Source organism: Macaca fascicularis, chromosome 4 (genome assembly GCF_037993035.2).
Source record: "Macaca fascicularis isolate 582-1 chromosome 4, T2T-MFA8v1.1".
Lineage (NCBI taxonomy): Eukaryota > Metazoa > Chordata > Mammalia > Primates > Cercopithecidae > Macaca > Macaca fascicularis.
Window position 1 is genome coordinate 75703373 of NC_088378.1, and position 253722 is coordinate 75957094.

Consider the following 253722-nt stretch of genomic DNA (forward strand, 5'->3'; position numbering starts at 1 on the left):
AGGTGGCGACACCTGCAACTCAGCAGTTTATCTGAGGAGGTCTTCAGAGAAGCTCCGTGTAGTGCCCCTCAGTCGAAACCTATGTTCGCCACACTGGGCAGGTCCAGGACACTCAGGATCATTCATTCTGTGCTCTCCCACTCAAGACTCGGGGAACCTTTAGTGGATTGCTTCGGAGGTTCGGCCTCCTAGTCTGTAAAATGGGAATGATGGATACAAACAGACCCTTTGCTCCCTCTCCGCGGTTCACTTTCATTTGTAACAACAATCTGTAGAGTGAGTGCATTCTGGAAGCTCCAAAACTGGTTGTTTGCCTAATGGGAGAATCCAGGTCAGGCCAAAGGTTTCAAGTCTAACGTCTCACGTCAGACCCTGAGAGGACACACGGATGGCTGGCCTCGGGCCAACTCCAGGGCCTGTGTATACATGGCTGCTGAGGCAGAGAAGAGTCGCTTGGGAAGTCTGGAGGGCCACACACTGTGGCCTCCAGGACCGTGCAGCCACACTATGCCCAGGTCACTTTCTGAGGGAGCTGCCACTGATTTTTCCTCGGAAGCCTCCAATTGCGCCTCTGAGGGCTGCGAAGACTGCCCTCGACGGAGAAGAGGGAGCCTTTGATCCAGCGGCCCATGAATGGCAAAAGCCGGGGGGGAGGGAAGGAGGAGAGGAAGCCTCTCCCAAGAGTCAGGGCAATAAATTTAAGCCATGAACATGTCCCTCTAACCTCTGGCCTGGCGACTCCGGGATGACACCCAGTTTAAATTACCAGCACTGCAAACGGGAAGGGGCGAGCGCTGGGCCTGGGTTCGGGGCGCCTCCCCGGCCCTCCTTAATGAGTGAAAAAGCGTGAACGACACGCGAACAATTTTATCAATAGGACCATGTAAAGGCCGACTGTGAGGAAAGTTATTTATTAATATAGCCAATTGTGACTGGTTCCCAGCCCCGCGAGAAGAAAGAGACTGCGCCAGAGGCATTCACACCAGCTCGCCGAGTTTTATTCTGTCCTGTGGCTCAGAGTTGAAGTTCCCCAAGTGAAATAAATTGTCCACAAAGGAGAAAAGGAACACATTTTCTTTTATTTTTCCTCCCCTAAAAAGCAAGGGTGAAACCAATCTAATGTGCCCAGTGGAGCAAGATGGGCCGTGAAAGGCTGGGTGTTAAAAGTAAAAGCGGGCTGTGCAGCAAATGGGATGGAAAATTAAATGAAATTAAATAGCTTGAACGGCCGTATTGTCCCTTATTAAAAAGACACATTAATTACATGGTCTCAGCCTTATTCAAAGACAATGTTGAGACTCAATCAAAACATTCCACTCGGCTTTTTTTTTTTTTAATCGACTTGAAATGGGCGTCCAGAGGCCCCGTTAAAGCGAAATCTCTCCTACACCGAGGTGCGGGGAAAGGCGGTTTAGGGGCGGTCCTGCTCCCTGCCCACTGTGGAACCGCTCGGGCAAGGCTCCCGCTCCGGTAACAGGTTGCCATAACAAGGCTGGAATGCTCACCAGCAGCCGCCGGCCCTCCGAGGGGCAGGCTGCGGAGAGCTAAGTCCCACCCGCGCGCGGCTTTCGGACCTGGCAGTGATAGCGGACGGCCCCGCCCGGTGCGTAGTCGCGAATGAGCGAAGAGCTGGGAATGCGGCCGGCGCCGAGCACGTGTGACCTGACTGGACTCCGCCTAGAGGAAAGGAGCGCCTTAAGACTTTGGCGCTGAGACGAGTGGCTTCTTTCAGACCACATTTCTCCTGCGCTGCTCGTCACCGTTGCTCAAAGGCTTTGAGTTTCAGGTCCCCACGGGGACCGAGTGAGCTGTCCTGAGGGGTGGCGGGGGTGGGGAGGGCTGAGTCTTGGAGACCCTGGTGCTGGTGACTCACCAAACACCCCTCCCTCCCAGGTCGGCGCGGAATCCCGAAACTGGGCCCGGAGGAGTCCTGAACCCGGGGATGCAGAGAGCCGCTCGGGGTCAGCGACCCGACACGAAGGAGGTTGGGGAAAGCAGAGAGAGGCCTGCAAGCCCCGCTTTCAGTAGCCGAATGTTGGCCGGAGGTGGCCTAGGCTGCACCCCCCGAGGGTGTCCGCGCGGGCCGGGCGGGCGGGTCAGCTCGGACCAGCTGCGCGGCCCCCGAGGCGCGGGTGGGACATTAAGGCCGGGTCTGAATAGGGCGGCGGCGATGGACTCTGGGAACGCCACCAGATGACACGCCGGCGATGAGGCCATTTTCCCCTTAATTGCGTGGCCGGTGGATGCGCGGCGGCCGGGAGTCTCCAAAGTGGCAGCCAGGACGCAGCCCGGACGCCGCTGGTGGGTTTTGTGGTGCCTTTTTTGTTGTTTTTTAAGTCCTCCGTTGGAAACGGCTCAATAAAAGTATTCAGAATCCCTCTCAAGTTGCCTTTTAACCGGAGTTCTCCAACTTATTTCTTGGTTCTTTCGGTTGACATGGTGCAAAGAAAAGTCAGCGAGCGTGTTGCTGAATTGCAATGTCTCGGGGCACCTCCACATTCAGCGCTTCTCTGCCGGCCGCTGCCGAATGAGCCCGCACTCAATTCGATTTTCCTTGCTGTTGGGCACATTTAGGAGCGCCTCTATTTGTGAAGTTCATTTCTAGGCAAATGTATTCAAGAGCTGATGGGAATGAATAGGACCGTGTGTCAGCCGCCCCTAATTGGGATTAAAGCACTTAGGAGCATATGCAGAGAGTGACAGAAATTCTCAGGTTGCATTGTGTTCAGACTTCCACCCGCTCGGACGCTCCTCCTCCAGGGGAGATTTATAGAGATTTCTCGGAGAAACTGAGGAAAGAAAAGCGAAAAGGGAAACAACCGGGCTAATGGCTCACGATGGGGCTGCGGTTCCGCAAGTGGTGGTGACAGCTTCTGAGAAAAGATGCTGGGGAATAATTGAACGCGGGCGGGGGAGCAGGTCTGAACTCTTTAATCAGAAAGGCGGAGAGTTAAAAGGCGAAATAAAGATGTTCTGGAGATTCCCAGACGGTGTTTCCCCCTTTTCTTCTCCTTTTTTTTTTTTTTTTTTTTCTTTACCTTGAAGAGCCGGGATACATTTCTTTTTATCTCTACCCTCCCACACCCACCCTAAATAACATACCCTCTCTTGGAGCAATAATAAGAACAATTTGGTACTCGAATTAGAGAGGGGAAAAGTCACAAAAGAAACAAAAATCTCTCTCTTTTTTTGTATGTTGAAGACTTCACACCCAAATAAATCAATGAAAGTATTTTGACATATGAATGTGTGTGTAAAGTATACACATGCTATGTTAAACACGATCATAATATGTATTTATATAATTAAGGCTGTGTGTAATTATATAGTGTGGTAAATCTCCACCTGGAAGTAGCTGCTAGGTTTCTGAGCTGAATTGACAAAGCTTCCCCCAACTTCCTGCTCTGTCACCCAAGCTGGAGGGCAGTGGAGTAATCATGGCTTACATGGCTCAGTGGTCCATCATGGTTCACTGCAGCCTGGGCTGAAGCGATCTTCCCATCTCAGCTTCCAGAGTAGCTGAGGCTACAGGTGTGAGCCATGACACTTGGCTATTTTTTTATTATTATTTATGTTTTGGAGATTCCAACCAGGCTGGTATGGAACTTCTGGGCTCAAGTCAGCTTTCCAAAGTGCTAGGATTACAGGCGTAAACCATGGTGCTCAGCCCACAAGGCCTTTTAAAACCTGAAAATCAACATGGAACTGAGGCTCAGACAGTTGTCTAAGCAAAGAGAAGTGACAGCCTCTTTTAGCCCTTCAGGAGCAGAGAAACCAGAAAGGACAGATGAACACTGAACAAAAGAATGAGGGGGAAAGCAGATACTTCTTTTCTGGATTTTCTTTCTTTCCTTTCTTTCTTTCTTTCTTTCTTTCTTTCTTTCTTTCTTTCTTCTTTCTTTCTTTCTTTCTTTCTTTCTTTCTTTCTTTCTAATTCATCTGGAAACATTGATTCCCAGGAAAAGTGAGAGACTCTGGTTGTCTGAGCTCAGGATAGGAGAGAGACTTCTCACTATACTACTTTTGGTATCATTTTGGATTTGGTACCATAAGAGTATATTTCCAATTAAAAGTTATTCTTGCTGGATGTGGTGGTTCTCACCTATAAACCCAACACTTTAGGAGGCTGAGGCTGGGGTATTGCTTGAGAGTTTGAGACCAGCCTGGGTAACATAATGAGACCCTGTGTCTACAAAAAAAATTTTAATAAGTTATTCTTGATATTACATTTTTAAAATCTGTATGAGGGCAAGGGGAAAAGAGGAAAGAAATAAAAGGATGGTAATGTGGAAATATGAAAAAGAGATGACAACCAGCAATTTTTATAATAAATTCCTATGCAAAATTAGTCTCCCAAACTCACTCTAGAAACACCTGCTAACCACGGGCTTAGCCATGGTGAGAAGCTGTGTTCTCCAACTACAAAGGAGATTCTGGATAAAGGGGATGACCATGTGACAGAGTGACAAGCTCCCCCCACCCCACAACCATGTCAAGCCATGAGTGGAATATTTTCTTTCTCCTTCAATTCCTAAAACCTTCTTTCTCCCCCAGTCTAGCCCACCTCATAAAGAAAGAACTTGTGAATCTGTGTTCAGGAGGCACAGGATTTTCCTTTACCCCCAAATCTAGTTTTAAACTTTTTGGAAAGTAGTGCATTATCAGAGGAAGCTGGCCTGGCAGATACCTTGGTATTCCCTGGGAGAACCTGTGAGCAGTTGAAGTTGATCCAGTGATCACCACAATAACAAAATAAACAAACAATAAAAATTTTCTGCTTCTGTCACAACTAAGAGCCAAATTTATGTTCATAGCCAGCATCTTCAAATAGCAATTAGAAAGTTCACTAGTAGGATCTGTGTGTTCTTCTACTGTCACCACTAATTATGTGTCTGATGCAACGCTATCACTCATGTTATCCATACTCATGTTATTTATATGCGTGAGCAAATGAGGATACATTTCAATTTCTTGAAAGTATAGTTGAATTTTATATATCCTTCATTTTATGGTAGGATAAACATTCAGATAACCTTTCCAACACATAAATAATCACCATCTAAAATTTTGGTAAGGTTACAAAAGGTAAATTTTATGTACATACACACGAAGATATTGTTTAAATAGTTTTATTGAGATTCACAAGCCATAAAATTCACCCATTTAAAGTGTACAAATTTTGTTAGCGTATTCACAGTTCACATAGTATACAACCATTACCACAAGCTAATTTTGGAACATTTTCATCTGCCTCACTCAAAGAAAGCTCGTACCCAATAGCTACCACTCCCCATTCATCCCCAACCTCTCCAGTTCTAGGCAACTACCAGCGTTTTTCAGTCTCTAAACATTTGCTTATTCTGGACATTTTATCTAAATGAAATCATACAACATGTGGTCTTTTGAGGTTTTTTACTTAGTATGTTTTCAGGGTTCATCCATGTATAAGAGTTCATTCCTTTTTGTGGATAAATAATATTCCATGGTAGAGATATCTCAAATTTTATTTTTCCATTCTTAGTTAATAGGCCTTTGCTATTATGAGCAATGCTGTTTTGAACATTGGTATACGTGTTTGTGTGTATGTGTCTCTGTGTGTGTGTATGTGTGTGCGTGTGTGCGTATATATATACACACACACACATATATATATATGTTTTGTTTTATTTTATTTTATTGAGATGGAGTCTTGCTCTGTTGCCCAGGCTGAAGTGCAAAGGCACGATCTCGACTCACTGCAACCTCCACCTCCTGGGTTCAAGAGATTCTCCTGCCTCAGCCTCCCAAGTACCTGGGATTACAGGTGTGCATCACCATGCCCAGCTAATTTTTGTATTTTCAGTAGAGACGGGGTTTCGCCATGTTGGCCAGGCTGGTCTCGAACTCCTGACCTCATGTGATCCACCCACCTCAGCCTCCCAAAGTGCTAGGATTACAGACATGAGCCACTGCACCCAGCTGTTTTTATTTCTTTTGGCTGTATACCTAGGAGTAGAATTGCTTGGCCATACAATAACTGTGTTTAATTTTGGGGGGATGGTCAAACTGTCTTCCAAAGCAGCTGCACCATTCTACATTCCCACCGGGAGTGTATAAGGGCTTCAGCTTCTCCACATCCTTGCCAACACTTATTATCTGTCTTTTTAATTATCGCCATCCTAGTAGGGATGAAGTGGTGTCTCACTGTAGTTTTGATTTGCATTTCCCTAATGACTAAATGAATAATGCTCAGACATACTTTCGTGTGCTTTCTGCCATTCATATATCCTTTTTAGGGAAATGTCTATCTAGGTCCTTTGCCCATGTTTCAATTGGGTTATTTGTCTTTTAATTATTGAGCACACACATTTTTTATAACTTTTTAAATGCCCAACACATAACAGGCTATTAGGTTGAATGATCATAACAACACTATGAGGTAGAATTTTTTATCTATCTTTTACCAATGAGAAAATTTCAAAGAGGTTAAGAGCTTATTGGGGTCATACAGTAAATAATGGAGACAGAATTCCTCTCACATCATTCTGGGTTTAAAATCCAGGCCATTTACACTTGACCTCACTGCGTTAAGGGGCTTAATTGATGTCACATATCTGTTCTTCTCTATGCAAATGATTAAGTTACCATGGGACATCCAAGTAGTTGAGAGAGTGGGCTCTGCAGTCAGAGTGCCTAGATTCAAATCCTTCTTCTGACACTTAGCCACGTGAACTTGAGCAAGGGTAACTTTTCTATTCTCCAGTTTCCTTATCTGTAAAATATGAGTAATAAAAAAGACCTACTTCTCAAGTGCTCAGCAGAGCACTGAAGACGTAGGACATACTCAGAAATGTTACTTAATAATATTCTTATAATGATACTATGCCCACCATTTACCAAGCCCTATGATAATGTATTTGTACTGTTAGGCTACGAATTGTATATGATAAATTAAATAGAGCAGGACTTCTGGCGCCAGAGGCTACTTGGGCAGTCACATAAGATACAGTCATGCATAGCTCAGGGCAACAAATAATTGATGAAGGAAAGCCTCTCTTTATAGATGTATTCTATCTCATAAATGAATAAAGAGTTTGGGAATTCAAGTATTATTGTTTTGGAACCCTTAGTGAAATAATGAATCCAGGCAATGATCATCAGTGACGGCTAGCAGCACAAAAAGCAAGACAACTACATATTATGTGCTTCTGAATGGAAGAAGGCAACACCGCCTGTGAAACAATCTTGCCAAAACAAGCAAGCAAGCAAATAAACGAAATCAAACCTGAATCTGATTGTTCTCATAATAGGAAATAGAGAGGACAGATGAACATGACAAACAAATCAGTGGGACTTGATCAGCAAAAACAAAATAAAACAAAAACAGATTGTGGGACCCTCTACTGGACAACTCATTTTTATTTTTAACAAGTAAGTTGCAAGGTGAAAGGGAGAGGGAGGGGAGACCAACACATTTAAAGAGATTTAAAGAGTGTGGTGGTTTAAAAATATGTCCACAGATTATTTAACAATTCACACCTCAAAAAGCAGAACCTTGAGTGTGGGCAAAATTTAATCACTTGCTTGTAACAAAGAGAATATGGCAGAAGTGATGGTGTGTGGTTTTTGAGACTAGGTCATTGCACATTCCTCCTTGATATCTCTACAACACTGACTAGATATTCCATGGTATTAGGAATTAATGTTAATTTTAAATGAAATAATTTTATTATGGTTATGTTTTTTAAATCCTTATTTTTCAGATACATACTGAAATATTCACAGAAGAAATATGATGTCTGGGATTTGCTTCACATAATTCTAAGGTGAGAGGGCAATGAGTAGAGGTATAGATCAGGATTTTTCAACCTAAGCACTAATGACATTTTGGACTTTGTTGTAGGGGCTGTCCTGTCATTGTATGATATTTAGCAGCATCCTTGTCTCTACCCACTAGGTGCCAGGAATATCCCTCCCCCATTGTGGTGCAAGACATTGACAAATGTCCCTGAAGGAGAAAATTACTCTCCGTTGAGAACCACTGGGTATAGATGAAACAAAATTGGCCACAAGTTGATAATTATCCAATTGAGTGAGTGATAAGTACACGGGCATTCGTTACAATATTCTGTCTATTTTTGTATGTGTTGGAACTTTTCAAAATAAAATGTTATTCAAAAATAAGATTTTTTTTAAAAGTCCAGTAGGGGAGAAGAGATGTGAGACAGTCAGTGGGTATGTGTACATGCTCTCAAATCTGAGCGGTAAAAAAAGCAAAAACAGGTTCTCTGCTTCTATGATCTTTTAAGAAGCTATACCAGGGATGGGCTAGAGAGAATGTGCTGAGTTGCAGGGTGTAAAATCTAAATAGCTGCCTGGAATCTTCAAAGCTACAGTGGTACCTTGCTAGACCTAAGAAATCCACAGCCTTCACAATTTTGAAAAAAAGGTACTTCTGTGGCATTGAATAAAACTCTTTCTACTCTTCTCAGTTGGGATAGGAACCACCAAATGTGGTCTGCACTTAAGTCAATTATAATGGCCTGAATTCATTTCACTTGTGCAAATACCTTCCTTGTTAAAAAAAAAAAAAAAAAAATCCGTGAAGTTATTCCACATTCATCCTTGACGTTTGAGCCTCAAAGTCATGTTTGGAAGATAGCATGGAGGAGAAGAGTCTTCAGTATTATCCCTCGGTTTGGGGATACTGTGCTCCTAACTTAATATCCTAAGACATGTCTGGATCAGTGAGTGTTCTGAGGTAATGTGGAACTTTCTCCTCCCAAAATTCACATGTTGAAGTCCTACCCACCAGTACCTCACTCAGAATGTGACCTTATTTGGAGATAGGGTTCTTAAAAAGATAACCAAATTAAAATGAATTTTTTAGGGTGACTCCTAATCTAATATAACTGGTGTCCTCATAAGAAGAGGCATTTAGATTCAGACATGCATATAGGAAGAATGTCATGTGAACATGAAGACAGCCACCTATAAGCAAAGAGAGAGGCCTGGAATAGATCTTTTCTTCACAGCCCTCAGAAGACATCAATCTTATCAAAACCTTGATTTTGAACTTCTGGCCTCCAGAACTGTGAGACAATAAATTTTTGTTATCTAAGCCACCCTGTTTTTTGGTACTTTGTTAGGGCAACTCTAGCAAACTAATACAAGAACAAACACCAAAAACTCTGTGAAGGGTTGAAGCAGAAAGGGATAAGAGGTGGTTCTGATTCTATCCAAATGTAAGAAATACTGGCTTCAAGGCTACTTCCCCAAGAAAACCCAAATTAAACCATAAGATGGCTCGACTGGAGACACCACAGCCAAGGCACAGGACACAGACTCGACTGTCTCTGAGAATGGCTCTCTGCCCCTACTGCCTCAAGAAGTTTGATACTCTGCTGCTGACCTCACAAAAAGGGATTCCACACAAGCGTTTGCTTTTTCACATTACTTATTTCCAAATCAAAGTCTCGGGTGGTAGTTTCTGACTTAGAACCTAAGCCATATTGCTATGTCCTATATGCAATAAGAAAGCTGAGAAAATGAGCATCTGATTTATAAATAGGGAAAGGATGGAGCCATAAGGTAGGCTATTCCCAGTCATAGTTAAAACGTCTTCATAAGCTTGATACAACTTCACTACACTGCCTTAGTCGCTGTAACAAAGTCTTCTATTAGCTTCCCAAGTATTCATTTTTCCCATCTTTTAATAGAACCCTGATTGTATTATGTTACTGCTAGTTGCATTGCTGTCTAGAACAAAGACTGTGTGTCCCAGCCTCTTTGTGGCTATGTAAGTCCTGGTCAATATGATGTAAAAAGAAGTATCTTTTAAGACTAAGGAGACATATCAGCCCCCTTTTGACTTTCCTCATGCTTGAAATGTAGACATGATGGCTGGAGCTACAGAAGCCATCTTGGTCCATGATATGATCCTGCGTATAGAAGCCATGTACTGAGGATGGCCAAACAGAAAGACAGAAGGAAGTAGGATCCCAGATGACTTAATGGAACAACCACACCAACCCTGGATTACGTATGGCTGGACTTCTTTTAGGTGAAAATAAACTCTGGTGTCTAAACCACTACTTGGCAGGGGAAGGGAGAAAGTTCTTTTACTTAAGGCTGATAGCAATCCTGAAGTGGTACTACTAATATATAGAAGATACTGCTTTGTTTCCTTTTGGGCTTTGGCTTTGTGTGTGTTATCAATGAATTAACTTTTTAGATTTCCTTATAATTTGTATTCATTTTTATATTTAAGAGGCTTATATATAAATATACCTTTTAAAATGAGATACTATTGATTTTATTTTACCAAAAATATTTGGAGAATAAAAAATGTTTAAGTCATTAACATAGGAACATTCTTCCAAAAATTGCTATTTAGTGTTGAAAAATAAGACATCCTTTGAATCCAGGACATCATTGCTGTGCATTTATGAATTTGTAGTCTGTCTTGATTCATTTTGTGTTACTATAACAGAATACCACAGACTGAGTAATTTACAAAGAAAATAAATTTATTTCTTACTGTTCTGGAGGCTGGAAAGTCCAAGAGCATGGCACTGGCATCTGGCAAGGACCTTCTAGTTGTTAAGAAAGTAGAAGGACAAGAAAGTGCTCTCAAGAGAGCAAGAGAGACAGAGGGGGCAGAACTCACTTTTATAACAAGACCTTTCCCCCAATAACTAAGCCACTCTCAGGATAATGATAACAACCTTAATCCATTTATGAGAACAGAGCCCTTGTGACCTAATCACCTCTTATCAGACCCCATCTCCCAGAACTATTGTATTGGGGGTTAACTTCCCAACCCATGAAGTTTGGGGAACACAGTCAAACCAATAGCATGGTCTGTGGTCTGAATTCTGTATATTGTCAACCCCAACATTTAATTATATTTTAGTAGATGTTTAATGAAGGATATTAAACTATTCATATAGCATCTATCTTCTTCAGAATTGATAAATTTATTCATTCCTAATCTTAAACCAGCTGTGTGATATATTTTAGGCTTCTAAGGGAAAAGTAACAAATGCAAAAATAATTCAAGTGCAGGGAGAAGAAGTAGGTTCATGTCACTAAAAATGAAAGAGATACCCATACATGTTTCCAAGGTCAAACCAAAGGCTATCATTATATAGTTTTTCATTTTATCACTGATGGTGATGCAGAGGACTTAAAAAAAATTTAAGCTGATTCATCTTGAGTCATGTGAGGGTTGAGATGATTTGATATAAAGAAATAATAAGAGAATTCAGTAGAGAGAAATAAATGATAAAGGGGTAGAAGAGAAAAAAAGTAAAAGGAAGAAGTGAGAAGCTATCAGAAAGAAGTTTCTATACTTGAGCAACAGATAAAGATGGAATGATTTGCTGATTAGTATAACTGAAAATATGGGGAGGGGTGGATTCTGCAGGACAGCATCTGGATTAAATACTTTATAAGAAAAAATATAATTCAGCAAAAGTCTTTCTCTTCTGTGATAACATCACCGACATTTCAGTGCCTACTTGCCTCAAAAAGAGGAACTTGACACAGAGCAGCAACCAGAAGCTACTTATTCTTTCATCATTAGACCAGAAAGGAAAGGAAATGTTTTTTAGAATATGTTGCCAAGTAATTAATGAAGTTGACAAGTTGAAGGCAATTTTCTGGTTCTTGTTTTAACAACAACTTAACTTTGTTTTTTATAACCCAATGATGTTGGGTAAAATAAAACCAATTGACAGAGAATAAGTCAGGACAGGACTTGGTTGCATCTGAATATGAAAAATATCTAGAAGGATGCTTCATCTTTATCCTTTATCTAATTCTGTTGCCCTCACAGCATACATGAATTCAGTTTTTAATTACTTATTTTTAATTTTTAAAATATATAACAAATCATGCATAGCAAAAGTTTTATTCTGTAGAATTGATACTCTCATTCTCTCATTTTTACATTTCACTCAGTCACAGCTTCGAGAAGTTGTGTAATATTGCCAATAAGAATGACTCCTTTGATTTCCACGTAATTTTTCCAGTGACTGTTTTTTCTGTCTTCAGGGGTTAATTTCCTGTAGTAAACTGTTACATAATCATCCCCAGTGAATCAAACCTCCTGGTATTCATGCTCTTGTATAATCTCCTTTCACAATGATCCTAGGCTTTGCCATGTGACTCGCTCTGGTCAATGGGACATCAGCAAACATGACACAAACAGAAGTTTCAGTACTTGCACATTTGCATCATCCCCTTTTAATATACTATTGATTGCCATATGAAGAAGCCTGATCTAGTCTTCTTAAAAGACCACTCAGAGCAAGAGGTCCAGGCCTCAGCTCCCCATCAAATGATTATAGCCACTTTAGTGAGCCTAGGTGAGACTAGAGAAAGATCCATCCAGGTAAGCCCAACCCAAATTGCAGAATGGTGAACAAATAAAGTGTTGTTTTAAGTCACTAAGTTTTAATAATCAATTAGTTATTCAGTGACAGATAATAGATAGATACACCTCCTCTGAATGAATATAATTAAACAGAACAGAGATAAATGTGGGGGAGACTGCCTTGATTCATTATGATCAGCGGTCTAGAAATGTGAGAAGGTAAACTATTTAGACAAGAGATAACCAACAAACTGGGGATTGTGACTGATCACAAGTATGGAAGATATTAAGATATCAACCCAACAACCATCATCCCCATACGTTTTTTGCTAGCAGAACCCTGAGTTTGTGTATAAAGTGTTCAGGTGCTTTAGGGAATGCAAAGTCCCTCCAAACTCCAAGAGGTGAATCTTGATTAACTTAAGTCAGTCATGGTAGTTCCTTTACCCTCATTTTTGACTGGTTTAGGAACAGGAATGTGAAACAATTCTGGGGGTGGGGGGGAAACATGTGAGAGCAAGTGTTTTGGAGGTACATGGGAACCGTTTTCTTTCATCTTAAAAGGGGTGTCTAAAAGAAAACGGTCTCCATTATTTCTGTCTTTTCATGTTTTGTGAGAATGACATTCTTAGAAAAGCAGCAATCAATTGTGAGGAAACAAACCTGAGGACAGAAACCAACATCCACATCAAAGAGTAAAGAAATGTTAGGTGTTTAGTTGAACAATTAGGCAATAGTTTCTGTAACCTAAATGTGAGATGTGGATATTTGGCTTTGCTTCTTTCTCTTGCACATTGGGAATTGAAATGAGAGGGTGTTTTGATTAATTTTTCTAATTCATGTTTTGCCTCCTATGCTTGCAATTAATTTACCTTTCAGTATTGTTTGGTCTTTTTAAAACTGGTTAGAAACTTGTAAGGACATTACAACTCTATCTCCTTTTCCGAAAGTAAATGCGAACAATCAATTCAACATTCTTGATACAAGAAATGTTACAATGAATGTTGGAATCTCAAAGAGACCTCTCTCTCTGGAGCAATGCAATTAGATTTTCCAGTGATTAAATGGGTCATTGCTGACAAGAAATTATTGCTCAGGGCATAAGATTGTACTTCATTCCATCAAAGTGATGCTCAAGTTCAGAGAGCTGCACAGAAAGCACCCTTAGACAAACACAGACGTGGGAAAGGAATAAACTTGTGAGACTCCATCAGTTTCCCCATTTGGTTCTTCAGCCCCCTTGCGAAACTGTCTGACCTCGGGCATCTGTGGAAACGCAGACGCTGAGGAAGCACGGACAGAGGAGCGCTTGGGATACCTGCGGCCCCATCCCAGGTCAGTACCCTGGAGGCGATGACTGACGTCCCAATCCCTAATCTGGGGACTGAGTGCTGGGGCGGCGCCAGGCTGCTTTCCCGGGAGCCAGAAGACTCTGCTGGACCACCGAGCTCACGTGCAGAAAAAGCTCGAGGCCGGGCCTCTCCCCCGTGCCAGGCACTCAGGGAAAGAAAAGAGCCCTGGCTTGCTGGCGGGGGGAGGGGGGGAGTGGGGGGTGGGGACGGTAAGGACGCCGCGCCGGGGTCCCTCTCCTCTTGGGGGTGGACGTGCCAGTAGGTCAGGCTGTTTTCCTGCGAGGACGGAAAGGGAAGCCTCGCTCCTGTCTCCTCAATTTCGGGGCCCCGCGGAGCCCCCATTCTGCGCTGGAATTTCACCTCTTCCCTGCACTGTCTCCCCACCACGTCTCAGGCCGAGCTTATGCCTTCTTAGAGATCGGCTTCTGTCGCTGTGGCCCTGGGATGCCTTCTTAGAGATCGGCTTCTGTCGCTGTGGCCCTGGGATATCAAATCCTAGAAAGCAGTCTGAGGAGAGAGAACCGCGCGCTGAAGTGCTAGTGGCCACGCGCCTCCTGGTGGTCGCCAACAGCTGCCTCGAAACAGCCGTCGGAGCTAGGCGGCTGCGTCCGTGGGCACCCCGCCCCCGCTGGGCACCACCGCCCCGCGCTCGCGCCCTACACCCTACCTGGTGCCTCCGATCCGCCTCACACCCCTCCGGGAGCGCCGCTAACTTGCCGGGGGCAATGCGCAGTGAGCTGGCCTTAGGCCTAAGCTCGCGCAGCGGGAGGAAGGCGAGGAGGGGAAGGAAGGCAGGTGCCCGCTGTGACTATACCAATCTAGTATTGGGCTCCCTAGGCAAGAAGCCTTTTAAAATAATTTCATTAAATGCTTTTTTACTGATGATAATGACATCAATAATAATAAAAGAGATCCTGGCACTCACATTCGCCTGTAAGTTTGGTAGCAGATCTCTTGGTGTGAGCATCATTCATGCTTTCCATGAACACGCAATGAGCACTTACTGTGCGGCAGCTCTGCTCGTGCTTGACTAGGATCATCCTAGTCCCTCCCAGGCCTCTCAAATATGAACTTCCCCCGTGTTTTCAGGAGCACTGCAAGGTAACTGTTACGTAGTTTTCAAAAGGTCTGGAGAACCTGGTGACCACGACAAAGAAAGGCACAGTCATACATAGGAAAAGAATGTCTAATTTATTTGCATTGTTCCAGGCTCCATGCCAGAGTCAGGCCTAGGTTTTGATCCTCTGGAGAAAATGTACCAAAGTCGATGGTTTGAGGGACGTCAGTCACTGCCTTGCGAAAGACTAGGAAGACTGAAAGATTCTTTTTCTCATGCTTACTGTTTACCTTTTTAAAAAAAAAAAAAAAAAAGACAGGATCTCCATGTGTTGCCCAGGCGAGAGTCAAACCCCTTGGCTCAAGCGATCCTCCTGCCTCAGCCTCCCGACAGCTGCGAGTGCCATCGTGCCCAATTACTTTTGTTTAAAAAGGTTTAATTATGTAAAATCAATTCTATTTAGTCAAAGAGTTACAATTATAGCTCAACTAAACCTGCAGTCAATATAAGTATTCATACCCTAAGAAAAAGCACCACAAAATGATGACTGTGATTATAAACGGTTGACTGGTTTCCTGTGTCCATAGTGGACAATATTATCAAGCACAAACAGGAAAACATGTTTGTTAGGAAGGTTTTATTTTCCTTCCAGGAAATTCTGTAGGTGAAAATGTTGAAATTGGTCAGTTGAAATATCTGGTGAAGTCTAGCATTACCATTAAATAAAACGGAAGTGACAGGAGAGTACTGATGTATATTCCTCTTGGGAGATTAACTCTTTCTCTGCTAGTCCCCCCCTCATACCCCCGCCCCTGAATTTGCCCACAGCCATGGCAGGGCCGTTCGTGTTTGGGGATGCCAGGCAGACGTAATTCGGCTTCAGAGCGCCTTGCTTAAGCAAAAGGGTGTGTGTACGTTCCCGAGGCGTCCGAGGACGGGCAGGCTGGCAAAGACTGGCCCTGGACACCACTGGGAGAGGACACCCCAGGGCTGGCTGCTGTTGCTGCTGGGGCTACTCCTCCCCGCCCCAGCCCTCCTCCAGCTTCTCCGCGGCAGCTGAGCTTCCTCCTCTGGGGCTCTCGCAGCTGTTTAGGTTTAAGGTACGGGAGGAATTTCAAGCTTTTTCTGATCCCACCCCACCCGCCCCCCACTCTGTGAGACTGGCCTCTGGGCACCTCAGGCTCTTCTGTCTCCATCCAGCTCAAATCGAAGCTTGGAGAGAAGCCCCCACAGCTGCGATTCGACCCTGCCCCGGCCCACCGAGATGAAAGCAGCTTGCGGAGGTTCCTTCGGCACCCGGCACTGGCACGCGAGGGAAGACGCCCTGCGCCGAGCAGCGCAGCCTCGGCTTTTGAAGCTGCCCTCTATGCACTACCTCCGGCTTCCAACCCGAATCTACACTCGATCCGCAGAGCGGGCTGGGCGAGGTTGTGCAGCAGCAGCAACCCCGAGGGAAAGAATTTTGTTTCTTTTTGAGGCCCTGCTGCATTTCTGGTTCCCAGCCTGGGGCCGGGGCCGCCTCTCTCCCCGAAGTCCCACAGGCCTGGGCCGCAGCTGGGCCGACGCGGTCGACAGGTGTGTGAGGCCTAACCCGGGAGCACCGGGAGGTGGCTGGGAGCCAGGGCAGAACGCCCGGGGCACATCCTCAGGGAGGAATCATCTGGCGTTCAATCATCTGGCCGCTCTCGGGTCTTTTGCTGGATCTGCAGAGCGGCTCACGCAGCAGGAGCCCAAGGAGCAGAACCTGGGCACAGACTTTGCAGTCGCGCACGCCACCCAGCGCCCGCCTTGCGCTGGTCTCAGCCGGCGTTCCCTCTATTAGGCAAATCGCTTAGCGCTGGGGTCGGTTTTAGTTCTCCAGTGTCTCTCTCCAAAGGAAGCGCAGTGTAGTTGTTACCTCTCTGCTCAGCTCCTAGAGCGATACCGGGCACACAGCAGCGCACAGTAAAGTATTGGTTCTTTCATTTAACATGTGTCTGTTGAGCGCTCACTATGTCCTAAACGCCGCAAGACCTCTGGCCTCAGGAAGCTTAATTTCCAGTTGTTTGGATGAATGGGAAAAGAATAAGGTATTGTTCTTGCATTGCTATAAAGAAATACCTGAGACCGGGTAATTTATAAAGGAAAGAAGTATAGTTGACTCACAGTTCTTCAGTCTTTACGGGAAGCATGGTGCTGGCATCTGCTCAGCTTCTAGGGAGGCCTCAGGAATCTTACAATCATGGTGGAGGGTGAAGGGGGAGCAGGCACGTCACATGGAGAGAGCAAGGGCAAAGGAGAGAAAGAGGGAGAGAGAATGGAAGGTGTGATTGCAGGGATTTTCCACAGTGATCAGCTCTGTGTCCTGTGGACAAATTACCTGCTTTCTATGGAATTTAGTATTATTTTCTCTTTGCCTAGGCAGGAAGATCTTTTAGGTACAAATGTAACCTGCAATTTCAGTCTTTTGGAAGAGCACTCAAAGAGGACAAAGACTTAACAAGTGAGAGAGAAAAAAAGTAAGAGAGGAAAAAAAGAATAAAGTGAAAGGGGCACCCAGACCGTCCAACGATTAAAAACAAGCCCATAGCCAAGCATGGTAACATGCATGTGTAATTCCACCTACAGGGAAGGATAGTTTGAATCCAGGAGTTTGAGGCCAGCCTGGGCAACATAGTAAAAGCCCCATCACAAAAAATATGCTGGGGCTAACGACATGTCCCGTTTCCCCTTTTCACAAAGAAGTATCATGAGTTTAAATCATATGAACTTTTATTTGTTTTTAATTTAGTTCAAGGACTGCCAATCGAATGAATTAGAATCATAAAACAGGTACATCCTCACAATCTCACCCTGAAGTGGGAATACTACTACCCCAATACTTCTAGCTTTCTCTTAAGCCACTTTAGCTTCTGGCTTTGAAAAGACCTGTGAGGCCTGAGGTAACAGTAAAAGGACAAAGTGTTTCTTCCTATGTTCTTTGAACAGAATGCCCCTGAGAGTCTAACCTCTGGGAGGCACACTTTTTCACTTCAGCTCCTGAAAATGACTTTGGAAGGGAAACTGATTAGTTTGGGTGGAGGGATGATGGAGTCAGATGAAAAAGTCTGGAAAATAAGTTCAGGGAAGTAAGACCAAATTAAAGATTCCTGAGTTATTAGCCAGACTTTTACTTGGATATGGAATTAGGTTTACAGTCTGTGATTAAGAGGTTGAGCTGTTTTTTTCAGAAGTGTGGTACCCTGTCTAGTGGGCCTCTTTGAACTTAGAATTTGAGTCTGTAAAGCTTTTCATTTGTTTTTTAAGAAATCACATTTTCTGAAGAATTCCATACATAATCCCAATATTAGGAAGTAGGCCTAGCAGTTATTATTATTCTAATTTTTAAAATGAGCCTCAGATAAGTAACTTATCCAAAACCACATAGTTGGTTAATAGAGGAGCCCTTGTTAGCATCCAGGTCTGATACTCAGCTCAGCGTTCTGCCCACCATTCTGCAACAGGAAAAAATTTTTTAAACTTAACCGATAAATATCTATTGAGGACCTATTAGTAGCTCAGCACAGTAGGAAGGCCTGTGGAAGTGTGCTATTTGCTGGTCCTTAATATGTTCAACGTTGACACATACCCGCTTTGTTCCTTCTTGGCACTATCAGTATAATATAGAAGACATACACAGTCTAGGGACACAGTCTGGAATTACTTCCTGGCTCCAGCATTCTACAGCCACACTTCATTTTATTGTGCTTCAGAGATATTGTGCTGTTTACTATGGAAAGTGTGTGGCAACTCTGCGTTGAGTACATCTGTTGGTGCCATTTATCTGTTATGGTGATCTGCGACCAGTAATCTGTGGTGTTATTGTTGTAATTGTTTGAGGGCTCCGTGAACCATATTCATATAAGTCAGCAAACACAATCGATAAATGTGTGTGTTCTGACTGCTCTACAAATTGGCAGTCCCCATCACTTCCTCTCTCCTCTGGCCTCCCTATTCCCTGAGACACAACAATGTTGAAATTAGGTCAGCTACACCCTACAATGGCCTCTTAAGTGTAGGGTGAAAAGTGAAAGTGTTCAAATGAAAAGAAGAGTTGCAAGTCTCTCATTTTATATGAAAAGCTAGAAATGGTAAGCTTAGTGAGGAAGGCATGTGGAAAGCCAAGACAGGCCCAAAGCTTGGCCTCCTACACCAAACCATTAGCCAAGTTGTGAATGCAAAGGAAAAGTTCTTGAAGAAAACTAAAAGTATTGTTCCTGTGACCATACAAATGATAGGAAAGCAGAACAGCCTTATTACTGATGCAGAGAAAGTTTGAGTGGTCTGAATAGAAAATCATACTAGCCACAATATGCCCTTAAACCAAAGCTTACTCCAGAGCAAAGCCCTAACTCTCTTTAATTCTGTGAAGGGTAGAGAGGTGAGGAAGCTGCAGAAGAAAAGTTTGAAGCTAGCAGAGGTTGGCTCATGAGATTTAAGGAAAGATGTGGCCTCCAAAACATAAAAGTGCAAGGTGAAGCAGTAAGTGCTGATGTAGAAGCTGCAGGAAGCTATCCAGAAGATCTACCTAAGATTGCTGATGAAGGTAGCTATACTCAACGATAGATTTTCTATGTAGGTGAAACAGCCTTCTATTGGAAGAAGATGCCATCTAGGATATTCATAGCTAGAGAGAAATCAATGCCTGGCTTCAAACTTTAAAGGACAGGCTGACTCCCTTGTTAGGGGTTAATGCAGCTAACTTTGGGTGGAAGCCAATGCTCACTGACCATTCTGAAAATCCTAGGGCCCTTAAGAATTAGCTAAATCTACTCTGCCTGTGCTCTATAAATGAAACAACAAAGCTTGGATGACTGCACATTTATTTACAGCATAGTTTACTGAATATTTTATGCCCATGTTGAGACCTACTGCTTAAAAAAAAAAGATTTGTTTCAAAATATTACTGCTCATTGTGACAATGTACCTGGTCACCCAAGAGCTCTGATGAAGATGTATTAGGAGATTAATGTTGTTTTCATACCTGCTAATACAACATCTATTTTGCAGCCCATGGATCACACAGTTAATTTTTACTTTCAAGTCTTATTATTTAATAACTATATTTCTTAAGGCTGTAGCTGCCATAAATAGTGATTCCTCTGATGGATCTTGGCAGTGTAAATTGAAAATCTTCTGGAAAGGATTCATCATTTGTCATAGCCATTAAGAACATTTGTGGGCTGAGTATGGTAGCTCACACCTGTAATCCCCGCACTTTGGGAAGCCAAGGTGGGTGGATCGCTTGAGCACAGAAGTTCGAGACCAGCCTGGGCAAAATGGTGAAACCTCATCTCTATAAAAAATACAAAAATTAGCTGGTCATGGTGGCATGCACCAGTAGTCTCAGCTACTCAGAGGCTGAGTTGGGAGGATCATTTTAGCCCAAGAGGTGGAAGTTGCAGGAGCTGGGATTGTGCCACTGCACTCTAGCCTGAGCAACAGAACAAGACTCTGTCTCAAAAAAAAAAAAAAAAAGTAAAAGTTAAAGTGTTAAAAAAAATTGTAACTCATGGGAGGAGGCTGAAATATCATCATGTTATTCACAGGAGTTTGGAAAAAGTTGATTCCAACCATCATATATGACTCTGAGGGGTTCAAGACTTCAGTAGAGGAAGGATGTGCAGGTGTGGTGGAACTAGCAAGAGAACTAGAAATGCAGCTTAAAAATGTGACTGAATTGCTGCAACTCATGATCAGACTTGAACAGATAAGGAGTTACCTCTTATAAATGCTCAAAGAAAGTGGTTTCTTGAGACGGAATCTATTCCTGGTGAAGATGCTGTGAACACTGTTTAAATGACAACAAAGGAATTACAATACTCCATAAACTTAGTTGATAAAGTATTGGCAAGGCCTGAGAGGACTGACTACAATTTTGAAAGCAGTTCTACTGAGTAAAATGCTATCAAACAGCATAGCATGCTACAGAAAAATGTTTTGTGAAAGGAAGAGTCCACTGATGCAGCAAACTTCATGGTTGTCTCCCTCCCTCCCTCCTTTCTTCCTTCCTTCCTTCCTTCCTTTCTTTCTTTCTTTTTCTTTCTTCCTTCCTTCTTTCCTTCCTTCCTTTCTTTTTTTAGAGAGATTTTAACACACATCTCATAGTAACTGATAGAAAAAAGCAGACAAAAAGACCAGTAAGAATAGAAAATATTTAACCACATAATTAACAAATTCGCTGTACCCACAAATGTGTAATAATAAACACATACCTTTCAAATCAGAACACTGCAGTAAGTATACTATGAATAAAGCAAATCATAAGTTGTCTTAGTTTTTAAAAATTACCACAACCACCCCAACCTTCAGCAATCACTACCCTGATCAGGCAGCAGCCATTAACATCAAGGCAAGACTCTCCACCAGCAAAAAAGTTAGGACCCACTGAAGTCTCAGGTGATCATTAGAATTTTTCCCAGTAAGGTATTTTTTGGCCAGGCGTTGTGGCCCATGCCTGTAAGCCCAGCACTTTGGGAGGCAAAGGTGAGCAGATCATCTGAGGTAAGGATTGTGAGACCAGCCTGGCCAACGTGGTGAAATCCCATTTCTATTAAAAATACAAAAATTAGCTGGGTGTGGTGACACACACCTGTAATCCTAGCTACTTGGGAGGCTGAAGCATGAGAATTGCTTGAACCTGGGAAATGGAGGTTGCAGTGAGCGGAGATCATGCCACTGCATTCCAGCCTGGGTGATAGAGTGAGACTCTGTCTCAAAAATGAAGATTTTTTTTTGTTTGTTTTTTGTTTTTTGCTTTTTGGGGCTTTTTTTTTTTTTTTTTTTTTTTTTGACAGTCTCTCTGTGTTGCCAGGCTGGAGTGCAGTGGCATGATCTCTGCTCACTGCAACCTCTGTTTCCCAGGTTCAAGCAATTCTCATGCTTCAGCCTCCCAAGTAGCTAGGATTACAGGTGTGTGTCACCACACCCAGCTAATTTTTGTATTTTTAGTAAAGATGGTGTTTCACCATGTTGGCCAGGATGGTCTCCATCTCTTAACCTCATGATCCACCTGCCTTGGACTCCCAACGTGCTGGGATTACAGGCATGAGCCACTGCACCAGGCCAAAAGTATTTTTTGTTTGAGGTATACACATTGTTTTTTAGACATAATGCTATTCCATACTTAATAGACCACAATATACTGTAAGCATAACTTTTATGTGCACAGAGAAACCAAAAAATAATTGTGTGGCTTGCTTTATTGCAATATTTGCTTTATTACGGTGATGTGGAAATGAACCCACAATGTCTCCAAAGTGTGCTCATGCCTATGTGGACTTGGGCATGTTATTTAACCTTTCTCAGCCTAAGTTTTCTTGTCCATAAAAAGAGCATCATAATAGTACCTCCTTAATAGGCTTGTTAATAGGACTAAATAAAATGTGTGCATGTAACTGTCATTAACTATAGTAACATTTCAGGTAGCTGAGTTAGACGTTTACTGCTGAGTTAGATTTTTACTGCTGAGTTAGATTTTTACATAGGTAGATCAAGAATTTAAGACTAGGCGCGGTGGCTCATGCCTGTAATCCCAGCACTTTGGGAGGCTGAGGTGGGCGGATCACAAGGTCAGGAGATCAAGACCATCCTGGCTAACATGGTGAAACCCCGTCTCTACTAAAAACACAAAAAAATTAGCCAGGCATGGTGGCGGGCACCTGTAGTCCCAGCTACTCAGGAGGCTGAGGCAGGAGAATGGCATGAACCCAGGAGGTGGAGCTTACAATGAGACGAGATTGCGCCACTGCACTCCAGCCTGGGTGACAGAGCGAGACTCCATCTCAAAAAAAAAAAAAAAAGAATTTATTACCCAGGAGCTGAATAAGGATTTCTGTTTTTAATAATGTGCATTAAAAGGCTGGTGAGATTAAATGTGTTTCTACTAGCTTTACAATTTGTGAGGAAAGGTAGCATTATATAAAATAAAATCCTAGATAAAAAGTGGTATCACTAGCTTACCAAATTCAAGTATTGTTTTTATCATAACTTGATTAAATCATGGCTTTCATATTAAGGAAAATTTTAACTAGCACATCCAAGGCCCTGGCCATAGGAGCCTGATCTTCTTGCCTCCAGTGTTGTCACTAATTGTCTCTTCTTAAAGAAATAGTTCCTGTAAGATCATTTAAACCTTTCACTATGCTCAATATGCCTTGATTTCCCCCTCCTATCACATTAGAAAAAGGGAGAAAAAAACAAAAATATAACAGCTTTTTCTCCTTTTTTATCTATTCCCATTTACCCACTGTTTTAATAATTCACATAAAAATTATTTTCCACCAAAACAGAGATACAGACCAATGGTATACAGAGCCCTCAGAAATAATACCACACATCTACAACCATCTGATCTTTGACAAACCTGACGAAAACAAGAAATGGGGAAAGGATTCCCTGTTTAATAAATGGTGCTGGGAAAACTGGCGAGTCATATGTAGAAAGCTGAAACTGGATCCCTTCCTTACATCTTACACAAAAATTAATTCAAGATGGATTAAAGACTTAAATGTTAGAACTAAAACCATAAAAACCCTAGAAGAAAACCTAGGCAATACCATTCAGGACATAGGCATGGGCAAGGACTTCATGTCTAAAACACCAAAAGCAATGGCAACAAAAGCCAAAATTGATAAATGGGATCTAATTAAACTAAAAAGCTTCTGCACAGCAAAAGAAACTACCATCAGAGTGAACAGGCAACCTACAGAATAGGAGAAAAGTTTTGCAATCTACCCATCTGAAAAAGGGCTAATATCCAGAATCTACAAAGAACTTAAACAAATTTACAAGAAAAAAATCAAACAACCCCATCAAAAAGTAGGCAAAGGATATGAACAGACACTTGTCAAAAGAAGACATTTAAGCAGCCAACAGACACATGAAAAAATGCTCATCATCACTGGCCATCAGAGAAATGCAAATCAAAACCACAATGAGATACCATCTCACACCAGTTAGAATGGCAATCATTAAAAAGTCAGAAAACAACAGGTGCTGGAGAGGATGTGGAGAAATAGGAATGCTTTTACACTGTTGGTGGGACTGTAAACTAGTTCAACCATTGTGGAAGACAGTGTGGCGGTTCCTCAAGGATCTAGAACTAGAAATACCATTTGACCCAGCCATCCCATTACTGGGTATATACCCAAAGGATTATAAATCATGCTGCTGTAAAGACATATGCACATGTATGTTTATTGTGGCACTATTCACAATAGTAAAGACTTGGAATCAACCCAAATGTCCATCAGTGATAGACTGGATTAAGAAAATGTGGTACATATACACCATGGAATACTATGCAGCCATCAAAAAGGATGAGTTCATGTCCTTTACAGGGACATGGATGAAGTTGGAAACCATCATTCTGAGCAAACTATTGCAAGGACAGAAAACCAAACACTGTATGTTCTCACTCGTAGGTGGGAATTGAACAATGAGAACACTTGGACACAGGAAGGGGAACATCACACACCAGGGCCTGTCATGGGGTTGGGGGAGGAGGGAGGGATTGCATTAGGAGATATACCTAATGTAAATGACGAGTTAATGGGTGCAGCACACCAACATGGCACATGGATACATATGTAACAAACCTGCACGTTGTGTACATGTACCCTAGAACTTAAAGTATATTAAAAAAATTATTTTCCAACTTCAGTTGTAAATTTTTTTTTTTTTTCTTTGAGACAGAGTCTTGTTCTGTCACCGCTCTGAAGTGCAGTGGTGCAATCTCAGCTGACTACAACCTCCGCCTCCCGGGTTCAAGTAATTCTGCCTCAGCCTCCTGAGTAGCTGGGACTACAAGCACCCACCATGCCAGGCTAATTTTTTTGTATTTTTTTAAGTAGAGATGGGGTTTCATCGTGTTAGCCAGGATCGTCTCAATCTCCTGACCTCGTGATCTGCCTGTCTTGGCCTCCCAAAGTGCTAGGATTACAGGCATGAGCCACCGCGCCTGGCCCAAAAATGTTTCTTCTAAGTTGCAATATTTTTTTTTTTTTTAGTCAGGGTCTCGCTCTGTCACCCAGGCTGAAGTACAGTTGTGCAATCATAGCTCACTGCAACATCAAACTCCTGGACTCAAGGCACCCTCCTGCCTCAGACCTAAATAGCTAAGACTAGAGGTGTGTGCCACTGAGCCTGGCTAATTTATTTTTATTTTTATTTTTATTTTTATTTTATATATTCATTCACTCATTCATTTAAGACAGGGTCTCTCTCTCTCTCTCTATTGCCCAGGCTAGAGTGCAACGGGGCAATCTCGGCTCACTACAACCTCTGCCTCCCGGGTTCAAGTGATTCTCCCACATCAGCCTCCCCAGTAGCTGGGACTGGCACGCACCCCCACACCTGGCTAATTTTTATATTTTTTGGTAGAGATGGGGTTTCACCATGTTGGCCAGGCTTAATTTTTTTCTAGAGATGGGGTTTTGCTTTGTTGCCCAGGCTAGTCTTGAACTGCTGGGCTCAAGCAATTCTACTTCCTTGGCCTCTCAAAGTGTTGGGATTACAGGCATGAGCCACTGCATCCAGCCTAAATTGCAAATTTAAAGAGATTATATCATTTTTTCCTTTTCAGCACTTTAAATGTCTTTGAAGATCAGTGCTTCTTGGTTAGTACAAAGAACAAATGTATATTTTAAAATTTTTAATAAAAAACTAAACATCTGGCCGTGCATGGTGGCTCACACCTGTAATCCCAGCACTTTGGGAGGTCAAGGCGGGTGGATCACCTGAGGTCGGGAGTTTGAGACCAGCCTGACCAACATGGAGAAACCGTGTCTCTACTAAAAATACAAAATGAGCCAGGGGTGTTGGCACATGTCTATAATCCCAGCTACTCAGGAGGCTGAGGCGGGAGAATTGCTTGAACCAGGGAGGCAGAGGCTGTGGTGAGCTGAGATTGTGCCATTGCACTCTATCCTGGGCAGTAAGAGTGAAACTGTCTCCAAAAAACAAAAACAAACAAACAAAAAAACCTAAACGTCTTTGAACAGAAAAGTTTGGGAGTGGTTTCCTCAAAGAATATATAAAAACTTTAACAATGTTCCCTGATTTCAAGTCACTTTCAAAAAAGTTTTGTTCTAAATCCTGATAAGTGGAGCAAATAAAATCAGCATAGCTTACTGTGATGGAAGTGTTCAGCTGAGCGTCTGTCTTGACAACACAGAAAGTTATTTTGGTGACTTCTCAGAGCAAGTGGAATTTCAGTTAGAATTTGTATCATTCTAATTTTTCCCCTCCCTGGGACACCCTGTGCTTGTAGCCCCACAAAATTTGTTGTACTCCTTCTTTTTCTATGTCAATTAGAATGCTCTTGTCTGCAAATAAATGCCAACAGAGTTTTTAAACAATAAAGAGATTCATTTTCACCTAAAAAGAGTCCAAGCAGGACTGTGACCATGGAAGTTGGAATCCACTAAGGACTGTGTAACAACTCACCTGCCAAATCAACTAAAAAAAAAAAAAAAAAAAAAAAAAAGAGTCCAGGTATAGGCATGTGAGAGGTTGTTTAATTCAATGGTTCCTCAACATTGTCACCATGAACTAATTTTTTTTTGTGCGCTTTGGTTCTGTCATCCTCAGCCTTGTCTTCACAGTCGTAGCACATCTACCATACAACAGTGATCACATACAGCAGTTTCTTAACTTTGGAAGTTGGTATTTGGGGCTGAATCATTCATTGTTATGGGGGGCTGTCCTGTGCATTGTGGAATGTTTAGCAGCATCCCTGTTTTCTACCCAGTAGATGCCCATAGCACTCTCCCCACAGTTACAAAAAGCAAAAGTGTCTTCACTCTTCAGTCATTGCCAAAAGTCCCATGGAGAGTGGGGGCAAAATCACCGCTCACTATAGACACAACAATCAGTAGCAGAAAACAGACTGATTTTTTTTCCTCCAAATAGTTTAGTTTAAGACCTTGCTCATACATTCTCAGCAGACTTCCCCTCTATGGCATTGGCTAGAATTGTCACTTGCCCATGCCTAAACTAACCACATACAAGGTAAATGGGAATCAATGCAGCCCTCAGACTCAGGCAAGTGAGATGCCGTACCAACCCACACCTCAGCATCTTTGGAATATATACATATATACACACACACACACACACAGACACATATATGCATATATATACACACATATATACATACACACACACACACACACACACATATATATATATATAATTTTTTTTGAGATAGAGTCTCTGTCTGTCACCCAGGCTGGAGTGCAGTGGCATGATCCCGGTTCAATCTCTGCCTCCCAAGTTCAAGCGATTCTACTGCCTCAGGCTCCCAAAGTAGCTGGGATTACGGGCGCATGCCACCATGCCTACCTAATTTTGTATTTTTAGTAGAGAGTATTTTTAGTATTTTTAGTTTCACCATGTTGGCCAGACTGGTCTCAAATTCCTGACCTCAAGTGATCTCCCCACCTCAGCCTCCCGAAGTGCTGGGATTATGGGCATGAGCCACCACACCTGGCCTGGAGTATATTTTTAAAGTAAACTTTGTATTGGCCACTCTTGTGTTGCTATAAAGAAATACCTGAGACTGAGTAATTTATTTTAAAAAATAGGTTTAACTGGCTCACGGTTCTGCAGGCTGTACAGAGCAGGCATCTCTTGGCTTATGGGGAGGCTTCAGGGAGATTTTACTCATGGCAGAAGGTGGAGCAGAAGCTTGCACATCACATAGCGGGAACAGGAGCAAGAGGTGGAGGCTGGAGGGCCACGCTTTACAAGGAACAGATCTCATCAAAACTCATTCACTATCATGAGGACAGCACCAAGCCAAGAGGGATCCTCCCCCATGACCCAAACACCTCCCACCAGGCCCCACCGCCAACGATGAAGATTACATTTCAACATGAGATTTGGGCAGGGACAAATATCCAAACTATATCGAACGTTTTATTTTGGAATAATTTAATTTAAATTTACAGAAAAGTTATAAAGATAGCACAGAGAGTGCCTGTATGTCTTTTACCCAGTTTCCTCTAATATTAACATAACTATGGCACATTTGTTAAAATTGAGAGAGTGTTATTGGTTCATGACTATTAATCAATTTTCACAGTTAATTCAAATTTCACCAATTTTTCCTACTACGTCTTTTTTCTGTTCCAGGATCCCATGCAGGATACCACATTACATTTAGCCATTAAGTCTCCTTATTCTCCTCTGGTCTGTGACAGTTTCTCAGTCTTTACTTGTTTTTGATGACCTGGATATTTTTGAATAGTGCTGGTCAGATGTTTCGTATAATGTCCTTAAATTTGGGTTTGTCTGATGATGTTTTTTTTTTCTCATGACTAGTTATAGGGTTACAGACTTTTAAGAGGAATACCACAGAGGTAAAGGTAAAGTTCTCTTCTTATCAATCATGTCAGGAATACATACTACCAACATGACTTATCAGTGTTGATGCTAACCCTGATGGCTTTGTTCAGGTAGTGTATGCCAGGGGTCTCTGCTGTAAAGTTACTACTTTTTCTCTTTACATAATCTATTGTTTGGAAGCAAGACACTAAATTCAGCCCATACTGAAGGGGTGAAGCTTTAAGTTACATCTCTGGAGGGGAAACTGTCTGCATGTATTATTTGGAATTCTTTAGTAAGGAAGATTTATCTTTTACCTATTTATTTATTTACTTAATCATATATTTACATATGTATGTCAGCATAGATCCAGGTATATTTGTTTTATTATTTGGGTTAAAGTACTATACTGTTTGTTTGTTATGGATGGTTAGTTTTAGGAGTCAGCTTGACTAGGCTAAGCATGCCCAGGTAACTGGTAGAACATTATCGCTAGGTGAGGCTATGAAGTTTTTTCTCCTGGAAGAGAAAAAGGACATAGTAGGAAGAGATTTGAATCAGTCGACTGAGTAAAGAAGATAGCCCTCATCAATGTGGTGGGCATCATCCAAACTGTTGCATGATTAAACAGAACAAAAAGACAGAGGAAGGGTCAATTCACTCTCTTTTCTGGAGTCTGGACATCCATCTCCTCCTGCCCTTGGACATCAGTGCTCCTGGTTGTCAAGTCCTCAGGCTTGAACTGGAAATACACAACTGGCTTTTCTGGATCTCCAGCTTGAAGGTGGCAGGTTGTGGGATTTCTCAGCTTCTATAATCAAATGAGCCAATTATATATATAATCTCCTATTGGTTCTGTTTCTCTGGAGTACTCTAATATAGTTGTTTTTCATTATTATGTGGTTGTTCCCATTGTCATTTCAATGTCTTGATGTATATTCTTCCACTTATTTCTTCTTCCTTAGATATAAATAAGTACACAGGCATATAAATATGTTTGTATGTGTATTTCTTCTACAGAGGAAATTTGGTCTGGAAATCAAGTCTGAAAAAGATTGTTTTAGAAGCACCCTCAAGTAAGTCTAAAGCACAGTCAAGATTGAGGACCACCAACCATCCTAAGCCAATTATGGTTGTTCTCATCAGGGCTGTCCCTAGTTGTATGGGGCCCAAGACACTTTTTTTTTTTTTTTTTTATTAGTGTGAAACCTCTATCTATATAAACAAAGGAAATAAGGAGAGAATGAGGCAGAATGGAATTAAGGCTAAAAGTTCATGATGAAGAGAAAAACTAAGAGCATACAAACTAAAGTTACAATGCAGAGACTATGAAGCAGACAGAAAATAAACAGAATGGGAACATAGTATAGGCCAGTTGGAAAAGGAAAACAGGAAATACACAAAAAGAAGTATGCCTCAATTCCAGACAGTTTTCTAGTTACAATTCTAGCGCCAATCCACGTTTCTTTTTTTAATGAACTGTAAATTTAGGGAAGTTACTTTGCACCAGAAAAGTTCAATTATAGTATGTAGATGTGAAAAAGAAAATGAATAAAAACAAGGAAGAGAATTGACCAATGCTGCAGGGATAAATAATGTAATGAAAGAAGTTAGGGGAGTATCCAGTTTATAGCCAGGAAGTGAGATCCATTCTAAGCTTTAGTTTGAAAAGTACATCAAAATCAATCATTTCAGAAGACCACTAGACAGATAGACTTCCCCAGAGTTTGCAGATCTGGTCTTTATTTTTGCAGACTCAGAAACATGAGCTGCCAGATTACTAAGTCTTGTCTACCTCTTGGTTGTAAACACATTGATGAAGCTCATAGAAACTCATACATTGAAAACCCAACCAGGCGCAGTGGCTCACACCTGTAAATCCCAACACTTTTGGAGGCTGAGGCAGGAGGATCACTTGAACCTAGGAGTTTGAGACCAGCCTGGGCAACATAGTGAGACCCCATCTGTTAAAAAAAAAAAAAAAAAACCTGCAAAAAACCTAATATATAATCTGTCATGGGATTAGAGTTAAAAAAAAAAAAGAAAAAAGAATGCAAATTAATTGATTTATAAAGATAATTGCCAGTTGACTAAATACTTTTTAAATTGCTCATAGCATTATATTTCCATAGGCAAATTAATGTGGGAAACCAAATTATTATTCAAAGATTGCTTCGTAAGTATAAAATTAGATCAATAGAAGTTGGTTGAAGTTAGTGCTATCAAGTTATAACAATCTGATGCATCCATTGTATCTTAAGAACATACATGCTGAAGAGCCTAGATACTTAAGTCTGTGGGCTAGAGCTGATGAACACTCTGAAGACACTGTAGTAGTCAAAATAATAGTCCCCAAAGAAGTCCTCATCTTAATCCCCAGAACTTGTGAATATGTTATGTTACATGGCAGGGAGAAATTAAGGTTGCAGATGGAATTTAGGTTGCTAGTGAGCTGAATTTAAAATAAGAAAATTATCCTAGATTATCCAGGTAGGCCCACGGTAGTAATCACAAGGGTACTTGAAATGTGGAAGAAGGAGGTACAATTTAGAGTGACGCAATATGAGAAAGACTCAACTGGCCATGGCTGGCTTTGAAGATGAAGGGAGCCATGAGCCAAGAAATGTGGGAACCTCTAGAAGCTGGAAAAGGCAAGAATACAGATTATCCTCTAGATTCTTTAGAGAGGAATACAGCCCTGCTGACACCTTAATTTTAGCATAGTGAGACACATCTACAACTTTAGGACTTTTTTCTGTCTTTGTACAAGATTTTATTAAAGTTCTTTACAGAACAACATCCAGTCTCCAGACACAGCTGCTAAGGAGACCCTGTTATGCTGTGGGGACTGGCTGGGACATGGCAGGTGGCTCTGGCTTCCTACATTTCTGTTCTGAGATGGGGGTGGTGGAGAGTATCTCATCTTTGGGTTCCACGATGCTCATGTGGTCGGGCAGGGGCTTCCTAGGGCTAATCTTACCAGCTGGTTCCCAGGGCAGCATGATCTTCACCTTGATGCCCAGCACACCCTGTTGGAGCAGCACATGGTGCACAGTGGTGTCAACATAGTATTAACAGGGTCCCAGCTATGGATCATCAGGCCATCCACAAACTTCATGAATTTAGCCCTCTGTCCTCAGAGTTTCCCAGACACAATGACCTTGAAGCCTTTGGTCCCACTCTCCATGATGAACCATAGCACACCATAGCAGGCCCTCTGCACAGCAAGCCCTCCTAGGGGTTTGTAACACAGAGACTCTGCCTGGGCAACTGCACATGACTCTTGTGGACACCTTTTCAGCATAAAGCTCTACTTTACCCTCTGAAAAGCCAAACCTCTTCTGAACTACAGCAGTCAATTCCCTGATCTGCCAGACCTTCTCATCAAGAACATTCTGTGTTCTGGTGGCTAAGGTAATGATTTCTGTCCTAGTTGGTGTAATTCAGACCTCAACTCCAGAGTAGTTATCTTCAGCCAGCTCCTGAATGAGAACTTCATTCAGTTCAGCTTTGAAGATACCATCAGCGACAAACTTCCTCTTCTTGGAAAACTGTACCACCATCTTGCTGTGGCACACCAGTGAAAGAAAAGGATGACACTTGGGACTTCTGACCTCCAGAACTGTAAAATAAGGCAATTTTTTATAGCAACAATGGGAAATGAACACAGACACCCTGCCAAATATGATTTTCTGACCTCTATTTATGGATTCCATAAATTTTCCTTTCTTAATACAATCTTTTAAAGCAAACTAATATAATAACTTGGCGTAAACTTTTAGTTACATCACAATCCAGACAGGCTTCCCCAGCTGTATCATCTTCTTGTATCACCAATTATTTGGACACTTCTTGTTCTGGTAAATCTTGTTTGTGGGCCATTTCCTGATCCTGGGAATCTCCAGACAATAGGATTGCAGAGATCTAGCTCTAAGATTTCTTATTGATACATTTTGTTCTCTCGAAGGTCATTCTAGACTAACCAAAAATGACAGGTGAATTCTGGAATCTCTCCAAATGTCTGGGGACACCAAATCTAGGAGTGAAAAGGGCAGAACAAATATCTAATGGCATGAGTAAGCTGGCATATTTTAACCCAACGTATTTGATTATTGTTCCCTGCAGAATACAACTGCATTATAGTGTCAAAGGCTTGTATTAAAAGAGCACGTTCCTCCTTGTATCAAGCTAGATACAAAGAGATCTTCCTCATCTCTGAAAACAGAGTTCTTTAGAGTCCATGTTACAGAGTCTAGATTTGTTCTAAATAGTAATAATAAAAAAAGCTAACAGTTATTGAGCTCTTATTATGTATTAGGCACTATTCTAATTTCATTTAAGTTCATTTAAACTTCACCACAACCCTATGACTTACCAATAATTATCCCTGTTTTACAGATGAAGAAACTGAGGCTCAGAGTGACTAAGTAGTTTGACCAGGGTTAGACAACTGGTAAGTGGCAGAGCTATTATTTGAATCTCGTCAGTCTAGAGACTGATTTCTTAACTAATACACTTTATACTATGGTTTGAATATATCCCTCAAAGTTTATATGTTAAAAACTTGATCCCCAATGAGAAGTGATTAGGTTATGAGGCCTCTGCCCTCATGAATGGATTAATGCTGTTATCCTGGGAATGGGTTCCTTATAAAAGGATGAGTTTGGCCCTATCTTGTGCTCTCTTGCGCTCGCTCTCTCTCTCTCTCTCTCTCTCTCTCTCTCTCTCTCTCTCTCTCTCTCTCTCATCTTCTCTTTGTCCTTCTGCCATGGGATGATGTAGCAAGAAGGCCCTCACCAGATGCCAGCCCCTCAATCTTGGACTTCCCAGCCTCAAGAACCCATGAGCTAATAAATTTCTGTTCATTATGTGAAAGTTGTCAAGATCAAAATTGAGTCATTTGGGTTAAAAAATAAAAATAAAAAATAGAGCCTCAAAGGGCCATGAAGGAAGGGTTCTCACAAATAAATGCCTGGTAACAAAAACTATCACAAAAGCTACTGCAAAAACCATAACATTGCACAAACACCACAGCAACCTTGCACACAAAACAGTATTTCTGTGAGGATATCTGCCCAGCAACTGCCTATCTAACCTTGGACTGGTGTCACTTTTGTAACTGATCCTTGTAGCCATGGCTAAATTATCTCAAAACAATTATGTAATCCTTTTCATTTTTTCTTTAAAAACCTTTGTGTTCCCTTACCTCCCTAAATACCCATGTAGTTTACTAAGGGCGCACATACTCCTATTGCAATGCCCTATTCCTGAATAAAGATCATTTTATTTTAGAGAGTCTCTCTCTGTTATCTAGGTTGACAATTATAAATTACCCAGTCTGCTATTCTCTTATAGCACAAAACAAAGACGCTTTCCCGTAATTTAGAAGTGTATTAATCTTCAACAAATACAGGTATACCAGAACTAAAATAAAGGGAGGTACAGGGGATGACTACATAAAGAAGAGGATGTTTTTCACAATAAGGACTAGTAATAACAAAGCAAAGTAATTATGATAATATTTTAATTAAAAAATGAGATTATCTCCAATAATTCTGTTCAAGAAGAAAAACTTGTACTACAAACTTAGAATAATGTGCTTATAGCAGTTTAGTCATAGTAGTTTTGTTGAAGCTGTCTAGTTGGGTAAAAAAGTTATTGCACTGTGAATCAGAAGAATCGGATTCCAGGTATTCTTGCCTCTATTTAACTAAGTGAGGTTAATAAAGCCACTAACCTTCTAGCTCCTAGTTTACCACAAATAGTATTCATGAAAGCACTGTAAGAAGAAAAAGATAAATGCTTTCTTGTCACAAGAGAGTGAACACTAGCATCAAGAACTTATTGACGTTTTAAAATATTAAAAGAGTATAATTGGATTGTTTGTAACACAAAGGATAAATGCTTGAGATGTGGATACCCATTTACCCTGATGTGATTATCACTTATTGCATGCCTGTGTCAAAATAGCTCATGTATCCCATAAATATATACATCTACTATGTATCCACAAAAATGAAAAATAAAAATTTTTTAAAAAGAATTTATTGAACACATCCCTGTTTGAAAAGCACAAGGTAAGTTGAAAATTGGAAGGGACAACATTAATTTATTTCATCAAGTTTAAATTAGTGGGTAGTGAGGCCTGAAAAACAATACTCATAAAATTATAAAGAAAAGTTTAAAAAATGATCAGTGAAAAAAGGCAAATCTACTAGATAGCTCATGATCTTTTTGCATCCAGGTAAGCTGGGATATCTACGCATTTTAACAGCTTTTATAAATTTCTCTATTCCACTAGAGATATCCTTAAATGAAGTTAGCTTTTGAATCAAGTCAATTTAATTCAACCTACATTTATAGAATGCCCTCAAAAGCAATTTACTCTGAAACTAAGGAAGCCTAAGCTCTAGGCCTTTGACTTGCACAGCCCCCATGAACACTGGGAGCTGCAGGGCATTTGGCGGAAGCAGAAACCAAGTCACAAACAGGAAGAGGTTCTATGTAGCACTTATTGTAAATTGCCTAAAAGAGTTCACAGAAGGAAAGGACCTGAATTTCCACAGCTGTGGTAAGTTGTTGTGGCTCTTTTTGCATTCTAAATGTAGTACTCACTTTTCAGCATAATTTTGTATCCATAATATTATATCAAAGCACATCCCCCAAATTCTGCAAGAGATTTAAACACCAGTATTTGCTATGCCTACTATGCATTATACCCTGAACTAATGGAAATACAAAGATGAAGGATCTCACTGTTTTGTAGGAAGAAGAGTGCAGAATTAGGTATAAAACAAAATTGCAGGTGGCCTATAATCCCAGCACTTTGGGAGGCTGAAGTGGGTGGATTATCTGAGGTGAGGAGTTCGAGACAAGCCTGACCAACATGGTGAAACCCCTTCTCTACTAAAAATACAAAAACAAACAAACAAAAAAATTAGCCAGGCATGGTGGCAGGCATCTGTAATCCCAGCTACTTGGGAGGCTAAGGCAAGAGAATCACCTGAAGCCATTGCACTCCAACCTGGGTGACAAAAAAAAAAAAAAAAAGTGCTAGTCCAGTAACAGTAACAAAGTGTAGTGTAATAGGATTGCTTATAATAAAACATTAGTAATACTAATTCGTTGCAGTATCCTTAACTTCTGGATGCCAGGCTGACAAAAACAAACAAACAAAACAAACCCTGAGAGAGTTGAAGAAATCCTGAATCTGTGAAATAGCCCACGGCTTGGAGTTTCTTAAGGTAGTGCCTTTTAAATATTTTTTATTGTGATCTGCCGTGTAACAGACAGTAGTGTTCATCAAGTATACTACACACTCCTCTGCATTTCTCAGCTTTCTTTTTTTTGAGACAGTCTCACTCCGACACCCAGGCTGGAGTGCAGTGGCATGATCTCAGCTCACTGCAACCTCCACCTCCCAGGTTCAAGCGATTCCCCTGCCTCAGCCTCCCAAGTAGCTGGGATTACAGGCATGCGCCACCATGCCCAGCTAATTTTTGTATTTTAGTGGAGACGGGGTTTCACCATGTTGACTAAGATGGTCTGATCTCCTGACCTCGTGATCCGCCTGTCTCAGCCTCCCAAAGTGCTGAGAGTACAGGCGTGAGCCACCGTGCCTGGCCTCAGCTTTCTTCACAGTTAAAAACTGGAGGCATGTGTCTATTCTGGCACATGAGAGAAGGTGATTGGGTTGTTTCTGTTTTAAGGCTCTTAACACTGGGTAAGAGCTAGTAAAATGAGTCCTCTGTGCTCTCTCTAGAAAGATTTTAAGCCTAGAAGTAAGATGGAGTAATTGAAAGATGTATAAATATTAGATTCTTGCAGATCTGGAAGACAACCATCAAGGAGAGCAAGCTGACTTTATGGGACTTTATGGGAGTGACCTATGACATGTAAAATACTTTCATGGTAAGCTATGCTGATTAGGGGTGGGGGTGGGGAGGTGTTACCACAATTTCACCTAGTGTAGCTTATCCAGACTAATTCATTCTTTTTTCTTTTTCTTTTTTGATTTGGAGTCTCACTCTGTGTTGCCCAGGCTGGAGTTCAGTGGCACAATCTCTGCCCACCGCAACCTCTGCCTCCTGGGTTCAAACGATTCTTGTGCTGCAGTCTCCTAAGTAGCTGGGACTATGGGCAGGTGCCACCACACCCAGCTAATTTTTGTATTTTTGGTAGAGACCGGGTTTCACTATGTTGGCCAGGCTGGTCTCGAACTCCTGACCTCAAGTGATCTGCCCACTTCGGCATCCCAAAGTGCTGGGATTACAGGCGTGAGCCACCACACCTGGCACAGACTAATTCTCACGTACAAATAAATGCATTTCACATCTTGACTGTGTGTGTATATAATATAAACAAAATTTAATATAATATCCTTGCTATTTCTGATTTACCTAGTATTTTCTGTTCTATTTAGGAACATGATTATACTTAATTTTACCACACCCTAATTGGTCTCCATCCACAATGTTAAAAATACTATCTTAAGTTGCCTCAGATGCTGATCGTCTATAAACAAGTTTCTGGCGTGTCCAATTATTTAGAAAAATAATTACAAGTTTTACAACAAATGCATTGTTACAATGAAATTGAAATGGAAAATACAAAACATTTCATCTTGTAAAATTAAATTATGGTTCTTGCAGTATGTTTCTATTTGGTGCAAACATATACATACATGTGCATACATATGTGCATGAATGTTTTTAGGTGTTTTACAAAACCGGTGATTTCGCTGCTCTGTAAGTTTGCACTTTTCTATCACTCCAAAAGAACTCCATTAAGATCGCGGCCTGGCGCGGTTGCCCACGCCTGTAATCCCAGCACTTTGGGAGGCAGAGGTGGGCGGATGACGAGGTCAGGAGATCCAGACCATCCTGACCAACATGGTGAAACCCCGCCTCTACTAAAAATACAAAAATTAGCTGGGCGTGGTGGTGCGCGACTGTAGTCCCAGCTACTTGGGAGGCTGAGGCAGGAGAATCTCTTGAACCTGGGAGGCAGAGGTTGCAGTAAGCCTAGATAGCGCCACCGCACTCCAGCCTGGGTGACAGAGCAAGAGTCTGTCTCAAAAAAAAAAAAAAAAAAAAGAAAAAAGAAAAAAAAAGAAAGAAAAAAAAAAAAGAAAGAAATCGCTTGATCCAGGCCGGGCCTGGTAGCTCACACGCCTGTTAATTCCAGCATTTTGGGAGGCTGAGGCGAATGGATCACCTGAGGTCAGGAGTTCCAGACCAGCCTGGCGAAATCCCCTCTCCACTAAAAATACAAAGATTAGATGGACGTGGTGGCACGCGCCTGTAATCCCCGTAATCCCAGCTACCGGGGAGGCTGAGGCAGCAGAATCACTTGAACTCGAAAGGTAGAGGTTGCTGTGAGCCAAGATTGTGCCACTGCACTCCATCCTGGGTGACAGACCCAGACTCTGTCTCAAAAGTAAAAAATAGGCCGTGCGCGGTAGCTCACGCCTGTAATCCCAGCACTTTGGGAGGTCGAGGCGGGCGGATCACGAGGTCAGGAGTTTGAGACTATCCTGGCCAACATGGTGAAACCCTATCTCTACTAAAAATACAAAAATTAGCCGGGCGTGGTGGTGCGTGCCTGTAGTCCCAGCTACTCCGGAAGGAGGCTGAGGCAGGAGAATCGCTCGAACTCCTGGAGGCGGAGCTTGCAGTGAGCCGGGATCGCGCCACTGCACTCCAGCCTGGACGACAGAGCAAGGTAAAAAAAACAAAAAACAAAAACAACAACAAAAAAAACTTGATCCGTGAGAACAAAGTCATCTTCATTTATTTCTCTTTCCAATCACAGGTAAAATAAGTCACAAAATCTTTTATTTTATTACAATGCCATTGTTCTGTTTTTGAAGTCCTGGAAGAGGTAATAACAGAACCCCGGAACTCAGCCACTTCGCCCAGGTTAGACCCCTACTCAGCAACTCCAGTGCTGAGGACAGGAGACCGAGCGCCGTGGGCCCCCGGCCAGAACCGGCAAGACGCTCTCGCGAGAGTCTTCCAACCGCCGTGAGCTCTCGTGAGCACTAGTTCTCTTCTATCTCAGCGCCCCCACAGGTCAGCACCTCCCCGCCGGCTCCCTCCGCTACCGCGGGCCGGAACTTTTGTCGATAGGAACGGGTTTGCACAGTTGAGTGTTGTCGGCCGGCGTGAAGGAGACTAGGGGGCCATCCTCTTCCTTTCGCCGTCGCCGCCGCGGAGCGGAGTCGAGCCGAGCTGATTTGATCGAGGAGCGCGGTTACCGGACGGGCTGGGTCTATGGTCGCTCCGCGGGCCGCTCCGCCGGCTGGTGCTTTTTTATCAGGGCAAGCTGTGTTCCATGGCAGGGAACTTTTGGCAGAGCTCCCACTAGTAAGTGATCTTACGTCTTCTCACCTGGGGCCGGTTTTTGGGGGGCTGTGAGGAAGGGGCCTGCGACTCCCTTGGGCCTGGATCCCGGCTCAGTTCCGAGTGCCGGGGTCCTCAAGGGAGACGGCAGCGGCCAGAAGCAAGATGCTCTTTTCTGAGGCGACTCCCCTCCCCGCCCCCAGCCCGTTTCGGGGAGGGAAGGATCTGTGAGGGGGAGGGGTGGGAGAGAGTTTAGTCTCCCAGGAAGGAACGTTTCAGAGTTTAATTTCGGATTTTTAGTTTAACTAGGCCGCAGGGGGTCGGATAGAGTGGGCACAGGTACGGGAAGTGTGACTCAGCTCAAGACTGTGAGGCTACCTGTTCAGGACAGTTGTGGCGTGCTTTTGCTTGGGATTTCTTCGGGTGATTGGCGTCGTGGTCTTTTGTCATTCACTGTATATCTTGAGTGGATTTAATATTCTGAGGAGAGGAGAGAGTCTGGCTTGTTTCTGCCTACTAACCTCTTCTTGCCAGTACTTTATGTCTAGATGGAGTTTTATATTGATAAGGTATAGGGCAGGTGCCCTGTAAACTTATCCATTTCATTAGCCTGTGCCTTATATTTTGTTTTAAAGGCGTATTTTTCCAGTGATTTTGTTTCTCTATTTCTTTAACCTTTTTCATGAATAAGTTCTTGTTTCTGTCAGTGACTATGTGAGAGCTAGAATAATATTAAAAACATTTATCTCTAAATACATTTGTTTAAGCAGGCAGGAAGATGCGTGATGGGGTTAATTGAACATTGAGTAGGCTTTCCACTGTATAGTTGAAAGATGAACAGAACTTGACAAAGAAGGTATCTTAGTATAATTTTTTATGCTAAGAAAGCATTAGTAAGTAATTTAAATTTCGATTCTGTGAATAGGATCTGTTCCTGATGTTCATTTTTTAGCCCTTTGCAAGGAGAAAAAAGAAACAATGAACTCGGTAACCTATTTAAGGAAAAGCAGGTTTTCCTCTTGCTATAAAGTGATTCTGTGGAGATGACATGTTAAAGAGGCAGGCAACTGATCATATGTGTATGTGTGTGTATATATATGTGTGTGTGTGTATTATATATATGTTGCATTGTTTTCACACACTGAAATATTGCTTGGGCAGAATTAAAGTATCGAAAGTTTAGGTATTGGAGTTAGAGCTCCTGAAAAAAAAATTTAGGTAGTGGAGAAGAGAGATTCTGATAAACTTTGAAAGAAGCTGAGAGAATTGACAAGTAGCTGACTGTTGATTTGTCAGTTTTTCAACTTAAAAAAAAGCTCCTACCTTTTTTCAATGGTGTTCTCATTATGCTTTCATTTATTCATAGCGTTATAAAAACATTTTTTCACTTTTCAAATATAAAATTATTACAAAGTTAAGTGTACTTCTTTGAAACTATTCTCCCAATTCAAATACTCCTAAAAGAAGGGATCACTTTGCCTTGCTCAGATCCCTTGAGCAGTCATAGAGTTTCTTATCTGGAAAAGGTAACAAGTATGGAAGACAAGACAATTCTGGAAAAACAAACAAAAGATTTTGAAAGGCCATTGTTTTAGCTGAATTTGGTGAAAGAGGGCAATTGACATTAAATATGCTATATTTCATGCTTCTAAGATGCATATTTTCACACTTTAACATCTTTGAAATGAGCATGGCAGTTTCTTTCATAGCATATGAAATAATGATGAATCCAAGATGTAATCTTAAATTTGATGAAATGCAGTATTTATAAATTTTTTTAGTTTATCCTGCATACACAGCTCTGAGGAAAATTCATAAAATGTTTGTGAAATTTATGAAATTTATCTTTTTAAAAACATAAAATGACTCTGTGGGGATGAAATTAATTAGCAAACCACAATGTAGTTGAAGTAGAACAAAACACAGTCTGTGACCAAAATGAACTAGAAGGGGACTAAGTATTTGCTGGGTTGATTGAATGCATTAATGAAGGAGTAACAAAAATAGAAACTACAAAACTAACTGTGGATACTTTATTGTGTGAAAAAGGAAACTGAAAATACAGTTACTTAATATCTATAAAATAACATCATAATATTACCATATATGGAATGTAACCAAAGCTTGAATGTATTAGAAAATCAATATCCTGAATAATTGAGAGATAATAGAAATATTCTATTTAATAATACTAAGAAGGAAACATGAAATAAGCCTAAAGAAACAGGAAGAAGATCTAAAAATAGATAACGCTGATGCTAATATATTAAAAGGAAAAAAATTATAAAAGATCATTCTTAGAGTAAACAAAAACAGTAGACGAAACTACTGCTAGTTAAATCAGGGGAGAAAGGAATGATACAAAAATACAAAATTAGGAATGAGAAAAGTAAACCCAAGGGTACTTTTGGGTTATCTCCAGGGTTTTAAATTTGAAAGCCAAAGCAAGTTAAGAGTATTACCCAAGAGCTATGCCTTATTTCATGGGTAAATACATCTTTCAAGAGAATCTCCTTTTGAAATTGTTCCATTTCATACAGAAAGAAGAAAAGCTTTCCTTTACAAAGCCATGATAACACTTACAGAAAAATCTAGTAAAGGGAACACTAAAAACAGTCTCACTTTTGAATACTGATGCAAACATTGTAAATGAATTATTACCAAATACAGTCTAACATTACATTGAAAGTATAAAACGTGACAGTGGATTTTATTATAGAAATATAGTCAATGAAGCAGTAAAGGTATTAAAAAACTAATGCAATTCAACATTTATCCTTGACTAAAGCTCTTACTAAAACAGAAACAGGATGCTTCCTTAACATGAAAAACATATCAAAGCATCAGCAGTGGTAAAACATTGGGATAATTAGGGTGCCTATTTAAGATTTTACCAGTATACTAGTGAATACAATTGATACAAAGGAGATATAGAAAGAATGACAAAACAATGACAAAATTATCAATACGTGGAAATAAAATTAATGAGAAAACTCAGTTAATTGAGAAGTTATTAGAAATAATAAAGGTTTAATAAGGTGACCAGTTATAAAATACAAAAATAAAAGCTTTTTAAAAATGGATAGAGAAGTATAATTTACATTAGCAACAGAAAATATAAAATACAGAGGGAAAAATATAAAGAAATATACAGAACCTGTAGGAAGAAAACTTTAAAAGTCCATAGTGGCACATACAGATTTTAATAAAGTTTGAATTCTTGGTAAGATGTCATTTCTCCCTATATTGATCTTTAAATGTAATGCAATCACAAAATTTGAATGGATATTCTTTTTTAGGACTTGACATAATGCTTCTTAAGTTTGGGTCTTAGAATAATAATTGTGATAAAATGTCAGAAATTTTCAGGAGAATAGTAGCAAGGAAGTATTTTTCATACCAGATATTCATTACTTAATTTTCTGTGTTTTAAAATAGCACAGCATATGAACAAGAAAAAAAATAGGAAATTATAAAGAAGATCCAAGTATAGTGATAGAATTATAAATCAGAAGATAACTTAGCGCATTTGGATAAGCATTTGACAAAATATTTAGCTGGATCCCAACTTTATACTTTGTACCAAAATAAATTCCAGATGGATCATAAATTGAAGGAAAAAAGCCCTTAAGGGTATTAGAAAATATGGGTGAATTGTTTATCATTTTGAATCAGGAAAGACCTTGCTATGCCTGACAAACATGAAAGTAAAAGATAGATTTAAGTAAGTGATTCAGATTTCTGTATTACAAATAATTAAATACTGAGAGATATTTAAACTTGGGAGAAATTTTGCACTTATTTGTCAAACAAGTGATTTATTATTCATACTGTACAAATTTTAGATGAGAAGAATCTCTTAATCATTAAAAAAATTGGTAATGCCATTAGAAAAATGGTCATATTAGAATTAACATTGTACAAAAGAAGAACTGTATATGACCAATAAAGACATAGAAAGATGTTTAACCTCAAAAGTAAACTACAGGGAAAAGAAACAGTGACGTACTACTTTGCCTTTAAGTTGCAAAATATTTAAAAGTGGCAGTAACCCATAGGATTAATTTTTTTTTTTTTTTTTTTTTTGAGACAGAGTCTCTGTCCACCAGGCTGGAGTGCAGTGGTATGATCTCAACTCACTGTAGCTTCCACCTCCCGGGTTCAAGCAATTCTCCTGTCTCAGCCTCCCAAGTAGCTGGGACTACAGGCACACGCCACCACGTCCAGCTAATTTTTGTAATGTTAGTAGAGACAGAGTTTCACCATATCGGTCAGGCTGGTCTCAAACTCCTGACCTCAGGTGATCGGCCCACCTCGGCCTCCCAGAGTGCTGGAATCCCAGAGTGCTGGAATTATGAGCCACCATGCCCGGCCAGGATTAAATATTGTACAATTCACTCATGAACTGTTAATACAAATGGAAATTGGTATAATGTTTTTGGAGGGTAAACTGACAATGTGTATCAATAAATTACCAGCAACACTAATCCTACTTCTGGGAAGTTATTTCAAATATATTATTAATCAAATATGCAAGGAGAATTACAAAGATATTCATTAAGAAGCATATCATTCAGGAAATAGTAGCAAGGCAGTATTTTTTTATACCAGCTATTAATTACTTAATTTTCTGTGTTTTAAAATAGCACAGCATATGAACAAGAAAAAATAGGAAATTATAAAGAAGATCCAAGTATAATGATAGAATTATAAATTAGGAAATACCTCAGCGCATTTGGATAAGCATTTGACAAAATTTTAGCTGGATCCCTACTTTGTACCAAAATAAATTCCAGATGGATCATAAATTGAAGGAAAAAAGCCCTTAAGGGTATTAGAAAATATGGGTGAAAAATGATAACCTATATTTGCATCAGTAGAGATTGGCTAAATAATGATCCATCCATAAAGCTGTATGAAAGACTGCTGAACAACAAGTTAATTGACATAAGACTTGGAATACATATTGAATGACAAACACAGCTTCAAGATCGTTTTTTCTTTGAGTCATGTCAATTTCATATCTCTGGTTAAAAATAGCACACTTGACTAGGCAAGAGGAGGAGGCTATCAGTGTAACACATTCTGAGGCAGTTTTTAATATAATTAGATTTGTGAAGTAAGGAAATTAAATGCCATAGTTACCCATGAACAGCTGAAAAACTATATACTTCCTCAAATCTAAGCGACCATCAATTGGTGCCAAATAATTCCACCGTTATCTTATATCACTAAGAAAGAAGAAACATGCTGCCAATTATAACACGAAGGCATCACAGATTGTAAGACATATCTTGATATCAGAGTCAGAATCAGTGAAATACAAGCTGGTAACAGACTAAGGAGGAAGAAGGAAAAGATTAGAGCAGAATTTTTTTCAGGACATATTTACATTTATTAGTGAGATAATTATTAGTCACATTTCAAGAAATGTGAGAAATAATTGTCTTTAAGGTTATGTTTTGCTCTTTGTACTTCTCAGAATATGAACAATGTGTTCAATCTTAGAGTGTTTTCCCTGACCTTGCTTGTTGATTTTCTGTAACATGTCTTTTCTAGTTTGCAATGGATTTTGGATAAACAAGATCTGTTGAAGGAGCGCCAAAAGGATTTAAAGTTTCTCTCAGAGGAAGAATATTGGAAGTTACAAATATTTTTTACAAATGGTAAACTTTTTAAAAAATTGTTTGAGATTGTATAGTTGGTTACCTCTGAATTAAAATGTTTTTGTGTGGTAATTTGTAAACTGTTTTAGTGCATACCTAACATTTTTATTTATACAGGTGTTCTTTTTACAACGTATTCATTTCTGTTTCTTTTTAGTGATCCAAATAAAGTTTTTTGTGTGAATTTTACATATTACAGGCACTTAAGACAATTTAGAAGTGTTACCTAATCTCCCTAAGGCTTTGTAATAATTATTAGACCCAGTTCACGGTTGGCTAAAGCAAAGTACTTTGAGGATAAATGATTCTTTGGATTGGCATCCTGTAGTGGTCATGTCTCTTAGAACTTTGAAGGGAAGAAGATTAGGGATATATCTTTACTCTGACATGTAGTAGGTTTGTCACATAATTTTTTTAACTTTCAGTTCACTATTTTGTAAACTTATCTCTCTGGTTTTTTTTTTTTTTTTTTTTTTTTTTTTTTTTTTGGTGAGCCGTATAAAGCTAAGTGTGGTAATCTTAGCACTTTGGGAGGCAGAGGTGGGTGGATCACTTGAGGCCAGGAGTTAGATGAGCCTGGCCAACATGGTGAAATCCCCTCTCTACTAAAAATACAAAAATTAGCTGGACGTGGTACACAAGAATCACTTGAACCTGGGAGGTGGAGATTGTAGTGAGCCCAGATCGCACTACTGCATTCCAGCCTGGGCGACAGAATGAGACTCTGTCTCAAAACAACAAAAAAGTGGTAGTGTTAACAAGTTTCATAGGTGTCTAATATTTTCTTTTTATATTTATTTTAAAGATAATATGAAAAGCATTTAAAATATTTAGAAGATAGAGGGGAAATACTTATTCAACTTCCTTAATGGATGGATAATTTTTTGCTGTGGGGCAATTTCTGTTTTGTTATTGTTTTGTTGTTGTTTATGCATACCTATATATTTTCTTAACACATTTGCAAATCCTAGTGTTAGACCACTGTGACTCACATAGAGCATGTGTAGGTTTTTCCCTTTGTTAAAAATGAACATAATTATGATTTAATCAATTGGAAGTTACTGTTCAATGTTAATATTATAATGATACCAGAAGATACATTTAAAATTTCATTATTTACCTTTTAGTTATCCAAGCATTAGGTGAACATCTTAAATTAAGACAACAAGTTATTGCCACTGCTACGGTATATTTCAAGAGATTCTATGCCAGGTAGGATTATTTTTATTTTATTTTATTTTATTTATTTGAACTCTTATCTAATGTTGATGAACCTTAGCACAGTGTAAATGAATCATGTGTCTGCCATAGAGTTATCTTGATTTTTTCCCAGTGTGTTTTCTATATGAATGATATTTAACTTTGTTTTATCATATTTTAGGTATTCTCTGAAAAGTATAGATCCTGTATTAATGGCTCCTACATGTGTGTTTTTGGCATCCAAAGTAGAGGTATAAAACAATTTTCTGTTCTTCATCAAAGTATAGTCAATGTATGTTGGTTAATCTGCCCCAGTTTTCACATTGCCTGTGTCAAATTAATAAATGGTAATGTATGCAAAATACTAAAATTGTACAAAATCAAAGAAATATATACATATCCTTATATATTCACTTAACAGACACATATAGCACTTACTGTGTACCAACTGACTTAATCTTCCTAACAAACTGGAATGCATACTAGTAGTAGTCCCATTTTATAAATGAGGAAACTGAGACAGAGAGAGATGAAGAACTTGCTTAAGATTATACAGCTAGTAAGTGTCAGAGCCCATGTTTGAACCATGGGAGTCTCTTTAGCAATCCTGTGTTCTTAACTACTTTCCTCTGCTGCCTTTGAGACATTTATTGTTTGGCACTGAGTAGTATTCAGTAAGTACCACAGCTTGCCTACCATAACCTGAGAATGTCCCTTATGCTTCTCACCCATATACTTATCTTCTCCTGTCTTCCCTCCCATCATCCTGATGATTGGCTGCCTACCAAGCCAGAAGGAAGGCAAGGATTAGGGGAAGCTATAGCTATATAGATTCTAACAAGTAAAAGTTGAGGTTATGAGCGTAGAGAAATTAGGTGAGGGAGAGAAGATAGATAGGAACTTGCAGCAGAGACTGAATTTCTGTTCAATTTTTTTACTTTTGTAGTATTTTCGAAAAAGCTTAGCTAAAGTCCAGAAAATAATAGCAGATATTGGCTGTTTTTCATAAATAATTAATGTAGTCTTTGGTGGTGTGAAATCTTTGCATTATGTTTCTATTTTTGGATAATGTCTTAGAGTTGTATTCTTAGAATTGTATTCTTGAATACTGAATGTGATTTTTACCTAGTAAGTTTATATTCCTTTTGGTACCTACTTTGATTTAGTTTTGTTTTAGCCATGATTTAAGAATATCCATGACATCTTTCCCAACTATTACCTAAATAATGACAATTGACTCTGTTAGAAATAATATTAAGACAAGCTTTCTAGAAGTTTATGTTTTCTAATTGTGAGTGGTAGTTTAAGAAGGCAGAATCAGCTTTGTTTTTGTTAAGTTCTTTAATGGAAAAGAAAGTGTCTATTAAAGGTCCTTATGGATTGAGTTTTCTGATTCTAATAATTCTAATACTACATAATATTTGATTTTATTTAAATATTACTAGGTAATAATTTAATTTTAAGTCTCTTAAGCACAGGCAGTATGGCGGACCAAGACAAAAAATCTTTATAAACATTTAATCTTGTAGATTAATTTGAGGATTTTAATCTATCTTATTTGTTAAATATTGTTATTTGATTTACTGAGTAGAACTCTGTGATGTGATTTACCAAATGAAAGTTTTCCCTTTGAGTTTTGGATAAAGAATTATTCCTAGGCTGGGTGTAGTTGCTCACACCTGTAATCCCAGCACTTTGGGAGGCTGAGGCGGGCGGATCACCTGAGGTCAGGAGTTTGAGACCAGCCTAACCAACATGACAAAACCCCGTCTCTACTAAAAATACAAAAATTAGCCGGATGTGGTGGCAGATGCCTGTAATCCCAGCTACTAGGGAGGCTGAAGCACGAGAATCACTTGAACCCAGGAGGTGGAGGTTGCAGTGAGCCAAGACTGTGCCACTGTACTCCAGCCTGGGCAACAGAGCAAGATTCCATCTGGAAAAAAAAAAAAAAAATTATTCCTGAGAAAGAGAATGTAGTCTTTCAGATTTGGTGGTAGCATTATTATTATTATTATTATTATTATTATTTATCTCTGTGACCAAATCTTTCTGTATTTTCTCTAGTTTTATGGAAATTTTATAGAAATCTCATTTAAGAACATGTTTCAGGCTTTTACTTTTTCTTTTCAGTTACTATAGTTGGAGGTTTAAATGTAAAACAAATATGTTACTACACATACATTTCCCCTACACAGGATAAGGATGTAGGCTGAAGGTATTTAAATAGATTTTTAGTTTAGCTCCTTTTGTTGGATAAGAAACCAACTCTTGATTTTTTTATTTTAAAATGAAGTGAAGGCTTTAGGAATCTTAGGCAATAGATGAAATAGTGTATATAAGGTGGATCATAGTAAGTTTTAGTATTTTCACAACGGGGGTTATTCATTTGAAAGAGGAAACGGGAACTGACTTTGGAAGTCTATTAATTAAGGTTTATCTTATTCACAGATGCGACTGTTTTATCATAAAATGGCATGAAGTATCTGTTAGTACAGGTTGAATTGAATAGGAAACATACTTAGTATTCTTGCAATTAAGTATAGAATGTAAATAATCTTCTTGGAAACTAATTTAAGTCCTAAAACTGACACTGTGACCTTAAGATTTGGTTTCTAATTTGGTACTTTTTATTGTTATTAAATTACAAAATTATTTTAAAATTTGTCTTAAGTTGTAGCAATTTGGGGGAAAGGTAATACAGGCAGACTATCCCTAATCTGAAAATCCTAAATGCTCCAAAATTTAAAACTTTTTGAGCGCCAACAGGACATTCAAAGGAATGCTCATTGGAACATTTTGGATTTCAGATTTTTAGATTAGGGATGCTCAACCAGTGTAATGCAAAATATTCCTAAATCAGAAAAATTTCTGATCCTAAGCATGTCAGATAAGCAGTAATCAACCTGTACATTTAGGGGTTTAAGTACTTCACGCCTCAAGTGGGTAGAAGGTGAACAGAATGTAAACAGGGGAGCAAGGAAATCCTGTTTTGAATAGAGTTCAGATACCCTTAGATTCATTGGGTTAACATGTACCTGCTTTTCTTTCTTTAGGAATTTGGAGTAGTTTCAAATACAAGATTGATTGCTGCTGCTACTTCTGTATGTAAGTGCAAAAAGTATATCTGCTTTAAGGATGTAATTCTAAAGAAAGCTCCAGATTACACAGAATTTTTTTTTTCTTTTTTTTTTTTTAGTTTATGAGACATATGAGAGATTGGTTGGCTTTATTAAATTTCCTGAGGATACCTTTATGTCTAGTGTATTTGGCAAAAAATCGAACTAAAAAAGGTTTTTTTAAAAAAAGTTATAAAGATAATACTTGTAATGTTAAAATGGATAGTAATAATCAATCCAAAAACATCAACTCAGTGGCTTTTTATCTTATAAGAGTAAACAAAAAATTATGTTTTCTAGTTTTATTATATTGTTTTCTAATGACTATTATGTCATTCTTATGGGTGGATATTAGTATCTATGTGCAAACCCGTTCCTGTGTTGTTGGGTTGTTATGAGGACCAAATGAGTTAATATTTATAAAGCTTTTAGAACAGTGCCTTGCCTAGTATGTTACTTTGCTGAGGCTGCTGTAACAAAATGCCACAGAATAGGTGGCTTAAACAACAGAAGTGTATTTTCTCACAGTTTTAGAGCGTGGAAATCCAAGATCAAGGTGTCTGGTTATTCTCACATGGATCTTTCTCGGAGCACACACACTCCTGGTTTGCCATCTTCTTCATGTGAGGACAATAGTCTCACAGAATTAGGCCCCACTCTTATGTCCTCATTTAATCTTTTTTTTTTCTTTTCTTTTTGAGACAGAGCCTCGCTCTGTTGCCCAGGCTGGAGTACACTGGTGCCATCTTGGCTCACTTCAACTTCCGTCTCCCGGGTTCAAGTAACTCTCCTGCCTCAGCCTCCTGAGTAGCTGGGACTACAGGCATGTGCCACCATGCCCAGCTCATTTTTTGTATTTTTTAGTAGAGACGGGTTTCACCATGTTGGCCAGACTAGTCTCAAGCTCCTGACGTCGTGATCCACTAGCCTCAGCCTCCCAAAGTGCTGGGATTACAGGTGTGAGCCACTGCGTCCAGCCTGTTCTCATTTAATCTTATCCCTTTAAAGGCCCTCTCTCCAAATACAGTCAAATTCTGAGGTACTAGGAGTTAGGGCTTCAACGTATGAATTTTGGAGGGGGACATATATTGGTCCACAATACTCAGTAAACTTTAGGGGCTATCATCATCATCTTCAATGACAACAACATCATTATCACTGGAAACCACTGTACCAGTGCAGTGGCATTGGTACCAAGATAAAATACAAGGAATTTAAGGACAAAAAAAATAAGACAGACACATAAAAATATTAATACAGAAGGAAATAAATAGTATAAGAGAATTACAGAGAATGCTGTGAATGTTTTGGGTGGGAAAAGGTTGCTTCATGAATCCAGAAAGGATTAAGTAGAATTTGGTGCAGAAAGTTGAACTGGGGGAATGCAGGAGATAGACAGTCTAAGAATATTGAATAGTTTAGTCAAATAGGGAAAGCTCATGAGTTAGATTAACTGTATGTTGAGTAAGGAAATAGTGGGGAAAAATCCTTACCTGACTAATATCAGCTAATAGAAGGCCTTCAATGCTAAATGAAGGAATCTGCACTTTGTTCTATTGACAGTAATGAAAGTTAGTTAGTTAGTTATTTGAGACAGAGTCTCGCTCAGCCACTCAGTCTGGAGTGCAGTGGCACGATCTTGGCTCACTGCAACCTCTGCCTCCCACGTTCAAGCGATTCTCCTGCCTTATCTTCCCTAGTAGCTGGGATTACAGGTGTGTGCCACCACGCCGGGCTAATTTTTGTATTTTTAGTAGAGATGGGGTTTCACCATTTTGGCCAGGCTGGTCTTAAACTCCTCACCTCAGGCCTCCCAAAGTGCTGAGATTACAGGCGTGAGCCACTGTGCCTGGCCAGTTTTATTTATTTTTACACATGCGGGTAATGCTGGCATTGTACATTAGGAAGGTAAATCTGACAGAATTATGTAAGATGAATTGGAGGAGAGGGCAGGTAGAGTTAGACAAATTTTAAAGTTATTTATATCCCACAACATGGATGAACCTTGCAGACATTATGGTAAGTTAAATAAGCCAGTAACAAAAAGACATATTGTGTGATTACACTTATGTGGAATACTTAAGAGTAATCAAATTAATAGAGATAGAAAGTAGAATGATAGGGCTGGAGGAAGGGTGGTATAGGGAGTGATTGTTTAATGGGTACAGAGTTTCAGTTTTGCAAAAGTTTTGTGTATCTTAACACAATTTAAAAACAAAAACCTTCTGAAATACAGTGAAACTGCAAACTGTATTGAGTGCTGTCACTTACCACAGGGTGCTGTGAGAAATAAAACCTAACAAGTTTAAAGTGGAAAAAATAATTTTTAAGTTGCTGAAATCATCCCAGTGAACACTAATGAAGGCTTAAACTAATATTGGCAGCCAACAAGAAGAACAAACGAGCCAGATTTGAGCAATAGAGTGAGCAGGACTTGTAAAAGGAAGGGATTTAAGAAGAGTCAGAAATGTATTTTGAGGTTTTTTGCCTGGGGATTGGGGAGCTGTAGATGGTACCGAAAAAGAGAATAAGTGAGTTCTTAAAAGAATTAAATTTAATCTTTGACATTCTAACCATAAATATGTCAGTAGAACATCCTCTTAAAAATGTGAGGCCAGCAGTAGAAATTTGGAATTTGATAACATTTAAGAGTTGCACAGGCCAGGCATGGTGGTTTCTGCCTATAATCTGAACACTTTGGGAAGCTGGAGCAGGAGGATTGCTTTAGAACAGGAGTTCAAGACCAGCCTGGACAACATAGCAAGATTCCAACTCTGCAGAAAATTAAAGAAAAACTAACTGGGCATGGTGGTACACACCTGTGGTCCTAGCTACTCATCTGTAGTCCTGTCTACTCAACTAGGCTGAAGTGGGAGGGTTGCCTGAGCCCAGGAGTTCAAGGTTGCAGTAAGCTATGATTATGCCACTGCACTCCAGCCTGGGCAACGGAGTAAGACTCTGTCTCTAAAAATAAAAATAAAAATAAAAGAGTTGCACAATGTCTTATGCTGCATAAAAAAAGTTGTGAACCAAAGAAGAAAACAGATCTTTGAGAGAGAGCATAGTGTTATTAACAATGTGGGGGTAGAGGTAGAAGCCAGATTGCAAGAAATTAAGAAGTGAGTAGGTGCTGAGAAAGGAATAGTCTAACTATATTACAAATATATGAAACGACCTCAGTGAAAGGAATTGGGGGAAAGGTGTTGACATAAGTAGCTTTGGAAATGATTAGAGTGTAAGAGTAAAGGCAAAAGGAACTACACATAAGCACTGTACTCTAGTTGATAAAGTTGTTACCCATAGGTGTACAAGTTAACAATTCTGATAATGTTATACATGTATATGGGAATTAAACAATTACGTAAATCAATAGCAAATGTTTGAGAGCCGGGTTTCTCATTGTTGGAGTGGGAATTTACAGATAAACAAAGGGCTGGAAACAGCATGAACTCCTGTACCTTAATACAATATGGATGGTTACATATAGAAATACTTATAGATATGTGTATATAAATGGGTTAATGTGTGTATTTCTTGGCTTTCTCAGCTGAAAGAGTCTATAAGCAATGACATCCCAGTAGCGGTGAGCTCACCTAGTACCCATGTCTTGGTTTCTAATAAAATTCTCCAATAAAAGGTACCAGGGCTCCTTGGAGAAATGGCTGATTCTAGGACTGGGGCAAGAAATACACAAGATGGACCTGGACCATCTCATAATGCCAGTAATAAAGAAGTATTCAAAACAAACAAGAAAAACAAAAACCTACATTGATGAGGATATGTCAGAAGGATATAGGAGCCAACTAAGAGAGCACTGACCAAAACTGAAATAATTTGACCATCAAAATTTTAAAAATAGCATTGGGTAATAACTTAAAGTATAAACTAAATATCCATGAGTCCATACTGATATAAATAAATGAAGGAGAAAAGACATGTCTTCCATGCTGAAGAATTCCAAATAATATATGTAGCTACCCTGCCCTCAAGTAGAGGGAGCATAACTCCCACTCGTAAGGTGTTGGCTATACATGTGTACATATGGAAAGGGAGGAGAAAAGTAACTTTACAGTGGGGAAACCTGACAAATACTGCCTTAGCCAGGCGATCAAGGTCAATAGCAACAGTGATAAATCACATTAATACCATGTATCCTTGATGTGATATGATGAAGATGGTACTTTGTGGTCTTCCTGTCAAAAACCCATGTTCTCTAGTCTAATGAGAAAAACATCAGACAAATTCCAGTAGAGGAGCATTCGACAAAATACTTGACTGGTACTCCTAAAAACTGTCAAAGTCATCAAAAACAAGGAAAGGCTAGAAAACAGTCACAGCCAAACATCCTGAGGAAACGTGACAAATAAATGTAATGTGGTATCCTAGATGAGACCCTAGGATAGAAAAAGGACATTGGTACAAACTAAGGAGATCTGAACAAAGTACAGAGTTTAGTTAATAATAACATTTCAATATTGGGTCAGTAATTGTATCAAATGCACCATACTAACGTAAGATGTTAGTAGTAGGGGAAGCTGGGTGAAGGCATGTCTTAGTCCACTTGGGCTAATATGAGAAAGTACCATAGACTGGGTGGCTTTCACAACAGACATTTATTTCTCACAGTTCCGGAGGCTGGCAAGTCTATAACGGTGGGTATAAGAGAACTGTGCATGATCTCAGTTTTTGAGTCCACAAAAATAAAAGGCAGAGGAATATAATGAGGTAGAGTTTGTTTTGCTTTTTTCAAGGGAAGTTTGAGCATATCAGTATGTGATGGAAGATTTACTGAAGGAGGAAAGGTTAAAGATGAAAAAAAATAGTAGGAGTTATCAATTGAATAGATGATAACAAATGTATAAGTGGTAAGACAAACAATAGAGAGGAGGGAGGCATTTTTCTCCAAGTTGAAAGAAAAGGATTAAAAGATAGAAAAAAATGCAGAGCAGTTTTAGCGTGGAGTAACAGATATGTTGTGACAGTATCAGGTAAATATATTCTCAATAGAGGTGTTAGTGTCCAGGTCCAGGGGATGGGGATGTAGATTTGTTTTATATACAGAGGTAATTTTACTTTGTTGATTGTCTACCATTATATAAGAACCTGTTTTCCTGGTATACTTTACATCACAAGGATTTGTAAAACTCAGAAACCTTAATAGGTACGTCTTAATTTAAATAAAGGAGAGAAGAAAGGAAAGATTATAAATTTACTAATGTCAAGTTTAAATTTTTCTAGGTTTCAAATCCTGGCAGATATTACGCATCTAAATTAGCTGTAGGGCACTTAATTTGCAAAACAAATCTTTTTGAAAATATACTGCATAGACGGAATGGAATTTCTTTTCTTTTTTTTTTTGAGATGGAGTCTCACTCTGTCACCCAGGCTGAAGTGCAGTGGTGTGTTCTCAGCTCACTGTACCCTCCACCTCCCAGGTTCAAGGGATTCTCCTGCCTCGGCCTCCCGAGTAGCCGGGACTACAGGCGCATGCCACTACACTTGACTAATTTTTGTATTTTTAGTAGAGATGGGGTTTCACCATGTTGGCCAGGCTGGTCTGGAACTCCTGACCTTAGGTGATCCACCTGCCTTGGCCTCCCAAAGTGCTGGGATTACAGGCATGAGCCACCGTGCCTGGCTAGAAATGGAATTTCTTTTAATTTCAGTGAGATCACTTGGGCTTTGTGCAAATGGAAGCTGACACCAAACATTTTTTAGGACCTGTCAGTAAATACTTGGTTGAATTGAATGTGTCATAATGGCTTGAATACAATTTCTCAAATAGTACTTATATGTATATGCTCACACCATTTTAAAGAGATGGGGGATTGATGGTTAACATTGTTTTTTCATTTGTACTTTAGTGACTAACCAATAAAGTAATAGATAATAGAGTACTACTTTATGTGTTACTACTACTACTTTGAGTAACTTTATGTGTTACTCTAGAGTTTAAAACTCTAGAGACCTTTGCACATATATTAATGCTTTTATTAAAATATATATTTTGATAAATACCTGGTCATTGTAAAAAGTTTAGAAAGTGCAGATTGGTAAAAAGTTCTTAAATCTCACAGATAACCACTGTTAACATTTTTTTGGTATACTATCCTCCCAATATTTTATATGTATATGTTTTACCAACTATATATATTGTAAACACATATGTAACCCCCGTGTTCCTTCTAAGCGCAATCACTGGAAAACAGAAGAATACCATTCTATAGCTAAAAAGGTTTTAGAAATATAAAAGCCAGTGATTTTTTTTTTTCCTGATCTTTTTCTTTTTTAAACATCAGAACCCTTTCTCAAGGTAGTAAATATAAAATTGAAGCTGTGTAGGGTGTCCTGCCACCTAGTCTTTCCCCTTCCCTGAAAATAAATAAAAATCTGTGTCCCTAAGTATTGCCAAGAATTCCTACTGAAAATAATTTTGTTCTACCCTCTAATATTCTGCTCTATTAAAGGAATTTTGAGTTAATTCATTTCCCATTTTCTCAGTTTAAATTGTTTTTTGTTTTTTTTCTGCAGTAAAAACTAGATTTTCATATGCCTTTCCAAAGGAATTTCCTTATAGGATGAATCATGTAAGTATATGGTATAAAATAGAACACTTATCAAAGCTATATATAAATTAGCTCTATACTATATTAGACTAAATTTAGTAGTTTCCTAGAAATGGCAGTTTCAAATATTACATAAATACAGACATTATTCTAAATTAAAGCTAAATAACTTTTACCATTTAAAAAAATACTTCATAGTAGTGATTATCAACCCTGGCTGCTCATTAAATCACCTTGGGAACTTGTAAATAATACTGATGTTGGATCCTTTCCAGAACAACAAAATCAGAATTTTCAGGCTTGGGGCTCCCAACATTGGTACTGTGTAAAAGCTCCCAGGTGATACTACTATTCAGCTGGGATTAAAAACTAATGGAACAATATGAAATATAAGGTGAGTTTTTATTGACATTTTAATAGGTATGTCCTTTTTCCACCTTGCAAGGGATTTGTTTATTCTCTTTAAGTTACATTTTTTTAATTAAGTAGAAATAATTGTATTAGAAAGTATACTGGAAAATCTGATGGTTTTACAGGATATTTTAAATAAAAGTGAGTAATAAGAATGATTGTGAGAAGCTGGCTTTTCCTTACAAGGATTAAAATCTTTATAATCATAATTGCATGTATAATATAGTAATTTTTTATTGCAGATATTTATTTTAATATAAACTATGTTTATTGTCTGGATTTTAAAAACTTTTTAGTAAACATTTTTAATAATTACTATAATGTCTGTAATTTATGTTAGATTAAGTGGATGGACTTATCTAATTTGGTTTCATATTAACATTTCATTGATAATCTTTGTTTTCAACAGATATTAGAATGTGAATTCTATCTTTTAGAACTAATGGTAAGTAAATCTTCTGTGATTAATAGATTAAAACATTTTTAAAATTTAATGAAGTTGGAAATTATTTAAAGAAATTATTTTAGGGAGGTACATTTTAAAACCATCCACCTGATATGTGATGGTGAAATCATGGTAGCCTATTTATATTAGCATCTAGAGTCTCTCTGATGCCTGTAAAATAATTTGTATATCCTACTTAGGGATGAGAAAATTTTTCTGTTCTATAGTAAGTAACTATAATGAAAGGATTACAAACAGACAAGTCAGGACATTAAACCACCGTAAATTATGTGCACAATTTGTGTGTGCGTGCAGTGTTATTTAAAGATAGATTATGTCTTTGGCAGAATTCTGCTCCTCCAGTTGGGAATTATGGATTTATAGGCTAATAAGAGGTTTCAGTGTGTTGCAGATGTGACACTTTGAGTCTCTAAGGGAATGAATGGATGCTGACTGACTGCCAACCGATTTATCAAGGTATATTCCAGAGAGAGCACTGCCTTCACTATTATAGTAGAGTTTAGGGCTGTCATACTGCTTGCTTAAGAGAATAAAAGGGAAGCAAGCATGAGTTAGTGAAATTCACTTTGAAATACACAATTACAAATCAGTTGGGTAATGATAACATTTTTGTGTTGTAATAAATCTGTTTTTTATACATACACATTTTTTAAACTGTTTCTAGGATTGTTGCTTGATAGTGTATCATCCTTATAGACCTTTGCTCCAGTATGTGCAGGACATGGGCCAAGAAGACATGTTGCTTCCCCTTGCATGGTAATTAGAACAGAAGTTATTAATAGTGTAACGTGTTATTAGATAGGAAGGTTGACAATTAAATATGAAGTCCAGTATATTTAAAGTCATTAAACTATTGCCCCAAGATATTTTATGTTGAGCAAAATACCACTTGTTGAATTTTAATAACTATAGTGGTGTAAATGCCAAAATGAAAACAATCCTAAATTATCTGTTCCATAAATATACCTATTGAAATTTAATTTTATACAAAACACAGACTGTTAACATAAAAATTAAGACTGAAGCTATCTTTAAAGTAATCAGAATACTTTTTGGTAGTATGCAACATACATACAAATTTACTGTATAATTTCTGTTTTTCTAATTTGATTTTTCAAAAATTAGAAAAATGTGTTTATAATTTGTTATGAGATTTTGAAATTTAAAATATATTTAGCTGTAATTTTATTCATTGATACGTGCTTATTTGTTATCACATTCATGTATCCATCCTTTTGCCTTGATGTTTTCACTTTTATAGCTGTGCTTCAGTAATATAAAAGGAAATAAATGTGTGCAAAGATGAGAAATCTGGCCCTCTCTGGAGGAAATGTACAACCAGATGAGGTAGTTCTGCTTTCAGTAATAATATGATTTACATTTCTATAGGAGGATAGTGAATGATACCTACAGAACGGATCTTTGCCTACTGTATCCTCCTTTCATGATAGCTTTAGGTATGTAAGCATGGTGTGCCTTTATTAGTTAAATTAGTTATAAACCTATTTAGGTCATCCTAAACTAAATTTCACCCTGTTGTACTTTGTGTTTTTATGTTCCATGAAGTAATAGACTAATCCTTGCATGTGAACTTTCAATAATATGAACTGCAACTGTCACAAATCAGGATTATTATTCCCCCACCCCCTTTTTTTGGTAAGTTTTTTTTTTTAAACCATTCAAAATAGTTTTAATCAGTGTCTGAATAGAACATATTTGTTTATTTAGAGGGAAAAGTTCAGAATTAAGCCAGCTAATATTAGTTGTAGCATGTAAAATAATTGGGCCTTTCATATCTTGAGCCCAAACAAGTACTCAGAGGTTGTGTAAAGGAGCATCTGTGGTCCATAATGCTTGGCTGGAGGAAGAAGTTAGATACATTCATTCTACTGTCTGTGGAAAGCAGTGCTGTAATGGGTGGAGTCAGATAGTCCTAGGCTTAAACTTTACTTCCTTTACAATTGTGGGAAAATTATCTGACCTTTCCGTGTTTGTTTCCTTAATTGTAAAATGGAGAGAATACTAGTAATTCCACTGAGCCATTTGAAGAATTAAATGAGATAGCTTGTACAGCACCAAATAATGCCTGTTATATATTGGGCACTTGTTAATTTTGTTCCTTTTCCTTCTGTTGATTTTTTTTTTTTTTGAGATGGAGTCTCGCTGTCTCCCAGGCTGGAGTGCAGTGGTGTGATCTCAGCTCACTGCAACCTCTGCCTCCTGGATTCAAGCGATTCTTCTGCTTCAGCCTCCTGAGTAGCTACAGGAGGATTATAGGTATGCACCATCATACCTGGCTAATTTTTGTATTTTTAGTAGAGATGAGGTTTCACCATGTTGGCCAGGCTGGTCTTGAATTCCTGACCTCAGGTGATCCACCCTCCTTGGCCTCTCAAAATGCTGGGATTACAGGCATGAGCCACCGTGCCCAGCCCCTTCTATTGATTTTTATAACTCCATCCTCTTGATTTTCCCCTCTTATTTTCCATTGGTTTGTCTTTGTTCAGTTGTTAATTATTCCTTAAATGTTGATGTTTCTTGGCCTTCTTACATCAGGGCTGACAAATAGGTTATACTTACACTCCTCTATTACTGGCAGCTCCCTGAAAGGACTGGATTTGAAAGGATTTTTGAAGTGGTGTCTGGGTTCAGCGGGTACGAATACTGGGATCTCTATAGGTAGGAAGGAAGGGATAACAACATGTGTCACATCTTTGCCATCCCTGCAGTTTTCTTCTTGGGTACTTTCCATGAGATTCATGGCTTCTACTATCACTTATGTGCTGAAACATTTAAATTTCTTTATTTAGCCAAGATCTTGCCACTTTTCAGTTCTTTATATCCATCTTCCTTTTACATAGCTCCACTTGGCATCCCAGCAGCACCTCAGCCTCATGATGAGGATTGAGCTCATCACTTTGCCCCAAAATATGTTCCTCCTTTTAATGTCTTTGCCAGCTTGGTGAATAGCACGAGTTATATACCTTAGTTGGAAACCCAGCAGTTAGGCCCTTTCATCTCCCTCAATACCCACATGTAGTTGTTTACCAATACATTTTGTGCCTTCATCTCAATTGTTCCTTCTGTAATCTCATAGTCATCTCATTTCTATCCATGTTACCACAGCAGTCTCCTAACTGGCTTATTAGCCTACAGCACTCCCACCCTCAGAGAGCCTGTCTATCCTCCAAACTGTTGAGTGAAGCTAGTGGTTTCACCTGGGGATAATTTTGCCCTGAGGGGACATTTGGCAATGTTTGGTTTTAGTTGTCATAACTAGGGTAGGGTGCTACTGGCATCTAGTGCGTAGAAGCCAGGGATGCTGCCAAGCATCTTGTAGTATTCAAGACAGTATCAGAGAATTGTTCAACCTAAGATGTCAGTAGTGCCAAGATTGAGAAACCTGGAGCCAGCCGAATTCATCTCCCAATTGATATACATACTATTCTCTTCTCCCACTCTTATTTTTTTTTTTTTTGTTAAGACTTGGCTTAGATATCTCCCAGTGACCCTCCCCCACCCTTTCGGCATCACCTCAGTCTGGGTTTAGGATCCTTTCTCGATCTCCAGTGTACTCTATGCATGCCCATGTTAATAGCATTGTCCACTGTATTTTAATTTCCTGTTTTTATCATTTCAGTCCTTTAGTTTTTTAACCCCTTCTTGACTTAAGCCCTACTCATAGCTTTGCTTGACTTAGGGCAACCAGTGTGTCAGTTCACATTTGAGTTGCTATTTGCCTAGAATGTCATCCTTAGCAAAGACATATGGATAACCAGACCAAGGAGTATAACTTAAGCTGGGGTCAGTTCAGGATATCCAGGCTGCTCAGTAGAAATTGTTTTAGGCAAAGTTGTGATGTAGATTGTTCTCTTTTGTTTATATTGTATATAACATATATAACTAATTTTGTATACAGTATATTACATTTTTTTTCTAACTTTTATTTGATTACAACACTGAATTCTGTAAGGATGTGCCCAGCTTTCACATAACTTGATCATATGCTAATAATGAAAAGGAAGAAAAAAGACGAGGCAACACTGCTTTTAACTGAAATGTGGAAATATAGTCAACATTGTTAAAACCTAGTGTATTAATTGACATTTTTGTTTGTTTTTTCGCACTGACTTCTGGGTGCAGTTTAACTGCTGCTTTGTACACTACTCAGAGATAACTTCCCTTTTCCATTCTCCTCACTGAATGTTTTTTCTCTTTAACTTGCCTGACTCTCAAGGCAACTGCACCGTGACTAGCACGCAGCGAGGACCAGATGTCAAGAACTTGATGTAATTAGTAATTTTTTCTGTCTCGGATTACATTGTTGAGGTGGTCAATGGTAACTCTCATATGTAGCTGTTTAATTTTTTTTAAAGAGTGTTGGAAAATACACAGGAAATTTTTTAGTGAAAAATCTTTGTTAGGTCATATTCTGTGTTTGCAGTTAAACATGGATAGTTGTCTTTCATTTTCATTTCAGCTTGCCTACATGTAGCCTGTGTTGTACAGCAGAAAGACGCCAGGCAATGGTTTGCTGAGCTTTCTGTGGATATGGAAAAGGTATTCTGTAAAATTCCCTTAGTTGTATGTAAACTTGAATGTTTAAAAATTAATGTCGTATGTACTTATCATGAGCCTAAAATCTTATGATGTCCACCAGGCTAAGAAGATTATTGGTTACAAAATATTAAGAAACATGGGCGGGGTGTGGTGGTTCATGCCTGTAATCCCAGCACTTTGGGAGGCCTAGGTGGGCGGATCACCTGAGGTCAGGAGTTCAAGACTAGCCTGACCAATATGGTGAAACCGCATTTCTACTAAAAATACAAAAATTAGCCGGGTGTGGTGGCATGCAACTGTACTCCCAGCTACTCGGGAGGCTAAGACAGAATTGCTTGAACCTGGGAGGCGGAGGTTGCAGTAAGCTTAGATCATGCCACTGCATGTGAGCCTGGGCAACAGAGCAAGACTCCGTCTTAAAAAAAAAAAAAAAAAAAAAAAGTTTGGTAGGAAGACTTAATACTGATTATTTAAGCTATGTATCTCTTTTCAGTTTAGGATTAAACAGAATGGTAAACTTTTGGTTTGATTGGTTGCAAAGTAGCCTCTAATTCCCAGGATTATTTTAAAAGCTCCCTGGTAACCACTGAATACTACTGTGAACTTCTGTAACATAACCTATCTCCTGGCAAAGTGGCTTTTGCTGTGTTTCTAGCTTTTGTGCTCAAGTGTTAGATGCATTAAAATTAATCCTAAGGTTAGGTTCTACTCAGGTGGGAAAAAACGGCTAATTTGGAAACTAGTTATTTCAAATTTGTAGCTGCCAGTTTTTGAACACCTTAATGTATGTGTAGTTAACAGAGAATCAAAACATCTTTTGTGCACTACCCCCCCATTAAGTTGTTTAAAATAATTTATACTAGAGGAGTGTGCCCTATAATGGTATATTCCCTCATGATTAGAACCTTTATTCTTAGTATGTTTCCGTTTAAAAGATATCATCAGATGGAAGGAAATCAACTGCAGAGATAGATAAGAATGGACAATGCACACATGCTGAAAAATGAGAGGCTAGAAGGAAAATCCTAAACAGCATTGTGGTGAAAAATACTGCTTTCAAATTTATCAGGATTTAAGGACAGAGACTACTCTTTTCTGAGGGTTGTGTAGTAAGTGATGCGCACTCTTTATATAATAAATGTTGCTTGTTTTTGCCACTGAGAACTTCTCAAATATTTTCTTCTAGATTTTGGAAATAATCAGGGTTATTTTAAAACTATATGAGCAGTGGAAGAATTTCGATGAGAGAAAAGAGATGGCAACCATTCTTAGTAAGATGCCGAAACCAAAACCACCTCCAAACAGGTACTTTGTAGACTTTAATTATTGATGTCATTTAATTATATATCATACTTACCATATTTTTCTTAGATTATGTTGTTTTGTAGTTTTTAAAACATTTCTTCTAAAACTTCATGATCCATGTTAATTTAATTTTTTAAATTTGTGATTTGATTGAAAATGTCTCATTTTAAAAAAATCGCTAATCTGATTAGTAACTTTTCCTAATGCAGTGAAGGTATATTACAGGTATCTCTCAACATATGGTCATATACCATAAATTTAAAGCTGACAGAATTAGGCAAGTTCATCTGAAATTCAGGGCAGAATTCAGAACTATAGTAGTTTCATGTCAGTTTGACTCTGTGCCATCTTTTTTTTTTTTTTCCACTGCCAGCTATTTGTCCTGTTTTATAAATTTCAGTAGCAATTTTCAAAACTTTCAGTGAATGATCTGATATTGTAAAGATAAAGAATTTTGGTTTTAGAGTGACCCTAAGATCCACAGCACATAAGAATATATTTTTGCTAATAATGAATCACCTGTGCTAAGAGGGTTTTTGCTGTTGTTATTGGGTGTGTGTGTGTGTGTGTGTGTGTGTGTGTGTGTGTGTGTGTGTTTTAAGTAAGATCTATTCATTTAGTTCAGTGGTTCTCCGCCCTCACTGTGTATCAGTTCATGTGGGGCAGGGAGAAAAAGTCAGAAGGGAAATAAAGAAATGCCATCCATTTTAATTGTTTCTTTAGAAAAATGATTGTTATATAACAAGATAGATTTATGGATTGCTACTGATAAGTTAATGTTACAATTTGGAAAAAGTTAATACTTTATTCAAGGAGCTGTTTAAGGCAGTCATTCAAACAGCTACCTTTGGATGCATTTTTTGCAGAAATTCCCTGAGTGATTCTCCACTAGTGGCAGGGCCTGAAGCTGCAAGATGATGGTGGACAAGATAAGGCAATAATCCTATTGCCAAAGTTACTGGTATTTTCAGTTTTAGTTATTTTTAAGTATTCAGCATTTTTATTTTAAGTATTCAGCATTTTCCAGGAAATTACCATATTTCTTGCTGACTTATAAAGGTTTGCTATATTTATGTATGATTTTATTGTGCCTTTGGACAACAGTTTTTTTTGTTTTTTTTTTTTTGAAGAACACTTCTTGTTTTTCATAAATAGTAGGAATAGGATTTTATATGTAAGACTTAATTTTATAGGAAATTTGTTTAGAAGAAGCTGTAATCTCTATGTTGAGTGATACCTGTAATAACAATGAAATCCCATACCATAAAGTTTTTGAGTATATATGGACACTAACTTCCAGAATGTTTGTTATGTGTGAGGGCACAAAGTTATATAAGAATAAAAACATAAAACCAAATGTTAGTCTTCTGGATTTTAATTTTTCACATGTCTTATAATGAGGAATGTCTTTATTTTGTATAGTTGTGCCACAGAATAATGAATTTAAAAGTCAGTAGGCTTATCAGGGTGTAAAAATGGATCTTTTAATTGGTATAAAATCTTTTTCTTCCCCATTTGAACAGTGAAGGAGAGCAGGGTCCAAATGGAAGTCAGAACTCTAGCTACAGCCAATCTTAAAACATTCCGAAGAATTCCGTAGTGGACCACTTGGAAATAAACCATTGGACAGATTTCAGTAATGTCTTCAGTGGAACACAAATGAAAATGAATAGCTTGTTTCTGTCAAGCATATTGGAAAGTGATTTTATTTTTGCAAAATAAGTTTTTCTTTAATATGATTCTAGTACATAATTGATTAAAATCTCTTGATTATAAATGTTTGGAAAGGTTCTAAGGGGACCTACAGACAGACATACATAGACATTTCAAAATTAATAGCTTTTGATTAGTATAATATTTCTTAATTTGGATAATAAAAATTGTAGCTTTTTATTAAGCCAGGAAACATGAAGCATAATTTGTTTAAAATTCTCTTTGGTCGTTGAGGGACCAAAAAAGGACGTAAAATTTACAGTCAATATATGAGGGTTTTTTTCCCTCCATAAGTTTAACTTTAAAACTGTATTTAAGGAATCAAATCTTACAAAATCCTGGAAGATTTTGGTAATGATGTTGATAATTTCAGGGAAATTAATCAAGTACCTATATTGATTTAAAAGTATATTTTACTCAATAGTTTGAGGATCTTGCCATGGAAGATACTAGCCCAGCCTAGCAGAAAAGTGCAATATGTATAGCATACTTTGACATTTTAAACGTTATAGTCCATAACCATTTTGAAATGCTGGGCAAACTACATGAAGTTATTTATAATTAAGTCACAGCTAATCAGGCATTTTGAAAGCTTAATTGGATTCAAAACCCATAATGTTGGAATTTGGTAAAATTTTAACGTTGATTTTTACTGTGAAAAGTTTTTTATAAGATATACACACCCTAGTTTAATGTTGTGTCTTGGTGTGGATTTACAAATTTACTACAGGTATTCTGAACCAGGAACACAATCAGGTTTCAGGCCAGTTTGATACTGGCTATCCTTAATTCTAATACGAGAGTAGGACATCATACTAAATGTTATGTCAGTGGGACTGTACTGTCTGTGGAACTTAGCAAATTAATCATTTTCTTCAGACTTGAAGGAGAGTAAGAAATAAAATTTGGAGTCATAGGATATTGATGTACAATTTAAGGATTAAACATTTTTAATCAATTGTGGATGATGGCTTATTAAATTAAATGTTGACTTCCTAGTATAAAACTGCAAGAATAAAAGTAACTTCTCCAGCTGTATCGACTAGTGTCTTGAATTTATCTTTTGAATTTGCCTGATGTTGTTTTTTGAGAATTCTTCCTTTAGTTAAGTGTTAAAGCCTTTTATAGGTTGTCAAGGGGGTAATTTCAAATCATTTATAAACATTTTAAATAGAAAATATATTCCTGATGGAGAGTATCAGATGAACTGGAAAGGGAGACTATGTGTAAAGTCAAGACTGATAACATATATAGGTTTCCTAGGCTTAATAAGAAAAAAAGCTCTCCTCAGGTCTGAAGGAATTAATGTTGGGCTTAGGTAAGACCTATAGTCTTTTAAGTTTTTATTTTTAAAATTAATACCATGCCTCATAGTTTTGTTTTCAATCTCTTATTGTGGAAAATTTAAAACAACATACAGGAATAAAGTAATGTAAGGAACCTCCATGTATCTATCATCCAGCTTCAGTAGTTGTCAATTTATGACCAATTTCATTTCATCTAAACTTGCACCCACTTTCCCCAGTTTGCCATCCCCCATGTTATTTTGAAGCAAATCCTAGATATCATGTAATTCATAAATATTTCAGCATGTATTCCTAATAAATAATAGTTCTTTTAAAAAACTGAAGGTATTATTGTGCCTCAAAAAGAATTAGTAAAAATAATATCGGATTTTCAGTTATTTCACAAGTATAAAAATTGTCAAAGAGTTCTAGTCGGGATCTAAATAAGGATCACACATTACAATTTATTAACAAATCTTTTGTCTTTTTATTATTTTATTTTATTTATTTTTTTTTAGACAGAGTCTCTCTGTGTTACCCAGGCAGGAGTGCAGTGGCGCAATCTTGCTCACTGCAACCTTGGCCTCCTGGGTTCAAGTGATTCTCCTGCCTCAGCCTCCAGAGTAGCTGTGGCACGTGCCAGCACCCCTGGCTGATTTTTTGTATTATTAGAGACAGGGCTTTGCCATGTTAGCCTGGCTGGTCTGGAACTCCTGACCTTAAGTGATCTGTCCACTTCAGCCTCCCAAAGTGCTGAGATTACAGGCATGCGCCACTGCACCCGGCCATGTCTTTTTAAATTCATGAATTCCTTCTCAGTCACATTTTTAAAATTTCTGTTTTTGGTTTGCTTGTCTATTAAGAGTCTCTCACCATCTGGATTTTGCTGATTGCATCCTTGACATGCCATTTATTGTGTTATTTTCTCCTCCATATTTTCTGTAAATTGGTGATTGAATCTACAGGCTTGATCAGATTCAGGCTTGCTTGTTTGCTTGCTTCCTTTTGTCTGTCTTTTTTTTTTTTTTTTTTTTTGGTAGACCACTGTACAAATGAAGTAGTAGTTTTTAATCAGGAGACATAAAATGGCTGGGTTTCTCTATGATTTAATAGCCATTGATGATATGTATTGTTTTTAAAAATCAAATAGGTTGCATTGCCCAGTGTGATAGATACTAGCCACTTGTGGTTATTGAACGCTTAAAATGTGGCTAGTGTGAATTGAGATGTGCTGTAAATGTAAAAATATACGTTGGGTTTCAAATAGTACAAAACGAATATAAAATCTCTAATTTGTTTATAATGATTACATATTTTAAATATTTTGGATACATAGGATTAAATAAAACATTAAAATTAATTTCACTTTACTTTTAAATTTTTTAAGTGTAAGATTTAAAATCATGTAATGGTTTGCATTAAAATTATATTGGGCCAGGTGCAGTGGCTCACGCCTGCAATCCCAGCACTTTGGGAGACCGAGGCAGGTGGATCACCTGAGGTCAGGAGTTCGAGACCAGCCTGGCCAACATGGTGAACCCCCCTCTCTACTAAAAAATAAAAAAATTAGCCAGGCGTAGTGGCAGGTGCCTGTAATCCCAGCTACTCAGGAGGCTGAGGCAGGAGAATTGCTTGAACCTGGGAGGCAGAGGCTGTGGTGAGCTGAGATCATGCCACTGCACTCTGGCCTGGGCAGCCTGGATAATAGAGTAAGACTCTGTCTCAAAAAAAAAAAAAAATTCTGTTGGACAGTGTTGCTGTAAGACATTATAGAGACAATGTTAGACCCCTGTCCCATTCTCCCTACCTCTCATTCCCATTCTCCAGAGGCAGCCACTTTCAACTTTTAGTCACTTCTCTGCTATTTACTTCCACATGTCGAAGTGACAAGGTTTTAATTACATTTATTTGAACACTTATTAAAAGTGTGCCAATTATGTTCTAAGCTCTCTGCATTTATGAAGTAAATTCTTAGAACAATCATTTTAAAGATGATGAAACTCTGGAGCAGAAATATTAAGTAATTTACCCAGTCACAGATTAAGTAAGTGACAGAGCTTGGATTAGATTCTAATTCTTAGTATCTGGGCATTTGATCAGACGTGGTGGCTCATGCCTATAATCCCAGCATTTTGGGAGGCTGAGGCAAGAGGATTGAGGCAAGGTGTTCGACACCAGCCTGGGCAACAAAGCGAGACTCTGTCTCTGTTTATTAAAAAATAAATAAAGCATTTTTTAAAATCTGGGCATCTGACCTCCAAATATATTACCATATTGCCTCCTACACTCCCCTCATTTTTTTTTTTAATACAAATATTATCTAACTCCCTGCTATGGAAGATGATTTTGCTTTTCATACTTCCCCTATTCTCCTTCCCTAACCTGATCTTACACTGGGACTTCTACTCCTGTCATCACTTAATTGTATAATTTTTGTTAAATTCATATCTAATATATAAATATACATAATATTGTCTTCTATAGCATACCATGATTACATTTTCTTTATCATATTTTTGTATTTCTGCAAGTAGTAATTGCCTTGGTTGTAATTTGTTCAGCTTCATTTGTATCTTCTATTAATTGATCATCAGAATCGTTTGTCATTTTTTATTCTCCAAATCACAGGGAGACTTGTTGGAGTTCTACAGCCTTCAGTCAGGACTGACTACTGTCCAAGTAACATAGTTCTCATAATAGAATTGATCATATTGGGACTTCCCTTTGTTTTCTCTTGCATTTAAGATATGGGGAATCCAAGTCTTTTTCTTTCACCATAGATAAGGTCTCCCTCTGTCACCCAGGTTGTAGCGCAGTGGCACCATCACAGCTCACTGTAACCTTGAACTCCTGAGTTCAAGCAGTCCTCCACTTCAGTCTCCTCAGTAGCTAGGACTATGGCTGCACAGCTAATTTTTAAATTTTTTGAGAAAATAGGGGTCTCACTGTGTTTCCCAGGCTGGTCTCAAACTTCTGGCCTCAAGTGATCCTCCTACCTCGATCTCCCAAAGCCCTGGGATTACAGGCATGAGACACTCCACTTAGCTGGTAATCTAAGTCTTTTAAGTAGTACCTTGTTCTGGAGAGTGCAATGGCTTCTCAAAATTCTAAGGATATTAACTTAGGTTTTTTTGGTTGTTTTAAAATTTTCTTTGTTCCCTGCATTAACGCTACAGGTTGAGCATCCATAATCTGAAAATCTGAAATCCAAATTGTCCAAAACCCAAAACTTCTTGAGTGCCAACATAATGCCACAAGTAGAAAATTCCCTATCTGATTTTATGTGATGGGTCACAGTCAAAACTTTGTTTCATGTACACAATTATTTCAAAATACTGTATAAAATTAACTTCAGGCTATTTGTATTAAGTATACATGAAATATAACTGAATTTTGTTTAGACTTGGATCCCATCCCCAAGATACCGCATATATAGGCAGATATTTCAAAGTTTGAGACACTTCTGGTCCCAGCTGTTTCAGATAAGGGCTATTCAAACTATTTCCTTTAAGTTCCTTTTTGCTGTTTGGTTTGGTCGTAGTCTTTCAAGTTAGAATCTTGGCCGTAATTGTCTCGGGATCCTTCATATTTGAGAGAGACAGAGAAAACTAACTGGAACATCTCTGTGTACATGGGTAGGACTTTTCAGTGGTGAGCTTCATTATAGGTAAGAGAACAGCACAACATTTTCCTTAGCCATGTCTCACACCCCCAACATGGTTTTTTAAAGGTTTTTCTTCAGGTGGGTTAATTTTTCTGGAGAGAAAGCTTATCTCAGGTAATAGGAGCTGGGCTGTCAGTTCTGAGACGAAATAAGGCAAGAAGCTAGCTCACGGTTCAGTATTCAGTTTCACTTTATCTTCTTGTTTTCAGTAAGGAGTCCACTGCCATTCCTGCCCCCATATGTTTAGGAGTTTTCACCTGCCATCTTTACCCATTAATGTTAAATTAATGCAAACAGTAACACAAAATATCAGCTGCCTACAAACAGGTATCATATTGTACATATTCACACAGTAATAAATAGTGGCAAAGTATTAAATATTTGACGTGTTATCTGATTTAATCTTCAAAACTTTACTGTGAAGTAGGAACAATTATTATGCTTATTTGGATTCACTTCAACCACATTCTGCCATTATAATACCTTATTGGCCGGGCATGGTGGTTCACGCCTATAATACTAGCACTTTGGGAGGCTGAGGCAAGCGAATTGCCTGAGCTCAGGAGTTCGAGAACAGCCTGGGCAACACAGTGAAACCCTATCTCTACTAAAATACAAAAAATTAGCCAGGTGTGGCAGCATGTGCCTGTAGTCCCAGCTACTTGGGAGGCTGAGGCAGGAGAATTGCTTGAACCCGCCCGGGAGGCAGAGGTTGCAGTGAGCTGAGATCGAGCCAATGTACTCCAGCCTGGTCAACAGAGCCAGACTCTGTCTCAAATAATAATAATAATAATAATACCTTATTAAAATTTATTTTTTTCTTCTTAATCCTTTGCTCCCAGAGAAACTTTTAGCATTAAAAAGTGGTGGTGATAAAATTATATTTTTCCATTAATAAATTGCTGTTTTTTGGGGCACTGAAAAATATTTTTTACTGGATGGTAAGACAAGCATTCAATTTTTTGTGTCTAATCATACAAAATTTCTCATAGATTAGCTGCTGATCCTACTACCTCTATCCAGTATTTCTATGGCATATACATTCTAGATAGCAAAAGGGCACATTATCTCAGAATCCAAGAAACCCCACTGAGATCATAAGCAGAGAAGAAAGATGATGTGAATGAAAGAAACCTGAGATACTTTGATTGATTTAGAACTCTGAGGCTATCCACTGTTGCCAGTTTTTTCAGGACATCTTCCTCCTATTCCATTATGAAAGAGATGTAGAGTACATATAGCATTTAAAAATGTAATCTGGCTTTTCTCATACATATCTAAAACTTTTGATCTACCCTTATATTATCAAAGTAAAAGTGATATTCTCCCATTATTCAAATAAACAGACATTTATTAAATGATGTATTAAATCATATGCTGTATATTCACATTTTGAGGTCTCTGATACTACAGATCTTAATAACGGTGTTACTCCTAAGAGTTTTGTTGGCATAAGGCCAGGTGCTGTGGCTCATGCGTGTAGTCCCAACACTTTGGGAGGCCAAGGCAGGGTGATTGCTTGAACCCAGGAGTTTGGGACCAGCCTGGGAAACATGGTGAAACCCTGCTTCTACAAAAATTAGAAAAATTAGCTCGGTGTGGTGGTATGTGCCTTTTGTCCTAGCTACCCAGGAGGCTGAGGCAGGAGAATCACGTGAGCTGCCCAGGAAGTCAAGCTGCAGTGAGCTGTGATGATGCTACTGCACTCCACTCGGGAGACAGAGTGAGACCTGGTTTTAAAAAAAAAAAATGTATAATTTGTCTAGAGCCAGAGGTTGCAGTGAGAGGAGATTGCACCACTGCACTCCAGCCTGGGAGAAAGAGTGAGAACCTGTCTCCCTGTCTCAAAAAAAAAAAAAAAAAAAAAGCCAGGTGCGGTGGCTCATGCCTGTAATCCAGCACTTTGGGAAGCCAAGGTGGGCAGATCACGAGGTCAGGAGATCAAGACCATCCCGGCTAACATGGTGAAACCCCATCTCTACTAAAAATAGAAAAAAAATTAGCTGGGCATGGTGGCGGGTGCCTGTGGTCCCAGCTACTCGGGAGGCTGAGGCAGGAGAATGGTGTGAATTCGGGAGGTGGAACTTGCAGTGAGCCAAGATCCTGCCAGTGCACTCCAGCCTGGGTAACAGAGCGAGACTCCATCTAAAAAATATATATATACACACACACATATATGCACACACATATATACACATATATATATACACACATAAAATTTGTTAAATATATCAGAATAACTGACAACTAAAATTGTCTTTATAAGTTTGAGCTAATATAGAAGATAACATTATTCTAATTTATTAACCCTTTGTTTATTTGGGTAAATAGAATACATTATCAAGTTTTTTCTTAAAAAAAAAAAAGGGGGGGGGGTACCAGGAATCCAAAGGTATAATTGTATAGTCTTGTTCAGGTGTAGCCAAGTGGGGATAACAGTTCCTGTCCCATGCATACAAAAGGTAAAAATAAGTGCTTACCTACCAAACATGTTAAATAAAATTGTCAACAATACTGTTAAAGCCTATTGTGTTCCTCTCCCTTCCCCTATTGGAAACCATTCAGAATTAGATATTTATTATTTTTATAATTTATTTATATGTACACTATATATGTCCATATGCCTAAATAATAATACAATATTTTATATGTTTAAAAACTATACTGGCCAGGCATGGTGGCTCATGCCTGTAATCCCAGTGCTTTGGGAGGCAGAAGAGTAGGATCAGCTGAGGCTAGGAGTTTGAGACCAACCTGGGCCACATAGCGAGACCCTGTCTCTACAAAAAGTGAAAAAACTACCCAGGTGTGGCGGTGTGTGCCTGTAGCCCCAGGTACTCTGGAGGGTGAGATGGGAGGATTGCTTCAGCCCAGGAGGTATAGGTTGCAATGAGCTGTGATCTTGCCACTGCATTTCAGTCTTGGTAACAGTGAAAAACCTTGTCAAAAAAAAAAAAAACTATACTGTATATGTTTCTGTAATTTGCTTTTTCCCCTCAACATTGTAAGAGTCATCCATATTAAGACATGTACCTCTGATTTCTCCATTTTCACTAATCCTGTCATCAGGCGTGTCTAATCTGCCATTAAACCTGTCTACCTTCTAATGGGTGTTTAATCAAAGTTACTGAATATATTAATCACAGTTATTTTAAAGTCTGTGTCTGAAAACTCCCAATCTGTAGATCTTCTGTGGATCCATTTCTCTTGTCATGTTTTTCCATTGTTTCTCAATCATAAAGTCCTATTGACTGCTGTGCTTAGTAATTTTTGGTAGAATACTGAAATTGTGTGTGAAAATTGTAAGGTGAAATTCTTTGTGAAAAACTGTAAGGATAATTTGTGGCTGTAGCTCAGGGATCTACAAATTATGCCCCATGGACCAAATTTGACCTGCTACCTGTTTTTGCCTGGCTTTAAGTTAAGAATGTTTGCTGTATGTTTAAATGATTGAAAAATAATCAAATGAAGAATATTTGACAACACATGAAACAAAATTCAAACCTAAGTGGCCATAAGTAGAGTTACTGGAATAGTCACATTATGTATTGTCTGTGGCTGCTTTTGTGCTGCAACAGCAGAGTTGAGCAGTTGCAACAGAAACCTAATTGGCCACAACACTAAAAGATTTATTATTGCCAACTCTGCTCTAGCTAGATAATGGTATCTTTCTCTAGAGAGGATTTACTTCTGGTAGGCCCTTAAGATATTAGGAAGATCACCTTAAGTCGTTAGGGATTTAGTTGATTCAAAGCTTGTTTTGAGTTCTTGTGGGGGTTGTGAATTTCTGGTTCACCTCTACTTCTAGGGCATAGCTTTTCAGGGATTCCAACTAAAAGCCTGATGTATTTACCCAGAATCCTATTCCTTGATGGGCCCAGTACTTCAATGTTGGTTCATTGTCTACAATTTTCCTTCTCCCTGAGATTATGGCTCTTCTATGTGTGTGTGTATGTGTGTGTGTGTGTGTGTATATATGTACATACACACACATGCACTGACAGAAATATATATATTTCTGACATTTTCAGAAATAGAAGTTCAAGGTGATCAAATTGCATCCCCACCCCAGATTCTTCAATGGCCTTCCATCTCATTTAGGAAAAAACAAGTCCTTATAGTTACTACAAGAATGACTGCATGAGTGAGTCTAAAAATACATGGGTCTAAAGAGGCACAGACAAGAGAAAACAGGTTTATTTTGCCACCAGTGCATTAGCACACTAATAAGTGTAGGACTTAACACTCCAAAGGAATATACCCATGCTAGTGGGAGTCATTTACATTTAGGCATTTGTTCTCATTATTTTTAAACTGAGGTATAATCACTTACCAAAAATGTACATTTAAGTGTTCAGTGTGTTTTGACAAATGTATATACCTATGTACCAATACCTCAGTCAAGATACAGAACATTTCCATCACCCTAGAAAGTTCTCTCCTTGCCTTTTGTTTTTTGTTTTTCAATTTTGTTGTTGTTGTTGTTCTGAGACAGGATCTCACTCTGTCACCCAAGCTGGAGTGCAGTGGTGTGATCTTCCAGGGTTCAAGTGATCCTCTTGCTTTAGCCCCCTGAGTGGTGGCACGCACCACCGTGGCTGGCTAATTTTTTGTATTTTTTTTGTAGAGACTGGGTTTCACCATGTTGCCCAGGCTGGTTTTGAACTCCTGAGCTCAAGCGATCTGCCTGCCTAGGCATCCCAAAGTGCTGGGATTACAGGCCTGAGCCACCGTGCCCGGCTCCTCCTTGCCTTTTCCAGTTAATCTTCTTCCCTGTAGAACAGCAACCACTGTTCTGATTATCCCCATATTAATCAAAATTTTTATTTTATTTATTTTTTTTGAGACAGAGTCTCACGCTGTTGCCAGGCTGGAGTGCAGTGGCGCGATCTCGGCTCACTGCAACTTCCGCCTCCCGGATTCAAGCAATTCTCCTGCCTCAGCCCCGAATAGCTGGGACAGGCTGCCGCCACCATGCCCAGATGATTTTTTGTATTTTAGTAGAGACGGGTGGTTTCACTATGTTGGGCAGGATGGTCTTGATCTCCTGACGTCGTGATCCACCCTCCTCGGCCTCCCAAAGTGCTCAGATTATAGGTATGAGCCACCGCACCCGGCCCAATTTTAATTTTTTAAATTGCAAATTTCATCACTACCATGCTGGTCATAACACTGCTATAAGTCTTTAGAAGCTGTTAATGTATTTGCGTTGTTCAAATTTCACCTACTTCTCTGGATCCCCGATTAATTGATTTTTTTTTTTTAAGGCCACATCTGCATGTTAATCTGCAGGTCTAGCTCATAGCCCCTTTGATGAATAGAAGGTATACTAACACAAACGTCATACATGATTAGGTAATATAAGTAACCTGGTCTTTTAGAATACTATTGAATGACACTAAGCTACTTAAAAATTAATTCCTAGAATCCCAACCCTTGTATTTCCATGGCAAGTAACATGCATTATCTCAGGTGAGAGTACCATTTTCAATTTACAGATGAGAAAATGATTCAACAACTAATTGACTTATACAAAAATCCCCTTACCGTAATCAGTGGTGCCAGGACTAGATTTTTATTATTTTGCTCATTCCACTATCCTAGGCTGCATGTACACAAGGAAAGAGCCAACTTGTATTCCAAAAATTCAATTTCCTTGTTTCTTCTCTGAAAATTCATAGGTTACCCATTCTTCCTATCCTCTGGCATAGTGTTGAGCACTGAAAACATACATCAAATAGTGCTATAAACTTTTTTTTGAGACAGAGTCTCGCTCTGTTGCCAGGCTGGAGTGCAGTGGTGTGATCTCGGCTCACTCCAACCTCTGCTTCCCAGGTTCAAGCGATTCTCCTGCCTCAGCCTTCCAAGTAGCTGGGACTACAGGAGTGCACCACCATGCCCAGCTAATTTTTGTATTTTTAGTAGTGACAGGGTTTCACTACGTTGGCCAGGATGGTGTCGATCTCCTGATCTCGTGATCCACCTGCCTCAGCCTCCCAAAGTGCTGGGATTACAGGCGTGATCCACCGCGCCCGGCCGCTATAAACATTTTCTGTACTTTATAACAGAAGATAGGAAATTTAGAGATAAATAATTCCATGGCTATTCACCATACAATTTAGACTCCACCTATGTAAAAGATTGTGTTGCTTTTGAGTAAGATGACAAGAAGCCCTTAGTTTTGCTATCCTGCCTTACTGACAATAATTACAAGAAATTCTTAGACATATAAAAATGTAATATATATGAAACATTGCATTATACATTTATGCATCCATTTTTTCCTTCATCTACACACCTGTGAAAGCCCAGAGATACTGCTGTGTCCAGGGCCGCCTTCCTTCTCACTCCGGCTAAACAAGAAAACACTAGGTGGTCAGATTTGGAGGGCTTTACTTCATTGTACTTCTCTTTGAAGTCTCTTGGGTTCATCTGTAGAGCTTCACCTACCTCATCCACTGAAAGAAAATGTTAAGAATTTCAATTAGATTTTAGATATAGTAAATTATTTATATGTTTTTTAATAATTTAAGACACATGTCATTTACATGGTATATTGATAGACCCAGGGATTTTTCGATACTCCAGAATTCCCCATGTCTCTGTAACATCAATTAACATAATACTTTTAGAATTCAACAGGTTTTCAAGTTCCTTATAAGTGACATCATTAGAAATAGCAGTATAAAAATTGTGGTGGTTTCCCATTATTTACTTCAAACCTGGAAAAAATAAACAATTTAGGCAACTTCAAAGTGATATCACTATTAATAGCTGGAAATAATAGGTTAAACGAATTTCCCCCCTGTTCCAGTCAGTTAACTATCGTCAATTTTTTTGCTTTAATAAACAATGTATTCTAGGTATGTATTTTGCACAGTGACATAATAAATATATATTTGGTCTCTGCTCCTGGTTCCTGATACAAGAGGTCCTAAAACCCTTATAATTTCCTGAGTGATGGTGGTCGGGGGGTGCTGGGAGCATCTTTTGTTTTAATGTATTTCGTTTTGTACTCCACTTCCTGACACAGAGCTCCCAAATCCCTTGGAATTTCCTGGGTGATAGATTCTTTTGTTCTAATGAAGTGACTCTTGGTAGGTTCATGGATAGCTTCAGGATGGGGGCTGGTCACCAGAAAGACCCAACTGTGATTAGGAGCTTGGAACTCAGCCCCATTCTCATCCTCCAGGAGGTAAGAGCAGCTGGAGACTGAGTTAATAACTGATGACTACATGATGAAGTTTCCATAAATATCTCTAATGGGGTTCAGAGAGCTTCTGGTTGGTGAACACATTTAAGTGCTGGGAGGATAAAATGCCCCAACTCTATAGGGACAGAAGCTCCTGTGCATGGGACCCTTCTAGACTTCCCACTGTGTACCTCTTCATCTGGCTGTTTATCTGTATTTTTTATTATATTCTTTCAAATAAATCAATAAACTTGTTTCTCTGACTTCTTTGAGCAGTTCTAGCAAAGTGTCAAACCCAAGGAAGGGGTCAAGGGAACCCCCAATTTACAGCTAGTTGGTCAGAAGAGTGGGAGGCCTGGACTTGTGACTGGCATCTGAGGTAGGGGCAGTCTTGTGGGACTGAACCCTTAGCCTGTGGGGTCTGTGCTAACTCTGGGTAGTTAGTTCAAAATAAAATTTTAGAACATCCAGTTAGTGTCCATAGAGAATTGGAGAATTACTTGGTTTTGGAAAACCCACACATCTCCCACACATCTGATATCAAAAGTGTTGTGAGAGTACAGAAAAGAATTTTTCAGCCAGGCATGGTGGCTTATGCCTGTAATCCCAGCACTTTGGGAGGCCGAGGTAGGAGGATCTCTTCAGCCCGGGAGGTGGGGTTGCAGTGAACTGAGATCACGTCACTGCACTCCAGCCTGGAGGACACAGTGAGAACCTATCTCAAAAAAAAAAAAAAAAAAAAAAAAAAAGGCGGCCAGGTGTGGTGGCTCATGCCTGTAATCCCAGCAGTTTGGGAGGCCAAGGGGGGGGGTGGATCACCTGAGGTCAGGAGTTCAAGACCAGCCTGACCAACATGGTGAAACCCCGTCTCAACTAAAATTACAAAAATTAGGTGTGGTGGCAGGTGCCTGTAATCCCACCTACTTGGGAGACTGAGGCAGGAGAATCGCTTGAACCTGGGAGGTGGAGGTTGCAGTGAGCCAAGATTGTGCCATTGCACTCCAGCCTGGGCGACAACAGCAAAACTCCATCTCAAAAAAGAGGAGTTTTTCCATGTATGCATGTATCCCCTGACTGTGAGCATCAGGATGCAGCCTGTGCTGCCCTGAATGTTTGATATTGGCCTTGTGTCAGTTCCATATTCTGCTCTTTCTAAGCCCCTTAATTGGTGGGAGCTTGTAAATACACATTCAGCATCTGGTAACTGAATTATGGAAATAATTTGTAAATCTTAATCTAAGTTACAATATTAAGAAAATTTTTATTTCATTTCCCCTTGCAAGCAAAGATATTAAGACATAGATTAGATGGGGACCTTACACTTTATACTACAATTGTAAGTACTTAATGGCACTGTTTCTTTTTTTTTTTTTTTTTTTGAGATGGAGTCTGGCTCTGTCACCAGGCTGAAGTGCAATGGTGCAATCTCAGCTCACTGCAACCTCTGCCTCTCGGGTTCAAGCAATTCTCCTGCCTCAGCCTCCTGAGTAGCTGGGACTACAGGTGCGCGCCACCATGCCCAGCTAATTTTTGTATTTTTAGTAGAGACGGGGTTTCACCATGTTGGTCAGGATGGTCTTGATCTCTTGACCTTGCGATCTGCCACCTTAGCCTCCCAAAGTGCTGGGATTACAGGCGTGAGCAACTGCACCCCGCCTGGCACTGTTTCTATCTCTTAAATATAGTCGCCTTCTGGTATCTGAAGGGGATTGGTTCCAGTACTCCCTTAGATACCAAAGTCTGTGGATGCTCAAGTCCCTTATATGAAATGGCATAGCATTTGCATATAAGTTATGCTCATCTCCTGTGTACTTTAAATCTTCTCGTTTACTTATAATCCTTAGTACAATGTAAATGCTACGTAAGTAGTTGTTATATTGTATTTTGGGGGGGTTTTGTTGTTGTTGTTGTTGTATTGTTATTTTGGGTGTTTCTTCCTGAATATTTTCTCTCTAGTTGACTTGAATCCTCTGGTGTTGAACCTGCAGATACAGAGTGCCAACATATTGTTACATAATATGGTATTGTAATATAATATTGTAACATAACAATTGTAACATAATATGGTATTGGAACCCATAAAATAAAATAAATCCATGGGTCCATACTGACATAAGGATATAATTGAATAAATAAATTGGGAGAAGGGATTATCTTCCTTATACGGGAATTTCCAACTAATAAATATAGAAGGAATGATGGGAACAGAAAATCATTAGGCAAACACTCCAGTAATAATTGTTGCAGATAAAAACCATTGATAGATACAGATCTAGTGGGTGAAAGTGTGATGAGAAATGAGGTAATATCTTTCCATGAGATACTTACTAATTACAAAGGGAGAAACCTGAAAGATACCACTTTAACTAGTTATTCAAATATAACTTCACTAGTAATAAGACATGTTGACAACATGTGCCTCCTGATACGAGGCCCTGAGAAGAACACACAATATCACTTCCTTAGTATTCTTGCAAAAAAAATTCATGTCCTGAATCTAATTAGAAGAAAGCCTCAGACAAAAAATCTACAAAATAACTAGTACCCTTTTAAAAAGTGTCAATGTCAAGAAAGATTGAAGTCTGCAGATTAGTTAACAGTATTATATCAATATTAATTTCCTGATTTCAATAATTGCGCTACGTAAGATGTTCATACTATGTGAAGTTGGTAAGAATAAAGGAAACTGTTTTACTTTTGCAACTTTTCTACAGGTCTAAAATTATTTTTTAAAAAGAATATCCAAAAGATTTTTAAAATAACAAAAAAAGTAATAATGTTCATATTTCACAACAAAATGACCACTGTAAGAAAGGTAAATAAGGCCAGGCACAGTGGCTCATGCCTGTAATCCCAACACTTTGGGAGGCTGAAGTGGGAGGATCACCTGAGTCCAGGAGTTGGAGACAGCCTGGGCAACACAGTGAGACTCCATCTCTACTAAAAGTCTTTTTAAAAAATTAGCCAGATGTGATGGCACAAGCCTGTAGTTCCAGTACTAGGGAAGCTGATGCAGGACGATCGTTTGAGCCCACAAGGTGGAGGCTGCAGTGGGGCTGTGATGGTACCACTGTACTCCACCAGCCTAAGTGACAGACTGAGATTGTCTCAAAAAAAAAAAAAAGAAAAAAAAGTAAAAAAGGTAAATTATACAGGTATGCTTCAAATTTTATTTAAAGTATTAAATATAGTAAAATTGATTTAAGTAGTATAGAGCTGGTATAAGAAAAGGTTTAAAAGTCTGAGTCCAGAAAAGAGACTTACAATATACTTTATACGAGAATTTGGTATCTGCTAACAGTGACATTGCAAATTAATAAGGAAATGACATTATATTCAATAAACAGGCCAACTAAGTAGGAGAAAACACTAAGCAGGCTGTTACCTCATTCCTTATGCTTAAATTCCAAATATAAACCTAAAATATTATTATTATTATTATTATTTTTGAGATGGAGTCTGTCTGTCGCCCAGGCTGGAGTGCAGTGGTGTGATCTCGGCTCACTGCAACCTCCACCTCCCGGGTTCACACCATTCTCCTGCCTCAGCCTCCCAAGTAGCTGGGACTACAGGCACCCGCCACCATGGCCAGCTAATTTTATGTATTTTTAGTAGAGATGGGGTTTCATCTTGTTAGCCAAGATGGTCTTAATCTCCTGACCTCGTGATCCGCCCACCTTGGCCTCCCAAAGGGCTGGGATTACAGGTGTGAGCCACAGCACCCAGCCCTAAAATCTAATATCCTAAAAGTACTCATAGAAAACATGAGTAGATAATTTCAGTCTTAAGAAAGGAAGGCTATTCTAAACATGACAAAACTCAGAAATCATAAAGGTTTGATCTCATAAAAATGCTAAATTTATATATGGAAAAAGAACAATGAACACTTTGAATACAAGTAACAGGAAGAAAATTCTTGTGACATAGAAAAAAACCAAAAGATTAGTGTCAATAAAAGAGAGTTCATACAAATAACTAGGAAAAAGAAAAAAATTCCCATAGAAAAATGGTCAAAATATATGAACATGGAATTGACATGAGAAATATAAACAGCCAATAAAATGTGAAAAGGTGCCCGATCTCACTACTAATTAAGGAAATACAAGATATAAACAAAATTTTGTTATTTTGTCAGGTTTGTAAAAATTAGAAGAATTTATAATATCAAATATTGGTGAGGGAAAGAGGAAATGGGTACTTTCCTACATTGCTGGTAGTGTATAATGTTACAAACTTTTGAAGGGAAATTTAGCTGTAATAACATTGTAAGTATGCATATCCTTTTTACCTCACAATTTTAGTTTTAGGAATCTATCCTACAGGAATCTTAGTATGAGTTAATACAGATGTGTATATATATGTAATTATGTTTGTGGGTAGCATTCTTTGTAACATTGGAAAACTACAATAAGCTGGAAGTTTAATAAGGCAACTGTTGTAAGTGGTACACTTATACAATGGGATATGCATCATTTAATATAAGTTGTCCAAAAGAGTATTGAATTTAAAAAACTAGTTGTTGAACATTGTGTATAAACCTAAGGTTCCCAAACCTTCTGGGTTTACAATGCTCTTAATGCCTTGGTAATTTTTTGCAGGGCTCATAGGCCAAAAGAAATGAACAGCAGTTCCATGTATTAAGTAGTTAAGAAAAGCCAAAAGTAAGTTACAAAAAAAGCATATCTTCTTATAAAAAATAGACACTCTTTTATTTCTTTTTTTTTTTTAGACTAGTCAAGTGCAGTAGTGAAAAGGAAGGAAAGAGTAGAACAAGTTCGATCTGTAACTGACTGGACAATGAATTGAGGTAACTCACTACCTTCAGACCAGCCATACTTTTCTATTTTCATCTGTCATTTTCATGGCTAGCAAAGTAACATACAAATGGACAAATAGCTATAAAGGTTTAAACGAACAGGTTTCCAGCTATTCCACTCCCATGTATATGCTCAAATGAAAACAGGGACTCAAACAAATACTTGTACACTAATGCTCATATGTATTCACAATAACCAAAAGGTAGAAACGACCCAAGTGTTCATCAACAGATTATGGATAAATAAAATGTGATGTATACATAAAATGGAATATTAGTCATAAAAATGAATGAAGTACTGACACGTGCTACAATACGGATGCACCCTGAAAACATGCTGAATGAAGCCAGACACAAAAGGACAAATATTATATGATTCCATTTATACGAAATATTTAGAACAGGCAAATTCATAGAGACAGAAAGTAAGTTAGAGGTTGTCAGGAGTTGTAGGGAGGAGGAATGGTGAGTTTCTGTTTGGGATGATGAAAATTTTGGTACTGAAATAAAAAGTGTCAGTGGTTGCACAACACTGTGAATATAATTAATGCTACTGAATTGTACATTCAAAATAGTTAAAATCACATTTTATACATATTTTACCACAATAAACAAAACTTAAAAATACAGGTTTCCTCACCCCCTTCAGATCTGAAAAGTTGATTCACTGTGTCTATAAGATGAGATCTTAACCTAGAATCAAACTATTTCTCATCCAGCTAGCTGTTTTCTGAATTCCCAGAATATAAAGAGCCAGCAGGCTGAATTAATAATGCTCATTACTGCTCATTGTTAGGAACTGGAAAACTATGGTAATTTTATAATTTATGTTAAACTCAAGATTCTGGCTCTTAGCCACTGTGAAAGATAGTGACAGCAAGTAACTTCTTTAACTGGATCAAAGATAGTTATGTTTTTCTTGTAGTCATCTAACTGATATTTAACTTTCTATAATTCAATTATGCTCCTATTGGGAGGTGGAGGATGGGGGAAATAACCAGTGAACACTAGCTTTCTTGCCTTTCCACTCAGTGAGCAAAAGCCTGAAGCAAGCCTATTTGTTTGATGAGTCTCAGCTCCCCCAAGCCTCTCATGATATGAGCCTCTATTCCACATTAATTATTTAAAGCCAACAGTGCGTGTTTTTATGTACAGCATGTGCTCCACTTGCAAATCAACCACTTGATCTTGTGCTCAAAGAAACACTAATCTGTTCCTATACTGAAGAAAAACTGGCTATTTAGGATTTACTGAGAGATGATGTGTGGTTCTCTAGAGGAAAGATTTTCAAGAGTAATACAGACTGCACCTGATTTTCACATTTTCAGCCTAACCTTTGAATAACCTCCAGTTTTACAGTTTCCACATTAGTAAACCTAATATCACCTGGATATTCACTGCGGCATTACAACACAGGATAGAATCCAAGCTCCTTAGTATGTTCCTTAATGCCTTTCAACAACCGCTTACCAGCAGTTTACCAAACCCACTCCTCCCCCCATTTCTCCTCTTAGGCCCCAATTGCCCTATCCTCCAGCTACATCAAAAGTATATGTGTGCTCCTGGTCGGGCGTAGTGGCTCACGCCTGTAATCCCAGCACTTCGGGAGGCCGAGGAGGGCGGATCACGAGGTCAGGAGTTTGAGACCAGCCTGACCAACATGGTGAAACCCCCGTCTCTACTGAAAATACAAAAATTAGCTGGGCGTGGTGGCACGTGCCTGTATTCCCAGCTACTCAGGAGGCTGAGGTAGGAGAATTGAACCCGTGAGGCAGAGGTTGCAGTGAATGGAGATTGTGCCACTGCACTCCAGCCTGGGTAACAGAGCAAGACTATCTCCAAAAAAAAAAAAAAAAAAAAAAAAAAGTATATGTGTGCTCTAAATACAGTTTTATAATGAAAAGAGGAGGGATTTTAGAGTCAGATAAACCTAGATTCACATTCTGGCTTACCCACTTACCCCTGTAACCCTACAGAAATTACTTAAAATTTTTAGGACTTAGTTTCTCATTTGTAAAATAGGAATATTATTATCATTTAAACCTATCAGCTTTAAGGTAATGTATATACAGTGCAATCAATCAATATCTATTTCTGCCTTTCTTTCGTGATTTATACATACTGCCCATTCTCAAAGAAATATCTTTCTCCCTCATCTCTCCATGAAACATTCTTACTCTCCTTTAAGGCCCAGTTAAATATCCCTTGCCACCTCCCCTTTAATCTAACAATTGCGCATCTAGATATCTATTTTAGTAAAATATTTGTACAAATACGCAAAGTGGTATGTACAACGATAATTACTGAACAACTTTATAATAGCAAAAAAATTGGAAATCAAAATGTTCATCAATAGGTGACTGGTGAAATGGTGGAACATATGTGGCAGTTAAGAGAGTTACATTTCCCACCATGGAAGGCTTCTGAATACCTGAGAAAAAACTGCAGAAAAGTATGCACAGATCACATTTGTATATACAGTATTTTTACGTACTTTTATTTATGTATATTCATAGACAAGTGTTTAGAAGGGTGTGTATCAAGCCATGTCTGGGGAGAAGAGTGGGAGGGGGAAGATATATAAAGGAGCCACATGTTGCATTTTGTTTTAATATGAGGATAGAATCATTTAATACTAGCATTTTTTTTTTTTTTTTTTTTGAGATGGCATCTTGTCCTGTCACCCAGGCTGGAGTATAATAGTGCGATCTCGGCTCACTACAACCTCTGCCTCCCAGGTTCAAGCAATTCTCCTGCCTCAGCCCCTCGAGTAACTGGGATTACAGGCACGTGCTACCACACCTGGCTAATTTTTGTATTTTTAGTAGAGGTAGGGTTTCACCATGTTGGCCAGGCTGGTCTCGAACCTCCTGACATAAGGTGATCCACCCACCTCGGCCTCCCAAAGTGCTGGGATTACAGGCGTGAGCCACTGTGCCCAACCACCAGCATAATTTTATATGTATATTTATTTATTTTGAGGCAGGGTCTCGCTCTGGTGACCAGACTGAAGTGAAGTGGCATGATCTCCCAGGCTCAAGTAATCCTTCCACCTAAGCCTCTTTAGTAGCTGGGACTACAAGAGCTTGGCTAATTTTTGTATTACAGCATAATTATTTAAATAAAAAAGGTACCTTTTTCTAATACTTTCTAGAACTCAGAGTCAGTTGTTCTTTCCATTGCAGTGTCACTTGACTGGGCTGTGTGTGGTGATTACTTGTGTCTGCCTTCCCTAGAAATGGGTGAACTGAGCTGCAGAAGCCGTATCACCAGCAGGAAGCCTGGCAGTTTAGGAGCTCAATAAATGGTTGATTTTTCATGTTTGAGACAAGGTCTTGCTCTGTGGCCCAGGCTGGAGTGCAGTAGTCGTGACTCACTGAATCCTAGACCTCCCAGACTTAAGCAAGTTCTCCCACCTAAGTCTCACCGGTAGCCGGGACTACATGTGTGTGCTACCATGCTGGGTTTTTGTTTTGTTTTGTTTTGTTTCTTTTTTTCATTTTTAGTAGAGATGGGGTATCACTATGTTGCCAAGGCTGGTCTCGAACCCCTGGGCTCAAGCAGTCCTCCTGCCTTGGCCTCCCAAAATGCTGAGATGATAGGTGTGAGCCACCACGCCAGTCCCAGAGCTCAATAAATGATTCTTTTTTTTTTTTTTTTTTTTTAAAGACAGGGTCTCACTTTGTCACCTGGGGTGGAGTGCAGTGATGTGATCTCGGCTCACTGCAGCCTCGACCTCCTGGGCTCAAGTGATTCTCCTGCCTCAGCCCCCTCAAGTAGCTGGGACTACAGGTGTGTGCCACCATAAGTAGCTAATTTTTTCTACAGACAGGGTTTCACCATGTTGGCCAGGCTGGTCTTGAACTTCTGAGCTCAAAAAGCTCAGCCTCCCAGTGCTAGGATTACAGGCAAGAGCCACCGCGCCCCACCAAATGATTCTTTAATAAAGGTGAAAGGAAACAGTCTGAGGCCAGGAGCAGTAGCTCACACCTGTAATTCCAACACTGTGGGAGGCCGAGGCAGGAGGATCACTTGAGGCCAGGAGTTGGAGACCAGTCTGAGAAACACAGCTAAAACCCCATCTCTACAAAAACAAAACAAAAGAAAAAGAGAGAGAGAGAGAGGAAGAAAAGAAAAAAAAAATTGCATACAAAAGCACCTCTTAAACCACAGACGACTTACCAACAGTTAAAATAGGTAGGTGGGGCTGGGGGGAAGCTGTGTTAATGCTGGGTTCCTGTAGCTGCATCCACAGATAAAAGTTGGTGCTGGAGAGGCGGCATGCAAAGCGAAAAGAAGGGACCGCTTTGAGTTCTAGACCCAACGCCTCCGGTAACCACCTTCACTTATCTGGTTTCTGCTGGCTCATCGGTAAAATGAGGGGTGGTATTTTTATAGTTCTAACACGTTATAGTTCTAGGTGGCTGTTTCATGAAGCGCCGAGCGCTGCTCTCTAGCGGGTCACAAATGTAACTCGCAAGGCTGGGCTCGGCATTAGACTCTCGCGGGCAGGGACTGGCTATCTTGCTCACTCCTCTGAGTCGCAAAATTGGCCTTCATGTATTGCTCAGTCAAGCACCACTACCAATATAAACGCCCTCCCACACGACGTGGCTGGAGCAATGTTTACTTCTGTCCCTGCTTCCCCAGGGCGCCCACAGGTTCGGGTAGCCCGAGATCTTCGAACAAGAACTGCTAGTGGGTGTTACATTCCCAGGTGCCAAGAGTGATGGGTCTGACTTTTAACTGGAAGTCTAAAGAAGCGAGCACCCCCACCAATGTTAACCCTTGCCTGAAGTCCAAAGTTAGGCCCTCTCCCTTTTCCCAGTGACCACCAAGCTCACCGCAGAGCGCAGCCTTCGCGGACCCGAGGACAGCCCTGCGCTCAGTCCCGAGCAGCAACCAGGGTGGCACCATTGCGGACTGGCGGCCGCCGCGCTACTGCCCACCTCCCCCTCCTCTTCCTCCTCCTGCTCCCGCCTCCGGGCGCGCTGCTCCAGGCTCTCCGGCGCCCTCCAGCCAGGCACCGGCCGAACCAGGTAGTGCCGCAAGGTGTAATTACTGCTTTAAAACCTAAAGGCATTTGGAAAGAAACTAAAGGTTATGCTTACTTTTTTTTTGTTTTTATTATTTTGTAGGAGACACAAAGTTTAAAAATAGAAAGCAGAAAATGTGACACATTATTTAAGATTTAAAGTAAATAAACTTTTCCAATTTACCTTATAACATGATTTTCATACATTGGATTTGTTTAAAACTGACTACATGGATAACTTTTCTAAGAATTGTTTTAACTCTAATAGCTGGTTCAACTGATGTAGGCATTAAAATAATGTCATGTTGTCATCTTTCCTCCACGAACTGATGATATTTGACTATAGGTTTGTCAGAGTTATGTCCAACTATTGTATAATATGTGTCAGTTTCCTATTGCTACCGTAACAAATTACCCCAAATTTACTGGCTTAAAACAACACAAGTTTATTATCTACAGTTCTGTAGATTAGAAGTCTCACTTGGCTAAAATCAAAGTGTCAGCAAGCCTGTGTTTCTTCTGAGCTCCAGAGTAGAATTTCTTGACTTGTCTTTTCTATCTTATAGTGGTTGCCTGCATTCCTTGGCTCTCATGGCCTCCTTCTCCATCTTCAAAGCCAACAGCTTTGAGCTTCAAATCCCTGATTCTGACTCCTGCTTCTGTTACCACATCTCCCTCTCTTCCTCTGACTCTGCTGCCTCTCTTTTATAAGGACCTTTACATTCAGACCACAGAGATAATCCATGATAATCTTCTCATCCCAAGACACTTAGTTTAATCACATCTTCGAAGTCCCTTTTGCCAGTGAAGGTAACATATTCACAAGTTTCGGGTTTGTAGAACATGAACATCTTTGGGGCAGGAGGTCATTATTAAGCCTACCACACAAAGTTCCTCATTATCTTATTTTTTATTTATTCTCAGGTTGGTTCCCAAGCATAATAAAAGCTATATTTAACTGCAAATAGATTTACAGTTAAAAATTAAAATATTTGGCCAGGTGCTGTGGCACCAACCTGTAGACCCAGTTACCAGCAGGCTAAGGCAGGAGAGTCACCTGCGCTCAGGAGTATAAGGCTATAGTGCACTATGATCAGCCTGGGTGACTTAGTGAGACCCCATCTCAAAAAAAAAAAAAACATATTTAGCATTATTTGGAAAATACATGGTTAGATAATCTTAAGGTAATCTATATTTTTATTTGATGTTTTCTTATAATGTCATTGTAATAGCACTAAAACATACTTACTGGCTAACATTTAAAAATAATTTCCTTTCTTTGAATAATCCATCAAGTAGTAAATTTTACATTCAATTAAGTGAAAAGATAAATGAGGAACATCAGAAATAAAAACTTAGTGTTACAGAATTTTCCTTAATTTAGGTCAAGTTTTGAAACAAAGATTGAAATCTCTGGAGATTTTGGTTATGCTAAGGGTACATCCACTGGAAATCAATATTTGAAATTTGTCATTCCCAAGAAAATTTAAGTATTGTATGGTATTTGATAATTTCTAAATTTTTTCTTATGAAGAAAATAACCTAAATTTCCATAATCTAATTCAATCCCTTTTAAAAAATCAATCATAAACTGGGTTTCCACATATAATACATTTTAAAAAATCTTTTACAGTGACACAATTAAGATGCAAATTATTTAGATTTACTCAAGTTTGCTTGTTCTTATTCCTCCAAGTTCTAGATCAAATGCAACGTCAAAATATATGAAAGCTTTTGATTTACGAAGTAGACAATTTTGCCTTCAAAATTACACCACACAACCTATTCTTATTTGAGGAATATTTTATTTTTCCCTAGGGAAAAAAATTATCCCAACCCCCCAAATGATAGTGTACCTCTATACCTATAACAGCACCTGGCATATCTGTGCTCAATTATATTTGTTAATGATCCTTGTAAGTACGATATAAGCAAATACCAACCTTCTTTGCCAAGTTCTCCACATGTAAATACTATTATAAAAAAAGAGTTTTTAAAGTAAAATTTAGTGTTTAAAATTTTAACTCTCGTATCTTCTGATTTCTACGCCAATAGTCTTATCCTTAAAGCCACATCTGTCCCTTGGCTGAAGAGCTGTGAAAGATCAGGAGGCTTTTAGAATCTATCCATAACCAGTGTTGGCATTTGCAATATCCATGATTCAAACAAAATATTTTCAAACCAACTACTTTTACTTTTACTATGCATTGTGCTGGCCACTTTAACAGATAACCGGGCTTTGAGGAGGTATAGGTGTATTTGAAGAAATGTACTATCTAGTTAGGAAGAGAGAAGGACAGGTAAGACAACAGCAATGGGGAAGAAAAGCACAATAATATATGACGAATGTTAGATGTGACTTTAAGAGTCCAGAGGAGGGTAACGGAGGGAAATCGGAGTTTGTTTCAGAAGGCGCCCAGCAACAAGTGGAACTTAAGCCGACTCCTGGAACATCCGAGGTGCGCCCGCTGGCCCAGGATCCTAATAAATTGCTAGTCGGTAGCTATTACTCTAAGATTACCAGGGGCTCTCCGGGCTCTGCGGACAAGCAGAACGCAGGCGCCACGCAAGCCGGCCCCGCCCTTCCACCCCTCCCCGCGCTCCCCGGCCGCGCGAGCGCCGCCTGGAACCTTCCCCGGCCAGGCTGCGGGCGGGCGGACGAGGCCCCACCTCTGCCGGGCGCCAGACGGGCGCGCAGGCGCAGTCTCCCCAGGTTGTAGACGCTGCGGCCCGGCCGGGCAGGGTGAGTTGGGGACGCGGCGCTGTGGTCGCAGCGGCGGTGTGGTCGCCGCAGTTTCTCGGTCTTCGCTTTGGCGACCTTGACCCGCTTGTGGGTGGGCGAGGCTGGAAGAGAGGCTCCCCACCCCCCTCGGCTTCCCGATCCCTGGGGGCGCCGGGCGGTCACCCAGGGCCGTGTGAGCGCAGCTCTGCAGGCTTCGGGTCCCTGCGGCTGCGGGAGAAGCCCTAGGCGTCAGGGCTGGCGAGGGGCCGCCTGGGAGGGGCCCGAGTGCCCTGGTGACCTGGGCGTGCGGCGGCCCCACAAGCTTCCGTCCGCCTCCTCGCGGCGCATTTCTCTTCACAGCCTCGGAGTGTGTGTGTTGGTGACCGGAGGAAGCGTGTCTAACCCCGACTTTCTGGAAGCGTCGTGTATTAGGAGCTCCGGAGCCGGACTGCTTGGGTCCGCATCTCCGTCCACCACTTACTGGCTCTGGGACCTCTGCAAGTCAACCTCTCTTTCTCACTTTCAAGTGTAAAATGCGGGAAAATAATAGCAACTTACCTCCTAAGGTGGCTGTGAGGGTTGAGTGGGTTAATATCTGTGAAGTGCTTAGAACTGAGCGTGATACACAGCAAACCGTAAGATGCTGCTCATCTTTTTGAGCTTGGTATATAAAAGGAGATAGTGTTTTTTTCTTCTCTTTCCAACCCCCATAAATAATTGCCCAAGAGTGGGAAAAAAGGACTTTTTCTTAAGGATATGGGCTTTTTGCATAGCCTGTTTAAAAACAGCTTTCTAAACAACTTGGTTGCACATCCTACTTTAGAGAAAAGACAGGTGTTAAGTGATGGTGAAGTTGGAAACTGTAAAGTTTATTATTTGGAAAACCGCATGAGAAAAATGGCCAGAACATATTTGTGCTAAAAAGAGTTAACATAGCAGGCCTGAGACTGCTATCTTTAGAAAGGACTGCTTGCAATGTTGGTGCTTGTTTGGCATCTGGGAACTTAGAGTTTTGGGTTTGTGCTGAACAGTATGTTTTACACCGAAATTACCAGCTTCTGTAAAAATCCGGGACACCTAGTCTCTGATGGGCTTCCCTGCGCGGAAGCGTTGCATATGTGTTGCTGTATTTTCATTGGTGGAGGAAGGGTGTGTTTTGTTTGACCCCTCTTGGGAGGGAGACTGCATAAGGAGCCTACACGTGATTCCTCCAGACTCCACTTGTGTCTTTTTCTATTGTGATGAGCCTGTATATCCATACTGCATTGTGTAATAAATGTCAACCATGAATACAATTATATGTTGAGTCCGTGCATCCTATCAAAACTCTAAATGTGGGGGAGATCACGGAGATCCACAGCCACAGTTTTGTAAATTTGTATAAAGGTAAGGGATATAAGTGCAGTTTTGTTACAGGATCTATTTCCTAGTGATACTGGGCTTTTAGTGTAACCATCACCTGAATAATGTACATTGTTTCCATTAAGTAATTTCTCATTCCTCACCCCACTCCCATCCTTCCCAGTCTCCAGTGCCCAGACACAATTTTGATGATATAAATAAAGTATTGGAAGCTCTAATAATTGGACTTTTAAATTTGTCCTTTTGCCTTAAATGGAAATTGGAAAACTGCAGATACATGATTGCCGAATCCTGGGTTACTGTACCAAATGATTCTGTTTAGACATATTACATATAGCAGAAAAATCATCAGAAATTGCCTCTACATTACCAAGTTAAGTTTGAGTCAGTGTTTTTGAAAAAAGGCACAGGTTGCTTACAGTATGTAGGTCAAACGCCTGGTTTTGTTTATTATTTTGCTAGCATTATCTGTGTTAATGCTCATCTTTATGAAGAGCTTATCTGTACCACGGCGGGAAAATATAACCAGTTTCTCATAGACCATTTTCTCTGTACTTTATTAGTTATACCTATCTCTTTTCAGGACATCAAATTTAAATTGATGGAGGTATTTGTAAATTTGGGAAAGATCAAATTTGCCATCTGCTTATGTCTCTCTTCCCTTAGTGAAAGACTAGATCAGTTTTTGATAAGTTAGTGGGGAGATGGAGGGGTTAGAGGTTTAAGGAAAGTGAAGAAGATTTGAAGTGGCTTTGTGGATAGTATGTAAGTTTACCAGAAGGTGTAGTGAATAATAATGGACCTAGTCTCCTTTCTTAAGAGACTTTCTCCCGACATGGAGAAAATGATTAACTGGGTTCATCTAGGATTGGGTTCTGCCAGAGAGGTGATGTTGTCCTTAAGGCTCTGCACAAGTATTCCAGTTCACCTCTTTTTGGGTACATGTAATGTTGTACTCTTTGTACATGGGCAACCCCTCTCCATGTCTACTTGAAGTTAAATGTGCCATGTGACTTGCTTTAGGAAGCAGCTCTCCATTAGCCATTTCCGCTTCTCTCTACCCTTCTGTAAGGGTCATGGAAGGACTTGAGATGCAGCCTCTTGTCAGCCTGGACACTATAGGAAATTATGAGTGGCTGATCAGGCATGCTGGAAGGACTGGGAAGTTACGATCAGAGAAGGGGATACTTAAATTAGTGATTTTATAAGGTGGAACTGTAGGGGAGAGTAGATGAGGAAGTTTGGAGGGAGAAGGTAGAGATGAAGTGCTCAAGGAACTCAGAGGCTTTTTACATGTTCCTAACCCAGAAGCCCTTAATTTATTGCAACTTAGTTCAGTAGTGATGACCTTTGGACTTAATGGTAAACTTGAAAGCTCCCTTATTGTGAAATATGGAATGAATAAATCAAGATTTGGAATTTAGTACTGAATTGAAAGATTCATTACTTTGATCATTGAAAAGTAAGTCAGCAACCATGAAAATTGCGATGTTGCTTAGCTGCCAGGCAGGAGAGTAATAGGGAGGCTAAGCTACTCTAACAGAGACTCCAAAATATAGTGGTTTTAAAAAATGCTTAGCTTGTATCTAAAATCTTTTATAATTAACTGAATTTTTAAGAAATGTAAGGGATAGAGGTAAATAACACCATGAAGAAAGAGACAAATTCAGTGTGAGACATTATACAACTTTGCTGTTGAAAGAGTATTCTGTGGGCCCCCAGCAGTGGCTTCAGTTTTAAGCTTTTTAGATAGGTAGAATCTCAGGTCTTGTGCCAAACTTGTTCAATCAGAACTTTGATTTTAACAAGACCCTCAAGGTGACTCATGCACTGGCCTGATCTCTTTAAAAAGCTAAAGTCTTAGGCAAGTAAAAGGTTGAAGAACTGTTCTATTAATAGATTAAAAGATACTAAAGAGACACAACCAATATAAAGTGCAAACCTTGATTGGATCTTTTTCAAAAAACCAGCTATAGAAGACAATTTAGGGCCAAATAAGGAAATTAGAATATGATGGAAAATGAGATGATATTAGAAAATTATTTATTTTCTTAGATATGATTACATTGTTATATAGGAGACTGCTTATTTTTAAGAGATACATGCTGAAGTATTTAGGGATGAACTGTCAAGATCTGTACAACTTTCAAACAGTTCAACAACAACAACATATATATATATGCACACATATGTGTCTCTGTATACACACATATTGATATTTAGATAAAAACAAACATAGCAAATTGTTAATAGGTGTGGAATTGGTGGGGCACCATGCTTCATACCTGTAATCCCAGCAGTTTGGGAAGCCAAGGCGTGTGTGGATTGCTTGAGCCCAGGAGTTCAAGACCAGCCTGGGCAACATGTGGAAATCCCATCTCTACTAAAAAATACAAAAAAATTATCTGGACGTGGTGGTGTGCATCTATAGTCACAGCTACTTGGGAGGCTGAGGTGGGAGAATCACCTGAGCCTGGGGAGGTCGAGGCTGGGTGAGCTGAAATCAGGCCACTGCACTCCAGCCTGGGCAATCGGAGTGAGACTCTGTCTCAAAAAAATAATAATAGCCGGGTGCAGTGGCTCACGCCTGTAATCCCAGCGCTTTGGGAGGCGGAGGTGGGCGGATCACGAGGTCAGGAGATCGACAGGGTGAAACCCCGTCTCTACTAAAAATACAAAACAATTTAGCCAGGCGTGGTGGCACGCGCCGAGCGTAAGCCCAGCTACTCTAGGGAGGCTGAGGCAGGAGAATTGCTTGAACCCAGGAGGTGGAGGTTGCAGTGAGCCAAGATCCATCTCTAAAAAAATAATAATAATAATGTAATAAATGTGGAATCTAAATAGTATATGAGTGTTCATTATACTGTTCTTTTAACTTTTGTAAATGTTTAAAATTTTTCATGATATAAAGCTAGAGTGAACCCCCGCAAAATGTAGTCGCTTAAAAAGATAGAAATTGGCCGGGCGTGGTGGCTCACGGCTGTAATCCCAGCACTTTGGGAGGCCGAGGCGGGCGGATCACGAGGTCAGGAGATGGAGACCATCCTGGCTAACACGGTGAAACCCCGCCTCTACTAAATATACAAAAAAAAAAAAAAAAAAAATTAGCCGGGCGAGGTGGCGGGCGCCTGTAGTCCAGCCTGTAGTCCCAGCTACTCTGGAGGCTAAGGCAGGAGAATGGCGTGAACCTGGGAGGCGGAGCTTGCAGTGAGCCGAGATCGCGCCACTGCACTCCAGCCTGGGCGACAGAGCGAGACTCCGTCTCAAAAAAAAAAAAAAAAAAAAGATAGAAATTTAATTTTCTCTTAATATTCTGGTGCTAGTCATACAGCACAGGTAGAGTGGCTTTACTGTGCTTGGCTTACAGCTTCCATTTTTGATCCAGTATGGCTCATCCAGCTCCTGCTATTTCCTTGCTAGCAGAAGGGAGGAAAGGGTGAAGAGAACTCATTATCCAGAAGCAACACTTATTCCGTTGATGAAAACTTTAGTTTTGGTCATTCACCTGGACATCTTATATTTAGGGGCTGTGTCTTGGTTCAGCCCGCTATAGCAAATTATTATAGGCTGGGTTGTTTAAACAACACAGACTTATTTCTCACAGTACTGGGAGTGGGGAAGTCCAGGGTCAAGGTGCTGGCAAATCTAGTATCTGGTGAGGGCCTTCTTCCTGGTTTATAGATGGCCATCTTCTCTGTATATCCTCATGTGGATACAAAGGTAGCTTGTATTATAAGAGGCCAGTCTCATTCATGAGGGCTCCACCTACATGACCTAATTATCTCGCAAAGGCTTCACCTTCAAGTACCATCGCTTTGGCGATTAGATTTCAACGTATGAATTTGGGGTGGGGACACAAACATTTGGTCCATAACAGTATAGTTGGCAAAAGCCAGTGGAATATATCATGTGTATACTGATTTAACAAAGATTTATTTCATTTCAACTGATGTTCCCTTCTTCTTCCTCTGTTGATATCCCAGACCAATTAAAATTGAAGTCATTTCAATTTTGATATGCATTAAATAAAATATAAAATTTTAATTTTGAAGACTCAAATGTATGAATTTTTTTCCCTCAATCCCTTCAGTAAATAACAGATGCGGGTGAAAGATCCAAGTAAAGCTTTACCTGAGAAAGCCAAAAGAAGTAAAAGGCCTACTGTACCTCATGAAGAAGACTCTTCAGATGATATTGCTGGTAAATTTTGATATTTGGCATCCCAAATAGTGTTGAGAAGAAATAACAATGCAGTTGACCCTTCAACAACATGGATTTGAATTCTGAGGATCAACTTGTACACGAATTTTTTTCAACCAAACGTAGATGGAAAATACACTATTCTTGGGATGTGTAAAAACTGCATACTCAGCAGACTGACTTCCTAAATGCAGATTCCACAGGGCCCACTGCGGGACTTGAGTATGCACAGATTTGGGTATATGTGGGGAGGTCCTAGAACCAACTACGCCACCCCACCTCCCTGCCTCAAGTATCTGAGGGATGACTGTATATGTTTTTAATTAAGAAATCTGTTACTCTTTATTTTTACTATTTTCTGCGTAAGCATTAGAATCACCTTGTCTAGTTCCAAAAAATCCTGTTGGTATTTTTATTAGGATTTTGTTTAGTTTATAATATGAAGTAACTTAGATTGGCTTTTTTTTTTTTTTTTTTTTGGTCTCTTTCTCATGGCCTATTAAAACCATGTCACCAAGCCACCAGAGCTTGGCAGATGGCCTTTGGGAGCTGCTGGCCTCAGGGCTTGGTTTTCTCTTTAGTCTCATGCTTTTGATTTAGGCCTCTGAGGATTTTCCTCACTTTCTTGCCGGTTTTCTCCATTTAAAAAGATATTTTTAATATATTATTTCCATTTTAGGTGTGCATAGTTGCATACAGCTATACACACACACTCACATATGAGTGCATATGTCTTGTGAAATCTGAACAAGTTCTAAGGATTTTACCAACATCAGCTTCCTGGTTTTGATATTTTACTATAGTAGTCCAAAATATTAACATCAGGGGAAGCTCAGTGAAGGGTGAATGAGACCTCCTTGTATATTTCTTTGTACCTTCCTGTGAATCTAAAATTAGTTCAAAAATTTAAACTGTAATAAATCAGGGACATCAGGTAAGGTCCTAATGATATTTAAAGAGATACTTCAGACATCCTTCAATGCAGCAAACTGGCTATCCTGAAACATCCAATTTTAGTACATGTATAGCTTTGTATAACCACCACCAATCAAGATACTTAACTGTATCATCACCACCCTATGTGCTCTCCATTTATAGCAACATCCTCTGCCTTGTGTCCACTGCCCCCTAAAACCATGAATCTCTTCTCTCATTCTATAATTATGTTATATCATGAACATTATATAAATGGAATTACATAGCATATATTTTGAGTTATTTTGTGTGTTGAATCTGTGCTTTTTAGTGAACAGCATTTAATACTTAGTAATGGTAGCACTTTGGTGTAGCAAAGAAAATGTTGAGATTTTGTTTTATCTTATTCAGTAGGTTTAACTTGCCAACATGTAAGTCATGCTATCAGCGTGAATCATGTAAAGAGAGCAATAGCTGAGAATCTGTGGTCAGTTTGCTCAGAATGTTTAAAAGAAAGAAGATTCTATGATGGGCAGCCAGTACTTCCTTCTGATATTTGGTTGTGCCTCAAGTGTGGCTTCCAGGTAAGAAAAGTGTTATTTATATGTGAGTTTATCTGAAGTATTTTCCTTAAATGCTTATTGTGAGCTGGACTGTTGGTCATGCATAGGAGTTAAGATATATTTATTCCAATTTAGATAGAAATTTTCCAAGAATGAACTTAAAAATGATTGTTAAGGTAAAGTAAAAGGTATGCTATGTTCAGAAAGTAATCAAGTGTGGTTTATAAATACTTGCAGAGGGAATTCAACCTATTTGCAGTAGTTCCCATATCTGGACCAGTCTTTACCTTTTGTATTTACTTAGGAAATGGATCCATCTTTCAGATTAATTTTTTTTCTCTCAAAACAGATTTTTCTGCTGCTTTTGCAAAATAGTTTAAAATCTTAAAGTTTAAAAGTTATTGATACCTGTAATAAATTTTCTAATGAAATGAAAAGTATATACTTTCTTTAAAAAAATAAGAGAAATCTTCATTATCTCACACGAAATGCCCAGAAGTAAGGCCACTTCAGGATTAGTTAATTTAATGGAAAGAACATTAAAAACTGAGGTTTATTCTGTTCTCTGCTCTGCCATCCTCAGCCTCATGGTTGTGTTCCTCTTTAAAAAAGAAAAAAACCTTTCTGGAAAGATTCAGCAGATTTGACTTCCCTTCATGTTGCATTAACCAGAATTGCATCTCATTTCTTTACTTACCTAGTGAGGGAAATCGCTATGATTGGTCTGTGTCTCAGTAGTTCTCAGTGGGTTGGGGTGAAGTTGTGTACAGGATTGGGAAATGTGTGTTTGTGGAAGGGCACCACTGGCCTGCCAGGATGCTGGGTGTTCCACAGTGTGCCAGACAGTGTGTACATTTTTAAATGATAGGGAAATTAACTTTGCCCATGATTGTTTTAAGTAAATACTGTGTATTGAAAAGCATGTTAACCTGTTTGCAAGAAATTAAATTTAATGAGAATCCATATTGCTTTTTTGAAACTTTCTCCTCTGGCCTGAAATTAAAAACAGAACAAAACTTTTCAGTATAAGTGTGAATATAATTTAAGTTTTGATTAATTTGAAACAAATATTTGTAAGTCATACAAAATAGCATTCTGTTAATCTTCAGGGATGTGGTAAAAACTCAGAAAGCCAGCATTCACTGAAGCACTTCAAGAATTCCAGAATAGAGCCCCATTGTATTATAATTAATCTGAGCACATGGATTATATGGTAAGTTAAATTTTGTTAGTTCTTGTGTCCACTAACCACCCCCCCAATTTTTTTTTCTTTAAGCTTTTAAGGTAAAATATTTAAAGATGTTCTATCAGCTTATGGTTTTTTAACCTGAACACAATCTACGGGATACTTGAAGAAAATTAACATTACCTATGAATATAAAATTTTAATTGGAAAAATTTTAACTCTCTCTCTACCTTTTTTTGTTGTTGTTGAGACGGAGTCTCACTCTGTCACCAAGGCTGGAGTGCAGTGGTGTGATCTCGGCTTCCTGCAACCTCTGCCTCCCGGGTTCAAGCAATTCTCCTGCCTCAGCCTCCTGAGTAGTTGGGACCACAGGCGCACGCCGCCACAGCTGGCTAACTTTTTGTATTTTAGTAGAGATGGGGTTTCACCATGTTGCCCAGGCTGGTCTTTGAACTCCTGAGCTCAGGCAATACGCCCTCCTCAGCCTCCCAAAGTGCTAGGATTACAGGCGTGAGCCACTGTGCCCGGCCTCTCTACTTTTCTCTGACATTTTCCTTGTAATATAAAGAAAAATTCTTTTTAGTTGATTTTTTTTGGTAGTGAACTTGCTAATACAGAATTCTAGTGTTGTAGAGACGGAAGATACTTCAAGCAGTCAGGTCATTTTCTGAAGGGAGAAGAAAGAGCTGGGCATAAGTAGCTTGTAAAAACTTTTCAGGTCATTCTGCTATTTAATCCTGGTTGAGAACCTAGTCCAGTTTCCTATGTGACCTGTAAGGAAACTATATGATATTTACCTTTTTGTGGTTATGAAGTAAAAATCCAGGTACTAAAACAAGTTTTTTTTGTGGGGCATGGTGGCTAACACCTGTAATTCCAGCATTTAGGGAGACCACGGTGGGTGGATCACTTGAAGTTAGAAGTTTGAGACCAGCCTGGCCAATATGGTGAAACCCTGTCTCTACGAAAGATACAAAAATTAGCTGGGCATGGTGGTGCATGCATGTAGTCCCAGCGGCTCAGGAGGTTGAGGCAGGAGAGTCACTTGAACCCGGGAGGTGGAGGTTGCCACTGCACTCCAGCCTTGGTGATAGAGTGACACTCCTTTTCAAAAAAAAACCAAAAACGAGTTTATTTTCTAGTTTCTTATTAGCATATCACACTGTTTCGGTGGTATAAATGGACACTGTTGAAATGCTTCCTCTGTGTTTTACAATAATATTCCAACTTGAATCTATGGACTCCTAAGGGTTCCTTGAATGAATTTTCAGGAGTCCTCAGATTTTCTTTAACATAAAAATGTTTTGTCTAAAATTAATATAAGGGTATTTTAGCTGACAGAAGAGGTCATCATCTTTAATACAGCCAGAAGGGTTGGGCACCTGCTGCATTTGTGTTTTTCTTTGTTGTTGTGAGTCCCAAGTAGTAGTATTGGGGAGAATGAGGAAAGGTCAGAGGGAACTTAATATATAAATGATGCATTGGAACCAAGGGAGACAGCAGTAGTGCCATAGTGCGGCAGTTCAATAAGGATTTCACTTTAGTGATCTCAAACTCTGGCTGCATCAGAATCTCAGGGAGATCTTACTATGACAGACTGCAGGATCCCAGTCTTAGAAATTCTAATTTAGTAGTTCTGGGGTGGAGGGGCCAGATAATTTGCATTTAAGAAGCTCCCAAGTGTTGCCAGTGCTGCTGGTCTGGAGACCACAGTTTAAGAACTACTGAATTAGAAAAAGGTGGGTAAGAAGATTGTGAAAATGTAAGGTAGCACTGGTGTAATGCATTATGTTTTTTTGCCTTTTTTTTTTTTTTTTTTTTGAGATGGAGTCTCACTCTGTCACCCACGCTGGAGTGCAGTGGCGCGATCTTGGCTCACTGCAACCTCTGCCGCCCGGGCTGGGAGTAACTGGAATTACAGGTGCCTGCCACCACGCACGCCCTGCTAATTTTTGTATTTTTAGTAGAGATGGTGTTTCACCATGTTGGCCAGGCCGGTCTCGAACTTCCAACCTCAAGTGATCCTCCCGCCTTGGCCTCCCAAACTGCTGGGATTACAGGTATGAGCCACCACACCCGGCCATAATGCATTATGTTTATAAAACACTTTGAACACTTTCCAACACATGTTCTTAAATGATCACTGGATCTCATGAGGATAAAGGAAACAGGTAATTATAATATAGAGAGGAAACAAATTAATACGATGTATTAATGAGTAAACTTAATTGAGGTTAGTTTTCTGAATTGGAATGTGCTTTTGAAAATGTCTTTCCTAACCCTCTACCTCCACATAATCCCCCAGCAAAATAGAACAGCTATCTTTGAGTCTTACCCATCTCTATATGTAATCAAGCTAGAAGCCTGGCAGTTATTTTCTTCCTCTTTTTTATCTTATTTTATTTTTTAGCCTGTTAACAAAAGTAGACAGAATGGTATAATGAATTTTCCCATACCCATCAACCAGCTTCCGTTGTTGTTGTTTTTCCAGCTTTAAACATTGTCAACTCACAGCAAGTCTTGTTTCATCTAGGCCAGGATTTCTCGATCTCAATACTCTTGGCATTTGGACTGTTAATGCCCTGTGATTAATTCCTTGTTGTGCTGTCCTGTACGTTATTGGATGTTTACCAGCATCGCTGGCCTCTACCCACTTAAATGCCAGTAGTGGTCCTCTCTCCTCTCACCAGTTGTCAGAACCAAAAATGTCAAATGTCCCCTAGGTGGCAAAATCACTCCTCATTGAGAACGGCAGTGATTCTCAACACCAGCATTGAGGATTGCTGACATTGTCTCACTCCTCCCTACCCAAGGCAGTTATTTTGACACTTCCCTTTCCCTCCTCTTTTATATCTAATTTATTACTGTTTCTACCTGCAAATATATATAATGAATGCCCATTTCTCTGCAGATCATCTGCTACTATACTAATCTGTTTCTGTTCCTAATGCCCTCCAATCTAGTTTATCACATTAGTGAGAGTGATGTTTTTAATGTGTAAGTTGGGGCTGGGTGTGGTGGTTCACACCTGTAATCCCAACACTTTGGGAAGCCGAGGCGGGTGGATCACTTGAGGTCAGGCATTCGAGACCAGTCTGACCAACATAGTGAAACCCCATCTCTAATAAAAATACAAAAATTAGCTGGGCGTGGTGGTGCATGCCTGTAATCCCAGCTACTGGGTGGCTGAGGCAGGAGAGTCACTTGAACCCTGGAGGCCGAGGCTGCAGTGAGCTGAGATTTCACCACTGCATTCCAGCCTGGGAAACAGAGTGAGACTCTGTCTCAAAAGTAAAAAATAAATAAAATATAAGTTGGACCATATCATGGCCCTGCTTAAGAACCCTCTCATGGCATTTCATTATAAACTGCCAAAGATAAACTGCCAAAACTTTCATTTCAACTGTAAGGCTCTGTATGAATTGTCCCCTGCTTATTTCTCTAGACTTACCCAATGCCTTCCGGGTACATTTGTATACAAATACATTTGTATTCCCTCCCATGTAATTTAAGACAAAAGTAACTAAATGCCAACTTTGTTATCTGATGTGCAAAATTATTGAGGATATTTTCATAATATTTTCTTAAATTTTATATTTTTTCAGGTGTTATGAATGTGATGAAAAATTATCAACGCATTGTAATAAGAAGGTTTTGGCTCAGATAGTTGATTTTCTCCAGAAACATGCTTCTAAAACACAAACAAGTAAGTTAAGCAATTACTAAATGAATCTGTGTTAAAATATAGTATTTCATATGAAGAGTTCAGAAATTCATAAAGAATACTTTAGATTTCACTGTGACAGCCCAGTCAGTAATTTGAATAAAGATATTATGAGTATTGAATGGGTGCAGTGGCTCATGCCTGTAATCCCAGCATTTTGGGAGGCCGAGGTGGGCAGATCATGAGGTCAAGAGTTTGAGACCGGCCTGGCCAACATGGTGAAACCCCGTCTCTACTAAGAATACAAAAATTAGCCGAGTATGGTGGCACGTGCCTGTAATCCCAGCTACTCGGGAGACTGAGGCAGGAGAATTACTTGAACCCAGGAGGGGAAGCGGAGGTTGCAGTGAGCCAAGATCACGCCACTGCAGTCCAGCCTGGGCAACAGAGCAAGACTTCGTCTCAAGAAAAATATACATATATATTATGAGTATCATGCATTCTTAGGTGGCAACCTTGTTATATGTTTATATAACCAATTTGAGAAACTGAAGTATGTTGTGTCTAGATCATGGGCTTTGAAGTCAGTCCTAATAAGTTTGAATTTAGGCTTCCCCACTTAATAGCCATGGTCACTTTTATTGCTTAGTTTCCTTATTTATAAAATTGGGATGATAATTCTGTCTTGTGGAATTACTATGAGGCCTAGAGATAATATTTTCTAAAGATTTAGAAATAATGCATGTAAAAATACTTGCATAGTACCTGTATTAGTCTTTTCTCATATTACTATAAAGAAATACCCGAGATTGCATAATTTATAAAGAAAAGAGGTTTAATTGGCTCACGGTTCCACATGTTGTGCAGGAAGCATGCTGCTGGCATCTGTCCAGCTTCTGGGGAGGCCTCAGGAAACTTTCAATCATGGTGGAAGGCAGAGTGAGAGGAATCAAGTATTAATATAAACCTCAGGTTTTTTATTGAACAACTAGGTGAATGGACGTGATAATTTTGAGTTGCCTTTGAAGCAGAATTGAATTGCTTAGTAGGTGGCATCAGAAACTGAAAAGCTATGTAAAACTATAGTTGCCAACTGTTTTCTATAGCCCAGTGTACAGCTGTTTTTGTTAGCCATTGCCCTAATGAGACAGTAATGGTGAAGGAACTGGAGGAGGAACCAGAGAAGGTAAACTCAGGCTCCTGGACAGCAGTAGAAATGATTAATTTGATCACTTATTCATTTACTTATTCAACAAACATTTACTGAATTCTGTTCTGCACCAGGCATACTAGTTGTAGCTCCAATTCTGCTCAAATAAAGAACCAGGAAAATATGGTAGTGAAAGACATGTAATACTACTGGAATTGAAGTTGGTCATAATACTGTCTGCTGAAAAATGTGCATTAAGTTTCCTTGGCCATAATAAGAAGATAGGCAAGGATATGATGGCATGGGTGATGAAAGTACAAGTTTAGAAATTATTTTCTCTGGATTTTTTTTTTTTTTTTTTTTTTTTACCTTAGAGGTTCCCTAAGGTTAAGTACAAAGCCAGTCTGATTTTCATTCAGTTTTACCGATTTCTTGAATGATTATTACAAGAAAGATGCTAGGAAGGGAGCATAAAATTACGGTATGATGGAAAGTACATGGCTTTGAGGTTGGGCACGGTGGCTCATGCCTTAAACCCAGCACTTTGGGAGCCCAGGGCGGGCAGATCACTTGAGGCCAGGAATTGAGACCAGCCTGGCCAACATGGTGAAACCCCGACTCTACTAAAAATACAAAAAAATTAGCTGAGCGTAGTGGCACATTCCTGTAATCCCAGCTACTCAGGAGGCTGAGGCATGAGAATTGTTTGAACCCAGGAGATGGAGGCTGCAGTAAGCTGAGATCACACCACTGCACGCCAGCTTGGGCGACACAGTAAGACTGTCTCAAAAAAAAAAAAAAAAAAAGACAGTAGATGGCTTTGAGTCAGGGGATCTGGCATTCAGATTTGACTGTCACTAGATGTGTGACTCCAGGCAGTTATCTGTTTATCCAAGCCTCATTTTTCCGTAGTACTTTATATTTCTAAGGTGCTTCAGGGAATAGAGATTGATAAGACAGTCCCTAAATCTTTAAGAGGCTAAAGATCTGAAAGAAGGTGTGAGATTAAAAAGTAATGATAGGCAAGTAGAGTAAGTTTTCTATTTTAAGTAACAACCAAAGTCCTTCAAATATCCAAAGAGGGATATAATGTTCAGTTGTAGGAACTAAAAAGGAATCATGGATGAGCTGGCTTTCAAGTTGACCCTTAAAGGATGAACTTTGGGCAGGTGAAGATGAGAGAAGAAATCATTTCAGGTGGTGGGAAGCACTAATACAAGCCTTAATTGTGCTTATGGAACCGTGAGATAGCACCTGGAATGGTGGGGAATGGGCTCTTGAGGTAGTTTGAGAGTGAGTGGAGCTTTCAAAGTTGGAGAGATACGTGGTTCTTAGTTTAAGGCTTTCGGTGGTTCTAGGGCAAGATGTCATTATCCTTGTGGGTTAAGCTACAGGATCTCTCAGGCAAGTTTGATTTAAAATAATATTCCTTGGCATTCTAGAATAAGTTTTTGGATATAATAGTTTGTCATACTGTGTCTTGTATGCGGCTTCAGTATATTTTTATAAAAAATTTGGAAAATCAAATATGAAAGTTGTTATTTAGGTTGCAAGAATGCTGGATATGATTTTGCAGTAATCTTAATGGTAATCGTGAAGATTATAGCATTGTGAAAACACCTATATGTGATAATTCAAAAGGAATATGAAACTGTATTATTGTGTTTGGGTGACAGGATAAGTATGATTTTAAAAGATTATTTTTGTATTTTTGCACTAAGTAAAAATAGTTATCAAGAAGAAAGCCTGTGCCTGTACGTTAAACACATTTTGAAGTTATGCATGACCAGACATTTTCTGTCTCTCTCTCTTTAAAGCATATCACTAATTCTTTTGTTTTTTTCTTCCTTTACTTTTAGGCGTCACTATCCTAAAATCAGATAGTATGTGGGTGGCTCACGCCTGTAATCAGAGCACTTTGGGAGGCTGAGGTTGGCAGATCACTTGAGTCCGGGAGTATGAGACCATCCTGGGCAACATAGCGAGACTTGTCTCTAAAAATAAAAATAAAATAAATAAAGTAAATACTATGAAAGATAACTTTTTCAAAACACAAGTTTAGTGAGTGGCACTGTCTTACATTTTTACAAGTCTCAAGTGTCTGGCTTAATAGAAAATGGCTGGATTCTCATATCTGCTTCTGCATTTAATCTTTTGTGATATTGCATGCCATATGGCCTCTGGAGAATGGCACTGTATAATTGAGAGTGAATGAAAGTGAAAAAAAAGCAAATAAAATCTTAGGCTTATTACGAAAATACTTTTGACCTTAAGTACCCTTGAAAAGAGGAAGTTGCCTTCCGACCCACTTTGAGAAGTGCTGAACTGTAGCACATTTGTCTTTATACTTTCTGTCTTCAGCCTTATCCATTAAGGCTCAGCTCAAATTTTACTTCTAGGATGCTTTCCCTTATCTCTTTTTTGGCACTCAGTGTCTGTGCAGCACACTTTAGAATCTAATAACACACTTTTTTGATGTTTCATATTTATGTTTGTACTTGTCTTATTTTCTCTCAAGACTGTAGGTTCCTTGAAGACTGGACTCTGGGTTAGATTCTCTTTTATTTTTATGTGAGTAGACAGTAAATACTTGCTGAATAAACCAAAGAGAATGTGATCAGTTTTTATTGAGGAAGTAGATAGATAAGCTTCGCACTTTCACCCCCCAATCCTAAATATTAATATCAAAATTATTTATTCAGTCTTTTAATATCTTTGAGTTTCTGCTTCGTGCCAGATGCAGCATTAGGTGTTAGAAATGCAGTAGTGAATGAGACAGATCTACTTCCTAGTTCCCGTTGTTACTGATCTTTCGGTCTATTGAGGGATATAGACAAATTGCACTTAGTTATACTTGCCTGTTTAAATAGTGCTGTGATGGAGCAAGTACCAGGGGCCGTGTGAACACTTTGGAATAGTATCTAACATCGATTGGAGGAGCCAGGCCAATTCTATTTAGAGGAATAATCCAACTTAGTTAGAAGCAGAAAAATATATAGAAATTATCTGGGCAAAAAGGGAACGGATTGTGTGCTCCAGGCAAAAAAAAATAGCTCATTGACAAGAGCTCGATAGGTTCAGGGAAGTCTAGAGAGCTGAAAAGTTGAGTTTTGTGGTGTAGAAGATGGTGAGAGGTGAGACTTGAGGTAAGTAAGAACAGGTATTTAAGGGCCTTGTACAGATAGAATTTATTCTGAGGGCAGTGAGAAACCACTGTTAAGTTTTAAGCAGAGAAGAGGCTGATCAGTGATTTTGTATCTTAGATCTCTTGGTTTGACTTGTATGGAGACAGTTAGGAATGCCTATATATGTATAACTGCCCATTTATTATGTTAATATCAATTTATCATATGACAGTAAAGATTTATAAGGCAAATGGTTAACTGGAAGTTAGTTGATTTTGAGAATAAACTGGCAAGCTAATTATTATTTGGTTCCTAGCTAGGGGAATTCTGGGGCAGCAAGTTGTCTCTTTTTAATGGCTCTTTAAAGATTAAACTTCTTTTCAGCTGTAGAAATGGGCAGATTACATTAATACTACATGACTGGTTTAGGTAATTGCATTAAGCAGTTGAGATGAACCCCAGCGCAGGTTCCCAGAAGAATGCTTACAGCTGTGTAGATTTCACATCTGATGTTAGGATTTGCTTATAGAAACAAAACTCCCTCTACCACCCCCTTCCCCATACATGTAATAAAAAGGTCATATATAATGCAAGACTGAAAATAGGCAAGTAAGCATTTTTGTGAGTCCCACCCAGATATAGGTATTATTAAAAAGTAGACCAGAAAACTTTGGAGACAGTAAAAAAAATCAGTGGTTGCAAGGGGTTGAGGAGAAGGGGTGAATAGGCAAAGCACAGATAATTTTTTAGGGCAATAAAACTACTACTATAATGCTGGATTCATGTCATTCTGCATCTGTCCAAATCCATAGAACGTACACTGCCAAGAGTGAACCCTGATGTAAACTATGAACTTTAGGTGATAATGATGTGTCAGTGCAGGTTCATCAGTTACAACAAATGAACCATTCTGGTGGGGGATGTTGATAAGGGGGGAGGCCATGCATGTGTTGGGGTGGGGGGATATGAAAATCCCCATTAACGTATGCTCAGTTTTGCTGTGAACCTAAAACCTGCTTGAAAAAAAATTTTTTTTTAAAGTGGGCCAGTGTCCTCTGAAAGGCTCATGAAATTTCTTACTTTAATAGTCTTTTAAATGTCACGAAGTGTTCTACACATATTTAGAGAATATAGGAATTCCTGGTGAAATAATGTAGTTGAATATTGGTTTATTTTTTGTGAAATAGATGACTGACAATCCCATGTTCTTTTCTAAACCAATACCTTTGGCTCATAATTTTAATACTGATGGGATGCCATTTTTAACAAGATTAAAGAGAAGACAAAATACTATATCCTGCTGAATTTATTAAGCTTGTGCTCCTGGTGTACAATAGACATGAATTATGTGGGATTTATGAAGGATGAGTTTGCTGTATCTTTTTTTTTTTTTTTTTAAATAAGAAAGTAAGTGGTGGTATGTTCAGGATCTGAAACTCCATCTGAGGATAATATTATGACCTGTTTCAGTAACAATTTGATTATTATTTAATACTTAAAAAAAAGGTGATACACGCTGGGCACATGTATGGCTTATGCCTGTAAGCCCAGCACTTTGGGAGGCTAAAGTGGGAAGATTGCTTGAGGCCAGTTGTTCAAGACTAGTATGGACAATATAGCATGACCTATCTCTATTTATTTTTGTCTGTTTTTTTAAAGAGGTAATACAGTTCTCTAAAGTGACAGTCATGTTTCTAAGAAATTTGCATTTTCAAAAATAAGCACTAAAAATAGTTGTTTCAGTTTATACAAGGGGCTAGGCTCAAAAAGATAATGACATTTTAAGAGCAACTTATTTTTACCTCTGGGGTTTTTAATTTGGGGTTCCTCATCTGAACTACAAAACACAGTAAAATTATTAGAGTGACAATTTTCTCAGTTCTCCCAAAGATGTCACATAATTAGTACTCTTCCAGATACATAGGGAGAAGTTAATTGCGTACAGTGGGTACCTAGGATGTTAGGGCCTAATTTTTTAAGGATTCATTTGAGAAGGGCTGCTACAAACTACGATTTAAAACGCTATAAATCCAAACACAAAACACATGCAGCAATTGATTACATACAGCTTTTACTTAAGAGTAATGGCTTTTCTATTCATATCACCACTGTCCTTTTGTTAGTGTCTTAAACTACTACTCACACTTATAAATTGCACCATCTTTATTATAACAGACAGTAGATAATGTTTAAGTGAGTGAATTCTGAAGCTAGACTGCCCAGGTTTGAATCTTCCCTCAACACTAACCAGCAGTATACCTCATTTCGTCTTTGAAATGCTTCAGTTCTGACACGGGGACAGTTATCAGAGGTGACAATTTAAGGGAGATACGCTCTGAAACTCTAAATGCAAAATAAGTTCTCTTCCCCCTTGCCTATGGAAAGAAAGGGAAGAACCAGTGTTCCCCACTTTTGGTTTAACCAAGGCAATTCACAAATACACCTTTGGGAAAAGAAAGACACCAATTTAATGTTGCTTCACAACAAACCCACTATTGGTTGTTTTCAATTTTCTCCTGTGATAAACAAAGCTGTATCTTTGTGTATTTGCTCTTTTATTTTGTAGGTGAAAATTTTTTGGAATTTCTTGGCCAAAGTATAAATTTGGATTACTGTTGTAAAACTGCCCTCCAGAAAGCTTGTACAAAGGGTATAGTTGACAATAGTGCCCACAATTCCATATTTACCTTTATCGTTCAGTTTTGTTTTGCCATAATAAAGTTTTTAATGTAATTGTTGCCAGGTCATTAGTCTTTTCTGTTTTTAACCTTTGGGTTAATATGCTTTGAAAGTCTTTGCTCTCCAAGATTCTAAAGATACTCACCTAAAATTTGCTGTACTTTGAGTTTTTTTATGTTTATGGTTTAATATCCTTGAACTCAGTTTATTTGTTTGTTTGTTTTCTGAAACAGAGTCTCACTCTGTTGCCTAGTTTGGAGTGCAGTGGCATGATCTCAGCTCACTGCAACCTCCACCTCCCAGGTTCAAACGATTCTCCTGCCTCAGCCTTCTGAGTACCTTGGACTACAGGCAAGCACCACCATGCCCAGCTAATTTTTGTATTTTTAGTAGAGACAAGGTTTCACCATGTTGGCCAGGCTGGTCTGGAGCTCCTGACTTTAAGTGATCCTGCTGCCTTAGCTCCCAAAGTGCTGGGAATACAGGCGTGAGCCATCGTACTCGGCCTTGAACTCAGTTTTTAAAAAGATAGTGATAGGATCTCTAAGTGTTGTAGTCATTTTTATGCTAGAAAAATTTGAGGTAATATCTTAAGATTTTTTTAAAAGTTCTTAGACAAGTTGTTTTGTTGTTTCTATTGTTTTGTTTTGTGTTTGCTTTGCTGGTATTTCAACCAGTTTTGTCTTAGAAGACTTGAGGTACATATAAAACCTATCAGTCCTACTCAATCAGCTACTTTTTGAGGACTCAGATTATAGGCTTAAAGGTAAACTACAGAGATGTGTAAGAGTTTTAAAAACTTAAAAGTGCTGGAAGTGTGCTCTCAATGTTCTTTGCATTCTAGGTTGATACTTTTTTATGTAAAGGATGACAGTGTTAGTAATATAGAAGTGATAAGTAAATTAATTGCTTTTATTTTTTATTAGTTTTGATTTATTTCCAAAGGTGAGATAAATCCCTTTTAATAAAATAACCTAGCCTGGAAACTCTGTGATTACCTTTTTGACTGTATGGACCACTTTTTTGTAGGTGTGGGTAAGCCTTTAGGAGAAGAAAATAAACGATAATAAAAATTTTGTGTAGTTTGTCTTTATTGTCGTAGCAGCTTTGTCCTCTTCCTTTTACCATACTTAAAAACATCTGGAAGTTCATTCCTTATTGTATTTGGTTCTGTGTTTATAAAGGAAGAAGAGAGTTTTTAATATGATCTAAAATGTTTGCACTGCCAGATTGAGAAAAGCTTTGTTATCTCTGAAAACAAAATGATCAAAATAGTTCTTCAGTAGAAGCTATAAATTGCTTTTTATTAAAACATACAGGCTGGGCGCCATGGCTCGTGCCTGTAATCCCAGCACTTTGGGAGGTCAAGGCAGGGTGGATCACCTGAGGTCAGGAGTTCGAGACCAGCCTAGCCAACATGGTGGAACCCCATCTCTACTAAAAACACCAAAAATTAGCCGGGCATTGTGGTGGATGCCTGTAATCCCAGCTACTCAGGAGGCTGAGACAGGAGAATCACTTGAACCTGGGAGGTGGAGGTTGCAGTGAGTCGAGATCATGCCATTGCACTCCAGCCTGGGCGACAAGAGCAAAACTCCGTCTCAAAATAAATACATACATACGTACATACATGCATACATACATACATACATACCTGCATGAATGTCAAATAATTGAGACTGATTCAGACATCCCTGTTTTAAACTAGAATTGTAAACTCTCAGTTGACAGCTTCTTAGTAAACACATGTACTACAAGTATATTTAGTTTCCAAATATTTTCCTGAGATATTAGTTATCATAAATTTAAGGCTTGGCCGAGCATGGTGGCTCACGCCTGTAATCCCAGCACTTTGGGAGGCCAAGGAGGGTGGATCACCTGAGGTCAGGAGTTCAAGACCAGCCTGGCCAACATGGTGAAACCCCATCTCTACTAAAAATATAAAATTAGCCAGGCATGGTGGTGGTTCCTGTAATCCCAGTTAGGAGGCTGAGACAGAAGAATTGCTTGAACCCAGGAAGCAGAGGTTGCAGTGAGCCAAGATTGTGCCACTGCACTCTAGCCTGGGCAACAGACTGAGACTCTGTCTCAAAGAAAAAAAAAAAAAAAATTAAGACCTAAAGTCTCTGCTGTTCACTATGTATCAATTCTTTATACTCCAGTCATAAATAAGAAATTGGGTGTAAACAGTTATAGTGGTTCATATAGTGCCTGATACACAAAGGGCATTGATAAATCAATTTAAGTTGTTACATTTTATAAATGTACTACTTAGTAAAATTTAAGACTCACACTTTTATTTTAAGTAAAACACTTAAATAACTCTTAGAGATGTTCTTCTGGCCAAGTGCGGGGGCTCACTCCTGTAATCCCAGTGCTTTGGGAGGCCGAGGCAGGCACATCACTTGAGATCAGGATTTCGAGACCAGCCTGGCCAATGTGATGAAACCCCATCTCTACTAAAAATACAAAAAATTAGGCATGGTGGTGTGCGCCTGTAATCCCAACTACTCGGGAGACTGAGGCACGAGAATCACTTGAACCTGGGAGGCAGAGGTTGTAGTGGAGCCGAGATCACACCACTGCACTCCAGCCTGGGAGACAGAGCAAGACTCTATCTCAAAAAAAAAAAAAAAAAAAAAAAATTATTGTATTTTCTAGTTAAATTATGTTATCTGTTTAATAGCATATTTTTTAATATTTTCTCACAGACTTACATGTAAAAGTCAACAAACAGACCCTTGCCACTTGTGTGAAGTGGCTATTTAACCATGAAATAAACTCTTTTTATTGCCATTGCCCTGTGGGTATGTTCTTTCTGGCAGTGCTGTCCATATTTGGTGGCTATGCATGGAGAGCCAGGTGGTGCTGAAAAGCATCGCACAGTGAAGCGTGGATATATCTAGGTTTGACATTTGTCATCCCTTACCGCTGAAGGGAGGGGGAAAAATCTGTTTTTCCATATGTTTATGCTTTATTTTGCCTGCAGTTTTGTCCAGATGGTCTTATGAACATTGTTTACTTTGGGATTCCATCCCAGATGTTTTGAAAACTGTTGGATAAATGTGGCACACAGATACATAAATCATTTGCATATTATGGTTTTTAAAATGTTATGTGTCTTTGCAAGATTAAAATATTTATTTCCAGGAGTATTTTCCCAAGTGAATAATGTGTCTGTGTATATATGTATTTTTTAATGTTTTTTAAAACAGGCCCAATGGGCGTCATGTGTATATATATTTCATGAGTATATAAAACATGTATAGTTATTATCTGTAGGTTATTTCTTCCAGACATTCTGTTTTCATGTTAATAAGCTAAAAAAATATTGTGGCAACACTTATTAAGAATGTTAAGTCTGTTTCATGTTTTGGAAGAAGCCAAAAAAAAAGTTAAAGATGATATTTTTAAGGAGTCATATTTGTTTAGGGTTGCATATACCCAAATCTGTGAGAATCTTGTCCTACTGTTTTTTATAATTCTTCTCATTGTACATAAATCACTGAAGAGAATTTAGGTGATAAAATGATAATGAATTTATAATCAGAAGATTATCATTGTGATCTTGGGCAAATCACTTAACCTGTTGGAGACTGAGTTTTCTAAATGTAAAATCAGAGTTCACAGCCTGAAAAAATTGAGTAATGCTTGGATTTAATTTCTCTCCCATCTTAAATCTCTCAGAAATCACTATGAAACCATCTATTGGCAACAGCAATAATGAGAGTCTGAACCCTTCCTATTCTAGGTTCTATGTACAGGCTCAGATATAAACAAGAGGCAGACTGTTCTGTCTGGAAACCCAGCCAGCATCCATATCAGGGTTCCTCTTGTTTGTGTAGTGCTTCTTAAGTACTGACTGGCTATTTTCATTTGCTTTTATATTCATTTGAACACTACCTGGCCTCTTCCCCCTTTTCCTTTTTTCCATGCCTAGTGTTTGTACTTCAGTGACCCACTTCATTGATTGTGCTGGCCTTTGCCCCCAAGCTCTAGTGTGGGGTTTATTTCTTATTTATTATAATATTTGGAGGACGGGAGAAGAGACCTATCTTGCTAGTTCTTTTCTGCTTTAACTCAGGATTCTGGAGTTGGGAGTTAAAAACAACTCCTTAATATCTGGACAACAGATTCCAGTAACAACCAATAACATTAAAAGAATAAAAAAACCAGGAATAAGGGGGGAAGCCAGTTAATAGGGTTTATAAAAACTATTGCAGCACAGGATAAAAGTTGTTAGAACTTAAAACTCTTTTCCATGAAATAGGTTTGCTGGGCACGGTGGCTCACACCTGCGATCCCAGCACTTCCTGCTTCTTAGAACAGGGCCACTCCCACTCCAGTTCATCTCCTTTAATACTGTTTACAGAAGTAGGGCAGGTGTCGTAATTTATTTCCTCTTAACTTGTCAGAGACGTAAGAAGCTAACCTACTAGTTCTGCTGTTTAATCTTGCAGGTTTTTATGTGTTTTGAATTTTTATCATGAACAGTCCCCCCAGTGCTGTACCCCTTTGGCAGGAAGAGCAATAGTAAGAGACGTTCCCCTATTTCCATCAGTCAGCCAAATATTTAAAAGTTAATTAGTAATGCAAGGCAGCATGTCAGTATTGGGTGAAAAAACATGTAATTGTAATGAACTATAAAATCTGAGGGCTGGCTGGCTACAGTGGCTCACACCTGTAATTCCAGCACTTTAGGAACCCGAGGCAGCTGGATCACTTGAGGTCAGGAGTTTGAGACCAGCTGGTCAACATGGTAAAACCCCTTCTCTACTATAAAAAAAAAAAAAAAAAAAAAAAATTAGCTGGATGTGGTAGTGGGCACCTGTAATCTCAGCTTCTCGGGAGGCTGAGACATGAGAATCACTTAAACCTGGGAGGTGGAGATTGCAGTGAGCTGAGATTGCACCACTGCACTTTAGCCTGGGCTACAAAGTGAGACACTGTTTTTTTAAAAAGAAAAAATCTGAGGGCTGAAGGGAATTTAAAAGAACATCTAGTTAAAACTAAAACATTTCAGAACTTGGGAATTTCTTGTCAAACTTCAAATTATCATAATTTTGATTCAGAGAGTAATCTGCTAAATACATGTAGTCACCCATGTCAGTAAATGTTAGGAATTGTTCTTTGTTTTCATATTAGTAAACATGAACTGATAATATAATTTTCTTTTTTTCTTTTGAGACAGAGTCTCACTCTGTCACCCAGACTGGAGTGCAGTGGCCTGATCTCAGCTCAGTGTAACTTCTGCCTCCCAGGTTCAAGCGATTCTCATGCCTCAGCCTCCTGAGTAGTTGGGATTTCAGGCGCGCGTTCCACCACGCCTCGCTAATTTTTGTATTTTTAGTAGAGATGGGCTTTCACCATGTTGGCCAGGCTGGTCTCGAACTCCTGACCTCAAGTGAGCCACCTGCCTCAGCTTCCCAAAGTGCTGGGATTATAGGCCTGAGGCACCATGGCCAGCCTAATGTAATTTTCAAATCTGCATTAATTATACAAATCTGTAAGCACAAAACATGCACTTACGTGTCATACACTTAGGTATTTTACTTTTTGTATTACAATGTGGTTCTATTGATTTTTTTTAAACTTTTAATATGAACATTTTCAAATTAACAGAAATGTTGCAAGAATAATACAAAAATTGCCACTATAGGATGGTGATTTTCCTAATTCTGTCATTTCTTTTTTTTTTTTTTTTTTTTTTTTTGAGACGGAGACTTGCTCTGTTGCCTAGGCTGGAGTGCAGTGGCTGGATCTCAGCTCACTGCAAGTTCCGCCTCCTGGGTTCACGCCATTCTCCTGCCTCAGCCTCCCGAGTAGCTGGGACTACAGGCGCCCGCCACCTCGCCTGGCTAGTTTTTTTTTTTTGTATTTTTTAGTAGAGACGGGGTTTCACCATGTTAGCCAGGATGGTCTCGATCTCCTGACCTCGTGATCCGCCCGTCTCGGCCTCCCAAAGTGCTGGGATTACAGGCTTGAGCCACCACGCCCGGCCTAATTCTGTCATTTCTTCTATTAGCTGGCATTCTCTTATAAGGAAGTCTCTTCCCTACTTTTTCTCACTTAAAAATCTGTTACCAATTCAGATTCATTCTGTGAATAATAATCTATTATACTACCCTTACTTATTTTTATTGTCAAATTATCCTGAATTGAACGAGCCTGGTCAAAATCCCTGTGTATTTTGACTTATTCCCAATCACACTTTTTGAGCACTTCCTTATTCTCTGGCATGGCAAAATGTTACGGGATCATTTTGCATCTTTGCTACCCCGGGTTAAGAATCAGCCTTTTCCCCTAGAAGTCCTTATTCCTTATCATGGGGAATGGTATTTAGAAGTTAGACCTTTTCTACTTGTTCTCGACTGTTCTTTTACATTTAGTTTTTAAATTCATCTACAATTTATTCTGTAATATAGTGTGAGGTACAGATCTGTATACTAAAGTTTAAATTAATTTCTCTAGCAATGAAATATAAAACCAAAGACAGTTGTGTTTATATTCTTCCCCTTCAGGAATACTGATTGAGAGAGACAATCTTATTTTAAATTTAATTTTAATTAATGTATATAAATTATGTTAAATGACATATATTTAACTTTACATCATGTGTCAGTTATTTTTTCCTCTAACTTGTAGGTGCATTTTCTAGAATCATGAAACTTTGTGAAGAAAAATGTGAAACAGATGAAATAAAGAAGGGAGGAAAAGGCAGAAGTTTATCATCTGTAAGAGGAATTACAAATTTAGGAAATACTTGCTTTTTTAATGCAGTCATGCAGGTAAGAGTCATCAGAAAGCTCTGTAATATGTAAAAAATTCTCTTAATTTATATGGTCATTGGCTCACCTGTAGACTGTCAAATGACTGCTAAATGTTCCTCTAGAAATTTCTCTGTTTTCCTTTGTTTATGCTATCTTGGGCCATCGCCATATGTATATATGTACCTTATTTTCACACAGTGCTTCTTGAAAGGTCTTCTGTGTATTTTACCATGGCTTTATCGGTAATAGTGACCTTTACGAAATGTAAAATGTACTCAACTAAATCTTAATATTTTTTGAAATAGACATTTTTGCTATGCTAGATGAAATTTGAGAGTGTATTCCATAAAATCAGAGGCATATTTTAACTGAATCTGAAGACTTTAATTTTGTTTGCTTTTAGAACTTGGCACAGACTTATACTCTTACTGATCGGATGAATGAGATCAAAGAAAGTAGTACAAAACTCAAGATTTTTCCTTCCTCAGACTCTCAGCTGGTGAGTAGTAACTGTTTGAATAATAGCTGCTTTCAGATGAGCCACTGATGTTACCAAAATCTTTTTTCCTAATTCACAGATCAGTCAACTAAGATAGTAGTCAGGGGACTTAAAAAATAATTTAAAAGCATTCTGTGAAAATAATCAGATTTAAAATTTCTAAAATCATAACTTTAGGGTATGTTATGGTTCCAATATGCCATGGGTCAAATAATAAAAAAGATACCAAGACAACTTTAAAACAAACATACTGGAAGAAACAAAAGAGGTTTGACTTCTATTGAGCAAAATGCCTATGACCCCTATTTTGTAGTTTCTGGTGACATTTGTTTAAATTTAGCATTTTTATTCTTTAAAGGGAGATAAAATTTTAATAGTGAGCGTCTAAAGGTGTTTTGAAGCCTAGCCTGATGATAGATTTTTAAGCTAGTGAGAAAGATGAAAAAAAGAGCAGCCCCTGATATTCAGAAGCTGACCTGGCACCCACAGTTAGGCCATGTTATTCAGATAATCTCACAGAATAATAATCTTGATACTAGGTTTCTCTGAGACTACGATGAAATGAGACAAAGCAAGGCCACTTCATGATTTTGTCTAAAGCAAGGTCACTTTGCCATTTAGAAAATCTCAAACACCCTCCTTCAGCCAAAATGAGAAATGAATGACTGCTACTTTACTAGTTAGAGATTTATCCTCATTTTAGTCTCCCCCACCAACTGCCACGATATGTAAGATTTATTGAGATGTTCAATAATAGATTTACCCTCGCTTTCTGAGGGCATTCACTCTAGAATAAACGTCTGCTTCCTGAAACCCACCTTCAGATTATTCAACCAAAGCCTAAATCCTGGGTAGGTTCTTTATAGCGCCCTGTTACTAGGACACCCTGTGGTTCCCCATGCTGTGTGATCTCCCTCACTGCCACAAGTAATAAACCCACCTAGTTTAACGATAGGTGTGTTTCTGATGGGCTTTGGCTGGGGCCGGGGGGGAGGGGCGGTATTTATACTAGTAAGGATAATTTTAGTGAGAAATTGTTCAGCGTGTGTGTGTGTGTGTAAGACAGTATATGTATAACTCATGATCTGACTTTTGAAAACAAAGGAGTTCTAAAAATGCTTAGCTCTCTAAAAATGCTTAGTAATCTTAGATTGTTTTTCTCAGTAGGCAGTTTTGAAAGACAGTACTGATATATATATATAGCTTTGAAAGACAATATTATATATATAACATACTGTTGTATCTATAACCCCCATATATATATTTACTATACATATGTTTACCATATATATATGTATGTATAGTTGAAAGGCAGCCTGTAAACATTTCTTGTTCAGCCCCTTAAAAATTTAATGATAGATTCCAATGCCCTATTCTAAATAAAGTGTAGTGAGATCCTTGAAACTACTAAAGGGAAGTTATTGCCTAGTCATTTAAAAAGACCTATTAAATGTGATTTCCTGTTAAATGCGATTGAATGTTGAGTTTAAATATTTGACATGCAGAGCTGTGTCTCAGGATTGCTATATGGCAGTTAGATACTGTAGTTAATAACTTTAGATTTGTATCATTCTAACAGGGTAATTTCAATCTTACGTCTTAGATTTTTAGGGCATAAAGTTGACCTGAGCTGTGGGACTACTCTTTGAGTAGGTTACTGCCCTTTGAATCGCCAGTTTATCTTTGTCTTTTGTCTATATACCTTTTCTTTCTTTTTCTTTACCTTTTTGTGCTGGCTCAGACCTCCAGTAACATGTTGAATAGAGATGATGGGAGCAGTCAGCCTTGCCTTAATCCCAAAATTAGGGGAAAAAGCACTCAGCCTTCTCCCATTATTACATATGAAGGTAGGATTTTCAGAGGTGTTCTTTATAAGGTTGAGGACATTCCCTTCTACTGCTAGTTTTCTGAAACTTTTATCAGAATGGATGTTGAATTTTGTCAAATGCTTTCCCCACATCTATTGAGATGATCATATGGTTTTTCTTCTCTATTCTGTTAATGTGGTGAATTACATTGATTCCTTTTTCAAATGTTAAACCTATCCTGTATTCTTGTTACAAACCCCAGTTAGTTATGATATTTTTATATGCTGCTGGATTCAATTTAATATTTATGTGCATGTCAACAATGTGTTTGGAAAACTTTTTAATGAAAATATTCTTTAAAATGTATATTATGAGTGTATAGCTTGATGAATTTTCACAGCTAACACACTTGTGTAACTAACACCTTGCTCAAGTAACCTTACCAGCATTTGCAAGGCCCCTTCAACTTCCCCCTCCATTCACTACTTCCCTAACCCACATGAGTAACCACTAACCTGATTTCTAACAGGATAGATTAGTTTTGCCTGCTTTAATACTGCATCTAAATGGAATCTTACTATGTACATTCTTTTGCATTTGGCTTCTTTCTATCAACATTGTGTGTGAAATTCATCCTTCTTGCGTTTTCAGCAAACTTTTATTTTCAAAGTTTAAGTGTATTTTTTATTTTTTATTTATTTATTTATTTATTGAGTTGGAGTCTTGCTCTGTCACCCAGACTGGAGTGCAGTGGCACAATCTCCGCTCACTGCAACCTCCGCCTCCTAGGTTCAAGCAGTTGTCCTGCCTCAGCTTCCCGAATAGCTGGGACCACAGATGCATGCCACCACACCCAACTAATTTTTTTTTTTTTTTTTTTTGTATTTTTAGTGGAGACGGGGTTTCACCATGTTAGCCAGGCTGGTCTCAAACTCCTGACCTCAAGTGATCTGCCTGCCTCGGCCTCCCAAAATGCTGGGATTACAGGCGTGAGCCACTGTATCAGGTCTAAATGTAGTTTTTAAAACTAAGGTTATTTCCTCATCTTATTCTGAAGGTTTTTTATTCTGTCTAAAAAATACTTTCACTGGGAAAAGGGGAAGTGCAACTTGGTACTTGAACTTTAAAATTACCTTAGATTTTACTTTTGACCCTTGAGGTAACTTTCAGTTAACATGGCAGAAAACACTTTAAAAAAAAATAGACTTTATTTTTTAGAGCAGTTTTAGGTTTACAGCAGAAGAGAAAACTTTTTTTTTTTTTTTTTTTTTTTGGAGACAGAGTCTCATTCTGTCACTCAGGCTGGAGTGCAGTGGTGCCATCATGGCTAATTGCAGCCCGGGCTTAAGGGATCCTCCCACTTCAGCCTCCTGAGTAACTGGGACCACAGGCACGTGCCGCTACACCTGGCTAATTTTTAAATTTTTTTTGCAGAGCCGGGGTCTCCCTGTGTTGCCCAAGCGGGCCTCCCACTCTGGGCTCAAGTGATCCTTCCACCTTGGCCTCCCAAAGTGTGTAGATTACAGATGTGAATCATGGCACCCAGCCCAGAAAAGCACTTTTGACATTCAAAAGCTATGGAAGGCCGAGCCCCATGACTCATTCTTGTAATCCCCTAGCAGTTTGGGAGGCCGGGGTGGGAGGATCACTTGAAGCCAGGAGTTTAAGACCAGCCTGGGCAACAAAGTGAGACCCCCCCCCCGACCCCAGTCTCTACAAAAATTTTAAAAATTAACTGGATATACTGGCATGCATCTGTAGTCCCAGCTGCTCAGGAGGTGGAGGCAGGAGGATCACTTGGGTCCAAGAGTTTGAAGTTACAGTGAGCCGATTGCACCACTGTACTCCAGCCTGGGTGACAGAGTGAGACTTCGTCTCAAAAAAACCAAAAGTCTGTCTTGAGTCCTCTGTAATTTTCACTGGGCGTGGTGGCTCATGCCTGTGATCCCAGCTACTTGGGAGGCCGAGGAGGGGGGATTGCTTGAGCCTTAGGAGTTCAAGACCAGCCTGGGCAACCCTGTCTCTTAACAATAAAAAAGCTATGGAAAATTATAGCTTGTCCTTCCTGTGATGATAGTGGATTTTTAAGGATAGTTGGTATGAACTACATATGTAACAGTTATTTCATGAATACAGGAATAGGAAAACACATTCAATAGTTGTCTTAGAAGATAACATTCTTTAATGTCCTGAGTTTATATTGGGATGTCCTTTCTATTCCTTGTCCTTTAGGAGAAAGTGTTATTGGTGGGGATAATACTTTAGAAACCAGATTTCTAGGGGGAAAAAATATTCTGGAATTAAATGGGTTAATCCTTCACCCAATGTTAGCTGCTTTTGTCAAGCTTTATGTCTCTCCCCTTTAAAAGAGGCAGATGTTATGCTGATTTTGTCACGTGATTCCACATTATTATTTTACTAGTAAAATATTTGGGGAAAAGAAAGTTGTATAATCAATCATACATCATACACAAATAATCATACATTATTTAATAATCTACAAATATTAAGTAGATTAGTGATTTTACAGGAGAGTACATTAAAGGACAGTGAGAAGCAACTAAAGGTTGGTGACTTTAGTTGGAGCTAATAGTTTTATTAAGCAAAGGGCAGAGGATATGAAAATACCTGTGTTTTTCAAGGCAGGTATTCTGTTTTCCATTTTTATATATTCATTTTATTTATGAAATAATAAAGTTTCTTAATACAATTGGGGGAATTTAGTTGCTGTTATTTAAGGAGAGTGTAACTGAGATTTTTAGTATGTTATTTTTAAACTGTACATTTCTGACATAGAGTTGATCATGTTTTTAAAGGACCCGTTAGTGGTGGAACTTTCAAGGCCTGGACCACTGACCTCAGCCTTGTTCCTGTTTCTTCACAGCATGAAGGAGACTGAAAAAGGACCACTTTCTCCTAACGTTCTTTTTAATCAGCTTTGTCAGAAGTGGGTGCATCTACATTTTTAATATAAGTAATTATGAGTTACAAAATACTAATGTATTTATCACTTAACATGAATAGTCATTCTTACTGTAACTTTGCTATTACTGCCCAGACTATCAAGAGAAAGAACTAACATTTATTAGTTGTAGCTCTATGCTTTATGAAAATTATATCTCAGTCCTCAGAAGAAGCAGATTATGCTCATATATAAGGAAATGGAGACACAGAAATTAAATGGCTTACCTAGTCTGAGTGAAAAGCTGAGAATCAAATAGAGGTCTATCCTGACTTGGATGCCTTTATTGTAGTACCATAAAGTAAGAAAATCATAGAGTTGTAAAATCTAGAAAGTACTGTAAGATCATCTAATCTAGCTTTCTTATTTTAAAAGATGAGCTGTGAGGCAAATAGAATTTAAGTGAATTTCTCAAGGTATTACAGTATGTTTAAAAACCAAATCCTTGTGTGCCTAGAAATAAACACATAAAAGAACTGACTTGACTTTAATGCATTCATGTATTCATTTATACAAAAAATTCAGAGCTTGCTTTTTATGAGTTACTTGCTAGAATTCAGGGGTACACAATGTATATTGCATCACAAATGCACCCTGTCCTCATGGAATTCACAAGCTAGTCCAGTCCACAGTTACTGAAATATGTAGAAGGAAAATTATTTGAATATGAGCTTGCATTTTTGCATATTTATAGACTTTAAAATCTCATTTTAGTTAAAACTAGTAATGTTAGCCATGATTTTTATATATAGTCCAAAATAGAGGGCTTAGTGTATGTTTCATTTGGTTGGCAAATGATGTTTCTTCAAAGCCTGAAGACCAAAAAACCTGCAAAAGTCTCAGAGGCATGAGTGTTTCGCAGAGTTAAAAAGTTTTTAGCACAGCCATAATAAAGAATGAAATCATGTTATTTGCAGCAACATGGATGCAGCTAGAGGCCATTATCCTAAGGGAATTAATGCAGGAACAGAAAACCAGATACCACATGTTCTCACTTACAAGTGGAAGCTAAACATTGGGTACTCACGGACATAAAGATGGCAATAATAGAGACTGGGGACTACTAGAGGTGGGAGAGGTTGAGGGAGGAAGGGTTGAAAAACTAGCTGTTGGATACTATGCTTAGTACTTGAGTGACAGGGTCATTCGTACCCCAGACCTCAGCATCAAACAATATACCTGCAGGTAACAAACCTGCACATGTACCCCTTGCATCTAAAATAAAAGTTGAAATTAAAACAAAGTTATTAGGGCATTGTATGCTTTAGAAATTTGTTTCTGACTTTGCCAGAAATAACTTGTATAATTTTCTTCCTGGTTATAAAGGTTTATTAGCATTTTGAAAATTATTATTAAATAATGGGCAGTCATAGGTAAAAATTAAAACTCCTCTCTATACTCCTCAGAAGTAACTATTATCTGATTCTTTCCAAAAGTGATTATACATACACAGGCATATGCAAATCGTTTGCAACTTGCTTGATTTGCTTAGTATATTTTTTCCATGTTAGTACGTGTGTGTATAACTTAGTTTTGTATGTATACACTGTACTTGCGGAAGTACATCTGTAGGATAAATTCTTAGAAATAGAATAACTAGATCAAACATTATTTGAAGAGTTTTATTTATTTTTTGTATTTTTTAGGAGACAGGGTCTCGCTCTGTGCCCAGGCTCAAGTGCAGTGGCCTGATCATAGTCGAATTCCTGGGCTCCAGCATTCCTCCCTGTTCAACCTCCCAAGTAGCTGGGATTACAGGCATGAGCATCCATGCTTGGCGGAAAAGTTTTAAATTGCTTTCTTTTTGTCTGTTTTATGGCGTTTACTTTTAAAAGAAGTATGCATTAGACAAATTTGTTTTTTTTTTTTTTGAGGCGGAGTCTCGCTTTATCACCCAGGCTGTAGTACAGTGGTTCGATCTCTGCTCACTATAAGCTCCGCCTCCTGGGTTCATGCCATTCTCCTGCCTCAGCTTCCCGAGTAGCTGGGACTACAGGCGCCCGCCACCACGCCTGGCTAATTTTTTGTATTTTTAGTAGAGATGGGGTTTCACCGTGTTAGTCAGGATAGTCTCTATCTCCTGACCTTGTGATCTGCCCACCTCGGCCTCCCAAAGTACTGGGATTACAGGTGTGAGCCACCGTGCCCGGCCAGGTAATCAGGTAAAGATTTAAGCCATATGTGTTTGGGTTTATTTCTGAACTATATTCTGTTTCATTGATCTGTATGTCTTGTCTTTACCCCAAAGCCTACACTGTCCTGATTACTGTAGCTTCATAGTAAGTCTTGCAATTGAGTAATGTGAGTTCTCAAATTTTGGTCATCCTTTTCAAACTATTCCAGGTTTTTTTTGTTTTTTTTTTTTTTGAGACAGAGGTTCACTCTTGTTGCCCGGGCTGGAGTGCAATGGCATGATCTTGGCTCACTGCAACCTCCACCTCCTGGGTTCAAGCAATTCTCCTGCCTCAGCCTCCCGAGTAGCTGGGATTACAGGCGCCCGCCACCATGCCTGGCTAATTTTGTGTTTTTACTAGCGACAGGTTTCTCCACGTTGCTCAGGCTGACCTTGAACTCCCAACCTCAGGTGATCTGCTTGCCTTGGCCTCCCAAAGTGCTGGGGTTACAGGCGTGAGCCACTGCACCCGACTGGTCCTTTTTTTTTCTATGTAAAGTATAGAATCAGATTGTCAGTTGGGATTGTTTTGAATGTGTAGATCAATTTGGGGAGAATCAACATCTTAACAATGTTGAATCTTTTAATGTATGATATCTTACCAGTTTTCTAGGTCTTTGATTTTTCTCATCAAGGTTGTATAGTTTTCAGCATACAAATCCTGCATTTGTTTTGTTAGATTTATCTTAAGAATTTCATGTTTTTATGCTATTTATTGTAAATGGTACTCTTTTTAAAAAATTCACTTTCCAATTGTTCATTGTCAGTATACAGAAATACAGTTGATTTTTGTATGCTGACCTTGTTTCTTGCTACCCTACCCAACTTGCTTTACTAGTTCTATTAGCTTTTTGCTGATTCGTTGGTATTTCTTATATAGACAATAATGTCATTGGCAAATGAAGATTGTTTTATTTCTTTCCAATCTGTATCATTTGATATCTTTTTCTCATTTTATATCACTGGCAAGGACAACCAATACAATACATATTGCAATAGGACTCTTGGAAAAAAAATGAAAAAGGACTGCCAATACAATGTTGGAATGGTGAAATGGGTGTCTTGCCTTATTCCTGATATTTATCAGGTTGAGGAAATTCCCAATTATTCTTAGTTTTTCTTTTTTTTCTGAGAGTTCTTATCAAGAAATGGATTTTTAAAAATTACTTTTGGGGGTGGAGCAAGATGGCCGAATAGGAACAGCTCCAGTCTCCAACTCCCAGCGCGAGCGACACAGAAGACCAGTGATTTCTGCATTTTCAACTGAGGTACTGGGTTCATCTCACTGGGGAGTGCCGGACGATCGGTGCTGGTCAGCTGCTGCAGCCCGACCAGCGAGAGCTGAAGCAGGGCGAGGCATTGCCTTACCTGGGAAGCACAAGGGGGAAGGGAATCCCTTTTCCTAGACAGGGGAACTGAGACACACAACACCTGGAAAATCAGGTAACTCCCACCCCAATACTGCGCTTTAAGCAAACAGGCACACCAGGAGATCATATCCCACACCTGGCCGGGAGGGTCCCACACCCACGGAGCCTCCCTCATTGCTAGCGCAGCAGTCTGTGATCTACCGGCAAGGCAGCAGCGAGGCTGGGGGAGGGGCGCCCACCATTGCTGAGGTTTAAGTAGGTAAACAAAGCTGCTGGGAAGCTCGAACTGGGTGGACCTCACAGCAGCTCAAGGAAACCTGCCTGTCTCTGTAGACTCCACCTCTGGGGACAGGGCACAGTAAACAATAACAAACACAGCCCAAACCTCTGCAGACGCAAACGACTCTGTCTGACAGCTTTGAAGAGAGCAGTGGATCTCCCAACACGGAGGTTGAGATCTGAGAAGGGACAGACTCCCTGCTCAAGTGGGTCCCTGACCCCTGAGTAGCCTAACTGGGAGACATCCCCCACTAGGGGCAGTCTGACACCCCACACCTCACAGGGTGGAGTACACCCCTGAGAGGAAGCTTCCAAAGCAAGAATCAGACAGGTACACTCGCTGTTCAGAAATATTCTATCTTCTGCAGCCTCTGCTGCTGATACCCAGGCAAACAGGGTCTGGAGTGGACCTCAAGCAATCTCCAACAGACCTACAGCTGAGGGTCCTGACTGTTAGAAGGAAAACTATCAAACAGGAAGGACACCTACACCAAAACCCCATCAGTACATCACCATCATCAAAGACCAGAGGCAGATAAAACCACAAAGATGGGGAAAAAGCAGGGCAGAAAAGCTGGAAATTCAAAAAATAAGAGCGCATCTCCCCCGGCAAAGGAGCGCAGCTCATCGCCAGCAACGGATCAAAGCTGGACAGAGAATGACTTTGATGAGATGAGAGAAGAAGGCTTCAGTCCATCAAATTTCTCAGAGCTAAAGGAGGAATTACGTACCCAGCGCAAAGAAACTAAAAATCTTGAGAAAAAAGTGGAAGAATTGATGGCTAGAGTAATTAATGCAGAGAAGGTCATAAACGAAAGAGATGAAAACCATGACACGAGAAATACGTGACAAATGCACAAGCTTCAGTAACCGACTCGATCAACTGGAAGAAAGAGTATCTGCGATTGAGGATCAAATGAATGAAATGAAGCGAGAAGAGAAACCAAAAGAAAAAAGAAGAAAAAGAAATGAACAAAGCCTGCAAGAAGTATGGGATTATGTAAAAAGACCAAATCTACGTCTGATTGGGGTGCCTGAAAGTGAGGGGGAAAATGGAACCAAGTTGGAAAACACTCTTCAGGATATCATCCAGGAGAACTTCCCCAACCTAGTAGGGCAGGCCAACATTCAAATCCAGGAAATACAGAGAACACCACAAAGATACTCCTCGAGAAGAGCAACTCCAAGACACATAATTGCCAGATTCACCAAAGTTGAAATGAAGGAAAAAATCTTAAGGGCAGCCAGAGAGAAAGGTCGGGTTACCCACAAAGGGAAGCCCATCAGACTAACAGCAGATCTCTCGGCAGAAACTCTCCAAGCCAGAAGAGAGTGGGGGCCAATATTCAACATTCTTAAAGAAAAGAATTTTCAACCCAGAATTTCATATCCAGCCAAACTAAGTTTCATAAGTGAAGGAGAAATAAAATCCTTTACAGATAAGCAAATGCTTAGAGATTTTGTCACCACTAGGCCTGCCTTACAAGAGACCCTGAAGGAAGCACTCAACATGGAAAGGAACAACCGGTACCAGCCATTGCAAAAACATGCCAAAATGTAAAGACCATCGAGGCTAGGAAGAAACTGCATCAACTAACGAGCAAAATAACCAGTTAATATCATAATGGCAGGATCAAGTTCACACATAACAATATTAACCTTAAATGTAAATGGACTAAATGCTCCAATTAAAAGACACAGACTGGCAAACTGGATAAAGAGTCAAGACCCATCAGTCTGCTGTATTCAGGAGACCCATCTCACACGCAGAGACATACATAGGCTCAAAATAAAGGGATGGAGGAAGATTTACCAAGCAAATGGAGAACAAAAAAAAGCGGGGGTTGCAATACTAGTCTCTGATAAAACAGACTTTAAACCATCAAAGATCAAAAGAGACAAAGAAGGCCATTACATAATGGTAAAGGGATCAATTCAACAGGAAGAGCTAACTATCCTAAATATATATGCACCCAATACAGGAGCACCCAGATTCATAAAGCAAGTCCTTAGAGACTTACAAAGAGACTTAGACTCCCAAACATTAATAATGGGAGACTTCAACACTCCACTGTCAACATTAGACAGATCAACGAGACAGAAAGTTAACAAGGATATCCAGGAATTGAACTCATCTCTGCAGCAAGCAGACCTAATAGACATCTATAGAACTCTCCACCCCAAATCAACAGAATATACATTCTTCTCAGCACCACATCGTACTTACTCCAAAATCGACCACGTAATTGGAAGTAAAGCACTCCTCAGCAAATGTACAAGAACAGAAATTATAACAAACTGTCTCTCAGACCACAGTGCAATCAAACTAGAACTCAGGACTAAGAAACTCAATCAAAACTGCTCAACTACATGGAAACTGAACAACCTGCTCCTGAATGACTACTGGGTACATAACGAAATGAAGGCAGAAATAAAGATGTTCTTTGAAATCAATGAGAACAAAGATACAACATACCAGAATCTCTGGGACACATTTAAAGCAGTGTGTAGAGGGAAATTTATAGCACTAAATGCCCACAAGAGAAAGCAGGAAAGATCTAAAATTGACACTCTAACATCGCAATTAAAAGAACTAGAGAAGCAAGAGCAAACACATTCGAAAGCTAGCAGAAGGCAAGAAATAACTAAGATCAGAGCAGAACTGAAGGAGATAGAGACACAAAAAACCCTCCAAAAAATCAATGAATCCAGGAGTTGGTTTTTTGAAAAGATCAACAAAATTGACAGACCGCTAGCAAGACTAATAAAGAAGAAAAGAGAGAAGAATCAAATCGACGCAATAAAAAATGATAAAGGGGATATCACCACCGACCCCACAGAAATACAAACTACCATCAGAGAATACTATAAACACCTCTACCCAAATAAACTGGAAAATCTAGAAGAAATGGATAATTTCCTGGACACTTACACTCTTCCAAGACTAAACCAGGAAGAAGTTGAATCCCTGAATAGACCAATAGCAGGCTCTGAAATTGAGGCAATAATTAATAGCCTACCAACCAAAAAAAGTCCAGGACCAGATGGATTCACAGCTGAATTCTACCAGAGGTACAAGGAGGAGTTGTTACCATTCCTTCTGAAACTATTCCAATCAATAGAAAAAGAGGGAATCCTCCCTAACTCATTTTATGAGGCCAACATCATCCTGATACCAAAGCCTGGCAGAAACACAACAAAAAAAGAGAATTTTAGACCAATATCCCTGATGAACATCGATGCAAAAATCCTCAATAAAATACTGGCAAACCGGATTCAGCAACACATCAAAAAGCTTATCCACCATGATCAAGTGGGCTTCATCCCTGGGATGCAAGGCTGGTTCAACATTCGCAAATCAATAAACATAATCCAGCATATAAACAGAACCAAAGACAAGAACCACATGATTATCTCAATAGATGCAGAAAAGGCTTTTGACAAAATTCAACAGCCCTTCATGCTAAAAACGCTCAATAAATTCGGTATTGATGGAACGTACTTCAAAATAATAAGAGCTATTTATGACAAACCCACAGCCAATATCATACTGAATGGGCAAAAACTGGAAAAATTCCCTTTGAAAACTGGCACAAGACAGGGATGCCCTCTCTCACCACTCCTATTCAACATAGTGTTGGAAGTTCTGGCTAGGGCAATTAGGCAAGAGAAAGAAATCAAGGGTATTCAGTTAGGAAAAGAAGAAGTCAAATTGTCCCTGTTTGCAGATGACATGATTGTATATTTAGAAAACCCCATTGTCTCAGCCCAAAATCTCCTTAAGCTGATAAGCAACTTCAGCAAAGTCTCAGGATACAAAATTAATGTGCAAAAATCACAAGCATTCTTATACACCAGTAACAGACAAACAGAGAGCCAAATCAGGAATGAACTTCCATTCACAATTGCTTCAAAGAGAATCAAATACCTAGGAATCCAGCTTACAAGGGATGTAAAGGACCTCTTCAAGGAGAACTACAAACCACTGCTCAGTGAAATAAAAGAGGACACAAACAAATGGAAGAACATACCATGCTCATGGATAGGAAGAATCAATATCGTGAAAATGGCCATACTGCCCAAGGTAATTTATAGATTCAATGCCATCCCCATCAAGCTACCAATGAGTTTCTTCACAGAATTGGAAAAAACTGCTTTAAAGTTCATATGGAACCAAAAAAGAGCCCGCATCTCCAAGACAATCCTAAGTCAAAAGAACAAAGCTGGAGGCATCACGCTACCTGACTTCAAACTATACTACAAGGCTACAGTAACCAAAACAGCATGGTACTGGTACCAAAACAGACATATAGACCAATGGAACAGAACAGAGTCCTCAGAAATAATACCACACATCTTCAGCCATCTGATCTTTGACAAACCTGAGAGAAACAAGAAATGGGGAAAGGATTCCCTATTTAATAAATGGTGCTGGGAAAATTGGCTAGCCACAAGTAGAAAGCTGAAACTGGATCCTTTCCTTACTCCTTATACGAAAATTAATTCAAGATGGATTAGAGACTTAAATGTTAGACCTAATACCATAAAAATCCTAGAGGAAAACCTAGGTAGTACCATTCAGGACATAGGCATGGGCAAAGACTTCATGTCCAAAACACCAAAAGCAACGGCAGCAAAAGCCAAAATTGACAAATGGGATCTCATTAAACTAAAGAGCTTCTGCACAGCAAAAGAAACTACCATCAGAGTGAACAGGCAACCTACAGAATGGGAGAAAATTTTTGCAATCTACTCATCTGACAAAGGGCTAATATCCAGAACCTACAAAGAACTCAAACAAATTTACAAGAAAAAAACAAACAACCCCATCAAAAAGTGGGCAAAGGATATGAACAGACATTTCTCAAAAGAAGACATTCATACAGCCAACAGACACATGAAAAAATGCTCATCATCACTGGCCATCAGAGAAATGCAAATCAAAACCACAATGAGATACCATCTCACACCAGTTAGAATGGCGATCATTAAAAAGTCAGGAAACAACAGGTGCTGGAGAGGATGTGGAGAAATAGGAGCACTTTTACACTGTTGGTGGGATTGTAAACTAGTTCAACCATTATGGAAAACAGTATGGCGATTCCTCAAAGATCTAGAACTAGATGTACCATATGACCCAGCCATCCCATTACTGGGTATATACCCAAAGGATTATAAATTATGCTGCTATAAAGACACATGCACACGTATGTTTATTGCAGCACTATTCACAATAGCAAAGACTTGGAATCAACCCAAATGTCCATCAGTGACAGATTGGATTAAGAAAATGTGGCACATATACACCATGGAATACTATGCAGCCATCAAAAAGGATGAGTTTGTGTCCTTTGTAGGGACATGGATGCAGCTGGAAACCATCATTCTTAGCAAACTATCACAAGAACAGAAAACCAAACACCGCATGTTCTCACTCATAGGTGGGAACTGAACAATGAGATCACTTGGACTCAGGAAGGGGAACATCACACACCGGGGCCTATCATGGGGAGGGGGGAGGGGGGAGGGATTGCATTGGGAGTTATACCTGATGTAAATGACGAGTTGATGGGTGCAGCACAGCAACATGGCACAAGTATACATATGTAACAAACCTGCACGTTATGCACATGTACCCTACAACTTAAAGTATAATAATAATAAATAAATTTAAAAAAAAATTACTTTTTCTATATCAAAATAATGATGTTTTTTTTTTTTTTTTTGTCTGTTGGAATAGTAAATTATATTGGTGGATATTCTGACTAGCTTTACTAAGGTATATTTGACATAAAGTAAATTGTACATATTTAAAGTGTACTATTGGGGCCAGACACAGTGGCTCACACCTGTAATCCCAGCAGTTTGGGAGCCAAGGTGGGAGAACTGCCTGAGGCCAGGAGTTTGAGACTAACCAGGACAACACAGGGAGACTCAAACTCTATGAAAAAAAAAAAATTTGCCAGAGTTGTGATGGTGCACACCTGTAGTCCCAGCTACTCTAGAGGCTGAGGTAGGTGGATCACTTGAGCCTAGGAGTTTTGAGTGTACAGTGAGCTGTTAGTGTCATTGCACTCCTGTCACCCCGTCTCGCTGAAAAATATACTATTGGATAAGTTTTGACATATCTATACACTTTGTGTGTGTGTGTGTGTGTGTATACGTACATTCATTCAATATAATGAATGTATCCATCACCCCCCAAAGTTTTGGGGGCCCCTTTGTAATCCCTTTCTCTGGAACCTCTCCCCTAAACTCCATCCCTGGGTGGTATACCCCTTACCTGTGTTTGTGTTGCAGTAGATTAGTTTGCATTTGGGGGAATTCTATAGAAATGGAATCATACAGGGTGTACTCTTTTTTATCTGACTTCTTTCACTTGGCAAAATTTGTGGTTTATTCATGTTGTGTGTACGTGAACCAGTCTCTTGAAGTTTCTATTACAGTGGTGATTATCAGACACTTTGACCACTTGTGATGAGCCTTATTTGGGAGCGAGGTCTTCAACTTTGTGTTTTTTGTTTGTTTTATTTGGTTTTCTGCTTCTGCATTAGTTCACTTAGGGTGACAGCTTTCAGCTGCTTCCATGTTGCTTGCTGCAAAGGACATCATTTTGTTCTTTTTTTTATGGCTGTGTAGTATTCCATGGTGTATATGGACCACATTTTCTTTATCCAATCCACCATTTATGGGCACCTAGGTTGATTCCATGTCTTTGCTATTGTGAATAGCACTGTGATGAACATAGAAGTGGATTAAATTTCTTTTTCTTGACAGTCTCATAATTTATGCTTGTACATGTATTTTTCTCTTATGCCTTGAGGTTTTCAAAAGTCCTCTCCTCTTTCTCATGGCAGTACTTTTACTAAAGTACATTTCCTGGGAATCCTTAGTGTTCCCCTTATTTTGAATAGGCTGAATATTTTCATATGTTTGGTGATTTTTCTCTTTTAATCCTTTAATAGGTTTGAAAGTCTCTCTTGATGTGGGTAGCTCAGACGGGCTCCATCATAGAGTCTATAAATCATCCTGTGATTTTTTTTTGCCCATTTCTAGGTAAAAAAGAAAAAGCAAATCTAAGTTTATTAAATTTTCTTCAGTGGTTTAGAAGGCAGTAAATAGTTTTTGCAGTGGTTGAGATGGAGCTATAGGCAGAGACATGGTGGAAGCCGTTTCTCTTTGTTGAGGAATGATTTCCTTCTTGTGTGTCTGTTTTGAAAGCCATAAACTGCCCCCTCCTCCTAGCTACCCCTTGGCTAGTGAAGATCTCTAAAGGATTCTCCTGCTCCCTATTCTAGTCGTCTGCTACTTCACTGGCCTTCCTTGGAGTGTACAGCATAAGTGCAGGGTTCTGCAGTTTCTGCCTCTCCTGATGCCAGCTGTGGAGGTCCAGATAGGATTAGAATATGTGTCCATCTTGATTTCTGTCCTCATCTCTAATCTAGGAGGTAGGTTCTGGACACCACGTGCAGGTAGGAAAGCCCATCAAGGTAATAAAGTATTGTCAGCATGTTGCTATGTGCTGCTAGTTAGCAAGAATGTCTGGAGTGGTGTTTCCTCTTACAGGCTAGATTGACTACCAGTTAATGTTTTAGCAGTCAGGGACTCACTTTCTTTGTATTATTAGGATGAATATTTATCCTGAGGTAATGAAGAATAATGCTGAAAGTACTGCACTTGGCCGGGCGTGATGGCTTATGCCTGTAATTCCAGCACTTTGAGAGGCTGAGGTGGGTGGATCATTTGAGGTCAGGAGTTCGAGAGCAGCCTGGCCAACATGGTGAAACCCCACCTGTACTAAAAATACAGAAATTAGCCACGCACGATGGCAGGTGTGGCAGGCAACTGTAGTCCCAGTCACTCAGGAGGCTGAGGCAGGAGAATTACTTGAATCCGGGAGGCGGAGGTTGCAGTGAGCTGAGTTTGTGCCACTGCACTCCAGCCTGGGTGACAGAGTGAAACTCTGTCTCACAAAAATAAGATAATAATTAAAAATAATTAAGTACTGCACTCAGTCAAAAGACCTGTAGTTACGTTAGTGGCACTTAGCTTGTTCTTCAGTTTTCTCAAGCATAAAGTAGAACTTATATTAATTATAAATTCCTGAACAGTGCTGTTTTGTATATCACATGAGATATGTTATAAATATCATCAATAGTTGTGAATTTGTCTTCTATAGTCTATTCTCATTCTTTTGTGTTTTGACAATTATTTCTTCATCTTAGGTCAGGACACTTTCTAGATTTAATACTTGTCTGCTTCTTAAGGCAAAATGTTCATTTTAGCATTAGAGTTTACTGTAGATTACTTTTTAAAGTAACTGAATCAACCACATATTTCCTATGTCAGTGTCTCCATGAATAGTACCTCATCTTTCTATTAAATTAATACAGAGGAATTTTAATTATCAAGTCTGTAAAAAATATATTCACAGGGAGATCAAGTTATAGTCCTTTATTTTAATATAAATACTCTCTCGCTTTCCTTTTGGTTAAGGTAGGAAGATAATAAATGACAGTGGCTTGGGTTTGAATACTGGTTAATTTGCCAGCCGTATGACCTTGCAAATGATTTAAACAATACTGCTGAGTCCTCGCGTGTAAGTTGGAGAAAACAGTACATCCCAACAAAGTTGTTGGAGGATTATGCCTGAACGTGTGACAAACTACTAGTATTGTGCTTAACATGTAGTAATTGCTTAATAAATGATAGCCGTATTCTCAGTGCACACTTAAGATCACACCCTAATTGGACCAGTAATCACATTTTGTCTATTTAGTTGGAAAAGTAGTAAACTGCGTCTTTATGCCATTTTGTGTGTGTGGGTGTGTGTTTTGGTAGAGAACGGGGTTTTGCCTTGTTGCCCAGGCTGGTCTCGAACTCCTGAGCTTAAGTGATCTGCCCCTCAGCCTCCCAAAGTGCTGGGATTACAGGTGTAGGCTGCCGCACCCAGCTAATAATATGCTATTTCAAGTGCATTTAGACAAGAGTGTTGAACCATGGAATGATTATGCTTTTTTTCTTTCCTCTTTTGTCTTTACATCACAGGGCACCTCGATTTAAAGATTTCCAGCAACAGGACAGTCAGGAGCTTCTTCATTATCTTCTGGATGCAGTGAGGACAGAAGAAACAAAGGTCAGGTTTCTTTACGTATATCATATATTCTCTTCAAGAAGAGGATACAAAACTAAGGAAGTATTGAGGGGTCAAGGCGGGGTGTATCATCTGAGGTCAGGAGTTTGAGACCAGCCTAGCCAATATGGTGAAACCTCCTCTCTACTAAAACATAAAAATTAGCCGGGTATGGTGGTGCATGCCTGTAATTCCAGCTACTTGGCAGGCTGAGACATGAGAATTGCTTAAACTCAGGAGGCAGAGGTTGCAGTGAGCCGAGGTCATGCTACTGCATTACTCCAGCCTGGGTGACAGAGTAAGACTGTGTCTCAAAAAACAAACAAACAAAAAACAAGAAATTTCTACTACAATTTAAAAGTACAGTTGAGAAATAATTTAATTTTTTAGAATAAATATTCTAGATATTTTTCTTTCTTCTGTAAGATATTCACCTTTATCCTTTTACAGCCCTATTGTCCTTTTTCGTTAATGCCCTTTGGCTGTAAATAAAATAATTTAAACTAGCTTAAGTAAAAAGGAATTGTGGCCAGGCATGGTGGCTCATGCCTGTAATCCCAACACTTTGGAAGGCTGAGGCAGGTGGATCACCTGAGGTCAGGAGTTCAAGACCAGCCTGGGAAACATGGTGAAACCCTGTCTCTACTAAAAATATAAAAATTAGCCAGATGTGGTAGCGTGCACCTGTAATCCCAGCTACTTGGGAGGCTGAGGCAAGATAAACGCTTGAACCCCGGAGGTGGAGGTTGCAGTGAGCCAAGATCGTGCCACTCTACTCCAGCCTGGGTGACAGAGTGAAATGCTGTTAAAAAAAAAAAAAAAAGAATAGGGAATCTTAAGATGCAGGGAGATATTCCTGGGGGATATAGGAACAGGAAAGCTGTCAGGAATCCAGAAAGCATTCTTCTTCTTATCCTAGTTTCTCCGGCTCTGTAGATAATTTTCTTCATTTTTCTCCATGCAGACCAAGCAGTATTTGTATGTCATAGTTCCATGTATGTAAAAACTATATTGGCTATTCATGATTCTTGATTTTTAAATTCCCAGTAGAGAGAAACTTCATTATTCCATGTTGGATTAGATTCCACTCATGGATCAGTTGTTTGTGGCTACGAGAGAGGAGTCCCAGCCTCTTGGATGAGAGAGCATTTCTCAGAAAAGGAATAGCTCATGGACTGGATAGATTCCCCAAACAGTGTTGATTGTAGACCTATCCCCTAAATGATTGGCTCTTTATTAACTTTAATGTTAAATTAGTTAAATTCAACTTCTTCTCGGGAGGGGTTTCCTATGCACATAGGATTCAGTTTATCAGAGAAAATGCAAGATATTAAGGATATCAGATACACAGTACGCACTCTCTGTTTTCCTCCCTCTTACTCATAAAAGACATTGTTAATCGTTCCTAACAGTCCAGAATTATTTTCTGAGCACACCACTGTGGGCAGCCCTTGTCAGTCATAACTGGAATAATAGGTGAAAACCTGTTTTCCATTCAAGGCAGATATGCTTCTTAATCTATATGGTAATATGTAATAAAAGCAGCCAAGTGTTCAGTGAAGTACATACATGCTTGTGATAAGTAGTGCTAGGCATGATTGACCTTCCTTTTTTAAAAAAAAATTCTGCCGGGTATGGTGGCTCATGCTTGTAATTCCAGCAATCTGGGAGGCCAAGGTGGGTGGATCACTTGAGCTCAGGAATTTCAGACTAGCCTGGTCAACATGGTGAAACCATGTGTCTACTAAAAACACAAAAATTGGCCAGGCGTGGTGGTGCACACCTGTAATCCCAGCTTCTCGGGTGACTGAGGCATGAGAACCACTTGAACCCGAGAGGCGGAGGTTGCAGTGAGCTGTGATCGCACCGCTGCACTCCAGCCTGGGCAACAGAGCAAGGGCCTACCTCAAAAAACAACAAAAATCCTGTGTTTTAATTGTAGTGTGGCAGTGTCTCTTTACTCCTAGTGACTGTTTCACGTGTCCGTGTGAAGAGATCACCAAACAGGCTTTGTGTGAGCAACATGGCTGTTTATTTCACCTGGGTGCAGGCGGGCTGAGTCCGAAAAAGGAGTCAGCAAAGGTGATGGGATTATCATGAGTTCTTATAGGTTTTGGGATAGGCAGTGGAGTTAAGAGCAATGTTTTGGGGTCAGGGGGTGGATCTCACAAAGTACATTCTCAAGGGTGGGGAGAATTACAAAGAAACTGCTTAAGGGTGGGGGAGATTATAAAGAACATTGATCAGTTAGGATGGGTAGAAACAAATCACAATGGTGGAATGTCATCAATTAAGCTATTTTCACGTCTGTGGATCTTCAGGTGCTTCAGGACATCTGGATGTATACGTGCAGGTTACTGGGGATATAATGGCTTAACTTGGGCTCAGAGGCCTGACAGTGACCAATTTCCAGTGAAGAGAAAATTAGAGTTCTAACATTTTCTTTAAAGTTTCCTTTAAAAATAAGGATTGAGTTAATTACTCTCTCCTGCTACAAAACGTCACGTATCACAATCCTATTTTTAATTGTCCGTTTTTAATTATCTGTTTATTGACTTTCTTATTAAGCTAATTCAGCTTTTAGAGGTATCATTCCCTTTCTGCCACTTCTCTACTTTTATGTAATTGATCATAAATGCTACCACTTTCTATTTAATGTCCCTGTCTGTCAGCTTTCTTAGATTGTGATCTGTTTGAGGAATGGTATTATGTATTGTCTCTGTCCTGTGTGCCTTGCACATAGTAGGTGTTCTGTGAATTTTTGTTTGTGTGTGGTTTTTTTTTTGTTTTTTGTTTTGACACAGGGTCTCACTCTGTCACCCAGCCTGGAGTGCAGTGGCATGATCTCAGCTCACTGCAACCTCTGCCTCCCAGGTTCAAGTGATTCTCCTGCCTCAGCCTCCCAAGCAGCTAGGATTACAGGTGTGTGCCACCATTCCCAGCTAATTTTTGTACTTTTAGTAGAAATGGGGTTTCACTATGTTGACTAGGCTTGCTTATTTATTTATTTAGACAGTGTCTTACTCTGCTGCTTAGGCTGAAGTGTGGTGGTGTGATCTCGGCTCACTGTAACCTCCAGCCTCCTGGGGTCAAGTGATTCTCCTGCCTCAGCCTCAGCCTCTTGAATAGCTGGGATTACAGACATATATCACCAAGCCTGGCTAATTTTTTTTTTTTTTTTTTTTTGTATTTTTAGTAGAGACAGGGTTTTACTACTTTGGCCAGGCTGGTGTCGAACTCCTGACCTCAAGTAATCTGCCTGCCTTGACCTCCCAAAGTGCTGGGATCACAGGCATGAGCTGCCACTCCAGGCTCCCTGTGAACGTTTTTTGAATGAGTTGTATGTGCTTAACCTTAAACACAACTTCTTTTGAGAATTTGAATTGGGAAGAAATCAAAATAATTATTCTTATATGTTGTACTAGCTAGTTTCTTTGTGATTTGCAATTATTTTGAATATGTTGTATTTGAATAAACTGATAAACTGACAGGATAATACTGTGTCATTTTACCTACATTGTGTCTAAAAAAGAAAAAAAAGAGATTTATAATTAGTTAACCATTGAGGATATTAGCATAATCCCCTAGTTAGTATTTGATCAAATTTTCTTAGAGCTAGGAACTGATACTTAGAGTTGAGCTTCAAACTCAAGTCTTTCTGACTCCCAAACTAATGATCTTTCTAATTCTATAAAATACTGCTGATTGAAGTTTAATTTTAATGCTTGGACATCTGTAGTCAGTAGAAATAATGATTTTAAGCCTGCTATTTAAAATGTAACCATAATTATTTTACTATTTGAAAAAGTATTAAATCGGATTCAATAATTATGATATATTGCTGTTCTTGTTGAGGGGGTAGATGCATGTTGGCAGGGTGGGAACAGATTGCTGTTCATATTATAAACAATAAATGGGCCTACAGATGATATGAGTTACTTTAAGATTAATTCAGATTTATCAATTGCTAGAGTTATTTTTTTCCTGGGGTTTGCAGGAATACGTTTACTATGTGGTGGTCATGTATCATTAAATGGAATTTAAAATTATGTAAGTGGGCTGGGCATGGTGGCTCATTCCTGTAATCCCAGCAGTTTGGAAGGCTGAGGTGGGCGGATCACCGGAGGTCAGGAGTTTGAGACCAGCTTGGCCAACATGGTGAAACCCCGTGTCTACTAAAAATACAAAAATTAGCTAAGCGTGGTGGCGTGTGCCTGTAATCCTAGCTACTCAGGAGACTGAGGCAGGAGAATCGCTTGAACTCAGGGTGGAGGTTGCAGTGAGCCGAGATCGTGGCACTGCACTCTAGCCTGGGTGAGGGAGTGAGACACGTTCTCAAAAAAAAAAAAAAAAAAAAAGTGAGTGAAGTTAAAAGTCATGTGAATGGATTAAAATTATGTCTTGGGTTTTTTTTTTTTTTTCTGTTGATATTATAAAAAAAAGTAAAATATATCCCTGTCATTTTTTTTCTATTTTACCTCTATAATTTGATAGCAGTCTTTGTTATAATAAAATTATTGTTTGGTCATAATGGTGCAGTGGGATGCACAGTATCTTAGGCAGCACAGCAGGACACGTTGGTTTTGAAAACTCTTATCTTTCTTGCACTATTTGAGAGCTTTAGATGGTGCAGTAAAATTAAAATGTCAAGTCTGTGGATCTGTTCAATTTCATAAGCGAGGACAGTCCTGACGGTCAGCTACAGTGACTATCGGGGCAGGAGCTGCATTGTCTGGCCTGGGAACTCCACAGCTGTTAATCGTGCTGTTGTTGTAGTGTGTCACTGCCATGTGTTTTCTTGATTGAAGAAAGGCTACAATGTTATGTCTGCCACCAGAATCTTTTAGTAATGATGAAAAACTACTGACCTCCTTTCATATGGTTTCATTAAAGTCTTTTCTGAACTACAAAGTTGAGGAATAGACTCTTGCTGAATATAGTACTTAAGGGATCATTTGTGCAGAAATTGTAAATTTTTCGTGTACAAAATCAAATTTCCTAGAAGTAGTTCTTTTATAAGGCAGTCTTTTTAATTTATAAATTTATGCTTCTTTTGTTTTTTCCTTATAATTTGCAGTCAATAAATTAATATTACCTTTTTATTAAAGATTTATTACTATAATACATTGTTGGTTAGAATTATTTTAAAGGCAGAATATCTCAGCTAACTTAAACTGTACATTATTCTCATTCTTGTTTTTGAAGTATAAGGTGGAGATTTGAAATAGTTGAACCTTGATACTGCTAATTGATTATGTACTACAGTTATTAACAGCTCCCTGACCAAAGTATCTTTCTTTTAACCTAAATTATTCAAAACACAACTCCTAACAATGAGCTATTGTATATGGACCTAAACTCATTTATTTTCTTCAACTTGATGAATTACCTATTAACTTTTAAGCAATTTAGAGTAGAGAATATAAATTCATGGTTAGGATAGAAATTAAAAAGCAAAAGTCTAATATTTAAAAGTTAATAATGTAAACAATTTCATTTTACTCTTTTTAGAGTGTAATCACAGGTTTTTAGCTTTTTTCCTGCTGCTCGAATTGGTAACTTTTTAGCTTCTTTTGAGTGATATGACATTTCAGGATATATAGCGAAGTTTCATTAAATCATATCAAAAATCATGTCTGAATTAGTAAAATGTTTACATTGTAGGATAAATTTACAGACTAAGTTGAGTTAGAAGTATTTCTCTTGAGTTGTTTGAAAGTATGATTATATGAAATATTTACAGGTGAACATTGGTATTTATTGGAATTTTTCATTTAAGTTCATTAAATATTTCCCCTGCATGGAATTTACGCAATTCCAATTTGCTTACTTTAGTTCAATAAATTCTTTTTCAAGGCGTAAAAGTCAACTTTAGCTTAGACAATGTCTGAATTATATTAACTTTCAAATTTATTGAGTCTGAATTGGAGATTATTTCAGTATTTAATAGCTTCTGGGAGACATTTTAATGTTTGATTTCTTCATAGTATATAAGTGTATTTCAGGACTTGTGTCACACGATATGAATTGCTTTATGTTTGCTTTTATCCCCTACTTTGTAAAATATTTAAGTGTTTTGACCTTGTATTAATTTTCAAAATATGCTTGAGGAGGACAGTAAACAGTTATAGGAAATATAATGTGTTAATCACAGGCCAGTTAATAATAAGTGAAAGTCGGTTTCACAATTATTGGAGGAGAATGTGTTAAAAAAACATATATCATACACAGAAGAAACATAAATTATACACAGCAGAACAATTCTGAGGGGTCACGAGTGTCTTCTGCTCATCCAGGCAGCAGGGCATGGAGCAAGAATAAGAATGTGAGCACCTCCTTCTCCATATGTTGTGTTCTTAGATTAAAAGCATGTTATAATGGCAGAAGGGAATCTTGGTGTTGACAACATGTCTGATTCATAAGTCTCATTGCTCCAATCTGGGTTCTTTACCTCTCATGTCTGATGTACACATATCCTTCTGGAATTCCTCCTAACCATGCTCCCGGGAGTTCCCTTTGCCTCTCTTGTGTTTTGGCCTTGCCGTTGCTTACATCCCATGTTCTTGTCTTTCTTCCTTTATGCTCTTTTTTTCTTTATTCAAACGGTGGCATATACCATATATATAACTTTTTGTACTTTGTCTTTTTTCACTTAATATATCAAACTGATTTATTAGATGGGCAACATAGGAAGAGCCTGTCTCTACAAAAAACAAAAAACAAGAAAACCCAGGTGTGACAGCTTATGCCTGTAATTCCAGCACTTTGGGAGGCTGAGGCAGGTGGCTTGCTCGAGCTCAGGAGCTTAAGACCAGCCTAGGCAACTTGGCAAAACCCCATCTCTACAAAAAATTTAAAACAAATTAGTCAGGTGTCGTGGTGTGTGCCTATAGTCCCAGGTACTTGGGAGGCTGAGGCAGGAGGATCACTTGAACCCAGGGTGGTCAAAGCTCCAGTGGGTGGTGATCACACCACTGCATTCCAGCCTGGGCAACAAAACAAGACTCTCTCTCAAAAAAAAAAAAAAAAAAAATTAAATTTTGAAAGATAATTAACAAACTTTTCCCTCATCCTACTGTCATAATCTGAATTAGGAAGACAAAATTCATCCACTAATTAGGGGCATGGTTAATGTAAAAAGGTCACTTATTAAGTTTTATTCTTGGAATATGTAGTTTTATTCTGAAACTTTTCTGTGAGATTGTATCTTTCCTAAAACATACACAAGAGATGTAGAAATATATAATATAAACCTTGACATTTACTGAGAGCTGCTGAAGACAAATCATTATTGACAACTAAGTTCAAGTAAAACCATAATTAAAATTTGGGAGATTCTTCTTGCTATGGACATTAATTAATAAGTTTGGACTTTATTTATATGTGTATATAAATGAGGTAGTCCACATAGCATAGAGATTATAGTAACCAGCTTGATAGCTTCTTAATATAGAAAGGTCTTCATAGACAATAAATTTCATATGGTCTATTTTCTTTTTTGGTTCTAATTAAGAAGTGTCATTTTAGAGACAGGGAGAAGGAAGAAAGAGGGCAAATGAATTTACTCTAAGCCTTCTTTTATTAGGAGGATGAGGCTTGAGTTAACTATTACTAGACCAGAATCTATTAACTTTGTTTTACAGCGAATACAAGCTAGCATTCTAAAAGCATTTAACAACCCAACTACTAAAACTGCTGATGATGAAACTAGAAAAAAAGTCAAAGGTATGTTGACTCTTTGTTAAAACTTTTTTCTGTAAGAAAATATTAAATTTTTATTTTAGTTGGAAAAAGAACTGAGCATTATGTGAACTAATACACCAAAGTAGTGGCTTTAAAAGGAGGGCGTAGTTGCTGCAATGTCTGAAAAATACTTTAGTGGAACATAGAAAATGCTAGAATGTATTCATGTGAATTTATAAAAATAAAGCTAATACCATGTATACAGATTGACACTGATACCTTTATGTGAGTTGTTCTAAGGGAAACTTGAAAGGTTGTTGAAAGTAGCAACCACACTTGAAAGTTCATATTTATTATATTGTATCATTTGACATGTGTTTGGATCAATGGATTTATGGATTTTTTTAAGATGTAGCTAGACAAAATGCTTAAGTGCTCCAAAGACTCCTGCAAATAAACCGTTTATTGAAGACAGTGCTACAAGTGTAAGTGCACTTTGCCTACTCCTAGTGTTTGCTATTCATCCGTAAAAATATGAGCTCCAAATGATGATTAGCTAATCAAAGTTGGTTATTTATCATTATCAATACTACAGTGTGGGTTTATATACCTTGCCCTAAGTGTATATTCTGCATTGAGATGCTAACTAATGTTAGCATGAAGTAATTTTTAGAAGATATTTTAAAATATTATTTGTATTTTTTTCTAACTTTTGTTTTTGTGGTTTTATAATGTATGTACTACGGGTCTATAATTTACAAACATACACACATTGTTACTCTGCACTTTATTGAACCCCTTAATAGGTTCAAGATTTTTTTAAACTGTAGCTGCTCAAGTACGCTTTGTTCTTTTGTGTTGAGATAGTGCCATCTCGTGGATATTTAGAATAACAACCCAGTTTTTCTTTCCCCTTTTCCAGTTTTGTAGTCTCTATTTCCAATCGCTTATAGTTTTTCTTGATGAAACATCTTTATTATTATAGTATTTTTAAATACAATTTTAATTAATGTTTGTTGATATATTCAGATATGTTTTCTGTCATTCAGTGCTCTAATACTTTAAATGATTTTAAATATTGTTTGTATGAAACTTGAAGATAGAGGCTCAAAAAATAAGTCTGAAAGAGGGGTGAATAGGTTTGTTAATGTACTTTTTCCTCCCATGGCTTATGATGGCAAGTTTCAAATTTTTATTAAAGTAGAGAGAATAGTATAATGCAGCCCTTTTATATCTGTCACCCAACTTAAACTGCATTCATGGTTTATGTTTAATCTATTTTCTCCCAACCTCAGGTTATATATATTTTTTTTTTTGAGACGAAGTCTCGCTCTGTCCCCCAGACGGGAGTGCAGTGGCGCCATCTCGGCTCACTGCAAGCTCCGCCTCCTGGGTTCACTCCATTCTCCTGCCTCAGCCTCCGGAGTAGCTGGGACTACAGGCGCCCGCCGCCACGCCCGGCTAATGTTTTTTGTATTTTTAGTAGAGACGGGGTTTCACCATGTTAGCCAGGATGGTCTCAATCTCCTGACCTCGTGATCCGCCCGCCTCGGCCTCCCAAAGCGCTGGGATTACAGGCTTGAGCCACCGTGCCCGGCCAACCTCAGGTTATTTTAAAGCAAGTCATAAGAATGTTTTTTTAATTTATAAATATTTCCTGAGCAGAATAATTTTAACTTTTAAAAATATAACCATGTTCTTAACTGAGTTCTTAATTGCCTATGTTAATTCCTTACACTTGCGTTTTACGATACTCTGTTATTTTCGTAGCCATGATCCTGGCATCCGTAGTCCTGATAGCATAATCTCCTTTTCCATTCTTCTGTGTACTTCTGGTTAGACATGAGATTTTATAAGTTTTAATGGGAGTGGTTGAGGTGTGGTAGGAATAGTGGTTATTGTTTTGTTTTACCTATTAAGTTTAAGAACAGTTCATTATTTCTTGGAGACTAAAATAGTTGATAGTCATAAATCTGCTACAAAATTGTAAAGGAGAAAGACATTGGAATATTGTATGTATAGTAAAATATATTATTAAATATAGTACAGAATATCTTATTCAGATTACTTTTGAATAACCAGAAGATAGCCTGTTATACTGCTAGATGGATGGTTGACATGTTTTTTGCATTAAAAAGTATGATTTTTACAGCATATGGAAAAGAAGGTGTGAAAATGAACTTCATAGATCGGATCTTTATTGGTGAATTAACTAGCACGGTCATGTGTGAAGAATGTGCAAATGTAGGTACTTTAGAATTCAATTCACATGGAATGGATTACAATCACATCATTTTTATTATATTTTCTTTCACATATAATTGTTGGCAGTCATTTTTAAAATTTGTGACAGATGATTACATAATTCTTGAAAGTCTTTTTATACGCTATACTCCTAGAAAGTAAATGTGGTAATTTATATATTTTTAAAAGTGAATATGTTTTGTGTTATTTTTCCTCATGACACACCTATGAGGCAGTTTTAGCTTATCTTAATATACTGAAATTCATTAGTTCTCTGTTTGAGAGAAAAACTTCTGTGAAGAGAGTAACTAACTATGTTACATTGCAGTGCCCTAAAGTATAATTCCAGACTGGGGGCAGTGGCTTATGCTTATAATCCCAGTACTTTGGGAGGCCAAGGCCGGCAGATCACTTGAGGTCAGGAATTCAAGACCAGCCTGGCCAACATGGTGAAACCCTGTCTCTACTTAAAAAAATACAAAACAATTAGCCAGGCATGGTGGGAGCCTATGGTCCCAATGACTCAGGAGGCTGAGGCAAGAGAATCACTTGAACCCAGGAGGTGGGGTTGCAGTGAGCCGAGATTGCGCTACTGCACTACAGCCTGGGCAACAGAGCGAGACACAGCTTCAAAAAAAAAAAGTAATTCCAATATAAATAATTTAATGTATTAACATAATTTAGGGTGGTTATATCACATTTGATTTTAAGTTTGTATGACGTATTAAAGATTTTTGTGTAGACTTCACTCACTTTGAATTTAATAATTTTTATTTTGAATGCCATCTTTAACAACTTAAAGCATGTATGAATTTTTTGTAGATTTTCAATTGCTTGGTAAGGAATATTTCTGTAAGTGTATGACTTAGAGTATGATAGGTTTAAATTTCTGTTAGATTTTAATAGTAAAAGGAGCCTTTATTCATTTTCCTGTCCCAGATTATGGAGTATTTTTCTGTGTTCTGTAGCCTTAAAGAAGCAGGATTATAAATTATATCTCATTCTAGCCTGTCATATTGAAACACAGAATGTGTGATCATGATTATTTAAGTTTCTAGACTATTCAACACAGAAGTTGATTTCTCTCTCACAAGATAGAGAGCATCTTTTAAAACAGAATTATCTTAAAGAATCTATAAAACACAGCCAAGCTCTCTGCTTTTTTTCATGGCTTTTTCTTAACATTTCATAGTTTACTTATGTTACAGCCCTAAGCTCACCAAAAATGTCTAGTCTCTTTAATCTGTTTTATTAAACAGTTTATTTTGAAGTTATTTTAAATATTACAGGCCATATTGACAGTAATATAAAGTTCAATTGGATCACGTTCAGTGATGTTTGAGAATATCTTGTTTCGATTAACAATGTGCTGCAATACCCAATTAAATCGCTATTTTTTTCAGGAACATGTTTTGATGTAAAATATTAGGTTGCCCAGGAAGTTACAAAACTATGTGTTTAGGTTAGAATTCTAACTGAAGTTTTCAATGTGTTTTCCTTTTAAGATCTCCACGGTGAAAGATCCGTTCATTGATATTTCACTTCCTATAATTGAAGAAAGGGTAAGGAGAAGAAAACTAATGATGAAGCTTTTGTGAAGAACATTTAATCATTTATTTAAACATTTGTTGAGTATATTACCAGATATCTGAGAGTCATTATTTTTTATATATAATTGAGTTTGTATTTGTAATTGAGTCTGATTTGGGGGTTTGTGTAAGTATGCATAAAGTATGATACGGTTTTTATTCTCAAGGAATTTAAACTCTTAAACACTTTTATTTTGAGAATTTAATTTTTTGTATTTCAAATCAGTTAAAAATTTTAAGATGAGGACATCCAGAATTTATTTGCTAAAGAGGTTTTGTGTTCTGTACGTGGCATTTACATAGGTTTCAAAACCTTTGCTTTTGGGAAGAATGAATAAATATAGAAGTTTACGAGAGACAGATCATGATCGATACAATGGCAATGTTACTGTAGAAAATATTCATCAACCTAGAGCTGCCAAGAAGCATTCTTCATCTAAAGATAAGGTAAGACCATGAGCATTTGTTAGATGTCTGTTTTTTAACAGTTTTTTAACAAAAGTTTCAAGCACATCTAAAAGTAGAGAATATAGTGTAATAAACTCTTATGTACCCATTTTTTTGGCTTCATAATTATCAACTTGGCTACTTGTACACTATATATATCCCACATCCTCCCTTTCCTCCCATCCCGGACTATTTTTGGATAATCCCAGATTATTTTTGAAATAAATCCCAAATATATCATATACTTCAATGTGTATCTCTAAAAGAGAGTTTTGTTTTGTTTCGTTTTAAGACGGAGTTTTGTTCTTGTTTCCTAGACTGGAGTGCAATGGCGTAATCTCGGCTCACTGCAATCTCCACCTGCTAGGTTCAAGCAGTTCTCCTGCCTCAGCCTCCTGAGTAGCTGGGATTGCAGGCATGTGCCACCACGCCTGGCTAATTTTGTATTTTTAGTAGAGACGGTTTCACCATGTTGGTCAGGCTAGTCTCGAACTCCTGACCTCAGGTGATCCGCCCGCCTCGGCCTACCAAAGTGCTGGTATTACGGGAGTGAGCCACTGCGCCCAGCACTAACAGAGAGATACTCTTTTAAAAAACAAAAACCACAGTACCATTATCATATCAAAAATATTAATTCATTATAAATAAATAAGGATTCAGTCATTATTTAAATTTCTGCAGTTGTCTCATAAGTACTCAGTTTTTTCTTTCGCTTTCTAAAGTTTGGATTTTAGGATTTAAAAGAGGTCTATAGATTGCAGTGTCTTTTTTTTTTTGAGATGGAATCTCGCTCTGTTGCCCAGGTGGTGTGATCTTGGCTCACTGCAACCTCTGCCTCCTGGGTTCAAGCAATTCTTCTGCCTCAGCCTCCTGAGTAGCTGGGAGTACAGGTGCATGTAACCACACCCAGCTAATTTCTGTATTTTTAGTAGAGACTGGGTTTCACCATGTTGGTCAGGCTGGTCTTGAACTCCTGACCTCATGATCCACCCGCCTCAGCCTCCCAATGATTGCTGTGTTTCTTAAATCTCTTTTCATCTACAGGTTCCCTCTCCCTCTTTTTCCTCTTTTGCAGTTTATTTGCTGAAGAAATCAGGTCCTTTTTTTCAGCAGCATAGTGTTAACAGGTTCCTCTGTCACCTTTATTTCCCCTCTGAGACATTCAGATCTAGAGGCCTAGTTAGGTTCAGATTTAATTACTTATTTAATTTTTAGCAAGAAGACTTTTAGGTGGTGGCGTGTATACTTCCATCAACTAAATGCACACAATGTTTTATGTCTCTCTTTCTTTGATATTACCAGTCATTGATAACCATTGTCTAGACCTATTATTTTACTAGGGACGTACCTGGTTGTTCAATTATCCCATGAAAATGGAAAATTATTCCATGAAATGGTGATCATTGATAACCATGTCTAGAGCTATTATTTCACTAGGGACATACCAGGCTGTTGTATTATCCCATGAAAATGGAAAGAAATCAATCTGAACTTATACTTCAGCAAAGAAAAAACTTTTTTATATGAAATGATTTGTTTTAATTTGGCAAACTGACATTAAATTTAACTTACTCTTTTTAAAATTTTATTTATTTATTTATTTATTTATTTATTTATTTGAGACAGAGTCTCACACTGTTGCCCAACCAGGCTGGAGTTCAGTGGCATGATCTCAGCTCACTGCAGCCTCCCAGGTTCAAGTGATTCTCGTGCCTCAGCCTCCCGAGTAGCTGGGACTACATGTGCACACCACCATGCCCGGCTAATTTTTGTACTTTTTGTAGAGGACAGGGTTTCATCATGTTGGCCGGGCTGGTCTCAAACTCCTGATGACCTCAAGTGATCTACCTGCTTTGGCCTCCCAAAGTGCTGGGATTACAGGCGTGAGCCATGGCGCTGGGCCTCAATTTAACTTACTCTGTTAGAAGGCTTATGTTAGAAGTCACAAGACTTCAGAAAGGACAACATGTTTTCTTTAAATAAAAGCTAACTTTGCTTCATAAGATATATAGGACAGTTAAATTCAACTTGAGCATATGCTTTATTCTAATGGTATAAAACAAAAGCATCTTACGGAGTTTGAAAAGGTTAAAGCATTAATTGTGTTGCTATTCCCCTAAAAAACACTGGTTATTAAAATATAAATGTGTAGTGATTTTTTTTAATTTTTGTTTAGTTTAAAGAGTTAGGAGATTCTGTGGTACTGGCCAAAGTAGTTTTAATACATTCACTATCCAAATGTATGAGAGAAATACTTCCCACACAATATTGGTTAGGAACTGAGAATATGCATATATGATATATAGAAACTGTCTATACCTCAAAGATCTGGACACCACATGGGTATAACTTGTGCTTGTGCTGAACAAATTGGACCTACTCTTTATTAAAAAATTTTTTCATATACTTTTTTTGTTACTTTTTTTATTGGACCTATTCTATATTGAACATTTTTTTTTTATGTAATAGAGTTACCTTTTTTTTTGGTTTTGATGGGAAAAAGTGCAAGTTTGCATATGGTTCTAAAATTAGAAAAGTACAGTTCTAATAACATCTTTAAGGTACTGTATTCAAGAAGCGAAAATTTAAATGATATAAATGTATTTCAGTCATTAGGAAGTTTATGTTTAGAAGTTATTTCCAATAGTTCAACTACAGAACCAGTTTAATCATGGAACCAGAATGATTCAGTAGTTAACTAATTTCAGTACTAGTTTTATAAAGATCAATAAAGTCTTGTTTTGCTGATTAGTAAAGCTATTAATAAGAGTATAAAGATATTTTTGGGCCGGGTGCGGTGGCTCAAGCCTGTAATCCCAGCACTTTGGGAGGCCGAAACGGGCGGATTACAAGGTCAGGAGATCGAGACCATCCTGGCTAATCCGGTGAAACCCGGTCTCTACTAAAAAAAATACAAAAAACTAGCCGGGCGAGGTGGCGGGCGCCTGTAGTCCCAGCTACTGGGGAGGCTGAGGCAGGAGAATGGCGTGAACCCGGGAGGCGGAGCTTGCAGTGAGCTGAGATCCGGCCACTGCACTCCAGCCTGGGCGACAGAGTGAGACTCCGTCTCAAAAAAAAAAAAAAAAAAAAAAGATATTTTTGACAAACTTTTCTTTATAGTACTCTTTAATCTCTTACAGTAATAGAAGCGCCTCACATCTTTTAAAATTATACTGGAGGTACAAGTACTGATTTGATCATAAGTTTTTGAGTTCTTCACCTTTTTTCTTTGCCAAATTATATTAGTTATCTAAAATCACACAAAAACTTAATATGAAGAATGATAAAATAATTACATAAAAATAATAGTGAAATTAGCTGAGAAAATGTTGCCCTCAAGTTGGAAGATGTTATCTCTGAGTACCTTGAAAAAGTGCATTTTCTTTCTTTTTTTTTTTTTTTTTTTTTTTTTGAGACGGAGTCTCCCTCTGTCGCCCAGGCTGGAGTGCAGTGGCCAGATCTCACCTCACTGCAAGCGCCTCCTCCTGGGTTTACGCCATTCTCCTGCCTCAGCCTCCCCAGTAGCTGGAACTATAGGCACCCGCCACCACGCCTGGCTAGTTTTTTGTATTTTTTAGTAGAGATGGGGTTTCACCGTGTTAGCCAGGATGGTCTTGATCTCCTGACCTCGTGATCCACCCATCTCGGCCTCCCAAAGTGCTGGGATTACAGGCTTGAGCCACCGCGCCTGGCTGAAAAAGTGCATTTTCTTTTGCTTGCTGATAACAGGCAAATAATCCAGTTAAATAAAACACTATAAAATGAATATGTCAATTTCTGGCCTAAATACAGAAAAAATAGTAACAGGAAGCAGATACATAAACACAGTAAATAGCCATAGGCATATATAGACGTCCTTTTTAAACCAAAATCTGAGGTAAAATGAGCTGCAACAAATGGCTACCAAAAGATACCATGTGAAGTCTATTCCGTAGGCTATTTTTCTTCCCTTCTTTCCCCTCCCCACAGCTTTTTAAAAAACCATCATGCTGATTGAATAATTGTAGGGACTGGGAAATCTCAAATTGATATCCTTATTTAAAATCCTGCCTCAGCTCATTAGTTCAGAAAGAAATCCAAAAGTTCAATTCTCTGAGCCGCTTCAACACATAAGTATATTAGTTTTATGAAATTTTTTTTTATTTCATAAAACTTTAATACTTCTGCCAGAATCAGAAGTGCACTGTGCTCTGGTGCAATTTACATAAACCTTGGTTCTCACCACCTGTTAGCTGCACAGCCTTTTGCCAATTAAGCTCTTTGAGGCTCAGCTCTTGCATTCAATTATAAGACCAGAATCTTGCTGTTTTTTGTCTATTTATCCCATCTGTTCTTTATTTCTGTTTCTACTTTTCACGCACTTTTGGTTTTAATTGAATAATTTTTGTGTTCCATCTTATTTCCTCTGTTTTCTTTTTAGTTATTATAAAAGATGTTATTATGGAATTCCTGAAACGTGTGTTGTGCTTCTCATCATTGGGGTTATATTCAGAAAATCACAGTCCTCTTATTTACATGGAAGAAATTAGGAAAATTTCAATCTTTGTTCTTTTACCAATCAGACCAGTCACCAAAAGAATACTGGTGTAGTTACAGTATCTATCAATATACTTAAAAATAGATTTGAGGAAAACCCTGTATTCAAAGGGATCTTACCTGATTTTACCATTTTTCCTAGGTGCTAAATTGCTCAAGGTATTATACAGAAGTATCTGAGAAAATGGCAACTTAACCTGTGTAAATTTTTTTAAGGATTAAATTGAATAGATACTTAGTAGTTTTAAAGTCCAAGTAAAACAGTTGCAAGGATATTTTTGTTTATCATGTGGTGTTGGCTCAATTTACTATTGGGAATTTTGGAAACACTCAGAGAAGGTCATATATTTCCCCTTTGATCATTTTCATTTCTTATATTTTTAAAGTTTAAAAGTGGGCTTTTCCCCTCTACTTAGTGTCTGTAACAAAAAGAGAAGCTCCTTGCATCTTTTAATAATAGAGGTACAAGTACTGATTTGATAGTAAATTGAGTTTTTCACTTCTTCTCTTTGCTAAATTATACTACTGTTATCTCATTAAAACTGAACAAAGTTTAATATGAAGGATGATAAAGAAGCATGAGGTGAGGAAAAAAGAATTAAAACCAAGATATAGTAATGTGAATACAAATGAAAGTTAGCACTGGTGGAAAGGCAAAAGATCTAGACTGAATATTTTAGAAAGTTTAAAAAATAGTGAAAGGAAACCATGACTAGATATTTTTTATTGGAAAATTATGTGAGGCAAAAAAAAAGCACTACCCAAAGGTCTGAGAGGAAAGATAGGGAATTATAATGTAGCCACCTGCTTAATTTTTTGTTTCCCTAGACCCCACTCCTCTCCCCTTTCCCCACCACCATTTGGCGCTCCACATTGCAGACAGAGCAATATTTCTAAAATACAAAATTGGTCATCTTATTCCTATTCCTTGTAGCCCTCAGAATCAAGCCAACAGGCATAAGAAAAACTCAACATCACTGATTAGGGCAATGCAAATTAAAACCACAGTGAGATACCATGTCATACCAGTCAGAATGCTGTTACTAAAAAGTCAAAAAATAACAAATGCTGGCAAGGCTGCAGAGAAAAGGGAATGCTTATACACTGTTGATAGAAGTATAAATTAGCTCAACCATTGTGGAAAGCAGTATGGCTATTCCTCAGAGAGCTAAAAACAGAACTACCATTTGACCCAGCATTTCCATTACTGGATATATACCTGAAGGAATATAAATCATTTCACCATAAAAACACATGTATGTGAATGTTCATTGCAGCACTATTCACAATAGCAAAGACATGGAATCAACCTAAATGCTGATCAATGACAGTTTAGATAAGAAAATGTTGTACATATAGACCATGGAATACTATGCAGCCATAAAAAAGAATAAAATCTTGCCTTTTACAGGAATGTGGATGGAGCTGGAGGCTATTGTCATTAGCAAACTCACATAGGAACAGAAAACCAAATACCACATGTTCTCACCTCTAAGTGGGAGCTAAACATAGAGTACACTTGGACGCAAGGGAACAAAGACACTAGGGCCTACTGGAGGATGCAGGATAGGAGGAGGGAGAGGATCAGAAAAAATAATATCAGATACTAGGCTTAGTACCTGGGTGAAGAAATAATTTGTATAACCCCTGTGACACAAATTTACCTTTACAGCAAACCTGCACATATACCCTGAACCTAAAATAAAACTTGAAAAAAGAAATCTCATTGCTGTTCAAAACACACAAACAAGTCTGTGACTTACGTGCATCTGGTTAATTTTTGTCTGTCCTTCTCACCTCCCAACATTTGTACTCATTTTCTAGCTAGACTTCCCTAATTTCTTGTTCTTTGTCTTACCTGTGGGCCTTTGAACTGTTTCTTCTGCCAGGAACAGTCCCATTCTCCTCCTGTAGCCTCTGCTCAATTTCTGCATATTTCTCTGATCCACTCAATTCTGGATTAGTTCTTTTCCTCTGGCTTTCTATAGCACTGTATTTCTCCTGTCATAACAAAAATTGTACCTAACATTTGAGTTCTTAATTATGTCATTATCACTGTTTTCAGTTATTTACACCAATTATATTGAGTCAAGAGATGGATTAAATAACATGCCTAAGATCATACAGGTAGCCTATGGCAGAAATGGAGATTCAGACAGGTTAAACAAGGACCATGTTCTTAACCAGGTATACTGCCCCCTGCTGACTTGAACTTATGTTTTACCATACTTCTATTGGGATGGATTGTAGGATCTGCAAACAGGAACTGAGTCTGTCCTTCTTGCCACTATGTGTCAGGTGCCTAGTTCAGTGCTTTGTACATGGATGGTGTTTAGGGAAACCACTGAGCTCATTCTCATGATTGCCGCCAATAATAATAGCTGATACTGGCTGAGCACGGTGGCTCACGCCTGTAATCCCAGCACTTTGGGAGGCCGAGGCAGGCGGATCACGAGGTCCGGAGTGGAGACCATCCTGGCTAACACAGTGAAACCCTATCTCTACTAAAAATACAAAAAATTAGCCAGTCATGGTGGCACACGCCTGTAGTCCTAGCTACTCGGGAGGTTGAGGCAGGAGAATTGCCTGAACCCAGGAGGTGGAGGTTGCAGTGAGCCGAGATCGTGCTACTGCACTCCAGCCTGGGCGACAGAGTGAGATTCTGTCTCAAAATAATAATAATATAATAATAATAATAGCTGGTACTTATGCTGCTTACTATGGGCTAGGCACTGCTCTGTGGGCTTTTCTACATACTGTCTCATTTAACCACCATGACAACCCAATGTGGGCTGGTGCTTTCGCTTTATGGGTGAGGAAACTGGAATACTGAGATGTCAAGTAATTTTTTCAACATCACCCAGCTAGTAAATTGGAGAACTTAAATTTGAATCCGGGCAGTCTAGTTCCAGAATCATACTCTTCTATCCTGTATCACTTCTTTGATAGTAAGCTTTCTCCCATGTAGTTTTGGTTATTTTTTCAAAATAGACTTAATCTTTGATCCTAATTTACGTTATAAACTTAGGATATTTTTAGTGGATTAAATCCATCATATGTCCACTAAGCAAAAAACAAGGATGGGAATGGGTACTTTTATATTTCACTGGGAGCAGGAGGATAAAAAGGATAGATAGAATAGTCTCATTCAAAAGTTCCTCAGACCAGCTGATCATGAGAATCACCTGTCTATTCAAACAAATTCTCATACCCAACCTCAGACATCATTAATGGGAATTTCTTAGTGGTAATGCCTCGGATACGTATCTTTTAAAGCAAGCCCTCTTAGGTGAGTCTGATAATCACCTGAGTTTGGAAACTATTCAATTAGAAATGAGATTAATTGGATTCTGGACACAGCTATTTTTATTAGTTATATGATCTTGGACAAGTTACTAAAAACCTGTATGGGTCTATATTTTTCCATTGACCATTAATAATTTTGGTACATAATATTTGTACATATTTATGATGTATATGTGATATTTTGATACATGTATATAGAATGTATTGTGATCAAGTGAGGGTATTTGGGATATCAGTTACCTTAAGCATTTATCATTTCTTTGCAATGAGCACATTTCAGATTTTCTCTTTTAGCTACCTTGAAATATATAATCTATTGTTGTTAACTGTAGTTACCATACTGTTCTATGGAACATTAGAACTATTCCTTCTAACTCTTTGTACTCAACTAACGTACCTCTCTTTTTAGCTCCTCCACGACACCCTCATTCACTCTCTTCTAAGCCTCTGATATCTATCATTCTACACTCTACTTTCAGAAGATCAACCTTTTTTTTTTTTTTTTTTTTTTTTTTTGAGACTGAGTCTCGCTCTCTTGCCCAGGCTGGAGTGCAGTGGCGCAGTCTCAGCTCACTGCAAGCTCTGCCTCCCAGGTTCACGCCATTCTCCTGCCTCAGCCTCCCGAGTAGCCAGGACTACAGGCGCCCACCACCAAGCCCGGCTAATTTTTGTATTTTTAGTAGAGATGGGGTTTCACCTTGTTAGCCAGGATGGTCTCGATCTCCTGACTTCATGATCTGCCCACCTTGGCCTCCCAAAGTGCTGGGATTATAGGCATGAGCCACCGTGCCTGCCCCAACATTCTTTTTTTTTTTTTTTTTTTTTAGCTCTCACGTAAGAGTGAGAACATGGGATATTTGCCTTTCTGTGCCTAACTTGCCTCACTTAACACAATGATCTCCAGTTCAATCCATGTTAATGCAAATGACAGAATTTCATTCTTTTTAGGGCCAAAGAGTATTCCATTATTGATATATACTACATTTATCCATTCAACTACTGATGGACACTTAGATTGATTCCATATCTTGGCTATTGTGAATAGCACTACAGTAAACATGGGGGTGCAGGTATCCTTTTGATACACTGATTTTCTTTTCTTTGGATAAATGTCTAGTAGTGGGATTGCTGGATCTTATGGTAGCTCTATTTTAGTTTGTCGTTGTTGTTATTGTTGTTGTTGTTGTTTGAGACAGAGTCTCACTCCATTGCCCAGGCTGAAGTGCTGTGGCACAGTCTCAGCTCACTGCAACCTCTTCCTTCTGGGTTCCAGTGATTCTCATGCCTCAGCCTTCATCTCCCAAGTAGCTGGGTCTACAGGCGTGTGCTACCATGCCCAGCTAATTTTTGTATTTTATTAGAGACTGGGTTTCACCATGTTCCGCAGGCTGGTCTCGAACTCCTGACCTCAAGTGATCCACCCACCTCAGTCTCCCAAAGTGCTGGGATTACAGGTGTGAGCCATTGTACCTGGCCCTATTTTAATTTTTTGAGAAATCTCCATACTGTTGTGTTTGTTTTTTTGTTTTTTGAGATGGAGTGTCACTTTGTCACCTGGGCTGGAGTGCAGTGGTGTGATCTCGGCTCACTGCAACCTCCGTCTCCTGGGTTCAAGTGATTCCACTGCGTCAGCCTCCCGAGTAGCTGGGATTACAGGCACCTGCCATCACTCCCAGCTTATTTTTTTGTATTTTTAGTAGAGACAGGATTTTCACCATGTTGGCCAGGATGGTCTTGGACTCCTGACCTCGTGATCCACCCACTTTGGCCTCCCAAACTGCTGAGATTCTGACCACGCCCAGCCATCTCCATACTGTTTTCTATGATGGCTGTACTAATTTACATTCCCACCAGCAGTGTATCAGACTCCTTTTCTCCACATTCTTGAAGGCATCTTATTATTTGTCTTTTTTGATAATAACCATTCTAACTGGGGTAAAATGATATTTTATTGTGGTTTTGATCTGCATTTCCATGATGGTTAGGGATGTTGAGCATTTTTTTTTTCCATATACCTCTTGGCCATTTGGATGTCTTCTTTTGGGAAATGTCTAATATTAGTTCCTTATAGGATGAAGAGTTTGCAGATATTTTCTCCCATTCAATAGGGGTCTCTTCACTCTGTTGATTATTTCCTTTTCTGTGCAGCAACTTTTTAGTTCAATGTAGTCCCATTTGTTTTTGATGCCTGTGCTTTTGAGGTCTACATAAAATCATTACCTAGACTAATGTCCTGAGTGTTTCTCCTATGTTTTCTTCTTGTAGTTTTATAGTTTTAGATCTTACATTTAAGTCTTTAATCTATCTTGAATTGATTTTTGTATATGGTGAGAGATAAGGTTCTAGTTGTATTCTTCTGCATATGGATAACCAGTTTTCCCAGTACCATTTGTTGAAGAGGGCGTCCTTTCCCCAGTGTTTTTTCTTGGCCCCTTTGTCAGAAATCAGTTGGCTGTAAGTATGTGGATTTATTTCTTTATTCTGTTGCATTGGTCTATGTGTCTGTTTTTATACCAACCATACTGTTTTGGTTACTGTAGTCTTGTCGTATATTTTGAAGTCAGGTAGTGTGAGGCTTCCAGCTTTGTTCCTTTTGCCCAGAATTGCTTTAGTGATTCTGGCTCTTTTTTGGTTCCATACCAAAAAAAAAAAATTTTTTTTTTTTTTTTTAGGTGGAGTTTCACTCTTGTTGCCCAGGCCAGAGTGCAGTGGTGCAATCTCAGCTCACTGCAGCCTCCACCTCCCACGTTCAAGTGGTTCTCCTGCCTCAGCCACCCAAGCAGCTGGGATTACAGGTGCCCGCTACCATGCCTGGCTAATTTTTCATATTTTTAGTAGAGATGGGGTTTCATCATGTTGGCCAGGCTAGTCTCAAACTCTTGGCCTTAGGTGATCCACCTCCCTCAGCCTCCCAAAGTGCTGGGATTACAGGCATGAGCCACTGTGCCCAGCCAGGTTCCATATACATTTTAGGATTGTTTTTTCTTTTTATGTGAAAAATGTCATTGGAATTTTGATAGGAATTTCATTGAGTCCATAGATTGCTTTGGGTGGCATGGTCATTTTAATAATATTTTCCTGATCCATGAGCATGGGATGCTTTTTCGTTTGTGTCTTCTTCGTTTCTTTCATCAGTATTTTATAGTTTTCCTTGTAGAGGTCTTTAACCTCCTCAGTTAAACTATTCCTAGGTGAGATTTTTTTTCTTTTGTAGCCATTATAAACGAGATTGCCTTGTTGATTTTTTTTTTCCGGCTAGTTTTTTGTTAGTATATAGAAACACTACTGATTTTTGTATGTTGATTTTACATTCAACAACTTGACTGAATTTATCAGTTCTAAGGTTTTTTTTGTTGAAGTCTTTGGATTTTCCTATATATAAGATTATGTTGTCTGTGAAGAGGAACCATTTGACTTCTTTTCCAATTTGGATACCTTTTATTTTCTTCTTCTGCCTGACTGCTCTGGCTAGGGCTTCTTAACTATTAGTATTACATATATAGTAGGAAAGTTTGCTTCCAAAAAAAGTACTATATAAATTCATCAGAGTGGAACTTGTTGTCTGTTACCATAAGCTTTATTACTTATCATATGCTCTCTAGTATACCAAATATATATGGTGAAAATAAATACCTTATTTTCATTCAAGGAGTTCAGAATACTTGGTAAACACAGGAGACAATGTTATTTTTCCTGATTTTGAAGATTGAGGCAAGACACTTTTTATAACTTACCCTTCTTCCCCTGAATAACTAAAACCGAGTATCAATTACTCATGATAGTCTTTTTTTAATTTTTTGTCTTGACCCTTCAGCCAAGGTATAGGAAAAGAAAAATGTAATTCGAGCCTTCAGCTGTGTGGAAACTTTAGTGAAACATTTCAGGTACCTTAAAATTTTTAATTAGTTGATTCCCCCCTTCCCAAACTTAGGTTATTTTATTTCTGTAATTTTCTTCCAGATTTATGGCAACCAAGCAACACCGTGTCATAATAGTTTATAGTTTACTTTTGTTACTTTTTAATTTTTTTAAAAAATAGATACATTTTCAGTGTTTAAAAATGAACAAGTATGGAAAGGCTTATACAGTAACTGAAAAGTCTCCTTTGGGAAGCCAAGGTGGGAGGATCACTTTAGGCCAGGAGTTCAAGACCAGCCTAGGCAACATGGAGAGACTTTGTCTCTACAAAAAATTTAAAAACTAGCCAGGTGTAGTGGTGCATGCTTGTAGTAGTAAGTACATGGGAGACTCAGGTGGGAGGATCACTTGAGTGCTACTGCACTCCAGCCTAGGCAACAGAGCAAGACCCTGTCTCTAAAAGCAATTTTTTTTTAAAAGAAAAAAGTCTCCCTCATAGCCCTGTTCTACAAAAGTCCTACTTCCTTCCTCACAAATAGCCACTGTTACATTGTTGTTAGTTTCTTGTGTGAAGATTTACTTGTAAAATAGAACTATTTTTTAGTATATCTTCTAGTGATCTTAGTTTCAGTAGGCTTAGGAAATGGATCTGAGAGAAATGGTATTTAATAACTGTGATATGTTTAAATAAGAATTATTGGCATTTATTTTCAACGAGGTTACAAGATTCTTTTTCTTTGAAAACACTGTCAACTTACAGAGTCAACTAATTCATGACCGAAAATGTATTAGGAAATTGTCTGGAGAAACTGTTGTCACATACCAGAAAAAGGAAAACCTTGAAATGAATGGGGATTCTTTAATGTTTGCAAGACTCATGAATTCTGAGTCACCTCTGAATGAAAGCCCTACTGATGACAGTGAAAAAGAAGCCAGCCATTCTGAAAGTAATGTTGATGCTGACAGTGAGGCTTCAGAATCTGAAAGTGCTTTAAAGCAGACTGAGCTGTTCAGATCCAGTAGTGGATCTGGTGTGCACACAGATGGACCCCTTTACCCTCCATCAGCAGGTGAACTGGTGTACAACAAGGAGACTGACAGTGGTGATAAGCAAATGGCTGAGGCTATTTCTGAACTTCATTTGAGGAGCACTGTAACTGGACATCAAGATTTTGACAGAGAAAATCAGCCACTAAGTATTTCAAATAATTTATGTTTTTTAGAGGGGAAGCATTTGAGGCCTCATAGTCCCCAAAATGCTTTTCAGACCCTTTCTCAGACCTATATAACTACTTCTAAAGAATGTTCAGTTCAGTCCTGTCTCTACCAGTTTACATCTATGGAATTACTAATGGGGAATAATAAGCTTCTATGTGAGAACTGTACTAAAAACAAACAGAAGTACCAAGAAGAAACCAGTTTTGCAGGTAACTATTTTTTTAATTAAATAATTATTGATTTCCTGATAGTGTCTAGTGAGTTACAAATTTCACTGAGAATTTTACTGAGAATCTTGTTTCTATACTTGCGTTACTTAAGCACAGAGATTGTTTTATTCATATTTGTACCTGAGCACTTATGATACTGGGCAGAACAGATTTTCAATAGTTTTTTTTGTTTAAATAAATTGAAGAGCAGGAAGTATACAACTCTGCCTTAAAAATGCAAACTCATATAATCTTATTTGAGGGAACTATGTATCTGAAATCTATCCAGAAGAAATACCCCTACAACTTTTTTTTTTTTTTTTAGATGGAGTCTCACTCTATTGCCCAGGCTGGAGTGCAGTGGCGCGATCTTGGCTCACTGCAACCTCCACCTCCTGAGTTCAAGGGATTATTCTGCCTCAGCCTCCTGAGTAGCTGGGATTACAGGCGCCCGCTACCATGCCCAGCTAATTTTTGTATTTTTAGTAGAGATGAGGTTTCACCATCTTGGCCAGGCTGGTCTTGAATGCCTGACCTCATGATCCACCCGCCTTGGCCTCCCAAAGTGCTGAGATTACAGGCGTGAGCCACCATGCCCGGCTCCCTAAAACTTCAAATCGTATCACTAGTAAGATTAATGATGAGGCTAATGTGTTTCACAGATCCTATCAATTTGTTGTAAACTCAATGTAAGATAAATTTTGAAGATTTTAAATAGTAGCATGTCATAAAGCTAGCGCTATAATTACCAAGATTAGTTGGTCAGAGAAAAGTGGAGAAAGGGGGAAAATAAGAAATTTTCACTTCATCTTTATCCTTGAATAAATGGAAAGAATACTCTGATTCTTAGTGACTACTCGTTTTAAAATGTAGACTTTATTATTCAGGTATGGTGAGGCTAAAAGATCAGGAGATAATTGCCCCTGAAGAAATAGTGTGTTATTCGTAGTTCCCAAGAAGAAGGGGCCCACCGTGCTACACAGGATCACATAGGGAAGCACCAGGGTCAGTCAGGAGGTGGGAGAGTGAGGGGAAAACATGGGCAGGAGCCTTTAGTGTGATTTCTAAAGGAAGGAATGTGTAAGGCAGGGTAAGCAGGCTTAGGATCGGCTAGTTTGAATAATTTTAGTGGGCTCTGGGATATAGGGGCTGTCTCTAGTTATCAGGTGCCTGGTCCTAGGGTGATTACAGCAAGTGGGTAGTGGTCCAGAGTGCAAGAGCCCAGTGAAGGAGGTTGTTGGGGTATGGGCTCTGGACTCTGGATTGGTTTGCATATGAAAGGCATGCATACATAAGTTGTTTACTATCTCTGTGAATTAGCCCTGGGAGGGGTTGTCCCTCCAGTGTTAACCAGACCCTAGATGTCAAAGCATCAGAATAAAGACACGCTTAATACGCTAGTAATAAAGAAATGGGAGAAGGAAGGAATACCTACTTACATTAATCCAAGTTAAATATGCAGTTGGCGATGTTCAAATCCTAACATAAATCTTAGGAATTTAGAAATTGGGACTGGGCGCAGTGGCTTACACCTGTAATCCCAACACTTCGGGAGGCCAAGGCACGAGGATTGCTTGTAGCCAGGATTTCAAGACCAGTCTGAGGAACATAGTGAGATCCCATGTCTACAAAAAACGTTTAAAAAATTAGCCAGCTGGGGTGGCATGCACATGTAGTCCCAGCTACTTGGGAGGCTAAGGTGGGAGGATCGCTTGTGCCTGGGAGGTTAAGGCTGCAGTGAGCCATGACCACTTCACCGCACTTCAGCCTGGGTAACAGCAAGACCCTGTCTCAAACAAACAAACAAACAAAAAATAGACAAAAAATTTAGAAATCTTTTTAAACCCAAACTCTTCAACTACACATGTGCTTCTGGTGATTTTTGGCTGGAGGGCATTGACACAAATTACTTCTAGTCCATCTGCTTTCTACCTTCCAAAATTTTGTTTCAAGTGTTACCTCTCCTATTCTTTTTTCTTATTAACTGTGTGCCTTAAAAAAAAAATTCCTTTACTTTCATTTTAGCAGAGTTTTAGGAAGGAGTAAAGACTGCCCTTTCATCAGAAGTCCAATTTCTTTAACATTTTTTAAAATGTGGTATGATGCTTCTGTATAAATTTTTATTATATGGTAGATAATGTATAAAATGGAATTTTATAAATTTATTGTATTTTATGTAGAAAAGAAAGTAGAAGGAGTTTATACTAATGCCAGGAAGCAATTGCTCATTTCTGCTGTTCCAGCTGTCCTAATTCTCCATCTGAAAAGATTTCATCAGGTAAGTTTCTTCAGTAGCACCATAATTTTCATCATGTGTTTTACAAAACTTTAAGTCCTATAGAATATTGTCAAGGATTAGACAGTAACCAGTAACTTACTGAATTTTAAAATGTGTCATGTGAGATTTACTGCTCATCTAGCCATAATAGTTAATAAGACTTTCCTGATTAAAATTGTTTAATTCACAATATTTGAAAATTTAGGCAGCAGGAACCTAAATGGTATCTCCATGTATGTTTGTGTGGTAACAGAAAATAAGTTTTGTGGCCGGGCATGGTGGCTGCCTCAGTCTTTGGGAGGCCGAGGTGGGCAGATCACCTGAGGTCAGGAGTTCAAGACCAGATGGAGATAAAAGTCTTGCTCTGTCGCCCAGGCTAGAGTGCAGTGGCTCAATCTCAGTTCACTGCAACCTCTACTTCCTGGGTTCAAGCAACTCTCCTGCCTCAGCCTCCCACATAGCTGGGATTAAAAGTGCCTACTACCACACCGGCTAATTTCTGTATTTTTAGTAGAAATGGGATTTCACCATGTTGGCCAGGCTGGTTTCGAACTCCTAACCTCAAGTGATCCACCTGCCTGGGCCTCCCAAAGTTCTGGGATTACAGGCGTGAGCCACCATGCCCGGCCCATACAATTTTCAAATAAAAATTTTAATTGTATAAAACAAATTATCAAGAAAACAAGGAGAAAACTTAAATGATTTTTTGGGGGTGGGGGTGGGGGAGGGAATCTCCCTCTGTTGCCAGGCTGGAGTACAGTGGCACAGTCTCAGCTCCCTGCAACCTCAGACTCCTGGGTTCAAGCGATTCTCCTGCCTCAGCCTCCCGAGTAGCTGGGATTACAGGTGTGCACCACCACACCTAGCTGATTTTTGTATTTTTAGTAGAGATGGGGTTTCACCATGTCAGCCAGGCTGGTCTTGAACTCCTGACCTCAGGTGATCCACCTCGGCCTCCCAAAGTGCTGGGATTTTAGGCGTGAGCCACTGCACCTGGCCCTTAAATGAATATTTAACTTGACCTCTGTGTGAAAGACTTTCTAAATATAAAAGCTAATAAGGAAATCTCAAGGAAAACTATTGACAGTTTACATATTTGCAACATTTTAGGTGGAATCCAGATGTGTGAGAAGAGATTTTTCTCCATTCTGCCATCCCTGTCCACAGATTAAGTTCTGGATTCTTCCATAGTCAAGGTTATAGAAACTCAATGGAACTGAAATGGCATAAAAAACAGAAGCAGATGTATTATATCTTGTCATATCAGAGCGCCTAATGGAAAGGGTACATCTGCAGTGATTCTGGGTGAATAAGAGAGGATAATGCCAGATTGCAGAAGCTAATTTCATGATGCACCACAGTTATTTTATATTTGGTACTTGCATCCCTGTTTAGAAACAACTTACAGAAATAATTCTTGCCCTTAAAGGGAAATATTTATGGACATCCATCTAGGTCCCTTTTTCTCTCAAGCTAAATATAATGTCAGCAAAGTCACATTCTTATTCCCAGGGTTTGGGCATTATAGGGAGCAGAGTCCCTAAGCAATGCCTGTGTTTCTAGTTCATTGACATCCCTGAAAGCCTTCTCTATGGTAGCTTTAGGGCTGTATATCAGAAACATCCACAACACTTAAATGCAAATCTGAAACTGGATAGAGATCTTTGTCATAAAAATGCCAAATTTTTAACGTTGTAAGTATATAAAGAGTCTTAAAGATCAATAAGAAAAATATCAGACCCTAATAGTAAAATGGGAAAAGAATATCAACTGACAGTTCTGGAAGTACAAAGTTCAGGCAAGTATAAAAAAGGTCCATCCTTCCCAGCAAAAGAAAGGCAAAATAAAATGGCAGATTCTTTTTTCAACCTGTCCAAATTAGCAAAGATATAGTAGTGTTAATAAGGATGACCTAAGATACATTTTCATTTACCAGCATTGGGAGTGTAAGTTGGTAACACCTACTAGAAAGCAATTTAGTAATGAATATGAAGAACATTGAGTAATTTTTTTTTTTTTTTTTTTTTGAGATGGAATTTCGCTTTTGTCGCCCAGACTGGAGTGCAATGGCATGATCTCAGCTCACTGCAACCTCCACCTCCTGGGTTCAAGTGATTCTCCTGCCTCAGCCTCCTGAGTAACTGAGATTACAGGCACCCACCACCACACCTGGCTAATTTTTGTATTTTTAGTAGAGACAGGGTTTCACCATGTCGGTCAGGCTGGTCTTGAACTCCTGACCTCAGGTGATTCACCCACCTCAGCCTCCCAAAGTGCTTGGATTACAGGCATGAGCCACTGTGCCCAGCCGAGTAATGTTTTAAACAAAACAATTTTTGAACAAAGCTAATGACTCTTGACTAAGTAAGAACCTACCACAAGGAAATAGAGATATACATAAAAATGTTTGTGTGGCTCACTCAGGTTATGCCAGACGTAAGACCTAGCTTAAATGTCCAATGTGCAGGACATCAGATTTATATTTTAATATGGAAAATGCAGTGTATCATTCCATTAAAGGGAAAAAGGCAGGAGACTGTAGATGCAAATATAAGTCTAGATATTTTCCAAAAATTACCACCTAAAAAAAGATTCGTCTTATATTAAAGTCCTTCACACAGTCTCTCGTATGATGGGGTAATTTCTCAACAGCAAAGTACTGACTGAGGAGAACACAAAAGCCTGAAATGATCTCAGACAGTGCTGGTATTGGGTGCTTATAGAGGTCACCTGATGAAAAAGGCAAAGAAATTGAATGTAGATTAAATATTCCTAGGATATGACCTCATAATTTCATGTCAGCTATTTTCAAGCCTTCTAAAGATCACTTGAAAAAACAAATCAGTAAGTGGCTACACTTCGGCAAAAAAATAAGTGTTTTTTGTCTTTAAAGAAAGATAAGCAATAAAAAAGCAACAGATCTACAGTAAAATTGTGATTAGTATGCAAATGAAAGATCAGTCATTGACATCGTGAAAGGTTGCCTCTTTTAGTTTTTGTCTACCCATTCATTTCGGATTTAGGTATCTTCTCATTCCAACAGAGTCCATTTCTATTTACGGGTCTCCTCAATACCTTTGATATTTTATTGGCTAGTTTTTATTACCATTACATAATGCAAAGCATACACTTTTTAAGGTTTGCCTCTGAAAATTAGAAAAAGATAGCATATTTAAGAACATAAAAGTACAATTTTATTTATGTAATATATAGCATTAACTTTTACTGGTATAATGTTTTGAATGTTCAGGTTGTTTGTTTGTTTTAATGAATGAATATAATTGAATTTTAGAACTGAAAAAGACCTAATCTCATCCTTTTATACCTGGAATCAAGTTGACAACCAGTCACTGAGTTAGGCCTAGAACACCAATCTCCTTACTCTTTAGTTGAATATATTTTCATGATAGCATGTGTGTCAGCAGCTTAGCTTTTATATTGAATTTATTTTTCCATAAGCGTTGAAAAGCCACAGTGAAAGTAACTATTCCCTCTATTGTTTGTGGTAAAAATCCCCACATAAATGAATCTTTGCAGTAACAATTTATGAAACCTAATTTTTAATTTAGTCATATTAATTTTAGACTATTCATTAGTCACATTTTTATCTATGAAAAAACTGCTACAATTTCTCTGTTGGTTTTAGTTAAACACAGTGCTTTAGATCTAATTGTTGCATTTCAAAAATGTTTTGGTCTTTTTAAGGCTGGCTTGAGTCTTCGTAAAGTAAACAGACATGTAGATTTTCCACTTATGCTCGATTTAGCACCATTCTGTTCTGCTACTTGTAAGGTACAGTATATTAAGATATTTAATTGATTTATAAATTAATATGCTTGAAAGTATCCTATATATTATTAGGCAATGCTTTTTCTTTAAAAAAAAAAAAAAAAAGACTTCTCTTCTGAAAGGGAATTTTAATAGCCAGTGATTAAGTCAGTAATATGTGGAACATTTAATACACTGAATATGATTTTTGTCCTGTGGGAGACAAAATAAAGGAAAATTGAAAAGGTAAGGCATGAGGCATGATGGTTATGAAGGTCTAAGCTGTTTGTAACTGCTACTGAAGCTGATGGTTGCTGAGAGAAGTGAGGTTTTGTGTCCTCTCTTGTTCATTGTGAACTGTTTAATCAGTAGTAGTTTTACCATTTGCGGAGTTCTGTATCTTGCAAATCAATATAGTAGTGAATTGTCTTTCATGCCACTTCATGTGTACTACTGAGAATAATGTACTTGTCAGCGGAGTATGATACTTCAAAACTGCTGCTACTGTAATAATTAGGTACAGAAAGCAGACTAGTTTATCATTGCTTACTTTACATGTAAGAATTGTGTAGATGAAGTAGATGACTTTGTCTTCCTTGAGGGAAGCAGTTATGGGGTAACATATTGTCCTGTTCATGATTACTGGCTAGAAGTCTAGATTTTGTGGTATGTAATAGAATGCCTATTGAACTTAATACTTTCAGTACATGATAGTTAAAAATATCTTAAATGTAATTTTTGGTTGAATTACAGTGTATCTGCTGTGGAATACCAGCACTATCTGTCGATTATTAATACTCAGTATTCCTAGAATTTGATAATGTGGTAAATAATAATGAAATTTAACAAGCTCTGTGTTAAATTTATAAAAACATATTTTTAAAAAGTACCTATTACGGAGAATTTCCAATATACACAAAAGCAAATAGAATAGTACCATGAACTTCCAGCACCCAGCCCTAAACCCTTACATCCATGGCCAGTCCCGCCCTATCCACACACTAATTCACTTTCTTCTTCTTATTTTGAAGCAAACATCAGAAATAATTTCACCCATAAATATTTCACTATGTATCTCTAAAAGATAAGAATTGCTGCCTCTCCACTTTTTAACATAACCACAGTATCATTTAATAATTCTGTCATATCACCTAGTGTTCATATTTTCAATTGTCTCATAAATGTGATTTTTAAAATGAATTACTATCCAGATAAGTACTGGATCTGTTGTTCATTTGTGCGATTTTTAATTTTCACTTTTTGGAATTTCTTTTAAAATTTAATTTTGTTTAATTACATAAAATATTTATATAGGTCCAAAGTCAAATGTACCTAAATAAGGTAAATTCAAAGATGTCTGGCTTTTTGCCACGTCATTCTACCTGTTTGCTCCTTCTCCCTGTAGGTAACCATTTAAAAAATTATGGCTTATTCTTTTATTATTTAAATATAAGCAGATAGGCATGTATATTTTCATCTACCCTCTTAAATAATGGTAGCTGACACTGTGTATCCTTTTTTCTGCCTTACTCTTAACATTACATCCTAGAGCTTATTCCATAGCAGCATTTAGAGATCGTCTGCACTCCATTTTTCCAGAAGCATAATACTCTATTGTGTGGATACATCATAGTTTATTCGACCAGTCCCCAATTTACAGACATTTTAATTCCAGTGTTTTGATATTACAGATAATCCTGCAATTAATAGTGTGGTACATGTCTTTTAACATTTTGCTCATGTATTTGTGGGATCAAATCCTAGAAAAAGGATTAATGAATCCAAGAGTAATACATATACAACTCAGCCTGATAACATCAAATATCCCTGCATAGGTCAGGCGCAGTGGCTTACGCCTGTAATCCCAGCGCTTTGGGAGGCCAAGACAGGTGAATCACCTGAGGTCAAGAGTTTGAGACCAGCCTGTCCAACAAAGTGAAACCCTGTTTCTACTGAAAATATAAAAATTAGCTGGGCGTGGTAACAGATGCCTGTAATCCCAGCTACTTGGGAAGGTGAGGCAGGAGAATCGCTTGGGGTGGCGGAGGTTGCAGTGAGCCAAGATCATGCCATTGCACTCCAGCCTGGGTGACAGAGCAAGACTCTGTCTCAAAAAAGAGAGAGAGAAAAAAAAGAAATATCCCTGCATAGGGATTGTACCCTTTGCATTCCCATATGCAATATGTGTGAGTGCTCTTTTCCCCACAAATCAGCCAACAGAGAACCTTGTTAAGGTTTTTCAATTTTGCCGGCCTAATAGGTATGGAAACTATCTCACTTTTACTATGCATTTTTCTTATGTTAGGCAGATATACATTTACTTACTTTTCCTTACAACAGTATTTAACAGATATTACTAATTTGGGTTTTTTCTTTGTTTAAAAGAATGCAAGCATGGGAGATAAAGTTCTCTACGGTCTCTATGGCATAGTGGAACATAGTGGCTCGATGAGAGAAGGCCACTACACTGCTTATGTGAAAGTGAGAACACCCTCCAGGAAATTATCGGAACATCCCACTAAAAAGAAAAGTGTGCCTGGTATGCCATCCTAAGTTTATTTTTAAAAATGAATGTGTGCTTCCTTTTCTGGGAGAGCTAAGTTATTATTTCATAGATGCCTCTAGTGGATTTGCTTGCTTGATTTTATTTTATTTATTTATTTATTTAGATAGAGTCTCACTTAGTCACACAAGCTGGAGTGCAGTGGCACAATCTTGGCTCACTACAACCTCTGCCTCCTGGGTTCAAGTGATTCTTACTCCTCAGCCTCCCGAGTAGCTGAGATTACAGGTGCATGCTACCACGCCTGACTAACTTTTTGTATTTTTAGTAGAGACGGGCTTTCGCGGTGTTGGTCAGGCTGGCCTCAAATTCCTGACCTCAAGTGATTTGCCCGCCTCGGCCTCCTAAAATACTGGCATTACAGGTGTGAACCACCATGCCCAGCCTCAATTGGATTCACCTTAAGTGGGAATTCCCTCTACAAGTGCTTAGAGAATCTCAAATATTATGAAGACTGTACCCTTCTAGGTCATATGAGATGACATGGTATTTTAAGGTACTGAGTCATTGTGTATTATAGTGGAGTAGCATTTTATTTAACAATACCAAAAGTTTTTGAAGCCATACCAGATTGTCAGAAGAGTTGGAGTTGAAAATTTGCTGGCTTTGTTTATGGGTCATCCAACTAACTTTGCTTTTTTTGATTTGTTTTTGAAATGAGGTCTCACTCTGTCACCCAGGCTGGATTGCAGTGGCACGATCTCGGCTCAATGCAACCTCTGCCTTCCAGGTTCAAGCGATTCTCCTGCTTCAGCCTCCAGAGTACCTGGGACTCCAGGCACCTGCCACCACACCTGGCTCATGTCTGTTTTTTGTTTTTTTTTTTTTAAATTAGAGACGGGGTTTCACCATGTTGGCTGGGTTGGTCTCAAACTCCTGACCTCAAGTGATCCACCCACCTCAGCCTCCCAAAGTGCTGGGATTATAGGCATGAGCCACTGCACTGGGCCAGACAGCATTATTAATTATCCCTATAATATTAATGCTTTGAAAGAATTTGTTCTAATGAGAACACATGGACACAGGGAGCGGAATATCACACACTGGGGCCTGTCGGGGGTTGGGGGTAGGGGAGGGATAGCATTAGGAGAAATACCTAATGTGGATAACAGGTTGATGGGTGCAGCAAACCACCATGGCACATGTATACCTATGTAACAAACCTGCACGTTCTGCACAGGTATCCCAGAACTTAAAGTATAATTAAAAAAAAAAAAAATTCGTTATTTTTGGAAAATGCTTAACCCAAAAAAAAACAGACTTCTTAGGTAAAATTTGGCATTAGATAGAGTTTGTAATGAACATGTTATTGTTTGTAATTTAGAGTAAGAACCTAAAGCATACTTACTTTAAAATTGCACTTCTTCTTGTTTTGCTAGGTTTGAAAGAGGCTGATAGTGAATCAGCAGGCCAGTGGGTCCATGTTAGTGACACTTACGTACAGGTGGTTCCAGAATCAAGAGCACTTAGTGCACAAGCCTACCTTCTTTTCTATGAAAGAGTATTATAACTATTAATGGTAATGATTATTTAGGTCATTTGTTTTTGAATGCTGCAGTGATAACTATAATATATAACGTGCCTTTGTAGTCTTCCCTCTTCTGTAGGAAAAGCATGTTCATCAAATAGTCCTGAACTTTTCCAACATTTTGGTGAACCCTTTTAAAGTAAATTTACTCAATGCTTTAAAATTCATAGTCTTAAAATAAATGTGAATTTTGTTTCCAGGTATTTATTCTGGGTTACAAAAACCTCCCAGAATTTATAGTAGGAAAGGAAACCCCTTTATGATGTGGCTCATTATTACAAGCATTCAGAAATGATGCTGGCTAAGTCAAATCATTCCTTAAGACAGTGTTTCCTAAATGTAATACCACCTTCCTGAACTCTCACATATTCTGTATCATGGTTATTTTTTAAAAAATATTTTTAGCCTTTTTTAACCTTAGTCTTGTTTTGAGCAATCATATTCCATGTTTTATGTGCTTTTATATTTTTTATAATAAATATTAAAACTATTAAAGAAAAATTGTTTATCCATGTACCACTTAAAATCATCTCAGGGCCATCCAGTGGTATATGTGTACTACCATTTAGGAAACTGCTATAACACATAATTTCATGAAGTAACACCTAATATAGTGTAGTTCCCTTGTCATATTTTATACAATTCAACCATATAAAAGGGTATCACTGTAATTGCAGTAGTTTGGGTTTACAAATAATCTGTTGATTAGCCTATTACTTTGAGGTTTTGAAAAACTAGAAATATGATGAGGCATTTCATAAACATATCTCTTGCACCCTCTTCCTGGTGGACTTAAGAATAACTTGCAAGTGGTTGGCCAAGGCCAAATATAGATGATTATAAAATTTAGAATTGGCAATTAGAAGTTGATAATACATATAGGACCATAGGATAGCTTTGAAATATAAATTGCCAAATTATATTTGTAAATGATAGAGAATTATAGTAACAGAAAAATGTAATACTTTTTTTACTTCTCGTAAATACTAAACACAGTTTTGGGGTTTTGAAATCACTATTTTTGTCTTCAGCAAGCATCATTAACAAGTTGAGGTGAATTTAGCTTTTATTTTAATGGGACATTAAGCTGGCAGTTTTTATTTTTTAAATAAATAATAGCAAAAATATCATTTTTCCCTCTAGAATACAAATTATTTAGCTGTCAAAACTTGGCATGAAGAATATTACTATTACTTAGGCTTAAATATCAAAAAATAATGGCTACTTCAGTGTCATATTGTTGAAACAGAAACAAAACTGCATGATTCAAGCATCCTAATCATTAGTGCCAGTGAATGATAGTGCAGGCAAGTGCCGGGTAAATGCCTAGTCCCACTTCATTCTCCTCCTGGGAAAGAAGGATAGTGGCTGCAGATAATGTATGGAAATATTTAATCAAGACTGACTGTCTTAAACACATAAGCATATATAATGTTATCAAGGTTACCAGTGCTGCCTTTTGATATATGGATGAACATAACTGATTAAAGATGGTAATAGTACACAAAATGCAAAGCTTAAAAATGTCATTGCATAAATTCTATTTTTAAGATGTTGAAATGTTAATAGTAGTGTTTTTCTTGATTTTTAACAGTGAAATAATCAAGAAATGTATCTTTAAGTTAATCTGCAAAGTCAAGCTGTGTTCTGTAAAAGGTATTTTACAGCATTTTCCGTTTAACTGTAATCCGTTATCATTGGAGATCTCAGTACCAGAGCAGTGAATTTTTTGAAAAATATTGAATGTCTTTATTCAAGTCAGCTATCTTGGTAAGAGCAGTTTTCACCTCCCCCCCAACTGCCCAAATGTAAATATAGGTCACCTAATTTTTCTTACAGAAAACATACTTTTAAGAGGCATGCACTTTTCATCAGATGGTCACTTGTTTCTTGTTTCAAAGATAAATATTTGGATAGATACCCATACTTGCTATGTCAGTCACAGTGCTGACGCTATTTTAACATCATTTAAAATGGAAAGATCTACGTATATTTTTGACATTATTCCAGAAGTAACATGCAAGTAAGATATTTTTATTTTCATTTTATTCTTGTTAAATGAGCTAATTATGAAATTTTTTTATGGCCTAGAGTTTATGAGTGCTTTTTCCTTGTCTTCTGAAAAATGGAATAAATTCAAGTTTTAATACTTAAGAATTTGCTAAATATAGCTTTTGTAACAGAGAAAGCATGTTAAATTACACATGGGTCTACATTAAAATTTTTGTTTTTATTTTGAATATTTCCAAAGCACATTTGCAGGGACAGTAAATTGCGAGGCTACTAATAATAACAACAATAGTTTCTGGATCACTTCAGGAAACAGTATAAATAAATAAGAATGTTTACATATCATCGACATAACTACCATAGTGTTGGAATGAATTAAAGTAAAACAAGTTTCACTAGCTTTATTTAGAAACTGGTTTACCCCAGCTTCCCGTTTTTTTCCAAAAAAAAAAAAAAAAAAAAAGTTTGCCAATACTGTATCATTTAATGCTTTTAAAACTTGTGAAGACCACCTTTTTAGGTAGCTGAGAAGAGTGATAGTTGGTATCAATTTATTAGCCAGGCATGGTGGCTCATGCTGTTGGGAGGCTGAGTGGGGAACATTGCTTGAGCCCAGGAGGACAAGGTGCAGTGAGCCATGACCACGCCACTGCACTCCTGCCTGGTGACAGGGTGAGACCCTGCCTCAAAAATAAAAAGAAGACAGTTGGTATCAACTCAAAGAATAGTTGATGCCTATTCTCCTATTTTAAATGTACCAATAGAGCTATTTTACTATATTTAATAGTTCTTAGCTTCCATGTGTGATGATTTTAATCAGTGATTTTATGCAATAGCAGAATAAAATTTTCTGAAGATTAAGCTGTGAAATGTATCAACCCTCATCTAATTTTTGCAGTACAAAATAACATGCTGATTCCTTTTAAAAAATTCATGTTTGTAATTTATTTTTCTGCATGTATTGATCAAATAAGCCTAAATCAAATATGTGCAATAAAATTGAGCCTTTAGATAGTATCTAGTACATTGTTAAAAAAAAATACTATTTCTAGATATTTATGATGTTTTTGTTTATGTAGAAATCATGAATTCAAATCTGTTTAAAAGATGACTATATTTTCAATTTTGAGTAATAAATTTATACTGTTATTCCTACTGTTTTTTTTTCTTTTGCCATGTTTCTAGAAAATAGCTGTGTAACTTATTGAGCATTATTTTGATGTTACTGTATAAAACATGCATAATAAATATTCTTATTTATTTTATGTTACAAGATTGGTCCTGGAATTTTCGCAGTTTATGTTATTGACAGAATGCTTTATCTATCAACAATGCATTTGCTTATGTCTTAGTCCACTCAGGCTGCTATAAAAAAATACCATAAACTAGGTGTGTATTAACAGAAATTCATTTCTCACCGTTCTGGAGGCTGGGAAGTTTAAGATAAAGGTGCCAGTAGACTTGGGGTCTGATGAGGGCCCACTTCGGTTCATAAAGACAGCACCTTCTTGCTGTGTCCTCACATGGGAAAAGTACAAGGCATCTCTGTGGGTCCTCTTTCATGCAGCCCATTCACGAGGGTTCCATCCTCCTGACCTAATCACTTCTCAAAGGCCCTATCTCCAAATACTATCACACTGGGGATTTGTGAATGTTGTAGGGGACATAAACCTTCAGTTCATAGCAGCTTTCTCAGCTATATTCAAAATATCCTACATATTTTAGAAATTCTTTATTTCAAAACAAAATATCTTATGGGCCACTTTCACTCAGATTTCAGTATCTACCAAGGATGATCATCTTCCTTTCAGGGGTTTCTTAAAAGGTTACTTAGACAGGATAATTATTTAAAAGGGTAAGGTCTTGCACCAGCAATTAAGAAATATTTTGCCTACCCATTTGTGTCTAAACTTCTTTCAGGTAATGAAGCCCTCTGAGATTATGATGAAAGCTAAAGACCATCTTTTGTTTGTTTAGTCATTTAGTAAGTATTTGTTAGGCCAGGCACGATGGCTCATGCCTGTAATCCCAGCACTTTGGGTGGCCAAGGTGGGTGGATCACCTGAGACCAGGAGTTCGAGACCAGCCTGGCCAACATGACAAAACCCCATTTCTACTAAAAATACAAAAATTAGCTAGGCATGGTGGCACACGCCTGTAATCCCAGCTACTTGGGAGGCTGAGGCAGGAGAATTGCTTGAACACAAGAGGCAGAGGTTGCAGTGAGCCAAGGTTGTACCACTGCATTCCAGCCTGGGTGACAGAGACTGTCTCAAAAAGAAAAAAAAAAAGTATTTGTTGGATACCTGTTGTGTGGTAGGTACTAGGGATACAGCAGTCAACATAAGAGCCAGAAATCTAAGAGGTGAGGAAATACACATTCTAAGAATGTAAGGAAAATTTGTGTTAATAGTAATGATATGGAGAAAAATCAAGCAATATGGACTCCCTATGAAGCCATGTGGAAATTAAGGTACAGGGGATGAAGATATCCTAGAGATAAAAGGCATGGTGATATTAGTACTGATAGTCCCCGAAGAGAAAGCTGAGTGTTGTAGGAAGAATGGGGTTTTAATTCTGGGGCCCTCTCTTCTGGCAATATAGAGACTGAGAAGGGAAGTCTTAACATCTGTATGTTCCCAGAAAAATGTATCTCCCTAATTTTTGCATGTAATTTCGAAGGTTCATGGACACTTCTAAAGCCATTTCATACATATTTTAAATTGCACCCAAGAAGAAATATCTGAGATGTTTGCATTCCCATATGTATTAGGATAGGCTGAGTTGTGCTGCAGTACAACCCCAAATCCCAGTGGCTTAACACAAAAGTTACTTCTGGTGCATCCAAAGTTCACTGTGAGTCTGCACAGTCTGCAAAGGCAACTGTCCTCCAACTGGTGATTCTCGTAATCCAAACTGATTCAGTCTGTGGCTGTACCATTTCAATATGAGGTCTCCCCATTGTGGCAGAAGAATACAGCATTAAAAGATCTTGCCCCAGCAATTACTCATCTTGGATGTGTCTCTGACAACCCATTGGCCAGCAGTAATCATATGACCCTGCCTAATTGCAAGGAAAGATGGGTAGGAAAGAGTCTCCCATGGGCTTATAGGAAAAGGAGAATGGGATATGTGAATTTGACAGAAGTCTCTACCACAATCCACCCCTCTGGTCACCAAATAGGTTTTTTTTTTCCTTTTTTTTTCCTTTGTACACAGTGACTCTTAAGGGACAGGGCCCAAAAGTCCCATCAAGGTAAAAGTTTTATCCTCCAAGACCAGGCTCTCTGGAAGTGCTATATCAGGTTTGGATGTTTGCTCCTACTGTTCTGGAGACCCAGGAACCAAAAGGATATGTTCTGTTTTCCACATACTTAATGTACAGTGGTGGAACTGTATCCGCAATAAACATTCAGAATGGGTAAGAATGGGAGATACTGTTAGTATCCCTAAGTCTGGGTATGGGGCATATTCATGATTAGGCTCCTTTTCTATCTCCTAGGAAGAATTCCCTTGTGTGTTGTTCTCTGACTCTAGACTCCATCCTCTGGGAAAGTTTTTTTGTTTGTTTGTTTCTTAAATCTTCATGGCTACATCTGAACAGCTACTGAGGAATATATATATGCCAACTTTGGGAGTTACAAAGCTTTTATTGAGACTATTTCTTAGATGACTGGGGACTGTAATTTCTCTTAATTTGGAATAGCCACAAGTTGTTTTGGCCACAATTTGTGTGTGTTTTTAATACAATTCTTAAAATTTTAGTAGGTTTTTCATCCGTAGATTCATATGCCAGCAGCCACACCAGAGTTTTTTTGTCACATAGTTCTTGGGCTTGCTATATTTCTTTGCTTTCCTGCCCCCACACCTCACTTTGCGACAATTACAAGATTTGATGAGAGAGACATACTATACTCTTTGTTTTGAGACAGTCTTGCTCTGTCACCCAGGCTAGAGTGCAGTGGTGTGATCTCCATTCACCGCAACATCTGCCTCCCGGGTTCAAGCAATTCTCCTGCCTCAAGTTCCCGAATATCCGGGATTACAGGCGCCGGCGACCATGCCAGGCTAGTTTTTGTATTTTTAGCAGAGATGATATTTCACCATGTTGGCCAGGCTGGTCTTGAACTTCTGATCTCAAGTGATCCACCTGCCTCGGCCTCCAAAGTGCTGGGATTACAGATGCGAGCCACCACACCCCGCTGAGAGAGACATACTCTTAATTACATTTTCACCCTCAGGCTTTTTTTTTTTTTCCCAAGAGGAAAAAATGAAGGTTCCACATCTTTAATTAATCCATTGAAAATTTTTCCAAAATGGATATAAAGTTTACATCCTTAGTTATATTTGTTGCAAGCCTGAGTTTTAATAATCCTTTGTCACTTAAAAGCTTTCTCAAGTTTATTTTGGATTGCCTGTATTCCCTCGTTTCAGCTTTCATAAGCCAACTCTTTTTTCCTGAGCCCTTCTCTTTTTTTTTTTCTTTTTTTTTATTATTATTATTATACTTTAAGTTCTAGGGTACATGTGCATAACGTGCAGGTTTGTTACATATGTATACTTGTGCCATGTTGCTGTGCTGCACCCATCAACTCCTCAGCACCCATCAACTCGTCATTTACTTATAATACCTTGTCTAGTGCATCCAAAACACCCACCACACACTAGTATCTGGTTTTTAAACCTCTTCCCCTAGCTCGAAATTCATTATGTACATTATCTGCCTCCCAGATTATCATTGGTAAGTTATATCAAATGCTTTATTGCTACATAATGTGAAGTGCCATGTTTCGAGCCTCCAATATTAGTTTTTTCTGCCAATCCTAAGCTAATGCTTTTTATTTTAGGTTCTTTGTTTCAGCAGCACTCAACTCCTGTTACCAGTGTCTATATTTGTCTCAAGATAGGTTAGCCTTATGCTGTATTATCAAATGAACCCGGAATCTCAGTGGCTTATCTCATGGTCGTTACAAAGTCCTTTACAGATCTGAGGATCTTCCTGGAAACTGTTTCCCACGAAGCAACTCAGTTATCCAGGCTGACAAAGGATTTCCCAACCTGTAGCTGCACTGTCTGAAACATGGTGTATTATGTGAAACATGCAGACTGAGGACAGTGCACCAACTCTTGTAAGTGTACTTCATTACTCACCCCACAATGAATTGGCCAGAACTAATTGATAAAGTACTCCCTAACTTTAAGGGGCTTAGAAATTCAGTCTTCTGTGTAGTAAGCCTGTGGAGAATCATACTGTCAAACACTAGTGATGTTTACTAATAATAATCGTCATACCAGTGAATTAAGTACAGAAACAGTAGTTTGAATCACAAAAGATTTTAGGTAAGAACAGGCAGTCATTGAGCATAAATTTACCTTACTTTCTCCAACCTGGCCTAAAGGAACAACACCTGCATACAGCCCTATGTGATCTACTGTTAAATAACTAAAGTATTATTTTATATCCTCATATTTCATTATGCCAGATTCACTACTTTCTAGGAAATGCTTAAGTAACTATATTAAGAATCACAGAGTAGGACGGGTGCGGTGGCTCACACCTGTAATCCCAGGACTTTGAGAGGCCGAAGCGGGCAGATCATGAGGTCAAGAGATTGAGACCATCCTGGCGAACATGGTGAAACCCTGTCTCTACTAAAAATACAAAAATTAGCTGGGCGTGGTGGCACGCACCTATAGTCCCAGCTACTTGGGAGGCTGAGGCAGGAGAATCGCTTGAACCCAGGAGGCAGAGGTTGCAGTGAGCCAACTGCACTCCAGCCTGGCAACAGAGCGAGACTCCATCTCAAAAAAAACAAAACAAAAAAAGTTGTAATTTGTACGGATGTGCCTGTAGCATACTAGCTTTAAATATTTTTCATCCTCCATTGTATTATGTGGTAAAATATATACATCATCAAATTTACCACTTTAACCATTTTTAGGTGTATAAGTAGTGTCATTAAGTGCATTCACATTGTTGTGCAAATTTCACCATTCATTTCCAGAATTCCTTCATCATCCCAAACGAAAACTCTGTACCCATTAAATAGTAACTTTTCATTCCCCCCTTCTCCCAACTCCTGGGAACTCTATTCTACTCTCCATCTGTGTGAATTTGCCCATTCTAGGCACTTCATATAAGTGAAATTGTACAATATGTGTCCTTTTGTGTCTGGTTTATTTCATCTTGCATGTTTTCAAGGTTTATCCATATTGTAGCATGCATCAGAATTTCATTCCCTTTTAAGGCTGAGTAATATTCAATTGTATATATATACCACAGTTTTAAATTTTTATTAAGTTTTAAGATGGATGTGATATGGCACCTAGTAACACTATAAAGGTTCAAATCTCAAGAAACAGCAATAGTTCCTATTTCGATTTATTTTCCACATATCATCTTAGCTTATTTCCATTTTGCTTTAAGGATAATTTGTTTCTGTAATAATGGAAGGTGACATATCCTCCCCTAGAATTTTCTACTTCACTCCATTCATTCATTCATTCGTTCATTCATTCATTCATTCATTGAGACAGTCTCGCTGTGTAGCCCAGGCTGGAGTGCAGTGGCGCGATCTTGGCTAACGACAACCTCTGCCTCCTGGGTTCAAGTGATTCTCGTGCCTCAGCCTCCTGAGTAGCTGGGACTACAGGTGCGGGCCACCACATCCAGCTAATTTTTGTATTTTTTTGTAGACAGTTTTGCCACAGTGCCCAGGCTGGTCTCGGACTCCTGGCCTCAGGTGATCCACCCTCCTTGGTCTCCCAAAGTGCTGGGATTACAGGCGTGAGCCACAGTGGTTGGCCAAATTTTCTACTTCAAACACTGAAAACAGAGGAAGTTAATACAAATTTTAACCTATAAAGTCCCCTGGTTGTTAGTTATTAACAGCAGATTGTCAAATAAGACTGGTAAAATAAGACTGTCAAATAAGACTGCTAAGCATTTGATGATCCAGGTGCAGGATGATCAAACTGCAGCAGATCATGCACATGACAGCTGCTTACATAGAAATTTAACACCACAACACACATTCTTAGAAAATTCTGTGTTGAAATACATATACTTACCTCATGTGTCCATAAGATCATAATGTTATGGGGAACTCTTAGAACAGGGTGGTTAGAGAAAGGGAACTGGAATTGGAACTGTAAAATTCATTTTCAGGTCTGGCAAACAGCAATTGCTGAGGGTGTCTCATTAAACTGGCACAAGGAACAAAATGTGAGGTATTTAATAATCCTCTCCATTTCACAATGCATTTCCAAAATGACTGGCCTACATTAGGATCATTGTTGAACATATTAATGCAATCATACAGCAGATGTAAAAATTTCTGTGTGCAAAGCAGATGCTGGGGACTTGGAGGGCAGAGGTGAGGGAGAAAACCCTTACCCGAAAATTGCCTCACCTTTACTAGGGAAACAAGCAAACAATTACAATATGATTATAGGGAGTAGGAACACGACAGTTTCACTAGGACAATCGGGTTTCTCTAAGATAGAACATTCCTCTGATGAGAATGTTTCTCAGAGAATTTAACTTGAAAATCAGACCTGATGCAAAAAACTTGGAAAATGCACAAAATCACAGAGCAGAATCAGAGATTACTGATAACATGTGGTATATATCCTTCTTTTGCTCCATACAGTGGTTTTTATTTATTTTATGCTTTGGGACAGAGACCCACTCTTGCCCACGCTGGAGTGCAGTGGCGAGATCTCGGCTCACTGCGACCTCTGACCCTGGGTTCAAGCAATTCTCCTGCCTCAGCCTCTCTAGTAGCTAGGATTACAGGCACCTGCCACCACGCCCAGCTAATTTTTGTATTGTTAGTAGAGACAGGGTTTCACCATGTTGGCCAGGCTGGTCTCGAACTCCTGACCTCAAGTGATATGCCTGCCTCAGCCTCCCAAAGTGCTGGGATTGCAGGCAGGAGCCACCACGCCCGGCTCATACAGTGATTTTTAAAATCAGACTGTTGAGTAGTCTTATTTGTGCTAAGTGGAAATTAGGGAAAGGGTCAGAGAAATAGGGATTTCCTTTTGCCTTCAGTAGTATCCTCATGAACCTGCGTCATGGTGTTGTCAGGTGTAATCAATGAAGGTTTCTCACAAGATAAAATTTTATTTTGAGGACCACGTCCGTGGATTGGAGGAAAGGCAGATGGTTAGCTAGTGAGGACTTTTATTATAATGCTAATTCAGGAGTATCTGGGTTTCTAGTGCTAAGGAAAACTGAATTTTCAGCAAAGGGCATCTATATTTTCACATCTGTATCTTTATCCATCCAGCTGTGCTCTTACTATTTTGTTTCTACGGTAATTTGCTATTTCTTTTGCATGACAATTCCCAATGAAATAATTTAGATACTTCGTGCACTTTGTCACGCAAAAGTTTTCATGTCACTCTCTGGAAAGGCACTTCCCAGGATGTAGTTAATAAACACTTTATCTTTGGAACATTTCTGTTATCCTTGTAACTTGTAGCTCCTAGCCTGGCAATTGATACTTCTGACACTTGAACGTTGTTCATATAAAAACACTGTGGAATCAACGTACCCTCTTTGAGGAATGGCATTGCATACGTCCTTTTGAGAAGCCATCTTGTAGTTGAAGGAAAGAAGCAGGACGGAAACCAGACTTCCCCGCCCCCGCCACGGTTCCCTAAAGGTCACATAATGAAAAACCGAGACTAGTTAAGCGAAGGAGAGATGAGCAAGTGTTCCCGGAAGGGGGCGCGATGTGTTGAGGTTAACAAAGAAAAAGACAGCTGCGGGGTCAGCTAAGGTCTCCGCTTTCGCTACCGACCCAGACTGCTCACCTTCACAAACTCGTTTCCCTCAAGCGGAACTCTCGGCAGCGCTCAAGCGAGAGTATTCCATCCTTGGAATACTCTCGCTTGAGCGCTGGAATACTCTGAGAAGGTTCCAGCCAGATGTTGGACTGCCTGAAATGCCGCTTCCAGCGCACTAAGCAACTTGAACTGCGCTAAGCAACTGGCCTGAATGTTTGGTTTGACCCTGGGGTTCCTCCGTAGTCTGTAAGTGGAGTTGCGAACTCAATCCCTTCTCCAAGGCGGGAGTGTTTCCAGGAGAGAACATAATTCCCCTTGAAGGAAGATCACGTTACTAAAGTAAAAAATTTGAAGGCGCCCTGTGTGTATAACACGCTCTTGGCTTTCTGGCCACTATAAAGATAAAGATGGGTCGGGAATGGCGCCGGCTACATTAAAAAGTAATGTGCAGGAATGGTTCAGTTGCCCGGTGTTGATGGTTTTGCCCATAATAAAAATGGCGCCGTAACATGTCAATCGGCACAATCACGTGTTCACAAACCTGGATGAGAGATGGTATGGCTTCAGATGACGAACGGATGTTATTATTCTTTACTTCCGGGTGAGACAAATCGGGCGCCATCTTGTCTTGTTCCCGAAGAAGTAGAAGCATCGAAAGCGTTGGAGAGGTATTACCGGAACGGCGGCGACAAGGGTGTTCCCGAACTACAGTAGGTAAGTGATGGAGAACAATTACACGTGGGCACTTGCCGGACCATTACAACCCTCTTAGTGTCTGTGGCGACGGTAGCGTAACTTAAAATAGGCTGCGTACGCTGCTTGGCGCGACCGCTGGAACCTCATTCCTTTAAAGCGGTGCAGTCCGCCAGACTTGGTAAATCAGAGCGGTGCTTTCGCTGAAAAGGAAATGTCCCTGTTAAAGAGAGTGCTCACGGCCCCGTCTTCTAACAGAGTTTTCTCTCGGACGAGAAGAGACTAATTGTTGGGTTCCTGACCGGCCGTTAAACACTGCGCGTGCGCAGTGGGAACCCCCTTGTGGGGAGGGGGTTCGGGGGGCGGAGGAGGCGGGGGCTACCGACCTGGAGCTTATACCCTTTGAGGCTCCGACTACGCAGGCGCGGTTCCTTAGTTTGTGTTTTTCGGGTGTTCTTACCTAATGATGGGTATTATATGTGTTAAGCTTCAATAAAGGAACAGGTAGTATCCGATAATTCAGTTTTTTGCCCTGTGGGGGATGGTATCGTCATCTGAACAAATTGAGCACTAGACAAATTTGTTCGTGGGTTGTTAAATTAACATTCTAGCTTAAGATTTTAATTCAACATTAATCTTTTACATCTTTTTACTTCCTCCTGCCCCCAAATAAAACAAAATAAACTTGGAATTCCTCATTTGAGTGCAGCAGGGCAAAACCAACAGAAACCAGACTACTAAAGATTTACTTGTGGAATTTTTTTGCGAAGTGTCAAAGGGCTTATAGAGAAAATGAAACAGTTCTTTAAAGATGTTCTTGAGAGAGGTTTTTTTTTTTTTAACTTACTAAAAGACTTTATGTTTTAGAACAGTTTTTGTTTACGTTGAGCACGTAGGACGTCCCCACTACACACACAGTTTCTCTTATTAATAGATACTAGTATGGTACATTTGTTGCAACTAATGAACCAGTAATGATAAATTATTAACTAAGATCCATAGTTTATTCCTACTTCCTCACATTTTATCTAAAGTCCTTTTTCTGTTCCAGGATCCCAGCTAGGATATCACATTACATTTAGTTGTATATTCTTAGGCTGTATATTCTTGGCTGTGACAGTTTCTCAGGCTTTCTTTGTTTTTGATGACTGTTAAGGGCTGAATTGTGCCCTTCTAAAATTCTTATCTTGAAGTCCCTACCTCAATACCCCAGAACGTGACTGTATTTGGAGAGAGGGTCTTTAAAGACGATGAGGTTACTAGGGTGGACCTTAGCCCAATATATTAATAACTGCTGTCCTTAAGAGAGTAGGACACAGAAGGATGACGATGTGAAGACGTAGGGGGGAAGACAACCATCCACAAGCCAAAGAGAGAGGCCTCAGAATGAAATCAACCCCATAGGTATTAGACTGTACGCCTCCAGAACAGTGAGGAAATAAATTTCTATTGCTTAAGCCACCCAGTCTTTGGTACTTTGTTATGGCAAGCATACCAAATTAATACAGTGACCTTGACATTTTTGAAGAGTATGGGTCAGGTACATTGTAGGGTGCCCTGCTTTTGGAATTTGCCAGACATTTTTCTCATGATTAAAATGGCTTTACGGACTGTGTCAGGGGAAGATCGCAGAGGTAAGATGCCCTTTTCAGCACATGCTATCAAGGATAGATACTATCAAAGTGACTTATCACATTGTTATTGACCTTGATCACCCTTCTGGAGTAGTGTTTGTTAGATTTTCCACTGTAAAGTTACTTCCCCCACCCCTTTTTGTACTGTTCTCTTTGGAAGGAAGTCATTTTGCAGAGCCCACGCTTACTGAATGGAGAGTTAGGCTCTTCTTCAGGGTGGAATATTTACATAATTTATTTGGAATTCTCTGTGGGAGATTTGTCTCTTCCCTGCCATTTATTTGTTAATTTATTTTATCATATCATTATGGGCCTGTGGATGTTTATTACATAACTTGTATTATAATCCAGTACTTCTTTATTTTGTTGCTGAAATTGTTCCAGCTTTGGCCATTGGCAGCTCTTTGAGTTGTCTACTGTTCTCCTTTGATGTGCTCCTATCAATTTTTTTTTTTTTTTAGCACTTTATTACTTCCTGGCAGTATACATGCTCCAGACTCATCTTTTACATTTCCTGTCGCAGTCCTAGAATCAGCTATTTATTTAAGGATCCCTGATTCCTTTTTTTGAAGAATGATATTAAAACCAAGTTCTAGTGCCTAGGTGTGCTCATTGCTACTAGGATGTCATTTTGGGCTCTCTCTCTACATTTATTTTTAAATTATTGGTATTTGGGAGGGGGTTATTTATAACCAACTATCCAATTCTGCAAAGTTTTTTTTTTTTTTTTTTTTTTTTTTTGAGACAGAGTGTCACTCTGTTGCTCAGGCTGGAGTGCAGTGGTGGCACAGTCTTGGCTCACTGCAACCCCCGCCTCCTGGTTTCAAGTGATTGTCCTGCCTCAGCCTGCTAAGTAGCCGGGACTACAGGCATGCACCACCATGCCCGGCTAATTTTTGTATATTCAGTAGAGTGGAGGTTTCGCCATGTTGGCCAGGCTGGTCTTGAACTCCTGTCCTCAAGTGATCCACCCACCTTGGCCTCCCAAAGTGCTGGGTGTAATCCATCCTCCTCGGCCTCCCAAAGTGCTGGGTGTACAGGCATGAGCCGCCATCCTTGGCCTCCACTTTAAAAAATACGTCTTTTGAGCTACAAGCTGCAAATATTTCAGTATATACTAAAATGCGTGTCACATAAAAGTAGCAAAAATTCTGTTTTCCATATTTCAAATGATTACAAGATTAAGCTTTACCAGTGCCATTTCCACCTAATCTGAATTAAACAAATAAATTCTTTTTTGACTTTGAGGTCAGTCAACTCATATGTGAGACTGAAATGTCAGGGGCGAAGAGAATTTTTGTATTTTCTGGCTTCTCAGCTTTGTGGTTGATTTGAGAAATATTTCATACTATGCATCAAACGATAGATGTGTTTCTGTAGCTCTTTGATTTTGTAGTTGATGCTCAAGGACTTTAAAATACCACATTTTAATTCTCATCCATCTCTGTCACAGTCTTTGAGTGACTTTTGTAAATATTAATGATTGTCACTTTGGCCACGCAGGGTGGCTCATGCCTGTAGTCCCAGCACTTTGGGAGGCCGAGGAGGATGGATCATTGAGGCCAGAAGTTCGAGGATAGCCTGGGCAACGTGGCGAAACTCCATCCCTACTAAAAATACAAACATTATCCTGGCGCGGTGTCGTGCACCTGTAGTCTCAGCTACTCGGGAGGCTGAGGCATGAGAATTGCTTGAACCTGGGAGGTGGAGGTTGCCATAAGCCGAGATCACGCTGCTGCATTCCAGCCTGAGCAACAGAGTGAGACTGTCTCAAAAATAAATAAGTGATTGTTATTTAAACAAGTCGTTTTAGGACCGCAAAGCAATGAAGTTCTAATACAGATCCATTTAAGAAGAGGATAAAATAGATGATGGCCATTTCTGGTTGTATTAGTTTTCTAGGGATACTGTAGCAAATTATCACAAACTGGCTGGTTTCAAACAGTAGAAATTTATTCTTCCACAGTTCGGAAGGCTAACAGTGTAAAACTGAGCTTTTGGTAGGGCCATGCTCTCTAATGGCTTTGTAGGGGATCCTTGTCTTTTCCTAGCTTTTGGTAGTTCTTGTCAATCCTTGATGTTCCTTGGCTTTTAGAGCCATCTACTCCAATCTGTACCACTGTGGTCATGTTACATTGTCCCTGTAAGTGTCTATGTTTCTTTTTTAATAAGGTCCCCCCTAATCAAATGTGAACTCATTGTAATTTGAATACATCTGCAAAGACCCTATTTCCAAATAAGGACATATTCACAAGTATCAGGAGTTAGGACTTCGGTGTATCTGTTGGACGGGGACACAGTTCATACCATAACACTGGTGATAGCTATCACTCGATTTTTTTTGCAGCAGTGTGTGATGGTTTTGATGATCTGATACAAACCTTGGTTTTCATCTTTCTGTTCTTCCCAGACGCCATTTGTTTTCCAAGGAAATAGCAGTTAACTTTACTCCATAAAGGGAAATAACTCTTAGGAAAGTCTTGCAGCCTTGCCCATCACTAATCAGATTTCTCCGAACTTGAAAACTCAAGCCTAACAAACTTTAAAATTAAATCTAAAGGAAGAGTGAATAAATTAGTATCAATTTTTGATGTTATAAAATCACAGTAGCAGTATTGGAATGTCATTTTCATGGTTGAACATTAATGTATTTACTTGCTAACATTTCAGTGAATTATAAATATTTAACCACTTAATATGGACAAAACATTATGGAGAATTTAAATTATTATAAAATGTTTTCTCTTCCCTAAAGAAGATTCTTGTTTGAGCCAAGACAAAAACATGAAAATTTAATGCAGACCCTCTATAAAAAGTATTGTATATCATCTTTAACTTATTAAATGGAAGCTTTCAAACAGTGGAAAAGAACAGGGTAGCAAATGCCCATCTTTAAATTATCAGCATTTTCCAAATCACTTTTAAACCAACTTGTAAATGTCATTTTTAATGGTACAAGGTTATGTTATTTCGTTAAACCATAGTGAAATTTTAAAATATGTATCCATTGATTACTGTGTGTTGTGCCATGTATTCCTTCTGTTTTCTAGGTTTTGCGTTTGTTAGATTTGTTAGTAGTGAAGATGAAGGAAGAAGGAGTAGCGTTCCTGAATCCTTGCCATAAAATCACTTGTAATCTTACTCTTTAATTAAAAAATAGTTAATGAAACTCCTTATCAAGCATTGTGCTATGTGCTGAAACATATATAAAAGTTTAAGTATTTCCTAGTTTTATACCAAGTCTTTACTACAATCTGTCCCTTGTCTACAAAATTTTAACTTAAGTCCAAATTTCGTTTTCATGACCAGAGTTACCTGTTTTGGATAAGATTATCAAAATTTACTCTAAATCCTGTAAGAAAATGAGACAGAGGACATTTGCCCAATGCATGAAAAATGATGCCGCTTGAGGCCTTTTCTTTTTAAGAATGCAGTTATGGGCTGGGTGCAGTGGCTCACGCCTGTAATCCCAGCACTTTGGGAGACCGAGGCGGGCGGATCACAAGGTCAGGAGATTGAGGACCATCCTGGCTAACACGGTGAAACCCCGTCTCCACTGAACATAAAAAATTAGCTGGGCATGGCAGCGGGCACCTGTAGTCCCAGCTATTCGGGAGGCCGAGGCAGGAGAATGGCATGGGCCCGGGAGGCAGAGCTTGCAGTGAGCCGCGATCACGCCACTGTACTCCAGCCTGGGTGAAAGAGCAAGACTCCGTCTCGGGAAAAAAAAAAAATGCAGTTATGTATAGAAAATTACTAAATTACAAAATCATCTCAAAACTGCTAAGCTCTAGGAACTGGAAATAGGAATCATAATTTTAATATTTATTTTATATTTTTCTGTATTCTTTGAATTAGTTTATTCTGTGAATATATATTTTTAGAAAAAATACAGATTTTTTTAAAGATATAAAGAACCAAATGAAGCTAATGAACACAGTCCATAATGACTAGTACAGGCAGTAAAAATTACACAAACTTCTTCAACTGTGAGACATTGGGCAAATGTCCTCTGTCTCATTTTCTTACAGGATTTAGAGTAAATTTTGATAATCTTATCCAAAACAGGTAACTCTGGTCATGAAAATGAAATTTGGACTTAATATTAAAATTTTGTAGAAAAGGGACAGATTGTAGTCCCTTTTTTTGTACTTAATGCAGTTTGTACAGTAATACATATCGGTATGTAGAAGTAGAAATCTACCTTATTCATTTTAATGACTGAATAGGAATCTACTGTATGGCTCACTCTTATTTAACTTGCCTTTAATTTCATGTCACTGAAACCAGGTGTTTACTGTTACACAATATGCTGCCGATTTTTTAATTATGGTATGAATATTCACATTCATGGTTTAGGACCCTGCAGTGGAATTGCTGGGTCAGAGGGATGTGCACATACAGTTTTGTTAAGATGCCGTAATGGCAAATTGTCTTTTTTTTTTTTTTTTTCCTGAGGCGGAGTCCTGCTCTGGTCCCCAGGCTGGAGTGCAGTGGTGCGATCTCGGCTTACTGCTACTTCCACCTCCCGAATTCAAGTGATTCTCCTGCCTCAGCCTCCCGAGTAGCTGGGACTACAGACCCATGCCACCATGCCCAGCTAATTTTTTTGTGTTTTTAGTAGAGACGGGTTTCACCATGTTAACCAGGCTGGTCCTGAACTCCTGACCTCAGGTAATCCACCCGCCTCGGCCTCCCGAAGTGCTAGGATTACAGGCGTGAGCCACCGTGCCCAGCCGGTAAATTGTCTTTTAAAAGACAAACCATTTGGTGTTCCACCTATGCCCTCATCCAGTAGTCATCCTCTATAACTAAATCAAGTTTCTCAACTCCAGACTTAATTAAAGCACTTTAATAAAGAGCCCCTAACTTCTAACTTCCTTAACTTACCATCACCTTCTTTACTGTTTTTTTATTCTGCTCTGCTTTTCCCAATTTCACATCTTTTTTCTATTTTTCTCAGCCTAAGTGTCCCAAACATTGTATTACTTGAATAGTAGCTTCCATTAAAACTTTGGGGAAGAACAGCTTCTAAAAATAAAGCAAAAGTAGAAGTGGCTGTTTTAAACATACAGAAAAATAATTATAAGTGATACAAATCAAACTTTTGAAAATATGCAAATTAAAACCTCTGTGCATAGGAAAAACTTTTTTTTTTTTTTTTTTTTTTTTTTAAATAAAAGCTTTAGCCGGGTGCAGTGGTAACACCTATAATCCCAGCACTTTGGGAGGCCAAGAGGGGCAGATCATTTGAGGTCAGAAGTTTGAGACCAGCTTGACCTACATAGTGAAACCCGTCTCTACTAAAATACAAAAATTAGCCAGGCTTGGTGGTGGGCACTTGTAATCCCAGCTACTCAGGAGGCTGAGGCGGGAGAATCGCTTGAACCCAGGAGGTAGAGGTTGCAGTGAGCCCAGATCACGCCACTGCACTCCAGCCTGGGTGACAGAGCAAGACTCCCTTTCAAAAAAAAAATAATAATAATTATAACAATAAAAGCTTCAACCTATGAAACAGGAAGACAAATTTAGACTAAAGAATTCTTTCAAAGATAAGGTGAAACCTCTGTAAGGTTTAGATTTGCTTCTGGAGAAGAAATGGAGTTGAGCAGAAGTGGGTTGGCTTGATGACACTTTTTGTTTTTTGAGACGGTGTTTCTCTCTTGTTGCCCAGGCTGGAGTGCAATGGCAGGATCTCAGCTCTCTGCAACCTCCGCCTCCCAGATTCAAGCAATTCTCCTGTCTCAGCCTCCTAAGTAGCTGGGATTACAGGCACCCGCCACCACACCTGGCTAATTTTTGTGTTTTTTAGTAGAGACGAGGTTTCACCATGTTGGCTAGGCTGGTCCTGAACACCTTACCTCAGGTAATCCACCCGCCTTGGCCTCCCAAAGTGCTGGGATTACATGCGTGAGCTACTGCGCTTGGCCGATCACCTTTTTTTTAAAACCCTGTAATAGTTGTTAACTTGAAGAGTGCTACCAAAAGTGATGGTGAGAAAGCTCTAGTATTGATATTAATCACCACAAATTGAAACTTCCAATGCTTAGTTTTTATGTGTTTTTTATTTAATCCTCACAATAATCCTTTGGGGTGTAGACATTTAGGTCTTCTGTTTTACAGATTGGAAAACCAAGGGTTAGAGCATAACTTACTCATGTTCACACCACTAACAAACAGATGTAGGTAGGCATCCAGAACCAGAGCCTGTGCTCTGAAGTCTAGGTGACAGGTGGTGACCAGAAAACTTAAAAGGGGAACTAAAAAAGTTGTCCATGACAACCATTAAACATGAGTAAGAACAACCTTTATTTAGAGTAATTTCTGGAAAAGTAAATTTATGGATTGGGAATGATGGTAGGGAGTCATTATACATCATTTTCATCAAATAGTTTTAGTAAGTGCACATTTTCAGTTTCAGTAGGCATTTTATAGAGCTGTTGATAATGTCTATATTATATGGGTTTACAATTTAAGATAGGAAAATTATGCATTGAACTCTGATAAGCTGTTAAAGCGTTGGAAAGCACAGGAAGCTTTTTGGTTTTCATAAGTAGAAGTTAACAGCTTCCTCATCATTAGCCTTTAAACAGAAAGTAATAGCTAGACACTGCTTGTTTGTTTAGCGTCTGCTATGTTCAAGATGCTTTCTTGTACCTTATTGAAGATAAAAAGATGAATACGTTTGTCTTTCTGTCAACTGTAAAAGCTGTTGATTGAATAAAAAGGAAACTAAACCATTTCAGGAACAAACTGTTCTCTCCTTGCTAATGTTAATTTCTAAACATAGAATTCTATAGGAAAATTTAAATTAATACATTTTATTACCTTATTGTATCATCTAAGTTAATAACAGGTGGATGAGATCTTCGTTTCAAATGTTTGTTGTTCATTTTTTCTCAATCTCTAAATTGTTTGACATTGTTTTTTATTATGAAGGAATTGTTCAAGTAAATAAAAGATACTTGGAAAGAAATAAGATGTTAAAATGCTTTGCCTCTTCATTTCTGGTGTATCTCTTTTCCTTAACTTTATTATGGTAAAACAATTCCCCATTATAAAGTTAATGCAAGGAAAAGTGACTAACTTGGAGATGATCACACTTATGTTGCATCTCTAGAATTTATTTTTATGCAAATCATGATAATCTATAAGCAGACATCTACTTTTTTTTCCCCCTAGGGCATACATAATCTTGCTGCTATGCTTCGAAGCTGTAGTGTGAATCAACCTAAGTTTTAAACAGAAGGTGAACCTCTGAGGTCAGTTTAAATAGCAGTTGGTGTGTCTTCTTGGTGTTTCCTATTTATTTGTTAACTCTTAATTAAAGTTGTAAGTGAAATTAGTTTTCAAGGGCTCTGATAACCTATTTAACCTTAAAGGGCTCTAAAGGTGTACTTGGGAAACTGGAGAGGACACAAAGGGGAGGAAGAAGGAAACACTGAAGAGGGGTTAGAAAAAGAAATATATTTAACTTGGAACTGATACCCAAACCAGTTGTTGGCCTCATTTGTGCTATCTAGTGCCTATTTTGCCATATTCTAATAATGCTGTTGTAATTGATTAGTGTAACTTGAAGATGGGTACATTTGACTCATAAGGAAATCAAGGTAACAAAAGAAATACACCCCCCATAATCCACAGTGTTTTTCATTTGAGGGATTAGGATCTGCTGCAGATAGAACTATACCTGTATGGCATTCTGGGAATGCTGCGAAGACTGGAGTTGGAAACTTTTAAGGGCCTGAATTGTAATCTCCAGTTGTCCTATTAGAGTTAATGTCTCTATTTTATTGTTATCCAACTTGCCTACTTTTTGTGATCCTGCAATACGAAGGCTTGCTTTTATCTTGTTTTTAGCATACAGGAAAGGATCAGTCTAGAAGGATTCATTTAGTAAACATTTATTAAATGCCTGCTATGAGCTAAGCCTTGGGATACAAAAATAAAGAAGAAACCATGCCCTGGTTGTGTGAGTCACTGGTTCTTGAACAGGGTTGTGTATCAGTATTTGATAAAGTACAAAGATATTAGACTTGTAAGACTTTTAAACCTTTTATTAGAAATGTTTTCAGACTAGCTTACAGAAAAGTTGAGCTAGTGTGATGATTCCCCCCCATACCATCTCCTAGATTTAATAGTTATTAACATAAAGTACCTTCCCTCCCATCTTTTCCATGCTATTTATATGTTAAGAAACCAGGTCTTGGAGGCTGTCTTACTTTCTGGATTTATACAGTTTATCTCATTTCTTTATTCTGTAAAATTGCTTTATATTGTAAGTAAAATCCAAAAGCTCAGTTGGACTCAGTTAAATATTTATTATGAGAATTCTTAGTGATTCTGTGAGCATAGTAGACACCTAAAAATCTGTAGGGGTGGTATTTTGGCAACCTTTGAATTTCTGATTTCTCATCAACTTTTTTTGTAAGGTTTCCTGAATTAATATTTTATTACTTTTGGCAATATGATAGTTTTCTAATTATATTCTGCATTTTTCATTTTTATTAGCTGTAATTACTTATGAGGAAGAATTTTTCTTCATCAGCTGAAGCTGTTTGGTTACTATCTTAAAGAAATCTTGATTGGGGAGAAATGAAATCACTTTTTTCCTACAATCTTCAAAATAATTGTCCAGAAATTTATATTGTACAAAAAATGGAGTTTTTTTTTTTAAGTCTTTTTTGAGCTAAATTCATTGTTATGCTTGCCATCAAATTCTGAGACCAGCATTAACATAAAATTTTCTACCTCTCGTTCGGTACCCTAAAAATTCTAGTTGCCTCTGGCAAGCTATTGACAAGAATTTTAGACCTCTGATGAAATAAATGTATCATCATAAAATAATTTCTGATGTGAGGTTTTAAGATTAAATAACTCACTATAGTTTTTAAACTATGTTTAATTTATTGAAGATAGAAAATCAAGTATATTTTAAAAGAAGGGATGTGGGATCAAGGAGGACAGCCTTGGCAGCAGTGGCCCTTGAACCAGCAACAATGGATGCAGTCATTCCAGCACCAACAGGATCCAAGTAAGGAAACCAATTGAATTTGAAAGGGCGGGGTTGGATATGTGTAAATGGGTAGAAGACACATGATAGGGTTAAGGGATATGGAATTAAGATTGGTGTATTGGACCATTTTATGGTCAGAATTTAATGTTCTCATAAATAGCCTTGCCGTAGCTTATATAGCAGGAAATGGACTTCCCTTTGGAAGACTCTAAAAAGATAGAAAGCTTTTTGAAGATTTTACATTTTTTAAACTGATTTAGTCCTTGTTTTTCTAAAGAAAGAGAAAAGCCTAAAATATGTTGCTTATGAAGAACACACTTATGTGAATTCTGACTCTTAAAGTTGTATATCATATTGAACTGGATGGTATGCTATATCATTTTAAAATATTTTTGCTATGGACTATTTCAGGCACACATAGAAAGGTAGAAGAGTATAGGGAGTCCCCCATTTATTACTTAGCTTTAACAATTATTAACTAGTGACCAATTTTGTTTCATCTGTAAGACCACTTACATTACTGTGCCCTCGCTGGGTTAATCTGATGCTATTTCTTTTTTCAATAGCCATGTATCATTCTGTTATAGGATTGTAACATAATTTAACAAAGCCACTTTTGGATGTTTTATTATTTGTAGCTTTTCACTTTTTAAAACAATTAGCGTAATCTTGTGTACATATCGTTATCCGCTTGTCCAATTATTTTCTTATGAAAAGAGCTAGGTTTGTTAAGTCATGGTAATTTCAGATGCACATTGCCACATGTAACCCCATAGGGGTTATGCCAGTGTTTCAAACTGTATGAGAATATCTATTTAATCTTCATTAAAGTAAGATGCAGAAAAACATATCTTATTCTACTTTGTTTACTTTATTAATATTAGATCTTAATGCATTTTTGAGTGGACTTGCAAAATAAAAAGTATTAAAAAGGTCTTGAAATGTTAAATATAGATACTTTGGAAGAGAGGTCAGGTGCGGTGGCGCACACCTGTAATCCTAGCACTTTGGGAAGCTGAGGTGGGCAAATTGCTTGAGCTCAGGAGTTTGAGGCCAGCCTGGGCAACATGATGAAACCCCGTCGCCACCAGAAATACAAAAATTAGCCAGGCTCATAACCCGGACTCTACATGGATGGATGGATGGATGGATCATGGATGGATAGATGGGTGGGTGGATGGATGGATGGATGGATGGATGGATGGATGGATGGATGGATGGATAGATAGATAGATAGATAGATAGATAGATAGATAGATAGACAAAAATTTAAAAATTGAAAAAATATATCTTGGGGGAAGAGTGTCTTCAAGATAGTGGGGAAATGAACTTTGAGTAAAGATTGGCTAAGAAGTTGTAACCAGACTACACTAGTCATGTTTTGGCTAGAGAAGGGAGCCTTTCTTAAAGAAGGGCAACCATGAGGAAAAACAGAATTAGGTAGCTGCACTCATCCAAGGCCTATAGGCTTGAATGCAGGCCTGGGAAGATAAATAGGACATGTTGAAGAAAGAAATGATAGCATTAGATTATTTTTGTGGTGTTTTTTTTTGTAAAGGTGATGACATTTAAAAACTGAGTAAAGTAAGATACAGGGGATAAATTTTAAATGAATTAATATTAGAAATGGGTTAAGAGTGTTCTTGTGGAGTTCTTTTCTGAAAGTGTTAAATAGTTATATTATTTTTTAGCCTGAATATGGGTTATTTGTTAAGCACCCTTTCAGACACAATATGCTTTAATATTTAAGATCTCTCATTTAAAAAATTTTTTTCTAATTTCCCTCATACCCTCTCTGTCTGAAATATTTAAGATCTAAGGAATAATTGAGATGCTTGTTTTACATAGAGGCACTATTCTTTTAGCTCCTACATTCTGAATGTTGAATTCAATGTTAATTTATGTTAGGCCAGATTGACTGGGCTGCATTGGCCCAAGCTTGGATTGCCCAAAGAGAAGCTTCAGGACAACAAAGCATGGTAGAACAACCACCAGGAATGATGCCAAATGGACAAGATATGTCTACAATGGAATCTGGTCCAAACAATCATGGGAATTTCCAAGGGGATTCAAACTTCAACAGAATGTGGCAACCAGGTTTGTTGTTTATGTTTTCACAATTTTAGGACTTTTAAAAAACAAAATGAAGATTATTATTAAATTTTTAAATTTGCTTAGTAGTATGACTTCCCGAAATTAATGCTTCTTAAAAAATAGGCAGTTTTCAATTTGATTTGACTTTGACATTTTGTGGTTAAAATTATTCTGTACTCATTCTGCTAGCATTGTGGCACTCAGTTTGATTCATTTCTTGGTTCTTCATTCCTAGGCTGACAGGGGCTGGGAACACTCTGGAAACCTCACTTGGCATCTAGGGAAGAGAGCATTCTTTGTCTCTCTATTGCAACCTCTGGCCTTTTCAGAAGCAGCACTGGCAGAGTAAAACATGTCTAGCCTCTAATTAAAGAAAAATTGTGTCACTGTGTGACAAATTAGTCTGTCAAATATACTCTGCCCCGACCATCCGCCTACCTTTTTCTTCCCTTTTTTTTCAGATAGTGATCTTTCATAAGTTTTTGTGTGTTTTACTTTTTTGTTTGTTTTATTTCACAGTATGATGTAGATTTCTTGATGCTAATTCAGTCTTCCATGGCTTGTGTTATTCTTTTTTAATAGTCACTTGAAACTATGGAGGAATTAGCCTCACATTTGGGTATGCTGATGGTGAAGTCATAGCCTCCTTTCCCTATTAATACTTTTTGTTTCTCCTTATAAGAATGGAGACCTCAGTTGAGACCAGCCTGGGCAACATAGCAAGGCCCTGTCTCTACAAAAAAAAAAAAAAAAAAAAAACTTAACAATCAGCCAGACATAGAGGCGCGTGCCTGTAGTCCCAGCTACTCAGGAGGCTGAGGTGGGAGGATTGCTTGAGCCTAGGAGATTGAGACTGCAGTGAGCTGTGATCACGCCACTGCACTCCAGCGTGGGTGACAGAATGAGTCCCTCATTTAAAATGAAAAATATGAGAATTCAGATTACTTTTAAAAACATAAATATTTTAGTCTTTGATACTGTGAGGTAGTTTGTTTCTAGCTTTCTTGAAAGTGAAATTTCCCCACATTTGAAAATGTTTTCGTTCCTACGTTTAAGTTCTTAAATGACTCCCCCTGGCATCCCTACCCCTTAGTTTTACTCTACTTTGTGACCCCGGGCAAGTGGTTTACCTCTGTGTGCCTCAATTTTCCCTCCCGAAATTGGCAAAAATAATACCTGATTTCTCCCTACCTCACAGGGATGTTGTGAGGATAAATGTGTTCGTGTAAGAAAGAAATTATATAAAACCTCAAGGTATTATTTTTGTGGTGTTGTTACTAAACAAAAATATAAAAATTCAACAAAAATAGTGCTTTGGATTTTGGTACATTTGTTAAAAATAACGTTGGGCATTTGGTTAGGATATGAATTAGAGTGGAATTAGCTCATTTTGAATTACATATGACAGTTTAGTTTATTGCTTATTTTTAAGACAAAAGGAGTTTGACCAAGAAGTCATAAGTTGTTTTTTAAATCTGTATGTTTACTGAAAAATCTTTCTTGAGATCTTAAAATTTTGTGTTGATTTTGTTATAACCCCCTGTTGAATGTTTTTATGCCTAAATCTTAAATAGAATGGGGAATGCATCAGCAACCCCCACACCCCCCTCCAGATCAGCCATGGATGCCACCAACACCAGGCCCAATGGACATTGTTCCTCCTTCTGAAGACAGCAACAGTCAGGACAGTGGGGAATTTGCCCCTGACAACAGGCATATATTTAACCAGAACAATCACAACTTTGGTGGACCACCCGATAATTTTGCAGTGGGGCCAGTGAACCAGTTTGACTATCAGGTGAAAGATATTTTGTTGCTTTAATATTGTAGATGTGCACGTAATCCATTCTTTGGAAGTGTCTCATCAAGAATACCTAAGATACGTGTTTCACTTTTCAGACTTGTGTAAATAAGCACATTCTGTCTCAGAAAAGTTATCAATTTTTGAGTATTAAAATAGTTAGAATTTGTTTTCTGATTTTCTTCATTAGGAAAATGGTATAAAAGATCATTAGGGAAAATTTTTGAAAAAAATGTGTAAGTGCAATAGCTATATGATGTTTTGTTTTCTAATTTATATTTCAAAATGGTATATTTAAATGTTAAAGACTAGAAAATGCACACTAATTGAATATAGCTTATGGTTAAGACATGAATAAAACACATCAACATAGATCATTTTCCTAAGTGTAATTCCTTGTGCTATGTAGAATTATGACTGTTTTTCTAGTGTCATTTTTTTTTCCATTCTGACATGACATGTTAATGGAATTGTATATAATTTCCTCTGTAGCATCTAATTCATTCCTAGGGACATAGAACTCTGTGGGGAATAGTGTCATATGCTGGGCTTTATTTACTTTATTCCCTCTGCCAGGTTCTACCCTTAAATTATAGTGCTAGTTGTCATTTTGAAGTAACTGTCTGCAATTATTAACTTATAAACTGCTATCATAATTTAAAATTTTGAAAGAAAAATCATTATTTTGTGAATTCTAAGGTAGATTTGATAATGGACATATAATATTCACCTTGAGATGGTAATCCTCTCGTTAATAAATATTCAGATACTTGTTGTATACTTGGTATACAGATAAAACAGTTTTTATCTTGTTTGAAGAAATGTAATGGCAGGGAACATCTGCTTACCCTACTTTTGTGTGGTAGATCCCATGTAAACAAGACAAAGAGCTGTATTGGCAGCTGGCCTAGAAAAGCCTCTGAAAATAGCAAAATTGCAGAAAATATTTAATGATTCAGTAACTTCTATCTTTGCTTATAAATGAATATATCTGCAAGATTATAGAAACACCTTAAATTGTTTAGTTCACTTTTTGTTCACTGTAAGTAGGGTGTTGAAATTGACAAAAATGTCTAGGTAAAGAAAAATTAGTATCTATTTGATGTCTTAGTGTTGGTAGGATTAGCTTGTAAATGGATTTGGAATGAAAAATTTCATATACTTCTTCAAAGTAGCTTATCAGGTGGCTTTTAGAAGCCTCTTTGCATTTACATAGCCAGAAAATCTTAAGAAAAGTAAGCCTAGGTTCTTGGGACTATAGAAGTATCGGTGGATATTAGAGCCATGGAATTCTTGGATGTGCTGCACACATGGATTTCTACTGTCCCAGTTCATAACACACGTGTGTCCCAGAGAGTATATTGTATTAATTTGAAGAAAAAATAAACTGCAATACTCTTTCAGCATGGGGCTGCTTTTGGTCCACCGCAAGGTGGATTTCATCCTCCTTATTGGCAACCAGGACCTCCAGGACCTCCAGCACCTCCCCAGAATCGAAGAGAAAGGCCATCATCATTCAGGGATCGGCAGCGTTCACCTATTGCACTTCCTGTGAAGCAGGAGCCTCCACAAATTGGTAGCTATTTAATTAGTTTAGTGGACCACAATTGGCATGACTTTTTTTTATCATTTTATAAAAGGGATGTCTTATTTTATTAAAATTGTTCAAGTATCTCTGATGTGTTAGGAATTGACACTTTATTTTTTATGGTCATAAAGCTTAAATTTACAAAAATGATATTGGGCTAAAATATTAAAAGGTTTAAATAATTTTCTTTAAATCTTTACATTAAATTCCAGATTTTGTGATGAAGTGCAAATTTATGCTAGCCATATCATTTTGATATTTTCTTCATTGTGGGCATTTCAGTACATTATGCAGATACATGAGCCCTTCTCCTTTTAAACCTAATTGTTCAGTCTCTGTCCACTCTCAGTTCATCTGATGCACTGCTGTCAGATTAATTTTCCTTTGCTTATTTCACTTCCCCTAAGTGTTTTGGCAGAAAATTTCAATTTTTAAATACCATTTTAGAGCCAGCCTATTTCAGGTGACAAATACATATTTATGCCACTTTATATCCGGAAAGTTCTAAATCGTTCAGTATTTAATGAACAGGAGCATTTATTAATAAACCTTTATTTTTTACATTTTAGAAAGAGTCTAACTTTACAGCCTTTTTAACTTACTAGCAAATCACTTAATTTTTTCGAGTCTCAGTTTCCTCACCTGGGGAAATAAGTGGAGTAATAGTAGTGATCTCTGAGGGCTTTTGTAAGGATTAAATTAGATGATGGTTTAACATGCTTTCATGGTGTCCTGGCAGATTGTAAGCACTAGAGCAGTGTTCCCTACTGTTATTAAAAGTGATGGCATTTAAGAAAACCTGATATTTAATGGGATTTTTTTTAATTTACTCACAAGTTTGTAGAAATATTTTACTTAATTGACTTGTGTATATTCCCATGTGAAACAGACGCAGTAAAACGCAGGACTCTTCCAGCTTGGATACGTGAAGGCCTTGAAAAAATGGAACGTGAAAAGCAGAAGAAATTGGAGAAAGAAAGAATGGAACAACAACGTTCACAATTGTCCAAAAAAGAAAAAAAGGCCACAGAAGATGCTGAAGGAGGGGATGGCCCTCGTTTACCTCAGAGAAGTAAATTTGTAAGTAGAATCCCCAACAGGAAGTGCCATGTGATAATCTTGTTTGTGTGAAAACTTTACTGAAATAGATATTTTATTTTAGTCTATAGGAAAGTATTAGAGTGATGTTCCTAAGATTACGTTCATTAAGTGTATTGAGGATTATGTTTTTATATATGTGTTACTGAAGATACAGTAAGGAGAAAATGGAAAACAAGTTTATAAACATTTCATTCCAGAGAGCTGGCTAGATCTTGATAAACAATCTGTATTCGTTCATGATGGTACAGGTGACACCCTAGTGGTACATTATAAAACAAATCTACCTTAAAATAGTAATAGAGAAATATAATCTCCCCCTTTTGAACATTTAAACATATACCTGAGGATGTAATAATTTTTATTGTTTTTGACATGAGCACTGGAAGTATAACAACATTTTAAAGTCTTTAAATCTTCATCAGTTAGATGGCTTGAGTGGTTTAGGAACTTTTTTATTCAGCAGGTATGATAGCCACAGCACTGGCCAGTATGCAACTCAGAAAATTGGTCTGTCTTCCGCGACCATTTTGTGGTTTAGAAATAAGTCTCAAGAAGAGCAGAATAACTAGATTTTGGCAGGCTTTAGTTTCGCTTAAATTCCGTAAATTACTTTTATTTTCCCCAAAAGACATACACCAAATCTGTGTTTCTCTTCTAGATGTTAATTAACAAAAATAAGAAACAACAGAAAAACACTGTTGAAGCTTACTCTTTTTGTCTTTTTAGGCAGTTGGGGGATCAGGGCCTCACTCTGTTGCCCAGGCTGGAGAGCAGTTGCACAATCATAGCTCACTGTAGCCTTGAACTCCTGGACTCAATCAGTCCTCTCAACTCAGCCTTCTAAGTGCATAGCTAGGACTACAGGTGCACACCACCACTCCCACCTAATTTTTGTATTTTTTGTAGAGATGGGGTTTCACCGTGTTGCCCAGACTGGTCTTGAACTCCTGGCTTCAAGTGATTCTCCCACCTTGGCCCCCCAAAGTGCTAGGATTACAGACATGAGGCACTCTGCCCACTCATTTTTTTAAAAAAAATCCTTACATGAAATAGTGGTGTTCCAAATTTTTTTAAGCATCAAAAATTTGTTTGGAAATTATCCTTCCTCTTTCCTCCCAAATGCCTGTGGGATTGTGTTACATATATTTTTCCCCTGGTTCAGGTAGTCTTTCCACAGTAGTATCTAGGTGGTCATCTTGTCTTTTACATACTAGGATTATTAAAAGTGACTGGGGACACTTCTCTGACAAAGGAAAGAGTCACATGCTATCTGGATCTTGAAACCTAAAACCATACAAAGACAGGAGACAAACTGCTGGCATTTCTTTAATCTGAAGTAGACCTTGTTTTTATCTTTTCATTATGGAGCTAAAAAGAAGCAAGTTTTACTGAGTTTCAGGGCCAGTTGAGAACTTGGCCCTGAAAAATGTGATTAGAGATTTTTCATTTTAAGTTGTGCAACTTTAGATAAATAGCTTAAATATATAGCTGTAAAAGTTATACTGAATAATATGTCTATGGTCCATTTATCCAAAGTTCTATAAGCCTCTCAGGCCCATTATATGTAATAGATAATAATTAAATCAGTCTCTGGGCATTATGTTTTTCTGGGTATTTATAAAATAAGTTTAAAATTGACTAAGGGAAAAAGAAAATTGAAAAAATAATTTATTTTCCTAAGCCATCTTGTAATCTTACATTTTTCCCAGGTTATACTTTTTAAATTATTAAATGAAATCTGTAATAAAAAATAATTTAAATAGCAATTTCACTCATATTTCTGCTTCATAGGCTTTTTAGTTTGGGGTTTAAGATTTTCTGTATGTAAGATAAGGATTTTACATTATACACATGAATTTGGACTACCATACTATTATTTTTTTATAGGATAGTGATGAGGAAGAAGAAGACACTGAAAATGTTGAGGCTGCAAGTAGTGGGAAAGTCACCAGAAGTCCATCCCCAGTTCCTCAAGAAGATCATAGTGACCCTGAGATGACTGAAGAGGAGAAAGAGTATCAAATGGTAGAATGTTAAAGTTCTGACTATGTACATGGATTTATTTTGTTTGCAATTTTTTTTTGGAGACAATATTAGAGGAAAAAATAGAAACTAGAACTGCTGACCAGTATTATTAATTGAAGAGATGCTCCTTTTAACTTAAAACAATTATAGAAACTTTCATTAATAGGGACTTTTTTAAATGTTTTGATTTCAGGCTGGGGTAATCCTAGTACTTCACGGGGGGCCACAGCAGGGGGATTGCTTGAGTCCAGGAGTTCAAGACCAACCTGGGCACTATAGTGAGACCTTGTCTCTACAAAAAATTAGCCAGGCATAGTGAGGTGCACCTGTAGTCCCAGCAACTCAGGAGGTGGTGGGAGGATTGTTTGAGCCTGGGAAGCGCAGGTTGCAGTGAGCTGAGGTGGTGCCACTGTATTCCATCCTGGGTGACAGAGTGAGACCCTGTCTTAGAAAAAAAGAAAAAAGTGTTTTGAATTCAGTGTCTCTACTATACAGATACATTCATAATATTTTTTTCTTTGATCCATATGATTTTGGAATTTTTTTTTTTTTTCTTTTGGAGACGGAGTCTCGCTCTGTTGCCCAGGCTAGAGTGCAATGGTGGGATCTCGGCAAACTGCAACCTCTGCTTCCTGGGTTCAAGCAGTTCTCCTGCCTCAGCCTCCCAAGTAGTTGGGATTACAGGTGCCCACCACCATGCCCGACTAATTTTTTGTATTTTTTTAGTAGAGACAGGGTTTCGCCATGTTGTTCAGGCTGGTCTCAAACACCTGACCCCAGGTGATCTGCCCACCTCGGCCTCCCAAAGTGCTGGGATTAGGGATTACAGGCGTTAGCCATTGCACCCAGGCTAGAATTTTTTTGAAGTTTTGATGTTAACAGAAAAAGGTTCAGGATACTTTATTCCTTGGAATGGCTGCTCTGATGTCTAAAAATATTTTATAAATTGGCTTTGTGGCTGGGCATGGTGGCTCACGCCTGTAATCCCAGCACTTTGGGAGGCCAAGGCAGGCAGATCACTTGAGATCAGGAGTTTAAGACCAGCCTGGCCAACATGGTGAAACCCCATCTCTACTGAAAATACAAAAATTAGCTGGGTGTGGTGGTACACACCTGCAGTTCCAGCCACTTGGGAGACTGAGGCAAGAGAATTGCTTGAACCCAGGAGGTGGGGGCTGCAATGAGCCAATATCACGCCATTATGATCCAACCTGGGCAACAGAGTGAGACTCTGTCTGGAAAAAAAAAATGACTTTGTATTTTAATATTTTTGAAGATGTCACACTATTGGTAGCTATAATCATTAGAAATACTGTATAAAATGCTCTTTTTTAGATGTTGCTGACAAAAATGCTCCTGACAGAAATTCTACTGGATGTCACAGATGAAGAAATTTATTACGTAGCCAAAGATGCACACCGCAAAGCAACGAAAGGTATATTTTGGTGTTTTTGATTTTGCTTTTCCTGGGGTATTTTGGTTCTGATGACTATTTTGGACTTTTTTTGTTGTCCTTGTTGGATTTCTACCAGATATTTGAATATTCTCTTGCATGTTTTAACTCTTAAAGATTAGATATGTAGACACCATATTAAAGCTATACAAATATTTTTGTTTTATCTGACCTACATGAGTACAAATTAGCAGTCATGCTGTTGTCCTCTAAAATGTATTGTGGAAAATTCCTGATGTTCAGTTTATTTCACCTGATTTTTTTTATAGATAACATGGCATTGTATGACTTCTGATACAGTTTATTTTGACTAATGAATTTTGAATTATCAACCTTCAGTTTTTAGTTTACCAGTTATCTCTTACAGAAGCAAGTGATTCCCTACCCCTATATTTTAGTAACACCTTAAAAAATGTATTGAAAACAAAAATTAAGTTACATGTCATAATCTCAGAAATAGACATACAGATATACTTGTCAACATTTTTTCTCATTATAAACCAATTTCAGCTCACATCAGAGTTATAATTTCAAAGCCAGACATGATACTGGTTTAAAATGAATGTTATGTTTTTAATGTTTCTTCTCTCCCCAAAAAGCAGCAATAGTAGTAGATTTAACAATACCATAGACTCATGACTATGAAATCGTGGCTATTTGTGTTAACATGTTGTTCCTGTTGTTGATGTGATACAAAGCTCCTGCAAAACAGCTGGCACAGTCCAGTGCACTGGCTTCCCTCACTGGACTCGGTAAGTGTTTTCCATATTTGTGAAAGGGCCTAAAGGGAAAAATCACACATACATTGTCTCTCTACGTGTTCTGTTTTGAAACTGTATTAGTCCTACTCAGTTTATAAAATCCTAGGTCTTAGGGTTATGTCATCCTGTCTAAAAAGGTTTGCCTATTTTTTTGACTGACTCATTCACAGTGAGAAATTTATAAATGTGATGGTTAATTCATAGTTTATTGGGGCAAGTTATATTGGAAGATTTCCTTATTGCTCCAATATATGCATTTTATATATATATATATATAATTATATATGAACACCTATAGTTTGTACTTGATAATTCATAATTTAGCCATGATAATATCTAAGCTCACTTTCAGAATTATTGCATACATGCCTTAGGGAAGAACCTATCCACTAATGTTTTTAATAACTTACATAGATTGTGTTGTGGCAAGTCAAGTTTTAATATAGAGGAAAGGGTTTATCTTATAGTAAAACAGTAGTGATGTGTTCATAATTTACTATTTGCATGGTATATTATCAAGGCTGTAAAAGCCTGAATTTGCCTTTTCCACATCTTCATTTCAAATTAATTTTTGTGAGGACGCAGAGAAGTGGGTAGAACCAAATGCCCATGTGGTTTTTGTTATGGTTATTTATATCATTTCAGGGTGGGGAGTAGTTTCAGCACCATAATATTCCTGTACCAGGGAGATTATAGTATTCTAATTTTTTCAGGGAAAAATTGCTTAGCTCTAGGGATTTCTAAACTTTGAACAATAAAAGTTAGTTTTAGAAATACTTTCAGGGTCATGATTAAGCCTTAGTGTGGCTTTGTTACTGCCCTGTTAAGTAGTTTTGTTGGTTAGTATGGACAGTACAGCAAACCCATTATGATTCCTTTACAGTGAGAAAGATATGAAATAGTCCAGAAAGAGTAAGATATTAAGTAACCTTTGCCTGAAGGTTCTGTGAACTCCTTAAGCATTTGAATGTATACTTCTCCCCACCCCGAATAAGCATATTCTTCTGGGAAAAGGCAATGAAAAAAGAAATGAGCTTTCTTCTCAGACCTTGAAAAGTTTTTAGTGCATAGTATAACTTTTTTCATATGATAGACTGAGCTTTATGCACACAGGTGGACTGGGTGGTTATGGATCAGGAGACAGCGAAGATGAGAGGAGTGACAGAGGCTCTGAGTCATCTGACACTGATGATGAAGAATTACGGCATCGAATCCGGCAAAAACAGGAAGCTTTTTGGAGAAAAGAAAAAGAACAGCAGCTATTACATGATAAACAGATGGAAGGTGTAGTATATCTTTTAGACTTAATTTTGGTCCAGTTTTGTATTTCTTTTTATTTTTTAACCAACCTAAAAATATCAAAGGATAAAATAAAGGCTGTATTATAAATAACATGTGATATAACTGAAACTAAAGTCAGAATTTTTGTTTGGTTGTTTTAGGAGCCATTCATTGCAGTGGCTATAAGCCAAGCTATTTAGGGTATTTTTATTTCTTGTTAAAATTATTGAAATGAAAAAGATTACTTTTGAAATGGGAAAAATATATTTGTAAGACTATCGAAAAGTAATTTGTAGCTAGGATATATAAGGATAATAGAGAACCTAGAAGTTTTTTACTTAAGATACTTTACATAACAGGAATAACAAAAGAGAAAATTTACTTAGAATTTCTTCTTTGAAAAATCTAAGAAAGGTAATTAAGAGTTAGCAGCTAAGACTTCCCTATAAACCACTTATATTTACCTTTAAAATTTTGCTTTAGTTGGACAAAAGGGAAGTCTTTTCCTACTTGCCTCACACACACCTCTACATCTTGATACTGTATTTTGCTACACTGTCCAGCAGGGTAACTTAACGAACTACAAGCTATAGAGGACTTGAAATGTGGCTAGGCATATGCTGTAGGTATAAATTACATGCTAGATTTCGAAAGCTTTACTTGAAAAAGAAAACAGAATTTTAAAAAATTTATTATGTGTTGAAATGATAATATTTTTGGTATATTAGGTTATTTTAGTTGTTCTTACTTTTTTAATGTGGTTACTAAAAATTTTTGAATTACTTATATGGCTTGCATTGTAATTCTATTGAAAGTAGTGTTCTGTTGTTGCAGTCTGGTAGCTTGACATTTGGTAGTATGATAATTTTACATTCACATTTTCTTAGTGTTTTTGTCTTTTTCTGTTTCAGAAGAAAAGCAACAGACAGAAAGGGTTACAAAAGAGATGAATGAATTTATCCATAAAGAGCAAAATAGTTTATCACTACTAGAAGCAAGAGAAGCAGACGGTGATGTGGTTAATGAAAAGAAGAGAACTCCAAATGAAACCACATCAGTTTTAGAACCAAAAAAAGAGCATAAAGAAAAAGAAAAACAAGGAAGGAGTAGGTCGGGAAGTTCTAGTAGTGGTAGTTCCAGTAGCAATAGCAGAACTAGTAGTACTAGTAGTACTGTCTCTAGCTCTTCATACAGTTCTAGCTCAGGTAGTAGTCGTACTTCTTCTCGGTCTTCTTCTCCTAAAAGGAAAAAGAGACACAGTAGGAGTAGATCTCCAACAATCAAAGCTAGACGTAGCAGGAGTAGAAGCTACTCTCGCAGAATTAAAATAGAGAGCAATAGGGCTAGGGTAAAGATTAGAGATAGGAGGAGATCTAATAGAAATAGCATTGAAAGAGAAAGACGACGAAATCGGAGTCCTTCCCGAGAGAGACGTAGAAGTAGAAGTCGCTCAAGGGATAGACGAACCAATCGTGCCAGTCGCAGTAGGAGTCGAGATAGGCGTAAAATTGATGATCAACGTGGAAATCTTAGTGGGAACAGTCATAAGCATAAAGGTGAGGCTAAAGAACAAGAGAGGAAAAAGGAGAGGAGTCGAAGTATAGATAAAGATAGGAAAAAGAAAGACAAAGAAAGGGAACGTGAACAGGATAAAAGAAAAGAGAAACAAAAAAGGGAAGACAAAGATTTTAAGTTCAGTAGTCAGGATGATAGATTAAAAAGGAAACGAGAAAGTGAAAGAACATTCTCTAGGAGTGGTTCTATATCTGTTAAAATCATAAGACATGATTCTAGACAAGATAGTAAGAAAAGTACTACCAAAGATAGTAAAAAACATTCAGGCTCTGATTCTAGTGGAAGGAGCAGTTCTGAGTCTCCAGGAAGTAGCAAAGAAAAGAAGGCTAAGAAGCCTAAACATAGTCGATCGCGATCCATGGAGAAATCTCAAAGGTCTGGTAAGAAGGCAAGCCGCAAACACAAGTCTAAGTCCCGATCAAGGTAGTATACTTTTTAAAGTATTTTGTCTGATTTTTTAAAAAATTTGACTGAATTTATTCAAAGTTGAAAGTGTCCTTTCTCTCTCTCTTTAATAAACTCAGTTTGGTACTTGATAAATAATCATAGTCTTAAATGTTAGAAATCCTATATAATATTATTTATTTAAAATTGCAGATTTTTAGTTTAAAATACATTTTTATTTTTAAATTTTGTCTTTTCCCTTTTTTTTCAGATCAACAACCCCTCCCCGTCGTAAACGCTGAGGAATGATGTGGCAAGAATGCCATGATGTTGTTTAAAAAAATTCCATGAGTTTTAAGGGCTTGTCTCATTATAGAGGCACATTGTGGCTGTGTAGGTGAAACCAGAATCTTTTTTTTTTTTTTAATCTGTAAATAGGTGTACTTTTTCCAATGCTGCTCCAAGTTACTTAATAGGATTTCTTTGTATTACATTTTTTTCAAAAAATATAGTGCATAATAAGACTATAAACATGCCATTCTCTTTCAGCTGTAATGTTCTTAAAATTATTCTTGAATGTACTGTGATGTCAATAAAGCTCTTTAGTTCATTTTTGTTAAACTCTTGCACCTTAATTTTATGGTTTTAATCTAAGGAACGTACTTTTATCAAAAGGCAGCTGGAATTTTGTATAACAGGTTTTAAAGGTACCTTCTCTCACCTCCCCCAAAGAAAATGGTTTTTACTTAATAGTCTGTCAAAGTTTGTAAATTGTACCCATGGACTTTTGTCAGATTCTAACTTTAAGGCTATGAAAGAGGGCTAGAAATAGACCTTTACTTTTCATTTGGAAGTATTTGACAACTTTCTAAACTTTTCTTCCTATTTTGGGGATTTTCAAGTAATACATTCTCTGTGTGTATAACGTGTGGTTCACTCCTGTAAAATGAAATTGCTGGAATCAATCAAGCCAGTGCACCAGTAGAGTTATTTGTAAGGAACAATTGTGTTTGACACTAATAGTCAAGTCTGGAACTATATTCTACAGTCACTTCTGTTTTAGAAGCATTTTGAAACACTTTTTGGGGTTATAGAAATAAGACTCATGATTCAATATATTTATTTATATTTTTAAAGTATAATATGACCTCAGATTAATGGAGGAATGCTGTATTATGCAGGTTTGTGTCAATTTCATGACATTAAAATTGTCTGATTTTGTCTGTTTCTTAAAATTATGATTATTGAGTGGTCTAACAGTTTAAGGCATTGATAACTTACGAGTAGAATGGGGCTCTCAAAGCATTTTAACTCAGTTGCTTTCAGGGTCCTTTTTTTTTTTATGTAATCACTTATTCAGTGATAAATGAATCTCTGAAAACAAATGCTTTTACATTTTAATTTTAAAAGAAAACAGGTGCAGGCCACAGAAAAGTTTTAAAGTATGCCTTCTTACCAGCAATAGTTAATTTTAAAAATCATGCCAGATTTTTGCCAAGATCAGTGTTTCCTCAACATGAAGATAGAAATAGATTTGTATAGTGTGCTCTTGTACCTCTACATAGGTTATTATATAATTTTGAGCAGTTATACATTTATCTAAAGGAAATAAATCAACTGTGAATAAATGCATGTTTACCAAAATGGCTGTTTACAGTGCATTTAGTTCTGATATCTATAAAGATGACATTTCACAGAATAACTTTAAAATAGTTTGGAATTCTATATAGTCTAGACATCAATCACATCTGGAGACAAAATAAAGGAAAATGTGCAATATTTTTTATGTAGGTGAGCTAACACAGTGTACCTAATTACAGAATTATCTGATTAATTTGTAATAGATAAGTTGTATAACATTTTCATATCTTAAAATGTTTTTTAGATCAATCTTGAAGTGAAATATTATTTTCAAAATAAAATTCTACAGAAAAATTCTGTTGGCTATGATATGCACATTTTTGGGCAAGATACGAACTAGAGCCAAAAGTAGTATTTGACAGTTTTATTTACTCTGCCGTAATTTGCAAGCTTCTCAGTTAAATCTGTAGTTTTTTTAAAAGCCGTCATGACATTTGTGATTATTAGTACATAAATCAGTGTTATAATTTGATATTTGGGTTTTTCAGACTTTTAGTGCCAGATTTAGAGAATTCATTATTTTCTTGACATGCGATACAGTATTTACCTTGAGTGGTAAGGTTTTATAAGGTAGGGTTTTCATGATTTAGGATGTGAATGCATAAACTTACATAAAAGTTAGATGTATAATTTGGTTATGAAGTATTTTCTAAAATAACACCACCAGAAAATTAACAGATTAAATTTTTGAGACAATCCTTGGTCTGGATTGGTTAATGAAAATGTCTTCTTTAAGAGGTTCTATTAAAAAAATATTTCTAGTGTGTTAGTTGTAATTGTTTTTGTGGAGTGGGGGTAAACCACACCATTAAGGGAATAAAATGTAATTTGAAAGAGGTGATTATAAGATTTGTTTCAGGCCCCAAAATATAAATAAAAATTGGTGTGGAATCTCATTAGTGTATATGTTTTCTGCCACTATAAAATTACCTTTTTAGCATCTGTTTCTAGTGGTGTAATACCAAGTAGGTAAATTTCGCAGTCTGTTTTTAGTGTCCTGAGTTTTTTGTTTCCTTAAACATGTGAAAGGTAATAGTAAAGAATTTTTTTTGGCTGGGTGCGGTGGCTCACGCCTGTAATCCCAGCACTTTGGGAGGCTGAGGTGGGCGGTTCATGAGGTCAGGAGATCGAGACCATCCTGGCTAACACGGTGAAACCCCGTCTCTACTAAAAATACAAAAAATTAGCTGGGTGTGGTGGCCGGCGCCTGTAGTCCCAGCTACTGGGGGGGCCGGGCAAGAGAATGATGTGAACCAAGGAGGCGGAGCTGGCAGTGAGCCGAGATTGTGCCACTGCACTCCAGCCTGGGCGACAGAGCAAGACTCATCTCAAAAAAAAAAAAAAAAAAAAAAAACTTTTTATTGTATTTGGGAATTTTTACATAGGAGCTGTATTAGGTTTACAGTCCCTGTAGTGTTGCCTTATGGAAATCTTTACATCTAAACTGAGTTTTTCTTCTCTTAGATAAATTTAAATGTATTTATTGAAGTTTCTAAAATGTACTGAGTACAGTCATATACCACATAACGACGTTTCAGTCAGTGACAGGCCACATATACAACAGTGGTCCCATAAGATTATAATGTGGTATTTTTCTGTACCCTTTCTGCGTTTAAATACACAAAACCATTGTATTACAGTTGCCTACGGTTTTCAATATAGTATTTGTAGCCTAGGAGCGATAGGCTATACCATGTAGCCTGGGTGTGTAGTAGTCTATACCATCTAGGTTTATGTAAGTATACTCTATGATGTTCACATCACAATGAAAGCACCTAATTACACATTTGTCACATGTCCCCAAGTTAAGCAATATATGACTGCATAGTTACTGTTTTTTGGTTTTTGAGATGGAGTCTTGCTGTTGCCCAGGCTGGAGTGCAGTGGCGTAATCTTGGCTCACTGCAACCTCCACCTCCTGGGTTCAAGTGATTCTCCTGCCTCAGCCTCCTGAATAGCTGGGATTACAGCACCCGCCACCACACCTGGCTAATTTTTATATTTTTAGTAGAAACGGGGTTTCGCTATGTTGGCCAGCTGGTCTCGAACTCCTGGTCTCAGGTGATCCACCCGCCTTGGCCCCCCAAAGTACTGGGATTACAGGCGTGAGCCATCGCTCCCAGCCAACTGCGTAAATGGAAGTATTAAGAGTCGTCGGATTGAGCTGGCTCTGTTTCTTGATGTGTTTTAGGCAAATCACTAATCACCATGGGCCTTAACTTATTCAGCTGTAAGGGAGGAATTAGATGCGGTTTTTGTTTTGTTTTGGGATGGAGTCTTACTGTCGCCAGGCTGGAGTGCAGTGGCGTGATGGCTCTGCAACCTCCGCCTCCCGGATTCAAGCAACTCTCCTGCCTCAGCCACCCAAGTAGCTGGGACTACAGGCATGTGCCACTATGCCCAGCTAATTTTTGTGTTTTTAGTAGAGACGGGGTTTCATCATGTTGGCCAGGATGGTCTTGATCTCTTGACCTCGTGATCCGCCTGCCTCGGCCTCCCAACATGCTGGGATTGCAAGTGTGAGCCATCGCACCCGGCCAAATTAGATTATTTCTAAACACATCCAGCTGTTAAGTTTTTCAGTTTTAAGTGGAATTTGGTTGTAATGTGTGAAATTTAAAAGAGAAAATGGGCTTTAGCTCTTTAAAAAGCACACATGGGTTATATTTATACCATAAAGGTTTATCAGATACCTGTAGAGTTCCTTTAAAGATACCTTGGTTAAATCTGCCACATTCTGATTTTGGTAGTTATGATAGAATTATTCTGAGTTACCAATTTATGTAAAATTTTTAAGTAAATGTGAAAACTTACCAGTTAAACTAGTGGTATATCTTTTTTTTTTCTTTTTCTTTTTCTGTTTTTTGTTGACAGAGTCTTGCTCTGTTGCCCAGGCTGGAGTGCAGTGGTGTGATCTAGCTTACTGCAACCTCCACCTCCCAAACAATTTTCTTGCCTCAGCCTCCCAAGTACCTGGGATTACAGGCTTCCATCACCATGCTCAGTTAATTTTTGTATTTTTTGTAGTAGAGGTGGGGTTTCACCATATTTGCCAGGCTGGTCTTGAACTCTTGACCTCAGATGATCCGTCCACTTCGGCCTCCCAAGGTGCTGGGATTACAGGCGTTAGCCTCTGCACCCAGCTGTTTATAATTTCAAAGCTACAAGGGAGCACTTTACCCTTGGATGAAAAAAAATGTTTGTAAAATTGAATTACAAAATAGACATTAAGAGTTTTATGGCAGAATAAATATGTAGACTCTTACAGGTGAGATCATCATAATAGTCTGGGGAAGTATCTCCAACAATGGCCATATGCTGCATTACAGCCAATACAACTTTCCAATACCACTTAGGTTTAAGAGTCATTGGGAAAACCTTTTGTTGACGTTTGTAGCGAGAAGTACTATTAGTTAGTTTTGCTTATCTGGGCCAGACTAATTCTGGGTGTTTAAAAGACGTACTTCTCGTCAGCATTAAGGCAAATCATTGATTCCCTTTCTTGTTAAACTGAAAATGTATTGGAAAGGCTTTGAAGCCCATTGAAGTGTGGTACATTCAAAGAAAGTACGTACAAAGCTCCTAGAACTTTATTTAATCATGCTTGTAGTTTGCTTTTTCCTTGGATGTGTCACTCCAATAAATGTAACACATGCTACATTTTCTTTTGTGCAGAGCTTTCTGCCTTCATGTGGAGAGATGATCATGTATCTAAGGGTAGAGGAGCTCTGAAGAGGACATAGCAACTGAAAAGTGCGACCACTCTTAGGAGGAGGTCAATATTTTAGCTAAGAACCATAAATGAAAGACTATTCCTGTCTGGGTGGGGTGGCTCACACCTGTAATCCCAGAACTTTGGGAGGCTGAGGCAGGCAGATCACCTGAAGTCAGGAGTTTGAGACCAGCCTGGCCAACATGGTGAAACCCTGACTGAAACTACAAAAATTAGCCGGGAGTGGTGGCATACACCTGTAATCCCAGCTACTCAGGAGGCTGAGGCATGAGAATCACCTGAGCCTGGGGGTGCGGAGGTTGCAGTGAGCTGAGATCGTGCCACTGCACTCCAGCCTGAGCAACAGAGTGAGGCTGTCTCAAAAAAAAAAAAAAAAAAAAAAAACTATTCCTGAATGGTAAATTTCACTAATTGAAAGAACCCTTTACCAGTTTGACCCTGCCTGTTGAAAATACGGAATATTTTTTTGCCTTCAATGTTGGAGATTTGTCATTGTTCTTACCCAAAGAAAGACTTTTTGTGCATTTAGAGGTAGAATGTTACTGATCACTGTTCCTAGCTCTAAATGAAGTTTGCCTAGACGGAGCCACAAACGCCTCCTACTACATGATGTATATACTCGGTACAGGATAATAGTCATTTGCAGAAAATAAGTTTTACATTTGGCCTTCTGGCCATCTGATATTTGAGTGCCTTGAAAGGAGAAAGAATTCTTCCCTTGAGGAAGACGTGCTCCCATACTCTTGCGATTCTTAGCATTAGGGTCAGCGTCTTACAGGAATATAAAAGTCCTTGAAGAGACATCTGTTAAGTGTGAAATAGAGCTACATGGCAATAAAAGATCACACAGCACAAAGTAATGGCCTGATTGAGGTCAACTTTGAACATGAGGTTTCAGGTGGTCTTATAGAAATAAAGGATCTTCAAAGTTTATGATAGTAAAAATATCTTACAGTTTCATCTCATGTACAGTTTGCTAGATGAGCGTGAAAGTATAGCCATACATACACAACACTCGATACAATCATGAAAGTTGGCTGCAGGCCGGGCGCGGTGGCTCACGCCTGTAATCCCAGCACTTTGGGAGGCCAAGGCGGGTGGATCACCTGAGGAGGTCAGGAATTGGAGACCAGCCAACATGGAGAATCGCTTGAACCCGAGTGGCGGAGATTGCAGTGATCCCAGATGAGGGACTGTACTCCAGCCTGGGCAACTGAACAGACTCCGCAAAGGAGAAAAAAAAAAGTCGGCTGCAGAGGGCGAAAGTGGATCTCGGAACCTTGATGTTGGGGATCTTTTTTCGAGAGGGACCGGAAAAGAGGTGGGATCGTTTGTCGCAATGTGGGGCGGCGGTAAGCTGGGCTCCTCGGGGGGTTGGTTTTTAAGAGTGCTGGGGCCTGGAGGCCGTAATACAAAAGCTGTACGTCCTCTAATTTCCTCGGGTGAGTGTGTGCGGAGGTCCCTCGCATGCAGTCCATTGCGAGGGCTCGCAGCTCTGCGCATGCGCTGGGGGTGGGGCGGTGGGTTGTAGCTGGAGCTCGCGAGGGGTCAGCGCGAAACCTGAGGCTTGGCCCTGGTCCCAGCTTTCTCCGTTGTAAACCTGGCATAGTCCCCTTGGCGGACGTCGGGGTAAAGAACTCAGTACCAGTGGTCCTGTCTGGAAAAGCGCAGGCCGCGGGTGTCTGGTGGCTGAGCTCCTTGCCCCAGGAGCCGTAGACCCACTCTGCGTGTGCTGCGGTCTTGAAGGTCATGCATCTTTCCTTTGTCGGGGCAGGAGTAACTCGCGCCTCGTAGTTATGCATAGCTTTGTATCTGTGTTTTGTTTGCACAAAGCTTGCTGTTTTTTCAGAAAGAATTTAAGGCAGCTGTACTACTTTTTGATTAATAGGTTAATTCAACAGACTGCATTTGCAAATGAAATCAAGAAAATAACGCACTGCTCGGTGCTTGTAGACAGTCTGATTTTCGAACTCTCAGTGTTAAGTAGAAACAAGCTCATCTTTTACATGGAACTCTTAACAAATACTGTATGCCAGACACTGTTATGAGCACTGGGAATTTAGAAATGAATGACGCCGCAAGGATCTCTTTAAAAATGTTAGGATAGACCTAAGATCAGGATATAATGAACAAAAAAATGGAGAATCTAACCGCCCATTAATAAAGGTTATTAGCTGGTACTGTCATACAGTGGAAAAATAGTGCAGCCAATAAAAATGATTTAAATCTATTTGTATCCACATGGAAAAATAATAAGATATAGTGTTAAGAAAGTAAAGTTTCATTGTTTCCTGGAAGAAGCCAAAAACAAAGAAAAGTTACAAATCAGTATGGATAATGAACTTGGAGTTATAGGTGGAGATATATAGAGAAATTTTGCAGTGATTGCCTGTGGTAGAGTAGGTGATTTTCTGTCATTTTATCCTTTATATGCTTTGCTTTTAATGAACTTTTTTTTAGTAAATGTATGTGTCTTTTATAATCAAAAATTTAGAAAAGATACAGTAAACCTAGTTCCAGTTTTTGAGGGGTGAACATAGAAGGAGCCTGTAATCCATAATTGGGATCAAGGAAACTTCTTGAATGGGATATTTAGCGAAATCCTGAAGGAGGTGGTCAGTTTTAGAAGCAGTTGGCCAAGGCAGGCAGCTCACTTGAGGTCAGGTGTTCGAGACCAGCCTGGCCAACATGGCGAAACCCCATCTCTACTAAAAATACAAAATTAGCCGGGCGTGGCAGTGGGCGCTTGTGATCCCAGCTACTCGGGAGGCTGAGGCAGGAAAATCGCTTGAACCTGGGAGGCAGAGGTTGCAGTAAGCCAAGATCACGCCATTGCACTCCAGCCTAAGCAACAGAGTAAGACTCTGTCTCAAAAGAAAAAAAAAAAGCAGTTGGAAAGGGGAAAGGACCGGCTTGAGAATCTGTGAGAAAGTTTGTGAGTAACCACAAAATGTTCCTTGAAAAGTAAAATTTGTAGGTGGAGGGCCGGAGGTAAAGGCAGGGGGTGGCAAGGGATGAGGCAAGAGGCCTTTTTGTCCATGACACATTCATGAAAGGCCAGGCACACCTCCTGAGGTACACTATCCTGTGGACAGTGGAAATTACTGAAGAAGCAACATGAGCAGATTTATGTTTAGGAAATAACACTTGGCAGCTGTCTATATAGCTGTCTTCACAGCTGTCTACATAGAAAGTGGGACGGAAGCAGGCAAGTCTAGGCCCAGGAAGACCTTAGAGTAATCCAGACAATAAATTATGATTGCTGGAAATAAAATATTGGCAGGGTAAAAGTCTGTTACCTGTTTTATTCACCATCAGCATGGTGCCTGGTGGGTGCTGAATAAATGACTTTTCAATAAATAAAATGAAAAAAACCTTTTCCCATTCCTTTAAAATCTCAAATACCAGGATGATCACAGATTCAAGGTAGAGAAGGAATTGGTAGCATTCTGTTTAAATACAAACTCAATTACTCTCTTTCAGTTGTGGTCAGATGGTAGAGTTGTTTTTATTTTTACTTTTTAGATTAATTAATTATTTTTTTGAGACAAGGTCTTGCTCTGTACCCCAGGCTAGAATGCAGTGGCATGACCACAGTTCATGGCAGCCTTGGCCTCCCTGGCTCAATCGGTCCTCCCACCTCAGCCTCCCAAGTAGCTGGAACTACAAGCAGGCACCACAATGCACGGCTAATTTTTATATTTTTAGTAGAGAAGGTGTTTCACCACATTGTCTAGGCTGGCCTTGAATTCCTGGGCTCAAGCGGTCCACCCACCTTGGTCTCCCAATGTGTTTGGATTACAGGCATCGAGCCACTGCATCTGGTCTAAGGTGGTTTTTAAACCTCTTGAGAATTGTAGCAATACTGATAACTTAGGGATTCATTTTCCAGAAATAGAGGAGGTAAGAGAGAGATCAGGGGTTTTCTGTCTGTAGAAGGCAGATATTGTTAAAATTTCTAAGGCTTAGTTTCATAATAGTAATACCTTATATGTCCTTATCTATGTATCACAGTTTATATAGTTAAACTTTATTCTTTAATAATATTTCATCTATCTACCTAAAGTCATATAGCAGGTGATATTTGAACTGGGTCTTAAAAGGTAGTCCAGATAGAGTTGGTGGAAAAGGAAATAAAATGAACAAAAGCCAAGCGGAGCACCTTTAATCCCAGCACTTTGGGAGGCCGAGGCAGGTGGATCACTTGAGCTGAGGAGTTTGAAACCACCCTGGGCAGCATAGCAAAACCCTGTCTCTACAAAAAAAAAAAAGAAAAATACAAAATTTAGCTGGGCATGGTGGTGTGCTCCTGTGGACTTCGCTACTGAATAGGCTGAGGTAGGAGGATGACTTGAGCCCGGGAGGTAGAGGCTACAGTGAGTCATGAACGCACCACTGCACTCCAGCCTGGGCAACACAGCTGGACCCTGTTTCATAAGTAAGTAAATAAGTAAATAAATAAATAAATAAAATGAGCAAAAGCCTAGACACATGAACTTTATTAAAAAAGAACATTGTAATGGATTTGGGATGGACTGTGAAGGGCTGATTAAAAAATAAAACCAAATAAATATAAGCTCAGGAGAGAAGTGTGCAGAGACTACAAAAAGACAAAATGTGAAATATAAATGACCATTAAACTTAAGAAAAGATGCTTAACCTCACTCATGATAGATTGAAACTACATTAGCTGGGCATGGGGGCCCAAGTTTATAGTCCCAGCTACTCGGGAGGCTGAGGTGGGAGGATTGCTTGGGCGACGTTGGCGGAGGTTGTAGTGAGCAGAGGTTGTGCCACTGCACTCCAGCCCAGGTGACAGAGTGAGACCCTGTCTCAAAAACAAAAACTAATTAAAACTACACTAAGATATCATTTTCATGTATTTGATTAGCAAACATAAAAATGTTTAACATAGGCTGGGTGCTGTGGCTCAGGCCAGCACTTTGGGAGGTCAAGGCGGGTAGATCACAAGGTCAGGAGATTGAGACCATCCTGGCTAACACGGTGAAACCCCGTCTCTACTAAAAATACAAAAAATTAGCCGGGTGTGGTGGCAGGTGCCCGTAGTCCTAGCTACTCGGGAGGCTGAGGCAGGAGAATAGCGTGAACCCGGGAGGTGGAGCTTACAGTGAGCCAAGATCGCGCCCCTGCACTCCAGCCTCGGCGACTGAGACTCTGTCTCAAAAAAAAAAAAAAAAAAAAAAAAAAAAAAAAAAAAAAAGGTTAACACATTGTATGGGTGACAGTGTGGGAAAACCAACATGAGGCACTCTCATATATTACCCAAAGGATTGTAAATTGGTTCAACATCTATTTAGTGGCAATTACAGATTTACAAATGCACATACCCTTTGACATCATTCTTGAAATTTTACCTACAGGGACTCTGAAACACATATGAAATGAAAAAAACCTATGTCATTTAATCTCTAGTTGTTGTTGTTGTTATTTTGAGACGGAGTCTCACTCTTTTGCCCAGGCTGGAGTGCAGTGGCGTGAGCTCGCCCACTGCAATATCCACCTCCCAGGTTCAAGTGATTCTTGTGCCCCAGCCTCTCGAGTAACTGGGACTACAGGTGCTCACCCGGCCCTAATCTCATAGTGTTGATAATTACCCAAATGCCCATCATTAGGGAACTCCTTAAATAAATAGTATAGCCACACAATGAATTAGCACGTAGCCTTTTAAAAAATATGAAATAATTTCCAAGATATGTTGGTAGGTGTGGAAAAACATTCAGAAGAATGAGTGTATTATGCTACATTTTATATAAAATGAGAAACTGATACTTTAAAATGATTGTGTATGTATAAAATGCCTCTGGAATCTTACATACAAATCTAGTAAGATTGGTTGTTTGTAGGGAGAGAAACTAGATAGCTACAGTCAGGAGTAGGAAAGATACTTTGTACTGTACCCTTTTGTACTTTCTGATTTTTTAAAATTTTTGATTTTGAAATAATTTCAGACACAAGAAATGGCAAAAATAGCACAGAGAGGCTGGGTGCGGTGGCTCATGCCTGTAATCCCAACACTTTGGGAGGCCGAGGCAGGCGGATCACTTGAAGTCAAGAGTTTGAGATCAGGCTGGCCAACATGGTAAAAGCCTGTGTCTACTAAAAATACAAAAAGTTAGCCAGGCATGGTGGCGTGTGCACCTATAGTCCCAGTTTCTTGGGAGGCTGAGGTGGGAGAATCACTTGAAACTGGGAGGCGGAGATTGCAGTGAGCTGAGATCATGCCTCTTCAGTCCCATTTGGGCGACAGAGTGAGACCCTGTTCCCCCAAAAAACAAAACAAAACAAAACAAGAACCCCAAACACACAGAGAGAATTTCCATATACTATTCACCCAGTTCCTTGGTGATACCATCCATAGCACGTTGTTGAAGCCAGGAAATCAACTTTAGTATAATTAATTGACTCCACTACAGACCTTATTTGGTTTATGCCACCAGTACATGCACTCATTGTGGGAGAGAGTGAGGATGTGTGTGTGTGTGTGCGTGTATACGTAAGTTTTTTGTTTATTTACTTATTTAGTTTTTGAGACGGAGTTTCGCTCTTGTCACCCATACTAGAGTGTAATGGTGCGATCTCAGCTCACTGCAACCTCTGCCTCCTGGGTTCAAGCAATTCTCCTGCCTCAGCCCCCTGAGTAGCTCATATTACAGGTGCCCACCACCACGCCTGGCTAATTTTTTTATTTTTAGTAGAGACGGGGTTTCACCATGTTGGCCAGACTAGTCTCAACCTCCTAACCTCAAGTGATCCACCTGCCTCAACCTCCCAAAGTGCTGGGATTACAGGCATGAGCCACCACGCCTGGCCTATTTTGCCTTTCTATATCAATTTTAAAGTCAGTATGTCTGTGTCTACCGAAAAAAAAAAGGCTATTGAGATTTTGATAGGAATTGTATTAAATGTATAGGTCAGTTTGGGGAAAACTGATGTTTTTACTATGTTGAATTTTCCAATATGTCTCACGTTTATTCTTTGATTTATTTCATCAGTGTTGTGTAATTTTAAGCATATAGATTCTGTACATGTTTTTGATTTATGCAACAATGAAAATTTTTTTGGAATGATTTAAAATGATAAGGCATTTTACATTTTGAATTTTGCCTTCCACTTGTTCACTGTTAATATATAGAAACAAGACTGATTTTTGTGTTACCTTTGTAATCTTTGACCTTTCTTTTTTTTTTTGAGACAGAGTTTTGCTCTTCTTGCCCAGGCTGGAGTGCAATGGCGCAACCTCTACTCACCACAACCTCCGCCTCCTGGGTTCAAGCAATTGTCCTGCCTCAGCCTCCCGAGTAGCTGGGATTACAGGCATGCACCACTATGCCCAGCTCATTTGGTATTTTTAGTAGAGACAGGGTTTCTCCATGTTGGTCAGGCTGGTCTCGAACTCCCGACCTCAGGTGATCCGCCCAGCTCAGCCTCCCAAAGTGCTGGGATTACAGGTGTGAGCCACCACGCCTGGCCTTTAATCTTTGACCTTTCTGAATTCACTTATTAGTTCCAGGAGCCTTTTAAAGATTTCTTAGGATTTTCTATATAGACAATAGGGACAGTTTAATTTCTTCCTTAACATTCTGTATACCTTTTCTTTCCTTTTCTTGCCTAATTGCACTGAATAAGACTTTCAGTACTATGTTGAATAAGAGTAGTGAGAATGGATGTGTTTACCTTGTTTCTGATTTTAGGGGGAAAGGGCTGAGTCTTTCACTATTAAGTACTACATGAGCTATAGGTTTTTATAGCTGTTTTGTAAAATAATTTCCCTTTCATTCTTAGTTTGCCAAAAGTTTTTAATCGTAATGGATATGGATTTTGTTAAATACTTCGTATCAATCAACATGATTATGTTTGGTATTTGTTTTGTTTTGGTTTTTGGTTTTCACTTGTTTGTTTTTTGAGACAGTATTGCTCTGTCTCCCAGGCTGGAGTGCAGTGGTACAATCATGGCTCACTGCAGCCTCTGCCTCCCAGGCTCAAACAGTCTTCCCATCTCAATCTCCTCAGTAGCAAGGACCATGGATGCACACCACTATACCTGGCTAATTTTTAAAGTTTTTCTGTAGAGATAGGGTCTCACTAGGTTGCCCAGACTTGTCTCGAACTCCTGGGCTCAAACAATCTTGACTCTTCAGCCTCCCAAAGTGCTGGAACTACAGGTGTGAGCCGCCCCGCCTGGTGTGTTACTTTTTTTTTTTTTGTTAATATGGTCGATTATATTAACTGATTTTTTAAATGTTGAACTAGTGTTGCATACCTGGAATAAATCTCACGTGGTTGTGCTGTATTGTTCTATTTATATGTTGCTGAATTATATTGTGTGTTGCATACCTGGAATAAATCTCACGTGGTTGTGCTGTATTGTTCTATTTATATGTTGCTGAATTATATTGTGCTAATATTTGCTAAGAATTTTTATGTCTGTTCCTGAGACGAATTGGTCTGTAGTCTTTGCTGTACTCTTTGATTTTTGTATCAGAGTAATGTTGACTTCATAAAATGGCCTGGGCAGTATTCCTTACCCTTCTATTTTTTTAAGAGATTAAGTAGAATTGGTTGTTATCTCTTTAAGTGTTTAGTAGAATTCACCAGCGAAGCCATCCAAGACTGGAGATTTGTTTTTCAGGTTTCTAACTATGAATCCAATTTCTTTAGTAGTTATCAGTTATTCAGGCTCTCTATTTTATCCTATATGAATTTTGGTAGTTTGTGTTTTTATAGAATTAGTCCATTTTGTCTAAATTGTAGAACTTCTGAGTGTAGAGTTATTTGTAGTATTCTCTTGTCAACCTTTTAATGTCTGGAGGTCTATAGTAATATCCTTTCTTTATTTCTTGATGTTGGTGATTTACATCTTTTCTTTGTCAGCTTTGCTGTAGGCTTATCAATTTTATTGATTTTTGCAGTGAATTAATTTCAGATTCGATGTATTTTCTATGGCTTTGTTTTGTTTTCAATGTCATTGATTTTCATTTTTATTTATTTATTTATTTATTTATTTATTTATTTATTGGCACAGAGTCTCACTCTGTCACCCAGGCTGGAATGCAGAGGCACCATCTCGGCTCACTGCAACCTCTGCCTCCCGGGTTCAAGAGATTCTTGTGCCTCAGTCTCCAGAGTCACTGGGATTACAGGCATGTGCCACCATGTCTGGCTAATTTTTGTATTTTTAGCAGAGATAGACTTTCATCATGTTGACCAGCCTGGTCTCGAGCTCCTGACCTCAAGTGATCAATTGCCATGGCCTCCCAAAGCTCTGGGTTTATAGATATGAGCCCCCTCATCTGGCTGATTTCTATTTTTATCATTTTCTGATTTCCGCTTTCTTGCTTTATGTTTATTTTGCTCTCCTTTTTCTAGTTCTTGAGGTGGAAACTTAGATTGTTGATTTGAGGCCTTTCTTACTTTTCTTTTTTCTTTTCTTTTCTTTTTTTTTTTTGAGACAGAGTCTTACTCCATTACCCAGGTTGGAGTGCAGTGACACAATCTTGGCTCACTGCAACCTCCATCTCCCAGGTTCAAGCGATTCTTCTGTCTCAGCCTCCCAGGTAGCTGGGACTACAGGTGTGTACCACCATTCCCGGCTAATTTTTGTATTTTTAGTAGAGACAGGGTTTTACTATGTTGGCCAGACTGGTCTTGAACTCCTGACCTCATGTGATCTGCTTGCCTCGGCCTACCAAAGTGCCCAAAGTGCTGGGATTACAGGTGTGAGCCACCACGCCTGGCCCTTTCTTCCTTTTCAATACGACAATTTTAGTGATAGAAATTGCCCTCTCAGTACTCCTTTAGTTATATCCACCAATTTTTATATGTAGTATATTTATTTTCATTTACTTCAATTTTCAAAATATCCCTGAGACTTGTCTTTGACTTATGGATTGTTTAGAAGTATGTTGTTTAATTCCCAAGTGTTTTGCTTTTTACTGTTATTGTTCTATTATTTATTTGATCCTATTACAGTCAAAAATATAGTTTGTGTGATCTCACTTAAAGTTGTGAAGATTTGTTTTGTGTCTCAGGACATGGTCTATCTTTATGAATGTTCCATGCATGCTTGAAAGAATGTGTATTTTGTTGTTTGGGGGAAGTGTTTTACACATTTTAAGTAGATTGTATTGAATAATGGTCTTGTTCAGTTCTTCTTTATCCCTGCTGGTTTTCTATCCAGTGGTTCTATCAATTACTGAGACAGGAGTGTTGAAGTCTCCAACTTACAATTGTGGATTTGTTTATTTCTCATTTCATTTCTATGAGTCTTTATGTGTTTTGAAATTCTGTTGTTTGTGGTGTACATAGTTTTTTCAAGACAGAGTCTTGCTCCATTGCCCAGGCTGGAGTACAGTGGCTTGATCTCAGCTCACTGCAGCCTCTGCCTCCCGGGTTCCTGTGATTCTCCTGCCTCAGCCTCCCGGGTAGCTGGGATACAGGCACATGCCACCACGCCTGGCTAATTTTTGTATTTTTTGGTAGAGATGGTGTTTCACCATGTTGACCAGCTGGTCTTGAACTCATGACATCAGATGATCTGCTTGCCTCAGCCTCCCAAAGCGCTGGCATTACAAGCATGAGCCACTGTGCCTTGCTGGTGCATACAGTATTGCTTTTTCTTCTTGGTGGATTATCCCTTTTATTGTGATGTAATGCCCCTCTTTGTTTCTGGTACTTTCTTTGCTCTAAAGTCTACTTTGTCTGAATGTTTATTGAACAACTGAGTGTTCTGCAACACAGCTACTGGCTCATAAAGTAGGCCCCTGTGTAAGTTGAGCATATAGAATGGGTGAATGTTTATTTTAGGTTATATATACACATACTTTTTTTTCCTCTGTAAAGAGTGTTGTAAAAATGTAAAATATGTAAAATTCATTTGTAAAAATTCATTTCATGTAGCTAATGTAAAAATGTAAATATGTAAAAATTCATTTCATGTAGCTAATATGGAATTGACAGAATTTGAACTAATTTTGACAATTTCAGAATTAATATTATCCTAGTTTAAAACATAACATTTTATATTTGAATATCATTCCTGTCATTTTATGTACATAATGTAGATGTAAAAACTAATGGCATGAAAAACTTTATAAACATATGCATTACTTGTTTTGGCTAATAATTTTAGAAATATCTGGGTTAGAGTTAGATAGTAGAATGTAAAACTTTTATTTTACTTTTTAGGTAAAATCTTAAGTAAAAAACAAACTAAAACCCTTTGTTTATCAATTGTAATGTAACATAGCATTACCATATAAAATAAAATTTTGTCCAGGCCCGGTGAATCCCAGCACTTTGGGAGGCTGAGGCAGGAGTATCCCTTGAGCCCAGGAGTTTCAGACCAGCCTGAGCAACATAGGGAGACCCCATCTCAACAATGACAATAACAACAAAGTTAGCTGGGCATGGTGGCATGTGCCTGTAGTCCCCACTACTTGGGAAGCTGAGGTGGGAGGATTGCTTGAGCCCAGGAGGTGGAGGCTGCAGTAAGCCGTGATTGTGCCATTACACTCCAACCTGGGTGGCAGAGCAAGACTCTAAAACAAAATAAATAATAAAATAAAATAAAATCTTCAATTACATGCATATGAGGGATTCTTGCTGTGCAATGCTTTTCTCTAGATATTTAATTTTTTTTTTTTTTCCAGTTTATGTGAAGAACCAGCTCAGTTGGATACTACAGATTAAACCAGGGGTTTTCAATGAATACAGAACCATGTGGTTCAAATCCTACAGGACGACCTTTTCCTGTCTGAACAGAATAAAGAGTTTCAGGTGAGTTTATTATTACCGTGGCAAATATTCACGTAATTATTTGCAATAGGTTTTTAGTATTATCTTTAATAAACCCAGTCAGTATGTAATAGTTCATGTGGTTTGATTAAAGTAGCTTGTGTTTATTTAAGTAGTCTCAACTAATTTATTTTCTAATAATTTTTAAATTTGGGGAGTTTCAAACCCACAGAAATGGTAATAGAATAATATAGTATACAGGCAATAAATAACCTTCATTCAGATTCAGAGATAGCTTTTGTTTTCAATATAAGACTATTACTTAGAGAAGAATTTTTATTTCCTTATAATGTCCTTATGACAAGACACAAACAATGCAGTGATTAAAATCATAAATATTACTTACAATACCTAATATAGTATTTTAAAATTTTTAGAAATCATAAATGATTTGGGTGCTGCATAAATATGATAAGGTGGCTAAGGTAGTAAAATTGAATGAAAGTAATATCTTTCTATATTTGTATTTTATAAGCCAACTTTTAACCTTGTGAAAATATTGTATAGCATTAATACTTGAACTCTGTTTGTTTGTTTGTTTTTGAGGCGGAGTTTCACTCCTATTGCCCAGGCTGGAGTACAATGGTGCGATCTCAGCTCACTGCAACCTCCACCTCCCGGCTTCAAGCGTTTCTCCTGCCTCAGCCTCCCGAGTCAATGGGATTACAGGCGCCTGCCACCACGGCCAGCTAATTTTTTTTTTTTTTTGAGACAGAGTCTCGCTCTTGTTGCCCAGGCTGGAGTGAAATGGCGCGATCTTGGCTCACTGCAACCTCCGCCTCCCAGGTTCAAGCGAGTCTCCTGCCTCAGCCTCCCAAGTCAATGGGATTACAGGCGCCTGCCACCACAGCCAGCTAATTTTGTTTTTTTTTTTGTTTTTTTTGTTTTTTTTGAGACAGAGTCTCACTCTTGTTGCCCAGGCTAGAGTGCAATGGCGCAATCTCAGCTCACTGCAACCTCCGCCTTCCAGGTTCAAGCAGTTCTCCTGCCTCAGCCTCCTGAGTAGCTGGGATTAGAGGCATGTGCCACCACACCCGGCTAATTTTGTATTTTTAGTAGAGAAGGAGTTTCACCATGTTGGCTAGGCTGGTCTTGAACTCCTGATCTCAAGTGATCCACCCGCCTCAGCCTCCCAAAGTGCTGGGATTACAGGCATGAGCCACCGTGCCTAGCCTTGAACTCTGTTTTCTAAGTGCTTGTTCCTCCTTCTTGTAAATGAGCCCCTTTGAGATTGGGTTTATATGAAATCATTCTTAGTCAAATGAGCAATCACCTACTGTTATCTATTGTAAATTAGTCCTTGATTACTGAGGCTTTGCATGAAGCATGGACAAGGGGGCTAATATTCCTAAGATAATATTAAAGAGGAATGACATTTGAATCTCAAAAGAAAAAAAAGTAATGAATATAGAATATGCTCTCATTATGTGGCTAAAAAAACGTAATAAAAATGTGAATGGCATTACTTTTTCTAAGTTAACATCCTTATTATCTTTTACCCGAGCAGCCCTTTGAAAGATTTTTCTATACTATATACTACTAAATGGAAGTCAGTGTAGTGTCTAATCCCACATTATTCCTGTTTGATTCCATTTAATTAAATAAAATTTTAGGCAAATTATATACTTTTCTGGGCTTTTCCCTTCAGATTATTCATTTACCAAGTGCTTCCTGAGCACCGTGTTCCAGGAACTGTACTAGTCACTAAGAATAAAATGGTAAGGAAGACAGTCCATGCCTTGCCTTCATAGTGCTTGTGGTCTAGTGGAAGACAGGCATGATCGATCAGATAATCACACAGCCCCATGAAGAAGTACAAAGTGGTATAGGAGTTAAAATAGGGGGATAGGGGGATGAGGGGAACATGACCCAGTTTTGAGGATCAGGGAAGATTTTTTTGTTTGTTTGTTTGAGACAGAGTCTTGCTCTTTCACCCAGGCTGGAGTGTAGTGGCATTATCTCAGCTCACTGTAGCCTCCACCTCCCTGGTTCAAGCAATTCTCATGCCTCAGCCTCCCAAGTAGCTGAGATTACAGGCACCTGCCACCACGCCTGGCTACAGGGTTTCACCATGTTTGCCAGGCTAATCTGGAACTCCTGACCTCAGGTGATCCACCTGCCTCAGCCTCCCAAAATGCTGGGATTACAGATGTGAGCCACCATGAGCAGCAGATCAGGGAAGATTCTTAGATAACATTTAATTGAAACTAAGATCTGAAGGATGAGAAGGAATTAATTAGGCGTTTGGGAGAGGAAAGGAAGGAGGTGGGAAGAATGTTCCAGGCAGAGGGAACAACTAACCTATGTGAAGTACCTGAGGAAACAGCGTGCATGACCAGTCCAAAGAACTGAAAAAGGAGCTATGTGGCTGGAGTGGGAAGGGTGAGGAGAATAGAAGGAAGCGAGTTTGGAAAGGGAGGAAACTGAGCACTAAATAATTCAGAACTTTGTAAACTATGCTAAGGAATTTTGGTCTTTTTTCTAATGGCACTGGGAAGATATGGAAGCATTTTATTCAGGAAAATAACAATCAGATTTGTATTTTGGAACAATCACTCTAGATGCATCATGGAGAACAGATTGGAAAGGGATGAAGTAGGAAGCAGCTCCCAGTTAGAAAGCTAGGACAATAGTTCAGGCAAGAGATGATGGGTGCTTGGGTTAGAATTGTGGCAGGAGAAATGGAGCAGAGAAGATGGAGGTACCTGTGTTCAAATCCCGGCCCCACCATTTACTTAATCTCTCTGAGCCTCCCTTTTCTTATCTGTAAAATAGAGATAATAATAGTACCCACTTTTAGAGTTGTTGGAAGGGTTAAGTGAGGTAATATATGTGGAACTCTTAATACCTGGAATTTAATAAGTGCTCAATAAATGGTAGCATTTATTTATTTATTTATTTATTTATTTATTTATTTTGAGACAGAGTCTCGCTCTGTTGCCCATGTTGGAGTGCAGTGGCGCAATCTCGGCTTGCTGCAATCTCCACCTCCCGGATTCAAGCGATTCTCCTGCCTCAGCCTCCTGAGTAGCTGGGATTAGAGGTACACACCATCATGCCCAGCTAAGTTTTATATTTTTAGTAGAGATGGGTTTCACCATGTTGGTCAGGCTGGTCTCAGACTCCTGACCTCTTGATCTGCCCCTTTCGGCCTCCCAAAGTGCTGGGATTACAGATGTGAGCCACCACACCCAACCAGCTATTATTATTATTATTATTATTATTAGAAGGCAAAGTTTTATAAAGTTCTGTTTTGAATTGAAACTTACTTGGAAAGTAATTTTGTTTCATCTGTGAATATATATATTTATAAGCAGTGTGATTATAAGAAAACTTGGTTTTAAGCATCAATATTGAGCAATATACAGATTTAGAATATAATAAATTATAAATAAGACTATCTTTCTACATGATATATCCCACGTTAAACATTTCTTCAAAACAGCAGTATTTGCCTGGTTCTTTGTTTTCACCTCTTAGGTACCGTTGGGCGAGACTGTACAGTACTTCCCAAACCACTGTCGACAGCGGTGAGGTAAAAACCTTCTTGGCCCTGGCTCACAAATGGTGGGATGAGCAAGGAATATATGCACCTCTTCATTCCATGAATGACCTGAGGGTGCCATTTATTAGGTAACATTCCAGAAACTCTAAGTCTTTTTAAATGGAACTTTTAAAGAATTCATATTTCACATTCCTTTTTCTCTTAGTTTATACCTAGTTAAAAATGCTGCACATTAAGTTTGCTTTGGAAATTAGGGAGATTCTTTTCAGTTACCACTGTTTGAAACCATTAATTTTTAATAATATCATGCAAGGTCTAGGCTGCTTTCATAGCTTAAGTTGAAGCCTATTTGTACATTATCAAGTTAATTACAATTAAGTTCTTATAAAAGCAAACTAGGGTCTTATGGCATCAAGGCCATTTTATTTTATTTTATTATTTATTTATTTATTTATTTATTTATTTATTTATTTTTAAGATGGACTCTCGCTTTTGTCACCCAGGCAGGAGTGCGATGTCACGATCTTGGCTCACTGCAACCTCCACCTCCTGGATTCAAGCGATTCTCCTGCCTCAGCCTCCTGAGTAGCTGGGATTACAGGCATCTGCTACCATGCCCAGCTAATTTTTGTATTTTTCGTAGAGACAGGGTTTCACTATGTTGGCCAGGCTGATCTCAAGCTCCTGACCTCAGGTGATCCACCCGCCTCAGCCTTCCAAAGTGCTAGGATTACAGGCATGAGACACTATGCCTGGCCCAAGGCCATTTTATAACTACAGACCTACTGTGGCTAAACTGACTTAGGCAGTTCTGGTAAAGTTTGATTCAACAATTTTTTTTGAGAACTTACCTCATACAGAGCTCAGGGACTAGACTGTAAAAGACTCTAAGATGAATGAAACATAATCTATGTGCTTCAGGAACTTATAGGTTGCTGTGGGAGTTAAGAAAAGGCAAGAGTTCATCAGGGCTTACATTTAAGAAATTGTTCATTTGTTCTTCTGTCCATTTATGTATTCATCAAACAATTTTGGGCAAAGCACTGTAACAGACACAGAATATCTGACTCAGACTTTGCCCTCAAGGAACTTCCTGGTTGGTTTTTGTTGGTTCATCCAGAATCAATGTAGCAAAAAGAGAAACACTGGCGTCCTTTAATACCACTGACTTTGTGGATCACTACAACAAATCGTAAAGCAAAGAAAAACAGAAATGTCATTTTTGTAAGCTAGAACACTGGTTCTCAAAGTGTAGGCCCTGGACAGTGACATTAGTTCCCCTAGGAACTCATTAGAAATGCAAATTGTCATGTGTCATCAGGGACCTACTGCTCTGTGGAGGGATCAGAACTCCATTTTAAGCAAACTTTTTACATGATTCTGATGTATACCAAGTTTGAGAATTACTCTATTCAAACTGCTGAGACACCTTTAACTAGACATCACACATAATAACCCAGGGCAGTGCAAGCTATGGTTAAAAGTTTAGATTTTATTTTGAGCATAATTAGAACCCATCAAAGGAAAGTGGTATGATCTAAATTATGATGTAAAGGAGTCATTTTAGCTGCTGTTTAAAGAATGGAACGGACTTCGTTTGAAATGGGTCTTTTCTGTATAACTTTCCAGAATGCTCTACTTAACCACTATCCATGTTATTCTTAGAATTCAATTAATTTTAATGGTAATAGAAGATATCTTAAGATATCCTCATTATGAATAATGTTTATTTTAATATAAGTATAATTAAAATTTATGCATAATCCTCTCTCTATATATATATATGTTTAGTTTACAATACTGTTAGGTGTATATATACTTGTGTGTATATGTGTGTATACATATGTTTGTATAGGTAAAGTATTACTGTGATTATCTTAGAAGTAAGTTTACTTGATTTAGATGCCAGTTTACATGCTCATACATGAAAACACCACTCACCGAGAAGATTAAAAGACATTTTATTTCAAAGGGAATATAGACAGATTCTGAAAATTAGGTCTCCCATCTGCTTTTTCTAAGCTCTGTAAAATAACCTATTTGTTGCTGACATGAAATGGGTCTAGCACGTATTGACAGCAAAGTTAAAACATGTATCATGATATCTCAAGCAATTGAAATTAGGTTAATCTAGATTATTTCAAAAATTTTTCCTTATATTATTACTAGAACAGTAATTAAGTCATAATTACTACTAGATTATTTCAGACCTTTAAGCCTCCTGCTTTTTATTATTGAAAATGTTTTATAAATTAAATGTCGCTTAATGTTGAAAGATCTAGTTATCAAAAATATAAATAATGTATTTAAATGGAGGTTAATAGTTCCTTGAAACTGCATACATTTTTGACTTTTCATTGATAAAATTAATTATTTGTTTTGGTGTGTTTTGAATTTTTTAAAAAAGAGACAATCTTCTGAAAACAATTCCTAATCACCAGCCAGGAAAACCTTTGTTTGGGATGAAGATTCTTGACGTTGGCTGTGGTGGTGGGCTGTTAACTGAAGTAAGTGATAGCTTTCCTGCCATTTTTAACTGGGGGAAAAAAATTAAGAAGTAGACTTCTGCCTCATTTATTCTTTCAACAAATCATATTATTCATTAAAAAAAGAAATGCATGTTGGGAGGCCGGGGTGGGTGGATCACCTGAGGTCAGGAGTTCGAGACCAGCCTGGCCAACATGGTGAAACCCTGTCTCTACTAAAAATACAAAGATTAGCTGGGCGTGGTAGCGGGCACCTGTAATCCCAGCTACTCAGGAGGCTGAGGCAGGAGAATCGCTTGAACCCGGGAGGCAGAGGTTGCAGTGAGCTGAGATCGCGCCACTGCACTCTAGCCTGGGCAACAAAGAGAGACTCTGTCAAAAAAAAAAAAAAAAAAAAAAAAAATCCATAGTATTGATTTTAATCTTTTTTTTTTTTTTTTTTTTTGAGGCAGAGTTTGACTGTTGTTGCCCAGGTTGGAGTGCAGTGACACCATCTCAGCTCACTGCAACCTCTGCCTCCCAGTTTCAAGCAATTCTCCTGCCTCAGCCTCCTGACTAGCTGGGATTACAGGCTCCCACCACCATGCCCGGCTAATTTTTAGTAGAAACAGGGTTTCACCATGTTGGCCAGGCTGGTCTTGAACTCCTGACCTCAGGTAATCCACCCACCTCAGCCTCTCAAACTGCTGGGATTATGGGCATGAGCCACCGTGCCTGGCCAACCTGTGTTTAAAAACTTGGGCATGTCATGGGAAATGACTAAATACAAAAGCTGAGAGAAGAATTAGTTATGAAAAATTTCTAGTCAGAGAAAAAAAACTTTTGAGAAAAGATTGTTCTTTAGAAAATTTGAATATTTCAAAAATGATTGCAATTTTTTCAATGGCTTGTTACATTTATTGCACTTTAAATATGTTAATACTGTACTATATGCAAGCAAATGTATCTAGAGTACATAGACAAAATTTTTTTCACTGTCTTCGAGTAGTTTTTTTTTTTTAATCAGTTTTTTGTTGTTTTCATTGTTCTTCTTACCTTTAAGTGTTTGATTGTGGAAAATTTCAAATGTGTACAAACTAGAGAAAATGTATATGAATTTCCATGTATCCATAAATGATGTCCAGTATTTATCACCTCATGGTTAATCTTGTTTCATTTTTGATAAGCTTTTTATTGCTAACATATGTTCTATTTTCTTCCTGAGGGTAACAGCTTTTTATGCTATTAGCCTCTAGGGCGGCTTGGGGCTTCAGTTATTGGAATCGATCCTGTGGATGAGAACATTAAAACAGCACAGTGCCATAAATCATTTGATCCCGTCCTGGATAAGAGAATAGAGTACAGAGTGTGTTCCCTGGAAGAGATTGTGGAAGAGACTGCAGAAACATTTGATGCTGTGGTAGCTTCTGAAGTTGTAGAACATGTGATTGATCTAGAAACATTTTTACAGTGCTGCTGTCAAGTGTTAAAAGTAAGGCTTATGGAGTTTATGTCTTGGTTTCTTCTTCTGAGTGTGTGTATATGTATCTATAGCAATAAAATGGTCCATAATGCATTAGCAGTCCAGCAGGCAAGGTACAGTAGAGAAGAAACCAGGAAGCCTGGATAAGGGGACAGCATCTCTGCTGTAGATTTCGTCTACCCCTCGGTTTTCCCTTACTACCAGGGTCTTCCTGTGTCCTGTTAGTATATTGGATGTCCAGGGATCTTGAAAAATGTTAGTGCTGGTTGGATATGGTGGCTTATGCCTGTAATCCCAGGACTTTGGGAGGCCAAGGTGGGCAGATCACTTGAGGCCAGGAGTTCGAGATTAGCCTGGGTAACATGGTGAAGCCCCGTCTCTACTAAAAATAGAAAAAGTTAGCTGGACATGTTGGTGCACGCCTATAATCCCAGATACTGAGGAGGCTGAGGCACAAGAATCGCTTGAACCTAGGAGGTGGAGGTTGCAGTAAGACGAAATTGCGTCACTGCACTCCAGCCTGGGCAACAAAGTGAGACCCTGTCTCCAAAAAAAAAAAAAAAGAAAAGAAAAATATTGGTGCTGAACACTGGAAAACCATACACTTATAGCAGTATTTTTCCATTGGTGTAGTCAGGGTTAAATACTTAATAGATATTGAATGACAATTATAAGACATTGATTTGAGGCCAGGCATAGTGGCTCACACCTGTAATCCCAGCACTTTGGGAGGCGGAGGCGGGTGGATCACCTGAGGTCAGGAGTTCGAGACCAGCGTGACCAACATGAAGAAACCCTGTGTCTACTAAAAATACAAAGTTAGCTGGGTGTAGTGGCGCATGCCTGTAATCCCAGCTTCTCGGGAGGCGGAGGCAGGAGAATCACTTGAACCTGGGAGGCAGAGGTTGCAGTGAGCTGAGATTGTGCCTGGGCAACAAGAGTGAAACTCTTTCTCAAAAAAAAAAAAAAAAAAAAAGAAATTGATTTGGGTGAATACTTAAAAATCAATAAAAATAATTATTATCATAAGTTTAAATAACAAGTAATTCTGTACAGGGTAAATGCATAATAGTTTACAGCTTATAAAAGAATATTTCATAAATATGATCTTACTGGATCTTACCTATAACTAGGTGAGGAAGGAGAGGCAGGTATTGTTATCATATCCTTTCACCTACGAGGACTCAGGATTTGTGAGAAGTCAGAGGTCACTAGGCATGTAAGTGGGGCTTAAGGCCAGACCATTTGACTCCAAGTTTGGTTCTCTCCACTACTTACTATGCTTATATAGTATAATTTGCGACAGACTTCGTTCTCTGAATGTGGTTCTAAGTTTTCTTTTAATAAATCCCCCTGAAGTATTATTATTATTACTATACTGACTCTGTTGTTCACATATTTAGGAGGTGACAACCTAAAGTCAAAAGCTAAAAGAATGAAATGCTTAGCTCTTATCGAAATAGAGCTTTTTTTAAAAAAAAATGTTATTTTTAAGTAATTTTAAATTTATAGCAAAATTGCAAAGATAGTACAGTGTGCCTTTCACCTGTCTTCCCCTTAGGTTAACATCTCACATCATAAGGGTAGGAACTAGGATGAGTCAAGTGAGGCACCTGGGGCACGAAATTGCAGGAGACAGCCCCTCTCAGGTGCTGACCCTGCACTTGCACACCCTGAAAGGGGTTGCCTGTTTCAATTCTGTGCCCTAGAAACCTCACTTACCTCATTATAGTTCTAGCCCTATGTATAACCCATGGTACCGTTCTCAAAACTAAGAAATTAACATCAGCATTGTACTTATTAACTGCACTACAGAGCTTGTTAAATTTTTTTTTTTTTTTTTTTTTGCTAATATCAGTTTGCTGTTACAGGATCCAAACCAGATTCCTGCATGTATTTAGTTGTCATTTCTCCTTAGTCTTCTTCAATCCGTGACAGTTTCTTGGTGTTTCCTCTTTTTTCTTGACAAGGTCTTACTGTGTCACCCAGGCTAGAGTGTCCTGGCAAGATCACTGCTCACTGCAGCCATTTCCTGGGCTCAAGCCATGCTCCCATCTCAGCCTTTCAAGTAGCTGGGACCACAGGTGCATGACACCATGTCCAGCTAATTTTAATTTTTAATTTTATATTTTACTTTTTTGTAGAGACAGGGTCTCCCTATGTTGCCCAGGCTGGTCTCAAAATCCTGGGCTCAAGGGATCCTGCCGCTTCAGCCTCCCAAAGTGCTAGGATTACAGGCATGAGCTACTGTGCCTCGCCCTTGTTTCCTCTTAAGTAGAGTTTTACTAGGCTTATCTCTTATTTTCCAAATAAAACTTCTTAATTGATTGTTAGTTCTTGTTTTATATGTCAGTCAGTGTGTATGAATGGAGGTTCTTTGACACATATGAGGGATGCTGGCATTGTAGGGTTTAAAACTAATTTTTGCTTCAGTGTAAAGCCTATGTTTTGAAAATGACTATTGCTTACCACCATTTCCTTAGAGCATGAGTTTGTAGAACACAGATTAGATATTCATAAGTGACTTTTTTTTTTTTTTCCAGAGACAGGGTCTTCCTCTGTCACCCAGGCTAGAGTGCAGTGGCACCATCATAGCTCACTATAACCTCAAACTCCTGGACTCAAGTGATCCTCCCGCCTCAGCCTCCCAAATAGCTATGTCTACAGGTGCTCAGCACCATACCTGACAGTTTTTTTTAAATACATTTTTTGTAGAGATGGGGGTCTCGCTATGTTGACCAGGCTTGTCTTGAACTCCTGGTCTCAAGCTGTCCTCCTGCCTCAGCACTAGAATTATAGGCATGAGCCACCATGCCTGGCCTATAAGTGATTCTTAAGATATTTCAGAGTTTGAAGTCGCAGTGAGCTATGATCATGCCACTAAAGGAAAAAAAGATATTTTAGAATACTGGAGCTTTACAGAGGAAAGTTAAAATGTGTGATAATATGGTGTAGGATATGTTTGTTTTTAATTTAAAGGCATACTCCAGTATTTCATGGTCCCCTCTTGTCTTTTTTATTTTTGGCTTAGAGTGGTATCTAAGATATATTATCTCTTTCTCCCAAGTCTCCTTTCTTTCTGTCTTTCTTTCTATATGTCTATAGTAATGTAATTATTTTGGAGGGAATCTTTGACATTTTTTCCCCATCAGGCTAATGAGAATGTATAAAAGAGAGAGGGGACATTAATATCCTTGCCATTTGTGAGGCAACATAGGAAACACCATAAATACATTTACTATAAAGTGGCAGACTGAGGCCAGGCGCAGTGGCTCACACCTGTAATCCCAGCACTTTGGGAGGCCAAGGCAGGTGGATCATGAGGGCAGGAGTTCGGGACCAGCCTGACCAGCCAAGATGATGAAACCCTGTCTCTACTAAAAATACAAACATTAACCGGGCGTGGTGGCAGCCACCTGTAATCCCAGCTACTTGGGAGGCTGAGGCAGGAGAATCACTTGAACCCGGGAGGCGGAGGTGGCAGTAAGCTGAGATTGTGCCGCTGCACTCTACCCTTGGTGACAGAGCAAGACTCCGTCTCAAAAATAAAATAAAATGGCACACTGAATAGTCCTATAAGTCCTTTGCATTCATCCCAGTGCTTATGTTGTTCTCTTTATATAAATATATATCACTTCAACCTCCACCTCCTGTGTTCAAGTGATTCTCCTGCCTCAGCCTCCTGAGTAGCTGGGAATACAGGCACTTGCCACCATGCCCAGCTTATTTTTATATTTTTAGTAGAGATGGGGGTATCACCATGTTGGCCAGGCTGGTTTCAAACTCCTGATCTCAAGTGATCTGCCCACCTTAGCCTCTCAAAGTGCTGGGAATATAGGTATAAGCCACCATGGCCAGCCACTCTTTATATTTTTTATAAAAATGAAATAAAAACAAAAAATGTTCAAACCTAATCATTAATGTTTTAGTGAGAGAACACTTAATGGTAGTACTTCCCTGCACAAGATGTATAGCTCTGTGCTGTAACAAACAAGTTAAGACAGGCTCAGCCCTTACAATGAAAACTGTTTTAACATATGTTAGAATGTGAATGTGGACATGTAACAAGGAAGAGCAGCCTGATCTCATTTTTATTGTAAAGTGTTTGGTATGTACAAAAGAATATATAAATATAAATCATAATTATGTATGATCTTAAGAGTTGTAAGCACTGTTGTATATACTCACCGAGTACATCTAAAATGCCTTTTATAGTGAACTTCCCAAGAGAAGAAAAAATGCTATTTTGCTGAATTATATTTTATTCATACATATATATTTTAACAGCACTCAGATTATTTGGAAGAAAGGAGGAGGGAGGGGGAAACTTAGCTTTTACTTAACTGATACACTTAACCTTTTACATTTTACTTCTATATAATTTCATTTCTTTTAGCCCAGTGGTTCTTTATTCATTACTACAATCAACAAAACACAGCTTTCCTATGCCTTGGGAATTGTTTTTTCAGAGCAAATTGCAGCTATTGTACCAAAAGGTACTCATACATGGGAGAAGTTTGTTTCACCTGAAACACTAGAGAGCATTCTGGAATCAAGTAAGTATTAAGAGAATTTTTTCCAATTTTCCAGGCCTAACTGAACTTTTAATATGCCAGTAATTATTACACACTTAGCCTAGCACTTAATAAAATAGGCCACTATGTTTTTGGATGTTGGTTTTATCTTCTCAATTAGGTCATAAACTCGTTGAAGTTAGGATTAAGTAGTAGATACCACTTCTCTTTTACCTGTCACCCCCTAACCCAGGGCCAAGCGGATAACAGATGATCAATGAATACTTTTTGGCTATTTAGTTCTCACTTGTTTAAGAAAGAGACACAAATGTCTGTTATTTACACATTCTCGGTCTGCCCTATTGAGCCCTACTTGTATCAGCTTATCTTACATATTATTTTTCCTGATTCTACCACGGTTACATATATTTTGAACTTCAGTATCACTTTTTTATGTATTTTATATGACTTACAGCATGACCTCATGGTTATTTTGGAGGTTTTTTTTTTCATCCTTTTATAGCCCATAAGCTACTTGAAGGCAGGACTATGTCTCCTTTTTGCACTCTCTAAGCCTAGCTGTGCTTTACACAGAGTGAGCTCTCGATTTATGTGATGAATTCCGGGCGAGTAATAGTGCTTGTCAGTTCATTTATTTGGCATTTGGTATTCCTACTGAGTACTTAGACTCCTATATTTCTTATGTTTTTTTTTTCATGTAAGTCTATCAGTAAACTTGATTTTACTTGGAATACTATCAGTATATAGCGATGTAGTAAATTCTAAAGATTTCTGTGAGTAACTTTGTTGAAAATAAAGTAAGGCCACGCGCAGTGGCTCATGCCTGTAATCCCAGCATTTTGGGAGGCCGAGGCAGGCAGATTATTTGAGGTCAGGAGTTCGAGACCAGCCTGGCCAATGTGGCAAAACCCTGTCTCTACTAAAAATACGAAAAGATGGCCGGGCGCCGTGGCTCAAGCCTGTAATCCCAGCACTTTGGGAGGCCGAGATGGGTGGATCACGAGGTCAGGAGATCGAGACCATCCTGGCTAACAAGTTGAAACCCCGTCTCTACTAAAAATACAAAAAACTAGCCGGGCGACGTGGCAGGCGCCTGTAGTCCCAGCTACTCGGGAGGCTGAGGCAGGAGAATGGCGTAAACCCGGGAGGCGGAGCTTGCAGTGAGCTGAGATCCGGCCACTGCACTCCAGCCTGGGCGACAGAGCCAGACTCCGTCTCAAAAAAAAAAAGAAAGAAAGAAAGAAAGTTAGCCAGGTGTGGTGGCGCATGACTGTAATCCCAGCTACTTGAGAGTCTGAGGCAGACTTGAAATCAGGAGATGGAGGTTGCAGTGAGTCGAGATTGTGCCACTGCACTCCAGTCTGGGTGACAGAGTGAAACTCTGTCTCACACACACACAAAAAAAAGAAAGAAAAGAAAGTAGGAAAAAAATCTTTTAAAGATGCATTATGGGGACAATCTCCTGTTGGCACATATTTTTTAGTGACAGCTAACATTTATTGAGTACCTACCAAACTCCAAGCATTGTGCTAGTTTACACACATAGCTCATCTAATTCTAACAGTTCTGTGATACAAGTTCTGTACATGTAAGAAAACTGAGATTTAGAAAGTTAGGTGGCTTGCCCATGGTCACCATATAATAGATACCCGAGCTGGGATTTGAATCCAGGCAGACTGCTTTGGAATATGTGTCCTAATTGCGACTTACTGAAGTTCTGCACTAAATTGTGATTAGTGCTTAGTTACAAAATACATTTGCCGATTAAGTTAGGAATCCTTTTTCTTCTTCTTGTCCTTCTTCTTTTCCTATCCATTTAGTGTATTCTCAGCATTTTTAATGCAGAGAGTTGCATGAAACTCTTGGAAATTGGAAGGAAAATATTTATTAAATCTACTCTTTCTGATTTTTTTTTCAGATGGTCTGTCAGTTCAAACAGTGGTAGGAATGCTCTATAACCCCTTCTCAGGTTACTGGCATTGGAGTGAAAATACCAGCCTTAACTATGCAGCTCATGCTGTGAAATCCGGGGTCCAGGAACACCCAATGTCTGCTGAGTTTGCTTTCAAGGGAGAAGCAGAAGAGCTCCAAGCTAATGCCTGCACCAATCCAGCTGTGCATGAAGAGCTGAAGAAATGAATTGTTTCTGAGGACTATAGTAATGTGGCTTAGATATCTGATGTTTTCAAATATAAGAAATATATAATTTATCCTTTGAGAGAGAATCATGAGGAAAAGAAGGTCAATAAAAAGGGCTAAAACCTTGATCAGAAGTTTTTGTTATTTCATCTAATAGCTACTTTCAAGGGATTCTAAGAATAAAAAGTTTTGTCAAGATACTATGTGATCGAGGAGTTTAAGTTCCTCAATCTTTGTTGTATAATTAGGGTATGCATATTCATTTCATCGTACAAAAAAAAAATTTATATATATATATATATATGCTGTAATTTGTTTTTGTTTTGAGATAGGGTCTCACTCTATTGCCCAGGCTAGATTGTGGTGGCGTGATCATGGCTTACTGCAGCCTCAACCTCCAGGACTGAAGCAATCTTCACACCTCAGCCTTCTGAGTAGCTGGGACTACAGGCATGCACCACCATGCTTTGCTATTTTTGTATTTTTATTTTTATTTCTTTTGAGATGGAGTCTTGCTCTGTCACCCCTGAGCTGGAGCGCAGTGGTGCTACCTCATAGCTAGGCTCACTGAACCTCCGCCTCCCAAGTGCAAGCGATTCTCCCACCTTAGCCTCACAAGTAGCTGGGATTACAGGTGCCCGCCACCACGCGCAACTAATTTTTGTATTTTTAGTAGAGACAGGGTTTCGCCATGTTGGCCAGGCTGGTCTTACACTCCTGACCTCAGGTGATCCATCCACCTCGGCCTCCCAAAGTGCTGGGATTACAGGCATGAGCCACCATGCCCGAGCCATAACTCATTTTTTTAATATACTTTAAGTTCTGGGGTACATGTGAAGAACATGCAGTTTTGTTACATAGGAATACATGTGCCATGGTGGTTTGCTGCACCCATTAAGCCGTCACTGCATTAGGTATTTCTCCTAATGCTATCCCTCCCCTAGCCCTCAACCCCCTGACAGGCCCCAGTGTGTGGTGTTCCCCTCCCTCTGTCCATGTGCCATAACTAAATTTTTTAACTGAGTTTTTAAAAAATCCTTTCTACTTAAAAAAAAAAAGCACCATAAAACATTTAAGGAACTGTATACAGAATTATGTCCAAATAACCTTAAATTCTTAAATTTAATATTTGAATCCAAATGCAGCACATATTTAGCAACTCATTTGCTTTCCAACAAAGTAAAATTTAAAGGAAAAAAGTACGTATTTTATCTTCCCAAATATAAGTGATATGCAGTTATTAGTGAATCATCTTGAAGCAGTTATTACTGAATCATCTTGAATTTCTAGTACTTAACAAGGTATATATTTAATAACTGTGAAAGTTAGGCATCTCTTTCTACAATAAATGAGTTTTGTTTTGGGGACTGCTTTCGAAGCAATTCCATTACATATTTCTTAGATTAATGTTTAATACCAATACTACTTCTTCCAACAGATAGAGTGAGGAGGCTTAATTTACTAAGGAAGCCACTAGAAAACAGACTAAGAATCAAACTTCTAGATGAAGTCCAATGGAAACTCCTCATTTTTAGTCCCCTAATTAGTCACTGGCAACTGAAGTTAACATTTTTCTTTTAATTCTTGAAATTTCACTTTCTTCCCCTAAAATGCCACTGGAAAAAAAAAAAAAAAAAGCTAAGATAGTTGGGAAGTGTTTGCCCAAGGAACCTAAACCAACAGACATTGACAAAGGAATATAGAAAACCTATGAACTGAAAAGTGGAAAAGGCAGAAAGTAAAAGCTGACCTCTACATGGGCCACACACTGCCCCATCTGTGTTGTCACATTTGGCCAACACGTTCTGTGTATGTCCTTATGCAGCATCCAGATTTTCAGAAAAAGCCAGAGACTTGCGTACTTCAAGAGGCATAAAAATATATTTCAAATTAGTCCTTTTCATTATAAAAATGTTAGCTGAAAAAGGAAGTTTCCATAACTAAATTTTTGTTGTTGTTTGGGACAGAAACTCACTCTGTCGCCCAGGCTGGAGTGCAATGGCATGATCTCGGCTCACTGTAACCTCTGTTAATTCCTATGGAATTAATAAATGAAAATATATCTTGCCCCTGTGTATAATCTAATTTGATCTTGCAGGCCAATTTCAATCATATTCCAGAAGAAATAGACTTTTAAAAGACATTACAATTTCTTAAATGTGTATTTGTAAAGTGAGGATTACTCAGCTGAAAAGTTCTAATTTTGAGAACCACCTATTTTTGAAAACCAAGAATGTAGCAATTAGGGTTATAGTAGGAACTTTAATATGCAAAACTTCCCTTAGGAACCCTGGGGCATAAGAGTCCCTGCAAGAACTAATGATGGAAACTTTAGGGCTGATAGTCCAGCAAAAGAGACTGTAGATCTGTCTTAGGAAGAAAAAGAACAAGGCTGGAGAAAGCAGGAAGGTGAATTTGTTTGGGATTTTGGTTTAGGGTCAGAGGAACAGCTGTGGGAAGCTGAGAGATGATCTGAATGAATATTCATACCCTACTTATAAAAGTAGATGACTCATGTAGTCCTCATGAAGGCAGTCAGATTGCTCAGTGGGGCTACTAATTATAAAAACTCCTAGACCATTTAAGGTTGGCTCCCAGAGCTATGAGCACTAGGAAAGCAAAACTTTCAGCACTTGGAAGTAGTAATAAATGATGGTAGGAAGAGTCACAAGAGAGAAGTCAAGTGGTGTAGCTTTTTTGAAAACATCCATAAGGAACCATAGGAGCCAGCACCCAGCACACACACAAAACACCTGTAGAACCTAGAGGAGCCTTCTGGCAAGATTCCAGAAACTAGCAACAGTAATGAATAAAATCAATAAAACATCATGTGCCTATTCTACATATTTCCTCATAGCAAAACATGACAACAAAAATCTTTTACATCTTTCAGGAGGCACTAGAATTGTCGGCATCGATTCCTCAAATTATGCCTGAGTGTTCTCAAATGAAAATGTCAGTGTTACTACAACTGTAAGCTTAGAAAACTTCCTATTTTTGATGATAATGTCAGGATTTAGAAGTCAGGAGTATCCTTTACATAGTCAGGAGCATCATTTACACAATCTCTATGTAAACAAATCTTCCTCAAATCATCTATTTTGAGCATGCCATCTCTTTCCTGTTGGAAACCTCACAGATATACTGACCCCATGCCCCAACCTCTTCTCCAGTGGTTTCTCATTGCTCCTAAGATATAAGGCCGAAATCCTTTAACGTGGCTACCAAGTGCCTTCATGGTGTAGCCCTACCTACTTCTCAAGACTGCTTTTTGACAAGCTTGCTGTATTTGAATGACAGAACAGTTCATTACAAGTCTTTTGCATTATTTTATTTTATTTTTTGAGATTCAGTCTCACTCCATCGTCCAGGCTGGAGATCAGTGGTGTGATCTTGCTAACAGCAACCTCTGCCTCTCGGGTTCAAGCAGTTCTCCTGCCTCAGCCTCCCGAGTAGCTGGGACTATAGCTGGGACTATAGGCTAAATGCCCAGCTAATTTTTTTGTATTTTTTGTAGAGATGGGGTTTCACCATGTTGGCCAGGCCGGTCTCGAACTCCTGACCTCAAGAGATCCACTTGTCTTGGCCTCCCAAAGTGTTGGGATTACAGTCATGAGCCACGACACCTGGCCTTTTGCATTATTTTAAACTTTACATTTTAAAATAATTTAAAAATAATTTCAGACTTAGAATAAAAGATAACAAAAGTGATACAAAGAGTTCCCATATATCCTTTACTCAGCTTCTCCAAATGTTAACTATTTTAACCACATTATAATTATAAACACCAGGAAATTAAATTTGATACAGTACTGTTATCTAATCTAAAAACCTTATTTATATTGTATTAATAGTGACACTAGTTGTGCCACTTTTTTTCCTTTTGAAACAAGATCCCACATTGCATTAATGTGTCATGTCTTCTTAGTTTCCTTTAATTTGGGATGGTTCATCCATCCTTCTTTAACATTCATGACTTTGACACTTGAAGAGCACTGGAGAGTTATTTAGAATGAACCTTAACTTGAACTTTTCTGAATTTTCTTTGTGACTAAATTCTGATAATGCGTTTTTGGAAAGAATACCACAGACATGATGCAGTGCTCTTCTCCACCTCAGTGCATCCTATCAGGAAACACATAATGTCAATTTGTCTTGTTACTTGTGATGTTAACTTTCGTCACTTGACTAAGGTGATGTCTACCAGGTTCCTTCACGGTAAGGTTAGTATTTTTCCCTTTGAAAAACAGAATATTTTGCTGAGTATCTTGTAGCAAGATAACCCTAGAAATATATAAATATTCTGTTTTTCATCATATTTTACCCATTAGCTGTATCATCCATTGATGCTTCTTGCTTGGAACTATTATGCCTTTGGTGTTTGTCTCTTTCTACACTTATTAATGGAATTCTTCTGAAAGGAAGAGCTGTCCCTTTTCCTCCATTTATTTATTTATTTATTTATTTATTTATTTACATCCATATAGACTCATAGATATTTATTATTATTGATGGGTTATTATCATTCATTACCATTTCATGAAATGATTATTCATTATTACTTTTTTCAACTTGTCCCAGATTTGGCCATTGGAACTGCTCCTGTGTCCTTTCACGTCCCCATAAGTTTTTTTTTTTTTTCTTGGAGACAGAGTCCCACTCTGTCGCCCAAACTGGAGTGCAGTGGCACGATCTCGGCTCACTGCAACCTCCGCCTCCCGGGTTCAAGTGATTCTCCTGCCTCAGCCTCCCGAGCAGCTGGGATTTTTTTTTATTTTTATTTTTAGTAGAGCCAGGGTTTCGCCATGTTGGCCATCTGTCACCCAGGCTGGAGTGCAACGGCGTGATCTCAGCTCACTGCAGCCTCCGCTTCCCAGGTTCAAGCTATTCTCCTGCCTCAGCCTCCCGACTAGCTGGGATTACAGGTGCCTGCCACCATGCCCTGCTAATTTTCGTTGTTTTTTTTGTTTTTGTTTTTGTTTTTCAGTAGAGACAGGGTTTTGCCATGTTGGCCAGTCTGGTCTCAAACTCTTGACCTCAAGTGATCTGCCCGCCTTGGCCTCCCAAAGTGCTAGGATTATAGACGTGAGCCACCATGCCTGGCCTAATTTTTTGAACACCGCATTTCTTCTGGCACCATAAGATGCTCCGGGTTCAACTTGTATTTTTCCTGAACTAGCCCTGGAAATCGAGGGACTCCAATACCTTTAATTAGAGAATGGTATTTAGAAACCAAGATCTGAGCACTAAGGACTCTTGAAACTACTGAGGTGTCATTGTTTCCAGGTTCAGCAGATAGCTAGGAAATATGTGAATGCATACAAATATACATATCTCTATTTCTGTATCTGTGGGTGTGTTGTTTGTGTGTATACAATAATGAATTCATACTGATACCTCTGATTACAATCCAAAATCACAGGGTTTATTCAACGTTCCTCTTTTTTTTTTTTTTTTTTTTTTTTTTTTTTGAGACGGAGTCTCGCTCTGTCCCCCAGGCTGGAGTGAAGTGGCCGGATCTCAGCTCACTGCAAGCTCCACCTCCCGGGTTCCCGCCATTCTCCTGCCTCAGCCTCCTGAGTAGCTGGGACTACAGGCGCCCGCCACCGCGCCCGGCTAGTTTTTTGGGTTTTTTGTTTTTGTTTTTGTTTTTGTTTTGAGACGGAGTCTCGCTCTGTCCCCCAGGCTGGAGTGCAGTGGCGGGATCTCAGCTCACTGCAAGCTCCGCCTCCCAGGTTTACGCCATTCTCCTGCCTCAGCCTCCCGAGTAGCTGGGACTACAGGCGCCCGCCACCTCGCCCGGCTAGTTTTTTGTATTTTTTAGTAGAGACGGGGTTTCACCGTGTTAGCCAGGATGGTCTCGATCTCCTGACCTCGTGATCCGCCCGTCTCGGCCTCCCAAAGTGCTGGGATTACAGGCTTGAGCCACCGCGGCCGGCCCCAACGTTCCTCTTTATTTGTAACCCTTGCTCGGACAATGAGAAACCTAGCTCTCATTATTCACATATATTCAGTTATTTACCCAATTCCAGAATGCTTAGTTTCACAATTGCTAACCCATACCACTGCGAGTTAGTTCTTTTCCTTCTCATCTATGTCAGCATGTTATTCATTTGTAACACAGGTGGGTTCTTATGGTGTGTGTGTGTGTGTGTGTGTGTGTGTGTGTGTGTGTGTGTGTATCTGTATCTATCTATATTTTTAGAGACAGGTCTTACTCCAGGCCAGCGTGCAGTAGCCCATGCATTGCTCACCGCAGCCTCAAACTCCTGAGCTCAAATGATCCTTCCACCTCAGCTTCTTGAGTAGCTGGTACTACAGGTGCATGCCGCCATACCTGGCTAATTTTTTTGAGACTGAGTCTCACTTTGTTGCCCAGGCTGGAGTACAGTGGTGCAATCTCGGCTCACTGCAACTTCCACCTACTGGATTCAAGCGACTCTCATGCCTCGGCCTCCTGAGTAGCTGGGATTACAGGCGCACATTACCAGACCCAGCTAATTTTTGTATTTTTAGTAGAGATGGGGTTTCACCATGTTGGCCAGGCTGGTCTCGAACTCCTGACCTCAAGTCATCCACCTGTCCCAGCCTCCCAAAGTGCTGGGATTACAGGCGTGAGCCACCGCGCCCAACCTACCTGGCTAATTTTTTTTTTTTGAGACGGAGTCTCGCGCTGTCGCCCAGGCTGGAGTGCAGTGGCATTATCTCGGCTCACTGCAAGCTCTGCCTCCCGGGTTTACGCCATTCTCCTGCCTCAGCCTCCCGAGTAGCTGGGATTACAGGCACCCACCACCACACCCAGCTAATTTTTTTGTATTTTTAGTAGAGATGGGGTTTCACGGTGTTAGCCAGTATGGTCTCGATCTCCTGACCTCGTGATCCGCCTACCTCGGCCTCCCAAAGTGCTGGAATTACAGGCGTGAGCCACTGCACCTGGCCCTACCTGACTAATTTTTAAAAATCATTTATAGAGACAGGGTCTCACTATGTTGGCCAAGCTGATCTTGAACTTCTGACCTCAAGTGATTCTTCTGGCTTTGCTTCACAAAGCGTTAATATTACAGGGGTGAGCCACTGCATCTGGCCTGTTATTTCATTTTGGGTCCGTCTTTGCCCACATCTTGGCTAATTTAAATTATTTGCTTTGGAAATACATGCCACTGACATAGTACTGAAAGTCAAAACTATACAATAGTTATACTCAGAGACATATCACTCCCCCATATCCCTTCTACTCTGTTTCCATCTGCCCCATTCTTTCCATCCATTCCTGCTTACTCGTTGTAAGTGACCAGTCTCATTATTTTTCTGGTTTTGTGGGTTTTGCAGAAATGAACAGACATGTATATTATTTCACCTCTTGCTTACATGAAAAGTGGCGAACTATTGGTGGTGCTTTGCACTTTGTCCCAGGCCTCATGTTGTTACGTTGTTATGGGAACTGTTGCTCAGTTCTCCCTCCGCTGTCAGGAACATTTAAACTCTCTCACCACTAGCCACCCACCCCTTCACTTAGTTCACTCTACTTCTCCTTCTGACCTCAGCCCAAGCATCACCTCTGGTGGGGACATTTCTCTGACTTCCCTGACTAGGGAAATACCCTTTTAATATTATACTTTATCTCCTTTCTTGTAGTACTTATCACAATTGCAGGCTTAGGTTTATTCATGTGAATATTTGATTCAAATTTGTCTCATATAAGTACCGTGCAGTCTGGGTCCACTGTTCTGCTGTGTTCACGATTGCATCCCCTGACCCAATTTAGTGCCTGGTACATGATATGTGTTTATCGAATAAAAAAATGAATGAATGAAGTGTTGGTAATATATTCCAACAAAGTTCTAATAAAGTCAATAATCTGGATATCTGACAGGTTACTACTATAGGCTTTTTAAAAAATTTTTTTATTTTTTTTATTTTTGGAGACGAAGTCTTGCTCTGTCACCCAGGCTAACCTCCACCTCCCAGGTTCAAGCTATTCTCCTGCCTCGGCCTCCTGAGTATCTTGGATTACGGGCATGTGCCACCATGCCCAGCTAACTTTTATATTTTTAATAGAGATGGGGTTTCACCATGTTGGCCAGGCTGGTCTTGAACTCCTGAACCTCAGGTGATCCACCCGCCTCGGCCTCCCAAAGTGCTGGGATTATAGGCATGAGCCACCACGCCCAGCTGATTTTTCGTTAATAGGTTCAAAACTTACGCTTTCTTCACTTTGGGACTACCACCTTCAGAGAAGGCCAAACAAATAAATTTTCTTGAGGTTTTGAAAAGTATTTAATCTGCCTGTTTTAATTCTCAATTTCCCCTTATCTTTTCCTAAAAATATGGTCTATTTTCATCTTTCTAAAGATTAACGCATGCCATCCCCAATGCCTGGAGAGTCTCCTTTTTGTTTTCCACTAACTGCTCCTCAGTGACCCTCTTAGCCACCTATGAACAGACATAGCCAAGTCTGATGGATGTTTCCTAAACCTCTCCCCTTCTGTAGCAAAATAACTGTATTTTAGCTACATTTCTCAACCTTCTTTGCAGCTAGACGTGGCCATGCCTTTTAGTTATGACCAATGAAGTGTAAATAGAAATAATACGTGTAACTTTCAAGAAGTGTCCTTAAAGCAAAAGTATGCCCTTTGCTGTCCCTTTCCTCCTTCCTGCTGGCTGAAAAGAGGACATGTTGGCTTAAACTGGAGCAGTCATCTCAGACTTTCAGTTGGAGAAACAAGATTGAGAAGCCTGAGATGTGAAGTACTATGTTAGCCTTAGGTTGTTTACTTCCATACTTGAGAGAAGAGAGAGAGAAACACAGAGAGTCAGAGAGAATCAACATGTTTGAGCTACCGATGTTTGGGTTTTCTGTCACTCACAGCCAAATCAAATCATAATTTATTGTAGCTTGCTTTACCATAACATCCAGACCTAGAGCCAAATTACCACTTAGAGAGCAGGGATAAATAACCCAAACAAACCACACGTCTGTTGATTGGAGGATCCCACACAAAGGAAAGAAATGATTTAGGAATCCTTATAAGAATGACCACTTTAGGTCTAGGGGACCATGATGATATAAGGATGAAGACAATTGAAAGGCAATGGCAGGTGTCCATGTCTTTATTCACTCAGCACCCTTCTCTCTCTTGTCCATTGAGTGAGTAGCTAACCTGCTTCCAGGCTCAGCCCAAATATCACCGCCATGAACCCATTCCTGACCAGCTTTCTTACTCAGGTAGAACTGATTATTCACATCTTAGAGCCACCCTTTTCCATCCTCCACCTGCCCCTCTCTGTGATCCTATAGTTATTCTATCAAGTGTTTATAACATCTTAGTACCCTTAATTCTCTATTAGGAAGCTCTTTGTGAGTAGGAACTGCATGTCTTATCTCTGTATTTCTAGTGTAATTTCTGGCAATACAGCCACTATTAAATAATAGTTGAAATGAATAAATGCTTATTTTATGAAATCCAGCCAACAAACATATATACTTATAAAATGAGATCATTTTTTACACATGGTGTAGGAACACAATCTCTGAGCCCTTGGTGATTTCTGTCAACTTTTAGATATTCTTCTTCCCTTTAAGCCCCTGTCTCTACTCTTTTTTAACTGACCTATTCGGTCTCTCAAATGGAAAACTAAAAGCACTCGCATTGCCTACAACGTAATAATTGATTCAGGCAATGGTCATCAATGAAAGCTGTCAATCTAAAATAGGCAACAGAGAGACTGACTCCCCAAAATAAAGAATTTACTTGGGAATAGGAAGAAATTGCCATTCAGAATGCAATTCACCATAGGCACATACAAAGAGGCTGGGGCAAGGGGATGCTTTTAAATGAAAAAAAAAAAAAAAAAAGGAAACATCCATGTAAGCAGCTTTGAAACAAATCCATTGGCTACAGAGGCTTGTTGCAAGAGTTGGCACTGGTGTATTACTGGAGACAGCCATTGTTAGGCGAGTATCCTTTGCAAGTGGCTTATCTGGAATAGTGTGGGTTTGAGGAATTTCTTGCAATAATTTCTATTACAGATATAGATGTGTGAGGGCTCCTTCTTCATAGTTTCTCAGCTGCATTTTGAAAGAATATGACTTAAGTGAATCAATTTTGATACTGATAACTTCCACAAAGCTAAAACCATTGATATAAAAGTTGAGAGGAACAGGATGTTTATTGGATGTCAAAGTATCACCCAACAGATTACTTACTGATTTCAAATGAATAAGTGTTCTTTTACAATGGAAAGATTAAATTTAGCATCACTCATAGTGGGACTGCCTTACATTATGTCCTCCTGATATGATGCAAGATGAAGTATATATCTATGGTGTGTCCTTGCTAAGAAAAAATTTAAATCTAATTATGCTTCTAGGCTTAAGTTTCCAGAAATATAGGGCAAAGGAAAACACGTTGAAAGAAATTATAAGGGGAAAGCTAGACAAATCTAAAATGTGAGGCATTCTACAAGTTAACAGGCCTAAACTGGGATGTAGGTTAAAAGTGACCAAATGCAATGCAAGATTGGATTCTAGACAGAAAAAACAATGGCAACAACCAAACAACTAGAAAATATGTTTGAGGCAATTAGAAAAATTTGAATATGGTTTGAATATGTACTGGACATGAGATAGCATTATGGAATTATATATTTCCTGGTGTGTGATAATATTATGTTTGTGAAAGAAAATGTCCTTGTTCTAAGGAATTGCATGCTGAAAAGTAAAATACCTGCAACTTATGTTCAAAGGGTTAAGAAAATGAAAACAGGCCACGTTGTTAGAACATGATAAGGGGCAAATGGGAATAGTCAGATAAAGAGAGACAAATGAGGTACTTTTCAGAACTTTAAGTTTCTGAGAGTGTGTGTGTCCCTGCCTATGTAGAAACAGAGAGGAAGTAAATGTAGCAGAAGACTAACAGTTGATGAGTCTAGACGAGGGTACACAGGCTACTATTCCTTCAACTTTTCTATTAATCTGAAAATTTTCAAAATCCAAAGTTAGCAGAAAACATTAGTGAAATTATGATTTTGAGCTGGCCAAGAAAAGAAGGCCTACATTGATTATTATCTCTGTCTCATATTGCATTTTAAAAAGAATTCATGGTTGGCCGGGCGCGGTCGCTCATGCCTATAATACCAGTACTTTGGGAGGCTGAGGCGGGCGGATCACCTGAGGTCAGGAGTTGGAGAGCAGCCTGGCCAACATGGTGAAACTCCGTCTCTACCAAAAATACAAAAATTAGCCTGGCATGGTGGTGATGTGCCTGTAATCCCAGCTAATCGGGAGGCCGAAGCTAGAGAATCACTCGAACCCTGGAGGCAGAGGTTGCAGTTAGTGGAGATTATGCCATTGCACTCCAGCCTGGGCAACAAGAGTGAAACTCTGTCTCAAACAAACAAACAATTCATGGTTACTTTTGGCTACTTACTGTAATCCTTTGGATTTATGAAGTGCCAAATCTTGTGCTAAATGCTATGCATGTGCAATCTCACTTAATCCTCACAATAACCCCATGAGGTAGAAACTATTGTTAGCTACATTTCTCAGAAATGTTGAGTGACATTGACATGTTCAGCATCACACAGCTAGGAAGACAGAGCCAGGATCTGAAGCCAGGCAGTCTGATTCCTGAGCCTGTGCACTTCACCACTTTTATACTTGTATCTAGTGTCCATGCCATCATATAGTCATAGCGGTAGCATAGCCATGCCCAGCTGGATTATTTTAATCACATATTTGAATTGTCTGTATGCAAGGCAGTATCTCCAAAAATATAGAAATCAGACAGAACATCAGCAAGCCTAGAGTCTGGGCTCTTGCCTCAGTTCTCTTAAAGATTAATTCCCCTTCTATGATTAAAACAACTATGAGCTACTAATTGCAACTTAATAAAAATGCTTTAAATACCCTGCATAAAATTACATCCTTATTCTCTGTATTATAATTGGATGTTTTACTATTATATTAGTGATAAATTGAAGAAAAGCATCAAGTTAAAACATAATACATCGAAAGTATCTTAGTCAAAATTTTGGACACTGTTTGAAATAGCCCTTCGATGTGTCCTAGGGACACCCAAGAGAGCTTCTGTGCTACTACTGGCCTTGAATAGATATAACATTGAGAAGCATCAAGTTTTAGAGACTGTTCAGTAACCAGGCACAAGCTCAAGTCATGCTTACTGGGAATATTTTTTAAACCTGTACTGCTGAGGTCCCCACAATTCCATTTAACATATTTACATTATTATAGGCTACAGAAGGAGGTCTGAACATCTAAGAAAATGTCAATGTAGAAATAAAGATGGAAGCAAGACCAGATAAAAGAGTTAGTATAGCCAACACATAATTGTTTTGATTAACTTATGTTAATTAACTTACAATGTGACTCTATTAGAAGGGAGATTCTTACTTGACAATTACTAATGAGATGCAAATGACATACAAACTTTTTCTGTATCAAAAAACCTGACACTGACCGTTTGCATGAAAATTAAGTAAAAAAAAATGGATTGTGAGTTCAATAAACCTCTTGTATCTGAGCAAAAAAGTGATGCAGCACATATAAAGAACCATTGTCTAGGAGATAAAAGGCACCAATTGGACCCAAAGAAAAAAAATATGTTCTCAAGATGATGTGGTGGCAGAGCTAAGAATGGGAGTAGACAGTTTCAAGGTAAATATGGACACGAGATGTTCCCACTTCAGCTAGATCTGAAACCTTGTTTCTCATTGAGGAACAGAACCAAATGGATATAGAACTCACTGATATCTCATAAGATCTCCATTCCTTTTTGACTTTAAAACAGGCTTGGTGTTTGTCTCTGTGCTCCTTAGATGACACCTTTTCCTGGGAACAATCAGTTCAAGTGCAGGTCATTGGTGTTCCAGGGAGCCGCTGAGTCCAGATGGTTGTGCCATTCTTATAGCCTGATAAGGATCTCTGCTATCCCTAGTCACTGCCCAACATGTAGGCACCCCATAGTGATTCTTTCCCAGAATCTCTCCTTAAGAGTGTTTCTTGAATTTTTCTTGCCTAATTCTCATTGATTTTCTATACTTTTCTGCTACAACCTCTATAAGGCCCGTTTCATGATGTACCAATTACCCTACCTTCTCAAGTCCTCTTTGTAGTGCTCTTTACTTCCTATCTCAACTGAAACCTGCTCTCCTAGGAGGAAATGACTTCACCTGGAGGAACTCCCACATGTTCTATGAACCTCAGAGTTTGGAGATGGGTTTTATGTCCTCTTCACTCACTGCCATTACTTTTGGGTAAAAGCTCATGCTTCTCCAAGTTTCAGGTCTAGCTCTCCCATCCTCTACTCCTCCTCTGTTCCAAACTCCCACTTCTGTTCACACCCCTCAATCACAGCATCTTTTTCTTCTACTCTCCCTGAGTCTTCCTGTATTCTTGCATAACTTGTCTGTCTTTGTGGATGGTCTCTGTCCTATCTTGTCAGAAACAGACCCTTATCTCTAGAGGCTTCTACCTTCCTGGTCACAAATGACAAAGACTCTCTTCTTGACCAAACTGTAGTCAGGCTCCACTAAGCCTTCTTCTCAACTAAGCGTCAACATTTGGACTTCTGTGTCTATGTTTGCATTGCCCAATTTTAGAGAGAATGCTGCTAAGTCAATTTAGCCAGATTTCCCCCATCCTTGATATTTGATCACCTTCAGTGTCTGATCAAATTTCTCATCTCCCAGGTGGCATCTGATCACCTAGGCCTGTCTTCATCAGGAATCTTGTTGGCCAGTTTAGCCTCCTAGCCTTGATGTCTTCTCATAGTAATTCTCCACCCCCTGACATCTGCTCCCCTCTCCCTGCCACCTGGGTGTAAATCCTCACTTTTCCTTGTTGTATTTGGAGTTAAGCTCAATCTTTCTCCCCTATTGCAAAGCCCCATTGCAGTAGTCCCTTGAAAAAGGTTTTCCTTACTGCCTTTAACAAGTATCAGAATAAGTTTTTCTTTAATACACCCCAGCACTTGAGGTCACCCCAGAACATTGAAATAATAGATTTGAGCATCCTATTCAGAGGATAACGCCACTCTAAAACTATAAAAGAAAATCAAGAAGCCATAGGAAAAAAAATGGAAAGAGACTGGGACAGTGGCTCATGGCTGTAATCCCAGCACTTGGGGAGGCTGAGGCAGGCTAAATGCTTGAGCCAGGAGTTCAAGACCAGCCTGGGCAATATGGTGAGACCCCGTCTGCACAAAAAATAAAAAAAAAAAAGAAAAATTAGGTGGCCGTGGTGGTGCCCGCCTACAGTGCCAGCTACTTGGGGTGGTTGAGGTGGGAGGATTGTTTGGTAATTCAGAGAATTATCTGAAGTTACCTAAGCCCTGGAGGTTGAGGCTGCAGTGAGCTGTAATCATGCCACTGCATTCCAGCCTGGGTGACAGAGCAGTCTTGTCTCAAAAATAACAAATATGTAAAATAAAAAGAAAAAATGGAAAGATAACAAGCTGGGGAAAATATTTTCATCACTCTAATTTACAGACCAAGAGTTATTTTTCTCTATTAAGAGCTCATATAAATAAAGAAATAATAAATAAATAAATAATGCCAAGTGAAAAAATGAATGGTTCAGGACCAGGTGTGCACTTATAATTTCAGCTACTCAGGAGACTGAGGTAGAGGGATCACTTGAGGAGTTCGAGTCCAGCCTGGGCAACATAGTGAGGCTTGACTCTTAAGACAAAACAAATGAACAGTTCACAAAAAAATAGAAATACATCTTTCCAAAAAATGCATTCAACCATACATGTACTCAGAGAAGCACAAATTGAAAAATACAAGGAGACACTGCTTTTTCAAATTAGGAAGGATCAAAACATTTAAGAATATCATGTACAGGCCGGGCACGGTGGCTCACACCTGTAATCCCAGCACTTTGGGAGGCCGAGGTGGGCTGATCACGAGGTCAGGAGATGGAGACCATCCTGGCTAACACAGTGGAACCCCATCTCTACAAAAAATACAAAAAATTAGCTGGTTGTGGTGGCGGGCACCTGTAGTCCCAGCTACTCGGGAGGCTGAGGCAGGAGGATGGCGTGAACCTGGGAGGCGGAGTTTGCAGTGAGCGGAGATCGCACCACTACACTCCAGCCTGGGCGACAGAGAGAGACTCTGTCTCAAAAAAAAAAAAAAAGAAGAATATCATGTACGGTAAGGGTAGGACAAGGAAACAGACACTCTGAACACTGTCGACAGTAACATTTTTTCAAGCTGGTTTCTGCCTCCTCAACACTTGAATGCACTCACCCACCAAGTTCAGCGATGTCTGCCCTGCTGGCTAACTTTATTATACTTGACTTTTTGGGAGCATGTGACACTATTGATCCTACCTCTAAATTTCTCGAAACTCCCTATTCCCTTCTGTGTCTCTGACACCCTCCCACTTGTTGCTTCTTCTCCATTTCCTGGATAGTCCCCTCTTTCTTTGCCCATTCTCTAAATATGGTGTTCTTAGGGTTCTGTTCTTTGCCCTAGCAAACTAATACACTGTCCAAACTCAAAATGTTCTACACTTCTCACGATTCACCTTCTCAATTGCCTCTCACTCATCTGAGCCTGGTTTTTATTTGCATATCTTTTCTCAGCATCAAGTTAATCTTACAGGACATGCTTTCTGAGAGTTACATAATGGTTTGTAAAATGCTCAAGTCCAGTGGATCAGAAAGTATATAGGCAAGGCACCTTATGGTGAGAGATGAGAAACTGACTTCCAGCTATAACGTTGGTTAGGATTCAGAATTCTCCTATTGGCCAGGCACGGTGGCTCACGCTTGTAATCCCAGCACTTTGGGAGGTCGAGACGGGCAGATCACGAGGTCAGGAGTTCGAGACCAGCCTGGTCAACGCAGTGAAACCCCATCTCTACCAAAAATACAAAAATTAGCTGGGCGTGGTGGCAGGCGCCTGTAATCCCAGTTACTTGGGAGGCTGAGGCAGAAGAATCGCTTGAACTTGGGAGGCGGAGGTTGCAGTGAGCCGAGATCTCCCCACCGCACTCCAGCCTGGGTGACAGAGCTAGACTCTGTCTCAAAAAAAAAAAAAAAAAAAAGGAGTTCTCCTGTGCCAGGTGGGTAGTTTGGTGTGAGATGTCCTCTCCACAAATCAGGCCAAGAAAGTAGACATTTACAACAAAATTCAGATAAATATTATCAATTAAATCGTCTACATTTGAATAACATAGAGATATTTTAATGCAATAGCATAGTAAATTTTACTATGTAAAAACCAGCAATAGTGCCACATCACATCCATTTGTTACCATAGGAGCAAGGCTTTAAATCTCTTAAACTCGATTTTAAAACATCAAGTATAATATTATTCTGATAAAATATGTTTAGGATAAATTTGTAAATTATTTTGTTCATTTGTTTATGCTGTTTGTTTTGGTGCCTGAAAAAAGCTCCATGATGTTATTAATCACCCAGGTAGTGAAGCAGAGACATGATAAATTGCCTATTCTCTGTCTTCTCTCTTATCTCCTATCTCCTCCCCTTACATCTCTCCTTCCCCATGACTTCCTCCCTCAGCTCCTACCACTGGCATCAGGTCAGTCTCGCAGAAGGGATACACATTACTACTCTCTGTTCTAATTGTTCTCCTAGAGTCTTGATTTATTTTCTTCCTATTTCTCATTCTACTACTGCCCCAAACTTATCTGCAATGTATGATGTTCAAACTAATAAAAGGTGGTGACTTGATTGGGTTGATTAGAAACCATCCAACATAGAGTACACCTGGTGGGCAGAGTTCTTGATCTTCCTCATAAGCCAGTGGTATAGACAATTGTTACACAAACTGTGGTCGGTATCACCTGGAAGCTTGTTAGAAATGCAGACTCTCAGGCCCCACCCCAGAACTACTGAGTCAGATTTTGCATTTTAACAGTATCCTCATATACACGGTAATGTTTGAGAGGCCCATACTCAAAACATCCTAAACTTTTCTCACGACCCACCTTCTCAGTTGCTTCTGACCTAATTGTCTCTTGTTTGATCATTATGACAGAGCCCCAGGTGACACATATGTACTTTAAGGTTTGGGAAACACTGATTTAGTTGTCCTTACCCAATTGTCTTGGCGAGGCTGTAGACCCACATGACATAGGGCATGCCGATATCCGCGTAATACGTTATCTGAAGCTACCTTTTTCAGGTGACAGTATAACCTGCAGGCATTTAACACTTTGTAGTCATTCAGTTGAGACAGTTCAAAACTGAGCCTAGACTAATAGTGTAAAGCAAGAATACCATGGACAGCAGCACTCCAGCACTCACTGTTCTTGGTGTGAGACCGTTGTAGGTCAAAACCTTGTCCAACCTGGCGGTCCAGGATGACTTTGAATGTGGCCCAACACAAATTTGTAAACTTTATTAAAACATTATGAATTTTTTGTGATTTTTTAAAAAGCTCATCAGCTGTCCTTGGTGTATTTTAGGTGTGGCCCAAGACAGTTCTTCCAATGTGGCCAGGGAAGCCAAAAGATTGGACACCCCTGATGGAGGTGGTGGAGCACCCACAGGGCCGCTGGTGTGAGACATGCTTGGATCCATCATCACCTCGCTCTGGAAATTGAACTTGTTAATTGTCCCCTCTGGGCCTTAGTTTCTTTCAGTTGTAAAATTGAAATGACAATACTTACCTAACATAGCTTGTTACTGGAAAAAAAATCACTATACAACACAAATAGGTGTTCAATCAATATTAGTTTCTTATTTTTTCTTGTCTTATAACACCTCAATTAAAGTTAGTTAGAAAAAGTCCTTGGAAAAGAAAAGTAAGTTGCCTCTAGTTTGGAGCTAATGTCCATGCGTACGGCACCAAAGCTGTCAAAATTAGTGGTGGTGGTGGTAGAAAGGGTGGAGTAGAGATGCCCAGCCTAGTGCTCAGAGTCTTCGAATTTTTTTCACTAACTATAGGAGCCTGAGGAGGAGAGCTGGGGTGCAGACATGCTCAGCTCCTGCACCTTCAGCCTCAGCGGGCAGGCCCTGCATAGCTACTGTGGCTTCAGCCTGTGACCTGGCTCTACAATGGGGATTCTGAGGAGGCACTCTTTGAAGAGTCAGCCTCCTTAGCTCCTCTTGTTAACCCAGCTGTGTTCAGTTCCTTTCTGCTGAGTTCATCCCCCTACTACCACTCCTCTGGGGCTGAGTCCCTTCACCCTGAGCCTGAGTCTCCCGTCTTTCTACAGCTGGCTTGCACCCCTTTGTAGAGCAGCTTTTCCTTCTGGAACTCAGTCTGACTTTGGATGAAGAGTTGGCTGAGGATTGCATCAGTCGGTGCCTTTACAGCTGGAGCTGCTTTCCTTGCTCCCCAAAGGTTTGTTCTGAGGTTCTTCTTCTTCTTTTTTAGAGATGGAATCTCACTCTGTCACCCAGGCTAGAGTGCTGTGGTGCAATCTCGGCTCACTGCAACCTCTGCCTCCTGGGTTCAAGTGATTCTCCTGCCTCAGACTCCCGAGTAGCTGGGGTTACAGGTGCCCACCACCATGCCTGGCTAATTTTTGTATTTTTTTAGTAGAGATAGGATTTCACCATGTTGGCCAGGCTGGTCTCAAACTCTTGACCTCAAGTGATCTGCCCACCTCCCAAAGTGCTGGGATTGCAGGCGTGAGTCACCCCACCATGCCTGGCCTATTCTGACATTCTGATACCAAATATTTGTCCAACTCAGATTTGCTGTCTCCTCAGTCTACTCTTCCTCCTTTCATCTTATACAACCCTAGCAATAATCATATTTACTCTTCTATGCCATGGATCTAAAAGTTAAAATTTAACATGTATCAGATTAAGATGACATTTTAGTTTCTCTTGTGGGATTTTATTTTATTTTTATTTTTGTTTTTTTTTTTGAGATGGTGTCTCGCTCTTTTTTTTTTTTTTTTTTTTTTTTTTGAGACGGAGTCTCGCTCTGTCGCCCAGGCTGGAGT

The 253722-nt window shown here is 38.8% G+C and overlaps 5 protein-coding genes and 1 pseudogene across 38 annotated transcripts; 4 read left to right on the forward strand and 2 right to left on the reverse strand.

Moving 5' to 3' along the window:
- Nucleotides 1-27689: 27689 nt before the first annotated feature.
- On the reverse strand, nt 27690-85364 carry LOC102115356 (thiosulfate sulfurtransferase like domain containing 3). 4 transcript variants are annotated; one of them, XR_012433592.1, is made up of 4 exons: nt 85266-85364; nt 84604-84689; nt 74712-74871; nt 72861-73186 (listed from the first exon to the last, which is right to left on the reverse strand). XR_012433592.1 is itself a non-coding variant. In XM_015449050.4 (3 exons), the coding sequence occupies exons 1-3, from the start codon at nt 85336-85338 to the stop codon at nt 29062-29064; spliced, it is 246 nt and encodes an 81-aa protein (XP_015304536.1). In that variant the 5' UTR covers nt 85339-85364; the 3' UTR covers nt 27690-29061. The 4 variants fall into 4 exon arrangements, 3 of the variants coding, with proteins under 3 accessions (XP_015304536.1, XP_045247213.1, XP_045247211.1); XM_015449050.4 differs by lacking the exons at nt 72861-73186; nt 84604-84689 and adding an exon at nt 27690-29074; XM_045391278.3 differs by lacking the exon at nt 84604-84689.
- LOC107129504 (small ribosomal subunit protein uS3-like) lies at nt 30949-31716 on the reverse strand (annotated as a pseudogene).
- On the forward strand, nt 38317-64501 carry CCNC (cyclin C). 4 transcript variants are annotated; one of them, XM_015449049.3, is made up of 13 exons: nt 38317-38481; nt 44017-44123; nt 45251-45335; nt 45505-45574; nt 48380-48431; nt 54974-55029; nt 55829-55864; nt 56550-56641; nt 57275-57342; nt 60366-60445; nt 61632-61750; nt 62617-62711; nt 63274-64501. In XM_015449049.3, the coding sequence occupies exons 1-12, from the start codon at nt 38450-38452 to the stop codon at nt 62666-62668; spliced, it is 849 nt and encodes a 282-aa protein (XP_015304535.1). In that variant the 5' UTR covers nt 38317-38449; the 3' UTR covers nt 62669-62711; nt 63274-64501. The 4 variants fall into 4 exon arrangements, with proteins under 4 accessions (XP_015304535.1, XP_005552351.2, XP_073893511.1 ...); XM_005552294.4 differs by lacking the exon at nt 62617-62711; XM_074037410.1 differs by lacking the exons at nt 60366-60445; nt 61632-61750; nt 62617-62711; nt 63274-64501 and adding an exon at nt 57452-57536.
- A 2803-nt stretch (nt 85365-88167) lies between the features above and the next one.
- On the forward strand, nt 88168-170526 carry USP45 (ubiquitin specific peptidase 45). 16 transcript variants are annotated; one of them, XM_005552291.5, is made up of 19 exons: nt 88168-88199; nt 93631-93740; nt 95067-95239; nt 96328-96431; nt 100010-100110; nt 113668-113810; nt 114196-114291; nt 118916-119046; nt 131932-132019; nt 139660-139741; nt 141852-141943; nt 143449-143505; nt 143836-143979; nt 156440-157106; nt 159287-159384; nt 163090-163176; nt 165538-165691; nt 167095-167234; nt 168838-168968. In XM_005552291.5, exons 2-18 carry the CDS (start codon nt 93641-93643, stop codon nt 167223-167225), a joined length of 2448 nt encoding a protein of 815 aa, XP_005552348.2. In that variant the 5' UTR covers nt 88168-88199; nt 93631-93640; the 3' UTR covers nt 167226-167234; nt 168838-168968. The 16 variants fall into 16 exon arrangements, 13 of the variants coding, with proteins under 13 accessions (XP_005552348.2, XP_005552347.2, XP_073893505.1 ...); XM_005552290.4 differs by having other exon boundaries at nt 167095-170526; XM_074037404.1 differs by lacking the exon at nt 118916-119046 and having other exon boundaries at nt 168838-169400.
- An 8140-nt stretch (nt 170527-178666) lies between these two features.
- PNISR (PNN interacting serine and arginine rich protein) lies at nt 178667-204076 on the forward strand. Of its 9 annotated transcripts, XM_065543680.1 has the most exons (14): nt 178667-178763; nt 186051-186242; nt 187559-187638; nt 189292-189410; nt 191301-191489; nt 193061-193284; nt 194692-194863; nt 195765-195955; nt 197864-198001; nt 199337-199436; nt 200153-200206; nt 201329-201499; nt 202408-203494; nt 203727-204076. In XM_065543680.1, exons 4-14 carry the CDS (start codon nt 189323-189325, stop codon nt 203755-203757), a joined length of 2445 nt encoding a protein of 814 aa, XP_065399752.1. In that variant the 5' UTR covers nt 178667-178763; nt 186051-186242; nt 187559-187638; nt 189292-189322; the 3' UTR covers nt 203758-204076. The 9 variants fall into 9 exon arrangements, with proteins under 9 accessions (XP_065399752.1, XP_005552345.1, XP_015304533.1 ...); XM_005552288.3 differs by lacking the exon at nt 186051-186242; XM_015449047.2 differs by lacking the exon at nt 186051-186242 and having other exon boundaries at nt 189296-189410.
- Nucleotides 204077-210124: 6048 nt separating this feature from the next.
- On the forward strand, nt 210125-234898 carry COQ3 (coenzyme Q3, methyltransferase). Of its 5 annotated transcripts, none has more exons than XM_045391260.2 (7): nt 210125-210150; nt 220499-220625; nt 224124-224276; nt 226556-226655; nt 227863-228105; nt 232493-232652; nt 234550-234898. In XM_045391260.2, exons 2-7 carry the CDS (start codon nt 220567-220569, stop codon nt 234768-234770), a joined length of 936 nt encoding a protein of 311 aa, XP_045247195.2. In that variant the 5' UTR covers nt 210125-210150; nt 220499-220566; the 3' UTR covers nt 234771-234898. The 5 variants fall into 5 exon arrangements, with proteins under 5 accessions (XP_045247195.2, XP_005552352.3, XP_005552354.3 ...); XM_005552295.3 differs by having other exon boundaries at nt 210142-210271; XM_005552297.4 differs by having other exon boundaries at nt 210142-210181.
- The last annotated feature ends 18824 nt before the right edge of the window (nt 234899-253722 follow it).

Excerpts from the sequence above, each read along its gene's own strand:
- CCNC (XM_005552294.4), top strand. The coding sequence starts at position 38,450 with ATGGCAGGGAACTTTTGGCAGAGCTCCCACTA. Across the intron at positions 55,865-56,549 it reads TCTATCTTTTAGAACTAATG|GATTGTTGCTTGATAGTGTA; the intron begins GTAAGTAAATCT and ends AACTGTTTCTAG. Across the intron at positions 61,751-63,273 it reads CCAAAACCACCTCCAAACAG|TGAAGGAGAGCAGGGTCCAA; the intron begins GTACTTTGTAGA and ends CCATTTGAACAG.
- COQ3 (XM_005552295.3), top strand. The coding sequence starts at position 210,169 with ATGTGGGGCGGCGGTAAGCTGGGCTCCTCGGGGGGTTGGTTTTTAAGA. Across the intron at positions 224,277-226,555 it reads CTGAGGGTGCCATTTATTAG|AGACAATCTTCTGAAAACAA; the intron begins GTAACATTCCAG and ends TTTTTAAAAAAG. Across the intron at positions 232,653-234,549 it reads AGAGAGCATTCTGGAATCAA|ATGGTCTGTCAGTTCAAACA; the intron begins GTAAGTATTAAG and ends TTTTTTTTTCAG.
- PNISR (XM_065543680.1), top strand. The coding sequence starts at position 189,323 with ATGTGGGATCAAGGAGGACAGCCTTGGCAGCAGTGGCCCTTGAACCAG. Across the intron at positions 191,490-193,060 it reads CAACAGAATGTGGCAACCAG|AATGGGGAATGCATCAGCAA; the intron begins GTTTGTTGTTTA and ends AATCTTAAATAG. Across the intron at positions 203,495-203,726 it reads AAGTCTAAGTCCCGATCAAG|ATCAACAACCCCTCCCCGTC; the intron begins GTAGTATACTTT and ends CTTTTTTTTCAG.
- USP45 (XM_065543675.2), top strand. The coding sequence starts at position 93,641 with ATGCGGGTGAAAGATCCAAGTAAAGCTTTACCTGAGAAAGCCAAAAGA. Across the intron at positions 113,811-114,195 it reads TTTTTAATGCAGTCATGCAG|AACTTGGCACAGACTTATAC; the intron begins GTAAGAGTCATC and ends GTTTGCTTTTAG. Across the intron at positions 159,385-163,089 it reads ATCTGAAAAGATTTCATCAG|GCTGGCTTGAGTCTTCGTAA; the intron begins GTAAGTTTCTTC and ends GGTCTTTTTAAG.
- LOC102115356 (XM_045391276.3), bottom strand. The coding sequence starts at position 85,338 with ATGGTGCCACCCTGGTTGCTGCTCGGGACTGAGCGCAGGGCTGTCCTC. Across the intron at positions 74,872-85,265 it reads CGCGAAGGCTGCGCTCTGCG|TGGATGAGGTAGGTGAAGCT; the intron begins GTGAGCTTGGTG and ends ATTTTCTTTCAG.